Below are 244,009 nucleotides of genomic sequence, written 5' to 3'. Positions count from 1 at the left end.
CCAGCGCTGAACTTGTCGGGCGATTAAAAAAAAAAATACACAGAACGGCCATCAGAACGATTCTTCTGCAAAAGCTTGCACTCCAACAAAATATAATCCAGGACAAGGTAGGAAAAAAACATGTTTTAACCCCCCCCACCTCAAAGGCGCCAAAATCGCACACATGGCCAGTGGCAGAATTGTAGCGCCGCTGAAGGTAAGTATTGTAACATACCAACATATCAGGGACTATAAATGCCCATTCAAAAACTAATATCAATGAATCAAAACGTTTTTTTAAAACTAAAATGTTTAAACTCAGTTATTTTCAAATCTGCTAATACCTATGTCTGTCACAGCAACTTATCTGCATTAAAATGAACCAACTTGCTATTTTGAACAAAATGAGCAAGACTCAAGTGTAAATGTGCGGGTACGGTTGCAAGTTTGTGCTCTGCCACTGAATTTCAATTTAACTAACAGCAATATCGTTAGCAAAGTTCCGTGAAAAGTGACCAGCAACCCTGGGACTTAGAAATTTGCTTGTGTTTTCCAAATATGGTGTTATAACGAGACACGTGTAGTCAACCAAAGTGATCTTTATTAAGTTAACACATCACAGCTCTCAGAACCACAATAAGGGGCAAGGGTGTTACCAGCAATATATATACCCCGGGGGGGGACACATACATGACCTGTGACCCACTCTTCCTGCCATACCAAGTCACATGACCCAACCCCAAGAGCCGAGGGTTCGCACCACGAGTGGCTAACCACCAGGACCCCCTCCCCCCTCCCCAGAGACACTGAACCGAAAGGGATGACAAACGAGGCGGCCAGACCTTGTGCACACATCCCCACACACAGGGCACCCGCCCGGTACAGACGAACCTGGGAGCACCCGGGATGGTGGCGCCCCCGAAGACGAGGCTAGGCTTCAAATAAGCCACAGACACAGGCTCACACCGACCCCCCATGTCCAAAACAAAAGTACTAGGCCCATGCTGCAGCACCCGAAAAGGACCCTCATATGGGCGTCGCTCAGGTGGCAGTGGCGAACGCAGCAGGGCGCAAGGAGATCGATTCAGTTGTAGAAGTATTGCCCTTCACATCGACTAACAGTAATTGAGCCTAGAAAATTGGCGAATTAGAAGATGGAAGGAAAAAAGGGCAGTCTGAGGTGTCAGGCGCATCGACAACCTGGGAACAACCATCGCAAGGAGGAGGAAATTAAGTTTGAAACTTAGAGACTACCTCCTACCAAAGAGTGAATCTGGCCAATTAATTCCTACGGGTGATATCCGAGTCCAATTCATGAGTTTTGTGATTTAGTCTAATAGGTGTTAAGTTGGAATAGTAAAGCAAGTGAGAAGATATTAGAAGTCAATGGTTTGCATGCGTGCTAAAGTAACTTGCGTGTTAATAAAGATTAAGTTGTACAAAAAGTTGGTATGGAGCATTTTGTTGGACATGTCAGTTGATACCATATAGAGAAAATAGGTTCAACAACGAATACTGGGTACTTTGAAAATCTGATAGAACATGGGAGATAGTCAGAACCTTTTTCTCAGGGTGGAAAATGTCCAACACTGGAGGACATAGCTATAAAGTGAGAGGAGGAAAGTTTGATGGAGATGTACGGGACAAATTATTTTACACACGGAGCAGTTGGAACCTATTTTCACGGGTGATTGTGGAGACAGATATGACAGTGGTGCTTTGAAGGCATTTTAGGTACGCACATGGAAGTAAATGGAATAGAGGGATAGGATCATGTACAGGCAAATAACATTAGTTTAACTTGACAGCATGTTCAGCACAAACATGATGGGCCGAACCGCCCATTCCTACACTGTACTGTAGGCAGGTAGTTCGTGAAGTTTTGATTTTGTTTTTAAGACATGAACATTTTGTAGACTTCAGTGGCCCGTTATGCAACATTTCAAATTACCACCTTCGAATCCTTTAGTTATAGTTACCTCAATCCTAAACTTGTACTCCACTCCAACATTAAAATCTTACAACACATCTGAATCCAGACCTGTCCACTTAAATAGCTTTTAAAAAGTTCATGGTTAGAATTCCCATTCTTTCAGAACATCCTTTTCCCTAAGGATTTGATCAAGATTTTTTGTCATTACCCTCAACATCTCTTTATTTGACTTAGTGACAAAGTTTGCAAATAATGATTTTGTGTAGCCTTTTGTGTAGTATTAAAGGTATTCCATGCAAATAAAGACACTATTGTTTGCCTGAACATTTCTTCCACCCCCTTTCATTGATGCATTCCAGTTGCATTGTACTGAAGTTGAGATCAGAGATTGAGCAACCTCAGTCCAATTCTGTACAAATTCAAGTGTTGAAGCGGACCAAAACTTATTTGTTTAGTCTGAAGAAGGGTCTCCACCCAAAACATCACCTATTCCTTCCCTCCAGCATTTTGTGTTGATCTTTGATTTAAATAAGCATTTCCTTCCAACACCAGAACTTATTCTTTGTCTTTGGTAGACAAAAGTGCTGGAGAAACTCAGCGGGTGAGGCAGCATTTATGGAGCGAAGGAAATAGGCAACATTTCGGGTCGACCCGACTCCCATGGCTATCTGGACTACACTTCTTCCCACCCTGCTTTCGGTAAGGACTCCATCCCCATCTCCCAATTCCTCCGTCTACGCCGCATCTGCACCCTGGATGAGGTGTTCCACACCAGGGCATCAGAGATGTCCTCATTCTTCACGGAATGGGGGTTCCCCATTTCTACTATAGATGAGGCTCTCACCAGGGTCTCTTCTATACCCTGTAACTCTGCTTTCACTCCCCATCCCTCACTCGTAACAAGGGCAGAGTCCCCCTTGTCCTCACCTTCCACCCTACCAGCCGTCACATACAACAAATGGGACATTGTCGCCACCTCCAACAGGATCCCACCACAGCCACATTTTCCCATCTCCTCCCTTGTCTGCTTTCCGCAGCGACCGTTCCCTCCGTAACTCCCTGGTCAATTCATCCTGTCCCACCCCCTCTCTTTCCCTTGAAACCGCAGTAAATGCTACACTTGTCGCTTTACCTCCCCCCTTGACTCCATTCAAGGACCCTAGCAGTCTTTCCAGGTGCGGCAGAGGTTCACCTGCAGCTCCTCCAACCTTATCTATTGCAACTACTACTCTAGGTGTCAACTGCTCTACATCGGTGAGACCAAGCGTAGGCTTGGTGATCGCTTCGCCCAACCTGATCTCCCGGTGGCTCAGCACTTCAACTCCCCCTCCCATTCCGAATCCGACCTTTCTGTCCTGGGCCTCCTCCATGGCCAGAGTGAGGACCACCATAAATTGGAGGAGCAGCATCTCATATTTTGCTTGGGCTGTTTACACACCAGCGGTATGAACATTGACCTCTAATTTCAGGTAGTCCCTGCTTTCTCCTTCCCTTCTCAGCTCTCCCTCAGCCCACTGTCTCCGCTTCTTCCTTTCGCCCCCCCACCATCGCATCATTCTGAAGGGTCTCAACCCGAAACGTTGCCTATTTCCTTTGCTCCATAGATGCTGCCTCACCCGCTGAGTTCCTCCAGCATTTTTGTCTACCTTTGATTTTCCAGCATCTGCAGTTCCTTCTTAAGAATTATTTTGTCTTTGTGTTAGTTACAATAAAGCACTTTAATAATTGCCCCCTTTTCACAAATATTTAAGTTTTTAAAAGTCTCAGGCTTCACATTAAAATTACTGCCAGCAGACCCAAAATCGTCAAAGCACTGTTAGGATCTCTTGTTTATTTTTCAAAATTAACAAAATTATTTCAAAACATAAGCAACGTTTTATATGTATTTACACAAAAGACAATTTGTAAGTGATAATTTCAATATCATGAACAGAGTGGTTTGATATCAGACTAAATTACAAATGAACGGTCCGTGCCTCAGCTGCAACATTGGATCATGATTTAAAACTAAAAATGATTCTAGTAAAGAATCAAATGTGATTATTTAAAGCATTTGAAAATGTTGAGTTTAATAGTTCTTCATGTTAGTTACTGTGCCAATGGAGGCTATGGAGTTTCTAATTTAGATTTTCAATAATCTCATCAAAACGCAGAGATGGTGCTTGAATACATTGTGCACAATAGCACAAAGAGAGTTACACTGAGAGGCTACTACAAATAGGATATTTTAGAAGTATAACCAGCAGATCATATAAAATGCAAGAGTAACGACGATCGAAGTGGGACTGGCCCCGTGAGGCCGTACGCCTCAAGTGACCACGTTTGGTCGCGCTAGACGCATGCTATCGCATGCTGGTGGGACAGGCCCTTAAGGGATGGTCCTCAATAGGTGTCTGTACAGCAGGAAAAAAAAGGACAAAGCATGATTACAAGCATTAAATTGGTACTAAATAATTAGCTGGCCATTATACTCTCTCTTCCTAGTATTCAACTGGTTCAACTGCAGCTGCTGAATAACAGAACATCGATTTTAGAGAAAATATCAGAATGCAATGAATTCAGTACAAACAAAACTACAATCAATGTAAAAGGAAGGTGATACTGGAAAATTCCAAACTAAATTAACAAATTGTGTGGGATATTTTTAGACCATTTCTTCAAATGAATTGTGCAGTGAAATGATTCTATCACTACAAGGCGATTAAATATAGTTTAGTTTTTTAGTTTAGAGATACAGCGCGGAAACAGGCCCTTCAGCCCACCGAGACCGCACCGACCAGCGATCCCCCCACATTAATATGATCCTACACGCACTTGGGACAATTTTACATTTATACCAAGCCAATTAACTTACAAACCTGTACATCTTTGGAGTGTGTGAGGAAACCGAAGATCTCGGAGAAAACCCACAGACAACACCCATAATCAGTATTGAACCTGGATCTCGGACGCCACAGTGCCGTGGTACATTGCCCTTCACCAGTCAGGGTACTGAGTATATGTGTTGAGATGTTATGTTATGGTACTGCTACACACGGCGTCGGTGTGCTTGCATTCCGAGTATTACGTTCAGATTTGGTTACCCTGTTTTATGAGAGATGCCTTTAAGCTGGAAGTGCAGAGAATATTTACAAGTGCATTGTCGAGTCTTCAGGGAAATGTCAAAGAGATATTACCTTAGTCATTTTGATGTGGCAATAATGGACCAAGCCTAAGGCACAAATAGTGTGAGAATAAAGATCCAATGTTTTCCAAGTCCACAAATTGTATGTACATATCTATCGACATCAACATGAGAAATATCTATTCACATCAACATGAGAAATAAAAATAAAATCTCGTACCATATTAAATTGCTCAATATACAGAATTTATACATTTAATGCATACATGTTTGTGCTCTCCACTTTCCAGATCTTGTGCCCATTGTCTAGTTTTATTTCTATTGAACATCCACTTCCAACACAAGTAGTTCTGCTGAAAGGCCTGTTAAAACATTTTAGCGTTGCTAATACATTTGAACTCAACAAGTATTCACATGTTCTCTTACAATTACTTTTCAATTACTTAGTTGCAGGTTTTTTTTCCAATGCCAAGTTTCAACGAATGTTCAGTCCCAGTTTTATTACTTCCTAGTCAGAATAACTACCTATTCTCCATTGTCCTACTTTACTGACATATATAAACATTTGAATCAATCCTGGTAACATTGTTAAAACAAGAAAAGGCATCAGACCAATCTGTTCACACATTGTTTAAATACTGGCCCAATAAATCATGGTTACCTTGTTTATTTTTGCACATATTCATATTCTTCACAATATTAGTACTTGCAATGTATTGGATAATCATCAGCCCTTTGCTATAAAGTCTAACATTCTGTTTAAAAATATTTGCAGACATAAGAACACTTCAAATTTTTAGTTGGTTTATAGAAATATTTTCATCTGTAAAAAAACAAGTCAAAACCGAATTCTAGAAATAGGAAGGAACAACAGAAGATGCTGGAGTAGACATTCGGTCAGCTGGCAACTGAGGGTAATGACATTTTATGATGTTTTGGATAGATGCTCTTGATTGGAATTTCACTCTACATCCATAATCAATTATCATTATTTTTTTTTAAAAACATAAGTCTGAAAACATCATCCACACAAACTGTTTGGCAAATAGCTTCTTCAGTCTCAGGAAAAAATATCTGTGACATAAGCCATTTTAACACAATGAAAAACATTGCTATTTATAAAAAGAACAAAGCTAAACCATTTGTGTTACTAAGTGTATTATTCGGGACATAATAAAATAGTTCTGACTTACAAAACATTTTTGTAAACAAATTAACAATATATTTTCTGAGGATGTGTTTTGTTTCATTTTTGTAATAAAGCTTCTGTTAAAAAGATCAGAGGCTTATGATCATAAACTCAGTAGAATACTGTTGAGAAAGGCATCACTGGTTGCACTTCCTGAGAAAGGTACAGTCACAAAGTTTTTGTGCAAATCCATTACACAGTTGTTGGCCCCTTAATAATATTTTTTGCATACACTTGTGAAACACATTTAAACAAAAAACAGGAAAAAGTACAAAAATTGCATCAGATAATTAATATTTTTGTTAGTGTGCTTATAGTGTTGATAAGTTGTACATCTCATAGTCATCTTCATCAACTGGATCTTATCTAATGAAATGCTGACTCCAACCTTCCCATGACAAAGCAAATCACATATCATCAAAGTGAGAAACAGAGGCATTCTATCCAAATTGAAACATTGCACTAAGGAACTGAAAAGACAGAAACTAGAGAACAGTCAAGAACACCAAGTTAATGTGGCATTAGCCATTACCAGCTGCACAATGTCCCTTTTTTGGAGTTCCGAACTACATCTGAGAATTTAAATAAGCAATCAGTGATGGCAACAATCAACAATGAACTCAAATACGTTTCATCCCAGCTCCTTAACATCCTGTCCATCATGGAACACCAGCCAAATACTCCAGTTTGTCTACCAACACACCTTGTTGTCTAAATGGTTACACTTGAAACAGAAATACAATGGAATTGAAAAAGAAAAGCAGGTGGATGAACAATGCGAGTATCTTTAAGTCCACAATACAAAGAGCAAATTAACAACAAATATTTGTCCTGTGGATTAAAACTAAAATGACTCATTGAAACTTAAGTCCTTTTTAAAATAGAATGTAATTCTGATGATACGCTTCTACATAATACTAACAAAAAAGCCAATAATTTGGCTAAAATAAACATGTTCTAATTCCATGAGTTTTCATTTTCAAGATACCACAAGTGAATTCTAAGAATTCAGAAGTGATTCACTATTCCAAAAATATCTTCGCAATAATTTTTGGAAAAAATATATTCTATAAGAATATGGTGGATAACAGAAATAAACTCATATTGTCCATTGTAAAGGTAAAAGAAAACATTAAATTATGTTTGGAGAAAATGCAATGGTTAACGGAAAACATTTTGAAACATAGATGTGAAACATTTTAGTCATTAGCTTCACATCTCTATCTTGATTGAATCATGGTGTGAGCCAGATTAATCAAAATATGTGTAATGAATTTGAAAGTTCACTTTGTTACAGATGAAACTTTAGGAAACCCAGGAAGAAACAACTTTACACTAACTAATGAACTTACAAACTTTGCCTCGAGAAAAATGTTGTTGCTAACAAACAAAATTAAATTTGCACTGTAAAACCCATGTGAACTAACCAAACTTGTTTGTTCCGAACACACTTTGTACAGATGTGTTCATCAGAAATTTGTTCTTGTTAACTCCTGCTCTATTCAACTGAGTATAATTAGTAGGCACGGTGCAACCAGCTCAACAGCACCAACCAATACTAGTTGGATCGTTTAATTAAAATTTACAATTTGGCTGAATCTTCTTTCTTGATTACTTAGTTAGCACCAACTGTTCTGTACTATATCAACTATTCTATTAGAGTTGAGAAAAAGTTGTTTTTTTCAAGCATCTCCTCACCGAAGAGTCCGAGTGCCCGGATTAGCAAAAATGGTACTCAAAATATGATTCTAGAATCTACATTTTACATGTGTATCAAACATACAAGTGTGACAAGATTTCTGCAACACGGCCCGTGTTTCAACAAAATTCTATCTTGTATGAAGCACTTATGGAATGCTGGCTTAGGCTTCTCCATTCCCTGGAAGAGGTCCTTAAGGTAACCAACATAAATCCTGTGAAGAGGACTGAATTAGAAAGTCACAACTTGGAAACTTTTTCGTCCACCCTTCCTCAAGCAATGACCCGAATATGTAGTCACAGCCATTATACAATAGCATTGGTTGATCAGCTACGCGTAGACATTCACATTCCTGAGTGAGATGGGGGTTGTTGTATCTGATGGTTTATCTTCAAGCAGTGTCATAACAGCAGCAGGGTTCGCACTGTGTGCAAAAATCTGTTGGATTGCTCTCCTCAAGTTCACATGCAGTCTGTTCTGCGTCAGGTAAAATGTCTCCATGGCAATAGCCTTCATTGTTCCGGCACACAGATCCTCATACAAAGGACCCGTGTACATTCGTGAGGTCTAGAAGAGATGCAATGCAGGGAGTTAATGGGCTTCTTGGTTATCAAATTAAATACTAAAAAAAAGACTATAGGTAGGATACAAAGTAAACCAAGCTTTTTGCTTTTAGTACAAATAGTTCATAGAATTAACCTAATGTCTTGAATACATTATTTTGTTGTCTGGAATTTAATATTTGGTTCAGTGCTGTAAAAATGCAAAAAGATTGTTTGCGACCCCTGCAGAATTTAAAGGACGAGAGGTAAGTGAAGGTGCAGTTTATTAGACTAGAGGAAATCTTTCTGAGAAGATTTGGCATGACCGCGACGATTCTCTCATACTTCTACAGTTGGGTTAAGTGTGTTAGATTTTATTCTGACTGGATACATCTCAGCCTAGAATGGCAAGTGTACTGCTCTCATCTGCCTAAACCTGGAGAATGGTGAATACAGACTCACTTCCTTCCATCCGATCCATATCCAGTGTGGTACATCAGGTAGGCTGGAAGTACGATTAAGACTGCCTGCCACCCTGGCCATTCCCTTTACTGTCTTCTACTTTCTTGGAGATGATATAGGAGTTTGAATGTTCAGCTGTCCAGACTTAAGAATTGTTTCTTCCCCACTGCTATCAGATTCTGTACCAATCACCTCTTTCATACCCCATTCCATGAAGTTCTGCCATGTACTCTTAATTCCTCCTCATTGATGAATCCATCAGTTACTTTAATATTCTTTTGCACTCCTTGTTTTTTGCATTATAATTCTGCGCCATTCTGCTGTTTTGTACTCATTGTTGTATTTATTGTTGCATTTATCATTATGTATGTATACTGTTTACTCTATCAGTGTAATGTGAACAAGGATTTTCATTGCACCCTGGAGTTTAATGACATTAAACCAATTTATATACATTATTGTCATTGAGCTGAATGTTTTTCATTAGTATGCAATAGAAAAACGGTCAACAGCATCTCCAGTAATGTTAATAACTGGATATTTATTAAGATCAGGTTAACCTTCACCCAAATCAACCCATAGCTTCAAATGTTAGTATCTTACATGGTTTTCCAGGAATCGTCGTACTTTGTAAAAGTCAGGTAAATAGTTATTTCGGACTACAATCTGTAACCATCTAATTCTTATTTCAGCATTCATTGAGTTGAGCAGCGCAGAGTAGCTCTTCGAGAGCTTCATCATGACTTCTGACGAGACATAAAAGAAGAAATCTAGGCATCAAAAGGCATGATTTCAGGCATTTCAATTGATATAACTAAGCTATATAATAATGGAGCAGGCAGACCTTAGGAAGGGGATCCTCTAAGCTAGGTTTTGTCTCTATCCACAAACAACTTTTAAAGATTGGGCGGAAATACTGCACCAAACAATACCAATTCGAAGCCTGGTGTGTTGATTCATCTTGAATCAAATCTTCTCCCAAGCATCAGCACAATAATGAACCAGGAATGTTTATGTGAATGAAACAAAAACCTATGCTTTTTAGTTTGATTGTAGCTAAAATTCATCTTAATTTTGCTGCTCAATATCCACACATTTATCCGTTTACTTTCCAAGACTAACATACTAATAAAGTGAGTCAGCATGATCCAACCGTCCAAATCCCAGAAGAGCAATGAATAAATATCAAGGTGTTAAAAACTTGCCTATCAAATGATAAGTTTCAGTTTATTATTGACTTTTATTGGAACTAAATCAAACTCAGCAACTATTAGTGAAATAATGAAATGTAGTTAAGCAAGTTTCACTACAAAATATGATCAGCATGTTTAGTTTTAGTTTAGTTTAGAGATACAGCGTGGAAACAGGCCCTTCGGCCCACCGGGTCAGCGCCGACCAGCGATCCACGATATTAACACTATCCTACACACACCAGGGACAATTTACATTTATACCAAGCCAATTTACCAACATACATGTATGTCTTTGGAGTGTGGGGAGGAAACCAAAGATCTCGGAGAAAACCCATGCAGGTCGTGGGGAGAACGTACAAACTCCGTACAGACAGCACCAGTAGTCGGGATCGAACCCGGGTCTCTGGCGCTGCATTCGCTGTATGACTGCAACTCTGCAGCTGCGCCACCGTTAATTTGACAAACTTCTGAGTTTTTCCTGATACATATTAACTGGTGTACGACAATTTGAATACTTCAAAGCTTTAAACAATTATTTTACCATTTCCCTTGAGAATAACTTTAATTTTAACTAACACAGTTTTGTTTGTTTCTCTGTCAATCTAATCATTAAAATGGAGACAATTACAAGAGATTCAATTACAAAAGCCTCCCCCATTCAATATTATGCACTCCCTCACAATATTCAAGCAGACTGTACGTGTGTTTGTCCAGAGTCAAAACCCTAAAATATAATTAGATTGCATTGTAACATTAGGCTTGCAAAATAAATAATAATTTTGGCCTGGATTTATAGTTAGCGGTGAAACAACTTTGTTTGTTGCTGACTCGCCGAAAGTTTGACCACAAAGATCTGTAGATTCCTGTAGTATGAGCTTTCTCATTTTTAGCGAAGATTTTTGTCAAGAGTCAGTTGAAGGAGACCCCTGGCATCTTGTAATTCACGTTACCTTCAGTGCAATGGTGGTAAAAGTTGCCCTTTAGCTATTATTGCAACCACAAAAATCTGTACTATAACTTGACTAATTCATGCTCAAAGTATATCTTTGTTTATTTAGATTTTAGGGATTTATTTACAGTGCCCTCCATAATGTTTGGGACAAAGACCCATCATTTATTTATTTGCCTCTGCACTCCACAATTTGAGATTTATAATAGAAAAAAAATCACATGCGGTTAAAGTGCACATTGTCAGATTTTAATTTTAGGCCATTTTTATACATTTTGGTTTCACCATGTAGACATTACAGCTGTGTTTATACATAGTCCCCCCCATTTCAGGGCACCATAATGTTTGAACTTGAGCAGATAGGATGTGTCCATACACTTCAGAATTCATTATGCTACTACCATCAGCGGTTGTATCATCAATGAAGATGAGTGAGCCAGTACCTGACTCCTGAAGAGTGTTTCTGATCTGTCGGACAGGTGTTTGGGGATTTTTCTGTATTATGGAGAGAATTCTTCTGTCATCAGCTGTGGAGATCTTCCTTGGCCTGCCAGTCCCTTTGCAATTAGTAAGCTCACCATTGCCATTTTTCTTCTTAAAGATGTTCCAAACAGTTGATTTTGGTAAGTCAAAGGTTTGGCTGATGTCTCAGTTTTATTCCTGTTTCTCAGTCTCATTATGGCTTATTTGACTTTCATTGACACAGCTTTGGTCCTCGTGTTGATAAACAGCAATAAAAGTTTCCAAAGGTGATGGAAAGACTGGAGGAAAGACTAGGTGCTGAGAGCTCTCTTATACCTGCATTGAGGAGGCATTTAAACACACCTGAGCAATTACAAACACCTGTGAAGCCACGTGTCCCAAACATTATGATGCCCTGAAATAGGGCCACAATGTATAAACACAGCTGTAATTTCTACATGGCGAAACCAAAATGTATAAAAATACCCTTTAATAAAATCTGACAATGTGCGCTTTAACCACATGTGCTTTTTTCTATTACAAATCTCAAATTGTGGAGTACAGAGGCAAATAAATAAATGATGGGTCTTTGTCCCAAACATTATGGAGGGCACCATAAATGGCACATATTAAATATATATATATATATATATACTTTCTGTTGCTGTTTTGTGAAATCTTGTTATCTACAAGTTAGCATACTTGTTTCATACTTTACAAAATGTCAAAGTTACAAAATAGCTTTCAAAAGTATATCAGGACTCTTTAAGGTTGTGAAAAACACCATGTAATTGCAAATATAGACACAAAAAGCTGGAGTAACTCAGCGGGACAGGCGGCATCACCAGAGAGAAGGAATGGGTGACGTTTCGGGTTGAGGCCCTTCTTCAGACTAAATATTTATTTATTTACATGGTGCTTACATTGTAGAAGATATGTTAATGAAATTATATCTTAGCGATAACAGGAATGTAATACCTTGCCAGGGAGAAAATTTAAAAGGACTACTTAAAGTTTAAACACAATTATGAGTTTTGTGGGAGTATTTAATGTGGGAATATAAAAGTGGTGGATTTACTGAAGGAATTCTAAAAATCATTCACAAGGTAGCTTAAATCAATTATGGGGCAATGAAAATGATTGTAAATGCATCTGCATGCAATGATATGGAAGAATATGAAGATTATACCAAGGATTTTAGACACATAGACATGGTGACTGAGAGGGTAGAGTGCAAAACAGAATAAGGAAAGCTTCATTTTTGTTGGTGGAATTTTTAAGAGCATGGCAGTTCGGAGAGTTTTGGAATAATCAAGGCTGGAGTTTGCAGAAGCATTATCAACACGTTCAGTGTCAGCATAGAGAAGGAAACAACACCTTTTGGTGTTAGGGAGGATCGCCCCATCGGGGTCCAGATTTTAGATGATCAGCCATGATCATATCGACTCGAAGGGCCAAATTGCCTACTCCTGCACCTATTTTCTATATGGACAATGTATTCCACTGATTTCAGAGCTCATGTTAATCAAGGGAAAAATAAATTAGATTAAAAAAAATAAGCTGTTACCCAGTGAAACCTGTTATTCTGGGTGGCCTGGAATAGAATAAGCCTTCCTCTATGGAATATTTTAAATCATTGTAACCTACTAATATGTTTCGGAACCACATGTTTTGCTGTTTCACAACCCATGCAGTGTCAGATTAAGTCAGAGTTGTAACGACATGTTTTGAATTCACTACACAAAGGCCATGTGGTTTTTTCAATACTGTACTGTTCCCGACATTTACAGGGCAAAAAGTTCTACGGCACTAAAATTGTCTCACTTTGAAACAAAGTCACTGTCAGATTTTAACAACAGAGAGATTTATAAAACATTTACACAAGCAATACACTGGTTTTGAATTAAAGTGAAAACTCTTCAAACTCAGATGTACAGCTACTAATGAAATTACTGATATTTAACAGTGAGCTTTAATAAAAAATAGGGTAATGCCAGCATGTCATCATACCAGGGGGCATTGGCGATCTGTCGAGGAGTTTGTCCAACAAATGAACTATTTGGAATGTTTTCCATTTGGATATATCAATGTCTGTGATATGGTTTCCATCGAGTGTTTCCGAACTCCAAAGCTGGTACAGAGTTTCCACCGGTTTGATCAAACTGGATCCCTGAGACAAATCTGGTTCCAACAGCGGGGGCCCAGACGCATTCAGCCAGCGCTCAAACTCTAGACCTAGAAGCAGAGGGCAAAATAATCTGGCTGAAATCAATCTCTGATCATATAAGCTTCTTGAGCTGAATCACGTGTAGTGTTTTCTACCTTGTTAAAGAAAAACAAGGTAATATGTGAGAATGTAATAAGCTATTCAATATGAATAGAAAGATTGAAATGAATAAAAAGAGTTAATGCATAGCTTAAAACTTGCAGCTTTACCTGCTGCCTTTGAACCTCACCAGAGTACAGAAGGACCACAGATTTTCAGTAGCCATACAGGGGAGAGCATAGGGGCTGACCTGATTTATTCAGCAGAGTGTCTTGCCCCACACAAGGGAAGGCAGGTTCAACTGTCTCAGTCAACTTGGGGTGACAAAATGTCTCCAGCATGTACACAAGCATGCTTCTGCCAGGGTTCTCTCACAGGCACAACACTGCTGATAATTTTCAAAGCAATAATCACATTGAATTTCATGCTTTATAATTATGGACTGTACCAAGTCAAATGATTACATAATTATACCCTTTTTGCCCTCTTGCAAAAAACCCCTAAGTAAAGGCAGCATGCATTCGACTTTCGGGTTATGTTGGTGATGGCAATGCGCACTTAGCTCATACATCTATATGGGCAGAGCCCACATTCTGCTTGTTAAGGTACTTTTCTATTCAATAAATTGTACAACTGTTGTTATTTGTCCACATTATAGGAAACTTCTTGCTTCGACAAAAAAAACGCATCAGCAATCTGCCTTACAAAAGACAACTGTTTAACTATTGTTGCTGATGTCCGAAGCAGCATTCTGAAAAGATTGCAAAACTGGAAATTCAATGTGGTTATTGCTTTGTGGACTACTAGCAGTGCAATCATAACGAAAGAGTACTGTTTGATGCACGCAGAGCATTCATTATGTGTCCCCTTCTTCAATCACCATTTTTGGGCATTGTTCTTCCAGTCATGAAGGAATGGATAGCTATTCTGCTTTGGATGTGATAGCAAGTGATACAAGAGAACCTCTGATGCAATTAAACTGCCTTACATCCCTCCATTGGCACAATTGATGTATCAATAGAATTCCTTACAGAGTCTGGCGGGGCACAGGTTATGAAAGTTATGGTCAATGCCTGGGAGAGGTTCATTAGATGTCAATGTGCATCCGTAGAATGTGCATCAAAATGCAACTTTTGTGACTGAATTTTTTTGTATTATGTTCAATGTCAAATGATTCTTGCTGGATGCAAAACTGTTCTAAATTAACAGATGCAATTACATCTAGATAGACCGGCTTGTACTCGCTAGAATTTAGTAGATTGAGGGGGGATCTTATAGAAACTTACACAATTCTTAAGGGGTTGGACAGGCTAGATGCAGGAAGATTGTTCCTGATGTTGGGGAAGTCCAGAACAAGGGGTCACAGTTTAAGGATAAGGGGGAAATCTTTTAGGACCGAGATGAGAAAAACATTTTTCACACAGAGTGGTGAATCTCTGGAATTCTCTGCCACAGAAGGTAGTTGAGGCCAGTTCATTGGCTATATTTAAGAAGGAGTTAAATGTGGCCCTTGTGGCTAAAGGGATCAGGGGGTATGGAGAGAAGGCAGGTGCGGAATACTGAGTTGGATGATCAGCCATGATCATATTGAATGGCGGTGCAGGTTCGAAGGGCCGAATGGCCTACTCCTGCACCTATTTTCGATGTTTCTACACACATAGCTTAGAAGGTCTCTGGAGAATATGGCTGGGTGACCTTTCGGGTCGAGACCCTGGTTCAAACATATATAGCTTGTTTGTTTTTCATTCTAAATATGTAAAAATACTATTTTGTAATGTTAAAATATTACCATTAATATTTAACCCAAGTGTTCTAGATTAATGATAAACCAACACTGTAATTTAATAAGAAGAAATATAGAAAAATGTGTTTTAGAAACCAAGAATAAGACTTGCATTTATGGGTCACTTGCTTGAACCTTTCCTTGAAGAGTAGTTGGAATGCTAAGCCAAGAAATGAAAAACCTAAGGCTAATAGACTAGGAAATGCACCCACCCTAGTAAAACAGCACATTATACCTGTAACAATTGAATATCATATCAGCAAGCAATTCAATGTCAGATCCAATAATAAGTAAATATGGGTTTACATGAGACAACATAAAAGTGTGCTCCACCACCATTTTGTTACATGGTAGTTAGTCTCTGTATGTACTTCAGTCGAATGTTATTCATGGTTAACGAAAGGATACTTAGAAAATGTATTTCAAACATCTCACCAACCTTTCTTGTTGTCCACACATTTCTCCCTCAGCTCAGGAAAAAAGCCCAAGAAGAATTCCAATAAATCGCCTGCAACCACACTTGTAAACTTGAACTTCTCCACATAGGCCTGAGGAGGAAGTTATTAACATTAGCACATTGAGTCTCATGTTATTCATTTGTGCTTCTTAGTAACCAATTAAGTCAGAGAATGCTTTGCATATTTACATTAACGTGATTATGAATAGACACTATGGCCTAAAAAACAAAGGCCGTACACTGCAGGATGAACTTCAGGAATTTGTGCTGAGTTGTGTATAAGGTAGACAAAATTGCTGAAAATATTTGCTTTTATTAATTAATTTACAAAAAAATTAGAAGGCATGTTTACTTTTTTGGATAAAGTGTAGTGTAAAGCTTATACTGCACATTGCACGTATTAAAAAAACAAAAACATTTCAATGATACAGTTGAATCGTGTCAGATGATATTTTATCTTGTCATTATTGCTTATAAATAGAACTCCTGGCTGCACTGCAGTTCACTGCAACAATCTGAGGATGAGTGTTTGTTTCTCAGGCACAGCCGTGGAAACTGAGGAGCCTGGGTGTTGGGAGGGGAGGCACAGGACAAGGCTTGGGCACAGCGAGATGGATGCCACAAACACCGGATATGGGAGTGCGACAGACAGCTGAGGTCAGATACTGCGGATTCCACAATATCACAGTTCAGGTAGAGCCTGATACAAAAGATATGTTGATAGCAACAGAGCTCCATGTGTGGGATTGCCTTCAGCAGCACAATATTCTGAAGTATTCCACTTCTAAATAGAGCCACAGAATAAAGCTGCCCATATGAATCAATCATCTGTGCAACAGAAAATGCATCTCTGAATCAGGGGTTATGGCATTTTATTAGGATACGCAGGTGGCAGTTCACTCTTGATGTTGCAGTGATTCATAAAAATGAGATCAAACTGTTACTAACATGTTTTTGTTTGCTATTCATAAGGTAGACTATAAAAATAAAGTGAAAAATTAAAGATGCTTCTAAACTTACTCTGAGAAAAGAGTCAAAGCACTTTGTATCACCACAGAGCTGTGAAAGGTAGTATACAAAGCAAAATCCTTTTTCATATGTGAAGAGGTTCATCAGACTGCTGGGATTGACGCCTGTATGGGAATGTGGAAGAAATATTACTTATAGCTACACTTCATCACCAAAACATATTACAATCAAACTATTTATATGTTGGCCCAGTGGCTCAATAACGTTTCCTCCACATCAAAGACTAGTTTACAACAGCTGTGTGCTTGGCTGTATTACAAACCCATATACAATTTCACACAGTTTTGACTCAGATTACAAACTTCAGTTTACAGCATCTCTTGAAACCTGTTGTAATGAAAGCAAAAGTAAATACAGGCATCCTAATGAGAAAATCCAATTTGATTAACAATTATATCAACACAACGAGGACTGCAATTCACTGAAGATCCATTCATCAACAATTCAAGACTAAAGAATCTACCAAGCAAGTTTATTAACCATTACCGTCTCTCTGTATTTACAGGAGCTAGACTGAAAGTGCCACACCGTATCACACAGAAACTGCCAAATACCAGTGTTTTTCACATAAATTATCAGTTATTAAAAATCAAAGAGTTGGTTTAGTTTAGTTAGTCAATGGAGCAGCAGATTTTATTTTAATTGCAAACAGAGGTAAAATGGAGACCTGGCTCAAACTTCACTTGTAGTCTGCTGACAGGACTCTCATCTCCGAGCAGTTTCAGCTGACGATGTAGTGCTTCCAGTCGGAAAGTGGTTTCAAGACAAGTAAAAGCAGCCCCTGAAAGAAAAAAGGGAAACCAGTTTTTTTTTCCCCCACCCTGAATAATATTTTCTTTCCTTGTGCTACCCTTTGGATTTTCTGCATCTGGTATCATTCCTTGAATGGGTTGACAGGTCTAGAGCCCATCCTACATCATGGATCTGGCCATTTGGAGACATATAGTGGTTAACCTCTTAACTGTTTACTTTCACTCTGCAACACAGAACCTTCCCTCACTTTGACATGTTTGGTGGCACGGACCAGTGTATAAAATGTGCATGAATGCCGCTTGAATGAAGTGCAATAAGTTGCACCAAAAGCGTCTTTAAACCTGCAAATAAATGGCTTATTCATTAACAATATCCTGCATCAAATAGCATAACATTTCAGATTGTATTTGAAGGCGAGTTACCTATGAAGCAGTAAAATGAAATGAATTATATTTACCTCAGAAACAAAATGTGGTGGAATTTAAACCTCAGTGCAATTGCTGCTGCCGCATAATGCAAGTACTTTCAATAAGAGTTTAACATTTTTTAGTCAGAAACATGCCAGCCTATTACAATGAACAAAACAGTGAACACATACCATAAACCAGAAGCCTTTAGCCCTATTTAAAACAAGTTATATTTTCAACATTATTACCTCCACATAAAGAGCAAAATTAAAGATAAATAAGATTTCTCCTCAGCAGTCATCATTCCCAGCATACCAAGCTCCGTAAATAGTTCTACCATAACAACAATCTGAGACAAACACCAGCGGGTAATCTATCCGCTTGGGATTTGAGATAAAACGAAAGCCTGCAAGTATGCCAGCGTCTGCACATTTTCCACTGACTTCCAGCTGACAGCAAAAAAAATCTCCTGAAATGGGCAGTGACTTTAAACGAAGCATCACATTGAATACTATTCATGCCATGTATTCTTCCCTTCTGCCGATTTGCTAGTGATGCTGGAATAAAATACATCCCCAATGTTGTCAGATGTTTAGGTAAAACGTTAATGTTGATTGAAAAGGGACTTACAACTATTTCAAAAGGATTTATAGTGAGCATGTTTTGCATTTGATTTGGATTTCTTAATTTTTTTTATCACGGACAACAATTGATTTCCTTTTGCCTTCAAAGATATTTCCCAACCACCTTCTGCCTCACATATTTTAAAGTCCATGCCACAAGTTTTCCTTTGGAAATGTCCCCTTTACTGTTTGATAGAAATAAGAGCTATTGGTGGATCAGCCATTATCATGTTGAATGGTGGAGAAGGCCCAAAGGCCTAATATTGTTTCTAGTTTCCATTTTTGTATGGCCCAACACTGCTCCTATTTTCCATGTTTATATGGCCTAATACGGCTCCTATTTCTATGAGGCTAGACCCATTCGGCAACAGATACATTAGTTAGCACACAGCTGCCAATTTCCCTACAACAAGAATAGAAATAATTAAGTATTTTTGCCAGCTTCTGGAAGAATAAGACATTCCTCTGCAGTCATGATTTAGGGCAGTTGGTTAGTTTATTTTAATTTAGAGATACAGTACGGAAACAGACACTTCGGCCCACCGGGTCGGCGCCGACCAGCGATCTCCGCATATTAACACTATCCTACGCACACTCGGGACAATTTACAATTATATCAAGCCAATTAACCTACAAACTTGTACGTCTTTGTAGTGTGGGAGAATACCAGAGATCCCAGAAAAAAATCCACACAGGTCACGAGGAGAAGGTACAAACTCCGTACAGACAGCACCCATAGTCAGGATCAAACCTGGGTCTCTCTCCCTGCAATGCAGCAACTCTACCATTGCGCTGCCCAGTGATGGCAATGTAGGAAGAAAAATAATTTAGGACAGTATAAATGGGTGGTTGATAGTTGGCAATAAACGCAATGGGCCGAACGGTCGGTTTCCTTGTTGTATCTCTCATTCCCCTATATAACTTAATCTTTAAAAGATGGTCACAATACGCTGGGATAACTCAGCGGGCCAAATAGCATCTCTGGTTGAGAAGGAATGGGTGACGTTTCGGGTTGAGACCCTTCTTCAGACTGAGTCAGTGGAGAGGGAGACGAGATATATAATTGGGTAAGGTGTGAAAACGACAGATCAAAGTGGATGGTGATAAGGAAATGTAGAATGGTTCATTGTTAGCTGAAATATGGTTACTCTGTGAAGATGCTGGCGGAGGATGGCAGAATCATCAACCTAAAGGGTAGAAAGATATTCATGCTGTTGAATACTGTATCTTTTGAGCATTGTGTTTACAAACAAGTTGTGCTGCTGCAGGTAAGAAGTTCATTAGTCTGTTTCTGTACATACGACAATAAAACACTCATGACGCTGGCTAATCTGATGTGATAAACCAACGATTTATGGATATATCTGGCCAGTTTATGAACAGTGCAGTTACATCAACCGCCTTTCCACAGCTGTCACAGTTATTATATTTACCAGTCACATTGCTTATAACCTAGTACCTCTGAGTAATGTTTGATCTGAATTTCTTTTTACGTGCGAGGTATATGGCCTCAGAGCATGTATGGCTGCCTGCTTTATCACAAATAAATTTCCTGTGACTTAGCAGGGTGCAGGCATTTGAGAGAGACAATGGGAGCAGATATATGTACCAACATCCTGAGTGACAGCACCATCCTCATTCTGAGCATTCCATTATCTCCATGCTCGGCATGACTATGCCCCAAGGTTAAATAGACAATGATATTTATAACGTCAGTGAAACCCTTAAAGTCACAATATCAAGTGACTGGAGGACAGAGACCAGAAGAGAATGCCCTGTTCATTACAGCAGACAACAGCAATATGAGCATGTGATGTCAAAGGAGAATAAATTCCCATCATCCTCTGGATCAGCTGACCCTGCCATGCAATGGGCCATTAGTAGTTCAGCGAAGCCCAATTTATTGGAAATTTTAAAAATCTGCAGATGCTAGAAATTTAAAACAAAAGCAGAATATGCTGGAATCCTTTGCTTTCTCTCACTTCCCAGATGCAGCCTCTCACCTGCTACGTATGTCAGGCATTTTCTGTTTATGACCCAGTTTGTTAAATAAGGGCCTGTCCTACTATGGCAACCATATTGGCGAGTTTAGGAGACTCTGCGCTCGCCACAAGCTCGCATCATGGCCGACACATGGTCGTAGGTGAGCCTCCTCCATAGTCGAGAGTAGTTCCCACATAGTAGTCACTTCTCGCGTGCTCAGTATGGTCGCGGAAAATGCTGTTGAAAATTTTTCTGCTACCAAAAATTGGTCGGCATGGAGAAAATTTATACATTTGTAGTCGTAGGTTTAGTCAAAGTAGGTCGTAGTAGGTCAGCATGTTATCGTAGGTAATCGAAGGTAGTCGAGATAGTCGTAGATAGTGTTAATATATCGCCTTTGCTCGTTTCAATGGCTCGTTGATAGTCAAAGCTAGTCTTCTACATAGTCGAAGGAGGTCATAGGAGGTCTTCTACATAGTTGTAGGAGGTCTTCTAATAGTCGTAGGAGGTCGTAGAGGTCTTCTACATAGTCGAAGGATGCCAACTTTTCGGCAATTCAACAAGACCATGACAGTCTCCTAAACTCGCCAATAAAGTCGCCATAGTGGGACAGGCCCTTTATGGTAACAGCAGGTTCTTGCATTTAACCAGATGCATGCACATCATTGAAGATGTTGACGTGAAAGGCTTGGATAGAGTGGATGTAGAGAGGATGTTTCCACGAGTAGGAGAGTCTAGGACCGAAGGTCGCCGCTTCAGAATTAATGGATTATTTTCGGAAGGAGATGAGGGGGAAGATGAGAAGGAAGGAGATGAGGATGAAGAGGAGGAGGAAGGAGATGAGGAGGGCTAACCAAATTGGTAACAACACTGAAGAGGAGGATTTCCTGGAGTGTATATGGGATGGTTTTCTAAGCAAATATGTAGAGGAACCAACTGGAGGGCAAGCCATCCTAGACTAGGTATTGTGCAATGTGGAGGGATTAGTTGGCAATCTTGTTGTTAAGATTGAGCAACGGTGACCATAATATGGTAGAATTCTGCATTAAGATGGAAACACAGTTAATTCAGAGACAAGGGTCCTGAAATTAAAGAAAGATAACTTTGGTAGCATGAGATGGGAATTGGCTAAGATAGACTGGCAAATGATACTGAAAAGGTTGACAGTGGATATGCAATGACAAAAATTTAACGATTGTATGGATGAATTACAACAATTGTTCATCCCTGGTACAGACAAAATGCTGGAGTAACGCAGCGGGACAGGCAGCATCTCTGGAGAGAGAATGCGTGATGTTTCGGGTCGAGACCCTTCTTCAGACTTGTTTATCCCTGTCTGACGTAAAAATAAACCAGGGAATGTGACTCAACTGTGGATAGCAAGGGAAATTAGGGATAGTGTTAAATCCAAGGAAGAAGCATATAAATTGGGCAGAGGAAACTGCAAATCAGACGATTAGGAGAAATTTAGAATTCAACAGAGGAGGACAAAGTGGTTAATTAAGAGGAGGAAAATAGAGCATGAAAGAAAGCTTGCAGGGAATATAAAAATTGACTGTAAAAGCTTCAACAGCTATGTGAAGAGGAAGAGATTAGTGAAGCCAAATGTAGGTCCCTTACAGTCAGAAACAAGTGAATTTATAATGGCAAACAAGGAAATGGCAAACAAGTACTTTGGTTCTCTCTTTACTAAGGAGGACACAAACAATCTCCCAGAAATACTAGGGGACCGAGGATCTAGTGGGAAGAAGGAACTGAAGGAAATCTACATTACTCAGGAAATGGTGTTAGGTAAACTATTGGGACTGAAGGCAGATAAATCCCCAGGGCCTAATGGTCTGCATCCCACAGTACTCAAGGAGGTGGCCCTAGAAATAGTGGACGCATTGGAGATCATTTTCCAAAGTTCTATACACTCTAGATCAGTTCCTGTGGACGGATGGGTAGCTAATGTAACCTCATGTTTTAAGAAAGGAGGGAGAGGGAAAACAGGGGATTATAGACCAGTTAGCCTGACATCGGTATTGGGAAGATGCTTGAGTCGATTATTAAAGAAGTAATAACAGCGCATTTGGAAAGCAGTGACAGGATCGGTCAAAATCAGCATGGATTTATGAAGGGGAAATCATGCTTGACTAATCTTCTGCAATTTTCTGAGGATGTAACAAGTAGAATGAATAAGGGAGAGCCAGTGGATGTGGTATATCTGGACTTTCAAAAAGCCTTTGACAAGGTCCAGAGCACATGATTTTGGGGGTAAGGTATTGACATGGATAGGGCACATAGGAAGCAAAGAGAAGGAATTAACGGGTTATTTTCAGAATGGCAGGCAGTGACTAGTGGGGTGCCGCAAGGTTCGGTGCTGGGACCCCAGTTATTTACAATATATATTAAAGATTTAGACAAAGGCCTAATTCTGCTCCTATCGCTTATGACATCTGGAAGAATCCAAAAAGTCCATCTTTTTAAAGCAGGACCCTCAGCATCTGAAGCAAAGGCACTTGTTCTAGAGGAAGTGTATGGTATATAGAGCATACACGCAGTAGGCAATACAGCAGTCTAATTCTATTAGAAACTGTTTTATAGATGCACCTGATAAAATCATTAAACTTGGTACTGCCTGTGTAGAGTTTGCACATTCTCCCTGTGATATGTGGGTTTTCTCCGGGTTTCCTCCCACCTTCCAAAAACGTGCAGGTTTGTAGATTAATTAGTATCTGTTAACTGGCCCATTGTTTGTAGTATGTGAAAATGGGACAGCATAGAACTACATCTAGTGTTCGTCTGATCGATGGTCAGCGTGGACTTGGTGGGCCAAGATTTCAGGACCACATGCTGACACAGCGGTAGAGTTGCTGTCTTACAGCGTCACAGACCCAGGTTCGATCCTGACTATGGGTGCTGTTTGTACGGAGTTTGTATGTTCTCTCCATGACCCTGTGGGTTTTCTCTGGGTGCTCTGGTTTCCTCCCACACTACAAAGATGTACAGGTTTCTAAGTTAATTGGCTTTGTTAAAATTTATAAATTCTCCCTAGTGTGTAGGATAGTGCTAGTGTATATGGATCGCTGGTCGTGTAGACTCGGTGGGCCGAATGGCCCGTTTCCATGCGGTATCTCTAAACTAAACTAAACTTTCACAGTTTCTTGGCTTAGGTGGTGCAGTACCCCTTCCACGATTCCTGGCAACCTTGGATCTTTGTAACCCAAAAGGTTTCCAGTTCAGTGTGCCCCTAAAAGGGTTGAACAATGACTGACTGCAAGACATTCTTCTTTAAATGCTCTTTTCCTGGAAGGTTTCTCCAGAGAATAGAGGGGTACCATGTCTTAATTTACACCTCCTTTCATTAATAGTATGATCCACAATCTCCAGCAAACATTTCCTCCATTTTATACCCTACTGGGAATAAGGTGTATTATTGGGAATTAGATCCAACAATATTAGAAATAGTTGGAGATAATAAAAAATGTGTTCTCACCATAGGTTTCTGTGGTGATACGCCGCTGCGCGTACGTTGCCAGCCCCTCGCTCAGCCACATTTCTTCCCACGTAGCATTGGTAACTGCATTTCCAAACCAGCTATGCGCGATCTCATGGATGACATCAATAATGAGAAACTCATCACTTTCCAATATGCAGGAAATAATGAAGGTCAAACAAGGATTTTCCATGGCAACAATTGGAAAAGAGGGCGGAAGGAACACAACATCATACCTGAAGCAAAAACACACGGTCACGTTCTACAAAATATTATTTGCTGATTTTGAAACAGCCTACAAAAACAAATTAACTCCAAAATTCTGTGGAGTTAATCTAAATATGGTTAGGATATTAGATTGATTAATTCAGCTTAATAATATCTAATCAAACATATGGATACTCCATTACCATACAAGAGAACAAATTGATTGTAATGGACTGTAATCATGTATTGTCTTTCCACTGACTGGTTAGCACACAACAAAAGCTTTTCACTGTACCTCGGTACACGTGACTATAAACTGAAGTAAAAACAAAATTAACCAGGCTTCAACCTCCTCATCAATATCCTGTGATCTTTGCTCGTAATGGATGGATTCTAAGGACAAAAAATAATTCTGCCTTTTGATGCTTCAATTGTGTCAGTCAAACCACACAGTCTGGAGTCCCAAGTGATGGATTATCACATGGATACACAACTGAATGCTTATCAGGCAACCGTTGAATCATACTAAATAACTAAATACTAAATCAGTGATCAGGGGGGGGAAATAAATGGAGGAGATGGCAACAGCATCTTTTGTTCTTCTGCAAATCATTTTGCTTTGCATATCTTGCTGAGTTCTGGCAAAAGGTTGCTTTATTGCATGTATATTTATCCTGTGGTTAGTCAATGGGGAAATGCCCTGTTGCACCTAATCATCCAGCCAAGAATTACATTCAAATGCAGCAAATCTCTTTGGGGCTCAAACCAATGACCATCTGGTCAGGAAACAAACTATTCATTTTGGCCAGAAAAACAAACATTATTCATGGTTTAGGTTTATTTTACTTGCAATGAATTAGTTATCTACAGGAAATATGAGAGGACTTGTTCCCAGGAAGCTCTGGTTCTACATTGTAAGCAACTGTCTGGATTTTGTCGCCATTTCATGCCCTGCTCTGATGCTAGACGTCATGGAGACCTCAAGGTCTCAGTGAGAAACCCTTGTTATTTAATCTGGAAAATCTGCTCTCGGATCATATGCCAGGTCAGACAAGGCATGGGATATTCAAGTACATTAATTTCCATTATTAGTAGTGCTTTCGCAAAGGGAAAAATAAGCTGATACTTTTAAAATTGTTGCGTTTATTACCTATAATTATTTAACTATGTTTCAGAGTACAGTTAATTGTTGAAAATTAGTTTCAAGAAAATGTATATTTTTAAATAGTATTTAATGGTTCTTAAAAGTTAGAAATATTGCCATACTTGAGAGTTTTGATGCTTTCAGAAATGTTTTGAGGGGACGATTGTTCTAGCTCCCTCTCATCTTCTATAGTGATGTTCCAAGCTCTGCAGAAGCATAGGGCCTTGCCACTCATCTCCAAGACCATACAACCAACAAATCAGCCCTTCAGACCTTAGTGTTCTGGTAGAGGAGCGAGGAAGTACACATGGAGAGTGCAGACAATAGGTTGCACTCAGAAACATGAAGGGCATTATATTCTTTGTGAGAAGTGCCCACTATCCACGCCAACATCTTGGGCAGAGGGTACACCTCAAAAGTATTTTTAGATCTTGGAAGTAAGCCCTTATATCTTGGGATTGATGTCTTGGTATACTAATTTCCATCACACAGCTTCTGCCCCACATTCAAACATCTAAAAACATTCAAACTTTAGTTTCCTTTATTACCTTTCCCACATATAAGGTCCAAAGAGGTTCTCTGCAGCACTCAGCCACCGCTCCACTGTGCCATTGAGTTTTGCAGTTGCCATTTTTAATAAACAAGGTTCAGCCCAAACTCTGCTTCTGTAAATGTAAATTGTGTGATTTATAAATGTAAAAGGATGAAAAATCAGAAAACCCTAGGCACTGTTAATTAATTCATAGAAAACTAAGGAAGATAAACCACAATTTAGACATAAAAATAACTTAGTTGGTAGGAAATTCCTAGGACTTCACCTAATTTTTATTACAAAATAATTGTTGCAACTTATCACAGAAGTAATCTCCGCACTACTCAGACCGTTGAGCCATTCATGCAGTATTGGTGGTCTGGCGTAGTTGTCAATGCTCTGGCCGGAGTTGCCGTTCTTTGGGTGAAGACCCAGTCTATACTTGAGATCATAACTGGGCTGAGACTTTACTGCCGTGATCAGGTAGCTTGTCCGTAAACAATATCCATGTTCTATCAAAATTCACAATCTCACAAATGGGGGATTGAACTCAAGGGCCAACCAAAACTAGCAGTAGCACCCTATACACCAATTGCAAGGTTTGAGGAACCTGGCTATTGGGTATTGGAGCTATATGGCAAATGCAGCATTAGGAAGTTGTACTGTGAACTGTTGGAAGTGAGTTACTTGACCACTAACATGCAATTATGGATGAATGTGAAAGAATTAAGACCAATATCTTCATTAAAACCTGTGGAATATTCTGGTTGCAGTTCACAAAGACAGTCAGCACCAAACAGCTGTTGCAGCAGAGGTGCATGTGATAAATCCTAAATCAATACGTCAGGTGGCATACTGTACATCCACATGAAAATGTGTACAAAACATATTTAAAATATGCAGTATACCATAATGAACAATGCAGAATGATTCAATACATCCAGCTTCCTCAGGATTGTAAATTTCAATCAGAGTAGATATGGGTTTAGGGATTAGATTTAAATCTATAGTTAATTAATTGCAAATATACGCTACTAAAATTAATCCTGAGTCCTAGAATGACAAAACACTTACCGTGGACCGATATCTGCAGAAATGAGATCTCCAGCTACCAGGGCCAGCAAGTAAGCAGGAACTGGATATTCCATTTGGAATCGGTAAATGTTCTCCTGTTCATCAAATGTACTCTGCGTTGCACTCATTAGTACTTTGATACCAGGTGGAACCTAAAAAACAAAAGAGAATAAATAGGGCTACTTATTCACCTCTGGCACTATGTTACATATAATCTGGGGATGAGAAGGATGATAACATGGAGGGCCAGCATAAACTACAGAACAGTTTAATAACATGGAGGGCCAGCATAAACTACAGAAACAAACAATGCAGCAAAATAAACCACTTCACTTTCATCAACATTCCACACGAGAAAACATGCCAAGAACTATGCCAGCACCAGAACATGCAGAATAGGCAAATTTGTTTGTATATTCAGCAAAAAACATTTAGCATGGCAGTTTAAGTAAGATACTTGGGGAAAGGCTCAATCACCAAGAGTCATCAAGATTGAGACAAGAATGTAAGGCCAAACTTGCTTTATTTTTCTTTATGGTTTGACAGTCATGTTGTCCTCAGTACTGCTGCTCTGTTAATATTGTATAAATTCATTACAAAATCCGCATTCCCAATTGGAGAAAGCAGGTACCAGCAGATTCAATTACAGCTCTTTCTCTGCTATTATCAAACTTGTGGAGGATGAATTCCCGATGTCCCAATCTACCTCTTTGCGGGCTTTGTACTTTTATTATCTGAACTTTCTCTGTAGCTTTAACATTATATTATGCATTCTGTTTCTTTTTCCCTCTTGCAGGACCTTGATATACTTATGCATGGTATGATTTGCCTGGATAACACGCAAACTACATTTTTCACTGCATTCACAGAAAGTTAGATATACTGTAGTCCTTAGGGCGAACAGAATCAAGGGGTATGGGGAGAAAGCAGGAACGGGGCACTGATTTTGGATGATCAGCCATGATCATATTGAATTGTGGTGCTGGTTCGAAGGGCCAAATGGCCTATTCCCACACCTATTTTCTATGTTTCTATTTCAGTACACATGACAATATTAAACCATGACCTATTCTTCACTTTCAACGCCCATTAAATTGGGCTCTTGTAGGTTCGAAATGGGCTTCTTTTAAGCTTTGTGGCAACTTATTTCAGACATGAATATTGTGCTTTGCATGGCTTTGCATTTGGCTTTGTCACCGCTGCTGATTTTTCTAATATCTATATTGGCTTTGATCCTCCTTGTCGCACCCGACATGGCAAGCTGTTGATAAAATGTGCCAGAGTTCTGCTTGTACAAGGAAACAAAGACACCAAGTTACAGATGCAGTTTCCAAGACTTTGAATTTCCCTCCTGTGTACCACCAGAGAAATTTAACCAACTGCACTATCATGGGGTGCCGACATTATTCGAGATGGTAGGTGATGAGATGTGAACCAAGTATTTTACAGTCTGAAATGCTCCAATATCAACTACAGCTGCTGAATTCTTGTTGCATACTTTGCAGGAATACCCCAGAAATTCTTTGACCCCTGACCCAAGAATAAACAAGTTTTTGGAGTTTTGTGTATGTAAATATGGAAGTCATCAACTTTCCTCTCATATGAAGGACTTTCGAACACTGCCCAAAGCAACATCTCACCATTGAGTCGCAGGGCTGCCAACTCTCACGCTTTGAGCGTGAGAATCACGCCCTCAGGCAAACTCTCACGCCCTCACGCTGATCAGAAATTGCTCACGCTCTGCGGTGAGAAATTCTGTGATCAACAAAAATTTCAAAACTCGGATAAACTGCATGGTCCGCGGGTGTTGGAGACCCGGGGCTGAGGGAGGGATGGAAGCAGCGGGCGGATACAGATGCGGGGAGCCGGGGCTGGTGAGTTTGCGGGGCTGATGAGTATTTGCGCGGCTAGCGAGTCGCTCGCTGCAGCTTCGGCCATGGAGCACTCCGGACAGTGCGAGTGTCTCGGGCCGTCGGAGGCGTGGAAGCGCCGCTGCCGCGAGAGTCTCTGTGCCGATGGGACAGACTTTCAAAGGGAGGTGGAGAGAGAGGGGGGAAGGAGACAGGGAGGACAGGGGGGAGAGGGGAGGGGGAGAGACAGAGGGGGAGGGGGGAGAGAGAGAATGGAGAGAGAGAAGAGGGAGAGGAGGAAAACAGGTAGGGGAGAGAGAGGGGGGGGACAGTGAGGTGGGAGAGGGGGGGAGAGAGGGAGAGGGGGGGAGGGGAGAGGAGGGAGAAAGAAAAAGAGGGAGGGAGGGGGGGGAAGAGAGAGAGAGAGAGAGAGGAGAAAGAGAGAGAGAGAGAGAAAGAGAGAGAGAGAGAGAGAGAGGGGAGAGGAGAGAGAGAGCAAGGGGGAGTGAGGTGGGGGAGGGAGATATGAGGGTGAGAGAGGGAGAGAGAGGAGGGAGAGGAAAGGGAGATGATAGAGAGAGAGAGAGGGGAGAGGGAGAGGGAGAGTGGAGAGAAAGAGTGGAGAGAGAGAGAGGGGGAGAGAGAGAGAGAGAGGAGAGAGAGATGAAGGGGGAGGAAAGAGTAGAGAAAGGGAGAGGGAGAAAGAGAGAGAGAGGGGGGGAGAGAGGGGGAGAGAGAGAGAGAGAGAGAGAGAGAGAGAGGGGGAGGGGAGAGAAGAAGGGGAGAGAGAGAAGAAAGAGAGGGGGGGAGAGAGGGGAGAGAGAGTTAGGGGAAAGAGAGGGGAGAGAGAGTTAGGGGAAAGAGAGGGGAGAGAGAGGGAGAGAGGAGGGGAGAGAGAGAGAGAGGGGGGAGAGAGAGGGGGGAGGGAATGAGAGAGAGATAGGGGAGGGAGAGAGAGAGAGAGAGAGAGAGAGAGAGAGAGAGAGGGGGAGAGAGGGGGAGAGAGGAGGGAGAGAGAGAGAGAGAGGGGGAGAGAGAAGAGAGAGAGAGGGAGAGAGGGGGAGAGAGAGAGGGAGGGAGAGAGAGAGAGAGAGAGAGGGGAGGGAGAGTTCTGACACTGAGGGGAGAGATAGAGGGAGAGAGATAGAGGGGGAGAGAGAGGTGACCGGGGTTGAGAGGAGAGAGAGTGCATCCTGGAGGACAACCAGTGGCTGCTGGAAGTAAGTACCAAGCACTGGGTAGAAACGGTGGAAGATAGTGGACTTCAAATGGGGGTGGTTGGAGAAAGCATCCTGCTTGCCTGTTAGATTTTCACTTGCTGTAACTGCAGGAAAAAATGTTCCCGATGTTGGGGGCGTTCAGAACCATGGGTCACAGTTTAAGAATAAAGGGGGGCCAGTTAGGACTGAGAGGGGGGACAAACTTTCTTCACGCAGAGAGTTGTGAATCTGTGGAATTCTCTGCCACAGAAGACAGTGCAGGACAATTCACTGGATGTTTTCAAGAGAGAGTTAGATTTAGTTCTTGGGGCTAACAACATCAAGGGATATGGGGAAAAAACAGGAGCGAGGTACTGATTTTAGATGAATAGCCATGATCATATTGCAGGGCAGTGCTGGCTCGAAGGGCCGATGGCCTATTCCTGCACCTATTTTCTATGTTTCTATGCTTGAGTATATGGCAATAAAACTCGATCACTTGATTTTGAAGCATTCATGCATGGTGGAGGTATAATGTAGTCATAGGGTGATACAGTGTGAAAACAGGCCCTTCGGTGCAACTTGCCCACACCCGCCAACATGTCCCAGCTACGCCACCTGCTTTTGGTCCATATCTCCAAACCTGTCCTATCCATGTATCAGTCTAACTTTTTCTTAAATATTGGGATGGTCCCTGCCTCAACTACCTCCTCTGGCAGCTTGTTCCATACATCCATCACTCTTTGTGTGGATAAAGTTAACCCCTTAAAAGGTTACCTCTTAAAAATACTTCATACAAAAAACATTGAAATCATACTTCTACAGTGCACTAAAACATGATTTTAATACATCAAATTTCAAAACGTTCCTACCCTTGTAGGGGGGACCCCCTTCTACCACACCCTCTCCCCACTCGGTTGCTCCACTCCCTCACCGGGTACCCCCAAGGCCAGTGAACAGTGATCGCACAGCCTCCCCCCTTTCAAAAATGGTCCAATCCAATTTAAAGCATATATATTGTATTCAAGTGTAAGTTAAAAGACTGGCTGCAGTATGCACCATATTGCACAATTCCAATGGGAGGGGGACACCCCTCCCACCCACCCCACCCACTCCCACCCACCCCCACCCTCCTCCTCCACCCCCACCTCACCCCCCTCCTCCACCCCCCCTCGTCCCCCCCCCCCCTCCCCCCCCATCCACCCCCCTCTCCTTTAAATCCAACTAAGGGTATAGGTGGCAGGTGGGCAGGTATATCTCTACTTTTTTCTTCTTTTTTTTCCTTTTCCTCTCTTATATCTTTATTCACTCTTGGGCCACACTACTTTGGTAGTCTAGGGGTCCTATCTTTTCACTTTTTCCCTCTCTTGTTCTTTCTCTCTTCTTTTCCCTCATTTTCAGGTTAAAAGGTCAAAATTGAAGCTGTACAATAATTGTATAATTTTACATGCCGAATGTTTTATTCTTGTACAACTGCTATTTAAAAAAAATAAAAAATTAAGCATTGTTGCCTAGTTAAAATGAAAATAGCCTGCACATAGCCTGTTTAAATTGAAGGTGAATTAGGGGACCCAAGGACTATTTGACCTTAAAACGTATACTTTTAATGTTTAATGTTATAATTTTTATTGCAATTTTTTTTATTCAGTGCTTTCGTTTGAAACCTGGTTGGATGCATGGGCTGGGGGTGTGGGGGACAGTGGTGGGCTGTGGTTATATTAAAATATTTTACATTTATCACTGGACAGCTACAGAAAATAAGAACTTGCTGCTTGGTCATTTGTTGTAGTAAACAACCAAGCAGTGATACTGAAGAGAACAGACCAAAGTATTGTCAGAACCTGTACTCTCATTTTATTGGTGCTTTTCCACAACTTAAACCAACTTTCAGTCACCCTGCAAGGTTTCTGTCTAAATGCTAAAAAGGCTGACCTTGATTTGGAACCACTACAGAAGATTATCAATTGCGCTCATTATAATCCTCTTCAGCTAGATGAGGTGGCTAAAATGTCATAAATATTGTGGAAGTATCTAGCTACCTCTTGTGAAGGCTTTAATGAGAACTTTCATTTGACACCTGCTAAAATTCCACCATTTCCTATTTTTTCACCAATTACTTTACTTTATTTATGTCCATTTAATATAACAAATATTTCAGAGATAAAAAAAGGGACAATTTTGACGGCCTACCCAGTGGAACAAATGAGATCAGGTAAAATACTCCACATCAGACCGCACTCTCCAATAAGTTAATACAGATATTTCTTGTGCAGGGAAGAAAACCAACATTTTGCTTGATCCTCTGGTTTCCCAAGATGCAAATTAGGCTGGTAATGATAATAATAAAAGCAGTGAGTTTGAATTAATTTGCAGTTTATTCAAGACCAGACAGCATATGTCACAAAGAACAGAGAAAATGGAGCCGTGAGAAATGGTAGAGAGCAGAACCAATTGCGTGGATATGAAACTTTAATCAAGTACATGATGGCATTAAGGAGCAGTTAGTGTGACTGATTGTGCTCTGTATAAAATTAAGAGGCAATGATGGTGCAGCACATCCTATGAAAACCATTTGTGGAAGAATCTATATCTACACATTAAAAACGTGAACTATTCTCATTTTTATTTTAAAATAGAAAATTACTTTTTTGCTTCTTGCTGCATCAGATCTACGGACTAAAAATCCCCTGCTTTGATCAACTGGGTTTCTTGTTCCAGTTGCCATTGATCTAAATAGGATTCTGTGGGTGTCTAAATTCACTGATGCCTTCTCAAAGGAAGGCAAGGCGAAATGTAATCCTTATTTGAAGCAGGGTTAGAGATCAGAGTGCCAAATAACATGCACTGGCCAAATTCTGTTTAAATCATATATTGTCATTATTATAGATTACTTATATTTAATGGTTAGTCAAAGTTAAATACAAAACATGCAACAGAGCTTGTGATGTTAATATTATCATTCTACTCCAGACTAAAGGGGAGCAAAATGCAGAATTAAGATGAATTTCATGTTTCTTGTACTAAAAACGTACACAAATAATGTTTCAAGTATATGTAGGTGTAAGAGAGCTCTCAGAACCTAGTCTTTCCTCCAGTCTTTCCATCACCTTTGGAAACTTATTGCTGTTTATCAACATGAGGACCAGAGTTGTGCCAATGAAAGTCAAATAAGCCATTATAAGACTGAGATACAAGAATAAAACTGTTAAGAGACATCAGCCAAACCTTAGTTTTACCAAAATCAACTGTTTGGAACATCATTAAGAAGAAAGAGAACACTGGTGAGCTTACTAATCACAAAGGGACTGGCAGGCCAAGGAAGATCTCCACAGCTGATGACAGAAGAATTCTCTCAATAATAAAGAAAAATCCCCAAACACCTGTCTGACAGATCAGAAACACTTCAGCAGCCAGGTGTGGTTTTGTCAATGACTACTGTCCGCAGAATCTATTACTGGGCAACTAATATTAAATTTTTAATCTATTGGATGGATGATACATGTCAACAAGTAAACTGGTTAAAAATGGAGGGTCTTGGTGAGACCACACCTGGAGTATTGCGTACAGTTTTGGTCTCCTAATCTAAGGAAAGACATTCTTGCCATAGAGGGAGGACAGAGAAGGTTCACCAGACTGATTCCTGGGATGGCAGAACTTTCATATGAAGAAAGACTGGATAGACTCGGCTTGTACACGCTAGAATTTAGAAGATTGAGGGGGGATCTTACAAAATTCTTAAGGGGTTGGACAGGCTAGATGCAGGAAGATTATTCCTGATGTTGGGGAAGTCCAGAACTAGGGGGTCACAGTTTAAGGATAAGTGGGAAGTCTTTTAGGACCGAGATAAGAAAATCATTTTTTACACAGAGAGTGGTGAATCTGTGGAATTCTCTGCCACAGTAGGTAGTTGAGGCCAGTTCATTGGCTATATTTAAGAGGGAGTTAGATGGGGCCCTTGTGGCTAAAGGGATCAGGGGGTATGGAGAGAAGGCAGGAATGGGATACTGAGTTGGATGATCAGCCATGATCATATTGAATGGCGGTGCAGGCTTGAAGGGCCAAATGGCCTACTCCTGCACCTATTTTCTATGTTTCTATGTAGGATTGTTCGCCTTTCAATATAGGCGATTCTTCTTTCTCCAATACATCTGAATAAATCAATGTAAGAGAAAAATCTGATAATTCATAGCACCCTACGAATTTGGAAACAGTTATTAAAAATTAACCCTTAAATCGTTTAAACCGTCTACTTTAGATAAGGCATTTGTACAACGGGAAAATCTAGGAATTAAATTGCTGGGAGATCTTTATGAGAAGTCTTCCTCTCGTTTCAAGAATTACGGGTGAAATATCATTTGAAAGTTAGTAATTTTTTTAGATATCTGCAAATCCGAGTATGTGAAAACACACACGCAAGACTGTCACTCTATGAGCCCAGATATATTAGACAAATGCATGAATAGAAAGGCGGAAACAAGTAAGTTAATATCCTATATTTACAATACCCTTTTAACTGCACACATCCCATCTTCTGAAATAATTAGGCGAGCATGGGAAGATGAATTGGGTTTATCAATTTCAAAGGATAGTTGGGAGGAACGCCTTTTATACATACATTACTGTTCTCTTAATGTTAGGCACTCCCTGATACAATTTAAAATACTGCACAGACTTTATTATTCAAAGTCTAAATTGAATAAGACAAAATTACAAAACTTCTTGGAGGGGAATTTTTGATATTTTTTCCAAAATACTTAAAACTAAATTGGACCCCGATATAAAATTGATCACATTAGGTATGTCAGAGGCCTGTTCTAAGTTAACGATATTTCAAAGACGTTTCCTCAACTATGGCCTAATAATGGCGATAAAATTAATACTTACATTTTGGAAACAGACAAATATCTCAATTTTTCCTATTCCTCTATCTTTCTGCTACACTGCTTTGGTAGTTTAGGGGACTTTTTTCTCGTTCTTCTCTACTGTATCCTTTCACTTTTTCCTTTCGTCCATTCTTGCTTTCCCTTTCTTTTCTTTTTTTCATTTTCACAATTTAGGTTATACGGTTAAAAATGAAGCTGTACAATAATTGTATAATTCTAGATGCCAAACATTTTATCTTGGTACAATTGTCCCAATTCGTCCTTGGGACCACTCCTTTTCTCTATTTTCATAAACGACCTCCCTAATATCTGTTCTGACTGTCAAACGCAACTATATGCTGATGATGTGGTGCTATATACATCTAGTACTAACAAGTCTGAAATTGAAAGAACCCTTCAATCAGATCTTACTTCTGTTCAGAAATGGCTATTATTTAACAAATTAATTTTAAATAAAAATAAATCATGCAGTATGTTATTTGGTACCAGACAAGGCCTTGGTAATTCTGTAGATCTGACTATATCATTTAATGAAGGATCATCATTAGAACAAGTATTGAACTTCAAATATCTTGGTGTTTGGCTTGACCCAACGCTTTCATTTACGCAGCATAGTGAGACGATTACTAAAAAACTATGTATGTTATGTCTTGTGCTGTATGTTCTATGTTGGACCCCCTCGAAAACGAGATGACTGTCCATCTCAAGGGGTTATCCATGAATAAACTTGTTTCAATTGCTTCTAAAAAAATAAAAAAATAAATAAAGACTGCTGTCCGCAGAAGACTTCATGAACAGAAATACAGAGGTTACACTGCAGGATGCAAACCACGGGTTAGTCACAAAAATAGGACGGCCAGTTTGCCAAGAAGTACATAAAAGACCAACCACAGTTCTGGAAAAAGGTCTTGTGAATAGATGAGACGAAGATTAACTTATATCAGAGTGATGGCAAGAGCAAAGTATGGAGAAGAGAAGGAACTGCCCAAGATCCAAAGCACCTGAAACACGGTGGTGGGGGTGTTATGACCTGGGCATGTATGGCTGCTGAAGGTACTGGCTCACTTATCATCATTGATCATACAACTGCCGATGGTAGTAGCATAATGAATTCTGAAGCGTATGGCCCAAAGATCATAGAGATACTTCAAGATACTTCACTCAGCGAAAAAGCCGTAGTACGTCATGGATAATTTTTCGTGCGTTCTTGATGTGCTCGCGATTACCGTCATGGTGTCCACATCTACATCTACAGCTCACTGACTGAATGATACAGACGTCTTGACTGAAAATCACACCCTTCCAATCAATTATTTTAGGATAAGCCTTTCGAGAAAACATGCTACTTTTTGCTTCGCCCATTTTCAATATATAGAATTTTGAATTTGGTGTTTGATTGGTACAAGTAGACTACAAAGCTTGTAATATCTATTTTTTTTACACTGTAACTTTCTACATTTCTACTTTTGGGTATGTATGTGGCAATTGTGGCTCATGGAATTTTCTCCCACACTACTAGTTATATTCCTAACAACATATTTAAATACAAGTGAAATTTTCGATCTTTCCGAACCCCTTAAAAAATGTCTGAAGAGGGATCCGACCCTAAACGTCGCCTAGCCATTCCTTCCATAGATAGACACAAACCACTGGAGTAACAGCAGTTCAGGCAGCATCTCTGGAGAGAATGAATCGGTGATATTTTGGGTCGAGACCCTTCTTCATACCCTCCATAGACCCAGCCTGACCTGCTGAGTTCTCCAGCACTTTATGTTTTGCTCTTAAAATAAATTTGTGGTCCGCTGAAGAAACTACACGATAGACCACTCTGGAAGTGCAGGTTTTGCTGTACACTTCATATAGTAGAGCACATTTTATACAGTGAATTAATGAGGTTAAATTATTATTTTAATCTAGAATTTAATCTAGAATTAATCGATACCCACCCTATGTATCTTATATCAGCTTTATTGTATGAAACGTTGATAAATGCGGCGGCGCAGATGTCATTTACAATTATCCATATTGTTTATGGGTGTGTGTTTTCAATAGCTGCTGTTTCCAACTCTGACCAGATGTGACAGCAGTGATTGAAAGCCAGGACTTAAATATGTACATCATAAACAGAGGATAGTTCGGGAAGCGGTAGAGACGAGGGACGTAAAGCGGTGGTCCGACCAGTCAGAGGCCATGCTGCAAGATGCACTGAGTGATGGCGACAGGAATATGTTCGAAGCAAGTTCCAGTGACGTCAGTGAGTTCGTGGAAACAGTCACGGACTTCATCGCAACAGTAACTGACAACATCGTCCCCACGGTAAGGGTAAGCACTTTTCCGAACCAAAAACCCTGGGTAGACAGGTCTGTTCGTGTGGCCCTGAATGCTCGCACCGCTGCCTACAACTCGGGCCTGGCATCAGGAAACATGGACGTCTACAAGGCAGAGTCCTACCGACTGCGAAGGGCGGTGAAGGACGCAAAGAGAAGGTACAGAGATAAGATCGAGTTACAGATGGAGCAGCAGGACACCAGAAGCCTGTGGCAGGGGCTACGGATTGTAACCAACTACCGGAGCACCCCTCCCTCATCCGCATGTGCCGGCACCTCCCTAGCTGACGACCTGAACTCCTTCTACGCTCGTTTCGAGAGGGGCAACACCACTCCAGGTCTGCCGACTATCGACAATACCGCCAGCGGGCTGGCTACCGAAGCTGAAGGGAGGAATGTGCACACATTCTCGCTGTCCGAGCACGACGTGAGGAGGGCTCCGACACGGGTGAACACGAGAAAAGCTGCAGACCCCGATGGCATCTTGGGGCGAGTACTCAAGTCCTGTGCTACACAGCTAGCTCCAGTGCTCACTGCATTATTCAACCTCTCCCTGGACAAGTCCGTGGTCCCTGCCTGCTTCAAAAAATCCATCATTGTACCGGTACCAAAAAATGCCTCCCCAGCTTGTCTGAATGACTACCGTCCGGTGGCCCTTACCTCGGTAGTCATGAAATGCTTTGAGAGGCTGGTGAAGAAACACATCTGCGCCTTCCTCCCTCGGAACATGGACCCGTTGCAGTTTGCATACCGTCCGAACAGATCAACGGACGATGCGGTCTCCCAGGTCTTGCACACCGCTCTCTCCCATCTGGACAGCCAGAAGGGGGGCTACGTGAGGATGCTGTTCATAGACTACAATTCAGCCTTCAACACGATAGTCCCCACCAGACTGGCCGGGAAGCTAATGGAATTGGGGCTCAACACCTCCCTGTGTGCCTGGGTCCTGGACTTTCTCACCGCCAGGCCCCAGGTAGTCAAGATGGGAGGGAATACATCGAAGTCCCTCACCCTGAGCACAGGATCGCCCCAGGGTTGTGTCCTCAGCCCCCTATAGTACTCCCTGTACACACATGACTGTGTGGCTAGGTTCAGCTCCAACTCATTAATTAAGTTTGCTGATGACACTGTGGTGGTGGGCCTGATCTCAGACAACGACGAGAAGGCCTACCGGGAGGAGGTGGCTGATCTAGCACTCTGGTGCCAGGATAACAGCCTCCTCTTGAACATCAAAAAAACGAAGGAGCTGATCATGGACTTTAGGAGGGCACATCATCCGAGGACGTACACTCCATTGAGGATAAATGGGGATCCTGTGGATAGGGTGAACTGTTTTAAATATCTGGGAGTTCACATCTCTGAGGATATGACATGGGCATCACACGCCTCAGCACTCGTGAGTAAGGCAAGGCAGCGCCTTTACCACCTCAGGCAATTGAGGAAATTCAGAGTGTCTCCGAGGATCCTCCAGTGCTTCTATGCAGCGGCGGTGGAAAGCATCTTGTCCGGGAACATTACCATCTGGTTTGGGAATTGCTCTGCCAAGGACAAGACGGCTTTGCAGAGAGTAGTGCGTTAGGCCGAACGCACTATGGGAACTTCACTTGCCCCCCTGCAGGAACTATACATCAGGAGGTGCAACTCCAGAGCCAACAATATCATGAGAGACCCCTTCCACCCCTGCAACGGACTGTTCCAGCTGCTACGGTCAGGCAAACGCCTCCGTTGCCATGCGGTGAGAACGAAGAGGTTGAGAAGGAGTTTCTTCCCAGAGGCCATTTGGACTGTAAACGCCTATCTCACCAGGGACTAACTCTACTGAACGTTTTTCCTTCCATTATTTATTATGTAAAAGAATATGTGTGTTATGATTGTGTTTATAGTTTGTTTGGTTGTTTGGTTGTTTGTCTTTTTGCACAAAAGTCCGCGAGCATTGCCACTTTCATTTCACTGCACATCTCGTATGTGTATGTGACAAATAAACTTGACTTGACTACATATTGTAAAAGAGAAACAATGCTTTGCCAGCTTTGTTCTCAGGAAAGATCATAGAGCGGAGTACTGAGAGTGCAGCGCCACATCAGAGAACAAAATAATTTTGGTCAATGTTGCCATTTGACATCAATTTATGTTCAAACCCGTCCAGAGAAGACTACACGGGTACAATATTTCTTCGTTTTATGGGAAAATATGAGGTAAATGTTCAGTCTACAACAACCTGATTATGTTGTTAATATTAATTAGAAGCTAATGGCAAATGTAAATGGTAATGTATATGTAGCATGTAGGAATCAAAGTAGAATTCATAAACTCTGTTCAGCCCTATTTATTTTTAATCCAACCTAAGAACAAATAAAGGTGGAACTACAACTATCATGTTGTTCTTGTCAGAGATGTCTCAAAATAATCAATAATTATATTTTTATTCACCTAGTCACAATAGGTTATTGGATTTCACAGTTTACAGCTGAATTGGTTTAGGCATTTTTAGCTATTGAATGGATAGGATTATTATTTATGATATGGTAATAAGGGGGAGGGAGACTTTTTACTGTCTCTTAAGATGTTTTTTCTAATCTCCTGGCAACTAATTTCATGCTTCATTGCAAGTTTGCATGACCATTTCCAATTCTACAGGATTATTAAGTTATATATAGTTTTATTTAGAGATATCCACTGACTTGGCCTCCACAGCCTTCGGTGGCAAAGAATTCCACAGATTCACCACTGACAAAATAAATTTATTCTCATCTCCTTCCTATAATAGCGTTCTTTAATTCTGACGCTATGACCTCCAGTCCTAGACTCTCCCAATAGTGGAAACATACTCTCCACATCCACTCTATCCAAGCCTTTCAGTATTCTGTATGTTTCAATTAGGCCTCCACCTCATACTTCTAAACTCCAGCGAGTACAGGCCCAGCGCCAACAAATTCTCATCATAGGTTAACCTACTGATTCCTGGGATCATTCTTGGAAACCTCCTCAGGACCCTTTCCAGAGCCAGCACATCCTTCCTCATATATAGTGCCCAAAATTGCTCACAATATTCCAAATGTGGTCTTTCCAGCACCTTATAGAGCCACAGCATTACATCCCTGTTTTTGTATACAAGCCCTCTTGAAATAAATGCTAGCATTGAGTTTGCTTTCTTTACTACCGATTCAACTTGCAGATTAACTTTTTGGGAATCCTGCACCAGCATTCCCAAGTCCATTTGCACCTCCGATTTCTGGATTCTCTCCCCATTTAGAAAATAGTCTACACCTTTATTCCTACTACCAAAATGCATGACTCCACACTTTGCCACACTATATTCCATTGCCACATCTCTGCCCACTCTCCCAACCTGTCCAAGTTCTGCAGAGTCCCTGCTTTCTCTACACTACCAACCCTTCCACCTATTTTCGTATCATCTGCAAACTTGGCCAGAAAATCTTCAATCCCCCCATCCAATTCATTCTTCTAAACTCCAGCGAGTACAGGCCCAGTGGTGCCAAACGCTCATCTTACATTAACCCACTCATTCCTGAGATCATTCTTGTAAACCTCCTCGGGACCCTCTCCAGAGCCAGCACATCCTTCCTTTCAGTCAATAGACTGAAAATTTATAAATATCTGATACAACAAGCAATTAAAAGGAAATTATGTGAAAAAAAAAACCTGTTATTTACTTCGGCACTCAAATTTCCCACAGATACTGGGAGATCTGTGGAAGTTTGCACACTTCTCATGCAGTCCAGAGTACCATTAGCACAGTTGGCTACAAGTGGGCAAAAATTTGGAACTTCCATCTATAATTGGAACCCAAACCTTCCACAGTTACACGAGTAAACTGAAACTGCCAGCTTTTATTTGGATAGTCAGGATTAAAGTTATGCAGGTAGATGCAAAATGCTGTAGTAACTCAGCGGGTGAGGCAGCATCTCTGGAGAGAAGAAATGGGTGAAATACTTCTTCAGGCTGATGTCAGGGGAGTGGGCGGGACAAATATAGAATGTAGGCGGAGACAGTAAGACGAATGGGAGAACTGGGAAGGGGAAGGGGATGGAGAGAGAAAGCAAGGGCTATCTGAAGTTAGAGGTCAATGTTCATACTGCTGGGGTGTAAACTACCCAATCGAAATATGAGGTGCTGTTCCTCCAATTTGCGCTGGCCCTCACTCTGACAATGGAGGAGGCCCAGAACAGAAAGGTCAGATTGGGAATGGCAGGGGGAATTGAAGTGCTGAGCCACCGGGAGATCAGGTAGGTTAAGACAGACTGAGCGGAGGTGTTCAGCAGTTCAGAAGTTATGCAGAACGACCTATAAAATAATTAAAAGAATAGCAAAGACTAATGTTGTATTTGTCCTATAGTATTAACATTATCTCTGTAAATCTCTACCATTCTCAAAACTTTTATATCGTAACGCTGAGTCAGGACCCAAAACCAACTATCCCTTTATGTGATCGGAGGTCTCATTCTGACTGGAGGTCTATAACCAGTGTTATTCCATGGGGATCAGGGCAGAGCCCTCTATTATCTGAGATATACATTAATGATTTGAACAAAAATGTACATGGGCTGATTAGTAGGTTTGCAGATAACATACACATTGGCAGAATTGCAGGTAGGGAAGAAGATTGTCAAAGAATACAGCAAGCAAGTCTACCTACCTGTGATTTGAGCTTATGTGCCTGTAATGCTGCTGCAAGCAAAATTGTCATTGTGTCTGTTCCTCATTGTACTTTTGCATATGGCAATAAATACTAGATAACAGGATATTGATCAGTTTGGTGTAGAAATGGCAATGTGATGTTTAGTCTAGACAATTGTGAGTGTTTCACAATGGGAGATCAAATGTAAGACATTTAATGCAGGACTCTGAGGAGCAATGATATACAGAGTGATCTTGGGCTTCAAATACATAGCTTCTGAAAATGGGAACACAAGTAAAGAAAATGTATGGCGTACTTGCCTTCATTAGTTGGGACATTGAGTATTAGTGTTCAAAAGTCACGTTGTAGCTGTATTAACGTTTGGTCTGGCCACATTTGGAGTACTGTGTGCAGATCTGGACACCACACAAAAGAAACAACGTGGAGGTTTGGGCGAAGGTGCAGAAGTGATTTACCAGGTTGATGCCTGGATTGTAGTGTATTAACTATCAGGAAACTATCGGGGGGCGGCACGGTGGTGCAGCAGTAGTGTTGCTGCCTTACACGCTTGCAGCGCCAGAGACCCGGGTTCGATCCCAACTACGGGTGCTGTTTGTACAGAGTTTGTATGTTCTCCCCGTGACCGCGTGGGGTTTCTACGAGATCTTCAGTTTCCTCCCACACTCCAAATACGTACAGGTTTGTAGGTTAACTGGCTTGGTATAAGTGTAAATTGTCCCTAGAGTGTGTAGGATAGCGTTAATGTGCGTGGATCGCTAATCGGTGCGGACTCGGTGGGCCAAAGGGCCTGCTTCTGCGCTGTATCTGTAAACTAAAACTAAACTAAATTAAATGAATGTAGAATGTTTTGTCCTGTGCGTCGGAGGCGGTGCGAAGTATACAGTATAAATGTATGAAGAAAGTCAGTCTGTTTCCTTAGGTGGAAGTATCAAAGTCCTGTGGGCATAGAGTCAGAGGGGCCCACAGCATGGAAACCGGCTCTTTGATCAGACCTGTCCATGCTGACCAAGTTGCCTACCTCAGCTAGTCTTATTAGCCGGTGTTCTGTCCAGAGACCTCTAAACTTCTGCACACGTACCTAACTAAATGTCTTTTAAATTCTGTAATTGTACCTCCCTTAACTCCTTCCCCTGGCAGCTCATTCCATCAACCACACTATAAGAAAACATTGCCCTTCAGGCCCTCTAATTCTTTCCCTCCTCTCTACGTCTACTTTTAGACTGCCCTATCCGGGGCAAAAGACTGACCATTCACCTTATCGATGCCCTTCATGATTTTATATACCTCTATTTGGTCACCCCACAGTCTCCTTAGCACCATGGACAAATTTCCAGCCTCTCTTTATAATTCAAGCCCTCCAGCCCTTGCAAATCTTTTCTGTGCCCTTTCTAGCTTAAGATCCATCCGAGAACTTGACACGGTACCCTAAATAATTTATGACACAAGTATTTTTGTTACAGAGTGCCTGAAAAGCAGAGGAGGGAGAAGTGGATACAATAGCAACTTTAAGGGACATTTAGACAGACATGTGAACAGGCAAGGAATAGAGGGAAATGGTGTACGTACAGGCAGATGGGAATAATGTAGATTGTCATCATTTTCGCTGCAGACATGGTGGGCAGTGGGGCCTGTTCCTGTATTATGCTGGATTAACTCAGCAGGACAGGCAGCATCTCTGGGGAGAAGGCATGGGTGATGTTTCGGGTCGAGGTCCTTCTTAAGACTCCTTCCTGTATTCTTTGTTCTATGCTTTCTTCAGGAATGACCCAAAGTACTTTTCTGGCCATTGTTTTTAGTTTAAAATTGTTGGTTCAGCTAAAGTAGGTAAAAATAATTTTTTGTGGCATGATATTACATGGCAGAATTTCAGTGCCTATCCAAATTTAAATTTAATGTTGCTTCTTCAACCGTGAAATCAGACCTGAAACTAATGAAGCTTGTACAAAAATATTTAAATTGCTATAAAATAATAATATCCATGAATAAGATGCACAAGGTTTACTCACTGAACAAATTTAACCATTGTGCTTTTTAGGATTGTTGAAAGGGCAGCAATATTTAAAAAAAAAAAAAGTAGAATCAGAGATCAGGATTCCATTACACAGAGATAATACTTTAATTCATTCATCGTTGAAAACATTAGCGACGCAGTGGTGCTGGTTTCCGATGGAAACGGTGACGGACGCACCACACATCTCTGTCCTCCAGTTCCTGCAGACTTCCGCCGCTGGAAGTATAGGAATTTGGTATGTGTGTGCTTTATCATCATTCCTTGCAATGCTATGTACGACAGTGATCGCAACTGGATGGCCGTTGGTTCGCTAGAAGCTCATCCGCTCTTTGACAGGTCTTGTTTTTGGTCCTGCTGGGGGTCCACAGCCCCCTCCTCACCTGGCAAACATGGTGGGGGAGACGGTTTAGTTGCCGACTATCAGACCATGGAGCAGGTAGCACGGGATTACAGGGTACCCGTGGCGGGGGGAACTCCCCTCGACCTGACACTTTAATGACTACAGCAATGTTCCTGCACTTCTAAACATGACATGCAAGTTGGGATACTGGACTTTCTTCATTAAAAAATGTAGACCAAACACTGGATTCTGCACGAATGTGTTGACAATATTAAAGCTTCCGCACAAATTGGAAGTAAACCTCTTGTTTACAGTTTGGTCAAGGTTACTGCATACTTGGCTTTTTTCAGTACCAGTTCCATCCAATGCCATCCGTTTATGGACTGCATTCTTCTGTACCCAGCGATCATTCTTTTGATCTTTAAAATCACACATTGGGAGAAGGATAATTTTCAATTTGCAGTAACATTAGCTCATCCCGCAATGCCAACTGCCATGTATGACTGCTATTTGAAGTTGTTCCAGCTGCTACATATCAGTCGGGAATTTTTATAAGAACAAAAAATCCTGCTCATTGTAGACAGCAGCTGAGGTGGATTCACCAGGATATCAACTGAGGTGCCAAGTGAGGGAAAACAAGGCCAAGGCAAAACTAGGAAATTAAAGGACAGGTGTGGAGGAAAGCAAATGACAAGGGATGTTTGGAGCAAAGGCAGGAAGGAAAGTGGGAAGTGAATGAGAATAAAGCCTAAAGTGTAGGGAAGAAAAGGCTTGGCCTTGAATAACATTTGTTAATTTATTCATTAGAGATTGCTTCTAACCCACGCTTCTTGCAGCAGCAGTTTCACTATATTCCAAATTGGGATTTCATTTGTGATCTCTCGACACAGCTCACTTTTTTTCTCCTGTTCTAACTTTGCTCAATTTTGATGCTGCTTAATATTTTTAGTCTGCATTTTAGTTCGTACATTTCTCTTGGGACAAAACTGGCTTCCCACTTTGACTACACCTCAGGATTAGACTTCTCCATAACTGCCTGCTTCCTTTTAATTTTTATCCCACTTTCGTTGTTCTCTATCAAATTTGTCTAGCAATCTTTACAGTCACATGCACTGCTTATGAATTTTGAGTGAGGAAGGCTTTGTTTCCACACCAGGTAAAGCAAAGGTATGTCAACAAGAACACAAATTGGAAACGTTTTGGAACATTTCGGAGGATCCACAACATTGTGTAACCTGAAGTATTCTTCCGTACTAGTCAAAATCAACTATTCTGCACCGAAGGCTTCTCCCATTCACTTTTATTTTGGTTGTGTATCTATCTAACTAAGATAGTTCAACTGAAGAAGGGTCTCGACCCGAAATGTCGCCTATTCCTTCGCCCCATAGATGCTGCCTCACCCGCTGAGTTTCTCCAGCATTTTTGTCTACCTAAGATAGTTCATTTGGTGTCTATCTTAGTTCATTTGGTGAGTGGGAAGGTGCCAGTCTAGATTAAACAACCTCTGTAAAAAATCACTGAACTGAAGCCGTAAATGCAATCTGTAATCGTTGTAATAATCAATGAAATGGCCAGGATAAACAACATGAAACATTGCTTACATCAACTAGTGTTGCTAATTAAGTGTATTAAGCTAACATGACATTGTCAAACAACAGATGTATAGTGTTTTACCATTGCCAGCGGGCAGACACACACTGTAAAACTGGAATGTCAATACACAAGGGCACAGACAAACACCACAATGTCCGAATGTCATTACTAGAGGCCACTAAACAGCCAAAGGCACGGACATGTCAATGACATGTGCAATATTAGAAGCAAAACAATGAGAAATCCATGAATTTGATTATTTTTAGTAGATGGTTTGAACAAATGTTATAATTTTGTAATATTTCTCCAGAGAGCAGAAATAAGTAACAGTCAGAATAGAATGATCTGAGGCAAATTTGGTGAATCGCAATTTGATGAGACACAAATCGTTTACTGAGCAACTTTAATACAATAAACCCCTGTTATAACGGGCCAAAGGGTGGGGGGAGGAGGGGGGAATGGTGTCCGTTATTGCCAGTTGTCTGCTATAATTGCGTAAGGGATTACTGAGTATGTGACTATCATTGTACAAGTAGTAGGAACATAGAACTGCAGGTGCTGATTAATACACAAAAGGACAAAGTGTTGGAGTAACAGCAGATCAGGCAGCATCACTGAAGAACATGGCTAGGCGACATTTTGGGTCAAAACCCTTCTTCAGACTCTCAGTCTGAAACTGTGCCTGGAATCGAGGTGAATTGAGGTGAGGATCAGTGGAGTATTTGGTGCAGTAAGGGTCGGTGATGGTGGCGACAGCAGCCGTGGCCTAGGAAGCTGTGAGGGCCGGTAGTGGCGATGGTGGATCTGGTCTGGAAGCAGCCGGGGAGGTGGTGTGGGCTGGTGTCGACAACTCCCGCCTGGTGGTGAAGGTTCGCAGATCCGACCTGGAAGTGACCCGGCTAGCGGTGGGGGCCAGGGGTGGTGTCGGCAGCCCAGCCTGGAAGCGGTCAGGGAGGAGGCGTCAGCTTGGGGTGCCGACAGCCCCCCCCGGCTGGGAAACAACCAGGGGGGAAGTGGGGATCAGGGTAGCTTTGGCAGCCCGGCCAGTGGTGAAAGCCAGTCCGCTATAACCAAATTCCATTTTAAAGAGGACTGTCATAACAAGGGTTTACTGTATATAGCACAAACAAGGTGCAGTACTGGAATGTTTCACTAGATGGCACAGAATGCAATGGAACGGTAGACATTATAAATTAAGCGTTGAGCTTGGGAATCTTCTTTACCCAAAGATAACTAGTATGGACAAGCAGTTCAATCCTAAAATTGTTATGTAGATGGTAGCACCTCTACTTTAAAAAAGATTCAGCATGGAACTGACTCTAACAAACTTCTACAGATGTTCTGTAAAAAGTATCCTGACTGGTTGCATCATGGCCTGATAAAGCATATTCCACAGCACAGGAATTCAAGAGGGAGCAAAGAGTAATGGACTTAGCCTGGTCCACTATCAAAAGCATCCACTAGAGACGCTGCCTGAAGAAGATGGCATCCATCGTCAAAGATAACGACCGTCCGTAATCTGCCATGCCTTCTCCTGCTGCGACCACTGGGCAAGATGTAGAGAGGCCTGACGTCCCACACCACCAGGCTCAGGAACGGATACTTTCCCAAAACTATCAGGCTCTTGAACAACCTGCACAACCCTAATCCTACTTCAACGAAAGAACATTACAGACCACCTCTTGCACTATTATGAACTTGTTTTCTAATTGTTTTGCACTAATGCCTTGTTATTTGCACACTTTATTCTTTTTGTTGTTTATGCGTAATTTCTGTATAATGTGTGTTTTTCTGTGTTGTCTGCATCTGTGCGCCCGTGATACTGCTGCACGCAAGATATCCACTGTATTGCACCTCACCATACTTGCGCATGTGACGCAACATAACGAGCAAAACACCGTACTGGAGGAACTCAGCGGTCCAGGCAGTATCTGTGGAGGGAATGAACAGATGACGTTTCAGATCACGACCCTTCTTCAGACTGATGGAGTAGGGGGCTCAAAACTGGAAAAGAGAGGTGGGGATGGGACAAAGTCTGGTAAGTGATAGGTGGATGCAGGTGAGGTGAGGGTTTGAATTTGTTTGGCATGGACTTGTAGGGCCGAGATGGCCTGTTTCCGTGCTGTAATTGTTATATGGTGTTATATGGTTATATGGTTGAATGGCAGATGGGTGGAATATGTGACAAAGGCTAGAGGAGGGAAAAATGGCAAAAGGTTATCAGATAAGGAGGAGAGAAATGTAAAGCTGGAGTGAGGGGCATGGTGGAAGGGGACAGGGGAAAGGAAAGGGGTGGATAAAAGATGAGACGGGGGCTCGGAGATGGGAGATAAGTGTATAAAGGAAGGGAAAGGGCGACGGTGGGACTGTTGGGAGATGGTGGGAGAAATAGGTGTGCACCTGGGTGTGTGCTGGGGGAGCAGTATTACTTAACATTGGAGAAAGCAATGTTCATACCGTTGGATTGTAAATTACCCAAGTAGAATATGTTTGCGTATGGCCTCACTCTGGCAATGGCGGCAGCCAAGCCAAAACAATCGGTGTGTGAATGAGAAAGTAGGGATAAAATGGTTGGCAAGCAGGAGATCCAGCAGGCCTAGGTGGATAAAGTGCGTGTTCAGCGCAATGGTCGCCTAGCCTATGCTTGGTCTCACTGATATAATGGAACCAATGTCCAAACTGTTGTCTGATAATGACTGATGTCTGAGGAAGGGTCCTGACCTGAAACATCATCTGTCCATCCCCTCCTCAGATGCTGCTTGACCCGCTGAATTCATCCAACACTTTGTGCTTTTGCTCAAGATTTCAGCATCTTGTGTCTCAACGTGACTAATATCATGCTGAACACAGCCCACTACCTTTTTCACTATCTGCCCTTCCCACCACTTGCACTTGCATTCCCCTGCTTTTGAAGCCCAAATAAGCCGATTCCACTCATCTGGCAGATATGTGACGAGGCAGAGAGGGCACTGAACAGCAAGTAGGCCTTGTGTCCAGAGAGGCCCAAGAGCCTCTGACAGTTCATTACCTGGCAATTGTAGCAAAAGGCTTTATTATACTTTTAAATATCTTTGATAGAGACATTTGTTAAAAAATAATGTTAAATTAATTTTTAAGTATGCCAAGAATACGTTGAGAACAGATTAACTCAAATACTAAAATAAAAAACAAAGTAAAGCATTCAGCCACTTCCACCAACTGAATGGCCTCATGTTAAATGAAAGGGATGACCTTTCATGTACCAGATATCTCTGGCATGAAGCTCAGTGTCAAATAGTGCCAGCACACTTCTGGGATTCTCTGTTCCACCAATGGCGAGTTCAGCAACAATGGAAAATCAGTCGAGCAATCGTATCTAATCTTGTTTTTCTAGAACTTCTAGGTTTGGTGGAGAATGCAAACAGCTGAGAGCCGGCACTCGGCAGGATAATTGGGCCTATAATCATTTTTTCCAGAGTCATTCAATTAATATTGCAATAAGACATGTAGATAAAAGCAGAATGTTTTCATGACTGTGGCTTCTTCACACCTATGAACAGGTTGAGTAACTTTTCATGAAGACTATCAATGCACCTCAAGAATTACCAACTCAGCACACAAACTAGACAATGAATTTATTGTCTGCTGTCATTGTCTCACCAGCATTGGGAGCTGTAACTCACTCAAGGATGATGCCAGATGCACCATATATTATGCAGGGAGGACAGATGTATGAATGGTGACCACATTGATATGGGTGATGGGAAAAGGAGAGCTTATTCACATTTAATGATTTTAATTGCACATTGGCTTTTAAATGTGTTTATAATAATTCTTGCAATAAATGGATATTTCTTCTTAAAATTATCGCCCATGCAAAAGTTTAATCTTCTCGCCAGCTGTTCATTCAAGCTGAACATGACTGTATGCAACTATTTGATAAAACCCCAACTCTAATTTCTTAGAAGTTTAAAGAGATTCAGCATGTCATCATAATATTAATTTATTAGCCAAGTGTGTTTTACAACATATGAGGGATTTGATCTGCCATACAGTCATACCAATAAAGAGCAACAAGACAACCAAATACATTTTTAACATGAACATCCACCACAGCGACCCCACCCCCCCCCACCCCCCCCCCCCCCCCCACATTCTTCGCTGGGAGGGACAGCAAAAAATAGTTCAATCTTCTTCCCTTCTTTGTTCTCCCGCACTCGGGGCACTCGAACCTTCGATTGTCAGGGCGATCTTGGCTCCCGCAGCCGGTGGTCGAGACCTCCCGCAGCGAGGGGACTTCCGAGTCGGGGCTGGTCAAACATCCTGCGGCTTGGAGCTTCCCGACATCAGTCTCTATCCGAGACTGTGAGCTCATCGATGTTGGATTCTGCAGGCCACGGTTGGAGCGTCGATCCCAGGCAAGGGATCGCAAGCTCTGATGGTAAGTCCACAGCCCCGCGGTGGGGCTCAAAGTCAGTCTCGAGCAAGGCCGCCAGCTCCATGATGTTAGGCCGCAGAGCGACCGGAGATACGATCCGGAAAAAAAATATCACTTCTCCGGCAAGGTAAAAGATAAAAAAAAGTTTCCCCCCGACCCCACCACCCACATAAAACAAACCAGAGAACATTAACACATACTCTTTAAAACACACTAAAAATAACAAAAAAGACCAAAGACAAACAGACTGTTGACGAGGTTGTGTCGCTGACGGCGCCACCCGGTGTTCCAATTACTCTAACAAACTTGTACAGATACTGGTACAGAAAGTATCCTCAATAGTAGCATCATGGCCTGGTTCAGCAATTCCAACACATAGAAACACAAAAGGCTGCCGAGAGTGCAGGACTTAGCCCAGTCCATTACGGGCACAGCCCCCCACACCATCTAAGAGATCTAATACGAGGTGATCCTCAAGACAACGGCAACTTTCATCAAGGATCCCTACCATCCAGACCATACTCCATTTTCATTGCTAGCATCAGGCAGGAATTACAGAAGTCCCACACCACCATTCAGGATCAGCTAGTTTTCTACAACCATCAGGTTCTTGAACCAATCTGCATTGCCCTAATCCGACCTTGGCAATGGAGTACTATGGACAGTATCATGGACACGCTTTCCTTTGTGCTCTACATGAATGTTTTCTTTTTAGCATAGTCTTTGTCTTTTCAGACGTAGAATTTAAGTGCAATTCAAACGTAATTTATGTTTTGGTGCGTCTAGGTCTATGTTCCTGCGATGCTTTTGCAAGTGAGATTTTCATTGTAATTATACTCAACATTAAATTAAACAAATTTAATTTCTTTCTTTCAACCTGCCGAAATGTTGAACAAAGTATTTCTCGCTTTCAAGCTCGATTACGCCACTCCACTCATTGCCATTAAATGTCCTATTAAACCTATAAAAACTTAAACTCAACCAAATCTTTATCTATCTTGACATGTTTTCATCTGCCAATCAACTGATTTTTGACAAACACACAAAAACTCAATTCCCCAACTTGAATTCAAATCATTGCACTCATGTATAAAACCTCCTGATGACTTTTTGGCTCTCATTCATTTCTCAACTTCAACCTTGCAATGCCATTACTCGCCATCCTATGGCAAAGCCTCGGCCATTTTTGACCCATCCTCACAAAATCTTCCTCCAAATCTTTCCATATGTTCCCCTTTTCCCATCCGAAGCTTTCCTCAAAGCCAATCTTTGTGATCATAATTATTTCAACTTTGTTAACATTTCACCTTTTACCACCACATATTTTCTGCCTTTGCAAAGGCATTCTACTATTTACGGACGGTTCCTTGTCAGGTGATTTTAAATATTGTGCGGATAGGTTGGAGATGAATAGAAGTGCACAAATTGGTAAATTAAAATGCAGCAACATCAATGCAAGTCACTTTGTTCTTTGAAGACTATTTGTAATAAATTGTCTGCACACATTCTAAACTGCTGAAATCAAACTGTCACAAATGCCAAGTAGGACTTCCACAACACACACTGTGAAGCAGAACACAGGAAGTGAAGCGCATCATCACCAGTTCAACAATAATTGAACCAGAAGGATTGCACAAACATTCTGATGAAAATCCCAACTTCAGCAGCTGGACCACACTGCACATTTCTGCTACTGGGGCAGATTACATGGTATTTATGAACAAAGGAGTTGATCAGGTTATAGCTTCTCTCTTTACACAGTCCAGATGCAAACTACCAGACAGAAAATAAACAGATTTGTTGTCTGCAGGAAATCTTGCAGCATCAAGAGTATGATTTTCATACAAAACAGCATGTGGTAGCAATAATCAAAATGAAGTCAACATCAACTTTCCTACCATGACTGTAGCAGAGTAGGTACTCTTGACTGCAGGTGTATCGAAACAGGGGAAGAAAGATCTGTTACACACTGAGTGACCATGAGTGAAGAGGAATGGTTTGGAGTTTCCACTTGTTAATTCTGGATCCAGCCACCAGATCTGTGTGAAAGAAACATAAAATTGTAATCACAGACCACTTTAATGTCTTTTCAGCACATGTCATTTACTAAAACTCAAATTCATGCTTAAAAGAGTCAGAAACACACTAGATATTTGACAGTCGCTCCTCAAACCTGCTGCTGTTATTACGGAGAGTCGGCATGTCAAGGAGGACTCTCTCTAACTTCTACAGGTGCATAGTAGAGAGCATGCTGACCGGTTGCATTGTGGCTTGGTTCGGCAACTTGAGTGCCCAGGAGCGGAAAAGGCTACAAAAAGTTGTAAACACTGCCCAGTCCATCATCAGCTCTGATCTCCCTACCATCGAGGGGATCTATCGCAGTCGCTGCCTCAAAAAGGCTGGCAGCATCATCAAGGACCCACACCATCCTGGCCACACACTCAATTCTCCGCTACCTTCAGGTAGAAGGTACAGGAGCCTGAAGACTGCAACGTCCAGGTTCAGAAATAGCTACTTCCCCACAGCCATCAGGCTATTAACTGAAACAAATCTCTGAACACTAATAGACCATTATCTGTTTATTTGCACCTTATCTGCTTATTTATGGATGTGTGTATATATTTATATAATGGTGTATGGACTCACTGATATGATGTGTTCTGTATTCGTGCCTACTATATTCCGTTGTGCTGATGCAAAGCAAGAATTTCATTGTCCTATCTGGGACATATGACAATAAACTCTCTTGACTTGACTTGGTCTTGACTGTTCAGAGAGTCAGACCTGGAACCCATAATTTTATGTACGCATCAGTAGTATGATGGAGACCAAATGCTCAGCCAGACAGGCAGCATCTCTGGATAGAAGGAATGGGTGACGTTTCGGGTCAAGACCCTTTTTCAGACTGGAAGATTTCAGTTACGCTAGCATTTTGTGTCTATCTTCAATGTAAACCAACATCTGCAGTTCCTTCCTACATACTAATCAGAGTCTTTTTCTGTTTGTGTGCTTTTCATTGTCATTTCTTTGTGCTGTTGCATCATTTTCTTTGCATCAATAATCAGCCAGTGGAAATAAGCTTACATGAAATGATGCTTTGAATGCCAGCAGCAGACACTATTAAGAGAGAACTGGTACTGTAACATATTGTCTGAAGTGAACAGTGATTCACGCACTTTACCTCATCTTTAAACAAAACCAAAAGCATGAATAGCAGATGTCAAAGATTAATATTTTATATGACATTGGGAGATATACTTTAGTTGCAGGCACACAAACATCAGCTTCCACATGCTGGAAAACCTGAGTCAATAAAGAATACACCAAGAGAACTATATTCTGAATTGTATCTTTTCCTTTGCTCTATCCATTATACTCGAGTTTGACGATTGTATCTATGTATGGTATATATGATATATGATCTGTTTTACATGTAAAACAAAGCTTTCCACTGTACATGAGAAATAATAAAGTTAAACCTTTAAGCAATGAACAGGTGTTACCCTAGTAACAAGGTTAAATATTTAATTATTACACAGTCCAAATTAAAAGCTAAATTCATATTTTGAAAAATGGTTTCTAGTTAAATCCGCTACTATTGAATGTTTTCTGCGAAGTTTAGTATCATTAACTAAGGCAGATTTCTTACACCATCAACTTCCAATTATATTTTTGTTTAACATAGCAAATATGCTAAAGGCAATACAGAGAGGAACAATCAAACAAAATATGGTACAGCTATTTGTAAAGAATATCTTAGATTTTCCTGCAAGATACCAAGACATGCAATGGCTACTGCCATTAGTTCTCACTGTACCTGTCAAGAAGGCCAGAATTCACCCTTGAAAATAGAACTCCCATATGTTTTACTGCCTCGCAGCGCTGGAGACCTGGGTCCTGTGTGGAGTTTAGGGCCTGTACCACTTACTCATTTTTTTCGGTGACTTGCCGGCACCCGTCATAGTCGCAACCAGAAAAACGTACGACTACTTTGGGCGACTACTCACGACATAGTCGCGGGGTGATGCCTGTATGGTCGTGAGTAGTCGCCTAAAGAGTCGCCGAAAAAAAATCACGTAAGTGGGACAGGCCCGTTTGTATATTCTCTCTGTGATCTTGTGGGTTTCCTCCCACATCCCAAGGACATGGGGGTTTGTAGGTTAATTGGCCTCTGTAAATTGCCACGGGTGTTTAGGGAGTTGGTGGGATATCATGGAACTAGTGTGAACGAGTGATCGATGGTTGGCGTGGACTCGGTGGGCCGAGTAGTCTGTTTCCATGCTATATCTCTAAACAAAACTAAATGTTTAAATGGTGGCACAATGGTAGAGATGCTGCGGAGACCCAGGTTGAATCTGTTCTCCTGGCACATTGTGCACACTATCTGTACAAAGCTTGGACGTTCTCCCTCGGGACCGCGTGGGTCTTCTCTGGGTTCTCTGGTTTACTGCCACATTATAAAGATTTGCAGGTTTGTAAGTTAATTGGCTTCTATAAAATTGTCTCTAATGTATAGAACTAGTGTACAGGTGATCATTGGTCAGCATGGACTCGGTGGGGCTAAGAGCCTGTTTACACTCTGTATCTCAAACTAAATTTCCCAGTATTTAGTGGGAGATTTGTCCACTGAACCTGCTTCAGGATAGAAACAGGACCCACCTACTTTGGTTTAGCTTTAACATGGTGCAGGTTAAGACTACACTAATTTAAATGGCAAGGACTCTCTGCGAGGCAATTGTTTTACACACTTTTGATACATTGTGTTCATTTAAATTTAATGCAATCTTGTTGAAGTTTTCTATTGTTTTCAAGCATTTTGTTTTTAATTTTAATTGTGAGATTAATTTTTTGTGAGTTTTGAAAGTGTATGAAAGTCAGGTATATTGACAGTTCTGACAGTTGCTAAATGTGTGAGAAAGACTTGGCTCTCAAGGGATTTCTATGGACGTTGTGCCATTTAAAATTGAAAGAACTAATCACTATGGAGGTGTCTTAATTCTGGAATATGCCATCAAAAAATTAATTGCAGGTAAGTGTGGGCCAAATTATAAAATATGGTTTACGTGGTTTAAAAAAATGAGGAGCACTTTTGTTACGTTTAAAACAGAAATGTATCAAAGCAGGTAGGTCCTGTAGAATTGTCTCAGTTCCTCTCAAGAAGTTGTGAATGTGTGCTCCACCCACACCAGACAGCACCAATGTGCACATTGGTGGTTACATTATACATAAAGAACATTGGAGTTTGATAAAAACTAATAGCCCTGTCCCACAGTACGAGCTCATTCCAAGAACTCTCCCGAGTTTAAAAAAAATCAAACTCGGGGTAAGCACGGAGAATGAACGTTGGGGGTACGTCGGAGCTCGGGGACGTCTCTTAGCGGCTAGTAACGCTAACGGCAGGTAGTCAGGAAGACTCGCTAACGGCAGGTAAGCACGGTAAGACTTGTGAAGATTTTTCAACATGTTGAAAAATGTCCACGAGAGCCCAGAGTACTGACAAGTGGCCATTACCATAAATCTCCGAGTTCGAATCAGGGCAAACTCGGGAGAGCTCTTAGAATGAACTCGTACCGTGGGACAGGGGTTTATGGCTGCAATTCAGAAACGTGTATATGCTTGAATGAGTGCGGAGTGTTATAACGTCAACCAAGTGCCTTGCTTAAAAAAGGTGTCATTGGGTGACTGACGTTATTAACTACTCTAATACAAGAAAGTAAAGAATATAACACAAAAATATTTTCAGCACAAGCCTATAATCGTAACAATTACTCAAAAGCAAGGATCGCTTCTGAGTATTTTTATCATTATCAAATTACAAAAAACTGGAATAAATTGAAATTTGAATTACTCCACTTTGTCAAGAAATAGACAATAGACAATAGGTGCAGGAGTAGGCTATTTGGCCCTTCGAGCCAGCACCACAACTCAATGTGATCATGGCTGATCATCCCCAATCAGTACCCCGTTCCTGCCTTCTCCCCCATATCCCCAAACTCCGCTATCTTTAAGAGCCCTATCTAGCTCTCTCTTGAAAGTATCCAGAGAACCGGCCTCCACCACCCACAGATCTCTGAAGCTCTTCTTGTACAAAGGGAAAACAGCGCAAATAAATCAAATGCAACGTTTCTATCAAATAAATCAAATTTACTTTTTTGATGGATAATTATGCCACATTACCAAAGACAATTGTCTGATCTCACAATTTTCATCCTATTTGCCCCAGAAAAGTTACAGAATGTATACATTTGCAATGAATGAGTATAGTAACTACAAGTGCAACTCCAGAAATTCCCAGTGTTAGCGATCATGTCTTGTAAATGCTTACATCAAATCTGAATTTAATAACAAAGTAAAGCCCATTTTCTGTAACCTCTTTAATTATAATTCTACACAAAGTGGATCAATCTGTCACTGGGATCTGTTTCAGCATTGAGTTAGGCCAGGCGAAATGCATCTCTTCTACATTTAGCCAACTGATTATGTATCAGGCAGCATGATTTCTGCTTTCTACCCTTAATTAAAACAGAAGGGTCACAATCTGAACACAGTGTGTAATCAATCAGCAGTTTACAATTATAATGATGATATCATTAGGAAGATTTATGCTATCAGTCCCCATCATAAACGTGTTCAGCGAAATGATCGCCCAATCTATGTTTGGTCTCACTGCTGTATAACAGTCCACGGGAGATTGCCAGGTGGGTCAGATATTAGAGTCCAACGCATACAGTAGGTGAGGTTGGAGGCAAGTGAACCTCTGCCTAACCTGAAAGAACTGTCGGAGGCAAGGTCCCTAGACAGAGTCGATGGAGGAGGTATAGGGACAGGTGTTGCATCTCATGCGGTTTCAGGTGTACCTTCCATTTGCACATCCTCCAACCTCATCTACTGTATGCGTTGGACTCTTATACACCGGCGAGACCAAACGTAAACCGGGTGATTGTTTCGCGAACACCTTCGCTCAGACTGTCTGAACCTACCTAATCTCCCGGTTGCCAAACATTAATTCACCTTCCCATTCCCACAATGACCTTTCTGTACTGGGCCTCCTCCATTTTCAGAGTGAGGCTAAATGCAAATTGGAGGAACAGCATCTCATATTTTGCTTGGGCAGCTTACAACCCAGTGGTATGAATATGGATTTCTCCAACTTCAAGTAACCCCTGCATTCCCTCTCCCTCCATCTCTCCCCCACCTAAGTCAGACTAGCTTCAAAGTCGTCTTGTTGAGTCTCATTGTCTGTACTCATTCTCACCTAGCAAACAGCTAACAATATCCTGTTTCCTTTATCATCATTACTTTTTTCCATATCTTTCATTCATTCGTTCTATATATCTCTACATCACCATCCATATCTCTCCTTTCCTTCCCCCTCCCACCCCCCGAATCTGAAGAAGGGTCTCGACCCAAAACGTCACCCAAAAGTCCTTTTCTCCAGAGATGCTGTGTGAACTGCTGAGTTACTCCAGTTATTTGTGTCTATTTTTGTTAATTGTACACCAGAGGACTCCAATAAATTCCTTAAACAAGGAACTGCAGATGCTGGAATACAAAAAACAGACACAAAGTGTGTCTCAGTGGATCAGGCAGAATCTCTGAAGAACATGGATACGTGATGTTTTAGGTCTGAAGAAGAGTCCCGACCCAAAACATCACCTATCCATGTTCTCCCAAGATGCTGCTTGGCTCTGGCACTTTGTGTCTTCTTTTCCCCCAGTGAATCCCTTATTCTACTTTTAATAAACTTGAGATCACCCAAAACTGTCATGGTCACACCATTCCGTTCATCTATCACCTACATTGGCTCCTAGTTAAGTAACACTCCTTTTTTTCAAATTCTTCCATGCTCTTGGCCATCCTAACTTTGCAAACGCCTTCAAATATAACGCTCCAAAATAATTCTGCTCAGAATTTAATCAGCCCACCATTGGCAGTCTTCCACTCAGTAATTTCCTCTCTGACCTTGTTACCACTTTGTTCCACTTTTTTTTCCCTTTAAGATTGTCATTTTTCCCAAAGCTGCATTTTCTAACTTCCATTTGTATGATAAATGTTATGGCACAGTAGGAGTCTGATTTAGCCCTTGTGTGCCTTCCCCCCATAACCATATAACCATATACTCCTGCTAATTATTTTCCTGGTGCTAATCCAATTTCCTTTCCATAGCTTTAACTGACTGTTTCCATCATCAGCCTGCCAAAGATATCCATAATCAATGATGGCAGGCAATGGATGGTGTCTGCTTGTATTTTAACAAAGTATATGATAAAGTTCCCAAGGTAGGCTGATTGAAAAGAGTAAGATGCACAGGATTTACCGTAACTTGGTCATATGGATTCAGAGATAGACTCAAAATGCTGGAGTAATTCAGCAGCGGGCCAGGCAGCATCTCTGGAGAGAAGGAGTGGGTGACGTTTCGGGTCGAGACCCTTCTTCAGACTCGGTCTCGACCAGAAACATCACCCATTCCTTCTCTCCAGAGATGTTGCCTGGCCCGTTGAATTACTCCAGCTTTTTGTGTCGATCTTTGGTTTAAACCAGCATCTGCAGTTCTTTCTTACACATATGGTTTCAGATGTTGTTTCTAACAGACAACAGAGGGTTTTGATAGAAGAAAGTTATTATCGCTGGGGGTCTGTGACCAGTGGAATTCCGCAAACATCTGTGCTGGGATTTCTGTTGTATGTGATGTATATAAATGACTTGCATGTAAATATAGGTGAGTTAGTTTGTACGTTTGCAGATGACACCAAGGTTGCTGAAGTTGTGGACAACAAGGAAGGCTGTCAAAGTATACAGTGGGATATAGATCAAATGCAAAAATGGACAGACATGGTAGACTTTAATCTGAGCAAGTGTAAGGTATTGCACTTCGAGAGGTTGAATGTTCGGGGAAGGTACAAGTTTGATGGTTAGACCCTTAATAGCACTGATGTGCAGAAAAATCTTGGGTTCCAGGTCCATAACTCCCTGGAAGTAGCCACACGCATAGATAGTGTTAAAGAGCCTTGTGGTATGCTCAAGGCACAAGGAACTGCAGATGCTGGATGAAATCTTGAGTAAAACACAAGTGTTGGAGTAGCTCAGTGGATCAGGCAGCGTCTTACCCAAGAACATGGACAAGCAACATTTCAGATCGGGATTCTTCTTAAACTGATTTTAGCAGGAGGGAGAAAGTTGGAAAAGAGGAGGGGCAGGCAAGTGATACAGTGGTACAGTGGATACAGGCGAGGGGGGCATAATTGGCAGATGGGTGGACAAAGGCGAAGAAGAGAGGAATGTAAAGCTAGAGGAAGGGATATGTGGAAGAGTCAGGCTGGGAGGGTTAAGAGGAGCAGATCGCGGGAAAAATGCGTGCGTGCCTGGGTGGGGTGAGGAGGGGGGGGGGGGGGGAGGAAACAGGAAAGTGAGGGGGAAAAAAAAGGGAGGTGCTATCTAAAATTGGAGAATTCAATGGTCATACTGTTAGGTTATAAGCTACCCAAGCGGAACATGAGGTGCTGTTCTTCCAGCTAGCATGTGGCCTCATTCTGGCAATAGATGAGGTCCAGGACAGAAAGATCAAGATGAGAATTTGAAGGGGGGTTATAATGGTTAGCAGCCAGAAGATCCAGCAAGCCTCCGTGGACCAAACGCAAGTGTTCGACAACACAGTCGCCTAATTTACGCTTCATTTCGACAATGTAAAGGAGGCCACACATGTGAACCTCTGCCTCATCTGGAACGACTGATGGGGTCCCTGGATGGATGCGAGGGAGGAGTGATGTCACATCTCCTGTGGTTGCCGGGGAAGTAACTGGGAACGAGGGGGTTGGATGGAAAAGGATAATGAACCAAGGAGATGCAGAGGGATTGATCTCTGCCGAAAGTGGAAAAGGGTGAGAGTGGGAAGATGTGACTGGTGGTGGGATCACGTTGAAGGTGGTGAAAATGTCGGAGAATGATGTGTCGGATGCAGAGGCTGGGGGAATGTGAGGACCTGGGGAACTCTATCCACGTTCTGTCTAGGGGCAGCAAGGCCAGGAGCTGAAATGTAGTATACAAAGGCGACACGAATGAGAGGTCCAACTACAACGACGGTGGCAAAACCATGTTCACTGATGAAAGAGGACCGGAGACAGAGAAATTGAGAGTGGGATGGTGTCCTTGAAGAGGCAGGTGGGAGGAGATGTAGTTCAGATACCTGTGGGAATCAGTGGTTTATAGTTTAGTCTAGGATGGAGACGAAGAGATCAAGAAAAGCCATTGATCGGGGGATTGAATATAAGAGTTAGGAAGACATGATTCGACTCAAAAATACATTGGTTAGATTGCATTTAGAGTATTGCATCCAGTTTTGGCTGCCCATGAGGAGATGAGGAGAGCGCGCTATAAGAGGTTTGCTAGAAAGCTGTCTGGATTAGGGGATATAAATTAAAAGGAGAGAATGGACACACGGATTGTTTTCTCCAGAATGTCAGAGTTTGAGGGGAGACCTGATAGAAGTAAATACAAGTATGAGTGGCATAGATAGGATAGACAGTCAGAATCTTTTTTCCAGGATGGAATGGTCAAAGACTAGAGGGAAAATGTTTAAGGTAAAAGGGGCAATGTTTAATGTAGATGTGCAGGGCAAGTTTTTTTTCCACAGGTACCTGGAACACACAGCCAGAGATGGTTGTGGTGGTAGATACGATAATGATATTTATAAAGCTTTTAGATTGGCACATGGATATGCAGGGAATGGAGTGATATGGATCATATGCAAGCATTAGGTTATCTTGGCATTGTGTTTATCATACATATTGTGGGCCAAAGAGCCTATTCTTGTGCTGTACTTTTCTATAAGCGCTTCAAATATAAAAGTAATTTTCCTCTCTGACCTTTCACCAAACACCTGGCATTTGTGCCTCTTTGTCCGCGGATAATTTGCTGATGGGAATATGTTCTCTGTACAGTTATCCTATGGTGAACACATGTACTTCCTCTGTAGCGTAAGACTAGATTCGGATGCCTATTTTTGTATTGTGCTGCCGGCACAAAAAAGCTGGGGAAACTCAGGTGAGCAGACTATGGGGGGAAATAGGCCCGTGTTACGAAACCCTTCTTCATGGGGATAGAGGGTGGCGCGGGGTTGAAGGAAGTAAAAGGGGGGGGAGGACCCGAGGGCTGGTGGGAGGAGACCTCTCGAGGGTAAGAGGAGGAGACAACAAGGGCTAACCTGGGAGAATTCAATGTGCAAGCCAGCAGGCCCTGGGAATGGTGCTGTTCCTCCAATTTTCCGGTGTTGCAGCTCTGGCAACGGAGGCCCAGGACAGAGAGGTCGGATTGGGAATGGGAGGGGGAGTTGAAGTGCTGAGCCACCGGGAGTTCAGGTAGGTTATTGCGGACTGAGCGGAGGTGTTTGACGAAACAATCGCCCAACCTCCGCTTGGTCTCACTGATGTAGATCAGCTGACATCTAGAGCAGCGGATGCAGTAGATGAGGTTGGAGGAGATACAGGTGAACCTCTGTCGCACCTGGAACGACTGCTTGGGTCCTTGAATGGAGTCGAGGGGGGAGGTAAAGGGACAGGTGTTGCATTTCTTGCGGTTGCAACGGAAAGTGCCCGGGGGAGGGGAAGTGGACGGGAGTGAAGAGAAGAATTGACAAGGGAGTGGGTGGGGAGCGGTTTTTTTTGCGGAAGGCAGACATGGGGGGTGATGGGAAGATGTGGCGAGTGGTGGGGTCACGTTTGAGGTGGCGAAGATGACGGATGACTATTTGTTGTATTTGCCGGCTGGTGGGGTGAAAGGTGAGGACTAGGGGGACTCTGCCCTTGTTACGAGTGCGGGGATGGGGAGAGAGAGCAGTGTTGTGGGGTATGGGAGAGACCCTGGTGGGAGCCTCATCTATGGTAGAGGAGGGGAACCCCCGTTCCCTGAAGAATGAGGACATTTCAGATGCCCTGGTGTGAAACACCTCATCCTGGAGCAGATGCAACGTAGGCGGAGGAATTGGGAGTAGGGGATGGAGTCCTTACAGGAAGCAGGGTGGAAAGAAGTGTAGTCCAGATAGCCATGGGAGTCAGTGGGTTTATAGTGGATGTCGGTCAGAAGTCTATCACCTGCGATGGAGATTGTGAGGTCAAGGAATGGTAGGGAAGTGTCGGAAATAGTCCAGGTGTATTTGAGTGCCGGATGGAAGTTCGTGGTGAAGTGGATGAAGTGAGTCAGTTGTGTGTGGGTGCAGGAGGTGGCACCAAGGCAGTCGTCGATTTAACGGAGGCAGAGGTCGGGGATGGGGCCCTAGTACGTATTGAACAAGGATTCTCTATTGTGCTTCCTGATGAACTGCATTAAATTATAGTTTACCTCTGTCTCAGCGCAATAAACGAATGAACCACCATGACCCTGTGCACATTATCAGATCGCCTCTCAACTTTCTTTACTCCAACTAGACGATCTCCTGCCTCACCTTCCTAAATTAAATCCGTCATCCCAGCAAACATTTTTATTCATCTTTTCTGAGACTTCCATATCGTGTAGTCACCAGAATTACCTCTGCTGTGATCTAACTAGTGATGTGAAGGTTTGACACGGCCGCTCTGCATTGCTGTTCATCTCGCCTTATGTGGAGCAAAATAAGTTAAGGAAAATGTACAATCAAATCATACGTCAAAAATTAATCTCAGGGCAGCTGGAATATAAAGGGGAGGAAGTTAAATCTGAAGAATGGTCCCAACCCGAAACGCTGCCTATCTATGTTCTCCAGAGAAGCTGCCTGACCCACTGAGTTACTCCAGCACTTTGTGTCCTTTTGTGTAAACCAACATCTGCAGTTTCTTGTTTCTAAGATCTATTTCATTTGGGTTGAGCCTTGTCAGGCCCCACGTGAAATTTCACATTTTCCGTATTAAAACCATGGAGTAAGTGGGTACAATGCAGATTCATCAAAATAATGGATATAATAGAAGAAAGGTATTTACAATGCTATAAGAATTAGGCAGGATGTATATTGAACAAAAATGTCCTCTAGAGCAAATGACAGGGTAATCTTCTATATTACTAAAAGTCTGATCTTGACCACTTCCTGTTGTTCTGTATATTGATTTTAGAAAAATCGCTGCCACTTACGGCTGTGATTTGTGGCCAATCTTACTCAGAGTCCCCCTCCGCTGTGCAGGACAAGAGGATTTTTCCCATCGATGAAAAATAAAAGAGTTATTAGTGTTTAAAAAATATTGAGGTTCTCTCTCCTGAAGGCCATGCCCCTTCCGGAAATAAAACTCGGAAGCGTTGAGTGCCTCAGTCAGTCTCTGCAAGATGGGGAAGTGAGAGGGTCACGTCTCTCAGTCTGAACTGTGAATAACACTGAACACATGCCTACTAAACTGTGAGTGGTTTTACTGAACTGTCAGTGCGCACAATGTGGTTTGAAAATATAGCTTGGAAATGCTAAAACTGTGTTGCCTTTGGTTTGGAAATGCTAAAGCTGTGTTGCCTTTGGTTTTCGAAATGCTAAAAATGCTAAATCTGTGTTGCCTAATTAAAGTTGCCTGGCCTAATTAAAGTTACCTGGCCTAATTAAAGTTGCCTTGCCTAATTAAAGTTGCTTTGCCTTTTATATAATTAAAAGTCTGATCTTGACCACTTCCTGTTTGCGCTTTATATTGATTTTAGAAAAAACGCTACCACGTACGGCTGTGATTTATGGCCATCTTACTCAGAGTCCCCCTCCGCTCATCAGGTGCCGAGGATTTTTCCCATCGAGTTATTAGTGTTTAAAAAATGTTGCGATTCTCTCTCTTGTCAATCACACCATTATAGTCCCTCCCCCATTCTGATGGGAGGGGGGGGGAGGGACTATAAAACCCAGATGTGTGGGCGTGGCTCAGCCTCTGCAAGATGGAGGAGGGGGAGGTCACGACTCGCTGTCTTTAGTGGCCTTGCACCCTGCTTGAAATGGTATGAAACTGCACTTGAATTTGGTGGCCTTGCACCCCGTTTGAAATGGAATTTCAAGGAATAGCCGTGAGTGAGAGAGCTGCCAGCACAACAGGCTTGAGTGACTGAGCCTCCAGCCCAAGAATCCATTTGCCCCACAATGTCCATTCTAGCCCTCTGGAAACCAGTCCCTTCAGCCCACAACACCCATACTAGCGCTCCAGAAAGCCCCCCCACTGGCCACCAATATTGGAATTGGTGGAGAGGTGGAATATTGCGTTGGGGGGGCCAGCCCTCCCGTGTGATGCTGGGACCCAACGGGTCCCACTTAGTCTAGTGTATTTTAAAATTAGAGATAAACCAATGAAGAACAAAATTTGGGACCCCTTACTCACGCAAAGACTAACAAATTGGAATCCTTTCTATAACCCCGAGACAAGACCAGCATATGACGATATTAGAAGCTTTTGTCCAAGATTTGTTGCTAGGTTAGAATTACCAGAAAATTAATCAAAGTTGGGCAAACAGAATTCAAGCAGAAATACACTGATATACTAATAAAGCAGGTTCGAGGGGCAGTCTATTCCCCTACTCTAGTTATTTCAAGAATTTGAATAGAATTGTTTGTCAGTGATGTTGCACGGCAAGACTCACACATGGAGCTCAGTGTATTATAAATTAGCACAATTGAGCCATGAAGGGGAGTTGGATAGTAGGCAGTTTGATTGGTTGCATTTCAATTTTAATATCAAACTAGTTTTCTAGGATGGTTAGTGAAGTAGGGAAGAGATGTCCATAGGATATCCTGATACAGGTGGGAACTTTTTAAGTTATAGTCAATTTTCCCACCGCACTTAGTCAGAGCTTCTGGGTGTCGACTTCATGCTCCCCACAATAGAACACATCAGAATGAGGCTTCTAGTCTGGAAATATTACAATTAAAAGTGTTTTATTTAAGTCAATAGTTCAGATCGATTTCCAGTTTCAACATAATAAAATTCAAAGACAGAATTACTTTAGGATCACAAGAACCAAAGAAATATAATCAATAGACCATTTCCCCCCCTTCCACCTGCTCCACTATTCAATAAGGATTGCTGGTCTATTATCTCAGCCAAACTCCTATATTTCTAACTATATTCTCTCACTATCCAAAAACAGTAGAGCGCTGACACACTCATTGTGGATTTTTTTTAATGCACTTTCTTTGTACTTTAGCATAAAGTGTTAGTTGAATATGCAAATTCATCTTCACCAGGGGAATTTTTTTGTTGTCAAAAGCTTCAGAAGTTACCCATATTTAGATCTTTAAAAGTGTGATGTGAAGACAGCCTAATAAACTGGCCAAAATATTAAAAGGAATGCTAGGTTTTAGACACTGGATACAAAAGACAATTGCAAAAGGCATACACATCACTGATGAAGCAACAGATATAACTGCAAACATTTTGGGCATCGTGTTAGAAAATAAGGCAAGGCCTTACACATAGAACAAAAGGGAATTACTACAATGATACCAAGCCTACAAAACAAAAGAAACTGGGAGTTATTCCACTAGAATAGAGAAAGTTAAAAGGAGATTCAGTACAGATATTCAAAGTTGAGTAAAGAAAGACAATGTTCATCAACCAGGGGATAAAGGAGGGATTATAAATGGTATCATGCATAGGGCATGCAATCCCAGTAGCAGAATTGATAATAGTTGTCAAAGTAGATGTGGGTAAGGGTCTTCCAGGGTAAAAATAAAAAAGGAACTTTTCAAAAAGCTGCCTGCAAGTGCGGCAGGCCCAGGGGTGCATATGGAAGAGTGCCCATTGGTCAGCATTGATGAGGAGGACCAAATGGTTTGTTTGAATGTTCCCAGGCTAAATAATTTTGCTCTTTCGTTGATGTAGCAAATTATGTTACTGAATAGCTGTAAAACTTATGAATTTGTGTTCTGACATTTTAAAAATTACACCCAGCTATAAAATAAAGTGCCATCATTATGAAATATTAATGCTGCTGATAAAATATAATTGTATTCCCTCATGAAGTACTCCATCACGACGCAAATGTGTTTTTTAATTTATATAAAGGTAAATAATGGTTATAACTTGAAGAAAGATTATTTATTCTTTTCTGTTTGTTTTCAAATGCCAGTTGATGTTGCAAGTGCTACTACAGAAATGAATCTTCATAAGACCTATCTGCTTATTTATTGATGTGTATATATATTTATATAATGGTGTATGGACACACTGATATGATATGTTCTGTATTCGTGCCTACTATATTCCGTTGTGCTGATGCAAAGCAAGAATTTCATTGTCCTATCTGGGACATATGACAATACACTCTCTTGACTCTCGACTTGACTGGGTATCGCACACTTGCCAAACTATAGAACTCAATAATGTGATAACATTGTACCGCAAGACATATTTTGGCACCCCGAGTTAATGTAACAAGTCATGCAAAAAGCAAGACAAGTTCCAGGCACAATTACACCTCATAGATAATATCTTAAAAGTTTTGTAAAAAATTGTCTTAGTACTAATTTTCCGTATTTTGGATGGGGTTTGGTGAAATTTGTTGCCACATCTCCAGAGTGTGAACGATAAGCAGTTATTTTTGTCTCTTTGGAGACTGGCTGGTGCTGGCGTATTGTACAACCTGGTGTAAAGTGTAAAGTGTGCGCCTGGGGAAGTTGTGCACTGACTTACCGCCGGCCCGTCCGCCGTCGTGTACTTGATGATGATCTGGAAGTTGGTGTGCGCTTTGATGGCAGCCGGCAGCGTTATGACCAGCGACGAGCCATAGTCGGTGAAGGGGTCGAGCCTGTGGATGAGCGGCCAGCTGTTGTGCGCCGAGTTACACGAGCACTTGGCGCTGACGGAGCGGATGAGCAGCGACTGGTGGGAGTCGAGGACCAGGCTCCGTGTGGCGGGCTCCAGGCTCACCAGGTCCAGCACCTCCACCGCCTCGATCTGCCGCCGCACAAAGTTCACCTCCAGCTCCAGGTGCAAGTGCCGCAGCTCGAAATGCTGGAAGTTGGAGGAGGACGCGATGTCCACGGGGCAGGGGGGTCCACGGGGCCGGCTCCGCTCCTCGCTCTTACTCGAGCCCGTCACAACTTTGCGGCAGCAACAGAAAGTTGGCCGCTCGAAGGCAGCAGCCATGGTCCCTCCCGGAGAGAACAACAAGCAGAGAGAGGAGAGGGAGAGAGAGGGAGGGAGGGAGACACCGGCGGGGGAGAGGAGTGTGTGTGGGGGGGGGGGGGAGAGAGCCGCCCCCGGCGCCGCTAACACACAACTCTGCAAAAATGGCGTCGGCGCCTCCACTACGTGAAATCCATCAGATCACCGAGTCCCGGAGACAAAGAGCGGCGGCGGCGGCAGCGAGAGACGAGGAGAGGAGACGAGGAGATCCAAGGGGCGCTGCACCGAGCCCCGGCCCCACTAAAACAGGAAGTAAAGGGCAAGGCTGCGGCTGGCAGGGCAACCTCTAGAGGGCAGCAGCGGCGGCGGGACCTCACACTCCTCTAGTGGGCAGAGGGGCAATGGGCGGCCAGGGCAGGGAGAGGGCAACTCCTCTAGGGGGTGGAGGGGCACCCGGGCAGGGGGTAATGGGCAAGGGGGCGCAGTTGGCAAGGCCAGGGTGAGCAGGGTGGGGGGGGGGGGATGGGTGAAGGGCAATGGGGGCACCAGTGACAGGAGAGAGTGGAGGAGAGCAATGGGACAGGGAGGAGGTCACCAGTGACCAGGAGCAATGAGAGGAGGAGGGCAACGGGGAAGAGCAGGGAGAAGTGAAGAGGGCAACAGTGAGCGAAGGGAGGCGGGCAATGGGGCAAGACCAGTGACCAGGATCAGAGAATCGCAAGGAGGGCAAGGGAGATAATGTTATCACATTAATGGGTTCTATAGCTTGGCAAGTGTGCGATACCAGAAGCCCAGTGATGGAGGTGGGAGGAGGACAATAGGGAAGACCAGTCGCCATGTCCTGGGAGAGGCGAGGAAGGAAATGGTGCAAAGCCAGTGATCAGAACGAGGCAAGGAGGGAAATAGAACAATGCCAATGAACAGGAGCACAAAGAGGAATGGCAGGCAGCTGGGCGATTGTGTGTGGGTTTGAACCATTCTTTATATACGTTATTTTTCAACGTTCTATAAGTATTCTGTAACATTTTATGAGCCATTAAATGTCCAATGCGCCAATGCTATTGAAATCTGGAAAGAAAAGGGATGTTCAAACAATCAATGGATTACAAAATGTTGTTAACTTTAATTTAAGGACTCATGCTTGGAATGTTTAACGACTGCATGTTCTATTTTGTCTTAATCCAGAGATATACAATACAATACAATACAATACAAATTTATTGTCATTGAGCCCCAGTGAGACTCAAACGAAAATTCGTTTACACAGCCATACAAACAAAGACAATGTCCTACAGACATACTCACAATTAAATTCACACAAACATCCATCACAGTGAACCCACTGTGATGGAAGGCAAAGTCTTTTCTCTCCCCTGCTCTCAATTTCTCTCCCGATGTCCAAGCCCCAGGCGGGTGATGATAAGTCCCACGGCCATTTTAGGCCACGTGGGGCGATTTACGGCCCCGCTCCCGGTCTGAAAGTACAAGGTTGTAACCCCCATGGGCGATGGTGAGTCCCACGGCCATGAAGCCGCGCGGGGCGATGTACGGTCCCGGTCCGGGTCGTTCCAACCCCGCGACACGGGCTGGAGAAGTCGCGTTGTGGGAGCTCCGGGAAGCAGTCTCTCTCCCCCCGGACCCGCGAGCTCCCGATGTCCCAGTCCACCGGACCTGCGGCTGCATTGCTGGAGCCTCCAGGCCCCAGGAGTCGAGTCGCAGCAGCGATTCCCCACCGCTCCCCACGCTCCGAGGCCGGCCAGCCCCACGATGGTGAGTAGTCCGCAGCTCCGCAGTCTCCCGAGCCCCCGGGTCGTTCAGGTTGGAGGCCGCTCCATGGTGCTAGGCCCCAACGACAACGGAAACCCGACAGGGAAAAGGTCGGGTCTCCCAGACAGGGAAGAGATTTTAAATAGTTTCCCTCTGCCCCCCACATATACACATTTAAAAACACTATTAAAAAACACCAAACACTACATTTAACTAGATATCAGGATCAGTAACAACGACTCCTCACTGGAGACACAAGAAACTATTTTTTGCACAAGATTCCAGTATCTGCAAAGTGCTGAAGGAACTCAGCCGATCAGGCAGCATCTGCAAAGGGAATGGACAGACGTTTCGGGTTGGGGCCCTTCTTCAGACTGATGGAGCAGGTGGGGGGTGGGGGGGAGAAGCTGGAGAAGCGAGAGATGGGGGGACGGCAAAACCTGGCAAGTGATTGGCACATCCTGGTGAGGAGGAGATTGGCAGATGGGTGGGTGGAGTAAGTGTCAAAGGCTAAAGATAAAAAGGGGTGTCAGTTAAGGAAAGAAAGGAGGAATGAAATGTAAAGCATGAGGAAAGGATATGATGGAGGCTTTTTCTTTTCAGTCATATAGAATTTATGATTTTGTTTGTAGTCTGAGTCTGCTGCGAGTCGGTGCTGCTGCGAGATTTTCATTGTACCTGTACCTCACTGTACATACTTAAGCATGATAATAAACTCAACAGTAAATAAACATATCAATTTGCATAAAACAAACATAACGTACATGTAGAGCAGAACATAAGAAATATAGCCATAACCATATCTGAAAATTAAAATTGATTTGTTTATCGATGTAATATCTATCAGGTGGGTCTGTCCATCTGAGTTTCCAGACAATGCCAGATCCACATCTGGTGAGGTTGCTAGGCAGATGGTTGGCCAAAGACAAAAGCTAAAATAAGGATAGAAGTGTGAATTGTGAAGCCAGTGGAGGGAACGTAAATGGAGGGAGAAACAGGTGCACGTCCAGGTGGGGCATGGGGAACAGCGGGTGATGGGAGAAGGGGAGGTTTGTAGGCAAGTTAAATAAAATTGGCAAATTCAATGCTCATACCATTAGGTTGTAAGCCACCCAAACGGAACACGAGGTGTTGTTCCTCCAGTTTCCATGTGGGCTTACTCTGACAATAATGGAGGCCTGGGACAGTTTGGGAGGGAGAGTTAAAATGGTTAGCACCCAGTAGATCTCGTAGGCCTTGTCGGAACGAGCGCAAGTGTTCGGCAAAATTGTTGCCTAGTCTACCCTTAGTCTCGTCAATGAACAGGAAGCCGCATCAGGAACATTGGATGCAATTGATAAGGCTAAAAGATGTGTACATGAACCTCTGACTTATTTGGAAAACCTGCTGGGGTTGCTGGATGAGAGTGAGGTGGCTTCAGGGGATTGTTACAGGGGAAGGGGTGGTTTAGGTGAAAAAGGAAAAGTAGACCAAGGTGTTGAGGGACGGCCTTTGCTGAACACGGAAAGGGGTGGGGGGATGGGAAGATGCGACTGTTGATAGGATCACTTTGGAGGTGATGGAAATGTCACATGGCTTGAAGACTGATGGGGTAAAGGCGATCTCTATCCTTGTTGCAACGGGGGTCGGGGGAGCCACAGCAGACTTGTCTTTTCATCTATGACTTTTGCTCAGTCATCTGCCTTTCAATCCCTCCCCCCCCCCCCACCTATTCTGTATCCACCTATGGCTTGCCAGGCATTGTCCTGCCTTGCTTCTCTTCAAGCTTTCTTACCCCCCCCCCCCCCCCCCATCATGAGCCTGCAGAAGGTTAAACAACTCAAAACATAATTTAACCATGTTCTCCAAAGATGCTGCCTAACCCAGAATTTCTTCAGCACTTTGTGTCTATTCTTGTAAATCAGCATCTGCAGTTTCTTGTATTTTCATGAAGTGAAGCCAATCCCATTGGAACAATTAAAATTGTTGCCAGTACCCCAGGAATCCTATGTCTCATCCTGTGCCAATTTGCACGTGACCTTGATGGCAATCTAGGGACAACTATCTTTAGGATTTTGCTCCTTAGCACGATCCTTCTCCCCACCAGTGATGTCCTTCACTCTGCTATTGTGTAGGCAACAAACTTTGGGCTCATACTTGTTGCTGCAAAGAACTCTATCCTCCTGTCTATATTGGCCATCCACACCACCATGTTCTTTTTTATGTGCCTTCTCCTGAATAGCCTGAATCACAGTGCCTTTGATGGCCCATTTGATGAAGAAAGACTGGATTCATATGAAAAAAGACTGGATAGACTTGGCTTGTACTCGTTAGAATTTATAAGATTGAGGGGGGATCTTCTAGAAATTTACAAAATTCTTAAGGGGTTGGACAGGCTAGATGCAGGAAGATTGTTCCCGATGCTGGGGAAGTCCAGAACAAGGGATCACAGTTTAAGGATAAAGGGGAAGTCTTTTAGGACCGAGATGAGAAAAACATTTTTCACACAGAGGAATTCTCTGCCACAGAAGGTAGTTGTGGCCAGTTCATTGGCTATATTTAAGAGGGAGTTAGATGTGGCCCTTGTGGCTAAAGGGATCAGGGGTTATGGAGAGAAGGCAGGTACAGGATACTGAGTTGGATGATCAGCCATGATAATATTGAATGGTGGTGCAGGCTCGAAGGGCCGAATGGCCTACTCCTGCACTTATTTTCTATGTTTCTATTCTTCTTAAAGCCTTTGTTCATGTAATTCAGAAAACAAATGACTTGTACCCATTGGGTTTGCATCACACTATCTTGAGTTCTCACTTGTTTTTGCAGTTTGTTTAAGCAGAAAATAAGGCCATATTTGTGATTCCCCACTGAAACAATCAAAATCTGCAGAGACTTTCTTTTCCCCTCACATTCCCAGCCCTTGCAATGAGAGCCGAAACGCTGGCTTGCTGATTAATTTCACTTTTCTGTAGGCCTGGAGTGGAATGTTTTTGGAGTGTTTTCCTCAGTTATGTGCAATATTAATCATTCCTATCAAGATGAATATTTTGGCAAACATTTTTTCACCAAATTGCACATATCCTGCAAGTATAGAGATGTTGACAGACATATCTAACAGATTCAAATCTTGCATGTTTAATGACAAGGTCTTGCATTAAAGGAATCGCTTTCACAAAGCCAACATTGCTGATCTACCTATTGCACTGGTGTTTGCACAACTATAATAATGAACACTGATTATTTGTGCAAGATTAATAATAACCAAGATGAAAGAAAGACTTCCTTTCAGTTTTATTATCCACTCTTAATACAAGTATTGTAGAAGTCTTATTGGCAATATTTATTGAGGCACAATAAATCTAAAAGGTATTAGGCAGAAAATAGTTTATTTATATTTAAAGATTTGACAAGGCATGTTTGCTTAGTTTGCAAAATCATGCTAAGGCTCTGACAAATACATGCAACAATAGTCTGGACAGGTAAAACAAGCTTCTATGGCATCAGGAATTACCACTTTCATGTGGACTTCAGAAAGTAACTTTTTACTCACTGTACAAATTGACAATAATTGGCAACAGTGCAAACCATACAGTAAAATGCACGTTGAACCTGAGGTATATTTTTACTCAATAACAAAAACTCAAAGAAACTAGTGCCATTCTAAAATCAGAATTCTATTAAATATATCCATTCAATACCATTACCCAAGCAACACTCAATGCTGTATGGATAAACAGTCATGTATTTTAATCTGTTGATTTATGAATAGATGCACTCTTTATTCTATATAAATATAGCTTGACATCGACAACTGTCTCACAGTTAAATAGCAGACTGATACAGTGCAAAACTGTACAGGATAGAATATAAAATAAAGCACAATATTAATAGTGCAAAAATAGAATACAAAGTAAAGTACAGCATGTAGTATGCATTTCAAATATTCTATGTACTGATTTATAGATCTGTAATGTGTAAAGCTTGACTATAGGCATATGGAACAATAGAATATCTAAGGCTCTCTGAACCCTACAAGTGCATTTAAAGTTAAGATAATTAACTCCATATGTTGTGAAAATATGAAAGGTGGTTTGACAGAGCCGCTAGAAGCACTCCGAATGTACATGGATGGCGCAAGGTGCTGTAAAACAACTGAGGTTGCATTGTCCCTGGATAGAGAAATGGAGGCAACTGCCACAGTTATCAAGTACTTGATTCTGGAGAAAGTCCTGTAGATTTTATTAGCCCTTTACAGCAACTTTATTTTCAGCAGCGGCAAATATTGCACAAAATCTTGAGTTCTCATTGGCAAGAAGTACAGACGGCTTATCAAACTCCAGAACCTGAAAGAGAACAAATACCACTTTATTAAATTATGACTTGACACTAAAATATGTTCACAAACTGTATGTATTCCCTTCATAACTCAATTCTCCCTTAAACTTAAACAAAAAGAATACATTTAGCTGTGTAGGAAAGAACTGCAGATGCTGGTTTAAATCAAAAGTCGACACAAAATGCTGGAGTAACTCAGCGGGACAAATAGCATTTTTGGAGAGAAGGAATGGGTGACGTTTCGGGTTGAGACCCTTCTTCAGACTGATGTCGGGAATGGGCGGTACAGAGATAAAATGTAGTCAGAGACAGTAAGACTGGTGGGAGAACTGGGAAGGGGATGGAGAGAGGGAAAGCAAGGGCCACCTGATGCTAGAGAAGTCAATGTTCATACCGCTGGGGTGTAAGCTACCCAAGCAAAATATGAGGTGCTGTTCCTCCAATTTACGCTGGGCTTCACTCTGACAATGGAGGAGGCCCAGGACAGAAAGGTCAGATTGGGAATGGGAGGGGGAAGTTAAAGTGCTGAGCAACCAGGAAATCAGGTAGGTTTAGGCGGACTTAGTGGAGGTGTTCAGAGAAACGATCGCCGAGCCTGCGCTTAGTCTCGCCGATATGCAAGAGTTAACACCTTAAACAGTGGATACAGTAGATGAGGTTGGAGGAGGTGCAAGTGAACCTCTGCCTCACCTGAAGACTGTCGGGATCCTTGGACGAAGTCGAGGAGGGAGGTAAAGGGACAGGTGTTGCATCTCCTGCGGTTGCTGGGGAAAGTACCCGGGGACGGGGTGGTTTGGGTGGGAAGCGATGAGTTGACCAGGGAGTTGCGGAGGGAACGGTCTCTATACAAAGCAGAAAGGGGTGGAGATGGGAAGATATGGCCAGCAGTGGGATCCCGTTCGAGGTGGCAAAAATGTCGGAGGATTATATGCTGTATGCGTCGGTTGATGGGGTGGAAGGCGAGGACACAAATTGTCCAATAATAATCCTTGTAACTATAATCCTTGTTACGAATAGGGGGGAGGGGAAGCTGCGGGATATCGAGGAGACCCGAGTGAGTGCCTCATCTATAATGGAAGAGTGGAACCCCCGTTCCCTAAAGAATAAGGACATCTCCGATGACCTGGTACGAAAAACCTCATCCTGGGCGCAGATGGGCGCAGATGGAGGAATTGGGAGTAGGGAATGGAGTCTTTGCAGGAAGCAGGGTGGTAAGTTGTCTAGATATCTATGGGTGTCAGTGGGTTTGTAATAGATGTCAGTCGATAGTCTGTCTCCTGTGATGGAGACGGTGAGATCTAGAAACGGTCTGGAGATGTCGGAGATGGTCCAAATGATGGAGTGCAGGATGGAAATTAGTCGTGAAGTTGATGACGTCAGTGAGCTCTGCATGGGTGCAGGAGGTAGCACCGATGCAGCTGTCAATGTTGCAGAGGTAGAGTTCAGGGATAGGGCAAGTGTAAATAGATTTAGCTGATTACAAGTATACTGGAAAATATCCAAAGAAAAATATTAAATACGATTACTTTGGCACGTGTTCTGTATTGATCAACTCAGTGGAATTTTAATATTCACTTAAGCACAAGGTCAAAATTACTAACTTTCCCCTGATGAATGCCCCATTTGAATATTAGCTGTGGCTCGTCAATCGTACTTTTGTTCGTCAAAATATGGTGGCTCGTTGTACGACAGAGACTTGTATAAAAAAACACAAGTTGACATGCCACAGACTCAGTGTGCGTTGAAATAGAAACTCATATTGCTCAGACATGTAAACTGTGTCTCATCTACTCTCTTAGATGGATACAGATTATAACAAGATGATTCAAAGAAGGGCATAGAAATTGTCCCTGATCAATACTTAGCATTCTATCAACATCATTAAAACCGATTATCTGGCCATTGTCACACTGCTGTTTGTAGTAGCACACTCTGTGGAAACTGGCTGCTGGATTTCCTGTCACAGTGAATGCATTTCAAAGATCTACATTATTGCCTGTAAAGTGATTTGGCACATCCTGAAGCAGAAAAAGCTCATCATAAATACAAGTATTTTTCATAATTCTCTTGGATGAATTCAAAGGTAGATATTTCTATTACCTGGCCCTGACTTAACACCATAACACGATCACAAGTGAGTACTGCATTCAAACGATGCGCAATGGTTAACATTGTACAGCCAGCAAATGATTCCCGGATTGTCTCTTGCACCAAAGAATCAGTTTCTGTATCCATGGCAGCTGTAGCTTCATCTAATACCAAAATCTGTAACATTGGGAAACAGAATTTTACACACAGACTGAAACACTTCAAGATTATTGTTCACCTTATTGTGGACAAGACCTTCCACAAACAATTGAAGGCAAAGTGTTGATTGGTGGAGCTGTACTTTTTGCATTAATTTGGCCTGCATTTATTGGGACAAGACATATCCCAGCAATTTCCCACATTATTGGGTACTTGGCTTGGTGCATTACTCATTCTGGAATACAAGTTTACAGCAGTTCATCCAATATACTCTTAACTGTTTACGTGTGTTCCCCAACCGGAAACCATGGATGAACCGTGAAGTGCACTCCCACGTTAAGTCCAAGTCTGCAGTGTTCAAGTTTAACCATGCCGAGCGGTATAAGAAACTAGACTAAGTGGGGCCCGTTGGGTCCCAGTCACACGGGGGGCCTGGTCCCCCAACGCAACCCATCCCCCAACGCAATATTCCACCACTCACCCACAGCCCCTAACGGCGCAGGCGCGGCTCATTTCCCCATATCCCCAAGCACTCCCTACCCCACCTCTTCATGCGTGGGAGGGGAGGAGGGTAGGGAAGCGGGGTGTGTGGCGGGGGTAGGGTGTGGGGAGGAGGGGGGGTGTGTGGGACGGGGGGTGTGTGGGGAGGGGATGTGTGTATGTGGGGGAGGGTGTGTGTGTGTGTGTGTGGGGGTGTGTGTGTGTGTGTGTGTGTGGGGGTGTGTGTGTGTGTGTGTGTGTGTGTGTGGAGGGGGTTGTGGTGAGTGCGGGGGGGGGTGGGGGGGGGCGGGGGGGGGGGGGGGGGGGGGGGATGGGGGAGAGGGGGGATTGTGGGGAGAGGGGGGGATTGGAGGAGGAGAGGGGTAGGAGGAGGATGGCGAGGGGTAGGAAGAGGGATGGCGAGGTGATGGAAGAGGGGAGGTGGAAGAGGGGGGAGAAGAGGTAGGGGGTGAGGGGAGGAAGCAGGATTGGTGGAGGGTGGGGAGAGGGAGAATAATGGAGGACAGGAATAGGGGACTGAAGAGGGAGAGTGAGATGCGTTCACATTTATCTTATATTTTACAGGTTATTGCCATTTTGAACTTTAAAAACCTCGCAGTCGCGTTCCCACTTGCCGGCCGCGCCTGCACAGTTGGAGGGTTGCTGCCACTCAAGTCACAACGGGAACCCGTCAGCCACGCCTGCACAGCAGGGGGCTATGGGTGAGTGGTGGAATATTGCCTGGGTCCGCACCTGGTCTAGTAAAAAATAAATCTGTTGATTCCAAATATTCTTGACACAAATCAACATGGCATGTTTGCTCCCATTTGTAGTCATCAAGGGAAGAGGTTAAATATGGTTGAAAATACCATCTGGGACAATTCCAGGAGCAAAATAAAAAAAAATGTCTCCTAACTCCTGAAGACAAAAGAAAGTTTCAGGATCTAAATGACCACGAGGTAAAATTCTAAAACATTTTCTCCTTGTGCAGCTTCACAGTGGGTGGGTAATGACCAGTACATATATCATGGACTGAATATCCCATTTACAGAATAATATGTGTACAGCACAGAAATGGACCCTTTGACCCATCACATCAAATTTGTCATATAAACAAACCCTCTTTTGCCTACATTACATCCGTATCCCTCTCTGCTTTGCCTATTTAAGTGCCAAGATAAATATCTGTTAATGCTGTGATTGTCTCACCACCTCCTCTAGCAACGAATTCCAAATCTCAACCACGCTCAGGGTAAAAAAATAAAAAAAAACCTTCCCCTCAACTCCCTTTTCTCACCTTAAACCTACGCCTGCTTGTTTTTGTGCTCCATCTCTGCATAATTTTGGACCAAATTTTTCAATTCACTTACAATTTCTTTTTAGGAGAAAGGCCTTGCAAAATTACTGTCCTGTAGAATATGGAATGATTAGGATACATATTTGTCCATCTAGATTCTGTCCTGCCCATCAACTTTTACCTTACACCTTCGTAGTAGTGCTCTTGCCACACATATTAGCTGTCTTTCTCCAACTGAAAAATTCTCTCCATTTTCCACCACTTCAGATTCTAGTTTCAAAGGCAGTTGAGAAATCTATATTGTAGGTAAAACAGAAGGTTAGTAAGTTTGAAGCCACCTTACGACCAGGGCAATCTACTTTGAAATGTTTTTTTTCTACTTGCCATTTAAATGTGCAAGTGCTCTTTGCAGCTACAAGCTTCATAAAAGCTAGCTGTATTAAAAACAAAATCTTGAAATTTAGCTGTACTCCCGGCGTGCCGTGGCTGTGGACTGGGTACGCGGCCGGAGGACTTTATCGATGCGCCCAAGTGTCGATGCCTCTGCGTAGAAGCCCAGGTCGGGGCCTCACGGGTAGAAGTCTGGGTCGGGTGAAGTGGCCGATGGAGCACGCGGATGGGGCCCGGGTCGGCACCATGGAGGCATGATGTGGGGCGTCGACGGCGGTGAGATATCGGTGGCGGCAGCGGTGAAGTCTCGCTGCGATGGGGCCTCGGCGGTGGTGAAGCCTAACGGTGGCGGCGATGTCTCACGGGTCGATGAGAGCGTGGAGGACCACCGTGAAGGGGGAGAGGAAGAACAATGGAGGACTTGGGCTTGGGGGGGGGGGGGGGAGGTGTGAGGGAGAACAATGGGCAATGCGGGGGGGGGGGGGGGACCAAAAGGAGGATTTGGCGTACTTTGTAACTTTGTCAGTGCCGTACGTGGCTGCTATTTATATACATTGTGTATGCAAGCAAATAATCTCACTGTGCCTAGTCACATGACAATAAAGTATTCCTATTCCTCCTATATGCACTTATCAAAGCCAGTTAAAAATAGTACTTCATGAACATGTATTAAAAATCCCTGTACTTTGCCTCAAACTGACAGAAAATTAATCTGAAACTTAATTGCTGCAGATCTGTTACCTGTAGGTTAGCTGCATATTTACAGTGCTTCAGATTGTATGCATTTTATTTTATAACCATTGCCAAAACAAAATTCTTAGATGTACTTACACATTCTTTCATGTGTGTTCTCTCCAGTGCATCCCATACCTGCTCCTCAGAGTACTGCTGGAAAGGATCTAGATTATATCTGCCAAAAACAAATTGTATGTGTTTTTTCAAGGCCTGTTCTCAACACGGTTAAATAACAGTGTGACAATATGCTTAACAAGTTATAAAGATTCTCAGTCCAATTCCAATTCATTCTATTATGAATTATCCTTTCTCAGTTGTGAAACTTGTGTGCTAGTCAGTTCAATTAGACTGTCTGTAACTAGAAATAACAGTGCTGTTTTCAGGACAATGAAAATGAAATTGGACAGTTGACATTTTCATGAAGGATCTCAACCTAAAGCGTCCATTGTCCATTACCTTCCCCAGATGCTGTCTGGCCCACTGAGTTCCTGCAGCAGCTTTCTTGTTTTGAAACAAAATGGAACCCATAATAGCCTTGGAGTGCTTGATCAGAATGATTAAGTCAGCATACAGAAGGGTTCCGACTCAAAACATCACCTATCCATTCCCTCCATTCATGCAGCTTGACTCATCACTTGGTGATTTGCTTAAGATTCCAGCATCTGCAGTTCCTTGTATGATCAGAAGGAGTAGCATGTTAATCCTTTCACTATTGTGGCATGCACATTTGTCATCCAATTGTCACTTTATATAGATGTCCTAATTAAATTGATCCTGTGGTGTTTGATTAAGATTTACTTTTGTTCGACCCTGGTTTTTAAAAACATATTAATGTTCCAATGACATTAATGGAATTTAAATTGAATTTTCCAGCATTTTATTTTTTTGTTTTAGATTCAAGCATTTGCAATTTTATTTTGTTTTACGCAAGCCTGTTAAATCCGTTAAAACATTAGTAAACATGTTGTCATATAACAGCTCTGTCATGCAAAGATGCATTAAATTACTGAGTCTCTTAGCAGAAATGAAGATATAATTATGTAAAAAATCTGCAAATCAGGTGGACCTTACCTCACGGTACCTGTGAATAAAACAGGTTCTTGTGGAATAATGGATAGTTTACTGCGAAGATCAGCCAAACCAATTTCAGTAATGTTCACCCCATCAATGACTATTGAGCCACCCGAGAGTTCAACCAATCTAAACAGTGCTATTCCTAGCGATGACTTTCCTGCCACAAATAAAAGAATGCAGATTTATTAGATAGCTGGTTACAAATTTAACCTAAACTCAGAGCGAAAACTCTTGAAGCCAACTTGAAAAAGTTTATTTACTGATCAGCCATGTCAGTCCAACTGAAAACCTCGTTTTATCTTGCTCTCGTTGGTAATACATTTCTTACCTGATCCAGTTCTCCCCACAATACCAATTTTTTCTTGAGGTTTTATAGTGAAGGACACTTTCTTTAGCACCAGAGGTAGATTCTCTCGATATCTCATCTCTACATTTCCAAATGTTATTTGTCCATGCTGAGGCCAGTCAGCAGGTGGAGTTTTATCCTTAACGCGAGCTGAAGCTTCCAATTCTAGAATCTAATTGAAAATCACAACATTGTAAGATTTCTTACATCTTAAATAAGCAAGGATGAGAATAGCTTCTTAGAAGGTCGTCAAAGTAAACTTCATTAGGACAGGAATCTCAAATGCTTTGTTTCTCATTCCAACACCAATATGTAGGTATGTTACAAAACCTACCTGAATCGTCATTGGGAATCTGCCCTCAGCCATGTCGGCGATTTTGGCGCTGTTTGGAGGGGGCGGGTTTAAAACGCGATTTTTACTAGGCTGTACTAATCGCACATGTTCAGCCTAGTAAATCATTAACGAAAAATCGCTGCAAGACCCGGTCGCAAAAGGTATTATTAGTTTTATAGGCCTCGATAATATAGTTATAATAGTTTTAAAATTACTTTCTGATTTCGCAACCTCTCGCAGCCCCAGGGTTTTATAAAGCAAACAATTAAAGGTATGTACCTTATTTTTACATTAAATGGGGCATATATATAACCCTGAATATCAAGTTATCTATAACGAATAGTTCATTTTGGGCTTTTTATATCCCGCAGTATTTTTCTCGGCATTTGAGGGCACTAATCCAGCGCTATGTCAACGTTCTAAACCAGCGCGTTCCACATGAACCCACTAGAAAGCCGATTTAAATGGGCATTTATTTACAGCAATTGAACACTAAATTCCTTCCATTTGGCCTATAAATTAATGTAAATTAGATATAAAAATCATGTTATATTGTGAATTATTTGTGAATAATCTTTGGACACTTAGGCTATTTAAAAATGTTAATCTTTCCTTAAGAAATGGGCGTTTGACTATCCAAGATCACAGCTTTTTTGTAATGTCCATTGAAAATCAATAGGGAACAAGATGCTAATTTCCGAGTATGAAAATGGTCATAACTTTTTTAATACTTGAGATATGAAAGTGAATTTGGTGTCAAATGAAACTTATTGTTATGCTTTATCTGATGGGATAAATTGCAGACTTGATTTTTTAAATCTCAAAATTTTGTAACATTGCTACAATATGGACTGGACAGCGGATACAGTGGACTGCAATATCCGTGCAGTTGTGCCCAAGGAAATCAGAAGCATACTTCTGTTTGTGCTTTCTTTTGTTTGTTAACAAACAGTTAATGAATTTTATTTTTCTGGCAACTTTTTTCTCCTCACTATCGACCGAGCAAACATGGGAGAGGGAAAATACGTCATAGGTTTCATCCACAAGGCTGCCTGGATATTTTTAAACTGTGCTACAACCCACATCTCATCTCTGTTTGCTATGTGGTCCTATCTCTAGAGCATTTTAATTTCATGAATAATTTCACTATTTTGAAAAGCTAATAAGCTAATAGCTAATAAGCATTTAAATATTCTTTCTCCAGCCAGTTCTAACAAGCAAAACTGAGGATAAAACATATATGCTGACATACATAAACATACATAAGCTTACCCCAACATCTTACCCCAACATTGGTACAAATTTGTAAAACATTTTCTAAACACCACTTTAAATAATTAGTAACAAATTTAGACACAAGTTAGATATACATAGTATATACATAGTAGAATTAGGCCATTTGGCACACCAAGTCTACTCCTCCATTAAATCATGGCTGATCTACCTTTCCCTCTCAACCCCATTCTCCTGTCTTCTCCCCATAACTTTTGACGGCCTTACCAATCAAGAATCGTACCTTTACATAATGATGAATTCTTTCAACAGAAGTGAACCTTGCCTCAGTCTCAGATGCAAGTCGGACAGTAAACTGAAATAAACCAGTCAGCTGCAAGAAAAACATCATAATTGTAAACAGGAATAAAAATCTAATTTTCTTAATAAACTATGGTGGATATTGAAAGAATGAACTTTTTGTTACATTGCTGATTACTTTGCAAGCACAACCAACACAATTCAAACCATAATTCAACTTGACATATCAAAGAATGGTGAGACAATTTAATTGACTCTGGTACAAACCTGGACAGCGTACGAAATTGCAAGTCCTGCATAAGCTGGAGGAATATGACCATGCATTAAAACTATTATCACTGCAGTTATCCCAATAAGAACAATACTGACTACGTCCAGTCGCACAGCAAGCCAGCGCATTGCACAGGTAAACAAAAAGAACGGAGCCTGATTAGTATCCAGCAGTTCTTGGTATCTGAAAAGAAACACACTATTTCAGATTAATCATTAATGCACAAGCAATCATTAATACACATATGTTTAAGAAGGAACTGCAGATGCTGGAAAATCGAAGGTAGACAAAAATGCTGGAGAAACTCAGCGGGTGAGGCAGCATCTATGGAGCGAAGGAAATAGGCAACGTTTTAGGTCGAGACCCTTCTTCAGGCTGATGTGGGGGGGGGGAGGGCCCGAAACAAAAAAAGGAAGGGGCCGAGACAGTGGACTGAGGGAGAGCTGAGAAGGGGAGGTAAAGCAAGGACTACCTGAAATTAGAGAAGTCAATGTTCATACGGCTGGGGTGTAAATTGCCCAAGCAAAATATGAGGTGCTGCTCCTCCAATTTACGGTGGTCCTTACTCTGGTCATGGAGGAGGCCCAGGACAGAAAGGTCGGATTTGGAATGGGAGGGGGAGTTGAAGTGCTGAGCCACCGGGAGATCAGGTAGGTTAATGCGAACCGGCCGGAGGTATTGGGCGAAGCGATCGCCAAGCCTACGCTTGTTCTCACTGATGTAGAGCAGCTGACATCTAGAGCAGCGGATGCAATAGATGAGGTTGGAGGAGGTACAGGTGAACCTCTGCCGCACCTGGAAAGACTGCGTGGGGCCTGGAATGGAGTCAAGAGTCAAGGAGAATGGAGTACATATCCATATGTTAATACACACATGGATATATACAATTTTAATTTAAAATTTATTATAATTTAGAATGTTTATAGTTTGCAGCAACAATAAGATTCAACTGATGAGTCATTGTCAAATAAATTAAGTGTTGTGTTGATCATGTTACATAGAAACATAGAAAATAGGTGCAGGAGGAGGCCATTCAGCCCTTCGAGCTAGCACCGCCATTCATTGTGATCATGGCTGATCATCCCCTATCAATAACCCGTGCCTGCCTTCTCCCCAGATCCCTTGGCTCCACTAGCCCCGAGAGCGCTATCTAACTCTCTCTTAAATCCATCCAGTGACTTGGCCTCCACTGCGCTCTGTGGCAGGGAATTCCCATTAGTTTATGTTCAAAATGCAATAAAAAAAATGTAACAACATATAATGTAGAAGTTATTTTCTGCAATGAACAAGGTGACCAATTTTCTTGTCATTGTAATGCTTTAAAACAAAATGTGATCGAGCAATCCATGCGAGAGACATATAATTGAGGTATCTTAAATGATGCTTTATTCCTCCTTTGCCATATAATGTTTTTTGATGTTTATTACATACCTGAGTCGGTATTCTGCTGTCTTGTTGTAGGCATGGATTGTGGTTAACCCCTGGATACTGGATGTGACATGTGACAGGAAAGGAGACTGAGTGATGTTGTCCAAACGCTTCAATTCTCTGATGAAAACCCTGCAGAGATTTTCAACAATGCAAAATATTAAATATGGACTCAAGTTCCTTCCATTTACCCTGTTCAATGTCAAGATTCTTTTTCACTTGTATACTCTGACCTGAGTATGCTCAAAGGTGGCACCGAACAGGTTAAGCTTTACATGGACCAACAAAATTGCATGTTCTTATTAATTATTCCATATCAAGAATGCTCAGCTATGTATAAATTAACTCAGTATTTAATGAGATATCGATCACTATCATAACCAAGTTATGTTCTTTTTTTGACCTCTTTAATTTCAATTTATTTTCATTATCAAAACACTAAGATTTAGTTTCACTCTTCAAAACTCAAAAAGAGGTAAAGGAAACTACTCGCAATGTTTTGTCTTTCAATATCAATCTAATGAATCTGCACTATACTTAATTACCAACATTTCCTCCTTGAGTTATAGAAACATAGAAAATAGGTGCAGGAGTAGGCCATTCGACCCTTCGAGCCTGCACCGCCATTCAATATGATCATGGCCGATCATCCAACTCATTATCCCGTACCTGCCTTCTCTCCATACCCCATGATCCCTCTAGCCACAAGGGTCACATCTAACTCCCTCTTAAATATAGCCAATGAACTGGCCTCAACTACCTTCTGTGGCAGAGAGTTCCAGAGATTCACCACTCTCTGTGTGAAAAATGTTTTTCTCATCTCGGTCCTAAAGGATTTCCCTTCTATCTTTAATCTGTGACCCCTTGTCCTGGACTTCCCCAACAAGTCGGGAACAATCTTCCTTCAGAAGGGTCTGAAGAAGGGTTTCGGCCAGAAACGTTGCCTATTTCCTTCGCTCCATAGATGCTGCTGCACCCGCTGAGTTTCTCCAGCTTTTTTGTGTAACCCACAATCTTCCTGCATCTAGCCTGTCCAATCCCTTAAGAATTTTGTAAGTTTCTATAAGATCCCCCCTCAATCTCCTAAATTCTAGCGAGTACAATCCGAGTCTATCCAGTCTTTCTTCATAAGAAAGTCCTGACATCCCAGGAATCAGTCTGGTGAACCTTCTCTGCACTCCCTCTATGGCAATAATGTCCTTCCTCAGATTTGGAGACTAAAACTGTACGTAATACTCCAGGCGTGGTCTCACCAAGACCCTGTACAACTGCAGTAGAACCTCCCTGCTCCTATGTAGCAGAAAAATGAATGTTTTTTTCTCAATGAGGCCCAAAGAGCACTTCCAACTGAAGGAAAGGTTCCTCATGTTTTTAATCCATACCCGAGGTTATAATTTGTACCCACGCACTCTTTTTAGTGATCCATGCAGTCAGTAAAACTACAACCCTAGTTCTTATTCCCCAATTTCTCAAAGCTGCATAGCTTTCATGATAAGCACATTTGTGTTATGAAACAGATCACACAGGAAAGGTGTTGACCAACCTCCAGATTTTGGTCTGTCATTGGGCTCAAATATTGATGTTATAATAACCAATTGCACGATTCCGGCCTGTATACCATGAACTGACTAACACGATGCACTATGTACAGTCACATACCCAGGTAGATTTTCAGGAACTTGAGTACCCTTTTGATTGCAATAAATAAGGGTCATAAGTGATCGGAGTAGAATTAGGCCATTCGGCCCATCAAGTCTACTATGCCATTCAATCATGGCTGATCTTTCTCTACCTCCGAACCCCGTTCCCATCCCCATAATCTCTGACACCTGTACTAATCAAAAATCTATCTATCTCTACCTTAAAACTATCCACTGACTTTGCCTCCACAGCCTTTTGTGGCAAAGAATTCCAGATTCACCACCCTCTGACGAAATAAATGTATTCTCCTTCCTTTAAAATAACGTCCTATAATTCTGAGGCTACAACTTCTAGTTCTTACTCTCCCACTAGCAGAAACATCCTCTCTACATCGACTCTATCCAAGCTTTTCACTATTCTGTATGTTTCAATTAGGTCTCCCCTCATTCTTCTAAATACAGCGAGTACAGGCCCAGTGCCAACAAACGCTCATCATAAGTTAACCTACTCATTCCTGGGATAATTCTTGTAAACCTCCTCTGGACCCTCTCCAGAGCCAGCACATCCTTCTTCAGATATGGTGCCCAAAATTGCTCACAATATTCCAAATGTGGCCTTTCCAGCACCTCACAGAGTCTCAGCATCACATCTCTGTTTTTGTATACAAGCCCTCTTGAAATAAATAAGTTTGCTTTCTTTACTACCAATTAAACTTGCAGATTAACATTTTGGGAATCCTGCACCAGCACTCCCACGTCCATTCACACCTCCGATTTCTGGATTTACGCCCCATTTAGAAAATAGCCGACGCCTTTATTCCTACTACCAAAATGCATGACTCCACACTTTGCTGCACTATATTCCATCTGCCACTTCTCTGCCCACTCTCCCAACCTGTACAAGCCCTGCAGAATCCCTGCTTTCTCTACACTACCTGCCCTTCCACCAACAGTGCCCTCCATGTTTGGGACAAAGACCCATAATTTATTTATTTGCCTCTGTACTTCACAATTTGAGATTTGTAATAGAAAACAATCACACGTGGTTAAAGTGCACGTTGTCAGATTTTATTAAAGGGTATTTTTATACATTTTGGTTTCACCGTGTAGAAATTACAGCCGTGTTTATACATAGTCCCCCCATTTCAGGGCACCATAATGTTTGGGACACATAGCTTCACAAGTGTTTGTAATTGCTCAGGTGTGTTTAATTGCCTCCTTAAAGCAAGTGTAAGAGAGCTCTCAGCACCGAGTCTTTCCTCCAGTCTTTCCATCACCTTTGGAAACTTATTGCTGTTTATCAACACGAGGACCAAAGTTGTGCCAATGAAAGTCAAAGAACCCATTATGAGACTGAGAAACAAGAATAAAACTGTTAGAGACATCAGCCAAACCTTAGGCTTACCAACATTAACTGTTTGGAACATCATTAAGAAGAAAGAGAGCACTGGTGAGCTTACTAATCGCAAAGGGTCTGGCAGGTCAAGGAAGACCTCCACAGCTGATGACAGAAGAATTCTCACTATAGTGAAGAAAAATCACCAAACACCTGTCTGACAGATCAGAAACACTCTTCATGAGTCAGGTGTGGATTTGTCAATGACCACTGTATGCAGAAGACTTCATGAACAGAAATACATAGGCTACACTGCAAGATGCAAACCATTGGTTAGCCGCAAAAATAGGATGGCCGGGTTAGTTTGCCAAGGGGTGGGAGTTTGCAACCTTCGTGTGATCCGCCCTGTTTCAACTAATGCAATCAACCTGGCGTGCACAATCAAATAAGATCAAATAGAACAAGTTGTCCTCCAACTTTAGGCTGTGCACGCCATACGCAAGAAGAACTTTGCCAAGAAGTACATAAAAGAGCAACCACTGTTCGGGAAAAAGGTCTTGTGGATAGAGGAGACGAAGATTAACTTATATCAGTGATGGCAAGAACAAAGTATGGAGGAGAGAAGGAACTACCCAAGATTCAAAGCATTACCACCTCATCTGTCAAACACGGTGGTGGGGGTGTTATGGCCTGGGCATGTATGGCTGCTGAAGGTACTGGATAACTTATTTTCATTGATGATACAACTGCTGATGGTGGGAGTATAATTAATTCTGAAGTGTATAGACTCATCCTATCCGCTCAAGTTCAAACAAATGCCTCAAAACTCATTGGCCGGCAGTTCATTCTACAGCAAGACAATGATCCCAAACATACTGCAAAAGCAACAAAGGAGTTTTTCAAAGCTAAAAAACGGTCAATCCATGAGTGGCCAAGTCAATCACCTGATGTGAACCCAATTGATCATGCCTTTTATATGCTGAAGAGAAAACTGAAGGGGACTAGTCCCCAAAACAAGCACAAGTTAAAGATGGCTGCAATACAGGCCTGGCAGAGCATCAACAGAGAAGACACCCAGCAACTGGTAATGTCCATGAATCGCAGACTTCAAGCAGTCATTGCATGCAAACGATATGTAACAAAATACTAAACATGACCAATATAATTTACATGACATTGCTGTGTCCCAAACATTATCATGCCCTGAAATGGGGGGAACTATGTATAAACACTGCTGTAATTTCTACATGGTGAAACCAAAATGTATAAAAATGGCCTTTATTAAAATCTGACAACGTGCACTTTAACCACATGTGATTTTTTTCTATTACAAATCTCAAACTGTGGAGTACAGAGGCCAATAAATGATGGGGCTTTGTCCCAAACATTATGGAGGGCACTGTATTTTTGTATCATCCGCTAACTTGGCCACAAAGTCTTCAACCCCTCATCCAAATCATTAATATACAACTTGAAGAATAGCGGCATCAGCACCGACCCCTGCGGAACTCTGTTAGTTACTGGCAGCCAACCAGAAAAAGCCCCCTTTATTGCCACTCTTTGTCTTCTGCCATCCAGCCAACCTGCTATCCATCTCCAAATTGACTTTAATGCCATCTTACAATGCAAGTGGAATCAACACCCAGCAGCTCTGGGAAGCTTGCAGTCTAGGCAAATACATGAGCACACACTACTTGCTGTTCTTCCTTGCAGCGAGGAATGGCCATCAAACAAGCTCTTGTCAACAAACAAAACTGGTAGGGGAGAGATCTTGAGATCATTACAACCCGAACACCAGATACATCATTCACAGTAGATTAGCTGCATTGCAGATGTAAAAATAAATTATGCTGGTGTTACATCACTGTTGCATGCAAACAGACATCATGACATGCCTGTTCTGCACAATTCCAATGGGAAAGAGTACTGCATGGGCCTCTGCCCTTCCTAATATTAGAGTTGATGCAATTAGGCAACAAGTATCCATCTGTGCAACACATGCCTAACTGAAAACATATTGTGCATCTATATAGATTAAATAATTAGTCCTAGGCACTTTGGTCTCCAGCCAATATGTGGTTACAGATAGAGATTAATTTGATTAGAGCACATAGACAGTAAAATCTTCAAAGTATAATTACACCCTACGATTAGACAATGCATGCAGGATCATTAAACAATTAACAGGGGAGGGGATCAGTTAGGAGGAAAATAAATCAATGGTTGGAGGAAGGATGAAATATCATAAAACAATGTGAACACTGCATATATCACAGCATTAATTATTATTTGGTTGAGTCACAGCTGGCAGTGGCTGTAAACCTGAAATCAGAACTAAAATCATTTTTAAAATGATATTATTACAACTCTCATCTTGTTTGTTTGGCGAAATTCCGCCAAAACGGTACACAATAGCGCTACAATTTTAGGCCCACCTTACTCACCATTGTCCTGTAATGTGCATTAGTCAAGTTTTGTTCAGATTGGTGTTATATCTTTCAAGTTATTGACATTTTAAACTTAAATTGCCTGCGCAGTTGGGGCCTTTGATGATTTTCAGTTTGCCTTTTTTTTCTTTTCCCCGTGTACTTGCCTGGCCTCACAACGGCAACACAACGGCTCCACGGGTAAGTTTTGTTCTATTTTACAAACGCCTCCATGGGTCCACTTTAACTTGATTTCTGCCGTCAACGGCACAACTTTGAACACGGCAGTCGGGTCTGCGCAGTGTGGGTCCATCAGCCATGCATGTCCAATTTGCTGGACTATTGCGTTGGGGGAATGGGATCCAACGGGTCCGCACTTGGTGTAGTAAGAGCTAAAAGGCTCACAGAGTGGAGCATTGTAGATGATGATGATGGGCTTGCAATCAGGAAGAGGATTGGCACGAGAGATGCAACTGTAAATCCGCCTTAGATCACATTTTTTTTTAAAATATCAGCAAATTCTTAGCCTGAAATTCTACTCCAGCTATTGCTCGCCAAAGACCAGGATAGATCTCAGACTGCAGCATTTGTGGCACTGCTCTGATTAAAAGTGCAAACAGAAAGCATAGACAAAAATGCTGGCGAAACTCAGCGGGTGAGGCAACATCTATGGAGCGAAGGAATAGGTGACGTCTCGGGACTTTCTTAAACGTGTCTGAACGTGTCCAAGTAATCCTGAAATGGGAGGGAGAGGAGCCTGAGGTTGTGGTACATATAGGTACCAACGACATAGGTAAAAAAAGAGAAGAGGTCCTGAAAGAAGAATTTAGGGAGTTAGGTAGAGAGTTAAGGAGATGGACTGCAAAGGGAACAATCTCAGGATTACTGCCTGTGCCACGCGACAGTGAGAGTAGGAATGGAGCGAGGTGGAGGATAAATGAGTGGATGAGGGACTGGTGCAGTGGGTATGGATTCAAGTTTCTGGATCATTGGGACCTCTTTTGGGGAAGGTGCGACCTGTACAGAAAGGACGGGTTGCACTTGAACTCGAGGGGGACCAATATCCTGGCGGGGAGATTTGCAAAGGCTACTGGGGAGACTTTAAACTAGTATGGTTGGGGGGAGGGACTCAAATTGGGAAAGCTAGCAGTCAGTGTGTGAGGCAGGAGGCAGAGAATGGTAGCACTCTGACCCAAAATGTAGGGGAGAGAGAAGAAAAAGACAATAAACAGAGAATAAGAGAGGGTGGGTTTCTTAAATGTGTATATTTTAATGCTAGGAGCATTGTAAGAAAGGTGGATGAACTTAGAGCCTGGATTGACACCTGGAAGTATGATGTTGTGGCGATCAGTGAAACATGGTTGCAGGAGGGCTGTGACTGGAAACTAAATATTCCAGGATTTCGTTGCTTCAGGTGTGATAGAATTATAGAAACTAGAAAATAGGTGCAGGAGTAGGTCATTCAGCCCTTCGAGCCTGCACCGCCATTCAATATGATCATGGCTGATCATCCAACTCAGTATCCTGTACCTGCCTTCTCTCCATACCCCATGATCCCTCTAGCCACAAGGGCCACATCTAACTCCCTCTTAAATATAGCCAATGAACTGGCCTCAACTACCTTCTGCAGGAGAGAATTCCTGCAGAAGGTAGATTTACCACCCTGTGTGAAAAAAGTTTTCCTCATCTCGGTCCTAAAAGATTTCCCCCTTATCCTTAAACTGTGACCTTTTGTTCTGGACTTCCCCAGCATCGGGAACAATCTTCCTGCATCTAGCCTGTCCAACCCCTTAAGAATTTTGTAAGTTTCTATAAGATCCCCCCCTCAATCTTCTAAATTCTAGCGAGAACAAACCGAGTCTATCCAGTCTTTCTTCATATGAATCCAGTCTTTCTTCATCAAATGGGCCATCAAAGGCACTGTGATTCAGGCTATTCAGGAGAAGGCGCATAAAAAGAACATGGTGGTGTGGATGGCCAATATAGACAGGAGGATAGTTCTTTGCAGCAACAAGTATGAGCCCAAAGTTTGTTGCCTACTCAATAGCAGAGTGAAGGACATCACTGGTGGGGAGAAGGATCGTGCTAAGGAGCAAAATCCTAAAGATAGTTGTCCCTAGATTGCCATCAAGGTCACGTGTAAATTAGCACCTGCATGCCTACTTTTAATGACTGGTGTACTATGACACCGAGGTCTCGTTGCATCTCCCCCTTTCCTAATCGGCCACCATTCAGATAATAATCTACTTTCCTGTTTTTGCCACCAAAGTGGATAACCTCACATTTATCCACATTATACTGCATTTTGCATGCATTTGCCCACTCACCCAGCCTATCCAAGTCACCTTGCAGCCTCCTAGCATCCTCCTCACAGCTAACACTGCTCCCCAGCTTCGTGTCATCCGCATACTTGGAGATGTTGCATTCAATTCCCTCGACCAAATCATTAATATATATCGTAAATAGCTGGGGTCCCAGAACTGAGCCTTGCGGTACCCCACTAGTCACTGCCTGCCATTGTGCAAAGGACCCGTTTACTCCTACTCTTTGCTTCCTGTCTGCCAGCCAGTTCTTTATACACATCAATACTGAACCCCCAATACCGTGTGCTTTAAGTTTGTATACTAATCTCTTATGTGGGACCTTGTCGAAAGCCTTCTGAAAGTCCAGATATAACACATCCACTGGTTCTCCCTTATCCACTCTACTAGTTACATCCTCGAAAAATTCTATAAGATTCGTCAGACATGATTTACCCTTCATAAATCCATGCTAACTTTGTCCAATGATTTCACCACTTTCCAAATGTGCTGCTATCCCATCTTTAATAACTGATTCTAGCAGTTTCCCCACTACCGACGTTAGACTAACTGGTCTGTAATTCCCCATTTTCTCTCTCGCTCCCTTTTTAAAAAGTAGTGTTACATTAGCTACCCGCCAATCCTCAGGAACTACTCCAGAATCTAAAGAGTTTTGAAAAATTATCACTAATGCATCCACTATTTCTGGGGCTACTTCCTCAAGTACTCTGGGATGCAGCCTATCTGGCCCTGGGGATTTATCGGCCTTTAATCCATTCAATTTACCTAACACCACTTCCCGGCTAACCTGGATTTCACTCAGTTCCTCCATCTCATTTGAACCCCGGTCTCCTGCTATTTCCGGCAGATTATTTATGTCTTCCTTAGTGAAGACAGAACCAAAGTAGTTATTCAATTGGTCTGCCATGTCCTTGTTCCCCATGATCAATTCACCCGTTTCTGACTGCAAGGGACCTACATTTGTTTTAACTAATCTTTTCCTCTTCACATATCTATAAAAGCTTTTGAAGTCAATTTTTATGTTCCCTGCCAGTTTTCTTTCATAATCTATTTTCCCTTTCCTAATTAAGCCCTTTGTCCTCCTCTGCTGGTCTCTGAATTTCTCCCAGTCCTCTGGTAGGCTGCTTTTTCTGGCTGATTTGTACGCTTCATCTTTTTTTTTGATATTATCCCTGATTTCCCTTGTTATCCACGGATGCACTACCTTCCCTGATTTATTTTTTTTGCCAAACTGGGATGAACAATTGTTGTAGTTCATCCATGCAGTCTTTAAATCGCCAGTCTATCTTGGCCAATTCACGTCTCATACCCTCAAAGTTATCTTTCTTTAAGTTCAGGACCCTTGTTTCTGAATTAACGATGTCACTCTCCATCCTAATGAAGAACTCAACCATATTATGGTCACTCTTGCCCCAGGGGCCTTGCACAACAAGACTGCTAACTAACCCTCCCTCATTACTCAATATCCAGTCTAGAATAGCCTGCTCTCTCGTTGGTTCCTGTACATGTTGGTTTAGAAAACTATCCCGCATACATTCCAAGAAATCCTCTTCCTCAGCACCCTTGCCAATTTGATTCACCCAATCTAGATGTAGATTGAAGTCACCCATTATAACTGTTTTACCTTTGTTGCACGCATTTCTAATTTCCTGTTTGATGCCATCCCCAACTCCACTACTACTGTTAGGTGGCCTGTACACAACTCCCACTAGCGTTTTCTGCCCCTTAGTGTTTCGCAGCTCTATCCATATCGATTCCACATCCTCAAAGCTAATGTCCTTCCTTTCTATTGCGTTAATCTGCTCTCTAACCAGCAACGCTACCCCACCTGCTTTCTCCTTCTGTCTATCCCTCCTGAATATTGAATATCCCTGGATGTTCAGCTCCCAGCCTTGGTCACCCTGGAGCCATGTCTCCGTGATCCCAACTATATCATAGTAATTAATAGCTATCTGCACATTCAACTCATCCACCTTATTACGAATGCTTCTTGCATTGAGACACAAAGCCTTCAGGCTTGTTTTTACAACACTCTTACCCCTTATACAATTATGTTGAAAAGTGGCCCTTTTTGATTTTTGCCCTGGTTTTGTCTGCCTGCCACTTTTACTTTTCACCTTGCTACCTATTGCTTCTACCTTCATTTTACACCCCTGTCTCTACGCTCACACATTTAAGAAACCCTTTCCCTTTAACTCCATCCTCCACTATCCCATTCGACACCCCACCCCCCTTATTCAGTTTAAAACCACCCGTGTAGCAGTGGCAAACCTGCCTGCCAGAATGCTGGTCCCACACCTGTTAAGATGCAATCCGTCCCTTTTGTACAGTTCCCCCTTACCCCAAAACAGGTCCCAGTGATCTAAGAATCTAAATCCCTGCCCCGTGCACCAGTTCCTCAGCCACACGTTCAGGTCCCGTATCTCCCTGTTCCTGCTCTCGCCAGCACGAGGAACTGGAAGCAAACCGGAGATAACAATCCTGGAGGTCCTGCTTTTCAGCATTTTTCCGAGCTCTCTAATTGGAGGGGCAAGAGGTGGAGGTGTTGCATTGCTTATCAGGGAAGATATTACAGCAGTGCTTTGGCAGGATAGATTAGAGGGCTCGTCTAGGGAGGCTATTTGGGTGGAACTGAGAAATGGGAAAGGGATAGCAACACTTATAGGGGTGTATTATAGACCGCCAAATGGGGAGCGAGAATTGGAAGAGCAAATATGTAAGGAGATTGCAGATATTAGTAGTAAGCACAAGGTAGTGAGTGTGGGAGATTTCAATTTTCCACACATAGACTGTGCAACAATACATAGAAGCACCTACTAGAGAAGGGGCGGTGCTGGACCTCCTGTTAGGAAATGAGACGGGTCAGGTGGCAGAGGTATGCGTTGAGGAACAGTTTCGGACCAGTGATTACAATACCATTAGTTTCAATATAATTATGGAGAGGGTCAGAACTGGTCCTAGGATTGAGATTTTTGATTGGAGAAAGGCTAACTTTGAGGAGATGCAAAAGGATTTAAAATAAGTAAATTGGGACAGTTTGTTTTATGGGAAAGATGTGGAAGACATTTAAAGGTGAAATGTTAAGAGTACAGAATCTTTATGTCCCTGTTCGGTTGAAAAGCAATAGTAAAAATTGGAAAGAGCCATGGTTTTCAAGGGAAATTGGAAACGGTTCGGAAAAAGAGAGAGATCTACAATAATTATAGGCAGCATGGAGTAAATGAGGTGCTTGAGGAGTATAAAGAATGTAAAAAGAATCTTAAGAAAGAAATTAGAAAAGCTAAAAGAAGATATGAGGTTGCTTTGGCAAGTAAGGTGAAAGTAAATCCAAAGGGTTTCAACAGCTATATTAATAGCAAAAGGATAACGAGGGATAAAATTGGTCCATTAGAGAGTCAGAGTGGACAGCTATCTGCAGAGCCAAAAGAGATGGGGGAGATATTGAACAATTTCTATTCTTCGGTATTCACCAAGGAGAAGGATATTGAATTATGTGAGGTAAGGAAAACAAGTAGAGTAGCTATGGAAACTGAGATTCAAAGAAGAGGAAGTACTGACACTTTTGAGAAAAATAAAAGTGGATAAGTCTCCAGGTCCAGACAGGATATTCCCTAGGACATTGAAGGAAGTTAGTGTAGAAATAGCAGGGGCTATGACAGAAATATTTCAAATGTCATTAGAAACGGGAATAGTACCGGAGGATTGGTATACTGCGCATGTTGTTCCATTGTTTAAAAAAGGGTCTAAGAGTAAACCTAGCAATTATAGACCTGTTAGTTTGACGTCAGTGGTGGGCAAATTAATGGAAATAATACTTAGAGATAATATATATATATAAGCATCTGGATAAACAGGGTCTGATTAGGAACAGTCAACATGGATTTGTGCCTGGAAGGTCATGTTTGACTAATCTTCTTGAATTTTTTGAAGAGGTTACTCGGGAAATTGATGAGGGTAAAGCAGTGGATGTTGTATATATGGACTTCAGTAAGGCCTTTGACAAGGTTCCTCACGGAAGGTTGGTTAAGAAGGTTCAATGGTTGGGTATTAATGGTGGAGTAGCAAGATGGATTCAACAGTGGCTGAATGGGAGATGCCAGAGAGTAATGGTGGATGGTTGTTTGTCAGGTTGGAGGCAGTGACTAGTGGGGTGCCACAGGGATCTGGGTCCACTGTTGTTTGTCATGTAAATTAATGATCTGGATGATGGTGTGGTAAATTGGATTAGTAAGTATGCAGATGATACTACGATAGGTGGGGTTGTGGATAATGAAGTAGATTTTCAAAGTCTACAGAGAGATTTATGCCAGTTGGATGAGTGGGCTGAAAGATGGCAGATGGAGTTTAATGCTGATAAGTGTGAGGTGCTACATCTTGGCAAGACAAATCAAAATAGGACGTACATGGTAAATGGTAGGGAATTGAAGAATGCAGATGAACAGAGGGATCTGGGAATAACTGTGCACAGTTCCCTGAAAGTGAAATCTCATGTAGATAGGGTGGTAAAGAAAGCTTTTGGTGTGCTGGCCTTTATAAATCAGAGCATTGAGTATAGAAGTTGGGATGTAATGTTAAAATTGTACAAGGCATTGGTGAGGCCAATTCTGGAGTATGGTGTACAATTTTGGTCGCCTAATTATAGGAAGGATGTCAACAAAATAGAGAGAATACAGAGGAGATTTACTAGAATGTTGCCTGGGTTTCAGCAACTAAGTTACAGAGAAAGGTTGAACAAGTTAGGGCTTTATTCTTTGGAACGCAGAAGGTTAAGGGGGGGCACTTGATAGAGGTCTTTAAAATGATGAGAGGGATAGACAGAGTTGACGTGGATAAGCTTTTCCCACTGAGAGTAGGGAGGATTCAAACAAGGGGACATGACTTGAGAATTAAGGGACAGAAGTTTAAGGGTAACATGAGGGGGAACTTCTTTACTCAGAGAGTGGTGGCTGTGTGGAATGAGCTTCCAGTGAAGGGGGTGGAGGCAGGTTCGTTTTTATCATTTAAAAATAAATTGGATAGTTATATGGACGGGAAAGGAATGAAGGGTTATGGTCTGAGCGCAGGTATATGGGACTAGGGGAGAATACGTGTTTGGCACAGACTAGAAGGGTCGAGATGGCCTGTTTCCGTGCTGTAATTGTTATATGGTTATATGGTTAAACATAAAGCATAATCACTTTTTAATACAATCTGAAGAACACTCTGAACATTCCTGACTATCTTCCACTCGACTGATTTTGCAATTTAAGGCATGAACAAAATATATTGAATTATGAACGCAACATATGTGAACAGTGACCATCAGAATTTCATTTAATTTGGAAAGAGGAATGATTGCACTTTACAGGACATTTTATCGTTAACTAAATCAATCATGGATATCAACATCATAATTCTGACCCTCAAAAATAAAATCTTTACTGTATTGTAAATTTTCAGGAGTAAGGAAGAATAAATAACTTATGTATCTTTCAAATTAATGTTACATTTATTGTCACATGCACCAATTGGTACAGTGAGATTTGAGTTAGCATACAGCCATGTGAATAAAAAGAACATAATACACGATAGAGTTTAACATAGACATCCCCACACGGCGGAATCAATGTTTCCCACTTTGAGGGAAGGCAATAAAGTTCAGTCATCTTTAACGCTGAATGCATATATTATTAATTAATTAAAGACAACATTTATTCTTACCCATACTCAATCTTTAGGCAAAGCTCAAGTAAACTTTTTGGTGTAGTCTAATTGTCATTGGCAGTAATTCCACTTTATGGCAAGTGGATGAGAAATAATCTGAAGATCTGCCCACTGCTTTATTCTGACCATAAGGGATGGTAACAGAAGGAAACAATTATCAAGTGCATTAAAAAAAACCGTTAAAGTTATTATTACCTTGACACCTGGTTTAGAATAATGAAAAGAATGGCAAGAGGACCAAATGCAACCAGAAACCATGGGAAGACCGAACCAATGACGCCAATGCAGCAGAACACCAGGATGATGTTTTGAATAAGCATTTCTGCTTGTAAAGGAAGTCGTGTATCCACTAAAAAAAAATGAGGAAAAAAACATTTCAGATGTGGAGAAACATAATTGAGTTATAACTGGTTTATGCTAGTCTATGTTAGTTTTCATGACAGTATTATAAGACAATGGCTTAGCTACATGAGATTTACAAACAAACTTTTCTAAAATATCAACACATTTTTACCTTCATCCATATCTTTTGAGAATCTATTGAGTATTCGGCCAGCAGGAGTAATGTCAAAGAATTTCATGGGACCCCTGAGGATTTTGCGAAAGAGCTCATCATGAAGACTGGATGAAGCTTTGAGTGTTCCCTTCAACAAAAACATAGAAGCCATGAAGCCGATAATTATCTGTAATTTCACGCACTTCAAATGCAATATATCTTTTTGCGGCATTTTAGGAAAAGATTGTTGTGCCACAGTACACGTTTTCATCACAGACATCAATCAATGCACAAGGTATTTTCTTAAGTTAATGAAAAAAATCTATTTCAAATCAAATTCTGAACAAAAATTTTTTAAGTATTACATCTACTTGCACAGAATTGAATATGCCTCAAAAGTGAGAGACTGTCAAATTCTATTTCCTTCCCACCAATACTATTCTTTAATGGCAAAAATAGAACCAGATTGCAATCTTCCATCTAACCTCACCAAGACACATTTCAGCTGCAGCTGCATGGCTGTATCGTATCCAAAACCACTTGATTCCAGCTCCATAAATTGCCTAACTTTGCTCTGCCTCAGTTCAACTGACAGTGAAACAAACCCTTATCCATCCTCATGAAACTTCTAGATTTGATAATTCCAATGTACTTCATCTGTTCTCTATTCGTCAATTCTACAAACTTTTTATCCAAAGGTTTGGTGCCTAGGTCCCAAATAGCACAATATTTTATTCACTCATCACTCCCGGGCATTAGTTTTCAGTAGGAGAGAGGGGGTGGAAGAAAGATCAAGAACAAAGGCAAAATCACTGATTGGGTGAATGCAGGCAGTTTAGATTAGTTTAGTTTAGAGATACAGCGCAGATACAGGCCCTTCGGCCCACTGCGTCCACACCGACCAGCGATCCTCGCACATTAACACTGCCCAACACACAATAGGGACAATTTTAGATTTACCCCAAGCCAGTTAATTTACAAGGCTGTATGTCTTTGGAGTGTGGGAGGAAACCAAAGAACTTGGAGAAAACCCCCACAAGTCACTGGGAGAACGTACAAAGACCGTACAGACAAGCACCCGTAGTCAGAATCGAACCTCGGCCTCTGGTGCTGTGAGGCAGTAGCTCAATCGCAAAGCCACCGTGCAGCTTAAAGATTTTAAAGATTACCGGCACTTAAAGATTTTATGTCTTTGTAATTGCTGGAAATAGTGAGAATGTGGAAACATGCCCAGCAGGCCACGTTACTTGGTAGAATAAGAACTAGGCCAAAATGACAAAAGGCAATAAAACCCAGTTCTGATATGGACAAAAAGAGAGAGCTACCTTGAGTTGGAGAATTTTGTATCGTGTCTAGAAGGCCACAAAGTCTACACATCATACAGTCGTTTCTCTTGCAAACATAGGAAATGCAACATCTATCTTTCCACATCTTCCCTTTCCACTATCTAGGACCTAACAGTTTTTCTAGAGCAAGCAGGAAATTCACTTGCTCTTCTTCCAATGTGGCACTGTATATTCGATATTCATAGTGCGGTCTCGTTAGTCGAGAAACCAAATGCAGGTTGGGTGAACACTTTGCGGATTAAAGGGGCTGTCCCACTGCGGCGACCTAATCCGCGAGTTCAGAAGAGTTTGCCCTTGACTCATACTCGCAGCATGGTCGACACGAGGTCCTAGGAGGTTTTTGTAACACTCCTTCATGCTCGAGAGTAGCCCCCGCATACTCGAGGCCTCATCTAGGTCGAGGCGTATTTTTCAACATGCTGAAAAATGCCCGCAAGTAAAAAAAGATCGCCATGGAAACAAAATCAATATATTTTTTTACTCGTAGGTTTAGTCGAGGTAGGTCGTAGCAGGTTGGCATGTTATTCGTAGGTAATCGAGGGTAGTCGAAGGTAATCAAAGGTAGTCGTAGATAGTCTTCAACATAGTCGAAGATAGGTCGAAGGAGATCGAAGGAGGTCGCCTTCACTCTCCACTATTTGGTTTCCAATTTCCTGAAGCTAGTCGAAGCTAGTCTTCCACATAGCCGATGGAGGTCTTCAACATGACACTTTTTGAAACTCTCCTAAACTCGCCAATTAGGTCGCCGCAGTGGGACCTGTGTTCGGTCCACAGGAGTGACTCTAATTTTCTGGTTGCCTTCCATCTAATTCACCATTTCACTACGACTCTGACCTTTTTGCCTGTGATCTCCTCCACTGTTACAACGAGGCCCAAGGCAAGCTTGAAGAGCAATATCTCATTTATTGTCTGGGAATACAGCAGTCATGTGTGTCAATAAAAATGAGAGCAGTCTTAATGCAAATTCACTATTTATCACAAAACAAATCTGAGTTATATCTTGAAGAGCTAACTAAGAATTCCTAATGCTAAGATTTCAGAAAAAGTATTAAAGTACTTAATTACACCTTAATATCGTAAAATTACTATCGTACCTTAACAAATACAATGCCACGCACTACCTTGATGATCAGAATTGCTACCATTGAAATTGCATAGATCCCTGCATAGTAATGCATATGTGGATTGTCCTTCATAGTCTGAACCACATAAGTTGTATTCTCTTTAGTCAAAGACATATTCTGCAAAAAAGAGTAAGAGTCAACATTTTTGAAAATATTTCTAATACAAGAAGGGTGCTAGAATAATAATTTCTATAATTTATAGAAAAATAACAACGCTGAATGTGCTATTTAATGAAAAAGCCATCTTGTTTTACTTTGAAGCAATAGGAGACCTCCAGACAAATTAATCATGAATGGATAACAACACATCAAATTTGTAGATTGCACGATCGATCTTTAACTGCCTGTTTGCTACTTGATGACTAGCAAGAGAATTTGTTACTTTAAGAACAGCTATTATTATTATTGTTTCAACGGTGCTGAAATGACTAAAATAATGATTAATGTCATCAATTTAAAGTTTGCTATAAAATGAAGTATATTGGCTTTATGATAATTCCAGTTCTTACCCCACTTCCTGCTTTGATCCAATAGCTAAGCCACCAGTTGTTAAAGGCAACACTTCCTACATTCATTATAAAAAGGATCATTATAAAGAAAAATGCCAGTGGGCCTCCTGCTGCTTGGATGTAGACTCCATATACCGACCATGGTAGAGAACCTTTCCCTTTTTCCTCTGATTGTCCAAGCTGATCTGGAGACAGAATAAAAGAACCAGATTATCCATTGTCACGTATAGTACCAGCATATTCTCAGCTCCAGAGAAAAATAGCTTCACAGAACACAATATTTTTTGTGAGATTGTGTAATTCTGATGAAAGGTCACTGACCTGAAATGTTAACTGTTTCTCCCTCCATAGCTGCTGTCTGACCTGGCCAATACGCCCAGCATTATTTATATTATATTTAACATTTCCCAATCTATAATGCTGTGTGTTTCGTTTCCTTGTGACATTATTGCCCATCAAATATGTTGCATTCCAATGTAACCTTTCAATATTTTATATTCTTACATACAAAATAGCTTTATGTAATACACCCTTATGTAGGACACCAGGTCAATAATGAATGATGAGCCACCAAAGTTTAAAAAATGACAACAGCAACAATATTTTTTATTGGATTCCTAAGATTACAGCTAACAAGTTTTACATTCAAAAATAATGCTGGATCTGACAAGCAGAGAATTGTTGGGGAGAACCCAAGTGTCATATTTTGAGAAAAACACATAATCTGCTTTAAAATTTTACAGAATAATATGATTGAAACGAAGTTAAGAGTGTAGAAATTCATTGGTGTGAGAAGCAATGCCTTAACATAAACACTGGGACAAAGTTGTGGGGAAGAAAATCTTAAACGCTTGTACCAATGGCATTTCCACCAAAAACCTCCACAGCAATGATCAGGGTGTTTAAACAACTTCACCGGCACTGCATTTTACATTCCAGCACAATAAGCAGAAGTAACCGTTAGCATCTAAATATAGGCAGTTACTTAGTTCAATCCTGCATCTTCGGATTTATAAGATTCAGATAATGTAAACCTATTCTCTGACCTACTCTCTTCATTAATCAAAATGTTGAGTTATCAATATCTCACACCATGGGGGGGGGGGGGCGGAGAAGAAGGGTATGAAAGCTTACAATCTTATCAAATCGCACCTCCAGCAGCTAATTCCAATAACAAGCAGGATGGGTGGCTGTTGCATTTGACCATCTAGTTATCTTAATCTCTTGGACCTGTCCTGAACCCAACACAGAGATGTAATTACAAAGAAGGCACAACAACGCTTTCTCAAAAGTTTAAAGTGATTCAGCGTGTCACCAAAGATCTATCTCCTACAGATGTAGAAAGTATCCTGACGACTTGCATCATGGTCTGCTATGGCTATTCCAATGCACAGGAACACAAGAAGGTGCATAGACTGGTACCCTCAGCCCAGTTCATCACAGGCACAGCTCTCCTCATCATCAAAAGCAATTACGTGGCGCTGCCTCAAGACGATGGCATCTATCATCAAGGATTCCCATCGTCTGAGCCATGCCCTCTTCTCACTGCTACTCTTGGCAGGGAGGTACAGAAGCCTGAAATATCACTCTTGCATGTTAAGGAACAGTTACTTTCCTGTAATGTGTAGAAACAAGGATCTACAAATGCTGATTAACAAAAAAGGACAAAGTGTCGGATTAACTCCTTGCTCGCGCCCCCACCCTCTCCACGAAGCAAGGATAGAATTTCCCTGGTCCTCATCTTTCACATCACCAGCTTTTGCATCCGACATATCATCCTCATACATTCCTGCCCCCACCAATGTGGTGATCCCACCAGCAATTACATCTTTCCATTCCCCATCACTTTCTGCCTTCCGCAGAGATCTCTCCCAATACAACTCTTTGGTTCACTCTTCCCTTTCCACCCAAACTACCCCATCCCCAGGTACTTTCCCCTGCAACCGCAGGAGATGTAACACCTGTCCCTATACCTAGTCTCTCACATCCGACAATTAAAATTGAATCTGAATCAATCTGAATCTGATCCATCCAGGGACCCCAGCAGTCCGTTCAGGTGAGGCAGAGGTTCATGTTCACCTCCTCTAACCTCATTTACTGCAACTGGTGTTCCTGGTGCCCTCCTTTACAACGGTGAGACCAAACATAGACTTGGCCACTATTTCGCTGAAAACCTGCACTGTCCACCAAGATCTACTGGATCTTCCCAATGCTAACCATTTTAACTCATCTCATTCCCTTACTGACCTTTCTGTCCTTGGCTTCCTCCATTGATTGGGTGAGGTCACATGCAAATTGGAGGAAAAGCACTTCATATTGCACTTGGGTAGCTTCAAACTCAACGGTATGAACATTGAATTCTCAGATTTTGATTAACATACCAATACCTCCACCCCACCAAATTCTCCCCTCCCTTTCTCCCTACATTCCTTTCTCTGGTTTCACAATTCACAGCTCTTTTATCCTAATTTCAGACCTTCAGTCTTATCATCTCTGGCCTTTGTCCAACCATCTACCTATCCAAACCCGCCTCACTGGAATCCATCTATAACTTGTCAGGCTATGTCCTGCCCCTCCTCTTTTCCAGCTTTCTTTCCCACTCACCCCATCACTATCAATCTGAAGAAGGGTCCTGACCTGAAACGTCACCTATCCACATTCTCCAGAGGTGCTGCCTGACACACTGAGTTACTCCAACCCTTTGTGTCTATTTTTCTGCAATGATCATTTTCTTGAACTGAGCGGCATAACCCTAAACTTCCCTCGGCAACTGAACACTGTGGACCACCACATGCATTACCATGGTCTTTGTTTTCTTTCTCATTTCAACTTCTGTAAGTTGTGTATGATTTATGTTTCTGTGTGTTTTCTATGTACCTGTGATGCTGCTATAATCAAGATTTTCATTGTATCTGTACCTCACTGAACTGTAGAAATGACAGTCAACTCAACTTGATTTATTTTGAAATTCCAAAGCAAGATGGAAATTCATGCCTCGTCTCCAAAGTAATATTAACCTATGATCTGGACTTCACTGTTTCAATGATTTACTGCTGCAACCACTTTTTTCACATAAACCTCCGAAAGAATGTTCAGCAGATCACTTTCCATTTGCTGTAATTAAAATCAGTTTTAAAAATTAGGATAAATCTACTACCTAAAGTGGTTGTTTAATATATTTGAGCAAATGTTTGTTACCGAATATATAATCAACCAATACAATAGTAACTAACCACCAAAGGACTTAACTTTGTGAAACCAGAAATATTTTGACACATTCTCCTAGGGTCTCCACCTTGTCGTGGTGGAGAGACTAGCGGTGCCTATGATCCTCCGAGCTAAACCATCTGCAGCTATGTTCCTAGCAGGGTCACCCATGGCAGGCAGGTCAAGGGGGGGGTGCCTGACATGTGTGGGCCAAGCATCACAACAACTAAGAATGCTGAAGTAGGTGAGACTCCCATCCATTGTGGAGTCTATGCCCTTGGACCTGGGCCTGGCTTTGCCAAGGACTTTGTGCTGGCCATCCATGCATCACTCTCCCCATGTTAAATTGTCATGCACAGTGTCCACCAAGAAGGACATATCATCTCAAGACCCAACAGGAGGACAATCCAACTCCACTTTGATGGATCTCTGATGATAATTCTGACACCTTTTCAAAACAGTAACCGTTCATTCCAAAATCTTCATTCTGCAGCTCCATCTCTGGACAAAACTAATTTCAACTGATATGATTGATTGGCAGGAAACAAAGAGTACGGATTAACGAGTCCCTTTCAGAATAGCAGGCAGTGACGAGTGGGGTACCACAAGGCTCGGTGCTGGGACCGCAGCTATTTACAATATACATCAATGATTTAGATGAAGGGATTAAAAGTAACATTAGAAAAATTGCAGATGACACAAAGCTGGGTGGCAGTGTGAAGTGGATGCTACGAGGATGCAGGGTGACTCGGACAGGTTGGGTGAGTGGGCAGATGCATGGCAGATGCAGTTTAATGTGAATAAATGCGAGGTTATCCACTTTGGTGGCAAAAACAGGAAGGCAGATTATTATCTGGATGGTGTCAGGTTGGGAAAAAGGGATTAGGGGGTCCTTGTTCATCAGTCAATGAAAGTAAGCATGCAGGTACAGCAAGCAATGAAGAAAGCTAATGGCATGTTGGCCTTCATAACAAAAGGCGTCGAAGCAAAGAAGTCCTTCTGCAGTTGTACAGGGCCCTAATGAGACCACACCTGGGGTATTGTGTGCAGCTTTGATCTCCAAATTTGAGGAAAGATATTCTTGCTATTACAATTACAATTACTATTTATTTGTTGTCATTTGAACCTCATTGAGGTTCAAACGAAATTTGGTTTCTGCAGTCATACACACAAGAAAAAGAACCAAGACACAACACAACTTACACAAACATCCATCACAGTGAATCTCCTCCTCACTGTGATGGAAGGCAAAGTCTTATCTCTCCCCTGCACTCCTCATTTTCCTCCCGATGTCAGAGTCAAAGCCCCCGGCGGGCGATGGTATGTGTCCCGCGGCCATTAAAGCCGTGCCGGGTGATGCAAGTCCACGCTCTGGGTCTTGATGTTGGAGCCCCCGGCGGGAGGTAGCAAGTCCCGCGGCCATTTAAAGCTGCGCCGGGTGATGTAAGGCCCCGCTCCCGGTCATTCTCAACCCCGCAACTCGGGCGAGAGAAGTCGCCATTGCGGAAGCCGCGAAAAACGGTCTTCCTGCAGGGACCCGCAGGCTCCCGGTGTTACTGTCCACCAGACCTGCGGTGGAGCCTCCGAATCTCCGGAGTCGGGCCGCAGCAGTTCGCCACCACAGCTCCTCCCGCTCTGAACTCGGCCAGCTCCGCGATGGTGGGTAAGTCCGCAGCTCCGCGACTGGAGCCCCAGGTCGTTCCGGTTGGAGGCCGCTCTACGGTGCTAGGCCCCAACGACAACGGAGACCCGACAGAGAAAAGGTCGGGTTCTCCGTGCAGGGGAAAGATTTTAAAAGTTCCCCACCCCGCCCTCACACACATACCCAGTTAAAAAAAAAAGCACTTTAAACTACATTCAAACGAGACAAAAAATAACAAAACCAAAGACGGACTGCAGAGGCCGTTGCGATTGAGGGGGTGCAGGTAGGTTCACAAGGTTAATTCCCGGGATGGCGGGACTGTCATATGTTGATAGAATGGAGTGGCTGGGCTTGTATACTCTGGAATTTAGAAGGATGACAGGGTATATTATTTAAACATAAAAGATTATTAAGGGATTGGACACACTAGAGGCAGGAGATATGTTCCCGATGTTGAGGAAATCCAGAACCAGGGGCCACAGTTTAAGAATTAGGGGTAGGCCATTTAGAACTGATATGAGGAAAAACGTTTTCACCCAGAGAGTTGTGAATCTGTCGAATTCTCTGCCTCAGAAGGGAGTGGAGGCCAATTCTCTGGATGCTTTCAAGAGAGAGTTAGATGGAGCTCTTAAAGATAGCGGAGTCAGGGGATATGGCGGGAAGGCAGGAACGGGATACTGATTGTGGATGATCAGCCATGATCATATTGAATGGCGGTGCTGGCTTGAAGGGCCGAATGGCCTAGTCCTGCACCTATTGTCTATTGACTGAGATGTACTTCTACATTAATTACATTAAATAGCTGTCATTTCGAAGTACCTGTGGCTTCATTTGTGTTTCTTTCCTTCTTTACTGATCCAGTCTGGCCTTTGTCTTGGGCTTTCTTAAAGGAACTATTGGCGTTTTTTTTGTTGTTTGCCTGAAAAATAACCAAAATTCAGAAGAGAAACAAGTTAAGGCTCTCTTCAGGCACACTGCTATTAAATCCTCCTATTAAATCGGAACAAGTTACCGACAATTTAGTTTCACTATCATTGCAACATGATCAGTGTTCAAAGTCATTAGTTATGAAGATTATAGCATATTCCAGCACGACCCCACATGGAGTTTAATGTGGAAATCTAGTAATTGATGCCCTGTAACTCACATACACACTTGGGGAAATATATGATTTTATTGAAGCCAATTAACTAACAAACCTGTACGTCATTGGAGTGTGGGAGGAAACCTGGAGAAAACCCACCCAGGTCACGGGGAGAACGTACAAACTTTCAACTCTGCACAGACAGCACCCCTAGTCAGGATCAAACCCAGGTCTCTGGCGCTGTAAGGCAGCAACTCTACTGCTGTGCCCCAATGACTGTTGTGCATTTTGTAGATGATACCTAATAAAGTAATGATATGTTAGAGTGGAATTAATGATATGGTAGTGAATGGCTACTAAACAAGTGGACTCAACCAGATCCTGATGTGTCTTATTAATGTCAAAAGGCAAATCATTTGCTCCATAATATCCAGCTTCTGACCCGTTTTTGAAGACACTATATTTATGTGAGCTTCTGGTCATGCTGAGCCACGGGAGATCAGGTTAGTTAATGCGGACCGAGCGGAGGTGTTCGGCGAAACTATCGCCAAGCCTACTCTTGGTCTCACCAATGTATATAAGCTGACATCTAGAGCGGTGGATGCAATAGATGAGGTTGGAGGAGGTGCAGGTGAACCTCTGTCGCACCTGGAACGAGTGCTTGGGTCCTTGAATGGAGTCGAGGGAGGAGGTAAAGCGACAAGTGTACCATTTTTTGCGGCTGCAAGGGAAAGTGCCCGGGGAGGGGGTGGTACGGGTGGGAAGGGAAGAATTGACCAGAGAGTTACGGAGGGAGCGGTCTTTGCAGAAAGCAGACGGGGGGGGAGATGGGAAGATGTGGCGAGTGGTGGGGTCACGTTGGAGGTGGCGAAAATGATGGAGGACTATTTGTTGTATGTGACAGCTAGAAGGGTGGAAGGCGAGGACTAGGTGGACTCTGCCCTTGTTACGAGTGGGGTGATGGGGAGAGAGAGCAGTGTTACGGGGTATTGAAGAGACCCTGGTGCGAGCCTCATCTATAGTGGGGGAGGGGAACCCCTGTTCCCTGAAGAATGAGGACATTTCCGATGCCCTGGTGTGGAACACCTCATCCTGGGAGCAGATGCGGCGTAGACGGAGGAGTTGGGAGTAGGGGATGGAGTCCTTTCAGGAAGCAGGGTGAGAAGAAGTGTAGTCTAGATAGCCATGGGAGTCAGTGGGTTTATAGTGGATGTCGGTCAGAAGTCTATCACCTGAGATGGAGATAGTGAGGTCAAGAAATGGTAAGGAAGTGTCAGAAATGGTCCAGGTGTATTTGAGTGCCGGATGGAAGTTGGTGGTGAAATGGATGAAGTCAGTGAGTTGTGTGTGGGTGCAGGAGGTAGCACCAATGCAGTCGTCGATGTAGCGGAGGTAGAGGTCGGGGATGGGGGCCTGATACGTCTCGAACAAGGATTGTTCGACGTACCCTACAAAGAGGCAGGCATAGCTAGGGCCCATGCGCGTGCCCATAGCTAAGCCTTGTATTTGGAGGAAATGGGAGGAGTCAAACGAAAAGTTATTAAGGGTAAGGACCAGCTCCGCTGGGCGGAGGAGAGTATCTGTCGACGGGGATTGGTTGGTTCTCCAGTCGAGGAAGAAACGGAGGGCTTTGAGACCCTCCTGGTGAGGGATGGAGGTATAGAGTGACTGGACTGAATGGCAGTGCTGGCTCGAAGGGCCAAATGGCCAACTCCTGCAGCTATTGTCTATTGTCCATGGTGAAGATGAGGGGATGGGGGCCTAGAGAACGGAAGTCCCGGAGACGACGGAGAGTGGCTGAGGTGTCTTGAACATAGGTAGGGAGGGATAGGAAGGGAAGCATTTAAAGGTCAGCAAAAAATAACTAAGAGATTAATTAAGACGGGGAAAATAGACTATGAAAGGAATTTAGCGAACAACATAAAAACTAATAGTAAGAGTTTTTATAGCTATATAAAAAGAAAAAGGGTGGCTAAGGTGAACGTTGGTCCATTGGAGGGTGAGACTGGAGAGTTGTTGGTGGGGAACATGGAAATGGCAAAGGCATTAAACGAGTATTTTGTATCAGTCTTCACCATAGAAGACACAAAAAATATTCCAACGCTGGATAAACAGGGGGCAGTAGGAATGGAGGAGCTAAATACTATTAAGATCACCAAGGAGGTGGTATTAGGGAAATTAATGAGACTGATGGACCTGGGTTTTTATCCGGTTTTTTGCCTCCCCCAGGAGATCACGAGGTTCTTGGGGTGGAGAGGGGTGATAGAGGTATAAAGGGGAGGGTAGTGTCTTGTGTTCTGTGTCTTGTGTCTACTGTTTGTGGTAAGTGTGTCTGTTTAGTGTTCAGCCATGAGCGAATGGCGGTGTGGGCTCGACGGACCTGGTGGTCTACTCTCGCACCTACTTTCTATGTTTCTATGTTTCTATGATGGAGTCAAGGTATGTGGAAATAAGTTTGGTAGGGCACGAACAGGCAGAGACACAATGGGTCTACCAGGACAGTCAGGTTTGTGGATTTTGGGGAGAAGGTAAAATCGGGCCATGCGGGGTTGGGGAATGATGAGGTTGGAGGCTTGGAGGGGGGGGCAGGTAGCCGGAGTGGATGAAGTCAGTGATGGTGCTCGAGATAGTGGCCTGGTGCTCATCTGTGGGATCTAGATCCAGGAATAAGTAGGCGGAGGTGTCTGAGAGTTGGCACGGAGCCTCAGCCTCGAGGAGATTAACGCAGATATAGGTAGGTTTTCTTCTATTCTGCTACAGCTTATCTCAAATGTTGAATGCTGGGAATGATTTATCACTGTAGTGGATAGGTTTGTTTGCTTGAAATCTTGTCAAATTTACCGCATGTTATCTTCTTTCAGCCACAGATTTATTTTCAATTTGTCTGGCTTGAGGGATTTATTCTCACATGTAAACACATCGATCTTAATTTATTTCCTAAATATGATGCATTATAACATTATGTACCACATTACCATACTCTCCTCAAATTAGTCAAGTTATGATCACTGTATCTTCCATCAACATTAGAATCTGCAAGATAACTTATTTATGGTACAATAAATAAAGAGATCCTGTACACATATTACGCTCTATTAGGTGATACTATACAATTACCTCAGTATGCGGAGTGTCTCCCAACTGTAGATTATTGAACATTGCTGCATAATCCCCATTCAAGATCATTAACTCTTCATGAGAACCTCTCTCGGTTATACAGCCATCTTTCATTAACACCACTTCATCACAGTTGACCAAATACTGCTCAAAATAGGCAAACAGTCAATCAGTTTATTTTTGCATTTTACATTTCACTTCACATTCTTTGAACAATCTTCTTTGCAACAATGTTTTAGAGTGCAAAAGTATAATACCATATAGGTCTGTCAACACAATGCTATCAGAACTATCAGAAACCATCTTTGCAAAATAAAATAACAGAAATTTACCAGTGTTGGTAAGTTTACCCTTGAAGTGTAAAACAAACATGTTCTGTTTTCTTGCCTTCCACCTCCATTTGGCCCAAGGTACAATTTTCACGTGACAAGCACCATCACTATACTGCAATACATATTCTTGAAAACAAACTTTTCTAATTAACATGCAAACTATATTTTAATGTTAATTTACCATTTTTGAAGACTGATTAATATAGTAGATAACTTTCCACTGTAAATTTTCACCCACTAAACTAATTTTGGCCATGACATAACAGTGGGATTTGATGGGAAAAAAATGGGCTCAACACGCACTTAAAAATAAATGAACAACTGGCAGCCTTATCAGGAAGAAAACGCCTATTTAAAAAAAAAACCCATCAAAGTTAAAGCTAAAAGGGAAAGAAATGTTACAAAAAACAATAATACATTGTCAATTATATCAGAATTAACCAAATAAGGAAGCCGCTTCAGTGAAGGTTTAACTGTTATATTACATTGCTAATCATCAACATTTGTCCAGACTGCTCGCATAAACAAGTACAAAATGGGAATTCAGTTGAAAAGACTTACATTTCAAGTCAGCTTCCAGCCATCAAGTTTCTGTCAGTGTGGGCAATCAAGGAAAAACTGCAATGCTTAACAATAGCAAGCAGTATGTTTTTAAGTCACTACTCTGCAAATTGTATGAAGTTGAACCTGGCATTTAAGAATGTCACTGGTCCAAATATTAGGTGCTACACGAATTAAGTAAGTCTTATTTTACATATTTCTGAAGGAATTAGCTGTAGCAGGAGATAAAGAAAGATGCACTTTATCATTTAACCAAAGGCACAAGTCCAAAGAAGAAATGTATAATAACAAAGGTACTTTTCTAAAAATATAAGCTCATTTTCCAGTTCACGCCAACTAATTGATATTATTTCTTAAATCACTAAGTAACAGAATGCTTCTTGGGTATAATATCCTTCCAAAATTTTACTTTCTTGATGCAGAAGATCCAAATGATTCGAAACAGTGGGTATTTTGGTGTTCAGCAACATTCATTGTGGATATCAGTTACCTGAAGAAAATCTAGCTCCATTACACTACATCTAGGCTTGCAAAGTTTAACCACATATTTGAAAGTACAACAGTCCATGGCCATTTTATATGCTGAAAATAATTATCTAAGGACTTTTTGTCCATTTTCTCCATTCTTTGAAAATATTGAGACAAATTATATAACAATGATCACATTTTAAAAATATCTTTACTGCAACCAATGTTGTTGGGGAAAACAATTCTGCTAATGAAATAACATTTGGTAGTGTCTCCTGGCATTCTTATATGAAAAATCCCATACCAGGCTTTTTGGATTAATTGTTAAGAATAAATGGTTATTCTCATCCCCCAGTAGAGATGGCGAATGTCTAGTTCAAACTTAAATTACTATTGCGTTTCAATTGCCATTCTTTTCATTGTAATGTCCTTCTGTGTCTTCTCTGGTTTCTCTTCAATATCAAACATATGCTTTTCATTCAATGAATGTCCCTAGCATGCTCAACCTCCCAAAATAAAATTATATTCCTGTGTTTTAAGAGTAATTCCCCCTATTGCTTAATTATCAACTAACCGCTAATGCCTAATGAACAACCTACTTGATCTTTGTTTCTATTTTTTTTTGGTAAACATTTGCGAAATAGTAAATAGATAAAAGTAAGCAGCATTGTTGTACTCAGTGAAAATCACACTGTTAAAATATTAATCTTCAATTAATCCAGTAGTAACAATCAGAAAGGGAAATTTTAAGTTCCAAGTGCCGGATTTGAAAATTAAATTTTCAGTAAATATACATACATATCCATAATTCAACGCACCTGAAGTTGGTGGGTGATAAAGAGAACAGTCTTCAAATTCAGTTGCTTTTTAATTACATTATTAAAGATGTGATTTCCAACATGAGCATCTAATGCACTGAGTGGATCATCCAAGATATAGATACTTCTGTCACTGTATAAAGCACGTGCCAAACTTAACCTCTGGCGTTGTCCTCCACTCAAGTTAGCCCCTCGTTCGCCTACCTGTGTATCAGCAAATGGAGGAAAGCTATTAGGATTAGGTTTTTTTACATTATCTTTCAATTCTGAGACAGCTGTTTGGGGTGACGCAAGAGATTGCAGATGCTGGAATCTGGAGCAACAAACTATCTGAGAACTTCAAGTTTGGGATAGGGGTGACGTCCTTAAAAATGAACTTTTCAAGTCAAATACTTCATAAGCTGCCAAACAAAATGTGTTCTGTTTTCAATTTCAGATTACCTGCACCAGCAGATTGTTTGATCTTCAAGTAACTCTGCAGTGAAACACAATACAGTTACAGTAAATTAAAACAGCACTTTTCATACCTGTGTCATATCTCCATTAGGCAATGTTGCAAGATCGGGCCTTAGGCAACACACAGCAAGAACATTATTATATCTGTGTTGAAATAGAGGACAAATTTAACATTGTTAAATAAGTCACAGCTTTAAAAACATTTCAGATCTTCCCAAAAATGGTTGTTCCATATTCACCAATAAATTGGCACAAATATTAACAAATATTACATTTATTAAGAGGGCTAATTGAACAAGCACTTTGTGAATTACTGTATACAAAATTCAGTGGAATTATAGGATAAGTATATATATACTATAGGATAAGTTACAATATTTCATTACTTTCTTGCATCGTTTAAAGGTAACTTTTTCTAGCTCATGACTGGTCATCCAATTATTGATGTTATCTGCAAAGTACATGGAAATCTTAGCTTTATTTTCCTGCTAAGAGAAAATAGAAATCCACCTTCTGAAAAAGCAAAATACTGCAGTTGTTCCAAATCCTAAATGAAACAAAAATTGCTGGTAATACTTAGCAGGCGAGGTGACATTTGTGGAGAGTGCCAATACTTGACAGTTTACTATTCTCTCTCGACAGATGTTGCCTGACCTGCTAAGTGTTTCCAGCATTTTCTGTTTGCTCATTCTGGGCTATCTCCAGGCTGATTTTTGGGGAAACTATTGTCTGCTGGAACTTTGATTTCACTATCTGGTCTGCTGCCTGTCCTTTGCTTTTTAGCCCTGCCGCCAGGAAAATTTCACTGTGCTATCAGACAGATCTTATTTACTTGCTTATTCGCATTCGACTCTGCTTTATGGCCCATTCTACAAAATGCCAGTTGTTCTTCCGAAATGAGCCAACTCTCACCATCTCCATTCATCCCTCTTCCGGTGTGTTTTATCCATTTTTGACACTTACAGTGATGGAACTATTTATCAACCTGCATAGCCTCACAATGACTCACTGTTCTCTGCTCTCCATGTTTTATGGAAAACATCCAGCATCTAAGTAATCATCTCAGTTTGTTCCTGGAGTCACTGAGGCTCAACAATCTCTAAACCTTTACATTGGCTAAATGGTACTCAGAATTAATTCCAACCATGAATTTCATTCCACATGGGGCTTTACTTTCAACTTTGGATTTCCACCCTATGTTCAATTTACAAATTGATCCAATTACCTGGATCACTCATCCATTTTCACTCCAATCTACATGCAAACATTGGACTTCCACCTCCGTTGCTTTTGTTTCATAACATATCACTTCTCTGCTCCTATCTCTTTCACTTGGTCATGGCTTCATTTATTTCTTTCTTGTTGGATGCCTTGCACAATCCACTCATCCTCACCACACAGATCTGTGCTTGAAAGGCAACAGAGTAAACTGCTGTTTTTATTCCTCTTCCTAACCATTCTGACATGCAGATTTAATGGGGAGACAATAGTTTCAACTCACTCCAGTAAGTGCATATTATGGGCTCAACCAGTTGACCATCAAATGCTATCACCCTCTGTCCAGATTGGCTACCAGGAATACATTTGAATATCTCCTTAACATCTGGATCTTGCAGATTCCACGTACTATCAATGCCTTCAAGGTGATGGTGTGCTCATCATTAAATCTCACCTCCATTACATCTAATGCTCCGATGACACCTCAATTTTTCTGTGAAAACCACTGCTTTCCATCAATGCCCAAATCCTCAGCAGCTATTTCCCTGTGTGAAAGCTAGGATCTTTCACATTTAGACACTGGCTGGAGTAGCTCAGCTGGTCAGGCAGTATCTCTGTAGAACATGATAGGTGACACTTTGAGTTGTGACCCATTTTTAGACTGATTATGAGGGGGGGGGGGGGGGGGGGGGGGGGAGCTGGAAGCAATGTCCTTTCATCTCTAGCCGTTGTCCAACCATCTGCTTATCAAACACCCTCTCGCCTGTGTTCACCTGTCAACTTCCATACTTTGTCCTGCGCCTCCTCTCTTTCAGCCTTCCTCCCCTTCTCCAGGGATGAAGGCCTGACCTGCTGAGCTACTCCATCAATTTGTGTCTTTTTGTAAACTGGCATCTGCAGTTCCTCGTTTCAGCTATTTCACATTGTTGGATTCTGCACCAAGTAAGTTGCACATTCTTAGGCTATATTACTACTGACAGAGTGCAATTATGGTGCAGCTTTAAATTTGTAGAGACCTCATTGCACAAGAGCATCATAAGATAAAATATCCAGAGAGGGTGCAGAGCGAGGAACAGGGAAGAAGGTATTGGAGTGAAATTGGAGAGAGAGAAAAAGGATACACAGATATTTTTAAAAAGCATGATGTCTTTCCAGAGTATGCCGACTTGCTGTTCCCACATTGGCCCTCCTTCATCTTGGAGTCTAGTGGTGTGGTCCACTGACTGCAGATGCAGAGGCCCCAACCCCAAGTTACCCTGGCAGCCAATAATACTGGGCAGAATGGCAGGCCTGGTGCTTTTCCACTGTGAAGCCTGTTGGTTTTAATAGCATTTATGTGTCAATGCTAATCAAATATTAGCATTGACTTTTGCACAGTTGCAACCATAACAACTGATTATATATAGCAATTTCTGCATTTAGCCAATTGATACAATACGAAATACTTCAATTTGACTAACAATTTCCTTATTAATTCCAAAATTGTTACCTTTCTTCAATGTATGCGCAGTTAAACAGAATATTCTCTCTAATTGTGGCACTCTGAATCCATGCTTGTTGAGCCACGTAGGCAAAATTTCCATCAACTGCAATACTTCCTTCCATCAGGGTCATCTGGATAATCAATGAAAGAGCATATTTTCAAAGGTGATGTCAAAGTGAAGGAGTAAGTAAAGACACATCTCATTCTTTTCCCCTGGTTTCTTTACCATTCCTGAAGTAGCTATAAAGAACATGAGAAATCCATTTCCAAAATGGTATTGATACTTTTCAAAACCAATCACACCACAATTTTTCATACTTGCTAAAATTTAAAATCGCGGCACTTAGTTTAGGATTATTATTGTCAGATGTACCACGGTCCAGTGAAAAGCTTTGTTTTGCAAGCTGCCCAAACAGTTCAGATATACCATACAATCAGTTCAAACTGGGGTCAAGGAAGGAGCATTCACGTCGCTCTTTCCACCACTACGCACAAGAAGCTCAATAAATGCAAGACGCCATTGTATGCAGATGCCGAGAAGTGTGTTCAGCTCTGGCTGAACAATTTCTAATCTTGTTATGTGGGCTCGATAAGAAGTTCAAACTCGAGTACAATAGATAGTGCAAAGGGTAGATAGAGAATATAGTTCTCAGCATTGTAGCGCATCAGTTCCTTGGACATAGTCCACTGCCTTCAATGGGTGGAGGTGAATCAAATAGTACCCTAGCTTATGCAAGGTTCATTCAGAAGCCTGATAATGGAGGGGGAAAAAGCTGTTCCTGGGACAGTGGTGTGAACTTTCAAGCTGCTGTATCTTCTGCAGAGGGGGGAGCAGGGAAAAGGAGGAATGACCAGGGTGGGACAAGTCTTTGATTACTGTATAGGAAGGAACTGCAGATGCAGGTTTACACCGAAGATAAACATAAAATGATGGATTAACTCAGCGGGACAGGCAGCATCTCTGGATAGAAAGAATGAGTGACGTTTGGGGTCGAGATGTCGTCAGCCTGAAGAAAGGTCTCAACCCGAAATGTCATCCATTCCTTCTATTCAAAGATGATGCCTGTCCCGCTCCAGCATTTTGTGTCTATCTTAAGTCTTTGATTACGTTGGCTGCTTTTCCAAGGCAGCGTGAAGAGTAGATGGAGTCACTGGTGGAGAGTCTGGTTTGTGTAATGCACTGGGTACATCTACAACTCACTGTGCAATTCACCAGCATTAACTAACTCCAATGATTTCTGGAAATGCTAATTGTAGCTCCTAGTTTCTCTGAGCTATTTCTCCGAGATCTATTAACAATTAGACAGGAAATTCAAGCTTTTCTCATCCCACTCCTCCTACTTTCTCCAGCCACACAATTTACAATGTTTCTATCCCCGAGCTTCACTCTTCACACCTGTTGTCACCTCTGGCCTGTGACCTACAATCTGCCTATCAAAGAAAAACCTTTGCCCGTGTTCAAGTATTAAAAGCCATGCTTTGTCCTGCTCCTCCTCTCTTCTAGCTTTATTTATCCAACCCCCCCCCCCCCCACTCAAATCAGTTTGAAGAAGGGTCCTGATCCTTCAATGTCATACATCCATGTTCTCCAGTGAAGCTGGCTGACCCACTGAGTTACTCCAGCACTTTAACATGTATATCAATATCTTTTCTTGAATACAGCTACAAGAACTGCATCATATTTCAGTTTTTGCAGAAATGTTTTGACATGTCAATTCCAGAATTGCCATCTCACACTACCTAGATACTTTCAAAGGGTTAATCTACAATCATATCATCCTTACTCGGTGCCACCACCCAATTTGTCTTGGTCTATATCCATTGATAATACTTTCACATTATGTATGTTTGTATTTATTATCTGATTGATTTTTTTTCTCATTGCCATCTGACTGTCCTGGTCCTCTGCATCATCACTAATTTATTACTCTTGTAACCCCATCACCACCACCCCCCAAGAGAACTAGATACTTTCTAGTTACTCTAACTAGGCCCCTTATAATTTTATACAATAGAAATAAAATTGAACACTCTTTACTCTCCCTACACCAACGACTGCACCACCACCGACTCCTCTGTTAAGCTTCATGTTTGCGGACGACACAACCCTGATTGGACTGATCCAGGATGGGGAGGAATTTGCCTACAGACAGGAAGTGACACAGCTGGCATCCTGGTGCCTTTGCAACAACCTGGAGCTCAATGCTCTTCAGACAGTGGAATTGAAAGTAGACTTTAGGAGAGCTCCCCCTCCTCTCCTCTCACTCACCAGCCACATCTGTGGTGTCTTTTAAGTTCCTTGGAACCATCATCTCCAAGGATCTGGAACATCTGTGGAATCTAAGTTCCTTTACACCCCAGTGTATGAACATTAACTTCTACAATTTCAGGTAGTCCTTGCTTCCTCCATCCTTCCCCTCCCCCCCACAGCCCACTGTCTCCGCCTCTTCCTTTCTTCTTTCGGCCCCCCCACCCCCACATCAGTCTGAAGCAGGGTCTCGACCCGAAACGTCACCTATTCCTTCACTCCATAGATGCTGCCTCACCCGCTGAGTTTCTCAATCATTTTTGTCTATCTCCAAGGACCTTAAATGGGGAGCCACCATCGACCAGTCAAAAAGGCACAATAGAGGATGTACCTCCTGCGGCAGCTGAGGAAACACAATCTGCCACAGGTAATGATGATCCAATTCTATACTGCCATCGTAGAGTCTGTCCTCACCTTCTCCATCATAGTTTGATTTGGCCCAGCCACCAAGCACGATACCAGAGGCTGCAGCGAATCGTTCGATCAGCTGAGCAAGTTGTTGGCTGCAACCTTGACAAACTGTGCACTGCAAGGGCCAGGAAACGAGCGGGTAAGATCATCACTGACCCCTCACTCTGGCCACAAACTCATTGAATCACTTCCCTCTGGAAGGCGACGCCGAATTGTCAAAGCCGCCACAGCCAGACATAAAAAGCTTTTTTTCCACGAGCAGTAGCTGTAATCATCAACCAAACGTCTGTAGCCTCATTTTGCTCTGGTATTTTATTTCATTCACATGTTTAAACTATAATACAATACAATACAATACAATACAATTTATTTGTGTCATTTGAACCTCATTGAGGTTCAAACAAAATTTGGTTTCTGCAGTCATACACACAAGAAAAAGAACCAAGACACAACACAATTTACACAAACATCCATCACAGTGAATCTCCTCCTCACTGTGATGGAAGGCAAAGTCTTATCTCTCCCCTGCACTCCTCATTCTCCTCCCGATGTCAGAGTCAAAGCCCCCGGCGGGCGACGGTAAGTGTCCCGCGGCCATTAAAGCCGCGCTGGGCGATGCAAGGCCGCGCTCCGGGTCTTGATGTTGGAGCCCCCGACGGGCGCTAGCAAGTCCCGTGGCCATTTAAAGCCGCGCTGGGCGATGTAAGGCCCCGCTCTAGGTAATGTTTTATTCTTAATGTTTCATGTTCTATTTTTAATTGTTTACTGTATGTCGTGTTGTTAATAGCGAGTGGAGCACCAAGGCAAATTCCTTGCATGTGTGCATACTTGACCAACTTATTCATTCGTTCATTCAGGTCTTCTCTCACCCTCCTCCATTCATAAAAAACAGCTAAGTACAATTTTAAAGTAATCAACAAACTGATTGTTATCATGTACTTTCTGTGTTCTACCATAGATAAATATGATCTATCCAAAAACAAAAATACCTCAGCTGTATCCACCTATCACTTGCCAGATTTTGTCCTGCCCCTCCTCTCTTCCAGCTTTCTTCCCTCTCTCCCCACCACAATCAGTCTGAAGAAGGATCCCGACCCAAAACGTCACCTATCCATGTTCTCCAGAAATGCTGCCTGACCCACTGAGTTACTCCAGCATGTTGTTTCTAAATATGGTCTGCAATGTTTTTGAAACTCCAGCTCTTCTCAGATTGAATAGTTTAGTTTGGACTCTTATCAAGTATTTGAGCTAACTTTTGAAAGAATTGCCATAAGCTTAAGAATGACTTGGATAACTTCAAAGTCTGCTGAATTTTCCATGTTGCCTTTGTACTTTAGACGTTTAATTAGATCCCTTTAATTGCCCGAACCATGGTGAATGATAGTTCAATAACAGTGCAAATGAAGTGGAGTGGGATCTAAGTGGTGATTAAACACTCCTGTAATATTCAGACACCCTGTGGTCTTAGAGGGAAGGGAGCAAATGGGAGCCGAGAGGGAGAGAAAGCTGAAACTTGATAGAAATCAGAAACCAGCACAGTTGACTGTGGCTGTTCAATTGCTAAACTCACCATTGACCCAGTAGTGGAGCAGCAACATGGAAAAAATGGATTTGGATGCATTTTACACCCAGTCCTCAGAGTACTGAGAACATGTGGATAAACAGCAACTCAATTCATTTGACTCCAAGGGAAAAGGCAAGTGCAAACACTTTCATTTCGATGCTTTTAATTATATACTGGAGTTTCAACATGCTTTTAGTCATTTGATTTTTTATGTTATTATTCAAATCCATTTGACTAGTTTCTAAATTAGTCTGATTTTCAGAGAAATTTAATAATGTATGAAGCCTTTGTCAGCCAGCATATTATCAAAGATTATCACCACTCAAAGCCACCCATGGTACACCAGTCATTGAAAGTAGGCATGCAGGTGCAGCAGGCAGTGAAGAAAGTGAATGGTATGTTAGCATTCATAGCAAAAAGATTTGAGTATAGGAGCAGAGAGGTTCTACTGCAGTTGTACAGGGTCTTGGTGAGACCACACCTGGAGTATTGCGTACAATTTTGGTCTCCTAATCTGAGGAAAGACATTCTTGCCGTAGAGGAAGTACAGAGAAGGTTCACCAGACTGATTCCTGGGATGTCAGGACTTTCATATGAAGAAAGAATGGATAGACTCGGCTTGTACTCGCTAGAATTTAGAACATTGAGGAGGGATCTTATAGAAACTTACAAAATTCTTAAGGGGTTGGACAGGCTAGATGCAGAAAGATTGTTCCCGATGTTGGCGAAGTTCAGAACAAGGGGTCATAGGGGGAAGTCTTTTAGGACCGAGATGAGAAAAATATTTTTCACACAGAGAGTGGTGAATCTGTGGCATTCTCTGCCACAGAAGGTAGTTGAGGCCAATTCATTGGCTATATTTAAGAGGGAGTTAGATGTGGCCCTTGTGGCTAAAGGGATCAGGGGGTATTGAGAGAAGGCAGGTACAGGATACTGAGTTGGATGATCAACCATGATCATATTGAATGGTGGTGCAGGCTCGGAGGGCCGAATGGCCTACTCCTGCACCTATTTTCTATGTTTTTCCACTTCACCAGATGCCTATTGAATGCAGGGAAAGTGGGGATGGGGTGGAGGTCAATTCATCCAGCACCAAGCATCTGCAGAAAATCCACACAAGCAGGTGAGTGACAACCAAGGGCAGCACAGTGGCACAGTGGTAGAGTTGCTGCCTTACAGCGCTTGCAGCACCGGACTCCCGGGTTCAATCCCTACTACTGGTGCTGTCTGTATGGAGTTTGTACATTCACCCCGTGACCACATGGGTTTTCTCCGAGATCTTCGGTTTCCTCCCCACACTCCAAAGACGTACAATTTTGTAGGTAAATTGGCTTGGTATAAGTGTAAATAGTCACTAGTGTGTGTAGGTTAATGTGCAGGGATCGCTGGTCGGTGCGGACTCGGTGGGCTGTAGAACCTGTTTCCGCACTGTATCTCTAAACTAAACTAAAGTCTGGGCAACAGGCTGGGTCCAGAATGATGTGGCTCAATACTTACATATCTATGTTTCTAACGCAACCCACCCAAGTCGCACCAGCTTCTCGCTCACACCTAGCAAACAGCTAACAATGGCCTGTTTCCTTTATCATCGTTACTTTTTGCATATCTTTTATTCATTTCTTCTATAGCTCTCTTCGTCTATATCTCTTGTTTCCCTTTCAACTGATTCTAGTCCAAAGAAGGGTCTCAACCTGAAACGTCACTCATTCCTTCTCTCCAGAGATGCTGCTTGTCCCGCTGAGTTTCTCCAGCATTGTCTATTTCTGATCTGTAATTATCACTCATTTAAATCGACATGAAGCATTAGAAGAGCAATTATGAAAATTAAATTATATATTTCACTTTCAATGATCCAGGATTAAAATGTTTACTCTCATGCTAAAATGTTTATGAAAATTAAATTGTATATTTTGCTTAGTTATTCAGAATTAAAATGATAATGAAAATCAAGTTTTATAAACGTGATTTTGCTTTATAAGACAACGTCAAGGAAATAAATAAAGTGGTTAAATAAATAACCTTTAAGAAAAAAGTGTTATAATTCTACCGATTGCAAACATTTTATTGATTATAAAAACTTGAAAATACACTACCTGGCCTAAAACAGCAGAAATCAGGGACGTTTTGCCAGATCCCACGCTGCCACAGATTCCAACAAGCTTCCCCTGTCAAAAATTGCATTGATCAGTTTGGCATCTACACAATGAAAATTTGTCAAGAGGGTTTGCAAAATCAGTTTAAACAAATTACAAAAAAGCCACATTTATCGTATTGGTTGTTCAAACTATAAGCTTTACAAGTTGGTATATTTGATAAAACTATAACTATTAATAGATCAAGTGGGACCCGTTGGGTCCTGTCCCCCAATGGGGGGGGGGGGGGGGTGCGAGCAGCATCACAGGGGAGGGAGGGGGGGCAGAGAGCGAGGGGGGCAGAGGGGGGGGGGGGGGGGGGGGGGGCAGAGAGGGAGGGGGGGAGAGGGAGGGGGGGGGAGGGGGGGGGGGGCAGAGAGGGGGGGGGCAGAGCGGGGGGGGGCAGAGAGGGAGGGGGCAGAGGGGGGGGGGGCAGAGAGGGAGGAGGCAGAGAGGGGGGGGGCAGAGAGGGAGGAGGGGCAGGCAGAGGGGAGGAGGGGGGCAGAGAGGGAGGGGGGGGCAGAGAGGGAGGGGGGGGGAGAGGGGGGGGGGGCAGGGAGGGGGGGGGGGGGGGGGTAGAGACTCCACCCGATCTCCCTCCTTCTCATTTCCCTCATCCTCCCATTCCCTGCCCCGGCACCTACCCAGGTCGTAGAGCAGCTCCAGGGCACTGGAACTCGGCCTGGTTCTCGTACTCGGGTCGGCCATGGCTGTAGATTGCAGCCGTCAGCTCGGCCGCCACTTAGGCTGCAGTCCAGGCCCCGACTTCATCTCCGGGCTGGTCCCTAACCCAGGCTGGTCCTTGGTTCCACGAGTGTCTTCTTTCTCGGCTCCGATCACGGCACCATCTCGAGCCCCGGGCTCGGCCCTCACTCCAGCACCAGGCCCAGACCCGAGCGAGACCGCAGACCCGGGCGGGAGGGGACTCGAGGACTGCGACTGGGCCACGTCTTGTGGTGGTGGTTTCCAGAACATCCAAGCATGGCGCCCCCCCTCCCTACTGCGAAGAGCCGGAGAGTCGAGTCCTGCCTTGCGAATGCATTGTGACATCATTCAGATTTGTTTTTGGGCTGTTTTTAAAACTTTAAACGATTAAAAACTTCGGAAATATAGGTGGGGATGCGACGAGATTATGTTTATCGTCTCGACGGGAGAAATGTGTGAAAATGGGAAGGCTGTGGCCTAGCTTTTGGAAGAAAATGGGAATTAACCAGATATTGACACACACACACACACACACGCACACACGTGACAAAGAGTTTTAGTACTATATAGATAGTTTAAAACTTTGGCTATTTAACATATGTGGACACCTATCATTTCTTGTGACAATTGTATTTTTCTTACCTTTTCAATGCTAAGATTGATCTTGTGCAGTGCCCTCTGTAGTCTTGGATTGCTCAAAGAAATGTCCTTCTCATCTGGGCTGGGCTGTTCATCATTGTTTGTTAGAAGACATCCATTCTGCTCAGTTAAAGGACCATTTTGTTCATTCTGTTGAATTTTCTTTGTTTCTTTTTTCCCTTTAAATTCACGTTTGTCCTTTTTCAGTTTGGGCGTCATCTTAGGTGAGGACTGAACACTGGAGTTTGGGGAGTCCCAAGCCAGAGTAGCATTCTGCAGTTCTATGGCAATTTGGGAACGTTCTGGCTTTTTTCTTATGATGTGAAATTCTTCCATTAGAAATAAACTCTAAACAGGTTGAGGAGGTGTAAAGTTATGACACCTAGGCAATGCACAATAAGCCAATGGCACAGGCAGCAATACACAGCAGCAGGTTAAAGGAAGTGATGCTGAAAACCAGATGCAGCTCATTAGGAGCAACTAACTCCATTACACCCTAGCAAGATTCAAACAGATGGAACATCATTAAAAAGGTGTGCTTATCTACTTTTTCCATTGTAATAGAACATTTAATACATTTAACTGCACTTAATGTTTTGATGTGTCTATTTAACTGCACTTAATGTGTCTACTTACGATATAGGTAAAATTAGCACATATTAGACGGAGAAAGATGTGTTGGGATCAAATGCAAGAATTATTTATTTCCAAGTTAAAGGTCACTGAATGATTTACATAATTATATGCACTAGTCTGAGCATGTGTGAGAATGAGTACAGCTCATATGCATAGATTACATGGATATTATCACACTTAATAAATTAACCACACTGTCCTAGTGGATACAAATACCTATTTTAGGTCAATCCTCCTTGTGTTGTATTCCACTTACTATATGGGGTATTTTCAAAAAAGATCTGACAACTCAAAACCAGGCATCCACAAAATATTGTTGACTCTCAACAGTAACAGAAATGTACTAGAAGGAACTGCACATGCTGGTTTAAACCAAAGATAAGACACAAAAAGCTGGAGTAACTCAGCAGGACAGGCAGCATCTCTGGAGAGAAGGAATGGGTGATGTTTCGGGTCAAGACTCTTCTTCAGACCATTTACCTCCGTTTACCATTATCGTTAATCTCTTGTATCAACCCTGGTTCAATGGGTAGTGCAGGAGGGCATGATGAGAGTTAAACCGTGCAGACCCAAAAACAATGAGGTTTCAGCCTCATGCACCTGTAATACAGGATTATGTGCATTCTAAACCACAAAATCATCAAGCAGTAGGCAGAGCTAAGGGATCTCACAACCATCAAATCAGATTGACATTTTGCAATCCCACTACACCAAGCCATCAATTGTGGTGGACAATTGAACAGTTAACAAAAAGAGGCAGCTCCAAGAACATCCCCACCCTCGACAATGGCAAATGCCAGCATGCAAGTGTGATAGAAACCACATTCAGCCAGAAGTGCCAAATAAATTATCCATCTTAACCAGTTCCTGGAAAACCATCATGGAGGCCAATCTTTAACCAATTCAATTTACTCTACATCATTTAAAAAAAAAGGCAAAGAACATTAGATACTGAAAGGGGTATGGGTCTAGACAACATCTCAGCCAAAATACTGCAGATACCAGCTCTACAATTAGCTCTCCGTGCTAAACTGCTCGAGTACATTTACAACACTGGCATCTACTGGTCATTATGGAAAATTGCCCTGTTCACAAAAAGTGGACAATTCCAAACCAAGTAATTACTGTCAATCTACTCTTCTCAACAAAAGTGATTTCAACCAGTGAAGAATGTTCTCATTAATTTCAATTATACCTCAACTTCCTGATGTCTCAACATCAAATGTTGTCATGATATAATTTGCAATCACTCATTTACCACCTCTGAAATTCAGCTCTCTCATTATCATTTGGATCAAGACTGTAATTAAGTTTAAAGCATAGTGATCTTGACAGAACTCCAAAGGTATATCAATGAGTATCTTCAAACCACTGTCTGAGGATGTCCTCCATGACACTGTTGATGACGGAGACAGATTGATGAGATGGTAACTGGTGAAATTAAATTCATCCTGCTTTTTGTGGCCAAACTTGAGCAATTTTGCATATGGTCAGGGGGATGCCACTATTTTGGTTGCACCAAGGCTGGTGGTGAGACTAGTTCTGGAACAGCTTGGCTACAGAACCTGGTAATTCCAGACTACAGCCTTTGCTGCATCCACTGTATTTAGTTATTTCTTTATATCATGTGGACTGATGGGCATTAGCCAGTGATGGGGCAGGAAAATCAGGAAACAGAATTGCATTAACCACCTAACACTCTTGATTGCTGGCGGTTGCAAACTGCTCAACCTTTTCTTCGTACTCTAGCATGGCGTTTCCTTCTCATGTTAATGGTTTAGCTGGTCACCAAAACTCACAACCAGATATGACAAGACTGCATGATCATCTGACCCAATGAATTGGGATCGCATAGTTGTCTAGTGTATGCTGCTTTAGGCATACTATTCTGCATTTGTCATTGAACCAAGGTCAATCCCCAGTAATAGTGCAGTATACGATGCCTGATAACACATTGGTCTGAATTTAATTCTGATATATTGTAGTAATTCACCGAAGCCTAGTTTTGAGGAGGTCCAAAAGACTGCAGATGCTGGAATCGTGAGTAAAATATTGAACTGCACGAAGGATTCAGTCGGTCAGACAGCGTCTGTATAGAACTTTGAAAGCACGCACCACCAGACTCAGGAACAACTTCTTCTCCAATGTTATCATTCTTCTGAACCGTCCTTTCATAAACTAGGCTACTGCTGATTCCCCTCTATCCCAATTGTGGACACTGCACTTTGTCTCAAGAACAGGTGCACTGCAATGCTGAGAACTATATTCTGCACTCATTAACTTCCTCTTTGTTCTACCTATTGTGCTGGAATTTGATATGGTTGTATTTATATTTGGGATTATCTATCTGATTGTATAGAATGCAAAACAAACGCTTTTCCCCTTGTGACAGCGGTAAACCTAAATGTGTAGAGGGAAGTGAACAGACATTTCTTGATGAATGTCTTGAAGAAAGGTCATGACCAAACACTTTGTCTCTACATTTCAATCCACAGATGCTGCTGAACCCACTAAAGCCCCCATCAGTTTGTTTTTTGTCCTAGTTTTGAGGAGCTCGATCCATCCTGAATCTGTCCTGTTTAACATAGTGGTGGTAGCACATGGCAAGAGAGCTTTATTAATGTGACGATGGAATATGATCTTCACAAGGACTTCACAAGGTGGTTATTCCCAACACTTAAGATCCTCTTAATTTGCAGCAGAAACATTGATTAAAAGGTCCAGTAGATTTATCTTTCACATTGGTACCCCCATCATCTCTGTCAAATCCTATCAAGCAGCAATGTAATTTAGATTTTTGGTAAGTCTGTCAGTCGGGGTACTAACCAACAACCTTTTATAAGGGACATTTGATTAAGAAGTGTTTAATATTAAATGATTCTCAAAATATTGAACCTTAACAATTTGATTTAAAATAACAAATTGGTTTTCTAATACTGCAGTAATCTTAGACAAATTTAAATATCTATAACCATCATCCTTCAAAATAGTACAAATGATGAGGAAAAACTATTTTAAACATGTTCTGATCCGAAAATGCCAAATGCTACAAATATAACTCTTTTTAACACAATGATTCAAATTTATAGAAACTTTACTTTACTTTGAGACATTAGAGATACAACGCGGAAACAGGCCCTCTGGCCCACCGAGTCCACATTGACCAGCGATCGCCCCCATGCACTAGCACTATCCTACACACTGTGGACAATTTACAATTTTCACCGAAGCCAATCAACCTACAAACCTCTGGAATGTGGAGGAAACTAGGGCACCTGGAGAAAACCCAAGTGGTCACAGAAGGAACATACCACATACAAACTCAAACGTACCACATACAAACTCCGTACATACTGCACCAAATGTCAGGATTGAACACAGGTGTCTGGAGCTGTAAGGCAGCAACTCTACCATTGTGCCACCCAAAAAAAACAAAAACATTCCAATACATATAATCTTCACAAAAATTAGATCATTTGTGATGCACTTAAACCTATTCTTTTTGCTCCAAATGAGAAAAAGTAAAGTATCAAAGATCTGATCAACGGAACTTATTACCATTTTGGTGTCATATTAAAAAAAAAAATTCTAAGAGCTTTAATAAAATTCCACGATGAACGTTAGTTTCACACAAAATAATCAGCAGGAAGTTGCTGTATAAATGCAATCAACTGATCTATCATATTTCCAAATGTTGAAATGTTTATTCCTGGATTAACTGACCTAAATCTGCTTAATCCTTGACTGTGGCTAACAGTTTGACTGACACAGATTCCTCATTACACTTCATTCCTTTGGGGTGGAAGAGTGCATGTGACTGACCTTTATGAACCATAATGACACTTGTTCAAAATAAATATTCTATTGTGTTAATACTGCAATTGCCAGAGCCAGGAATTTGGCTGCAGAATGTATTCCACCCAAATAGAAACTCTTACATGCACCTACACCTCGCAACTAAAACCTGAGTGAGCTCTGCATTTTGTAGAAGTATTTGGCATCATTTGTCTACTTTCAACCTAGTGTGTAGGGATATAAATCGTCTCTGTGACTCTGAATTGAAGTTGAAATGTTATTATCAATATCCTAACACACCATAGATGAAGGAAGCATTCGATCCTTTAAGTTGTCCTTTAATTTGACATTTATTCCAAATTGCAGTTGACAACTAGGATTTGAAATATTCAGGGGTCCAAAAAACATTGATAATATGGTGCATTGAACATTGGGATGTCAATGTTGCATAAAATTTACTATCATTTTAACAATCCTTTCCAAAATTCTCTATGTGGGTTTAGAGCTGGCTGAATACATTATTGTTGGCCTTTGAGGTTAAGTCAAAAATGTAACATTCAACAGGTGGAAACTTGTCACTGTTATTTTGTAGGAAATTGGCTTAGTTATATCGCAATGTAAAAAGACAAAGGTGCAGTTTCAGTACTTGTATTTTTAACTGGCTAAATACAGTCTACTACTTAGAGCATGAATTCTAGTCAAAAGTCCCCAGCTTTACAATGGACAAAATAGTAAATCTTGGAAATAGATGTGTAGCACATTTAACAACTTACTAGAGAGAGTATTTTCTTTAATAATCAATTCAGATTCAGGAATATCTTGACTAGCATATAAAATAATATTTAGAGTCATTAGAGGGAAACAATAGACAATAGACTACATGTGCAGGAGTAAGCCGTTTGAGCCAGCACCGCCATTCACTGTGATCATGGCTGATCATCCACAATCTATGCGCCTTTCCTGTCTTCTCCCCATATCCCTTGACTCCACTATCTTTAAGAGTTCCATTTAAAACCTCCATTCCACCTAGCTGACAATAATCATCAAGCACCCCTTATAGTACTCATTTTTTTTTAAATTCTCTGCACATTGCATCAACTTCTCTCAGTCTATTCACCAACAGTATTTTCTGACAGGATAGTTAGCATGTAAGACAGCACAAACACAAATTATATGCATGCAAAATTCAATTCTAGAAATCTGGTTCGCGCTGATAGTTGTACTCCAAATTGAATCCACATTTAACAAATCATTTCAATCAACCCTTCATTTTTATTGATTTTGTTTTTTAATTTTCAATAGCAAAGTAGATGTTGATATAGTGGAACAGTTATTCCAATTGTCACATTGGGTTTAATCAAAAGCAACTTAATTTTTGTGCAAAATGCCACATATTGATGAAGAACAACTTACTTTGAATCTATCCACCGCCACCGATCCCTCAGAAAGTGATCTCACGGAGAATGGAGTGACTTTAAGGGAAAAAGTCATAGCATTGAAAACAGTCACCACAGTAAAAGCCTGAAATTAAAAAAATTATAGCAAAAAAGCTGAAAATACAAACATCACATTAACAGAGCTTTAAATATCTAAATTAAAAAGACACAAATATTTTGAGCCAGGAAGTCTTGGTTAAAAATTAAAAGCTAACTTCCATCCACCTTTCATAGTATCATGAAGTCAAAAGTTTCAAGCCACTAACCATATTGCTGGCAGATATGTGTCTAGCATTTATTATTCATCTGGAATATTGCTAATGTTATAGAATAATATATAGATTCAGGCATTAACATCTGAATAAACCAACCAGCATCATCGACATACACTGGTAGACAATTTTTCTTAACAATAAGTCATCGGAAACTAATCAAGTCATGGATTGTTTAAAAAAAAATTTGGAAATTTATTTGCTGTGATTTCTGATTTGACTTTCAAGTACAACCATTTCAGAACAGGAAGATGAAAGGAATGCTGATATGAATATTGTGCAAGAAGGAACTGCAGTTGCTGGATTAAACCGAAAGACACAAAATGCAGGAGCAACTCAGCGGGACAGGCAGCATCTCTGGAGAGAAGGAATGGATGACGTTTCAGGTCGAGACCCTTCTTCAAACAAGTCAGGGAAAAGGGAAATGAGATATAGACAGTGATGTAAAGAGATATAAAACAAATGAATGTAAGATATGCAAAAAACAGCAATGATAAAAGAAATAGGCCATTATTAGCTGTTTGCTAGGTGAGAACGGGAACCTGGTGCAACGGGTGGGGAAGGGATGGAGAGAGAGAGAGAGAGAGAATGCAGGGGTCACTTGAAGTTAGAGAAATTAATATCATACCACTGGGTTGTAAGCTGCCCAAGCAAAATATGAGATGCTGTTCCTCCAATTTGCGATTAGCACAGAAAGGTTAGTATGGGAACGGGAATTGAAGTGTTTGGCAACCGGGAGATCAGGCCGGTCTAGGCGGCCTGTCTACCAGGCACGTGCCGTCAGGGTAGGGAAGGTAGGCACTGCCTCCCCTAACTAAAACTATAAAATGGTAATAACTAAATATAAATAGTAAAGGCATGGGAGAATTATGCCTATCCAAGAGATCGATCTCTTAGGTATGTATAATTCTCCGTGCCTTTCAACCGCAGCGCTTGTAACCCTTGAAGCTCTGTGCAGCCCACGTGCCGTCAGCGCTGCCTGAAGCCGTCAATTTCAAGCGGGGCTGAAGGCAGCAGAAATTCTGCCTTTGCAGCACTGTGCAGGCGCAGCAGCCTACTCCGCATGTGCAGCGCTAGTTTCTTGGCGGGGTTTTCAAATATGAATTGGCATTATTTTAAGTGTATCTTAGGAAACAGAGAGAGAAGAATGAGCTTGTGTACCAGTGATGTGGTAAGTACATTTCTTGATGATGTTTTTAAATACCGTATTTCCCGGGGTGTGGGGGTGGGGGGGAGAGCTCCTTTCACAGCGTTTGGGGAGTCTGATCCGGGGGAGGGCACGAATGTTGTGAAGAAGGGGATCTGGATAATGCCACTTGCGACGCTCCTTGCACGGAGCCACCGCATTGAGGGGGGGGGGGGGGGGGGGGGGTGGCTGAGCAGCAGCTCGGGTGGCTTTGAGCATCGGAACCGCTGGCCACCTCAGCGCCTTCGGAACCGTCCGCACACTGGCAGCTCTCCGTCTAAAAAACCTCTCTCCTGCCGCTCGCTGACCTCACTCATGTCCCGCAAATCCTTAAATTCCAACAGCGCGATTGAGGTTACTCGGCTGTGGGAATTTAAGGATTTGCAGGAAGCGACTGACATGAGAGAAGTCGGCGAACGGCAGGTGAGAGGTGTTCAGACGGAGAGCACTGCCTGAGATGAGCGGGCCGGCAGAAGGCGCTGAAGTGGCGGCCAGTTCTGCTGTCGGGTCCCGGCGGCCGCTCCCTGAGCTGCTTCTATCCCCGGCTACAGTGCAGTGGCTTCGCGCCCGGAGAGCTGCAGCAGCGGTGAGTCAGTTACTGGCATTATCCCTGACCCCCTCCTTCTCAACGCTCCTGCCCTCCCCAGCAACTTTACCCCTGGCACAGACTCTCCACACGCTGTGAAAGGAACTCTCCCCCCAATTGGTCCCTTGAACAAGTGTTGTCATTCAATAAGATGACAACTGATTCAACTTTTCCCTGTACTCCCGTTTTTCCCACCATCTCTCCACCTGCCATCACCCCCCCCCCACCCATTCAGTAATTAAGAATAAAGGAGACTAGGAAGCCATGGGCAAATTGAATTGTTACTGTTTTTATTTTTACTTTTTATTTTTATGGAGTGAACAATCTGCGCATGCATGGTTTAATTTTTAATTTTTTGAAAGCCGACTGACTGCCTACCTTGAGTTATTACTCATGGCACGTGCCTGCTGTCTACGTTTGGTCTCGCTGAGTCCACATTTTGAACAACGGATACAGTAGATGAGGTTGGAGGAGGTGCAAGTGAACATCTGCCTAGCTTAAAAGGACTGTCGGGGTCCCTGGACACAGTCGAGGGAGGAGGTATAGGTACAGGTGTTGCATATCCTGCGGTTGCAGAGGAAGGTATCTGGGGAGGGGTGGTTAGGGTGGGAAAGGATGAGTAAATCAAGGAGTTGCCGAAGGAACGGTCTCTGCAGGCGGCAGCAAGGGGTGGAGATGTGACGCGGTGGGATTCCGTTGGAGGTGGCGAAAATGGCAGAGGATTATGTGTTGTATGTGACAGCTGAAGAGGTGAAAGGCAAGGACTAGCGGTCTCTGTCTCTGTTGTGACTAGGGGGAGCGGGAACAAGGGTGGAGTTGCGGGGTACCGAGGAGACATGTGTGAGGGCCTCATCTATGATGGAAGAGGGGAAACAACGTTCCCTAAAGAATGAGTACATCTCGGATGTCCTGGTGTTGAACACCTCATCTTGGGCACAGATGCGGCATAGACGGATAAATTGGGGCTAAGGGATAGAGTCTTTGCAGGGTGGGAAGAAATGTAGATGTGGGAGTCATTGGGTTTGTGATAGGTGTCAGGCAATAGTCTATCTCCGGTGAGATCAAGGGGAGGGAAGTGTGGGAGGGTTCAAGTGAATTTGAGTGCAGGATGAACTCTCTGAGTGCAGGATGGAAATTAGTGGTGAAGTTAATTGGCTGGTTCTTCAGTCAAGGAGGAAACGGAGGGCTTTAGGGCCTTCCTGGTGGGGAATGGAGGCGTAGAGTGACTGAACGTCCATAGTAAAGATGAGGGAGTAGGGGCTCGGAAAGCAGAAGTCATTAAAGAGATGAAGGGCTTGAAAGGTATCTTGTTCAACTGATAGAGGATTGCAAACCTGGAAAATGCTTAAAGCAAAATTTCATACATTGAAAATGTTGGTATCCCCCCTGACAATCATATACAAAGTTCCACCAAAACAGGGGCAGCTTTTTCCACTTCAATGTTAGTAAAAGAGCAAAGCACTGAAGTTTACCCTAAAAAAAATTCACAAATCACCACCCAAACCTATGCTCTCGCAGAATGTGTGAAAAAGTAAGTTAAAAAATTGATTGTTTTTCAGCTAGCATTTCTATTTGCACTTGAGATGACATGGCTTAGCATTACAGAAAATCTTCACAAAACACAACCGTCACCAATACCCGAACATGGAAACCATGAGGCCTTTTCTTTATATTTAAAATATTGTATAAAGACAAGTTTTATTCTTATTCACGTGCATTTCAATCTTTTCATGCTGACCAACACAACCAAGAGCACAAAATACTGTGAACATTTTTGAATAACAAAAACACAAACAGCTCAAGCACTTTCCGTAAAGAGTAGGAGAGTTAATACTTCAGATTGATATGCATCAACTTGAAATATGGGATCTTGCAATAAGCTGCCCCAGATTGCCAGAAGAACGCTATGTGGAGTACACCATTTCTACCAACGGGTACCAAAACATTCTTTCAATCAGAATTTGGCTCCCAGTGGCCTGGTAAGACCCAGAGCAATCTATGGTCTTTTGTGACTGTTTATGGCCAGTTCCGTTTCCAAATTTCACTGTGGTTCTACCAGAGCCAGAGAAGTTGCTAAATATTTAGAGGGCTAGAGAAGTCAGTGGGAAGGCTGGAGAAATACTGAAAATAAAAAGGGCTCAGAAAATTTACTGGACATCTTGGGATCCGCTGAGGATCCAGATATAGGCACATATATATTCTGCATCTGCCCAGAAGTACTGATGTGCACCGATCCAGTTTAGGGCGTGATATAGGGAAAATGGTGGATGTGACAATAAACAATAGGTGCAGGAGTAGGCCATTCAGCCCTTCGAGCCAGCATCGCCATTCAATGTGATCATGTCTGATCATCCCCAATCAGTACCCTGTTCCTGCCTTCTCCCCATATCCCCTGACTCCGCAATCTTTAAAAGCCCTATCTAGCTCTCTCTTGAAAGTATCCAGAGAATCGGCCTCCACCGCCCTTTGAGGAAGAGAATTTCACAGACTCACAACTCTCTGTGTGAAAAAGTGTTTCCTCATCTCCGTTCTAAATGGCTTACCCCTTATTCTTAAACAGTGGCCCCTGGTTCTGGACTCCCCCAACATCAGGAACATGTTTCCTGCCTCTAGCATGTCCAAACCCTATATAATCTTATATGTTTCAATAAGATATCCTCTCATCCTTCTAAACTCCAGAGTATACAAGCCCAGCCGCTCCATTCTCTCAGCATGCGACAGTCCCGCCATCCCGGGAATTAACCTTGTAAACCTACGCTGCACTCTCTCAATAGCAGAAATGTCCTTCCTCAAATTAGGGGTCCAATACTGCACACAATGGTCTGATTATGCCCCTGTACAACTGCAGAAGGACCTCTTTGCTCCTATACTCAACTCCTCTTGTTATGAAGGCCAACATGCCATTCACTTTCTTCACTGCCTGTTGTACCTGTACCATGTGATGGACTCATTACAGACATTTCAGAGAATTGGCCTATCACTAAGGAGCAGAGGATGAATCCTGCTCCTGTAACTATATTAGGGCTGAATCTCCTCTAGCCAGAAGAGCGAGGGCAGTAGTATCAATCTCCAAGCCATTACTGCTGCCCTTCTCAATATCTGATTTTTATTGAACAGTAGCTGAAGGCTGAGTAAGGATAGCAATGACTTTTCCACTGCAGCCATGAGGATTCTTCTGAGAACATTAAATTATACTTACTTTACAAGATAACAGCCCTATATTTTCTCTCATCCATTTACATACAAATATTAAAAAGGACTGAGCCACTTATTCTGCCATACAATTAAATGATGCTTGATCTGATTGCAATCTCAACTGCACATTCCCATTTCCTCTCACTAAACATCCACTCTCTTTGTCTAAATGAAGAGTTTCATAAAGATTCATGAAAAACTAAGGAAAAGTAAGGGGTGCATTTCATTTCATCCTTATTTTTTAATAGCGACCCCTAGTTTTATATTCCATCTCAAGAGGAAACATCCTCTCCACAGTCATGAGACACCTTTTAAATATTCATTCTTTTCAAAACTACAGAAACCACAATATGTTCTTTCTTCAAACGTTAATACATTTCTAGCATGCAGACTAACCTCAGCAGCAGTAAGATCATAGCCCAAGAGCAGGTGGACAGAGAAAGTCATTACACTGGCTATAACCACAACAACTGGAGCAATACCCACGGTGATGCTTTGAAAATATCCAGCATATTCTAAGATTTGCCGTTCTTCCTCTCTGATTTCTAGAAAGGTAAAAAAAACATTGGGAGCAATAACAAATGAATATTTAAGTTCAAAATTGTTGCAATGACATGTAATATTAATACTTAACAATATACATTTTAGTGAAAACATAAAACTTTTGTTAACTTCTAGAAAAATACCTATATCATGATTACCACAATTCAGAAGACAGGAAAAGTAATGCTGCGTAATTTCTGTAAATCATTTTAAATATTACATATTTGTAACACAAGAAACTGCTGATGTTTCTTATGTCCTCATTTTACTGCCACACAGTAAAATCTGCTCAAAGTATGCCAACTGTGAAAAGTTCTCCTCTCGCTGACGCATGTTCTGCAAGACTTTCTCTCACTGCTCCCCCTTTGTAATTCTTGCTGTTGTTCATCCAATTTCAAATAATAGCCCCATACCCTCCCTCGCCTGTGCTCCCTACACCCAGATATGCAGGCATTCCTTCTACAATCCCTCCCCCCCGCCGTATCATCCTACTTCTTTTCTCTCTATCCTACATCTTTTTCCCCTTTCTTTCCCCTCCTTTTATATTATATTTCCATGCTTTTCTCTTTAATACTCCCTTTTCCCCTGCCCCCCCCACCTCCCCCCTTCTTCCCATATCTCTCCCAGCCTTTACATTTCACTCATCCTCTCTTTTGTCTCCTTTTCTCCCCCCTCCAACCCCTCTTCTCTATCCACCTATCACTTGCCAGGCTTTGTCCCCCCCCCCCCCCCCCCCCCCCCCCCCCCCCCCCCCACTCAGTTCCCAAGTCCCAAAAAATGCTATCTGTCCATTCCTTCCACAGATGCTGCCTGATCCACTGAGTTCCTCAAGCACTTTATATGTCACTCATATTTTTAATGACTTTCCAACATAGAATGAGGCCATGTAGCTTATTTGGGTTTTGCTGGCTCTCAGACCATTCTCTTTTATCCCACTGCACCACAATTTTCCTTTAATCTATTTTATCTTACATGCCCATCAATAGCCCTGTTCATCCTGCCATCAGAACTAAATAGCAGTAGCAAATCAACCAAAGATACTTGAGAGAATATACAACCTTCACACACGAGATAAGGGCTGAATTCAGGTTGCTGAGGATGTGAGGCAGCAACACTACTTGGTGTACCATTGTGCCATCCCAAGATTGTTAATACCATGAGAAAAATCAATAACAAAATAAAAATTCAAGTTAATCATTGACGTATCTTGCTAAACTTTAAGGAGCTATGACAAGTAAACCTCCCACAAAGATCTTACAACCTCCATGCTGAGAAATACCACATATCCACTTGCTGTCATTTGCTGTCAAATAGCAGTTAAAAAGTGCTTGGCTTCTAGCAGCTGAGACATCATCAAGTTAGACATCGTTCTCACAAACAGCAAATCAAGAAGGAAAAAATGGAAACTATTTATATTTAACTTTAGAAACAATTTTTAACCACATATAATTTGGGTACAGCTGAAAATAGCACGTTAAAAATGTATTTTCAGATAAGATATAATATTAAGTACACAATTAGATACGTTTAGGGACAAAATGTTTGCTTTGTAGGAATCATGCCTTTAGAATTCACTTGGCCATTAAACAACAAAGATGTTAAGCATACTTTAGTCACAAGTTCACGTTAATTCACAAGTCTCGACTTTTGAAGGAGTGTGTAAAAATTAAGCTTTATAGAATTACTTTCAGCAATGCTTTGGATTTCCACATTAAAACTATGTATTCCAAAGATGCTTACGGAGTAATGAAGACAAATGCTAGTTGCATTGCCATCATTACCACTGCAAAATTCAGAACAATGATTTGCATCCAGTGAAGAATAGTCTATTCATCCATAAGAAGAGGTTGAAAAAACAAAAGGATTAATGGTTAAAAGATTTGAAGATTTAAAGCCAAGATGGAACCTACTACTAGTCTTCAAAACAAATTAAGAATTTGATGAGGTAGACTTAAACAAGATGGGGTTGCCTGAAATTTGGATTGTAGGTTGAAAACAATCGCTGATAGTCAGGAATAAAATTAAATCAGGGCAAGAATATTTGGAATTGAAGAATTTTGAAATTCTGTGAAACGCAATACTCACTGAGAATGCTCTGTGAAAATGCCTTTACCCAGGCATACATTTTAATAAATTTTATGTAAGAGATGACTTCATTCATTCTTTGAATACGTTTGTCAGTCACAGAAATACACTTCCTTCTGAAGTATACGGTCATTCGGGACACGATCATCTTTTACAAAATAAAACAAGGTTCAGTATGAAACGTTATTCGTGATTCACAATTGTTGTAAGTACTCTAACACACAAGAAGCATAGGGAACAAGGATATCCTAAATAGAAAGTCAAAGTGTGAAAATTAGAATACAATTTATTCATAAAAAATGATTGTGAAAAGGAGAGAGGGAGAAAATATGTTGAAGTTTACGAACTAAACAAGAATGAGTGCAATGAGTGAGCAAGAGTGGAAAACAAAGAAACATTTGCCTTCAAAGATGATTCTATTAAGCAAAGGGAGACAATATTTCCCATAGTAATTATTTATTCGTATCATATATTGCAATTACATTTTCTATGATAGACCACAAGAGTAAAAATAATAAAAGTAAAAATGTTTCAACAAAAATGTTGAAGTGGGAGAGACAATATGGATTGCTTACTATAAAGAAACAAACTGAAGTTCCTCCAATACAGAATGGGTAAAATGGGTTTTCATTCAATATGTTTTGAGAACAGCTGACATCAAAATTTAGCATAGAGGTTATTGTCTCTAATGATCTACCCCATAATCATTCTATGCTTACAGGATACGAAGAGTTGAAAAAGTGAACGTCAAATTAAAACCACCAATTTACACAAATTATGCACTTTCAAATGGAAAGAGATGGTACCTAAACTGTAAAAATAAGAACAACATTTAAAATCCTTAAAATACAACATGTAAGTAAACAATACAGGAGAAATTAAAATAATCTATGTTCAAGCTGATACATGCTTAAACCATATTTACACATTCAGAAATTTGACAAATGCCATGACAAGAAGTTTATCAAAGCAATCACAGTCATGCAGTGCCTAACTCAATTCAATGATTGTTTCAAGAATAACATGACCACACAATGAACAGTGTCATGCTCCATCTTCAATAATTAATCATTCATCACGCTAGTTTTATTTTAAGCATTTAAAAGCTGGTAATAACTCACCATAGCTGGATAGAAGAGTATAAAAATCACAGAACCGATGAAAGCAGTGGGACCCAGCAATATGGCATTGTAAATCATTCCCAGAATAGCTACAAGGGGTCCACCTGCCAACAAACTTCCAACTGCAACAGCTTCGAACAGTCGCTGTCCATCACTGGAGCAAATATTGACAAGCTGAGCAGGAACACAATTTATTTTTAAAAGATGGGTTTCAACAGTTCAAGCAAAATAAATAGTATACTTAGCACATCCAATTTTATTTTGCTGCTAATCTTAAAACACACACCCAGTTAACTAATTGCACATTTCTGTTATATTTGTTCATTTGATTCTTGACATAATAGACTAGGTCCTGCTGATAAACACATAGTTCTCAAAGTAAACTCTGACAACAACTTGCTTAGGTGAAAGTAAGTCAGGAACGTCACTGCCAGAATAACTGAGAAACTTAGAACATTGCATGTTAGCTGAATCCGCCACAGCAATGCTCCATCATGTTGACATACCCTAGCATTTATGCTTTTGCATGGAGGGTGATGCCCATTAAAAAAAAACGCCTACGGTAATCTATGTGGGAGACTACTTGATTTTATTGGGAATAATATGACTGACAATATGAAGCCTAGGGCTAGTTATTTTTAGTGCAGGATGGAACTGCAGATACTGGTTTAAACCGAAGATAGACACAAAATGATATTGGCTTGAAACAATCTAACTTTAGGTCACTTTCCAAGTCCACGTATTTTTTTATTTTTTTTTTAATTAGCAGACTACTGCATATTATTGCTTAACAAGACCTGTACTGGGAACATACCTCACCCAGAGATTTCTCCTTTGTGTTCTTAAGTTTCAGAATTTTGTCAAATGCCATGGTAAGAGCAGCTCCTCTCAGCCTGGCAGCAGTGCGGTAGTTCAATGCCCAGGTCATTGCCAACGACCAAGAACGGACCACTTCGGTCAAAAACAGCCCAAGACTCAACAGCAAGCCATACTGCAGATTGGACTCATTCAACGCTGTATAATCCAGCAGACGTTTCACAAGAAAAGCCTAGTAAAGGAAAACACTTGTGTGAAATTGAAAATGTATTCATCATTTGTTCTTCAAAAATTTGTAGAATATACATATTTTGAAATTTGCATTGCTTAATTTACCATATTCCATTGAGTCAATCAGAACAATGTACCTACAATTGACTGAAGAAGGAAGTGGCAGTGTTTGCAAAACACACCTGAAAGTAAACAGTGGGAGTTTAATCACACCAAACCAGGAGAAAAACAGAGAGATGCTCACATTGGAATACTTTGTGGTAATCATTTCATGACATCCAAAATATTTAGCTCCAACACAATCAACATTCATTTTTTATCATATTATGAATTCAACTCATTTTGAGGGGGACACTTTTATTGTATTTTCAAATCATCTCCAAAATATCCAACTACAATAAAGCTCACATTAAAGTACAAAAAAAAATTATGCAAGAATGTAATGGATTTGAACAAATTACTTCATTAATATAAATTAAATTTTATATGCTTTATCTACATCCCTATAACATTACGGCATAAACCTACTAAAAATCCACTGTGATACAATTAATTAAATAAATTACATCACCATGGCAATGAGATTTTACAAAATGTTACGTATTCTGTAGATAATTGGATGCCTCAGAACATCTATAATAATAATAATAATAATACATAATCAACATTGCCATTCCAGTGCATGTAATGTTTTCTTTGGAAAATAATAAATAGATTGTTCACTGCTTGATACAGATTCTCAGAAATCAGAATATAATTCTCAAATGTTACTGTCAGAAGTTAGATGCTGTATGACTTTGGGTCATTTCCAATAAAAAACAAAAACCTTTGAGAATGCAATTCCATCACAAGCAAGAATATAACACATAGCCACAGTAAGATGGTGTACAGAAATTCTGAAACACCATTAACTAGCCAACTTGACTAACTACTACTATTCCATACAATACGTATGCTTCTCCATTTCAAATTCCAAACTTGCTTTAATAACTAATTTGTACAGTCAAAGTAGGCCATCTTCTTCTGATATTTTTATATAGAGGTAAAACACAAGATCAAATTTGCATTTAAAAACCAAATATATATATATATATAAAAATATACACATATTTTATAATATGAGCAGTTCATCAATTAGTTCAATTTTTACCAAAACAGGCCAAAGGGAGCAGTTAAACATTTGTATGTATCACACAAGTGTTCATTTAAAAAATATCCAGTGTACAGAAAGCCAGAAAATAAGCATTCACTTGCACCCAAATATCAAAACTTTAGGCAATGTTGGAGGATAATTTAAGGTCAACTTTTTAGTAAAGATTTAGAAAGACATGAAACAGCTCTGGAGAAATTACAGAAACTGTTTGCGTCCATCAGTTCAATCATAGTCTCATTAATAGTGCCAATTTGCATGTTAAACTTAACTGCAGTCCCATCATTTCTTTTTGATTGATTCACACAGGAGCATTGACCCTAGTTGGAAGCACGCTGTGATGCTGTATCGCTCTTCTCATTTTCACTCTGTGGTGATTCCATCACGTTGCTCTTTTCAGCGTTGATTGACCATATGAAACCAACTGTCCATTTCAAACTCCACTGCACGAGTCACATGTGAAATAGCTGCTCTTGCCAAACCTCCAGTCAATGTTTTAGAGATGATATAAATACTTCTGTACGGATGTAAATTCCAGTGCAAGAATGAATTTGTAAGGTTTCGGACCTTACACGTCGGCAGCTGTAAATAATGAATTAGTGAAGGTACAAGGAAAGAACAATTCTCCTTTCATGAAGACCACAGTGGTGCTCAGACTGCACAAAGCATTCTAAAGGAAGACTGTAATAGAAGTGGCTAATGTTTTGGATCGAATCCCTATGTTCTGAAACAGTGTATCAATCTGAAACCTCAACCATTCCTCTGCCTTCACAGATGCTGCCTGACCCACTAAGTTCGTTCAGAAATTAATTTTTTGCTCCAGTTTACAGCATCTAGTCTCTTGTGCCTCCACTGTAACAGGAATATCTTAGATTATTTATCCTAAATTTCATCTGGAACTATGCTGGCTCAGCATCATCATGCAAGTCCTGTCCTAAATTTAAAATACGACATTTGCCTTCTAAAAAATGTCCACATTTTTCAACAATAAAAAGCAATAAAATTATTTTCCCACATCATGCATTGAATTATTTCCAAATCAAGCTCAGTAAAAACTCAATGGAGGACGTTGCTCTAAAAGTATTTAAGGAATGATGAAACTAAGATTGTCATCAATTAACTTGTAGTGAGAGGTAAGATAAATCCATTGTCTCTCTTCTTCATCAGTATTATTTTGCACAGAAATATTCATTTCTAACCAATATTAAACCTAGGAATAACTGCTGGCTGGTATAATAAAACTAAATGAAAAAGCTTTAAATGGCAATGTTAACATTACTATTTGTAATCGCTACCTTACCTTAAAGCATGATGACCATTTGCGAATGACTTCTTATCTCATTCCAATGCACCTTTACATGGCAATCCTATGAATGCTAAGAATAGCTTATATTGTGCATTTCACGACAGAGAACTTCAGGTTGTAAATAAATGACACTGTTAATGTAGTGGGCATTTCTCCAAAGTAACTGATTGTCTCACCTCTTCCATCTTTTGTCCACCAACAAGAATCATAAAGTATGACAATGAGATTCTTAGAATTGATTTTACTATCAGCAAGCCTCTAGTTCACGATCCTGGTTTTTAAAAACAACAATAATAACACCAAACAACCAAATGTTCAGGTTTTCTTCCTCCACTTCCTAGGCCTAACAAAAAGGTTTCCACGGATGTGGGATTTCAGCATTGTTTAATTGCAGAAACGATGGTTGCTATCTTTGCAGTAAAGATTTAGATTTTATAGATGTGTACAGGATAATGAGTGGTTTAGTTAGAGTAGATAGAGAGAGGCGGTTTCCATTCCTGGACAATTCAAGGACCAAGAGGCAGAAAATTCAAATATTGGCCCATGATCAAGAATTCACTGACAATGGGAGCCATGGAACAGGAAACAATTTGAAAAGCACTTAGAATAATGATTTGTTGGGGAAAGGAATCGGAATGATGTGGTTATTTACAGTGCCCTCCAGTATGCTTGGGACAAAGACCCTTCATTTATTTATTTGCCTCTGTACTCCACAATTTGAGATTTGTCATAAAAATAAAAAATCACATGTGTTTAAAGTGTACATTGTCAGATTTTTAATAAAGGCCATTTTCATACATTTTGGTTTCAAAATTACAACAGTGTTTATACATTGTCTCCCCATTTCAGGGCACCATAATGTTTGGGACACAGCAATGTAATGTAAATGAAAGTAGTTATGTTTAGTATTTTGTTACATTCCTTTGCATGCAATGACTGCATGAAGTCTGCGATTCATGGACATCTCCAGTTGCTGAGTGTCTTCTCTGGTGATGCTATTGCAGCCATCTTTAGTTTATGCTTGTTTTGGGGGCTAGTCCCCTTCAGTTTTCTCTTCAGCATATAAAAGCCGTGCTCAATTGGGTTCAGATCGGGTAATTGACTTGATCACTCAAGAATTTACCATTTTGTAAGCTTTGAAAAACTCCTTTGTTGCTTCAGAAGTATGTTAGGGATCATTGCCTTGCTGTAGAATGAACCACCGGCCAATGAGTTTTGAGGCATTTGTTTGAACTTGAGTAGATAGGATGTGTCTATACACTTCAGAATTAATTATGCTACCACCATCAGCAGTTGTATCATCAATGAAGATAAGTGAGCCAGTACCTTCAGCAGCCATACATGCCCAGGCCATAATACCCCTACCACCGTGTTTCACAGATGAGGTGGTATGCTTTGGATCTTGGGCAGTTTGTTCTCTCCTCCATACTTTGCTCTTGCCATCACTCTGATATAAGTTAATCTTCATCTCACTGGTCCATTAGACCTTTTTCCAGAACTGTGGTTGTTCTTTTAAGTACTTCTTGGCAAACTAACCTGGCAATGCTATTTTTGCGACTAACCAGTGGTTTGCATCTTGCAGGACTTCTTCTGTGGATGATGGTCATTGACAAATCCACACCTGACTCCTTAAGAGTGTTTCTGATCTGTCAGACAGGTGTTTGGAGATTTTTCTTTATTATAGAGAAAATTCTTCTGTCATCAGCTGTGGAGATCTTCCTTGGCCTGCCACCCTTTGGAGCTCACTGGTGCTCTTTCTTCTTAATGATGTTCCGAACAGTTGATTTTGGTAAGCCTATGGTTTGGCTGATGTCTCTAACAGTTTTATTCTTGTTTCTCACCCATAATGGCATATTTGACTTTCATTGGCACAACTTTGGTTCTCATGTTGATAAACAGCAATAAAAGTTTCCAAAGGTAATGGAAAGACTGGAGGAAGACTACATGCTCAGAGCTCACTTATACCTGCATTAAGGGGGCATTTAAACATACCTGAGCAATTACAAACACCTGTGAAGCCATGTGTCCCAAACATTATGGTACCCTGAAATGGGGAGACTATGTATAAACACAGCTGTAATTTCTACATGGTGAAACCAAAACATGTAAAAATACCCTTTAATAAAATCTGACAATGTGCACTTTAACCACATGTGATTGTTTTCTATTACAAATCTCAAATTGTGCAGTACAGAGGCAAATAAATAAATGATGGGTCTTTGTTCCAAACATTATGGAGGACACTAACTGGAGCAGAAGATAGCTAAAACTTGATGGGCCAAGAAGCCTTCTTCTAAACCTCTACAATTTAATCTCTTACTTACATTTATCTGTCATCTGGAAATGTGAAATACTTTTATTTTAATAAATATTTCCAGAATATTTTCACTAGTTGTATTTAATTTTATGCTAAATGAAATTTTATATTCAACAAATCCAAACTACGGAACTTTTTAATATGTTTATTAATTATGTTCAGCTATCATGCTGTTAAAGAGGATATAAATAGAGATCTTAGCATTAGTAGTTTAAAAGTTTACAATATGGTCAGGGTAAAACAATATCGCAATTTAGTTAATTGGATTGGAGGGATAACATATTAAAGTTTTTGTTCTTCAATATCCAATGTTTGGTTTATTTTAATTTTGAACGAAGAAACAAAATCACAAGTATTTATCTCAACCACCGATTGCTCTGTTTTCCGATGCCATTGCAAGTTTAATGGCTTAATGAACTCTGTAGTGAAATGCACAAAATTCTTCTTATATTTAGGAAAGAACTGCACACTTTGTTTCAATTTCAAGAAACGTTAGATAGTTGTTGGAGGAATCAAACTAACCAATATAAAATGACACAATTAATAAGCAGTCATTTTTTCTACATATGAAGATAATTCAAGTAATCTGCTTCTTCCCTATTTTTTCATTTTCAAATGCCAGTTAACAGCAAGCAATTTTCCAGAACCTTGAAACTGCTCCAAGAGAATTCAACACCATTGTAAAAAGAAAGGTCAGAATCACAATTAAATTAGTACTCTTCAGTGAACTGGAATGGATTATGCAGAACTATGCATTACAATAAAAAAACATTTTATAACATAAAATTTCCAAAGCTTGAAACTTAGCTGTACCCTTCATCATATCTTTTTATAAGAATTCAACATGAGCAAACTATTAAGTTAGAATAAAATGCACCCTCCATTTCTACTGATGCCGATTTCCTTCGTCTGTACACCAATATCAAATTGAAAAAGGAGTGGTCTAGAGATTCTTCATATTTGCATCAACCCAGCTAGATCAACCCAAATGCACATGTGTAAACTAATTCACTTTCTTATAATAGAGCACTTTTCTTCAGTCTTAGCATCAAGCTATGATTTAAATACAAGAAAAAGCAAATTCAGTAGAAATAAGTTGTTTTCAGTCTTTAGTCGTGAATAGAACTTATATAGTACAAGAACTATTCTATTCAATGTGCCATTTACAAAGCTCATAAATGTCAGTGAGTAATAGTTCTCTTGAGCCTCACTGGAATTTAGAAATCAAATTTGACTTTCATGTTCTGGTCAAAACAAGTGCTACCTTTACCCATTGCTAATCAAAAAAACTTTTCCTAACCAACAAATGAAAATGTATGCAAAGGGAAGACATTTTGAGGAGACAAGGAAAAAAAGACAGGAGTGTACTGCTTTTGATGTACATAAAAGGCAAAGTCTTGAAATAGATCCAACTGCAAAAATGATGTTCAAATTTTTGACTTACTAAAATAACCCACTGTGGCAGGGACTGGCAGGAGTCCAGCCAAAAACTATTTGGTCACAAGTGTGTGCTCTAGACGTGTTTATTCTTCTGCATACAGCTCCCTACTCCTCACTGACACGGGCGTTGCCCGGCCTTAAATAACAACTCAGATAACGACCCCGTGACTCGTGCCTCCCCCACCAAGTCGCCGCCCTCTAGAGCCGGTGGTTCGTCGTGACCTTGGGTTGCTATCAGGTGCCGCTACACCACTAAAGTTATTTTGTCAAACAAAATCCAGTAAACTAAAATGAAGTAATTTCTTAAAATGGTAATTTCAGTAAGAAATCAGATTCACTTTCATCAAACCACAGAAACACCCATTCCAAATAAGAATATTGCTTAGTGTGCAGGAAATTAGGTTAAATTAAATGTTCAAGATTTTCTTTGTTGCTCCCAACCTCAATTGGTTTTCTAATTTGGTTTGAAAGAAAATATTAAACCATTTCAAAGAAACAACTGAAATCAAAGGTGATAGAATCATAATTGTATCCAAATTTACATTCATATTTATAACAGCTTCATAGAGCAAGTCTTGCCACTTGCGTAAATGAGAATTTCGATTAAGGCCACTCCCAAAAACTAAATAATTTGCTCACTATCTCATGCAACAGCCCCATATTATTTAAATATACACAGGAAATTAGTTAAAACTGGCCTTAAGTTCTTCTCATCACTGACACTTAACTAACATCCCAACACCACCACCACCCCACCATGAAATAAAATTACCTTGAAACCTCGTCATCTTACTGTTCTTTTCCCATAACAAGTAGATATTTAATCCTTCTTCCAATTCTTAACTTTTTATGCAAACCAGATAGATCACCAATTTTAGTTTTTCAAACCCTGAACTTCAGACATTTCCTGCCAAAATACTGCCAGGTCCTTCTTGTTTCATTTCCCAGCTTCCAGCTTCCCCACCCCAGTAAAGTTGATACATACTGGACTACATATTTCTGGAGAGAGCAGCTTTCTGCTGGAGGAGATTCCTTTTCCACAGAACTTTAAAGATGTCCTTCCAGAGCAAAAACAACATGGTTAGAAGATTCAGTTCAAGTGACTACACACATTCGCACACACACACACACACGCAATTAACACAAACATTCACAGTAAGTCAAGGAAAATAAGCATTCTGATGTATACATTATGCCTCTCTTTAAATATTTCCAATCAAAATTCAATCAGACATAGCTCTATTATTTATTTCCTGCAGTAATCATTTATCATGTTCCAAGAAGGTATTCCATATATTGCATCAGAAAACAATCACACCTCAAAACTCAAATGAACCTATACTTAAAAATGATGATTTTGTTTTTTTGTTTACTGGCACATCTGACTGATTCTAGAGAAAAGATTTACTCAGATACTCCAAAAGTAATGTTCCTGGATAGGGAAACAAGAAATGTTACAACTAATGAAAATGGATTAACATCACACTTCTACTAGTTTTACACAATTCAGAAACAGTTACCCGCCATCTTATATTCTGAAGTTGTTTTCGTTTTTTTGTACAAACGTCAAGAAACATCTTTCAAATGATACCTTGTCATTGGTTTTAAAAACAGACACAAATGAAAGCAGTACAACTTAAAAGATTGAATCAATTAGCTAGCTGTTATTTCTCTTCCATGCTTTACCTTCATCCCAACAATTTATTTCTTGGACTCTTACTAATGTGCCATTAATCACTTACTTCAGTGCAGAGACAATTATTCTGAAGCAAGGTCATAAAGAATGAAAGAGGAGAGCTATAATCGTGATGCATACCAGTGTTAGGAAGTTTTTATCCTCTCTTCCCTACCAAAAAAAAGACCATGAAAGTTAATGGAAATTCATAAGTCATAGATAACTTACTGGTCCGCAGAAGCCGGCCACCATTGTAACCATCAAGCAGATCACAGAGATGACCAGCCTTGTCTGGCAAAACCTCCAAATCACTCTGTTTAGTGAGGCATTTTCCTGGCCACATTCTTTCAATTCTGTTTGCCACAGCCGTTCTAATCTGGAGAAAAGCAATAATATATTGAATTTGAAGACACAAGCAAGAGGTCAATGAAAGAAATGTTTCCCAGTCATTCAAATTTCCATTATTAGGACTTTATTATTCCTGGTGCCGCTCTATAGGACTTTGGTTAAGCCGCATTTTGGAGTATTACTTGCAGTTCTGGTCGCACCATTACAGGAAATATGTGAATGGAGGCTTTGGAGAGGGGGTAGAAGAGGTTTACCAGAATGTTGCCTGGTTGGAGGGTTTCAGTTACAGGGGAGAGGTTGGACAGACTTGGATTGTTTTCTCTAGAACATCGGAGCTTGAGGGCAGCAAATAGAAAATAAAATTATGAAAGGCACAGGTAGACAGTATGAACCTTTTATTCTCCAGGGTGGAAATGTCCAAAACTAGAGGGTACAGCTATGATGTTTGAGGCAGAAAGTTTACTGGAGATATGCGGGGCAAGGGCCAGGATCACACTGCCAGGGGTGGTGGCAGAGGCAGACAATAGTGGCGTTTAAGAGGCATTTGGGTTGGTACATGGAAGCGCAGCGGATAAAGGGATATGGATCACGTACAGGCAGATGAGATCAATTTTGAACTTGGCATCATGATCGATGCAAACATTGTGGGCCGAAGGGCCCATTTCTGTGCTGTCCCGTTTGTGTTCTACGACAACAAAGAAATTAATCCAGCCAGCGAGAGGAAAATATTTCAGTTGCACAAAAGCAATAAGCACATTATAACACATGCAAGATTTCAGTTTTTGGTGAAGTTTGAACATTTCTCATAGCTTTTAACAGTGGTTTACCACCATTGAAAATTAGGTTAACAAAAGATTTTTATTATTTATACAAATCAGATGATTGAGATAATTTAGACATCTTTGAGGAATTGGTAGGTAATTTCCTACAAATGCAGTCCAGTAGTCATAATTAATTATTATCAAAATTTAGTTCACTGTAGAAAGAATGTAACAAATTACTTCTTATGCACTGGAGGCCATTCAGCCCATAAAATTTAGAGGTGACACCAAGATTCCTGGCGTCGTGGACTGAGAGGAAGGCTATCAAAGTACACAGCTAGATATATATCGGCTACAGATATCGGAGAAATGGCAAATGGCAGATCCACGCACATGCGAGATGTTGCACTTTGGGAAGTCGTAATGAAGGGGAAAATATACAATAATTGATATAACCTTTAACAGCATTGATTCACGGAGGGATCTTGGGGTCCGAGTCCATAACTTCCTGAAAGTTGCAACTCAAGTAGAGTGTTAAAAAATGCATATGATATGCTTGCTTTCATACGTCAGGCATTCAGTATAAGACTCAGGAAGTCATGATACACCTTTATAGGACTTGAGTTGGGCCCTATTTGCAGCATGGCGTGCAGTCGCCCCATTATAGAAAGGATGTGGAGGCTTTGGCAAAGCTGCAGCGGAGGTTCGCCAGAATTATGCCGGTAGTAGAAATCACCTTCCGTAATCTAAAATCCATTGATCCCCACCATCTCTCTGACCTGCTCTCCACCACACTCCCCCTGGACTCAACCCCCATCTCACAAACCATCTCAACTCCACCTTGTCTACCTCCCTTAACACTATGGCCCCCCTCAAAACAAGAACCGTAACTTTCAACACATCTTCACCCTGGTACACACCTGCACTTCGTAAACTGAAACAGACTGGTCGCCGACTTGAACGACTCACAAAGAAATCATCTCTCACAGTCCACCTTGAAGCTTACAAACTCCACCTCACTGACTACAAAGATGCCCTCGTTGCTGCAAAATCTGCCTACCTCTCCTCCATATTCACCGATCCCTGCCTAAACCACAGAACCCTCTTCTCCACAGTGGGCAACCTCCTCACGCCTCGAGCCAACACTCTCCCTACCTCTACTCCGGATCACTGCAACTCATTCCTCCACTTTTTCGCTGATAAAATCAGCACCATCTATCAATCTTTATCCCCTGTACCCGACTCCCCAGCATCTACTCCACCACCTACCAAGGCCCCTCCTTTCAACATCTCCACTGACCTCCTTACCCCTCCTCCACACTGCTTCCTCTCCCAGTTTGACCTGGTCACCCCTACTGAAATCTCCAAACTCATCAGCTCTTCCAAACCCACTACCTGCTCCCTCGACCCTCTCCCCACTCCCCTGCTGAAGTCCTCCCTCCCCGTTCTCTGCCCCTACCTCACTAATCTCTTCAACTCCTCCTTGTCCCAAGGAATTCTCACCTCCACTTTCAAAACTGCTGCTGTCACACCAATCTTAAAGAAACCTGATCTTGATCCCTCCTCTCTCATTAACTACCGCCCAATCTCAAACCTCCCCTTTCTTTCAAAAACCCTGGAGCGTATCGTTGCGTCACAACTTCATTCCCACCTCCTTGCGTATAACCTACTTGAACCCCTCCAATCTGGCTTTCGCCCCCTCCATAGCACAGAAACTGCTCTCCTCAAAGTCCTCAATGACCTCCTCACCTCTGCTGACACTGGTTCCCTCAACATCCTCATCCTCCTCAACCCGAGTGCAGCCTCGATCCAGTGAACCATAACATCCTACTCACCTGACTCAAAGACCTCGGCATTGAAGGCTCTGCACTCAGCTGGCTCCGTTCCTCACCTTTCCACCTCGGCACTTGATCTCTCTCCACAACCACACCTCTGCTGGCCACAGTTCTCAATCTTTCCCACAGATCCCACGTATTCATCTTCATCCACTAATCCTCCCCCTTGGTCAGATACTCCGCCACTTCAACCTGGACTTCCACTGTTACGCCGATGACACCCAGGTCTACCTCGGCACCAAATGCCCCCCCAACCCCCCCCCCCCTCCCATATCAACTCCTGTTTTTGTCAGCTATAAAAACCTGGATGCAACATAACTTCCTCAAACTCAACAGCGATAAGACAGAACTCCTCCTCATAGGCTCCAAAGCCACACTCAGCAAAATCAATAACCCCACTCTCACCATCGACGGCACCACTGTCTCCCCATCTCCCCAGGCCCGCAACCTTGGCGTGATCTTTGATTCCACCCTCTCCCTTGAGCCTCACATCCGCCATGTCATTAAAACCTCCTTCTTTCATCTCCGCAACATCGCCAAACTCAGACCCTCTCTCACACCTCCCGCTGCTGAAAGACTCATCCATGCCTTCATCTCCTCCCGACTGGACTACTGCAACTCACTTCTCCTTGGCATCAGCTCCACCTACATCAACCGACTCCATCTGGTCCAGAACGCAGCCGCCCAACTCATCACCCACACCAAATCCTGGCATCACATCACTCCAGTCCTCAAACAACTTCACTGGCTTCCCATCTCCCATTGGATCACCTACACAATCCTGATCCTCACCTACAAAGCCCTCCACCATCTGGCCCCCCCCATATCTCACTGACCTCCTCTCCCCTACCAACCCTCACGGTCCCTCAGATCCACATCAGCCGGTCTCCTCTCCATCCACAAGTCCAACCTCCAGAGTTTTGGGGACAGAGCCTTCTCCAGGGCAGCTCCCAGGCTCTGGAACTCCCTCCCCCAACTGATCCGCAATTCCGTGTCCCTCACCATCTTCCAGTCCCTCCTCAAGACCCATCTCTTCACCTCTGCCTATCCTTAGCCCCACGTCCCCCTCCCTTTTCATCTGTGCATTAATTGCCTCAAATTGAGTTTTGAAATGAATTCTGTCTTTACTTTGTGTACTAATCATGTCTCTACTATTTATTTCATTCCCCTTACATGTTTTTCCTCTACCTGCTAAATGTTTGTAAGGTGTCCTTGAGACTCTTGAAAGGCGCCCATAAATAAAATGTATTATTATTTATTATAGTAGCATATAAGGGAGAGATTGGAAAGGTTGCAGGAGGTTGGAATGTTGGACGTTGCAGGGAAACCTTATATAAGTATATGAAAGTATGAGGGGCATAGATTTGGTAGACAGTCAGAACCCTTTTCAAATCGAATACTAGAGGACATAGCTTGAAGGTGAGAGTAGCAAAGTTTAAAGGAGATGCGCGGGGTAAGTTTTCTTTCTCCCCGAGAGCATGGGAAGTGCCTGGTATGTGCTGCCGAAGATGGTTGTTGAGGCAGATACAACAGTGGAATTTAAGAGACTTTTGGATAGGCCGGGAACGGAGGGGGATAATGGATCATGTGCAGGCAGATAAGAGAATGTCTTGGCATAGACATTGTGAGCCAAAGGGCCTGTTCTTGCGCTGTACAATACTACTTTCTGCGAATCCCAATAGAACAATTCTATTCCCCCCATTTTTATTTACCTGTAGCTATCCAATTTATTCCCTTTCATATATCCATCAGCAACCCCAACCCCTTTTGATTGCATAGTTATTATGACAGAGCTCAGCACAGTGCAGAAAAACAGCAGAATGACTAACTGTGTCGGTGTCACTATTTGCTCAACACTAATAAAGGATTAGAGATATTTTGCTCCATTCAGTTATGAATTCATTAAGATTACATAAATGTATGACATTTCCATTTGTTTTTCCATTGATTACAATGAAAATAATAAGGGAGTAATGTACTCTTATCAAATTACTGTTGAGATAACAATGATGAAAATAATCCCTTAAATATGGATCAGTCGTCGTGAAATTTAACTGCTTCTGACTCCTCTAAAGCAGTATGGATATTTATGCTTTTGATCCTCCTTTCCTAACAATTCAAAGGGTGAAACAGTTATGAAATTCCATTACTTCCTTGGTTATATGTCCTTCATTCAATTTACAACACAATATCAGCCTGGTCTTACAGGTGAGGTTGGTGTATGAATTAATAATACACATTTAATTTGCTCAGAAAGCAGTTTATGTACAAAGAAAATTGAGGTACAGTAAGTTATATCTGCAAAAAAAAGGCAATTTCTCCAGAGAGAAAAAAAAACAAAATAGTGAAGCATGATAAAATCCATGAAGTTAATTTCAGTCATTTTGGAGGCACAGTGGCTCAACGGTAGAGTTGCTGCCTTACAGCGCCAGAGACTCAGGGTTCAATCCTGACTATGTTTTGCCGTCTGTACAGAGTTTAAACATTCTCTCTCTAACAGCGGAGGTTTTCGCTGGGTGCTCCAGTTTCCTCGCAAAGACGTGCAGGTTTGTAGGTTAATTGGCTTCTGTAAATTGTCCACAGTGTGTAGGATAGAATTAGTGTACGGGTGAACGCTGCTTGGCGCACTCTCGCTAATTGAATGTGGCGAGGAAAAGCACTTCAAGATTTCTGAAGAAGGGTCTCGACCCGAAACGTCACCCATTCCTTCTCTCCAGAGATGCTGCCTGATCCGCTGGCTTACTCCAGCATTTTGTGTCTACTTTCAAGATTTCATAATGTACTTTTTAAAATAGGTGTGCAATTAGGCCTGACAAATGGCAGAGAGAATACTTGCTGTTTGTTGAGAAAATAAAGCTATTCTGAACAGTGAACTTCAAAAAGGTGTGATATTTAAAAAATAAACATACCATTTGAACAGAGCGATTCAAATTTTCATCTCATCTAAAACTGTGGCACAGCCAGCGGAGTTGATGACTCAAAGGTTCAAAGGTCTTTTATTGACACGTGTACCGATTAGGGTACAGTGATATTCAATAGCTCCAGTAACTCGGGTTCAATCCTAATCTCTAATGGGTCTGTGTAGAGTTTGTATGTTCCCCCATTATTGTGTGGATTGGTATACTCAATGGTAATTGTAAATTGTTCCTAGTTTGTACGCAAAAGAAGAATCTGGGGGAGGGTTGTGGACAGATTAGAGAAAGAGTTTATAGGATTGAGAATACAAATGGGATTAGCATTGCATTAGCGCAAATGAGTAGTTATAGTAGTGTGAACTCGAAGAGCATGTTTCCATGCTGTGTCTCTCTAATGTTGCTGAAAGACAGCACCTTGACATTGCACTGCGTCATTAAGTGCAGGCTAAAATATTTTCATATCCTGTATGATGTAAAATGGAGAATGACAAAGGAAATTATGCATGATGGAACTGTGGTAAATATCCTATTTCAGAGGGAAACTACCCTTCCTACTCAGGAATTTTGTCATATTTTGTTGGCTATATGTTATATGCGCATTATTTCAAGATAAAGCTTCAAGACATTTTGTTAATGGACATTATTAAATGAAGTTTGGAACACAAATGAATACATCCGCACAACCCACTGTACAAGCATAGTGAAATTTCTTCAACTATGAATTCACCAGTTTTATGGAGTAAAAAGGGGAACACAAACTTAAGTTTGCAATAAAAAGACTAAAGGATTGAAGAGTTGTGAATCATGAAGAGGGAAATGTTGGGGAGGGGAAGCGGAGAAATAGGTGTGAGTCCAGAAGTGGGGGGTGAGACAAGGTCGGGAAAGAAGGGGGGGGGGGGGGGGGGGGGGGGGGGGGGGGGGGGGGGTTGGGGGGTTGTAGTTACCTAAATTGGAGAATTCAATGTTCATACCATTGGGTTTAGTTTATTTTAGAGATACAGCATGGAAACATGCCCTTCGGCCCACCGAGTCCATGCCAACCAGCGATCCCTGCACATTAACACAATCCTACACACACTAGGGACAATTTACACATACAGCAAGCCAATTAACCAGCAAGGTCTTTTGAATGTGGGAGGAAACCAAAGTTCCCAGAGAAAACCCATGCGGTCACAAGGAGAATGTACAAACTCCGCACAGACAGCACCCGTAGTCAGGATCGAACCTGGGTCTCCAGCGCTGCAAGGCAGCAACTCTACCATTACACCACCGTGCGTTGTAAATTAAATACGAGGTGCTGTTCCTCCATATGTGTGTAGCCTCACTTTGGCAATGGAGGTGGCCCAGGACAGAAAGCTCAGTATGGGAATGTGAAGAGGAGTTAAAATGGTTAGCAACTGGGAGATCAGGTAGGCCTCAGCAGACAGAGTTCAAGTGTTCAGTGAAACGGTCAGTGAATCTACACTTGGCCATGTTGATTTAGAGAGTCACCATCGTCAACAAGGGATGCAGTAGATGTGGTTAGAGGAGGTGCACGTGAATCTATGTCTCACCTGAGAGGAATGTTGGGATCCCAGGAAGTGAGGGAGGATGTATAGAGACAGATGTTACATCTCCTGCGGTCATGGGGGGTGGGGGAAGTACCTGGGGGATTGGGAAGGGATGGGTGAACCGAGGAGTTACGGAGGGAGTGGTCCCTACGAAAGGCAGAGGGGGGAGTGGATAGGAAAATGTGACTACTGGTGGGATCACGTTCGAGTTGATGGAAATATTGGAGGATGATGGGTTGGATGTGGTGGCTGGTGGAGGCAAAAAACGAGATCCAGTACTGTACTGTACTGGATATCATATATAAAAATCTTATGTGACTGCCTATCTGCAGCTTTATATTAAAAAAAATCACCTGGATATTCAAACTGCATCATAAACATATTCAGACGTCAGCACAGATTTTGATTTTCGACATACCAACATGCCTGGTCACATGACACATCAAGATAGCAATATTTCATATCTACAAAAGCTCTACATGAACATAGGAGAAAATCTATAATGGCACAATAATTGTCTAGGCAATTCCAATACAATTGCTTTGAGATCATACTCATACCTTCTACTATTGAGTTCAGAAGATTCATATTTTGACAAAGGCCAAACATCTTCCAACAGAAGCTGCCCTTTTTTATAAGCCGTAAATGCCAATGTTGTCATCCAACTGAATGTCATGAAGGAAAAGAAGCCCGCATTGTCCACAGGATGCTCTTGTCTACATATATAGGAAAAGACAAATAGTAATTATGGAACTAAACACAAGGATGTAACTATCATATCCAATTCCCCTTTTGAAAATTAATTTCACATGCTCTTCAAGATGAGGTGGCATCTTAATTCTGCCTTCCTCGTTGGTTCATAGGCTTTAACATTTTTACCCTGAACGCTGTGTCACAAGCAGACAGGGTGGCGAAGAATGATTTCCACACACTGGGCTTATCAGTCATCCAGTATTACGTTGTAGTCGTACAAGTTGTTAATGAGACAACACTTGTGGTATTATGATCAGTTTTGGTCACCCTGTTACAGGAAAAACGCCATGAAGGTAGAAGGAGCGCAAGAAAGATTGACTGGGATTTTGCCAGGACTCAAGGTACTGAGTTATAGGTAGAGGTTGGAAATGCTAGGATTTTGTTCCTTGGAGCATCGGAGACTGTGTGAGCTTACAGAAATGCATAAAATCATGAGAGACATAGATAGGGTGAATGCAGAGTCTTTTTCCTCGAGCTGGGGAATGATGAACTTGAGGGCACAGGCTTAAGGAGAGAGGGGAAAGATTTAACAGGAACCTGAGGGGCATTTTCTTTTGTTGCATACGTGTGATGGTAAATATATGGAATGAGCTTCCAGAGGAAGTGAAGGCACAAGGAACTGCAGATGATGGTTTACAAAGTGCTGGAGTAACTCAGGAGGTCAGATAGCATCTTTGGAGAAAGTGGCTAGATGACATTTCGAGTTGGATTCCTTGTGCAGACTAACTGAAGGAGGGGGAGAAAGCTGGATAGAAGAGAATGAGACAAAGTCTGCCAAGTGACAGGTGGATACAAGTGGGGGGGAGGGGTTGATTGGCAGGTGGGTGAAAAGGCCAGAGCTAAAAAGGAGACAAAAGAGCGTAATGGGAGAAGGGTTGGGTAAAGTGAAGTCCGAGGAAGGGATATAGGTGGAGGGGGATGGGAGAGGGTAGGGAAAAGAGGTCTGGATAGTGGGAGTAATTAGTGCGCACTTGGGTGGGGTATGGGAAAGAGAGGGGGAAAACAAAAGGTGGGGGTTGTTACCTAAAGATGGAAAATTCAATGTTCATACAATTGGGTAGTAAGCTACCCGAGCTGAATATGAGGTGCTGTTCCTTCACTTTGTATGTGGTAACATTGTGGAATGAGGGAGACCCAGAACAGAGAAGGTGATATGGGAATGGGAATAGGACGGGACCTAGGCAGATCGAATGCAAGTGATCAGCGAAATGGTCACCTAGTCTACACTCGTTCTCACCAATATAAAGGGGGCCAACTGCAGGAGCACCAAATGAAGAAGATGTGGTTAGCGAAGGTTCCCATGCCCCATTTAAATTTAACCAGAAATTATAATACCCTGTAATATTAATAGAGATAACCAAAATCTGGAATGTATGACAGTTTGATCCTCAGCATGCCGAATTATGTTTTGCATAATTGGTATAAATGGGAAATATTGAAAAAGAACAGAAGACATTCCATCGAACATACTTGCTGAGATTTACTGGAGGGGAAATTACAATTCAACCAATTTTTAAAAATGTGATGTAAAAGCATTGTTATAGATTTCCCCTTGAATTCTAGCTACAGTAAATATCAACTTTCACTCTGCCCAGAAATCTAAGATTTAAAAAGATGGATCAAAAAAGTTAAGAAATGTGGATGTGTTGAGTAAATACCGGGAGGTGCTTTATTCTATTGCAAAATTATTTCTAAACTGGCATTAAATAAACCACTCACTTGGCAGAGGTGCGAATGGGCTTTAACAGGTGTAAACATTGGTGATACTTTCCCTTCTGTTTTTCTTCATCCATGATCTGTACAGAGGTATGGGTTGAAACATCCAATGACAGGCCTTCCACCCGGCCTGCAGCTTCCAAAGCATTTTCACACAACTCTCTCTTCTGTTAAAATGAAATGGGTGGGGGTGGGGAAAAACAAAAGGGATATATATCAACAAAGCAGTTAAATATTTGGAAACCCACAGTTACTATATTTTGCCCTGATCTCAAATCCTGTTCCCGCTCCACAAATTTCTATTCTGTCTCTGGCCACTTTCTCAGACTGCTCAATGTTCCATTTCACTGTGAAATGTGCTTCAGATCATATATTATTTCCATAACCAGATTACTTTGATACATGTGTAGGACCAGCACCTCATATTTCGCTTGGGTAGCTTATACCCCAGCGGTATGAACATTGACTTCTCTGACTTCAAATCGTCCTTGCTTTCCCTCTCTCTCCAGCTCACCACCTTCTCTCACCAGTCTTACTGTCTCCGACTACACTCTATATCTGTCCCGCCTACATGCCTGACATCAGTCTGAATCGTCCCGAAACATCACCCATTCCTTCCCTCCAGAGATGCTGCCTGTCCCACTGAGTTACTCTAGCATTTTGTGTCTACCTTCACTTTTATTGCTTGTCACCAAGAGAGCCTATGCAGCTACAAATGAAAGATTCAGTCGTCTACATTAACTCAAATGATTGCTTGTCATTTTTTTGCTCAGCTTCCCATCTTTGACACTCCCTAAATTTCAGCTCATCTAAAGATCTACTGCTTATAACTTGCACTGTCATTGTTATCTAGCACTTTTAAGCGTGTTGATCAATGTAAGCAAGAGATCAGCAATACATTTTAAAATTCCTCTCCACTGTTCAGATCTATCCATGCCTTCTCTTAAGTTCATAAGTTATACGACCATCAAGTTTACTCCGCCATTCAATCGTGGCAGATCTATCTTTCCCTCTCAACCCCATTCCCCTGCCTTCTCCTCATAATCCCACACCTGTATTAATCAAGATTCTGTCAATCTGCATCTTAAAAATACCCAATGACTTGGTAATTAGTTTCACAGATTCACCACCGTCTGACTCATTTCCTTTCTATAGGTAGGTCCTTATATTCTGAGGCTATGACTCGTGGAAAATCCTCTGCATACCCATTCTATCCAAGCCTTTCACTATTCGGTAAGTTTCAATGAGGTGCCCTCTCATCCTTCTAAACTCCAGCGAGTACAGGCCCAGTGCCATCAAACGCTCATCATATGTTAACCCAATCTTTCTTGGGATCATTTTCTTAAACCTCCTCTGGACCCTCTCCAATCCCAGCACATCCTTCCTCAGATATGGGGTCCAATGCTGCTCGTAACCGCTCGTGGGGTAGCTCGGTTGGTGAGGAACTTCCAAGGCGTGACATTGAAACAGAAGATGTGGTCAATATGGATAGAACTAAGGAATTTTAAGGGTAAAAAGACCCTAATGGGACTAATCTACCGATTCACAAACAGTAGCCTAGACATAGGGTGCAAGTTGAATCAGGAGTTAAAATTGGCATGTTGTAATGCTGTGGTTGTTATGGGAGATTTCAACATGCAGATAGACTGGGAAAATCAGGTTGGTACTGGACCCCAAGAAAGGGACTTTGTAGAGTGCCTTCATGATGGATTCTTAGAACAGCTTGTATTGGAGCCTACCAGGGAGAAGGCAATTCTGGATTTAGTATTATGTAACAAACCGGATTTGATAAAGGACCTCGAGGTTAATGAGACATTAAGAGGTAGTGACCATAACACAGTCAGGTTTAATCTACAATTGGAGAGGGAGAAGGGTAGATCGGAGGTGTCAGTGTTACAGTTGAATAAAAGGGACTATGGAGCCATGAGGGAGGAGCTGGCCAAAGTTGACTGGAAAGATACACTAGCAGGGATGACAGTGGAACAAAAATGGCAGGTATTTCTAGGAATAATACATAAGGTGCAGGATCAGTTCATTCCTAGGAGGAAGGAAGATTCAAAGGGGAGTAAGGGGCGACCATGGCTGACAAGGGACGTCAGAGACAGTATAAAAGTTAAAGCGAAGAAGTACAACGTAGCAAAGATGAGCGGGAAGCAAGAGGATTGAGTAATGTTTAAAGAACAACAGAAGATAACTAAAAAGACAATACGGGGAGAAAAGATGAGGTACGAAGGTAAGCTAGCCAAGAATATAAAGGAGGATAGTAAAAGCTTCTTTAGGTATGTGAAGAGGAAAAAATTAGTTAAGACCAAAGTTGGACCCTTGATGACTGAAAAAGATGAATTTATTATGGGGAACAAGGAAATGGCAGATGAGTTGAACAGATAGTTTGGATCCGTCTTCACTAAGGAGGACACAAACAATCTTCCTGATATTGTAGTGGCCAGAGGATCTGGGGTGATGGAGGAACTGAAGGAAATCCACATTAGGCAGGAAATGGTGTTGGATAGACTGATGGGACTGAAGGCTGATAAATCCCCAGGACGTGATGGTCTGCATCCCAGTGTACTTAAGGAAGTGGCTCTAGAAATCGTGGATGCATTGGTAATAATTTTCCAATGTTCTATAGACTCAGGATCAGTTCCTGTGGATTGGAGGGTAGCTAATGTTATCCCACTTTTTAACAAAGGCGGGAGAGAGAAAACAGGGAATTATAGACCAGTTAGCCTGACATCGGTGGTGGGGAAGATGCTGGAGTCAATTTTAAAAGATGAAATAGCCGTACATTTGGACTGCAGTAACAGGATCGGTCCGAGTCAGCATAGATTTACAAAGGGGAAATCATGCTTGACTAACCCTCTGGAATTTTTTGAAGATGTAACCTAGGAAAATGGACAAGGGAGAGCCAGTGGATGTAGTGTACCTGGACTTTCAGAAAGCATTTGATAAGGTCCCACATAGGAGATTAGTGGGCACAATTAGGGCACATGGTATTGGGGGTAGAGTGGTGACATGGATAGAAAATTTGTTGGCAGACAGGAAACAAAGAGTAAGGATTAACGGGTCCCTTTCAGAATGGTAGGCAGTGACTAGTCGGGTACCGCATAGCTCGGTACTGGGACCGCAGCTATTTACAATATACATCAATGATTTGGATGAAGGGATTCAAGGTAACATTTGCAAATTTGCAGATGACACAAAGCTGGGTGGCAATGTGAACTGTGAGGAGGACGCTATGAGAATGCAGGTCGACTTGAACAGGTTGAGGGAGTGGGCAGATGCATGGCAGAAGAAGTTTAATGCGGATAAATGTAAGGTTTGATCGCAAAAACAGGAAGGCAGATTACTATCTAAATGGTGGAGTCAGAGGATATGGGGAGAAGGCAGGAACGGGGTACTGATTGGGGATGATCAGCCATGATCACATTGAATGGCAGTTCTGGCTCGAAGGGCCGAATTTGACTGGTGCAGCTGTGTGTGCCCTGATAATCTTCCTTGTTTTTATTATATACTGATGTACATGTCTGATATAACCAAATGGCATGCAAGGTTAATTCAGAGGACAGTTAAGAGTTGACCACAATACTAACAGATCAGACCGCATAAGGAAACAGATTTCTTGCCCTTTCGGAAATGAGTGAAAAGAGGTGGAATTAAAATCATGATCTAATAGTTTCATAACAACAATCACTGAGAAACTTTCAAAATTACAGATTCCAAATCAGTATATTGGGATTCAGATGTCCCTCCCAAGTTCTGAGAATATACTTCTTCTGCACTGCAACAGTATGCGGCTGATTATTTGAAACTTCCAATGGTCAAGCAAATGCTTTGATGCTGATGCTGGTTGATGATATTGTAAAAAAAAAAGCCTGGTTCGATAGCACTAACCTTTACCCATTTCAGAAGGGTAAAAGTGTACATATACTGACAACCTTAATCTGGCATACACAATCTCTGCTCATAATTCTGTTACATAGCTGTGTGGTTGGAAGTGCTACCTTTAGAACAAGATGTTAACCCAGGCCTTATCCACTTCTGCTAAAGAGATATATTGAACCCTAAGGCCTTTTCCCCCCAAAGCGCAGGAGGTTTTCATAACACAACCAACACATTCTTCAACAGAGACTTCTAGAAACTTTAATTGCATAGAATTTTGCTGCATTAAGTTCAGCTGTCAAATTATGATATCAGTCCCGACTTAACAACACTCCTACCTCAGAATTTGAATGCATAATCCAAAATGACAATCCAATAAAGGGCTGAGAAGTGCTATATTATAAGGAGAGATATGCCGTCTCTAACCCATTACACAAATAAAATATTGTTCAAGAAGGAACTGCAGATGCTGGAAAATCGAAGGTCTGAAGAAGGGTTTCGGCCCGAAACATTACCTATTTCCTTCGCTCCATAGATGCTGCTGCACCCACTGAGTTTCTCCAGCATTTTTGTGTACACAAATAAAATTGTTGTGTTTAAAAAAAATTGCAGTGATTGCTGCCCTATTAATATGTCATCTGCAAAGTCATTACTTTTTTTACATTCATGCGACTCACTGGAGAACAGTTAAGTAAAGTTTTATGGTATCCCAGTCCACCATAAAACTTTCTCCCCATTTTATGTCACATTATAAACTCATAAGGCTTCTTAAATTAAAACAACCTTTTTGGATACTGCTTTATAATTATAGTTATCCTAAGAGCTGTGATTGAAAAAATAAATTTCCAAAGATATAATTTATTAAATCTAGATACAGTGTTCAAGTACAAATTGAAGAATGACATTTAGCATTGCACATTCGCTACAACCAATGTTTTTCTCAATACATGATACTTTAACTGTTATTGTATTAAACAAAATTGCAGTATGAATAAGAATTTGGCTAAATGATAGAAAACAACAGTATTTTTAGAATGTTGTTTTTCCCCCAGAGATAACTATTATTTCCTCCAGAAAAATAAAATGCATTGTTAAAGGGATAAATGGTCCAAGAGAGAGAATAGCATATGCAGAGTTAATAATTTTGAGGTGCAAATTATTGGAAAGAAAGCAGTCAAAACATATAGGATACTACAATATCCAATGAAGTTGTGATGGGGTTAATGGCTAAAATGTACTGATTCTATAAAATGAACATTAGCCATTACTTTTGCTGGAGAATATAGAGCTTCAATTCTTTTAAACAAACTGGGGAGAATATGGAACTCTCTACCATGGTTAAGATGAATTTAAGAAAGATCAAACAAGCAAAAGAGTGAGAAGAATCCCACTGAAACATGTGATACAGGTAGACAAGGTGGTGAAGAAGGTGCCAGGCATCCTTGCGTTCATTAGTTGTGATAATGAGCACAAGTTGTCATGTTATAGACGTATAATAGGATGGTTGATCTGCAGTTGCCATATTGTGTGCAGTTCTAGTTGCCAGGCTATAGGAAAGATGGGATTAAGGTAGAAAAGGTATAGAAAAGATAAAGGATGTTGCTGGGCTGGAGGGTTTGAGTTATAAGGTGACTAGATAGGCTAGAACATATTCCTGGAGCAAAAAAAAAAAAGTGGAGTGATGACAATGGATCTTCTGGAAGTTTATAAAATCATGAGGGCCAAGGATAAAATGGGCAGTCACAGCCTTCTCCCGAGGGAAGAGTCATCGAAGGTATGAGGAGAAAGATTTCAAATGGATCTAAGGAGTGGGTTTTCCTACATAGATGATTGTGGGTACACTGAATACGCTGTCAGAGGAAGTGGTAAAGGCTGAAACATTAACAACATTTAAAGGACAATTGGTCAGGTGGCTGGATTGGAAATATTTAGAGGGATATGGGCCAAATAGGACCTACTCAGGTAAGCTCCTTGGTTGCCAAGGATGAGGTGAGCCAAAAGGCCTATTGTCTGTACTGTATAACTACATGAAATGTGAGGATTATGTCAATAGGAATTTAAATTAGTTGCACAAACATGTCTGGCCATTTGTGCTATATTTATTATATAACAAATTTCATCCTTAAAAAGCAAACACAAACTATGGTATTAAAACCTTTTCATTAAATTACACATATAAGTCTAACCTGTGTTTCTCCTTGATTTTTGTGCGTTTCCAAACGTGGGGATTTTCTATTCACTGTTTTACATCCAGGCTTGGGAATTACATATTCCATTCTGACATCAATATCCTTCATGTTTGCATCTTTATGAAATCCGGCCAAGGTTTGTTGGTATGTTTTCTGCACTTTCAAAAATGAGAGAAAGACAATTATAGTAAAGATTCTACAGACAGACACTGATCAAAAAAAAATAGATTGCACATACACTTGAAAACAAAAGGTAAAATACTTTCAAGGATACAGCAAGTTGAGCAGCCCATGTTGAAATGTCAATAAACATTTCGGGTATTAAGATTATTCCAGGTATTTCCAAACCCAAACATTTCTTACCTAAACCCTCACAGTGGCGCAGCTGCTAGAGCTGCTGCCTCATATGGCCAAAATCCTGGGTTCAATCATAACCTTGGGCTCTGTCTGTGAGGAGTTTGCACTTTTTCCATGGCCAAAGATGTGTGGTTAATTGGCCTGTGTAAAATTGCCCCTAATTTGTATCGGGTGGATGAGAAAGTGGAATAACGTAGAACGAATGTGAATGGGTGATCAATGTGGGCTTAGGGTCTGTTTCCATGCTGTATCTCTAACTAAACTCGCCCCATCTATCCCTTCTTAGAAAGGAGGATGGCTTTAAAGGAACAATATAATTTCCTTGCTATTATTAGTTCAACAAAATAATAATGACAACAGGATAAAATAAGGGACAAAAAACTCTTCAACGAACTTAACAGCCCAATTTCCAGTACAGTTTTGCTATTCTTTCAATGCAATTTTAAGCATCGTAACCCAATCCATACTTTCAAACCTTCAATCAAATTTTGAAATTTGCATGAATTGCCAAGCTATACTTAAACCATCACCAATTTTTTTCCCCTCTGGTCTGTGCTTATTCAGTCTGCTACTTTTAATTCAAAACTATATTCTAAATACTTCATGCAGCCTTGCACTAAATCAAAGTAAGGGAAGTACACACAATTTAAATACGGACACAATGCTATTTGTGTATGTGATGCCTCCGGGAAGTTAGAGATTATTCCAAAGCACAAAATATTACAAAAGACCATTAACAAACGATGGCGCAGTGGTAGAGCTGCTGCTTTACAGTCCCAGAGCCCCGGGTTTGATCCTGCCTACGGGTGCTGTCTGTACGGAATTTATACGTTCCACTCACGAACACTCACCAAAACTGGTTAAAAGATCAAAATTAAAGGTTTTAATAATAATAATAATAACTTTATTTGCATAGCACTTTTCATACAATTGAATGCGAACCAAAGTGCTTTCCACAAAAACACAGGTCTAAACAAAAATACAATTTAAAACAGTAAGGACATAGGCAGTTAATAGCATAAAAAGCACAGATTTATATTAAAATATAAAATTGAGAGTGTTAAAGAACAAAAAACAAAAACACAGGTCAAATACAGAAGAAATAAAGTCAGTTTAATTGATTGAAAAGATAAGTTTTCAGCTGCCGTTTAAATATGTCAACTGAGTGGGCGTCTCTTATAGCCCTGGGTAGGGTATTCCACAGCTTGGGGGCGTCATTGAAAAAGGCTGCTTCACCAATTTTCTTATAGTTGCGGCATTGGGAGGCTAACAGGAAAAGAGTAACGGACCAAGGGAGCTACCTTGTGCTACACTAAACGGTATATCATGCAGGTATCACACATGGTCCCAAAGGCTAACCAAGTACTTCTTTCTACTAAAATACAGGGCTCTTTTTTTCCCTGTTGCCAGCCTGGCAATATCGGAAACTTTTTAGGTTACCAAATGACAGTTTAGGTGGTCATCTAAGATGGCTTGCATGATGCTTGCGATAATGTGCTTGGACGAAGTGCAGTTACCAGTCGGAATTATACTCAATGAAGCATTCACATATTATTTCTGCTTCAAATAAAGTCACAAACTAAACATATTCAGCAATCAAGACATGATATATACCACAATGACATGCAGCAAAATTGTAATACAGTATCTCAACTCTTTTTACACATTGCAATGAATGCAATTTTTATTATTTCTTTCCACTTCCAAACAAAAATGTGGTTGGATTATTCAGCGTATGATCAACCTCGGTGAGACCAAGTGCAGGCTTGGCGATCACTTCACACAACACCTCCACTCAGTTCGCATTAACCAACCTGATCTCCCGGTGGATCAACACTTCAACTCCCCCTCCCATTACGAATCCGACCTTTCCGTCCCTGGCCTCCTCCATGGCCAGAGTGAGGCCCACCGCAAATTAGAGGAACAGCACCTCATATTTCGCTTGGGTAGTTTACACCCCAGCGGTATGAACATTGACTTCTCCAATTTCAGGTAGTCCTTCCTTTCTCCCTCCTTCCCCTCCCATTCCCAGCTCTCCCACAGCCTACTGTCTCCGCCTCTTTCTTTCTTCCCCCCCCGACATCAGTCTGAAGAAGGGTCTCGACCCGAAATGTCGCCTATTCCTTCGCTCCAGAGAAGCTGCCTCACCCGCTGATTTTCTCCGCCATTTTTGTCTACCAACGGGATCCTACCACTTGCCACATCTTCCCATTTCCTCCCGTCGGCTTTCGGCAGAGACCGCTCCCTCCATAACTCCCTGGTCAATTTGTCCCTTCCCACCCAAACCACCCCCTCTCCTGGCACTTTCCTTTGCAACCACAGGAAATGCTACACTTGTCTCTTTACCTCCCCCCTTGACTCCATTCAAGGATCCAAGCTGTCTTTCCAGGTGCGGCAGAGGTTCACCTGCACCTCCTCCAACCTCATCTATTGCATCCGCTGCTCTTGGTGTCAGCTGCTCTACATCGGTGAGACCAAGCGTAGGCTTGGCGATCGCTTCGCCAACACCTCCGCTCGGTTCGCAATAACCATCCTGATCTCCCAGTGGCTCAGCACTTCAACTCCCCCTCCCATTCCGAATCTGACCTTTCTGTTCTGGGCCTCCTCCATGGCCAGAGTGAGGCCCACCGTAATTTGGAGGAGCAGTACCTCATATTTCGCTTGGGCAGTTTACACCCCAGCGGTATGAACATTGACTTCTCCAATTTCAGGTAGTCCCTGCTTTCTCCTCCCCTTCCCAGCTCTCCCTCAGCCCACTGTCTCCGCCTCTTCCTTTCTTCTTTCCGTCCCCCCCCCCCTCACATCAGTCTGAAGAAGGGTCTCGACCCGAAACGTCGCCTATTTCCCTCACTCCATAGATGCTGCCTCACCCGCTGAGTATCTGCAGCATTTTTGTCTACCCGTTCACACAAGTTCTGTCATCCCACTTTCCTCACCCATTCCCTACACATTAGGGGCAATTTTACAGTTACAAATTAACCTACAAAACCAATGCGTCTTTGGGATGTGGAAGGAAACCCACATGCTTGCAGGGAGAATGCGCAAATTCAACACAGACAGTACCCGAAGACAGGATTGAACACAGATCTCTATTGTGTGAGGCAGAAAGTCTACCAGCTGTGCCACTACATTTTGTTTTCCAACACACAAAAAATTATACGTTGATAAATTTGGTTACTAAAAAAAGGAAACTATCCATTTTCAGTCTTAAATCTCTAAGTGATGCTATGTCCCCCTTTACAGCTACTGTATGTTTTAATTCAGTTCAAGACTATGGGGCAGTACATTGGCCATAAAGTTGCTGCCTAAAAGTGCCAGAGACCCAGAATTGATCCTGAATATGGGTGCTGTCTGTATGGAGTTTGCTCCTTTTCCATTTGATTGCATGGGTTTTCTCTGGGTGCTCTTGTTTCCTTCCACATTCCAAAGGTGTGCAGGAACCTTTTTCAGACCCAACCCAAAACATAATACTTTTGTCCAGAGATTCTGTCTGAATTGTTGAGTTACTCCAGCTTTTTATGTCTATCTTCAATTTAAAACAGCATCTGCTGTTCTGTTGTGCTGCTGCAAGTATGAATTTCATTGTTCTAACCGGCACGTGCGAGAATAAAACACTCTTGACTCACGTCGCTAATGTGTGGGATGGAATTAGTGTATGGGTGATCGGTGGTCGGCGTGGACTCAGTGGGCTAAAGGGCCTGTTTCCACGCTGTATCTTTAAATTAAACTAAAAACACTAAAATCAGAGGGAGTCTAAAGAAGGGTCTCTACCCGAAACGTCACCCAATTTCTTCTATCCAGAGATGCTGGCTGCTCCGTGGAGTTCCCCCGCACAATTAATGCATGGAACAGTCTTCACCCTACCATAGTTACCCAAGCAGACGCAACTAATATTAGATTTTGTCATCTGTCCCAGATAGGACAATGAAATTCTTGCTTGCTGCAGCACAACAGAATATGCAAACATAATACAGAACAGGAGATAAAAGTTCAGTGTGTATATATACCATATATATATATATACACACATTAAATGAACAGATCAAATGCAATAGGCTGTTATTGTTCAGCGTTTGGAGTTTGGTGGTGGACCCTTCACCACTATTTTTGGAGTAACTCTTGCTCCCTGAAGCAAAAGTTACTCCAGGGAGTTACTCCAGCTCCAGGGAGTGATTCTCCATTGGTTTTCAGCGGTCGCAGCGAGGCGGCCAGATCTCCCACAATGCAAAGGGACGGAGAAAGTGCCCGGCGCCGACCAGTTGCCGTGGCAGTGCGCATGTGCAAGGCGGTCGTGGTTGAGCGCATGTGCAGGGGGAGGATGTGCAGGCCGTGGCAGTGCACATGTGCAAGGCGGCTGGCCGTGCCGGCGGATGAGGAGCAGGTGGAGAGCGGAGACCCGGCCAAAGATCATAGAGCGGAGACCGGTGGCCCAGACACGGTTGGCGGGCGAAGATGGAGAGTGACAGAGAGAGAGATGAAGATGGGGGCCCTCTCAGAGTTGAACTGCAGGTATCCCGGGTGCTTGCCAAGCCGGGCAAAATGGCACGGCTTTTAGGTTGCCAGGCGGGACTTTTGGTGGCCATTGGCACCCGTAGAGTGCTGACATGGATAGAAAATTGGTTGGCAGACAGGAAACAAAGAGTAGAGGTCCCTTTCAGAATGGCAGGCAGTGACAAGTGGGGTACCGCAAGGCGCGGTGCTGGGACCGCAGCTATTTACAATATACATCAATGATTTGGATGAATGGATTCAAAGTAACATTAGCAAATTTGCAGATGACACAAAGCTGGGTGGCAGTGTGAACTGTGAGGAGGATGCTATGAGAATGCAGGGTGACTTGGACAGGTTGGGGGAGTGGGCAGATGTATGGCAGATTAAGTCTCATGTGGATAAATGTGAGGTTATCCACTTTGGTATCAATAACAGGAAGGCAGATTATTATCTAAATGGTGTCAAGTTGGGAAAAGGGGAAGTACAATGGGATCTGGGGGTTCTTGTTCATCAGTCTATGAAAGTAAACATGCAGGTAAAGCAGGCAGTGAAGAAAGTGAATGGCATGTTGGCCTTTATAACACGAGGAGTCGAGTATAGGAGCAAAGAGGTCCTTCTGCAGTTGTACAGGGCCCTAGTGAGACCACACCTGGAGTATTGTGTGCAGTTTTGGACCCCTAATTTGAAGGACATTCTTGCTATTGAGGGAGTGCAGCATAGGTTTACAAGTTTAATTCCCGGGATGGCGGGTCTGTCGTATGCTGAGAGAATGGAGTGGCTGGGCTTGTACACTCTGGAGTTTAGAAGGATGAGAGGAGATCTTATTGAAACATATAAGATTGTTAAGGGTTTGGACACGCTAGAGGCAGGAAACATGTTCCCGATGTTGGGGGAGTCTAGAACCAGGGGCCACTGTTTAAGAATAAGAGGTAAGCCATTTAGAACGGAGACGAGGAAACACATTTTCTCACAGAGAGTTGTGAGTCTGTGGAATTCTCTGCCTGAGGGTGGTGGAGGCCAGTTCTCTGGATACTTTCAAGAGAGAGCTAGATAGGCCTTTTAAAAATAGCGGAGTCAGGGGATATGGGGACAAGACAGGAACGGGGTACTGATTGGGGATGATCAGCCATGATCACATTGAATGGCGGTGCTGGCTCCAAGGACCAAATGGCCTATTCCTGCACCTATTGTCTATTGTCACTGACTATTTTTATCAGGGAAGTCTCAGTGCTGTAATTTGCTTTGAAACCAGATTGAAACTTCTCTAAAATGTCATTTTGATTCAGAAAGTCTTGTATTTGGTTGAATACTACTTCCTCCAGTACCTTGCTGATAAAGGGTAGATTTGATATGGGTCTATAATTACTCAGTAGCCCACTGTCTAAATTTGGGTTCTTTAGCAGAGGTTTTACAACAGCGTTTTATAAGAATCTGGGAAAGTTCCAGTCTCAAGGGAGATGTTCATAATTGTAAGCACAAAACTGGATAAACCGTTAAAAACATTATTTAAAAACTTTGCAGGAGCCGCGTCGAAATGACAGGTAGTGGATTCGCTCTCAGCCACAATTTTACAAAGTTCTGAGGTAGAAATACTTATGAATGCTTATTTTTGCCTGCGCCTTACTAGGTCGGCAGCAGAGGATGGTAGAATGTAAAGGGATACCAGCTCTGATAGTCTGAACCTAATCTTTAAAATAATTGGCAAATAGCTCACGTTTTTCAGCAGATGCTTGGCTTTAAAAAAAATCAGGGGTTGAAGCAGAGTTTAGTAATCTGCCAATGTGGAGGAAAAAAAATCTTATTATTTCCACCACTTTGCGATAATTTGAGAAAAACGGGTCCTCCTTGCAGATCTTACAGAATTATTATAAGTAGCAACAGTTTCTTTATAGATGCCAAGATGTACTTCTAGTTCTGTTTTTCTCCACTTTCTTTCTGCTACTCCACATGATTTTCTAAACGTATGGACAGTTATTTAACCATGGAGATGTTTTAACCCTTACTTTCCTTTTAATCTTGAGAGGTGCAACTTTAACAAGTGTCGTAGCTAGGTTACTGTTAAAAGCTTTTATCATTTCGTCAACAGAATCTCCCTGATTGAGAGGAACGGATGTACTTACAAGCTCAGAACAATTAAGTTCTGCTGCTGGATCTAAAAAGTGCCTTATACATGTAGACTCCAAAGGGCGTCCACAGCTTTAAAAACACATCAAAAAACACACAGTAATGGTAAAAAAACAGTAAAATCAGACACCAGGATGTTATCAATTTTTAACCCTCAGGATATCACCAGGTCCAGTGTATTTCCATGTTTGTGGGTGGCCTCATTTACATGTTGAGTAAAGTCGAGCATATCTAGTAAGCTCAGAATCTCTGTCGCCTCGAGGTCTGTGCTGTTATTTACATGAATGTTAAAATTTCCATTTAAAATCAGTCATACCAATTGAGGTCAATTCAGAGAATTCTATATGGAATAAGGATAGCTGTCTAGCTCCTCTGCAAGTTTTAACTTGGATGGGAGCAGAGAGGACAAGTTCAATCTCCAATTTCAAATACTCCTGTACCCCCTCTTTCCTATGTCCCACCTATCCTGGTGCACACCCATTTCTCCCACCATCACCCATTCCTGATCCCACCATCACCCCGATCCTTCTCCCTCCTTTGTATACCCATTGCCCATGCCAGAGTTTCTCATTTCCCCATTATTCCCCCTCTCTACCTATATCCCTCTCTCTGAAGTTACCACTTCATATTGCTTCTCATCTCTTTACCCTTCAGTCTTCTTTTCACATCCTGCCTTCGTTACTTACTCTATCCATTTTTCAATCAAACCCCTTCTCAACTTGTATTCATCAGTCACTGATGCAGTTTTGTCCTGCGCCCACCTTTCTTTTCCAGCTTTCTACCCCCCTTCCCCACACCGAATCAATTAGTCTGAAGAAAGGTCCCAACCTGAAACATCACCTGCCCATTCCCTCCACCGATTCTGCCTGACCCGCTTTATGATTTTCTCAAGAGGAGGAGCGAAATGTAAAACCAGAGGGAAGGATATGGGTGGAATTGGACAAGAGGATGGGGAAATGAGAGTATAAACAGGAAATAGAGGGCTTGGGGGTGGGAGAAATGGAAGAACAGGAAAGTTGGGTTGTAGTCTAGAGAATATCGTCGCGCGCGAGGGTGTGTCTGTCATTTGTCTGACATTTCAACATTTTTTTGTTTTTTTAGTATGTCGAAATGTGTGTGTTAATGTTTCTCGGTATATTTTTATGTGGGGGGTGATGGTGGGGAATAGAGGGAAACCATTTCCAGTCACTTACGTCGGCGAAGATGCGATTTTCTCCTAGTCGCATTTTCGCCTTCCTCGCGGCCTAACAACTTGGATTGGTGCGGCATTTCCCGGAGACGGCCCAGAGCTTCAGTAACAGGCGCGGCGCGTACTTCCATCGCAGAGCCAGAAGAACGGTTCCGACCGCCGGCCTGCTGACTTTAGCATCGTGAAGCCGCGGTCTGCGCCGCTTCTAGCCACGGGTGTGGAGTGGACTTTACCATCCTGGAGCCAGGGATCCCTTGCCGGGGATCGCCAGAGAAGAGCTCTGACTGCTGGCCTGCCTGCCTGCGGCCTATAACATCGAGAAGCCGCGGACTCCGGTAAGAAAGTGGCCGATTCAGGCACCCCAAGCCACGGAGTGTGTTCCATCCGTCCTGACGTCGGAGCTTCGATCATCCCGATGAGAGGGCTTGTACATTGGGCCGTCCGTAGAGGCGACTATGGAGGGTCAAGGCCCCAAACACGGGTGAACAAAAGGAGGAAGACCGACTGAACTTTATAGCCTTCCATCACTGTGATTACAGTGGTGGATGTTTATGTTACGTTCTATCGTTCTTTTAATTGTGTTGTGTTCTTTTAATTATATTGCTGCAAGGCAACTCAAATATCACTGTACCTTGTTTAAGAAGGAACTGCAAATGCTGGAGAATCGAAGGTACACAAAAAAGCTGGAGAAACTCAGCGGGTGCAGCAGCATCTATGGAGTGAAAGAAATAGGCAACGTTTCGGGGTTTCGGCCCGAAACGTTGCCTATTTCCTATCACTGTACCTTAATTGGTGCATGTGATTATAAATGTGAATTTGAATTTGTTGAGGTGCTGTTGTTGCGGTATGGCAGCTGCACCATGGCAGACAGGGAGAGGCTTCAGAGGGTAACTAGGACAGCGCAGAAGATCATTGGTTGCCCTCTCCCCTCCCTGATGGATATCTACACCTCCCGCTGCCTTAGCAGGGCAAAGAATATCATCAAAGACAGCTCCCATCCTGCGTTTGGACTGTTCGACCTGCTGCCCTCTGGAAGGCGCTATAGGTGCATCAAATCCAGGACAAATAGACTCAGGAATAGTTGCTTTCCGAAAATTATAACTACTCTTAATTCAAATTCACACATGCACTGACTTCACAGCCCAACACCCGGACTTCCATCTGTATACATGTATATAGCGCCGCAGAATTGTGCACCTATCCCCCCCCCCCCTTCTCCCTTCTGTTTTTGTTTTTCTGTTTCTTGTTTTTTGTACTAAATTATATGTATGCACTGAGTACGAGCAGCTTTTAATTTCATTGTACATGTATAGTGACAATAAATGGCATATCTATATCTTGTTCCAGTTTTCATGTGGCCTCACTCTGATAATGGAGGAAACCAAGGACAGAATGGTATTTATGCAAATTGGGACGGGAGTTAAAATGGTTTGGCGAAAACGTCGGGTCGTCTTTGCTTGTTCTCTCACCTTTGGAAATAAGCCACTTCAGGAGCAACGAATGCAATAGACGATGTTGGAAGAGGTTCACACAGACCTCTGTGTCACCCGGGAAGGCTGCTGGGGTGGATGAATATGAGGGAGTAGGTGCAGTGACAGGTGTTACATAGCGTGCAGTTGCAGGGGAATATGCCTGGAGAAAGAGAGGGTTGAGTGGGAAGGGATGAGCAAACCAAGGAGTTGTTCAGAGAAATTGTTCGTAACAAGGAGCTCTTGCAGGCCTTGGCAGACCAAGCACAAGTGTTTGATGAAAAGGGAAGCAGAAATAGTTGGGAACGGGCTGTGACTGATGATGGGATCATGTCAATGGCGGCAGAAATGTGGGAGGGTGTTGTGCTGGATGTGGAGGCAGGTGTGGTGAAAAGTCAGATCTAGAGGAAATCTATCCCTGGTCCATTTGGGGGAGGGGTTTGCAGACCTGGTAGAGACAGAGGAGACAACAGGCGAGGGGTCCATCCACAACTGATGAGGGACAAACCGCGTTTACTGAAGAAAGAGTACTTCTTGGATGTCCTTGAGCAGAAAGCTTCATTCCCGGAGCAGATGGAGAGATGGAAAGTGGGGGATGGTGCCCTGCCACCACACCCTCCCTCCCGCCCAACACCACATATCATCCCCACCTGCTCCTTTTCCCTCTTCCGTACACTCATCTCAGTCTCACCCCACCTGAAATCAACAACTTCTCTTTTAATCTTCCACTTCCCCCTTCCATCCCCTTTTAATCTCCGCTTTGAACCACCACCCCCTCCTCCCTCAGTTCGTCAATGCAGTTCCCCCACTTGTGTCACTCAGTTTCCCCGATCTCCGCCTCACCCCAGATATTCCGACTGCGCTCCCCATCCCTCGCAACTTGAGAGATATTTTATTTTCCTGGCTCAGATAAACGACTATGGGGCTGAAACGTCAACTGTGTTTTTCTCTCTCTCCCTGACCCGAGCATTCTCGCTATTTTCTGAGATTATTTCCGATCTCCACGATGTGCAACGTTTCACTTGTTATCAAAGTACCTCTATAATCTTTGATTGTTATTGCTGACAAACAGACGAAGGTCTCATTACCGGCAGCGACTCAATTAGCCCGGTTGCCTTTCGAGGTCAACGCGCCCTTCCGCAGTTTCAGCTCACTCCAAATTCACTCGCCACACAATTCCTTTGCAATTTGACGACTCCTGTTTTCAATTGGGGTTAAGGTCGCGTATTTCCAGCCAGATGTTATTCTTCTCGTGGAATCGTTGCGGGTTTTTTTAACCTGATGTTTAGGCGTTCCTCGCTGAACGACAGGGGGGAGGTTAAATGACTGCCTTTCAATTAAAAAAATAGTGCCATTAATATTTGTGGGAGGGAAATAGACGTTTCATCAAATCTCCTCCCTGTCTTATGCCTCACGATAACGTCCAAAGATCCTACAGCAATAGGATCTTTGATTACGTCTCTCCTTCTGGAAATAAATTCCGCAGCGGGCGGGGGAGGAGTGTGCAAAAAAAATATTGCTCCGCTCCGCCGCTGCGTCAATTCGCCGCTGTGCACGCCGGGGATTGTAGTTCCACTCGGATCACCCCGCAGTGCACGCCGGGGATTGTAGTTCCCTTCATATCACCCCGCAGTGCACGCCGGGGATTGTAGTTCACCCCGCATGCACGCCGGGGATTGTAGTTCCCTTCCACTCGGAACCCCCCCGCAGTGCGGTGCTTCTATTAGACTGCAATCCCCAGCAGACACTGCGCCCGAGAGGTTGCCGACCCAAAACGTCATCCATTCCTTCCATCGAGAGCTGCCCAAAGATACTAGAGGAGCTCTCTAGGATCTTTGATGCTGCCTGTTCCGCTTAGTTACTCCAGCATTTTATATCTATCCATGGTTCATTGTTTGCTATGGGGAAGGTGACAAGAAGGAATACAATCAGCAAAAATAATCAGAAGGGTTTGAAATTAGTTGGAGAACTAGAGTGGGGGAGGGACAGAGTGGAAAGGCAAGAGTTATTTGAAGTTAGAGAAGTCAATATTAATACCGAAGATAGAGACAAAAAGCTGGAGTAACTCAGTAGGACAGGCAGCATCTCTGGAGAGAATGAATGGGTGACGAATACCGCTGGGTTGGAAGCTGCCCAAGTGATATATGAGGTGGTGTTCTTTCAATTTGCGTTAGGCCACACTGTCTTATCTTCAGTGAAATTATCGCAGGAAATAATCAGGCGCCTGAGATATTTCTTTACAAGAAAAATACTGCAGGCGCGAGGAATGTGTGATTAAAAATCACAACATTTTGGAAAGCACTGGGAAGATTATGCACCATCTGTTATTTCACTCTGACCTTGCATCAGAATCTCCTCAGAGCGGAAGGTTGTCACTCACGGGATAAGTTCTGCTTCTCGGGCAGACAGCTGATTAAAGAAAACCACGAATTTCCTCATGAAACCAAGCGGATTCATTCCAAAGATGCTCACGAAAAATCTCAAATTCACTTCAAAATAAGTTCATAATAAATCGAGTTGTGTATCTAAAAATAGATAGGTATAGATGCGCAGTCATCTTCATTAGAATTGAAACGGGAAAAGGACAAGCTAATCAGCCCCTCAAACTGGCTCAATTTTTCAACTAGATCATTGCTGATCTGTACCCAACATAAAAACAAGGTTGAAGAGAATAGGAAAAGATCCCTATCATTGTACCAAAGAGTGAACCTATTCACAGTTCATTAAATACAAAAAAATATTGCTACTCAAACATAGCGCAGCAATAAAAAGCCTTGGGAATATGGACAGCAATAAGTAGAACCAAAGGTCATTAGAAATAGAAGGAAAATCAGACCACATAACCCCATGACAGCTTGGCATTTCATTATGAACACAACTAATTTGACGTTGGACTCAGTTCCACTTTTCTGCCTGTTTCCAGAATCCTTGAGTCTCCCATAATTCACAAAATTGTCTTTCTCAACTTTGAGAAAGCATTCACAGTCCTTGGTGGGACTTAACGCCAAACATTAACCATCATCTAAGAACATAAGTTCCTCCTTATTTTTGTCTAATACGGGACAAGGGCGGTCCCATGTGGGAGAAACCAATTTCGCCCAATATACGGGATGTCCCGACTAATACGGGACAGTTTGCAACCCCAGTGGCGGAGGGACAGACAGCGAGGAAAAGCAAGGGTTACTTGAAGTTAGAGAAATCAATATTATTACCGAAGATAGACACAAAAAGCTGGAGTAACACAGCGGGACAGGCAGCATCTCTGGAGAGAAGGAATGGGTTGGAAGCTGCCCAAGTGAAATATGAGGTGCTGTTCTTCCAATTTGCGTTAGGCCACATTGTCTGTCTTCAGTGAAAATATCGAGTAAATGATCAGGCGCCTGAGTTACATTTCTTTACAAGAAAAATACTGCAGACACGAGAAATGTGTGAATAAAAATTACAACATTTTGGAAAACACTGGGAAGATTATGCACCTACTGTTATTTTACTGTATGACTTTACATCTGAATTCCCTCAGAGCTGAAGGTTGTGACTCAGGGGATAAGTTCTGCTTCTTCGGCTTCCTGCATTCAAGAGTGTTACGACTCCCGAATGCAGGTACTTCAGAGCCGCGTAACATAATTCAAAAACCAGGTTCAAGTTCAAAAATAATTTTAATTATTCAATGGAACACAAAACCCAATCCGGATTCAAATAACCCAGTCAGGGATATGGATGGACTGACAAACAATTTAACAGTGCTCCAGCCAGCCACGTGATGGACCATCAAACCGGAGACTCTAAAACCTGCCTAAAGAGATATAACCCTGAAACAAAATACACAAAAACACTAAGGTCAGCCCTGAGGATGTAACTAGTAGCGTGGATAGGGGAGAACCAGTGGATATGGTGTATCTGGACTTCCAGAAGGCTTTCGACAAGGTCCCACATAAGAGATTAGTATACAAACTTAAAGCACACGGCATTGGGGGTTCAGTATTGATGTGGATAGAGAACTGGCTGGCAAACAGGAAGCAAAGAGTAGGAGTAAACGGGTCCTTTTCACAATGGCAGGCAGTGACTAGTGGGGTACCGCAAGGCTCAGTTCTGGGACCCCAGCTATTTACAATATATATTAATGATCTGGATGAGGGAATTGAAGGCAATATCTCCAAGTTTGCGGATGACACTAAGCTGGGGGGCAGTGTTAGCTGTGAGGAGGATGCTAGGAGACTGCAAGGTGACTTGGATAGGCTGGGTGAGTGGGCAAATGTTTGGCAGATGCAGTATAATGTGGATAAATGTGAGGTTATCCATTTTGGTGGCAAAAACGGGAAAGCAGACTATTATCTAAATGGTGGCCGATTGGGAAAGGGGGAGATGCAGCGAGACCTGGGTGTCATGGTACACCAGTCATTGAAGGTAGGCATGCAGGTGCAGCAGGCTGTAAAGAAAGCGAATGGTATGTTGGCTTTCATAGCAAAAGGATTTGAGTATAGGAGCAGGGAGGTTCTACTGCAGTTGTACAGGGTCTTGGTGAGACCACACCTGGAGTATTGCATACAGTTTTGGTCTCCAAATCTGAGGAAGGACATTATTGCCATAGAGGGAGTGCAGAGAAGGTTTATACTCTCTAGAATTTAGGAGATTGAGAGGGGATCTTATAGAAACTTACAAAATTCTTAAGGGGTTGGACAGGCTAGATGCAGGAAGATTGTTCCCGATGTTGGGGAAGTCCAGGACAAGGGGTCACAGTTAAGGATAAGGGGGAAATCCTTTAAAACCGAGATGAGGAGAACTTTTTTCACACAGAGAGTGGTGAATCTCTGGAACTCTCTGCCACAGAGGGTAGTTGAGGCCAGTTCATTGGCTATATTTTAAGAGGGTGTTAGATGTGGCCCTTGTGGCCAAGGGGATCAGAGGGTATGGAGAGAAGGCAGGTACGGGATACTGAGTTGGATGATCAGCCATGATCATATTGAATGGCGGTGCAGGCTCGAAGGGCCGAATGGCCTACTCCTGCACCTAATTTCTATGTTTTCTATGTTATCCGTCCCAATTCAATATTTGTTAACAAGTAATGGTGAAAGTACACAAAGTTGTATGCCATGTGGCCATGCCTTCCGCAGCTCACACCAGCAGTCTGCTCATTAGTCAGGGTCGACGAAGAAGAGAGAGAATCCTGGGAGACTCTGGTATTTAAGCTTCAGATGAGTCACCCGTCACCTGACGCAGCTTGGCCAATCGGGTACAGGAGCCTTTAGCCCCTTGATTCCAGACTCACAGCCACGAGGCCTGCACTCGGGAGAGAAACAGAGAAAGGTAAGTACATAGCATTCACCGGGGGGGGGGGGGGAGCGCCTAACACCCCCACCCAAAGATACTGAATAAGTTTCGGAAGAAGAGAGAAAAAGCACCACCAAATCCCAGAAACTATTCAGGAGCTAAAACACTACTGGCGCGACAAGGCGTCAGCCAAGACATTATCCTTGCCACGGATATGCCTGACCTCCAGGTTGTAGTCTTGCAGCTGCAAACTCCAGCTCATTAACCGCCGGTTCTTATTCTTCATACTCTGCAAAAATACCAAAGGATTATGATCCGTGAGTACGATGACAGGGACATTCGAGGAGCCAACATAAACCTCGAAATGATTCAGAGACATTAAAATAGCAAGGGCTTCTTTCTCAATGGTGGAGTACCACTTCTGATGACGATTAAACTTCTTAGAGAAGTACGAAACTGGATGCTCCACCCCATCTGAATCATCCTGTAGAAGAACTCCACCAACCCCACGATCACTAGCATCCACTGCCAGCTTAAATGGACGCTTAAAATCAGGTGCCGCAAGCACAGGTGCGCGCACCAGAAGACTTTTAGTATGATCAAAGGCTTGTTGACACTCTGCGGACCACACAACAGCTACCTTCGGACTCAGCAAATCCGTCAAAGGGGCAGCCACCACAGAGAAGTTTGGACAGAATCCTCTATAGTACCCAACCATAGCCAGATACCTACGGAGTTCAGTCCGAGAGGTTGGAGCAGGAAATGCGACAATATGCCCCACCTTTTCCTTGAGAGTGCGAACCTGACCCCGGCCCACCACCTTACCCAGATACGTTACCGTAGCCTGGCCAAACTCACACTTCCCCAGATTGATCATTAGGTTTGCCTCCGCTAGACGATGAAATACCTCCTTCAGGTGACCGATGTGTTCGATCCACGACCTGGAGCACACAACCAAATCATCAAGGTATGCCTCACAGAAGGACAAACCAGACAATACAATGTTCACCAACCGTTGGAAGGTTGCCGGCGCATTGCGCATCCCAAATGCCATTACCGTGTACTGAAGAAAGTCATCAGGCGTAACGAACGCAGAGATCTCCCTCGACCGCCTAGTCAAAGGAACTTGCCAATACCCTTTTAACAAGTCCAACACAAAAGATGCACTTCCTACACGATCTACGCAATCCTCCATCCATGGGAGAGGATAGCAATCCGGCTTAGTTACACCATTCACTTTCCGAAAGTCCGTGCAAAACCTGTCCTCCCCATTAGCCTTCGTAGCCAGTAGACACGGAGAACTCCACGGACTACAACTAGGTTCAGCAATGCCATGCCGCAGCATATAGTCAACCTGACTCCTTAGACGATGACGCTTGTCAGGGTTGACCCGATACGGATGCTGTTTAATTGGCGCAGCACCGGCCACGTCAATGTCATGCTGCAGCACAGACGTCTGAGAAGGCACATCCGAGAACAGTGACCCATTTGACTCTACCAAAGCAAGCAGATCACCCCGCTGACTTTCAGTCAAATGAGACAACCGCAAGGGAAGCGACTCCAAAGCCTCAGAGTTACTCAGCTTTCCCTGTGTCACTGCCACAGACAACCGTGCCTCACCCACATCACCACCCGTGTCAGGGGGCAGCACCACTGCAGCCAAAACAGGCTTAGACGAAACCGAAGGACACAGCTCCTCCCCATCAACCTCCACAGGCTCCTGCTCATGGTACTGCTTCAGCATGTTGACATGACAGAGCTGAGTCTTACGCCTCCGATCAGGGGTACCAATAACGTAATCCCTCTCACCAACCTTCTTAACCACCTGATAGGGACCGCTATACCGAGCCTGCAGACTGGAACCAGGAATAGGCAATAACACCAGGACCTTGTCACCTGGAGAAAAATTCCTACTAGAAGCCTTCCTGTCGAACCAGTCCTTCATCCTAGACTGAGCAGAAGCAAGATTACCCATTGCCAGTTCACATGCCCTCCTCAGTCTAGACCGAAAAGTACAGACGTGGTCTAAAATACTACGTTTTGTATCCTCCTGCAACCATTTCTCCTTCAGGACCCTCAACGGACCACGTACAGAATGCGCGTACACCAGGTCAGCAGGACTGAACCCTAAAGACTCCTGCATGACCTCACGCACCGCAAACATAACTAGATATATAACATATAACATATAACAATTACAGCACGGAAACAGGCCATCTCGACCCTTCTAGTCCGTGCCGAACACGTATTCTCCCCTAGTCCCATATACCTGCGCTCAGAACATAACCCTCCATTCCTTTCCCGTTCATATAACTATCCAATTTATTTTTAAATGATAAAAACGAACCTGCCTCCACCACCTTCACTGGAAGCTCATTCCACACAGCCACCACTCTCTGAGTAAAGAAGTTCCCCCTCATGTTACCCCTAAACTTCTGTCCCTTAATTCTCAAGTCATGTCCCCTTGTTTGAATCTTCCCTACTCTCAGTGGGAAAAGCTTATCCACGTCAACTCTGTCTATCCCTCTCATCATTTTAAAGACCTCTATCAAGTCCCCCCTTAACCTTCTGCGCTCCAAAGAATAAAGCCCTAACTTGTTCAACCTTTCTCTGTAACTTAGTTGCTGAAGCCCAGGCAACATTCTAGTAAATCTCCTCTGTACTCTCTCTATTTTGTTGACGTCCTTCCTATAATTAGGCGACCAAAATTGTACACCATTCTCCAGAATTGGCCTCACCAATGCCTTGTACAATTTTAACATTACATCCCAACTTCTATACTCAATGCTCTGATTTATAAAGGCCAGCACATCAAAAGCTTTCTTTACCACCCTGTCTACATGAGATTCCACTTTCAGGGAACTGTGCACAGTTATTCGCAGATCCCTCTGTTCACCTGCATTCTTCAATTCCCTACCATTTACCATGTACGTCCTATTTTGATTTGTCCTGCCAAGATGTAGCACCTCACACTTATCAGCATTAAACTCCATCTGCCATCTTTCAGCCCACTCTTCCAACTGGCATAAATCTCTCTGTAGACTTTGAAAATCTACTTCATTATCCACAACCCCACCTATCTTAGTATCATCTGCATACTTACTAATCCAATTTACCACACCATCATCCAGATCATTGATGTACATGACAAACAAAGGTGGACCCAACACAGATCCCTGTGGCACCCCACTAGTCACTGGCCTCCAACCTGACAAACAACCACCCACCATTACTCTCTGGCATCTCCCATTCAGCCACTGTTGAATCCATCTTGCTACTCCACCATTAATACCCAACAATTGAACCTTCTTAACCAACCTTCCGTGAGGAACCTTGTCAAAGGCCTTACTAAAGTCCATATATACAACATCCACTGCTTTACCCTCATCAATTTCCCGAGTAACCTCTTCAAAAAATTCAAGAAGATTAGTCAAACACGACCTTCCAGGCACAAATCCATGTTGACTGTTCCTAATCAGACACTGTTTATCCAGATGCTTATATATATTATCTCCAAGTATCCTTTCCATTAATTTGCCCACCACTGACGTCAAACTAACAGGTCTATAATTGCTAGGTTTACTCTTAGACCCCTTTTTAAACAATGGAACAACATGTGCAGTATGCCAATCCTCCAGTACTATTCCCGTTTCTAATGACATTTGAAATATTTCTGTCATAGCCCCTGCTATTTCTACACTAACTTCCTTCAATGTCCTAGGGAATATCCTGTCCGGACCTGGAGACTTATCCACTTTTATATTTCTCAAAAGTATCAGTACTTCCTCTTCTTTGAATCTCATAGTTTCCATAGCTACTCTACTTGTTTCCCTTACCTCACATAATTCAATATCCTTCTCCTTGGTGAATACCGAAGAAAATAAATTGTTCAATATCTCCCCCATCTCTTTTGGCTCTGCAGATAGCTGTCCACTCTGACTCTCTAATGGACCAATTTTATCCGTCGTTATCCTTTTGCTATTAATATAGCTGTAGAAACCCTTTGGATTTACTTTCACCTTACTCGCCAAAGCAACCTCATATCTTCTTTTAGCTTTTCTAATTTCTTTCTTAAGATTCTCTTTACATTCTTTATACTCCTCAAGCACCTTATTTACTCCATGCTGCCTATAATTATTGTAGATCTCTCTCTTTTTCCGAACCGTGTCCAATTTCCCTTGAAAACCAGGGCTCTTTCCAATTTTTACTGTTGCCTTTCAACCGAACAGGGACATAAAGATTCTGTACTCTTAAAATTTCTCCTTTAAATGTCTTCCATTTCTCTTCCACATCTTTCCCATAAAACAAACTGTCCCAATTTACTTATTTTAAATCCTTTAGCATCTCCTCAAAGTTAGCCCTCTCCATAATTATATTGAAACTAATGGTATTGTGATCACTGGACCCGAACTGTTCCCCAATGCATACCTCTGCCACCTGACCCGTCTCATTTCCTAACAGGAGGTCCAGCACCGTCCCTTCTCTACTAGGTACTTCTATGCATTGCTGCAAAAAACTATCCTGCACACATTTTACAAACTCCAACCCATCCAGCCCATTTACAGAATGTGTTTCCCAGTCTATGTGTCGAAAATTGAAATCTCCCACAATCACTACCTTGTGCTTACTACTAATATCTGCAATCTCCTTACATATTTGCTCTTCCAATTCTCGCTCCCCATTTGGCGGTCTATAATACACCCCTATAAGTGTTGCTACCCCTTTCCCATTTCTCAGTTCCACCCAAATAGCCTCCCTAGACGAGCCCTCTAATCTATCCTGCCAAAGCACTGCTGTAATATCTTCCCTGATAAGCAATGCAACACCTCCACCTCTTGCCCCTCCAATTCTATCACACCTGAAGCAACGAAATCCTGGAATATTTAGTTTCCAATCACAGCCCTCCTGCAACCATGTTTCACTGATCGCCACAACATCATACTTCCAGGTGTCAATCCAGGCTCTAAGTTCACCCACCTTTCTTACAATGCTCCTAGCATTAAAATATACACATTTAAGAAACCCACCCTCTCTTATTCTCTGTTTATTGTCTTTTTCTTCTCTCTCCCCTACATTTTGGGTCAGAGTGCTACCATTCTCTGCCTCCTGCCTCACACACTGACTGCTAGCTTTCCCAATTTGAGTCCCTCCCCCCAACCATACTAGTTTAAAGTCTCCCCAGTAGCCTTTGCAAATCTCCCCGCCAGGATATTGGTCCCCCTCGAGTTCAAGTGCAACCCGTCCTTTCTGTACAGGTCGCACCTTCCCCAAAAGAGGTCCCAATAATCCAGAAACTTGAATCCATACCCACTGCACCAGTCCCTCATCCACTCATTTATCCTCCACCTCGCTCCATTCCTACTCTCACTGTCGCGTGGCACAGGCAGTAATCCTCAGATTGTTACCTTTGCAGTCCTTCTCCTTAACTCTCTACCTAACTCCCTAAATTCTTCTTTCAGGACTGCTTCTCTGTTTTTTACCTATGTCATTGGTACCTATATGTGCCACAACCTCAGGCTCCTCTCCCTCCCATTTCAGGATTTCTTGGACACGTTCAGACATATCCCTGACCCTGGCACCAGGGAGGCAAACTACCATCCGGGTCTCCTGTCTCTGTCCACAGAATCGCCTGTCCGAACCCCTGACTATAGTCCCCTATTACAATTGCCCTCCCTGAACCCCCTCATCCCAGTCTTTTTCAAACTCCAGGCAGTAAGTCCTCAACATAGATTTCAAAGTCTGGTGAAACCTCTCAAGAGCTCCCTGGCTCTCAGGATGATACGCACTGGAGTAACAATGCTTAATATCTAACAACTTCATTACCTGACCAAAAACCTTCGACATGAAGTTGGAACCTTGGTCACTCTGCACAACCTTGGGCAAACCGAACAACGAAAAAAACTTAGTGAGAGACTTCACAATGGTAGGGGCAGTAATTCTACGCAAAGGGACCACCTCCGGAAAGCGGGTAGACGCACACATAATTGTCAATAAAAACTTGTTGCCCACCCTTGTCCGAGGTAGAGGACCCACACAATCAACTAGAATCCGCTCAAACGGCTCACCGACCACAGGGATTGGATATAAAGGCACAGGAACAATCGATTGGTTCGGCTTTCCTGCCACCTGGCAAATGTGATAACACCTGCACTGCTGTTTCACGTCCTTTTTCAACCCTGGCCAAAAGAAATTCCGTAAGATACGGTCATACGTCTTATTGACCCCCAAATGTCCACCCAGAGGACCATCATGAGCCAAACAGAGTATCTCGTCCCTATACCGACGAGGTATCACAATCTGATCAACCACGCTCCAATCATCATGCCCAGATATATCCAAGGGAGAACACTTTCGCATCAGTAAGCCCTCCCTTAGAAAATACCCCTTTGCTGTGGAATCCATATCTCCCTCAGGCACCGCGCAGTCGAACAGATCAGATAAACCTGGATCACTCTTTTGCTCCTCAACCAGCCGGTCACGTGACAGCGACACCGGCCCATTTCCAGACACCATCCCATCTTGAGATGTAGAAACACCCTTCACAACACAGGATCCATCATCCTGATCCCCAAAAATGCCCTCACTCAAGTCAACTACATCATCAAAAGTAGCTTGGTTTCTTGCCATAGCTCTAGTGACAGCACATGCTGCAAAAACTTTCGGATGCTGCATAGCAAGTTTATCTGGACACTGCAACATAGGAACAGCCGTCACTTCAGGAGTGACTAAAACTCTACCCCCAGCCAAATCGTTACCCAGAATCAACGACACTACCTCAATGGGAAAACATGGCCGTATCCCTACGGTTACTTGACCTGAAACAAGCTCAGACTCGAGGTTAACAGCATGCAATGGCACTACCATGCCATCCATACCAAATCCTACAACTGGGATACTAGAACCAACAGATGATTTCTCAGAAAACGGTAATACATTATCCAAAATGAAGGACTGAGAAGCACCAGTATCATGCAAGATGGACACCGGAACTTTACTACCCCTATCCTCCAGAGACACAAAACCATTCATGACGAACGCAGAATAATTCCTACAACCATCAGTCTCAGGCACCACAGGAATCGCAAGTGCCTTCTGCGTACTGACCAAAGCCACCGGCTTTGCATTTTTCTTTTTAAGAGCGGGACACGATCTTAAAATATGCACTCTCTCCTTACAATAGAAGCACATTGGACTGTCCTTAGCCCCCAAATCACTGTCAGTTTTATCAGGTTTGACTTCCCACTGCTTTGAAGTGCTGCTATTAACTTACATAGAAAAGGTTTTTATACTGTTACCGGCAACAACACCCTGATCAACTGGTCTCCCACTGAAACCAGAGGATCGCTCCCCAAAAACTGCCTTATGAGTGAGCACATATTCATCTGCCAATACAGCGGCCTTAGACACGTCTGAGACCTTCTGCTCGTTAAGATATGTTGTCACTCTTTCAGGAAGACAGTTTTTAAAATCCTCCATTATCATCAAGGACTGTAACTGGGCAAAATTTTTTACCCTCTGAGAAGCACACCAGCGTTCAAACAGAGCCTCCTTTTCGCGAGCAAATTCAACATATGTTTGGTTATCATATTTTCTGAAACGCCGGAATTTTTGACGGTACGCTTCGGGAACCAACTCATACGCTCTGAGGACTGCAGCTCTTACAAAATCATAGTCAAGGCTATTCTCCACCGACAAAGACTAATATACCTCACGCGCTTTACCAACAAGGACGCATTGCAACAGCAATGTCCACATGCGCTTAGGCCATTTCAGTGATATAGCCACACGCTCAAACACAGTGAAATATTTATCAACATCTTTTTCACTGAACGGTGGAACCAAACGAATATTTCTGCTCACATCAAACTCATGCTCTTTAGAAGAGAACTGGGAAGTATCTAATTCTTTCTCCCGCAGCTGAAATTCAGCCCTTTTGGTTTCCTCCTCAAGCTCAAGCCGTTTCATTTCAAGAACATGCATGAGCTCTTTCTCTTTTAAGGCCATACTCTGCGACTCAAGCTCCATCTCCTTCAGTTTAATGACGACCTCCATGTTCTGAACTGGCTGTCTAGGAGATGTATGACTGTCAGGACTAATAGGCAACACCTCTTTGTCAACCAAAGCAGTCCATAACTCCGTCTTTATAGACTGTTTCTTCGAATGTTTATCAATAGGCACGCCATAGTTATCCGCCAGCACAATCAAATTCTCCTTAGTACACCTATCAAACATGTCCTGACTAGGAGCCTCAACAAACTCTTTCACCTTAACTTCCATCTCTAATGTAGCACCAAATCACAAGCTATTCCACCGCTCACAAATACAACCACAAAGCAGAGAAAAAATTCCCTCACAACACAGACTTCCTCAGTCACCAGAAGCCTACCAAAAAGGGAGCGCCTAACAGGCAGGCAGGCGACTAAAGAAAACCACAATTTTCCTCACAAAACCAGGCAGATTGACCCCAAAAATGCTCACGAAAATCTCAACATCTTCAAAATAAGTTCCTAATAAACCGAGTTATGTATCTAAAAATAGAATAGGTATAGATGCGCAGTCATCTTCATTAGAATTAAAACAGGAAAAGGACAAGCTAATCAGCCCTCAAACTGGCTCAATTTTTCAACTGGATTGTTGCTGATCTGTACCCAACATAAAAACAAGGTTGAGGAAAATAGGGAAAGACTTCTATCATAGTACCAAAGAGTGAACCTAATCAATGTTCATTAAATACAAAAACATATTGCTACTCATAGTGCAGCAATAAAAAGACTTGGGAATATGGACAGCATTAAGTAGAACAAAAGTTCATTCGAAATAGAAGAAACATTAGACCACATAACCCCATGACAGCTTGGCCTTTCATTTTGAACATAACTAATTTGACAATGGACTCAGTTCCACTTTTCTGCCTGTTTCCAGAATCCTTGAGTCTCTCATAATTCACAAACTTGTCTTTCTCAGCCTTGAGAAAACCTTCACAGTCCTCGGTGGGAGTTAATGCCAAACATTAACCATTATCTAATAACATAAGCTCCTCCTTATTTCTGTCTGTAATAAGTGATTTATTATTTTGAAACTAGGCTGCCAGACTTCTAACACTTCTCCCACAAGATGAAACACCCTCTTAACCTACTTTGTCAAGACTCACAATCTTATGTAATAAAATCATTTTTCATTCCAATGAATTTAGTGTAAATCACTTTACGTCTGTGGAATTATCTGCCTCAAGAGGGCGGTGGAGGCCAGTTCTCTGGTTACTTTCAAGAGAGAGCTAGATAGGGCTCTTAAAGATAGTGGAGTCAGGGGATATGGGGAGAAGGCAGGAATGGGGTACTGATTGGGGATGATCAGCCATGATCACATTGATCACGGTGCTGGCTCGAAGGGCCTATTGTCTATTGACCAATCCTTAATCCTGAAAATCAACAAAGTGAATCTTCTCTGAGCTGCTTCCAACGCAAGTATATTCTTCTTTAACTAAAACCAAACTGTACAATTGAACCTCAAATGTATTTTGTCAACGTGTCCAGTTGTAGCAGGATTTTTCTGTTTTTACAAAAAAGGCCAATGTTCCATTTGTCTTCCATTTGTTTACCTTGCACTGTTGCATGTTTTACTGTGCACCTTTAGCTTTTATGTTTAGTTTATTAACCCACTTTCTCATTGCTTACCTGCACACTAGGGGTAATTTTACAGAGGTCAATTAACATATACATGCACATCTTTGGGATGTGGGAGGAAATCGGAGCACCTGGAGGAAACCTACGTGGTCACAGGAAAAATGTACAAACTCAGCATGGACAGCACCCGTCAGAATTCAATCTGAGTCTCGTCTTTGTTCTCATGCCCCATTTCACCTTACCATGATCCAAGTTCTTGTGATCCCTTCCCACTCATCAGGGGCCCCATTCCCATGCTTAGTTTCTGAAACTTTCTGGTGAGTCCCTAGGATTGAAACTATGGACTCACCAGAGTCCCTTCTTATAATGCCATGTAAAATCTAAAAAAGTTAATTAAATGCATGTTGGGTTATCAATAGAAATAACATTCAATTGAACAGAAAATCTGTCAATGCAGTACCACAAATATCCCAGATTAGGGATCAGGTGGCGCAGCGGTAGAGCTACTGCCTTACAGCACCAGAGACCCGAGTTCGATTCTGACTATGGGTGCTTGTCAGTACGGAGTTTGTACATTTTACCCCGTGACCTGTTTGGTTTTTCTCTGATATTTTTGGTTTCCTCCCACACTCCTAAGAAGTACAGGTGTGTAGTTTAATTGGCTTGGTATAAATGTAAATTGTCCCCAGTGTGTGGGTAGGATAGTGAGTGTTAGTGTGCGGGGATCGCTGGTTAGTGAGGACTCGGTGGGCTGAAGGGCCTGTGTCCGCGCTGTATCTCTAAATTAAACTAAACTAACAGAGTTGTAAATAAGCTTGTTATGAAGAGGGAAAAATAAGTTATAACGGCGTGAATAGAAAATACATTGTTTCTAAAAAAGAACAGTTGTGACAAGCTTTTTGGGCTGCAGGAAATGTATAATGCAGTTCCACCCAGGCAGAGGACCATGGCTTTCGTAACATAGATTCATCATTTGAATGCGGGTGTACAGGATATGATTTCCAAATCTGCAAAAGGAGGATATTACTTAAGGGAAATATAGGCAAATTGGTAGAATAGCTGACAGAGGAATCATGAAATTTAACGCTGAGAAATATGATGAGTATGTTTTAGTCAGAAATATGAGAAGGGGAAATTGATGGCACAAATGGAAAGCACGGTGAAATTTGAGTTGGATATGTTTATAGCTTGTTTAAAGTGGCAGGACAGGTTTTCATCTCCTATCTTTTCCAGTTCCACCTCCTTTTCTTTTGGCATTGATTTGTTAGACATTTCTTTTCCTTAGTATCATTTTCTTTCTCACTGTCATCCCCAACTTCCCTCACAATTTTCTCATGACTTTCTTAAATGTTAATTTACCATCTTCCCTCCCTTTCCATCATCACTGTCCATCCATCTTGCTGCCTTCCGCCTCTTTCCTCTCTTTACTTGTTTCTTTCCCACTTTCAGACACGCAGAACATACATAAAATATAGAACTGCACAGCACAGGAACAAGCCCTTTGACCCAAAATGTCCGTGCTGAACATGATGCCGTTAAACTAATCGCCTCTGCCAGTATCTCTCAATTCCCTGCAGGCCCCATAGCAGAAGCGTCCATGTGGTGGGCTGGAAACTGGAAGTATCGTGAGCTAATTCTGCTATCACCATCATCTATTGCAACAAGCGATGGCTCCCACTGATTGTCGCCGGAAGCTCGTGTCCTTTTCAGGACGGACCATGACAGCGATGTCAACATTTGAAACATGGATGATGGACACGATAGAAGAAGAATTCCCTTCATATCCATTCCCTGCCTCTCTAAAAGCCTAGTAAATGCAACTGGCTTCACCAGTGGTACTGAAAGAGGTGGCTTTAGAGATTGTGGAGGCATAAGTAATGATCTTTCAAGAGTCACTAAAGTCTGGAGTGGTTCCAGATGATTGGAAAATAACAAATATTACTACACTGTTCGAGAAGGGAGTGAAGTAGAAGAGAGGAAACTCTAGACTGATTACCCTAACTTTTCTGATTGGGAAGATTTTGGAGTCCATTAGAAAGGATGAGGTTTCTGAGTACTTAGAAACACATGACAAAACAGGCTGAATGCAGCATGTTTTGTGAAAGGGAAATCTTGCCTGACGAACCTATGCTTTGAGGATGTAAATAGCAAAATAGACAAAGGTGAGTCAGTGGAAGGAAGACACAAAATGCTGGAGTAACTCAGTGGGACAGACAGCATCTCTGGAGAGATGGAATGGGTGAAGTTTTGGGTCGAGACCTTTCTTCAGAGTTACTCCAGCATTTTGTGTCTACCTTCGATGTAAACTAGCATCTGCAGTTCTTTCTTACACGGCGAGTCAGTGGATGTTGTTTAACTGGATTTTCAGAAGCCCTTTGATAAGTTACCGCACGGGAGGCTGCCAAAGAAGATGAGAGAGCATGGAAGATACTAGCATGGATAGCAGGTTGGGTGGATGGCAGAAGGCAAAGAGTGGCAATAATGGAGGCTGTTTCTGGTTGGTTGCTAGCGACTTGTGGTGTTCCGCAGAGGTCGGTGCTGGGGCTGCTAGTCTTCACCTTGTATATCATTCATTTGAATGAGGTAATTGAAGGTTTTGTGGACAAGTTTGCAAATTATATGGTGGAGGGGCAGGTGGTGAAGAGAAAGCTGGGACTCTGCAGGATAATTTGGACAGATTGGGAAGGTGGGCAAAGAAGTGGCAGATGGAATATAGCATAGCAACATGTGGAGTTATGCATTTTGATAGTTGGAATAAAGGCGTAGACTATTTTCCAAATGGGGAGAGGTCGGAAATCGGAGGTGCAAAGGGACTTGGGTGTGCTGGTAAAGGATTCCTAAAAAATTAATTTGCAAGTCAAATCGGTAGCCAGAAAGGTGAATGCAGTGCTAGCATTTATTTCAAGAAGACTAGAATATAAAAACAGGGATGTAATGTTGAGGCTTTAAGGCACTGGTCAGACGGTATTTGGAGTATTACAATAGACAATAGATAATAGGCGCAGGAGTAGGCCATTCGGCCCTTCGAGCCAACACCGCCATTCAATGTGATCATGGCTGATCATCCCCAATCAGTACCCCGTTCCTGCCTTCTCCCCATATCCCCTGACTCCGCTATATTTAAGAGTCCTATCTAGCTCTCTCTTGAAAGCATCCAGAGAACCTGCCTCCACCGCCCTCTGAGGCAGAGAATTCCACAGACTCACAACTCTCTGTGAGAACAAGTGTTTCATCGTCTCCATTCTAAATGGCTTACTCTTTATTCTTAAACTGTGGCGCCTGGTTCTGGACTCCCCCAACATCGGGAACATGTTTAAGAGGGAACTGCAGATGCTGGAGAATCGAAGGTTACACAAAAAAGCTGGAGAAACTCAGCGGGTGCAGCAGCATCTATGGAGCGAAGGAAATAGGCAACGTTTCGGGCCGAAACCCTTCTTCAGACTGATCGGGGGTGGGTGGGGACAAGAAAGGGAAAAGGAGGAGTAGCCAGAAGGCTGGGGGTTGGGAGGAGACAGCAGGGGGGCTGAGGAAGGGGAGGAGACAGCAAGGACTAACAAAATTGGGAGAATTCGATGTTCATGCCCCCGGGGTGCAGACTCCCCAAACGGAATATGAGGTGCTGTTCCTCCAATTTCCGGTGCTGCTCGCTGTGGCCATGGAGGAGACCCAGGACAGAGAGGTCGGAGGCGGAGTGGGAGGGGGAGTTGAAGTGCTGAGCCACCGGGAGGTCAGCTTGGTTATTGCGGACCGAGCGGAGGTGTTCGGCGAAACGATCGCCCAACCTCCGCTTGGTCTCACCGATATAGATCTGCTGACATCTAGAGCAGCGGACGCAATAGATGAGGTTGGAAGAGATGCAGGTAAACCTCTGTCGCACCTGGAACGATTGCTTGGGTCCTTGAACGGACTCGAGGGGGGAGGTAAAGGGACAAGTGTTGCATCTCTTGCGGTTGCAAGGGAAAGTGCCCGGGGAGGGGGTGGACGGAGAGGGAAGGGAAGAATTGACAAGGGAGTTATGGAGGGAGCGGTCTTTGCGGAAGGCAGATATGGGGGGAGATGGGGAGATGAAGATGTGGCGAGTAGTGGGGTCACGTTGGAGGTGGCGAAACTGACGGAGGATTACTTTTTGTATGTGACGGCTGGTGGGGTGAAAGGTGAGGACTAGGGGGAACATGTTTCCTGCCTCTAGCGTGTGTCCAAACCCTTAACAATCTTATATGTTTCAATGAGATTCCATCTCATCCTTCTAAACTCCAGAGTGTACAAGCCCAGCCACTCCATTCTCTCAGCATATGACAGTCCCACCATCCCGGGAATTAACCTTGTAAACCTACGCTGCACTCCCTCAATAGCAAGAATGTCCTTCCTCAAATTAGGGGACCAAAACTGCACACAATACTCCAGGTGTGGTCTCACTAGGGCTCTGTACAACTGCAGGACCTCTTTGCTCCTATATTTGACTCCTCTTGTTATAAAGGCCAACATGCCATTCACTTTCTTCACTGCCTGCTGTACCTGCATGCTTACTTTCATAGACTGATGAACAAGGACCCCCAGATCCCGTTGTACTTCCCCTTTTCCCACCTTGACGCCATTTAGATAGTAATCTGCCTTCCCGTTTTTGCTACCAAAGTGGATAACCTCACATTTATCGGCATTAAACTTCATCTGCCATCTCCCCCTCACTCAACCTGTCCAATTCACCCTGCATTCTCATAGCATTGCGGTACCCCACTGGTCGCCGCCTGCCATTCTGAAAGGGACACGTTAATCCCTACTCTTTGTTTCCTGTCTTTTCTATCCATGTCAGCACTCTACCCCCAATACCATGTGCCCTAATTTTGCCCACTAATCTCCTATGTGGGACCTTATCAAATGCTTTCTGAAAGTCCAGGTACACTACATCCACTGGCTCTCCCTTGTCCATTTTCCTAGTTACATCTTCAAAAAATTCCAGAGGATTAGTCAAGCATGATTTCCCCTTCGAAAATCCATGCTGACTCGGACCGATCCTGTTACTGCTGTCCAAATGTGCGGCTATTTCATCTTTTAGAATTGACTCCAGCATCTTCCCCACCACCACATCGGCTAACTGGTCTATAATTCCCTGTTTTCTCTCTCCCGCCTTTCTTAAAAAGTGGGATAACATTAGCTACCCTCCAATCCACAGGAACTGATCCTGAGTCTACAGAACATTGGAAAATTATTACCAATGCATCCACGATTTCTACAGCCAATTCCTTAAGTACCCTGGGATGCAGACCATAAGGCCCTGGGGATTTATCAGCCTTCAGTCTATCCAACACCATTTCCTGCCTAATGTGGATTTCCTTCAGTTCCTCCGTCACCCCAGATCCTCTGGCCACTACTATATCAGGAAGATTGTTTGTGTCCTCCTTAGTGAAGACGGATCCAAAGTACCCGTTCAACTCATCTGCCATTTCCTTGTTCCCCATAATAAACTCAATTTTTCGCTCTTCAAGGGTCAAACTTTGGTCTTAACTAACTTTTCCTCTTCACATACCTAAAGAAGCTTTTACTATCCTGCTTTATATTCTTGGCTAGCTTACCTTCGTACCTCATCTTTTCTCCCCGTATTGTCTTTTTAGTTATCTTCTGTTGTTCTTTAAACATTACCCAATCCTCTTGCTTCCCGCTCGTCTTTGCTACGTTGTACATCTTCGCTTTAATTTTTACCCTGTCCCTGAAGTCCCTGTCAGTCATGATCGCCCCTTACTCCCCTTGGAATCTTTTTTCCTCCTAGGAATGAACTTACCCTGCACCTTCTGTATTATTCCTAGAAATACCTGCCATTTTTGTTCCACTGTCATCCCTGCTAGTGTACTTTTCCAGTCAACTTTGGCCAGCTCCTTCCTCGTGTCCCCATAGTCCCCTTTATTCAACTGTAACACTGACACCTCCGATCTTCCCTTCTCCCTCTCCAATTGTAGATTAAACCTAATCATGTTATGGTCACTACCTCTGAATGGCTCATTAGCCTCGAGGTCCTTTATCAAATCTGGTTCATTACATAACACTAAATCCAGAGTTGCATTCTCCCTGGTAGGCTCCAATACAAGCTGTTCTAAGCATCCATCATGAAGGCACTCTACAAAGTCCCATTCTTGGGATCCAGTACCAACCTGATTTTCCCAGTCTACCTGCATGTTGTAATCAACCATAACAACCACAGCTTTTGCTACATGTCAATTTTAACTCCTGATTCAACTTGCACCCTATGTCCAGGCTACTGTTTGGGGGCCTGTAGATTAGTCCCATTAGGGTCTTTTTACCCTTAACATTCCTTAGTTCTAGCCATACTGACTCCACATCTCCTGTTTCAATGTCACCCCTTGCAAGTGACTGAATTTTATTCCTCACCAACAGAGCAACCCCACCCCCTCTGCCCACCTGTCTGTCTTTTCGATGGGTGCTATACCCTTGAATATTCAGTCCTGGCCCTCTTGCAGCCATGTCTCTGTGATTCCCACAACATCATTTACTTTCCCTCTCTCCATCCTTCCCAGTTCTCCAACCAGTCTGACTGTCTCCCTGATTAAATTCTATCTCAGTTGTCACCTCCTCCTGGCAAACAATTAACTATTCTAATTTTCCTTTATCTCCATCCCTTTTGATGTCTAGTTCTCACACCTTACGCTTCCTCATCTCTGTGTCTCCCTCTCCCCTGACTCTCAGTTTGAAGAAAGGTCTCGACCCGAAACGTCACCCATTCCTTCTCTCTAGAGATGCCTTACTACAATATTGTGTCTTACTCCAACATGTTGTGTCTGTCTCCAGAGATGCTGCCTGGCCCGCTGAGTCACTACAGCATTTTGTGTCTATCTCCAGAGATGTTGCCTGACCTGTTGAGTGACTCCAACATTTTGTGTCCGTCTCCAGAGATGTTGCTTGACCTGTTGAGTGACTCCAACATTTTGTGTCTAACTCCAGAGATGTTGCCTGACCTACTGAGTTACTCCAACATTTTGTGTCTAACTCCAGAGATGTTGCCTGACCCGCTGAGTTACTCCAGCATTTTGTGTCTAACTCCAGAGATGTTGCCTGACCCGCTGAGTTACTCCAGCATTTTGTGTCTAACTCCAGAAATGTTGCCTGACCCGCTGAGTTACTCCAGCATTTTGTGTCTAACTCCAGAAATGTTGCCTGACCCGCTGAGTTACTCCAGCATTTTGTGTCTAACTCCAGAGATGTTGCCTGACCCGCTGAGTGACTCCAGACATTTTGTGTGTCTAACTCCAGAAATGTTGCCTGACCCGCTGAGTGACTCCAGCATTTTGTGTCTAACTCCAGAAATGTTGCCTGACCCGCTGAGTTACTCCAACATTTTGTGTCCAGACTCCAGAGATGTTGCCTGACCCGCTGAGTGACTCCAACATTTTGTGTCTAACTCCAGAGATGTTGCCTGACCCGCTGAGTTACTCCAACATTTTGTGTCTAACTCCAGAGATGTTGCCTGACCCTTTGGTCACTCCAGCAGCTTGAAGGTTGCCGTGCGTGTGCGCATGCACAGTGGGCGCCGAGCGGCGGCGGTTGCGCAGGCGCAGTGGGCGCCGAGCGGCGGTTGCGCAGGCGCAGTGGGCGTTGCGAGCCGCTGGGCCTTGGCCGTCGAGTGGTGTCCGCAGCGTGGCAGCGCAGGGCAGCATGAGGCGCCCGCTGCTCAGTGCCAGTTAGATTGATATTGAATATGAACAAGGATCTCATGCACCAGGCGGTGGGTTATCACGGGCCCACCTTGTTATCCCTTTTGAAAAGTGAGCAATATGAGAACCCAGACATTCAAAGCGTTTCGGCCGAGTTCTTGAAAACAGCGCTGCATCACAGGTAAACGGTATCCGTTTAGCTGGGCTTCAGCATCAACACGGCTTCTTTAACCAGCACCACCACAGCTCCGCGTCGTGAATCATTCAGTCGTAAAAAAAATGCCACCTATTAAATTATCGAACCCAAAGATTCCGGATAGGCCTATTGCTTGTTTGCGTGCGTGTTTATTTCCTGTGAATTTAAATTGATGAAATCACGGACACGTAGCTTTTCGGACAGTTTTCGGATTTGTTTTGCGCGTCAACATGTTGCTGTAAAATTAACGAGTCACTCGGAAGAACTTTATTTATTTTTTTAACTACAGAATATATTATCGACAAGTAAGTCGCTTCACTAGTTTTGCTGGTGTAGGCCAGAATGTATATACTGATGAATTGTATTCAATTCCTCAATGTTTAGCAGTCATATTATAGTGGTTTGTATCTGGAGATACAGTTCCAGAAAAGATGTAATGTCAAGGCATCACAGGTTAGAGGATGGTGAGCCAGCAAGCTTGATGGGTGACTGAATCCAAGTTAAATTGGTATTCACCATTAGGATTTACAGTAAGTGTTGTAATTTTGTTTTAGGATCCATTAGAGTAACCATCATCCTCCATCTACTAAAAGAGTTATGTGACTAAAAAATCTTTTAAGAAATCTCTCTCTGTGCAGTCCCACTTGCTTTTCCTCATAAAAGTTCTTGTATAGACATATCTTACTGTAAGAAAGAACTGCGGATGCTGGTTTAAATCAAAGGTAGACACAAAATGCTGGAGTAAATGGTCGAGAAGGGTCTCGACCCGAAATGTTGCCCATTCCTTCTCTCCTTAGATACTGCCTCACCCGCTGAGTTCCTCCAGCATTTTGTGCATATCTTACTGTAATTGTGATGCATTATTACTTGTCATCCTTCTCAATATGTCTACAGTTCTTGACACTTACATGATGTCTAATGTTGTGTCAACCTGCTTCCACTTCTAACTGTCCAGTTGTAGCCAGATAATTTTCTGCAGTATTTTCTCTTTCATTTCTGGAGACTGCCAAACATGTATCCAAGGCCTCCTTTTATTTCACATATTTGCAACCTTGGCGTTCACTTCCTACACTTGTCTCTGAATCATAAATAATTTATATGCCTGGGTTAACCCATCAGCATTTGGAATCCTGTTTCATATCCTTTGCACCTTGATAATCTCAATGATATTGCAGCTGTCTACCAATTACCATAGACTCAAACTGATCTAAAACTCTGCTGTTAGCTTAATTGTCTTTTTCTGGTTTTTATCTTCTCAGATTTGTTTTCTTTGTCCCTTTTATTATTAGGTGTAGAAGTTGATTCCTGCCAGCAGAAGCTAGTTTTCATACATTTGACCTGGTTTAAATTGACAAATGCGGTCGACTTTAATTACGGATTGATACATATTGAAATGTGATAAATATCTCAAACCATCAAAGAGGTGTAATGAAAACATGAATGCAGAGACAAAAATAGAGTGGCTGGGAATGATGAATGGAATCATGATGTTTGAAGTTGGATCTTAAAAGTGGAGAAGTTAAAGAAAAAACAAATTGTGAGGTTAAGGCAAGTTTGGACCACGACCAGAGTTGGATTAATCCAGAAGGAATTTGGTTGATCAGAGGTCTAGAGTTTGGTCCCTTTTCCAGGGATTAAGATGTTACAGTAGAGTGGAGGTGAAACCATAAAGAGCTTAAAATTTAAATGTAGCACTTTAACGTAGTTTTCAAGCACAGCTCATGCAATTTGTAAGAAAACTCAGGTAGCTGTACTTTTTGGTGAATACATTTGTGAAAGATGTGGACAAATGGAAGAGTTTTTAATCAGTCATATCTGGAGTTAATGGATGCGAAGGTGACGTTTGAGCAGGAGTTGAACCGAGATATGTGTAGTATCTTGTGTGCGAAGGGGAAAACACAGATACAAAGCTTGATTGAATTGGACTCGAGTTATTAATGATTTTGCTAAAGCTGCATTTGAAACTAGGGAGGATAATGGTTTGGATTTTGTCAGTTGATCACAGCTTGATAGCTTGAAAGCACAGCACCACAGTCATAGAGAATAATAGGGGGTGTGCACGTAAGGTCACTGGATCATAGGGCTTGACGCACGGAGCCGCTCAATCCATCTGGAGGACATCCGTAACTTCCGGTATATGTTATTAATGCAAGAAACACGTACTTTCCAACCTGTTAAAAAACGCCAAAATGTTGAATTTTTGCGCTGTGGAATTGTGGAAGTTAGGGTAAGTGTGAGAGACATGTACCCAACGTTAGAATTCCAAAAGTGAAGCGAAATGAAGGTAAAGAGAAGCAAAAGCTGAAGGGACAACAGCAGCTAAAGTGCTTGGCGAACACTGGCCGTGCAGATATCGGAATTGAAAATAATGGGAATTATCGCGTTTGCTAACTGCATTTCATCAACAGTAAGGCATTATTTGTGGTTTTTCTTGATTTCTTTGGTAATTGGCCAGATTTATCACTTCTGAAACTTTTTAGATGCCAAAGGAATCAAGAAAAAACACAAATAATGCCAGTTGATGAAATGCAGTGAGCAAACGGCCAATGTTCGCCAAGCACTCTGGCTGTTGTTGTTGTCCCTTCAGCTCTCGCTTCTATCTACCGTCATTTCTCCTCGCGTTTGGAATTCTGAAGTAGGCTAAATGTCTCTCACGCTTATCCCGATTTCCATAATTATTTACAGCGCAAACATTGACAATTTTGGCGGGTTTTAACGGTCTCGCTACGCTGGAAACAATGGTGAGTGCTTACCTGCAGTTCATCGCGTGTACTCCACTTGGCGTAGCATAGCAACAGTACGGGTCATGGGTCGTGACCCGACTGCTGTGAAACCTCCCTATACAAGGTGTGCTTTCTGTTTTGCCGGAAGCAGATAAGCAATTTGATAGCTGCAGGTGAAGTGATGCAAAAATAGAGAGTGTTTGGTAAAGAAGTGAAGAGATTCTCTTAATGAAAACAGAAAATGCTGACATACTCAGCACATATGGCAACATCCGTGGAGACCGAAACAGAGTTTCAGGTTCATGTTTAGAAGAAAGATCATGACCTGAAACATTAACTGTTCTCTTTTCACAGATGCTGTTTGAACTAAGTATTTCAGTATTTTCCCCTCTCTCTTTCAGAGTTCCAGCTCCTGTGTTTTTAATTTGCTTTTCAAGTTGACTTAAGGAGTTGTTTTGAAAGTCATGAGGAACCTGGATAAGTGGTAGCAACAGTTTGGAATGGCAATTTCTGATGTGAGGTTAGCATGTACTGTGTCATTCAGTTGAGAGTTAAACAGTTTCTTGATTAACAGTTAAATAAGAATAATCTTAATGGACCAGAACCAAGTCAGTCTGCCAAGAGCTTAATTTTTCAAATACTTCACTACTATTTTTAAGTGCACAAGGTTGTTAAAGACCTTATGACTTTACCAATGATACATGTCCGGAATCTACTGGCATAGTGTACATTTCTTCATCCTAACAGCCTATTAAAACTCCTTTCTGGCAATTATTCTTTGGTTGCACATTAAACTCAGTTGTTCCCTGTAGCTGGTGATACAGTTTTATTGTGAAGCAGAGCAGTTTGAATTTAAGCAAGCGCAGAAAGAAGAAATTTGATGAGGTTAATTAAAAACTTACAACAGTCCGAGAGAAAAATGAAATCAATGGTAAATCTGTTTGCTACATTTTCTTGAATGATTTCGGTGCTATATTGACACAACTAGTGGAGCTGTTGTGTAGGAAGGAATTGCAGATGCTGGTTTACATCAAAGATAGACACAAAATGCTGGAGTAACTCAGCAGGACAGGCAGCATCTCTGGAGAGAGAGAATGGGTGACATTTCATGCCGAGGCTCTTCTTCAGACTGAGAATCAGGGGAGAGGGAGACATAGAGATATGGAAGGGTAAGGTGTGTAAACGACCGATCAAAGGGGACGATGATAAAGGAAAATGTAAAATGGTTTATTGTTAGCTATGGGGAAGATGAAAACGAGGCATACAATCAGTAAAATTTAATCTGGATAACAATGAAACTAGTTGGAGAACTAGGATGGGGCGAGGGGTGGAGAGAGAGGGAAAGCTAGAGTTACTTGAAGTTAGTGAAATCAATATTCATGGGTTATAAGCTGTCCAAGCCAAATATGAGGTGCTGTTCTGCCAATTTGCATTGGGCCTCACTCTGAAATGGAGGAGGCCCAGGACAGAAAGGTCAGTGTGGGAATGGAAGGGGGAGTTTGGCAACCGGGAGATCACGTAGGACTAGGCAGACGGAGCAGAGGTGTTCAGTGAAACGATTGCCGAGCTTGCACTTGGCCTTGCCGATATATAGGAGTCCGCACCTGGAACAGTGGATACAGTCAATGTGGTTGGAGGAGGTGCAAGTGCACCTGCTGTTTCACAGCTCTAGTTACCTGGATTCAATTCTGACCTCAGATCCTCAGGGATAGTTCATGGGAATGAGGAGAGAATAGATTACAGGGACAACTATTCGTTTATTATGTCACAGATGCTGCTGTCCAGGCAAACATGAGTACATGATGAACTGCAAATGAGAAAAATAATCAGAATGCAGAAAAGAGTGTTACAGCTGCAGAGAAAGTACAGAGTTAAAGAAAAGAGCAGGAGCTGCCACAAAGTCGAACAGAAGATCAGGAATTCACCACTGCCATATGAGCAGCAGGAAAGCAGCAGTTCTTGAAACTTAGGACGTGCTTTCAAGCTTTTGTATCTTCTGACAGGCAGGGCACTGGAGAAGGGAGAATGACTGGGGTGTCGGTGCTCCTATATTATGTTGGCTGCTTTCCTGAAGCAGTGTGAAGTATAGATGGAGTTGATTGGGGGGGGGGGAGGGACGGTGGAGTGTGGGGAGGAGGCTGTTTTATGTGATAGACAGGACTGCATAAACAACTCTCAAAGTCAGTAAGACAAAGGAACTGATTGTGGACTATGGAAGAGGAACAACGAGGATCCACAAACCTGTCTTCATCGACGAGACGGTGGTGGAGAGAGTCAAAAGCTTAAAATTGCTGGGTGTGCATCTCTGAAGATGTGTCCTGGACTTAGCACATTGATCCAATCATAAAGAAAGCCTGTCAATGCCTCTACTTCCTTAGAAGATTGAGGAGATTCGGTATGTCAGCGAATATTCTCTTCAACTTTTACAGGTGGATGGTAGAGAGCATATTGCACTGGTTACATCACGGCCTGATTTGGCAACTCGAACGCCCAGGAACGAAGAAGATTGCAAAAAGTAATGAACACAGCTCAGTCCATCACGGTTATAGACCTCCCCACCATCTAAGGGATCTACAAGATTCACTGCCTTCATTGGGCAGCTAGCATCATCAGAGACCCACACTATCTTAACCATGCTTTCACTTCACTCCTGACATCAGGAAGAAGGTATAGGAGCCTGATACTGTAACATCTAGGTCATGGGGCAGCTTGTTTTTGTTATGGGATTTACAGAGTAATATGCTTGCTTATCTGTGGTGCTATCTCCTTCCTGTATTTCATCTCTACATTGAGAACCTGGTCACTATAGTGGTGTCATCTGTAAATGGAGTTAGAGCAGAATTTATCTGCACAGGAAGTAGCTGATAACTCGGCCTTGCTGGGCATCGACTTTGAGAATTATTGTGGGGAATATTGTGTTGTCCTTGCTGATTAAAGTCTATAGGTCAAGAAGTCAAGGATCCAGTTGCAGTGTGGTGTGTTCAGGAGATTGATTGGAATTATGGTATTGAAGGCAGAGTTATAGTAAATAGTCTGACAGAGGTGTCATTATCATTCTGCTGTTCCAGGGATAATTGTTTTGTGAGCTAACGTGAACTCAATGGGCCATCACGGCCTCCTATATTGTCAGGAAATACAGAAAATATGATGTCATACCAAAACTGACAATCTCTTGACCGTATTTAATTTTCACAAGCGGCTGGGGTTTTTTTTTATCTTTTGATGATTTATGAAAAGGAATCTGGCCTTGAGATATATTTGAAATATTTTGGATTATACATCACTTTATTTGTGATGTATGCAAATAGAAATAGACGAAATGCATTGAATGACCTTTGGGACAGTTGACATTGTGCTTCTGCAGTTAGAACAGGATGTCTTTGGGAAATTGTTAATATTTAAAAAAAGATATATAATGAAAATGAATCTTGATCCAATTTATATTCTTGTGAAAAATACTGCTTTCATCCTCATTTGAATACTTGAAGGAAATGGTGAATTTTTGCAATATCTTTAACATGATCAAAATCCGAGTGAATTTGAGTAAAAGTATTGTGCATTCCATTTTGCCTAAAACTATTTTATAGCCTGAAAAAACAAAATACTCCACATGTTAAGTGATCACTATTTCATCAATGTAGGGCAGCATATTTAATGCCTTTTAATGCTTTTATTTTTTCCATGTACACATTCATAAACTTTGGGATGAAACAAGTTAATCTGCTCAATGTCATGGTGTGCAAATTTTTAATTATGCTTGTATGGGTAGCATCAAACTACACATAATTAATCGTGATATAAAACACTCTTGTTTTGCAGAAAGGATAGAAGAATTGATAATACTGGTATACAGCAACTCATCGCGAGAAAAGCAGACCTTCTGTTTGCTCCATCGTGGAAATCAACTCCCAGCACTGAACTGAATGACGAAGAGACAGAAGGTGATTTGTATACAAGAGTTGTCTGAGCTTTGTTTCTTTTTGGTATTTCCACACATTAGGAAAAAGGGGAAAACAAATAAATATAATATTATTTAAATAAACACTAAATATTTTTCTCCTCAACCCTATTTTGACAAATTAATGCTTCTTTCCTCCTCATAGACCCTGCAAAATTTCCTGATAAAACTGTTTGAATAAGAGCTAGTCCTCTACCTCTGCCTTAAATATCTTGAAGTAAATGAGTGACTGTCTAAGAGCATTCTGAAATCATTTTGGTGTCGGGTGATTCTAGTGGGTCCAGATACTGTTTTGGAGGTATGAATACATAAACAGGATGTGTATTTGTTTGGTGTGTCCATTTTCAGACAAACCCACTGCTACTTAGTTCAATGCAAATTACATATTTGCAGAATGTATTCAATTTTTATTCCTGAGCCAGCAACAAAGGCAGATCATCTGTCCGTTTATTGTTGCGGAAAATTAATGAATGCATTTATTGCATGGACAATGCTGCCAACACTTCCAAAATTACTTTATTTGATGTTAAGTATGTACAGAAAGGCAAGTTATTTGTTCATTGAATTTCTCCAGAACTACAAAAATTCAAATGCTTTAGTAATTAGTTTTTTATTAATTCTGCTTTGTCAGATTGAAAATCAGTAATAATTCAGAAAATAATTTAGCTAACTCATTAGAAGTTTTATTCAAATTAAGTGACTTTTTAGAATAAATATTATGCTCCTTATTTCACTTGAAATTTGCTTTGGGATAAAAGTATAATTAATTGGTTTGTGATATAGAAATAAATATTCCTAAATATCTCAATTTGTTTTCCTTTTTTTCCAGATTATTATGCAATTATGCCTCCTTTGGAACAGTTAATGGAGGTTCCAAATGAGGACAAAAGACAGTACTTCTTCCGTGATATTGAGCGTGGGGATATTGTGATTGGACGAGTTGCATCTATTCGTGAATTTGGGTTCTTTGTAACATTAATTTGTCTTGGAGGGGACCTTGTGCGGGACATTGAATCCTTGGAAATAACTGTAAGGTTATGATTCATATACCTTGTATTATCAAACATAATATTGCAATAACGATGTATTGAAGAATAAATGAAGAAGAAATAATACTTACCAATATACCCACATATAGGATCCATTTACTCTTTTTTTTAAATCTTATACATAGCTTGGGATATAAAGGAATCTATCGCTTTGTGATAATATTAGTGTACTTTACATTTATTTCATTTGATGAGTTGAACATTAAGGTATAATACCCACACGGATGACTTCAGTCATCCTAAGGCTTCTAATTGCATGGACACCACTTAATGATTTTTTATTAAATTACGTTTTATCTGGCTTGTAATCATTTAAGAAAAATGGCAATTGTCTGATTTTTCTTCAGATAGATGTAAAAATTTGAAGACTCAGCCCAGATATTTAAGTACACAGTTATTTTAATCAAACTGTCCTAACTTGCCCAGCTTTTACTTTAGAAGTCTGCCTTTACACAAAAAGAAATTGAACAACGTATTGATTAAGTGCTTTAAATGTTGTTACAGGCACTTTGTCCTGTGAGAGATGTACCATCACTTGGAAAACACGAAGACCCTTTGTCTTACTTTCAAGTAGGAGATCTTGTAAGAGGTATCGACAATTGATATGAATACTTATTGAAAAATTATTGTTGCTGAAATGTTGATCTCAACTTTCACCTGTGTATTTGTTGTAAAATAATTTGTTTTACAGTTGTTGTAAAAGATGTTGATCGATACCATGAAAGACTTGCAGTAACTTTGCGCCCTTCAGTTCTTCCGTCTCGCCTTACTCATTGGAAATTGGGTGTTATTAGTAATGAAGATCTTCCTACATACTACAGGTACTAAAAAAATCCTACAGTGAGAATCTTTATTTAATCTTCCCCTCTGTCAAACTGAATAATAGAAAATTTATATTGTTGGCTTCTCCATACGGTTCTATGTGTTTAAACTGTTTCTATGTGTTTCAAACTGTCATCTGAGACCTGCACCCTTGTGATTACAATCTGTAGACGAGATGCTGGTCTAAAATAGAAACCAGTTAATAATCCATGGTAACTTCAATGTCAGACTTAGAACTGACACAATCTTCAGGAATGCCGATTTGCAATGAAGGATTAGAAAAACCTAACTCCATTTGCATGCTCTTCCCAGTGAAATGTTTGGAGTAGGGCCTTGTATCAACACCTTGTTTCATCAGAGAAGATGGTAAGATATCTGCAAACTGGATATTGCAACCTGTTAGATTTAAGGGCCTGTCCCACTGTACGAGGTAATTCAAGAATTCTCCCGCGTTTTCCCGATTTGAACTCGGAGAATGTCCGTAGCGGAGTTTGTGGATGTCCCGTAGCAACTCGTAATGCTAACGGTAGGTACTCGGGAAATCCTGTAAACCCGTGACGTTTTATCAACACTGTAAAATGTCCACGAGTAAAAAAATACTTGTGATGAAAAAAATTGTTACTATTTACTCGTACGAGCCGCTACAAGACATCCACAAACTCATACGGACCCGCTACGGACATTCTCCGAGTTCGAATTGGGAAAACTCGGGAGAACTCTTGAATTACCTCGTACAGTGGGACAGGCCCTTAAGTCATTGAGCAAGGACCATAAGGACATCCAATCACTTGCCTGGTGACATGTACAGGCGACCTTCGCGTTGGGGCCATTTGGGCTTTGGAATTTAGTTCTTGCAGAATTCGTAAATCACTACCCCAAAATTTAAGATATTTCTGTATGTGGGGAAAAAAAGTAAATAATTCAATGCAAAATGTCTCTTTTTCTAATTCCTGACTCGTGCAATGATGGCACGGCTTTACTTTCTGATAAATTGCAATTATGGGCCACTAGTTTGGAATGTAACTCCACCCATCCTGTGAAACGGGTTGCCTCAATCAAGACACCTGTCTTTGATTCCTCCGAGAGTGAAATGTCTGTGACGGTCAGCACTTCCCCAGTTGAGCAACGGGATGAAAAGGCAGTTGAAATACAAGGCGATATCTGGAGCAGGCAAAATTTCTGCCAAACACTTTAACATGGTAAAGGAAATGTTGTGGTGTGAACTGCGGAGATATCACCCTGTTGTCTGCAACAGTGAAGATAGTTGGAAAGATCTTCCTCCGCTCCCACTTCTCAGATTCAATGCAAATTCCAACAAGCAAGACCAAAAATGGAAATTGTTTTCGTTCTGTGATAAGTGCACGAAGAGCATAGGGAGCATCACCAATATGTGGACATTTTTTGGCCTAAAAAATGTATGACTATCAATCGAGGGATTCTGTAGTATCTTTTTCAAATTTGGCAATGCCTACAAATGTATTGCTATGCTTTGGATACCACCTGGTGTTATGTAGATTGTGATCCTGCCCATCAAAAAACAATCCCAGTGGAGGCTGGGGCCAATCAAAGCTGTGTCGTAGCACCAAACTTCTCACCCTGCCGATCTGCAGTACAACATCGTACCTCTAATTTCCCTGTTGGAATGGAGCTAACTTGCAGAACAAATGGAAAACTATTCACTTTACCTCATCCCCTCTCCATAACCAAGATTGCTGTAACCACTGACATTGAATTACAATACTCAGACAATGCTTGAAAAAGTTTAATGTTCAGACACTAAGCTCCAAGTCATTGTTGAAGTTTGAAGCTAAGAAATTGAAGCAGGAGAAGGCTATTTGACCTCTCATGTCTGCATTGTCATTTACCTCTCACTTTCCTGCCGGGGAACCCTCCACCATCCTCGACTCCAATGAACTGGCGAAGATGAAAACAGTTTAGTTTAGAGATACAGCGCGGAAACAGTCCCTATAGCCCACCGAGTCCGCACCGACCAGCGATCCCCACACACTAACACTATCCTACACGTACTAGGGACAATTTAAATTTATACCAAGCCAATTAACCTATGAACCTGTACGTCTTTGGAGTGTGGGAGGAAACCAAAGTTCTCTGAGAAAACCCACGCAGGTCGTGGGGAGAACCTACAAACGCCGTACAGACAAGCACCCGTAGTCAGGATCGAACCCGGGTCTCTGGCGCTGTAATGCAGTAGCTCTACCGCAACACCAATGTGCCACCTGTTAAGCTGCTTCAAAAATTTGATACAAGATGCAGGTTGGTCAAGGTTGTCCTGAAATAGTTAACAATATTTTTAAATGTTCATTTAACTTTCAGAGGTTGACTTTATGAAATATTAACTCCTATTTTTATTTTGCCAGAAAATAAATACCTTTCCTTCTGTTGTGGCTTTGCTTTCACATTCCTTTACTGCAGATTGTATACGATTTACTGCTATCAGATTATGTAGCATATTGCTACTTTGCTCCTTTCACTGTCTCGATAATAATAGCCCAATGTGATCCATCCTGGCTGACAAACTATTCTGCCGTGTGTTATGTGGATGGTTTTATCTTTATTTAAGAATATGTTTCACGTAGTACCTTTAACCCAAAGCACTTCAAAAAATATGAAATAGTTCTGAAACATAGGTACTTTCACGCGGTTCAATAAAGTTAAGTTTAAATCCACCCACCCATGAGGATATTTATGATTGAAACATCTCTTCAAAAAGACAACATCTCTCACAGAGAGACAATCCTTTATCTATGTTCAATATGTGTCATTTACGTCTCATTTCATCAAATAGATGATGACATTGAGATTCTTTCTGGTCTGGTATCATGTTCCTGGCCTAATGAATACAATGGAATGGAATACTTTATTGTCACATGTGACAAGGCACAGTGAAATTCTTTGCTTGTCCACCCAATGTATACAAATAGCAGCCACCTTACGGCTCTGACCAAAGTTACAAAGCACGCCGGCTCCTCCTTTTGTTCAGTGGCACAGTCAGGCAACATTTGTAATGATTCCTGCTCTGACATTTAACATTTTATAATAACTTGTTTTCTTGACTACAGGCAGAATTCAACGCTGGATAGTCATGTTATGGAAACATATGACAACGTTTTGCACCAAACGCTTGGATTTGCTAATCCATCAACAGTTGAATATTTATTGGGCAAACTTGGAATTAGTGAAATTGAATCATCGTCTCTGATGAGAGGATTACAGAGGTGATATGTTCAGAATTAATATTTAGAGGCTGAGTTTCAGAAGATTAATTGTCTGAAGTAACAATCAATTCAGATCGCAAAAAAAACAAAACATTTTCAATTAATTGACAACATTTTTGTCTTTGTCTCCAGCATCACCAAATATTTAGTTTTTCTCCTTCACAAACTGGTCAAATTTGCCTATATAATCCCTTTAAAGATGGGTATAGAGGAGGGATATATTAGGATGCATTGCCAGATTGATGGAAGAGAGGGTTTAGGGAAGTGCTTGATTTAGCAACAATCATGCTGCTCTTGTCATTGGTCCAGCGGAAACCATGCAAATAGAAAACAAAATTTGCAATTGAAAGGATTGTCAAGATTGTTCAACCAGAATTGAGGAAGGATGCGGAGAGATTACGAGCAAAAATGTAAAATATGTAGTTTGTGAAGATCAGGCAATGTGGCAGAATGCTGGTGATATACTTCAAATTTCGAGGATGAAATGAGGCCATGTTAGAGGTAGGTTGACACAAAATGCTGGAGTAACTCAGCGGGTCAGGCAGCATCTCTGGAGAGAAGGACTGGGTGACGTTTCTGGTAGAGACCCTTCTTCAGACTTCTCTCCAGAGATGCCTGACCTGCTGAGTTACTCCAGCATTTTGTGTCTACGTTCGATTTAAACCAGCATCTGCTGTTCTTTCCTACCCATGTTAGAGGCATGCAGAGTTGAAAATGGCCGAGGCGTGTGATGGAATATGAACAGCTGAAGAATTGAAGTAGAAAAATAAAGAATATTTTTAGACATGTTTGTATTTATTGTTTAAAAACATGAAATTTCTGGATTAATTAAGAATTCAAATCTGGACTCTTATTTTTCGCCAGTATCTGGGAAAAAGAACACGTGCCCTATTTCTAATCTTTTTCCAGCTGTCATAATATTCCTGCTTGATTTGCTCCTCTCCACCTTCAATGTCTGTTTTCCCTCTGAAGGCCATTACTATTGTCCATTATGCTACTATGGTTCTACCCTTATCTCCACCAAAACAACACAGGAACACAAGAAAATAGAGGCAGGATGAATTCAATGATCGTGGGCCAGAATAGATCAAGCCATTCACCAACTGGTCTGGTGGATAACTTTATTAATTTTAGGTTGTCTGATGAAAGTTTCATTTTTCCAAGTTCAACTTGACTGGGTGAAATCTGCATCAACATACCAACAATGACCAGCCAAGCATATACTGTTGGAAAAAAAATGGAACTTTTAAAAAAACGCGAGTTATTCAATATTGCTGATATGAAAGTGCTTTAGATCGGTGGCACAAAGTTATAGTATCAGCATCACATAACACTCAAGCCAAATGAAAGTAGAACAGATACCATTTAAATAATGTGTTGTTGATGGGTTTAATTTTGGAAAAAAGCCAACTTGTGACAAGAATGACCCAGTGGGTTGTTAGAGGCTTTTTGAACTTGACATTTATAACATTTTGCTTTTCATTGAAATAACTGCAACTTGTTTGTTGCTTTCGGTCATTAATGACTTCATTTGTGTTGTGGCCTTGGATGCAAAAGTGAAATCATACATCATTGTCGCGTATCCATGATACTATTCCTGCAACAAAATATAAATGCTAGAAATCTGAAATTATAAAAAAAATGCAGGAAATATTTGTTAGATCATGGAGTTTCTAATGCTAAATGATAGTTGATAAATTTGTGACTGATCATAAATTTTCACTGTTGAATGACTACTTACTGATGACAAGTAAATATTAATCTTCTTGATTTATGCTTCAGTTATTTAAAGTTTACTCAAACTGGTGAACAAGTCTTACAAATGCTGCTGGAATTCCAAAATGGTATAACGATAACTTTATGAAATTTGATGAATCTTTTCTTCCTTCAACAGCAAAAATTTTAACAGAGATGATTATGCTCCAGCCTTAAGGAAGAAACAATCGGCATCTTGGGCATTCAAGTGGTACGTGACAACAATTTGGTTAACTATTAGGCCAGAAAATGAATTGTAGTAATTTAACCAAATTTCTCTAAAATATGTATAACTGTTCTGTGGACAAACCAAGGGACCAAGTGCTGGAGTGACTCAGCAGGTCAAGCAGCATCTCTGGAGAACATGGATAAGTGATGTTTCAGCTCGGCACCCTTCTTCAGGCTGATTGTGGTGGGGAGGGCGTGGAAGAAAGCTCGAAGAGACAAGGACAAAGCCTGGCAATAAATGAGTATGGGGGGATGAGGGGGGGGGGGGGGGCGTCATGTAGATGCCATGAATGAGCACAACAAAGCTCTGGAATAGACAGCAATAATGTTGAAGCACATGTGGCTCGTGGTGCCCTGTCCACAACACAAAGGAAGTCATTAACCCTATTGTGTAGCAGTGATAATGTGTACGGATGATCGATGGTCGGCATGGACTCCATGAACAGAAGGGCCGGAATTTGTGTGCCCCCCATGTTATAAAAGCGATTTACTATGGCTGCCAGTGTCCCCGCGGCCGGGGAGGGGGAGTGTGTGTTTGTGTGTGTGAATCACCCGGTGTGGGTGTCGGGAGGGTGAATCACCCCATGTGCGAGTCGGGGTCTCAGGGGGTGAATCAACCTGGTGTGGGGGTCGGGTACTGGTGGCGGTGTCCCGGTCAGTAACTCTGGGTAGGCGGAGGGACCAGACTGTCCCCAATTCTGCTACAGCTGATGGAGCATTGCTCTAAGAATCCATCACGGAGGCACTTCACAAACTCCCTTTCTTGGTGTCCAGCACTACGTGCATGTTGAAATCTCCCATAACAACCGTAGCAATACCTTTACGACATGCCAATTTTAACTCTTGATTCAACGTACCCTATATCCAGGCTACTGTTTGGGGGCCTGTAGATTACTCCCATTAGGATCTTTTTACCCTTACAGGCTGCAATACAGGCCTGGCAGAGCATCAACAAAATACTAAACATTACTACTTTCATCACATGACATTGCTGTGTCCCAAACATTATGGTGCCCTGAAATGGGGGGGGGGGGGGGGGGGCTATGTATAAACACAGCTGTAATTTCTACATGGTGAAACCAAAATGTATAAAAATGGCCTTTATTAAAATCTGACAATGTGCACTTTAACCACATGTGATTTTTTTTTTTTCTGTTTTAAATTTCAAATTGTACAGAGCCAAATAAATAAATGACGGGTCTTTGTCCCAAACATTATGGCACTGTATTAAACAAAATGCTGTTGATTAAATATATCTGCATACATTTATGCATGGGAAGAAATATGTTCACAAATATCTGATCCCGCATTGAATTGAATTTCTGCTTATTTCCCACAGTGTCAAAGCTGGGGTGGACCATTTTAAAGCAGGACGTCATGTAGATGCCATGAATGAGTACAACAAAGCTCTGGAAATAGACAGCAATAATGTTGAAGCACTTGTGGCTCGTGGTGCCCTGTAAGTATCTGCAAGATTGCAGATTATTTTAGAAGTATTTTAATGGACATTTAGAAAGAAACATAGAAAATAGGTGCGGGAGTAAGCCATTCGGCCCTTCGATCCAGCACCACCATTCAATCTGATCATGGCGGATTATGCAAATTCAGTACACCGTTCCTGCTTTTTCCCTATCCCTTGATTCCCTTAGCCCTAAGAGCTAAATCTAACTCTCATGAAAACATCCAGTGAATTGGCCTCCACTGCCTTCTGTGGCAGAGAATTCCACTGATTCACAACTGGGTGAAAAAGTTTATCCTCATCTCAGTCCAAAATAGGCTACCCGTTATTAAACTGCGAGCCCTGGTTCTGGACGTGTGCGGACGTGGCTTCGAAGGACGAGATGCCGAAGAGAAGAAATGGAAGCCAAATAACATGAACAGAAATAACGCCGAAAAGCCAATTAACCAAACTGACGCACCGCAGAAAAGCCAAATAACGGACATGATGTCGCCGTGGGGCAGGACCTGTCAGCGATTTGTCCAGATCCTCTCGTCTCTGGCCGGGGGAGATGGGAGGGTGGGGGTCATTTTCCCACACAAGACCGCCCGGGGCTGGAGGGTGACTGGGCACTCTTATCCTGAGCACCAAGGTGTAAGCGGTCGAAGGAGCGCATCCCTCGGGACAGCCGCCACTCTCCGCCAGTCAGTCAGCTCTGTCTGGCCATGGCTGCCCACCGCTTCGTCTCCCCCGTTTGGCCGCACTGTGACGGGCTGTGGGTCGGCAGCGCACACAAACACGGGGCCGCGGCTCTGGGCAGCGGACACACGGACGAAAATCTGGCAACGCCCCGTCAGCTGCAGCAGAGTTTGTGACAGTCTGATCACTCCGCCTACCCAGAGTCACTAACCGGGACACAGCCACCGGCACCTGACCCCCACACCAGGTTGATTCACCCCCTGAGACCCCGACTCACACATGGGGTGATTCACCCCCACCACCCTGACCCCACCCAGGGAGATTCACCCTCCTGACACCCACACCGGGTGATTCACACACACTCCCCCTCCCCGGTCGTGGGGACAGATGGCCTGGGGCACATGCAGCCGTAGTAAATCACTTTTAAAACATGGGGGGCACACAAATTTGTGTGTCCCCCCCCTCCCCCCATGTTTTCAAGTGATTTACTATGGCCGCCAGTGCCCGGTGTGGTTGTCGGGGGGTGAATCTCCCTGTGTGGAGGTCGGGGTGGTGGGTGAATCGCCCCGTGAGGGGGGCGGGTGGGTGAATCACCCTGGTGTGGGGGTCGGGTGCCGGTGCATTGCGGTCAGAGACTGAGTGGGCGGAGGGACCACACTGTCACCAACTCTGCTGCAGCTGATGGGGATATTGCTGAGTTTTCATCCCCGTGTGTACGGTACCCGGAGCCGAGGCCCCGCTCCACCCGGCCCCGTGTGTGTGTGTGTGTATGCTGCCGACTCACAGCCCGTCACAGTGCAGCCGCATGTGGGAGACGAGGCGGAGGGCGGCTATGGCCTGACGGGGCTGTCCCGAGGGATGCGTTCCTTCGGCCGCTTACACCTTGGTGCTCGGGTTCAGAGCGCCCAGTCACCCTCTAGCCCCGGGCGGTCTTGTGTGGGAAAATGACCCCCACCCTCCCGTCTCCCCCGGCCAGTGATGTGATGGACGCGGGGGGTCTGGACCAATCGCTGACAAGTCCCACCCCCCGGCGACAACATGTCCGTTATTTGGCTTTACAGCATTGCGCCCTTTCCGTTATTTTGCTTTTCGGCGTCGCGCCCGTTCGGTTAGTTGGCTTTTCGTCGTTACACCCTTTTCGGTTATTTGGCTTTTCGGCGTCATTTCCGTTCGGTTATTTAGCTTCAACTTCTCGTCCTTCGACGCCACCTCCTGGTACCGGTTCAACATGGAGAACATACCCCAACATGGAGAACATTTTTCCCTGCATCTAGCCTGTCCAATCCTTTAAGAATTTTATGTTTCTTTCAGATCACTTCTCATCCTTCTAAATTTTAGTGAATATAAGCCTAGGCGACCCACTCTTTCATCATATGTCAGTCCCGCCATCCCGGGAATCAACCTGATGAACCTACGCCGCACTCCCTCAATAGTAGGAATGTCCGTCCTCAAATTAGGAGACCAAAACTGCACACAATACTCCAGGCGTGGTCTCACCAGGGCCCTGCACAACAGCAGTAGTTATTTTGCTTCAAACCTGCTCGCTCTTATCCCTGAAATCCTCTCACTATGAAGGCCAACATGCCATTAGCTTTCCTCACTGCATGCTTACTTTCAGTGACAGATGTTCAAGGGCACCCAGGTCTCGTTGCACCTCCCTTTTTCCTAATCTGAACCATTCAGATAATAATCTGCCTCCTTGTTCTTGCCACCAAAGGGGATAACCTCACATTTATCCACATTATACTGCATCTGCCATGCATCTGCCCACTCACCCAACCTATCCAAGTCACCCTGCAGCCTCAGCATCCTCCTCACAGCTGACACTGCCTCCCAGCTTTGTGTCATCCGCAAACTTGGAGTCTGAACACACTTAAATATTTTTAAGTTACGGCATTGGTCTCTTCAGGATCTATAGGATAAACATATTACATGATATTGCGTGAGTCCTGAATGTAAATGACACGGCAAGTTTAATATTTGGCTTTAGTGTTCCTCTGTTAGAAAGACTAACATTTTAATTGTCCCTTTATTACTTCTGTTTACCCATGTACATGGGTGGTATGTGATATTGGATTCTGCTGTAGCGATCGTACGGTTCAGAAGTCCATGTTCTAGCTTTGACTTGAATGACTGACTTGTGGAGCATGGAAAATGAGGATCATCTTTCTGCTGAGGACGGGTAATGGTGAAAAGCAGGAAAGAAAATGAAATCACTTTAGCTGCATTGCTGAGGATCCACAATAAAAACCAAAAATACTTCAAACAGTAGGTCAAGCATTATCTGTGGCCCTTCATCAGAACAGGAAAAGAGAGAAAACATGATGGTTTTAATGCAGAAAGCGTAGAGGGGGAATGGTTAGGACATGGGGAATATCCAGTAGATCGACACAAAGTGCTGAAGTTACTCAGCAGGCCAGGCAGTATCTCTGGAGAAAATGGATGGCTGACGTATTGGGTCAGAACCCTTCTTCAGACTGAAAGGGTGGAGAGGGGGAGGGGGGATACTGGAAGTGGAATAGGCCAGACCCAATGATCAAGGATGGGTGGAGCCCATAATGGACCATTGTTGGCTGGGGAAAGGGTGATAACGAAGGGATACAGGGTTGCGATCAGTGGAACTAATACAGGCGTTACTTGCAATTAGAGAAATCAATATTCATACCACTGGGTGTAAGCTGCCCAAGTAAAATGTGAGGTGCTGTTCATCTAAATTTGCGTGTGACTTCACTCTGACAATGGAGGAGGCCCAGGACAGAAAGATCAGAATGGGGAAGGTTGGCAAGTGAGAGATCGTGTAGGCCAAGGTGTACTGAGCGGATTACCTCGGAGAGCTTTGGGTGCTCGATCACTGAGTTTATTCAATGCGAGAGAATTTTAGACTAAGAGAATGCAGGAATCTGGAGATCAGGCCACGGAGAGTACCTATAGTTGGAGTGGATTAGAGTGGATTTCATTAATATTTGTTTTTTACTTCAGCTATGCAACAAGAGGTAGTCTAAGCAAAGCTATTTCTGACTTTGATTCCAGAAACCTGTCCAACACAGAGGAATATCTCTCCTCTGTTTCAGTCTGAAGAAGTCTATTCAGTGGGGGGGGAATTTTGGAATAAGAATGGAAGAATCTGGATATCAGGCCACAGAGTAGCTGTACTTAGAGTGGATCTCATTTATATTTGTTTTCCTTTTTATTTCAGTTATGCAACAAAAGGAAGTCTAACCAAAGCAATTTCTGACTTTGACTTGGCTCTGGAAACTTGTCCAACGCATAGGAATGCAAAGAAATATTTCTGTCAAACTTTAGTGGAAAGAGGAGGCCAGTGAGTGTGAAATTATTGTATTTGATTTTGAATGTTATAGATAATGGCGTCATACAGCCCAAAAACAGGCCCATTGACTCAACTTGTCCATACTGACCAAAATGGCCCATCCACGCTTGCCTCACCTGCCCATATTTGGCCCATAAACCTTTCCTATCTATGTCCCTGTCCAAATGTCTTTTAAATGTTATAGTACCTGCCGCCACTACCTTCTCTGGCAAATTATTGTTGATAAGTTACATGTGCCATGGAGTACTGTTTTATTACATTCAATAAAAGTTAAAACCATGCATACCTTTCAGGTGAGAAATGGGTTTGAGGACAGAATCATTTCACTGCAACACAGGCATCTAGTTAATCTCCATTTTTAAGCACGTCCTGCCGGTGGTAGCAGTCTAATGCAAGGAGTGTCCCCAGGGGCTACAACGTGAGCCACAATAACAGCCGCGCTAACAGGATCATACAATGAGTGAAGAAGGGCTCGCTGGTGTACCTTGCGAGTCGGGGGTGGTGTGGGAAGCCGGGGCTGGGGAGGCCATGTAAGCCAGGATGGTGTCTGGCAAGTCAGTGCGTTAAAACAAGGGTTTACTGTAAAGTGAGCAGGATTTCCAGTAATTGGCAGAGATGGGCAATAAATGTTCGTTCATCTTGTGATTGAATACAAGAAAACTTCATCTTTGGATTATCTCAGTGTATTGATATTGGGACATTTAGTTTGCTATGGTGCCTTTGATGCTGAATTTAAAGGATAAAATGTCACTCTTAAATCAGTTGATATTTCGTGACATTCGGTGTTCAGGAAAGAAATGTGATTGTTTAAACTATTTTAACAGGTTAGAAGAAGAAGAAAAGTTGGTGAATGCTGAGAACTGCTATAAAAAAGCCCTGAATCTAGATGAAACCTTCAGTGAGGCTGAGGAAGCTTTACAGAAGTTAAGAAAACACATGCAGGTGATTTACTTAGTTCAGTACAACACTTATCGCAAACTGTTACCATTGTTCTTTTGTCAGATTGACTCAGAACTACGATTAGCTACATTACTTTATCAAATAAAGCAAATGGCATGTTCGTGTAAGATGTATGTTGTTACTTTTCAACATGGAATGGTAAGATATTGTCCTTCAATTACTACATGAGCTGCCAACCTGTTGGCCATTCATTGGGAAGAGTTTACCAGACAGGAGGGAACATAATTGCCACATTGATCAGATTTACTTTTGATCAAGGCTGGAGGGTGGATGATGCATAATTTATTCTGTGTGGTATTATTTTTGTCACATGTTAAAATGTGCATTTAACGTTTTTCCACTGAGATTACAAATGAAAATAGCTCTTGGAAAAGGGTGATTTTTCTTATTGATGTTGGAGATTAATCTTATGTTTTTGCTAAGTTTATATTGAGAAAACTAACAACATTGTTTGCCTTTATAACATGCAGTTACACTAAGGACATACTTTCCCCATTAAATATCCTCTGTACAATTAAACTAAGGGATTGTTGCTCAGAACATGCAGGATTAAGTTTTAGGACATTTTTGAAAATGTATTCAACTTAATATTAGAGGAATTAAAATGTTGAAGGACCAGAGGTACTCTCCAGCTTTGAATTTTTGTCGTGCTCCCAAATTAAAATGTTCCTGGCAGATCCATTGTTTCTCCCTGCACCAACCCCACAGAACACGTATCCATGTACCTCGATTCCATCTTGTCCCCTCCTTTGTCCAGTCCCTTCTGACCTACATCTGAGACACCACATACATTTTTCAACACTGCAATAATTTCAATTCCTAGGCATATATTTCCTCATGTTTAGCATGGACATCCAATTCCTTTATATCTCTATTCCTAGCTGGAAGGTCTGAGGGCCCTCCAGTTATTCCTTGAACAGTGATCCAATCAGTTCCCCTCTACTAACTGTCCTACACCTGGTGGAACCTGTCCTCGCCCTCAACATCTTTTGACTCCTTTCAATTTCTAGTGTCTTGTCAGCAGAGGAAATATAATCAAACATAATCAATATTACCATTACATCAGTGTTTCGCAAGGCAAGGAATCGATGATTTGCTTGAATTTTACTGCTTGTACTATTGTATGTTTTGTGATTTTTACCAGGTTTTACATTGATTTTCATCCAATGTATATCCATAGATCTGTTAAAACTATTCGTAATATAATTGATTAAAAGCAACATCGTGCTTCTGGTCACATATACATATTAAATACCTATAGTGCTGTTGCAGATAGATTCTCTCAAACCAATATTACATATGTATGATTGCACATTTGCTTTAGTCAAGAATACTCGGTTTCCAATAGGTTCACAGATATGAAAATAAAAGTGCTCACTCTTGCATTAAATTCAAGACGTTTGTAATTTAATCACCAGGAAATTCTGAAGATCTTTTGAAGAGTAATGTCTACTGTAATATAAGAAAGGCAGCACGGCCAACGTCTGATGAAGCAAAGTGTTGAGAACAAACTAGTTTTATGTAATGATGATGTTTGAGGGATAAGTGGGCAAGGATCACGTGCACCTTTCTAGTTTGTTCAGAATTTAATTCTGAGACTAATGTTCCCCCACTCCCCATGTGCTGCAAAGCTCCTCCATTGCATTTCTCTTTCCCATTCCTTCCCAGACAATATGATCATCTTAAATTTGATGATTCCATTTTTTCAGTCATTGATAAGACATAAAAGGTCCACATTCTGTACTTTTGCTAAAGTTATTAATGGGAGAACTTCCTTTGTGCATTAGCAAAGTTTTTAATATTTTATACTTTGTTTTTAGTTTGACAGTTGATGTACAATTTTCTTGCATTACTGATTTTTTTTTCCTTGTTCTGTTTCCTTGTGTGCATTTCCTGCCCGGGGCAACGGCTGCTGAAATTTGTTACACACCTGATTTGAACTGGATTCTGCTGCACAAATTTGGTTTGTACTTTGGTCATTGGGGAACAACTGGTAATATACGGTGATTTTGGTTTGCTTTCTGAAACGCATTTGATAAATTCTACAAATACTTTGCTTGCAATGATCACAATTAAATTTGTGATGTTCTGTGACACCCTTTGCTTTGTTGATTGCGTGGTTTACTTTTCTGTTATTTGAACCTTGTGCTTTCGTTTTCCATGGGTGTCACAAACTGATCATCCTTTTATTTAAAAAAAAACTCAATACAAAATGTTTAAACTTGTTTCATATACCTTTTACATATTCTTTCTTCCCTTTTTTGTTGCTCATCTGTTATTTAAATTCATTTTTAAATGTGTATCGATGCTTTCATTGAACATAATGTGTTATCTCTTGTGCTCTCTTGATTATATACAATTATACAATTCGTACCATTTTTATTACAATTTATATTTGGTTATTATTGTGAATATGGTTTTCTGAACGCAATTGTTACCAATGGTGTTGCCGACTGAAAACTGAATGCAATTTTGCCGCAATTTCATGATGACTGGGTATAAAAGAAATCACTTGAAAAAAAAATCTAAAGAAAGTAGAGAAGAGGAGAAAAGAATCGAGGTGTCAAGTGCAGAGAAATTGCGTAAGCTGTTAAAAGAAGAAAAAAGGTAACTTTCTCAATGGAGTATAGGTGTTTTGCAGGTGTTTGACATCCATTGCGAAGCTGACGTGAAAGGTAGGATATCAAATCAGTGAAAATTTTACATTTTACTGGCATGCACTTGATCACTGGTCACAAAGTTAAGCTGTCTTTTATGGATTTAATTATTAAAAAATAGCAGATACAATATTGTTTAATACAAATTGGTATCATCCCTTTACCCCTTAGAAGCGTTTGAAGTTAAAATACATGATTTGTTTCATAATCGGATGAATCCAGAAAGATTACATTTGCTGCTTGGTTACTTAGTATTAAAAAGTGTTCTCACAATAAACTAATTAGATGCCAACTGCAAAGGCTTGGATATATAGTTTTTCTTTGATGGAGAGCAACTACACATCATCTGTCTTAGTGTGTGTCTTTGATCTTATATTAAACCTAATAGCACAGGAAATACTTTACCTACCAACAGCTTTGTATGTAATTCATTTTATTTAGTTTTTCTGCAAAATTGAGGTTTAGATACTTACATGTTATTAAGATCAATTAATTGAAGTGATTATATGATTGAAAGCTTGATAACCATGGAGATAACATTTAACACTTCAAACCTTATTATCGAATAATATTTAATTATGGCATGGTTTGTCATTGACATATTGTACATTTAACCAAAAGTACAGAAAGTTGAGAAAGTCTTATTCTTTAAGTAGCAGCTTTTCTCTATGACTCAAAAATGAATAGCTTGGATTCTGAGTTAGCAAATTTGAGCTTTCAAAATAACATGTTCATTCGGAAAAAAAAATTCTGGCACTAGATTCTGTATCGTAGCAATTTTATGATCTGTACCTTTCCATTTAGAATGAAGAGAAAGAGAAAAAGGTCAACATCATCATCTTCGTCTGATTCGCCTGGATCGTCAATGTCTAGTTCTTCATCCTCATCTGAATCTTCCAGGAAACACAAATCAACTAAGAAGCGACAGAGAAAACGTTCAGGTTCCTCACGTAGTCAGAAGAGGCGTTTAAGTAAAGGTTCATGTGATGAGAAGATTGATCATATGCATTCTGATGAAAAGGAATGGTACACTCCTCCAGCTGATACTTCGGCTTCCTTTCTGAATCAGAAACAGGAAGTAGCAAAGTTGCTGGAGAAAAATGAAAGTTTAGTGGACCAATGGTCAGAGATCATGGAGAAAAGAAGGTACCGTTCAATTTCTTCGTCATCAGTTGAAATCATAGATCCTCTTGAAGGTAGGTCTGAAGATAACAGAAGCTCTTTGTATAGTTCAAGAACACTTGATAGTTATCGTCAGCATGACAAAAAGCACAAAGCAGATAAAGACAAAAAATCAAATGATGAAGGCAAGGTTTGGAAATGGCATCAAGATTGTGAATTCGGTCATGAAAACAATCAGTAAAACATGTGAAAAAAGTAATAGGAGCTACTCCGAGTCTTCATGGTCAGAATATTCACATTTGTCAGATGACAAATACCAACGTGAGAAGAAAGTTTCTGGGTTAATTAATTCTAACAGCAAAGATGACAGGTGTGATTTTGGAAAGACTGGAGATGATAGAGAGGAGCATGTACATGAAAGGAGATCCAAGGATTGGAAAGAAGAAAATGTACGTAGACATTGCAGGGATGGTAAAAGGGAGAATTCTAATGAAAACCCTCAAAATCATAACTCTGTAGCAGGAAAGGCTGTGAAAGGTGTGCCCCAAAACCTGCTGCAAATATTCAGTCAGATTGCAGAGTTTGAGAAAGGGAAAGAATCTGGAGCGGAATGCAAGCAGAAAAATAAATAGGTGGGCACTGTGACATTTCCAATTTCCAAAAATGCATATCCTTGTGAAAAGAGATTGAACACGTTAATGATAAAAACGCCAAGTTGGAATGGTGAATTCATTTTGTTATTATGCTCTTACATTAAATATGCATTACCCGATTTATTTGGATTACATAGGTGAGTTAACTTATTTACTGAAAGTTTGCTTAGGCCGTTGTTTCCATAGTTGTTTAATTATTTCTTTGTTTACTTTGACAACCAATGCCGTGATCACTAAGAAGAGGTTAGTATTTGTCCACATATTTTCCTTTAAATTGGTTTCAAATATGCATTGTTAGTGTTGGATTGAATGTTAGGGTATTATGTAGAACAGGAACTGAGAATGTGGAAGCACTGAGAGGATCAAACTGTTTTTGTGGGGAGACAAGGGCAGAAGAAATGTTAGGTCAGTGGTCCTTCTTCATAACTGAACAAATGGTAAACAAGCATGTTAAATTACAAAGAGGAGGAGGGCAATGTGCATCTCTGTGATAGACCAAATTTGTCAGGGTTACAATGACTAAAATGTTGGAGATAGAAGAGAAAAAGGAAAGAAGCAAATTAAAAAAAAAAGATAAAAAATGGTGGCTTTTTGAAATTGTTATGTTGTGTCTGATAGTGACAGATTTCAGTTTTACAAAGGGTAAGATGAAGGCAGGCATACTTTTAGGCGTCACCACCTTCAACCTCAGTAAAGTGTGCTTCTCCCCCCCACCCACTTTGGATACTTTGTTATTATTATCGCATTGGGGAGGAAGATAGGTAGCACATTAGGGAAGTACATTTGTCAGTTATAAGGTGCATTAGGTGGTACATTTATCAGCGGTATAGTAAATCGGCAAATTTTGTGGTGGGGGTTTTGTTCAGGGACATATGACTTAACCCCAATGCAAAAAAAACTATTACCATTAAGAAAAATAATTACCATTAAGAAATTTGATTTACTGCAATCAGCCACAATGGATTTTAGTGACATAAGTCCACTATATAAAGCACAAGAAAGATTTACTTAAGCCCTTGCTGAGTGAAATGGGAGGAATGAAGAGGGAAAGGGAAAAGAGTTAAATGGAAATTTTCTTTCTACGCAGGTCAGTGTCTTAAAAACATTTATATTCGATTAATGTGCCTCTAATTTTGGTTCTTATATTACACCTGTAACAGGCCCTGCATACTGTACTGCTGCATTCAGTTAAGCAAGTAATTTGAAATTGTCCTTTTCTCGGAGCATGCGTATTTCAAAATTGATCCTTAATTAATAACAAGTGCATTATCATTAATTAATAGTGTCACACTTGGCTAAGGATGGATGAACATTGTATTAAAATATTCCTGCATAATGCAGACTATATTGTGCCATGCTAAAAGTTTACTTTCATACATGGACTGTTAAATAAAATATGCACTGTGTGCTAATGATGACGGTCATATAAAAGAGATTGTGTTTTTGTTTTACATTTTGTGAGAGTTAATACGATTTCCTGTTTTAAGTCATAACATAATCATTTTAGTGTCATGGAATTTCTATATGCCACGAAGACTCCACATTGCAATGAATGTAATTATTCCATAGAATATTGTCCTTTCTGAATATATCTCTCAAGTAGAAAGTAATTCTAAAAGTAATTACCTTTTATTTTTTCAGTTTTAATGTTGATAATAATATTGATAGGTCTGCTAATATTTTATGATAACCATATAAGCCAAAAGAAAAATGGTGTATACAATATCACAGATAATTTAAGATCAAGATTGTTCTAAGTGAACTAAGTGAACTAGGTCCTACTCTTCACCTAAACCCATTGATGTGTCCTTTTCTTTCTTCATTATTTGCTTACCCAAGACTAATGAAAAACTTTGGTTTCTGTCAAAGGTGTGTGTCCTTTAAACTATTCATTTTTAATGTAAGATATTAGAAAACTACAAAATATAAAATTCATTAAAAAAAACCTCAAAACATTATTAAACCAAATAATCAAGAGAAGATGTGCTATCGCCATTCTCCAGGCCCATAAATCCTTTTGAAATTAATGGTGACTCCAATTCCATGTCAAGTTTGACTTGACAAGCGATTGGAGAGGTAATCCCCTTGTGGAGGCCAGTGACCAGGCATCCATAGTCCCCTCCACAATGTTTGGGACAAAGAACCATCATTTATTTATTTGCCTCTGTACTCCACAATTTACGATTTGAAATAGAAAAAATCACATGTGGTTAAAGTGCACATTGTCAGATTTTAATAAAGGCCGTTTTTATACATTTTGGTGTCACCATGTAGAAATTACAGCTGTGTTTATGCATACCCCCCCCCCCCCCCCCCCCCCCCCATTTCAGGACACCATAATGTTTGGGACACATGGCTTCACAAGCATTTCTAATTGTTCAGGTATGTTTAATTGCCTCCTTAATCTAGGTACAAGAGAGCTCTCAGCGCCTCGTCTTTCCCCCTGTCTTTCCATCACCTTTGGAAACTTGTATTGCTGTTTATCAACATGAAGACCAAAATTGTGCCACTGAAAGTCAAGGAAGCCATTATGAGACTGAGAACCAAGAATAAAACTTAAAGACATCAGCCAAACCATAGGCTTACCAAAATCAACTGTTTGGAACATCATTACGAAGAAAGAGAGCACTGGTGAGCTTACTAATCACAAAGGGACTGGCAGGCCAACTGATGGCTGAAGAATTCTCGCTATAATAAAGAATATTCTCCAAACACCTGTCTGCCAGATCAGAAACACTGGGAGTCGGGTGTGGATTTGTCAATGACCACCATCCATAGAAGACTTCACGAACAGAAATACAGAGGCTACACTGCAAGATGCAAACCACTGATTATCTGCAAATGTAGGATGGCCTGGTTACAGTTTACCATGAAGTACTTAAAAGCGCAACGGCAGTTTTGGAAAAAAGGTCTTGTGGACAGATGAGATGAAGATTAACTTATATCAGAATGATGGCAAGAGCAGAGCATGGAGGAGAGAAGGTACTGTCCAAGATCGAAACATGGTGGTGGGGGGTGTTATGGCTTGGGCATGTATGGCTGCTGAAGGTACTGGCTCACTTATCTTAATTGATGATACAACTGCTGATAGTAGTAGCATAATGAATTCTGAAATGTATAGACACATCCTATCTGCTCAAGTTCAAACAAATACCTCAAAACTCATTGGCCGGCGGTTCATTCTACTACAAGACAATGATCCCAACCATACGGCTAAAGGAACAATGGAGTTTTTCAACGCTAAAAAATTGTAAATTTTTGAGTGGCCAAGTCAATCACCTGATCTGAACCCAATTGAGCATGCCTTTTATATGGTGAATAGAAAACTGAAGGGGACTAGCCCCCAAAACAAGCATAAGTTAAAGATAGCTGTAATACAGGCCTGGCAGAGCATCACCAGAGAAGACACCCAGCAACTGTTGATGTTCATGAATCGCAGACTTCAAGCAGTCATTGCATGCAAAGGATATGCAACAAAAAGACTTAACATTACTACTTTAATTTACATGACATTGCTGTGTCCCAAACATTATGGTGCCCTGAAATGGAGGTACTATGTATAAACACTGCTGAAATTATTACTTGGTGAAACAAAAACGTATTAAAATCTGACAATGTGCACCACATGTGATTTTTTTCTATTACAAATCTCAATATACAGAGGCAAATAAATAAATGATGGTACGTTGCCCCAAACATTGGTGTTACCAATGTGCCCTGTACCTGTAGCAGCTCTGCGCAAGTGGGCGTATTGGGTGCACAACAGCTAACACAGCTCTTGGATCTCAGATTCAAGAATGTTGATGCTGAATTTGTATTCTGTCTCCGTAGAATCGATACATTCCCCTTTTAACCAAGCATTTCTTTTTGATGCTGTAGTTTTCTCGTGTCTTAGATGCAGTGTTAGATTAATTGGAGACTAAATTACTTAAAATCAAGATTTTTTCTGCTTTTCAATTCTTTTCTTTTATAAATGATGCTTGGTTCTTTTACATAGTCTATTTCAGATTCTTTGATTTCCACTATTTAGGTATGTGATTTTAAGCATACCTTTCTATTCCCACCAGTATAAATTATTTTAAACAACTATATTGAAATCTGTTTGTAAAGTGCACATTGCAATTTACTTTCGGGGTTTCTGTTATCTCGTTATATGGTTATAGTGAACCATGTGAACAATTTAGCATTTGAGAGATCCATGCAGGTGTGGGTTTGTAGTGCAGAGACTAATGTTAAATGCTTTGGTTTAGCAGTCCTGCTAAGTGATGTTTATATAGCTAATCCCACAGAGATAATCTAACATATATAATTTTCTGACTTTCAGTAACTATATAAATCCGTGGAATCTACAATAGAATGTTCGGCCCAACTCGACAATGCTGACCTAGATCCCATCGAAACTAGTCCTATTTTCCCACATTTTGTCCCTGGTAACTTTCCTATACACGCACCTATCCAAATGTCTTTTAAATATTATTGAACCTGCCTCAACCACTTCCTCTGGTTGCTCGCTCCATTGATGTACCACACACTGTGACAAATTTGCCCTTCAGGTTCCTATTAAATCTTTTCTCTCTCATCTTAAGGCCCTCTAGTTATTGATTCCCCAACCATGGAAAAAAAAGACTGCATTCTGCATCTTTGCCCCTCTTGATTTGTACTTGAAGTCTCTGTACTTGAGCCTAGAACCGTTTAACCTGGAAGTGATGTGCTACCACTGATAAACAGCTAAAACATTACTTACGTGATATCAAGCCTTCCCATATGTACACTTGTGCTTTATGCAATGCACAACTGATAAAAATCAACATTTTTCTCATCATACTTTCAATTTCATTGCAATAGCAATCTAAACTAGTTACTGTCATTTACTTGTCTCCTTAACCATACAGTCAAGTTCTCCATGGTAATACATGAAAACAAACTACATTCATAACTTCTTCTCATTGTTCAATTATTCAAATAGCATTTTTTATTTTGATCATACATATTAGATCTTATATTAAAAAAGCAGCATTGATTTGATTTGGGCCCCCTCGATGGAATTTACGATATAATGTGGTTATTTTCATGGTGGTGGTATGAAGCACAGAACTCTTTCTTTTTCAAACTCTAAGTTTTAAATTAAGCGAGTATCTTTCTGATCTTTACAAATGTATTCTCTTCATGTTAGTAAAGATGAAATACTTTTCCCAGAACCTTTTGCTACTTTGTTCCAGAGGACAGGTGTAGCAATGTTACAAAATTTTGAGATTTAAAAAATCAAGTCTGCAATTTATCCCATCAGATAAAGCATAACAATAAGTTTAATTTGACACCTAATTCACTTTCATATCTCAAGTAATAAAAAAGTTATGGCCATTTTCATACTCGGAAATTAGCATCTTGTTCCCTATTGATTTTCTATGGACATAACAAAAAAGCTGTGATCGAGGACAGTCAAAAGCCCATAACCTTCTTAAAAATTAAGAGAACTGAATGAAATTTTCAGTTATCATAGATTGAACCATTCTGAAACAAATATAAAATAATCTTACTTGGAGGACCTGAAATTAAAGCATATAATTAGTTAGTTACCCAATTGTAGCTAATTTCAAACTTCAATTACTAGATCTAAACATCTATCCATTTCTTAATAAATGATTAACATTTTTAAATAGCCTAAGTGTCCAAATAATATTCACAAATAATTCACAATAAAACATGATTTTTAAATCTCATTTACATCAATTTATAGGCCAAATGGAAGGAATTTAGTGTTCAATTGCTGTAAATTAAAGTCAATTAAAATCGGCTTTCTAGTGGGTTACTGTGGAACGCGCTGGTTTAGAACGTTCACATTGCGCTGGATTTGTGCCCTCTCAAATGCCCAGAAAAATACTGCGGGATATAAAGAGCCCAAAATGAACTATTCGCTATAGAAAACTTTATATACAGGGTTCTTAAGAAGCCCCTTTTAATGTAAAAATAAGGTACATACCTTTAATTGTTTGCTTTATAAAACCCTGGGGCTGCGAGAGGTTGCGGGTTGAGAGAGTGATTTTTAAACTACTATAACTATTATACAAGGCCATAAAAACTAATAATACCTTTTGCGATGGGGATCTTTCAGCGATTTTCCGTTAATGATTTACTAGGCTGAACATTTTCGATTGCAACAGCCTAGTAAAAATCGCATTTTAAACCCGCCCCCTCTAAACAGCGCCAAAATCGCGCACATGGGGCTGGGACAGATTCTCAATGACGATTCAGGTAGGTTTTGTAACATACCTAACAGGTGTGAGCCAATGTTGTAAATCAAGAAATATTATTCCACCACCAGCTATATCACAGTTGGCCATTTCCATCCTAACCTGATGTCCACACAAAAGGGTAGTTGTTCAGGAAAGGAAACGTGTCATTTTATACCTACCCTCCTTAAATGCCATCGAGCATACGTTGAGTAGCCATGACAGTACACTGGCCCTTGCAATGGTGTACTTAGGAAAAGATCTGTCATTCGTTTTCAGGTGCCTGGCATTTAATAAATATTCCTTTATTTGGAAAAGCATTTATGATTTTAAACAAATACCCCAAATTTGATAACTTTGTATTATGGTGTATCTCTACTTTTCTTCAATTTAGTCCAGCACGTAAAACAACAGAGAGGCACAGTTATATTTAAAAACAATCCTAAATAAGCTGGTTGTACTATTCATTTGTGGCTTCCAATATTCAGGAACTTCAGAACAATATAATTGGTCCCTTGACATAAAAACTGTACAAGTTTGAGTAATCACAAATAGAAATGAAATTCAGCTTGAAGTTGCATGAATTTATTTTCAATTTCATGAAAATAACAACATACATTGTTGCTTACCACAAATCTCTACAATGTAAAAGCTTGTAGTGGAATACTGAAATGTACTTTAACAATTATTGATCTATTCTTTAAAAAAATTTAAAGTATCAATTTCTTGGTATTCCACAACTTCTTGCTTTGAGAATATTACAGGCTTTGCTGGCTTCCCCGTGATGAAGCTTGTGGTGATGCTGCTGTTAGATCCAGAGCTAGATTCATGGGAGTCACAGCAGACGGTCCACTCCTGCTGCTGCTGCTTCGAGTTGAGCCAAAAGTTCTGCAAAAGGTAAAAATGCAATTGGCCACTGGTTACTTATGTGTTCTTATTAATTTTGTGCCCAGGTTTTTCAAAATCACTCTAAAAGTCGAAATACCTCAAAAGCTTTTTCATGTTCGAATCAGTTAATGATTGAAATTGATTTTTTAATATGAAAACTTTACAACATATTCACCAATCTAATCTGATTGGTTTATAATTATAATATTGTGCAACGAGTCAATAAAAAAATTTAGTCATATGAGACGGCAGTAATTTCCTGCTTCATGTTCCTGGCTGTGCATATCTCTAAAAATCGCCCAGAAACCTTTAAGGGTCTCAACCCGAAACATCACCCATTCCTTTTCTCCAGAGGTGCTGCCTGACCCGCTAAGTTGCTCCAGAATTTTGCGTCTACCTTTGGTTTGGGAACAGTTCTGCCCAAGACTGCAAGAAATTGCAGCGAGTAGTAGATATGGTTGAGTCCATCACACCAACCAGACATCCCACTGTTGACTCAATCTATAGTTCACACTACCTTGGAAAAGCAGCCAACATAATCAAAGACTTGTTCCAACCCAGGCATTCATTTTTCTCCCTGCACCTGTTCGGCAGAAGCTCCAGACTCAGGCAGGCAGAGTTTCTACCCCTCTGTTATCAGGCATCTGAATGGTCCTTCCAAAAGCTGGGGAACTGTCCGATTCACATCCACCCCATTGTGGACATCAATCAATCAATCAGTTTTATTCGTCTTGCACATAAAGTGCAAGTGAAATGAATTTGCCAGCGGCGGTACAATAAAAAAAGAACCCATAAAAACACAATAAAAATTTAACATAAACAGCATTCATCACTGTAGTAGAAGGCACAAAATTTGTCCGTCCTCCAATTCCCCGGCGGTTGGGACCTCAACCCTCCGCAGCCGCCGCTGTGGGCGTCCAGATGTGTAGACAAGGTAAAGTTCAGGTAAGTCTGAATTGGTGCCTCCCCACCAGAGACCGCAGCTTCATGTTGGTGTAGGCCGCAGGCCGGAGGTCAAAGATCTAAAGTCCCCGCCGCTCTGCAGCCGGAAGCACCGCAGACCAGGGCGGCGGTCGAAGCTCATCTCCAGGGGTCCCCGGCGAGCGACCCCACTCCTGATGGTAAGTCCACGCCACGCCTGCGGCGGTCAGAGCTCTTCTCCTCCTGGGTCCCCAACGAGGGACCCCAGACTGCGGACGCTGCGCTAGCTGGAGCTCCGCAGATCACGGCTTCAGACTGCCGTGGGCCAGCGAACGGAGCGCTCCTCCCCGGCGAGGGCTCGCCCGCTCTGCGACGCGAGCCCACGCTGCACCCACAGCTGAAGCCTTGGGCGCGTCTCCGGGAAAGGCCGCACCGATGCTCGATTTTAGGCCACGGGGGGAGGCGAAATGGAAAAAGTCATTGGACTTTGGTTTGGAACTGATGTGCTACAATGCTGAAAATTATATTCTGCACTCTATACCTTCCTCTTTGCTCGATCTTTTGTACTTGAGTTTGATTGATTATATTGATGCATAGTATCTGATCTGATTGGATATCATGCAAAGCAAACCTTTTCACTGTACCTTGGTACATGTGACAATAATAAACCTAAATGAAATCATTTTTAGCCACAGGTGAGTAACTAGAGGACTGAAGGGTGGCTAATGTTTTCGTTTTTTTAAGAAAGGTTGCAAGGATAAGCCAGGAAACTACATCAATGTGGTGAATTTACTGGAGGGAACTCTGAGAAACAAGATTTACCAGCAATGGGAAAGGCAAGGAGTGATAAGAGATAGTCAGCATAGCTTTGTGCGTAGAAAATAGTGTATTAGTGACATAGAGGAATAGCAAGAGCAGGGTGGTAGACTTTGACCACATGAACATTAGCAAGGCATTTAAGGTCTTGCATGTTTGGCTAGTCAGAAGTAGCAGGAATCTGAAGATGGTGCAAACACAAAACGTGGTCTGTTCATTTCACTCCACAGATTCTGTTTGAACTACTGTTCCTCCAGCAGTTTGTTTTTACTAAATATTTCAGCAGCCACTGTCTCTTGCTTCACTGTGCCTGCATGGTAGGCTAATCTAGAAGGTTAAATCACATGCAATCCAGGGTGAGGTGGCATGAAAGGATTCAGAAAGTGGCAATGGAACAAAGCTGTTCAGACTGCATGCCCCGAGACCAGTGGGGCAGCACAGGGAATAGTGCTGGATCACTGTTGTTTGTCATCTATGTTATCAATTAGGATGGCAGTGCTGTTGGCATAGTTAGTAACTTGATGATACAGGTAACATGAAATTTGTTTTCCGAACAAAACTTGGTGTTGTAGAAAATCGTGTTGTAAAAACAATCGTCTCTATGGGAAAAGGTGGTTAAGGGCTAGAGAGTTTCAGATTTGTAATAAAAGTTATTTTTCCCAGAGTGTTTAGAAAAAAATAAAAGTCCTATCCACCGTAGTAAGTTTATTATTACTGTAAGCTAAAAATGCGAAAGGCTCCGTTACAATGTTTAACAGCGGATGCTTGTACAAGTTGTAATATAAGTGATTGTTCAGCAATTTCAATGGCTATCTGGTTAATGTAGTAGCAGTGTTTTTACAGGACAGTGGTGTCTGATGGTGAGGTTTTACATGGAAGCATTTTTTTTCACCCCAAGACCTTTTCGCCCGAAGACAGCTCTTTTTCCTGTTTGTCAATTTCCAAAGTTACTATTAAGTGTTCCTCTGGCTCCCGATCGGAATTGCATAATAACCAATTGGACCCGCATAATACAGTGTTTTCCTCAACTCATCACTCGCATTACATCCATTTCATGTTATGGAAACATAAAATGAAAAAGTGTACTGTGAGGAAAAGACTAAAGACTATTATTTAAGTATTTAAGACTAGATGAACTGAACTGGAGGTGGGCCAAGGAATTGCAAATGGAATTCTAACTTGGATGCATCAACCCTGCTTGCCCATGCCAACCAAGGTGCCCCATCTACACCAGTCCCACATGCCTACATTTAGCCCATCTATCTATCTTCTGTATATCTATACTTATAAAACTCTCATCTTGTATGTGGATTTGTGCGTGTATAATCACACCTTCTAGGTAACAACGCGGTAACGGTAACATTTTTACATATTCCAGTAGACATTTTTCCAGTGTAGTCCAAAATCACCTTATCTGAAAATGTCGTGCTTTATTTCTCACGTTATTAATGAAAATGTTCAAAAATCTGATAAAACTGAATTGGAAAACGACTATCTTTCGCTGATGATGTCACAATGGGTCTGCGTTCCTTCTTCCTCTGTGAGTGATGTCACTCCCCACTCCTCCCTCCTCCGCCCGTTATTTAACAGACGCAGCCGGAGATGAAGACCGGCGGCGATTGAAGACCAAAGATCACAGTTGAAAACTGGCGGCCCAACTTGCAATCCTTTGGTTGACGCTCGCAACCTCGCTCGGGGACCTCGGTTCAGCGCATGGTGGGGAGGTTGCTGCCGCTCTCTGCCCTCTACCCACCGTCTTCTGTCCCCCGTCTTCTGCCCCCTGTCTCTGCCCGCTACCCGCTGCCTGTCCTCTGCCCCTGCCCTCTTGAGGGCTATGCGTGAGTGGATAGGGTGGGGGATGGGGTAAAAGGAGCAAATTAATAATTATATAAATATCGGGATGTGTTTGTGTGAGTGAGACGTCGCAGGCAGGCTCCCCCCCCCCCCCCCCCCCCCCCGCAAACATTTTTTGCAGAATCTTATTCAGCTTTTTCCCGTGGTCATTCGTATCAAGTTTCTTCACATTTGATTTCACAAGTTATTGAAATTTAAAGTTTAAAAAAAAAGCCAACTTTGAAAATAATAACTGAGAGTGAGACTTTCCTAGCAGCTTCCAGTGATGATGTCACAACGCATCTCACACTCCTCCAATTATAATGGGATATCATTTACACAAGCTGCAGTGAACATTCCGACAACCAAAATTGACATCACAATGGGATCTCTGCTGCCAATACACAAGCTATGAGAGTTGGCGGAGTGGGGAATGGGAGGAGAAGAAATGTTATTTAAACATTGTCTTTATTGGGGAATGTGAAAGGGGAGAGGTGAGGGAGGTAGTGACTGAGGGTAGGGAAAACGAGGGGGAGGGAGGTGACAGAGAGACAATGGGATCAGCAGTTTCAGGGGAGTAGGGGGAGAGAATTCCCCCCCCCCACCAATTAGGCAGTTATGATCATGATGTCCTACCGGCTACAATGTTCTATCCCAGAACACTGAATCCTTCACAGGAAATGTCCTTCAGGGAAATAATCTGCCAGTCTAACCCAGCACAGCAAAGTTTAATGATTAGATTTGGATAACAAAAGATGGCTTTGTCGGTGGCACCTACATCACATTAAATCTTAGTGCAATTTTATTTTCTTTAAGTTTAAAATGCGGGAGGGTGAAAAAATGAGCCGACCTGCACAGTCGGGGGCTATGGGTGAGTGGAGGAATATTGCTTTGGGGAAACGGGTTACATTGGGGGAACGGGTGAGTGGTGGATTATTGCGTTGGGTGACGGAGCCCAATGGGCCCCATTTTGTCTAGTATCTCTATTACTAAAACTCTTCTCTTTGTATTGTATTGTTCGGACATATTCGAACACCAGGATCTGGAAACTCTCACAGAATCGGTGCTGGACTATATCAAGTTCTGCATCAGAAATGTGACTGTAGACAAAAACATACGGGTTTTCCCAAACCAGAAACCCTGGATGTCCAGCCAGGTCCGCACACTCCTCAGAGCCCGCGATGCTGCCTTCAGGTCAGGTGACAGAGCTCTGTACAGGGCTGCTCGAGCCGATCTGAAAAGTGGTATTAAAAAAGCCAAGGCGGACCATAAGAGGAGCATAGAGTCCCACTTGTCCAGCAATAATACACGGGAGGTATGGCGGGGCATACAAGACATTACCAACTACAGAGGCTGTGCCACAATGTCAGAAGACCTGAGTGCGCCGCTGGCAGAAAAGCTAAATTGCTTCTTCTCCCGCTTTGAAACATCACAACTGCAGCACTCACCTGCTACAGCCCTGTTTCCACCCTCACCTAGCTCCTGTACTACTCCACTCACTGCCAGGGAACACGATGTCAGACGGGTGCTCCTGGCAGTGAACCCCAAGAAGGCTACCGGCCCAGATGGAGTCCCTGGTAAGGTGCTCAAAGCGTGCGCCCACCAGCTCACTGCCATCTTCACCAGAATTTTCAATCTCTCCCTGGCCCAGGCAGTTATTCCGTCCTGCCTAAAATCAGCCACAATCGTCCCTGTGCCGAAGAAGTCTACCATCACCAGCCTTAATGACTACCGTCCTGTGGCCCTCACTCCGGTAATCACGAAGTGCTTCGAGAGGTTGGTCCTACAGCACATCAAGGACTATCTACCACCAGACCTCGACCCCCACCAATTCGCCTATCGCCAAAACAGATCCACAGAAGACGCCATCGCCGTAGCTCTCCACTCTGTGCTGAGCCATCTGGAGCAGGGGCAGAGCTACGTCCGGATGCTCTTTGTGGATTTTAGTTCAGCCTTTAATACAATCATTCCGGACATTCTCATTGGTAAACTGGTCACTCTCGGCCTCCCCACTGTCACATGTGCCTGGATAAAGGATTTCCTTACCAACCGGCCCCAGACTGTGAGACTCGGCCCCCACCTCTCCTCCACTCGCAGGTTGAGTACCGGTTCCCCACAGGGCTGTGTGCTAAGCCCCCTCTTATACTGTCTCTACACCTACGACTGTAGTCCGGCCCACAACAACAACCGCATCGTCAAATTTGCTGACGACACTACTGTGGTCGGACTTATTTCGAAGGGAGACGAGGCAGCCTACAGAGAGGAAGTCCTGAAGTTGACAACCTGGTGCTCAGAAAACAATCTGGCTCTGAACACCAGGAAAACAAAAGAGCTCATTGTCGACTTCAGGAGGCACAGCACCGACTTAGCCCCCCTACACATCAACGGCGAGTGTGTGGAGAGGGTCAACACCTTCCGGTTTCTCGGCGTCCATATCGCTGCTGACATCTCCTGGACGGACAACACGACAGCGGTCATCAAGAAGGCTCAGCAGCGGCTGCACTTCCTGAGGGTCCTCAGGAAGCACAACCTGGACTCTAACCTGCTGCTGACCTTCTACCGCTCGTCCATCGAGAGCCTGCTGACATACTGCATTACAGCATAGTATGGCAGCTGCACCATGGAAGACAGGGAGAGGCTTCAGAGGGTAACCAGGACAGCGCAGAGGATCATTGGCTGCCCTCTCCCCTCCCTGATGGACATCTACACCTCCCGCTGCCTTAGCAGGGCAAAGAAGATCACCAAAGACAGCTCCCATCCTGCGTTTGGACTGTTCGACCTGCTGCCCTCTGGAAGGCGCTATAGGTGCATCAAATCCAGGACAAACAGACTCAGGAATAGTTGCTTTCCGAGAATTATATCTACTATAAATTCAAATTCACACATGCACTGACTACACTGCCCAACACGGACTTCCATCTGTATATATGTATATATGTATGTAGCGCCGCAGAATTTGTGCACCTATTCCCCCCCCCCCCATCTCCCTTCTGTTTTTTGTTTTTTCTGTTTCTTGTTTTTTGTGCTAAATTGTATGTATGCACTGAGTACGAGCAGCTTTCAGTTTCACTGTACATGTATAGTGACAATAAATGGCATATCTATATCTATCTATTGTGTGTCATCTGGGCACAATCTGGTTTCTGGGAGGGAGGGGCACTCCAGCACTTGTGGTCCGGCGCCCGACGCCCTAGTTATGTCACAATGCACTCGCAAGGCAGGACGGGACACTCCGGGAGGTAGGGGCACTCCTGCACTCGCGGTGAACGAGGAGTGGCGGCGGCCACCCGGTCTCTGGTGGGGAGGCTGCTGCCGTGGGCACAATCTGAAGAAGGGTTTTGGCCTGAAACGTTGCCTATTTCCTTCGCTCCATAGATGTAGCCGCACCCTCTGAGTTTCTCCAGCACTTTTGTATACCTTCGAATTTCCAGTATCTGCAGTTCCCTCTTAAACAATCTGGTTAATTCCTATTTTCTTCCAAACATGAGATAACAGCCTTCCCATTTTCACACATATGACACATTTTTTCCCTGGAGGCGATAAACATCCTTCCGTCGCATTTCCACCTATATTTCTGAACTTTTTGATCATTAATTTTAAAAACAGCACAAACTCACTAATTTTTTTGCAGAACATTACTCAGCTTTGTCGTCGCCCTTGTCAAGTTTCCTTCAGGTCTGATGTTATATTTCACAAGTTATTGATATTTAAAGGTTTAAAAAAGCCAACTTTAAAAATATTGTTTCTGATAATTGCAGCCTTGCAGCCCCAGCTTAATAAACTTCCATACAAAGTTGCAATCCAGGAACACTCTGCTTCCATGTTTTCATCTGAATGGAATCTCACAGTCCCCTGACATTTGCAACAACGTTGCCATCATAGAACTCTTACTGCTGCTCCTGCCAGCATAGGAGGGGGAGGGGCCAGGGAAATTGGAATAGGAAGTGCTGTGGAGGCAGGGGATGTGCAATTGGATTTTTTTTTGAAGTCCAGTGCTGGGTGAGGCAGGGGAGTGGTGGAATCTTATGTTGGGGAACAGGTTGCGTGGGGGACCAGGACTCCTGTGGTGTCTATGGGTAAGTGGTGGAGTATTGCGTTGGGGAACGGGTTGCGTTGGGGTGACCAGGCCTCCCGTCTGACAGGGACTAAACGGGTCCCACTTGGTCTAGTATCCCTCTAAACCTTTCAATTTTCATGTATTTAAGGTGAGAGTGGAAAGATTTAAATGGGACCCGAATGGTAATTTTTTTCCCACGTAAGCACACAGATATGGAATGAGCTGCCAGAGGAAGAGATGTGTACAATTATATAATTTAAAAGACAGTTGGGCAGGTACGTTGACAGGGAAGGTATAGGGACATGGGCTAAACTCAGATAAATAGGCATCTTGGTCAGCATGAATCAGTTGGGCCAAAGGGCCTGTCTCTGCCATACAACCATGTCTTTATTAAGGTAATGCATATTGATAGATGAGTTGTGACACATTATTTCAAAATAAAACACTGATTCATTATTTGAATGGATAGAAATAAACATAGCATTTCAAATATTATGAACAGTGTATAAGAAGATTCCCAAGTCGTCCATAAAACACAAAAAAAGATCTGCTAAGATTCAGATAAGACTGAGCAGACTGGGTCCCCTTTCTCTGGGAAAGGAGAAAGCTGAGGTGACCTGATGAAGGAACTGCAATATTTACATAGTAATGTGAAGGAAGGAACTGCAGCTGCTGGTTTACACTGATGGCATAAAATGGCTGGTTTACAAGATGGCGGCGCTGCCATAGCAGCTGCGGCTCGCATGCAGTCCGTTTATTTTTCTTTTTTTGTTTGTTCTTTTGTCCTGTTTTAGTTAATTTTTGGTTTTATTATGTTGTGTGTGTGGGGTGGAGCTGGCGGCCTTGGAGCTGGGGCAGCGTTCCAGCGGCGACGACCCGGCCTCGGAGCTGTGGCATTCTGGCAGCAGCGGCGACCCGGCCTTGGAGGTGTGGCGTTCCGGCAGCGACAGCGGCGGTCCGATCTCGGAGGATCGGCCACGGGCCCGGTTGATGACCTGTTTTCAGGAGCTCCCACAGTAACAGCTTCTTCCGTTGGACTGGAGGGCGGCAGCTTCGACCACCCCGGGCCGCGGAGTTTGAACTGGCCCGTTCCCGGCGCTTGGATTCAGCCACCGGACTGACTTACTTACCATCACCCGGTGGGTCACAACATCCGAAGCCTGGATCGCCTCAGCGCAGAGGAAGAACAAGGAGGGAAGAGCCAAGGACTTTAAGATTTTTGCCTTCCATCACAGTGAGGAGGTGCCTGGTGAACTCACTGTGGTGGATGTTAAATTTGTGTTTATTGTGTGTTTTTGTCTTTTTTATTATATATAAAAAAGCAAGGCAACAAAATTTCGTTCGGACCGAAAGGTCTGAATGACAATAAAGGCTACTTTGACTTTGAGATGGACACAAAATGCTGGAGTAACTCAGCAGGACAGATATCAGATGTCCTGGTATCTGAGATCTCCTTATTCTTGAGGGAATGGGGGTTCCTCTCTTGCATTATATATGAGGCCCTCAAAAGGGTCTCCTTGATATCCTGCAGCTCTGCTCCAGCTCCCCCTATCCCCAGTCGCAACAGGGACAATCCTTAGTCTCACCCCATCAGCTGTCGCATACAGCACATAATCCTCCAACCTATTCGCCACCTCAAACATGATCCCAGCACTAGCCACGCCTTCCTATCTCCATCCCTTTCCACCAAGATCGTTCCCTTCCTAACTCCTTGATTAACTCGTCCTTTCCCACCCAAACCACCCCCTCCCCAGGTACTTTTCTGTGCAACCGCAGGAGATGCAACACCTGTACCTAAACCTCCCCCCTCGACTCCATCCAAGGACCCCAACAGTCTTTTCAAGTGAGGCAGAAGTTCACTTGCATCTCCTCCCTTATCTACTGTATCCGTTCTAGGTGTGGACCGTTCTAGGTGTGGACCTAGGTGTATATCAGCGAGACAAAGTGCAGGCTCGGTGATCATTTTGCTGAACACCTCTGCTCAGTCGCTTAAATCTATCCGATCACCCGTTTGCTAAACATTTTAACTCCCCCTCCCATACTGACCTTTCTGTCCTGAGCCTACTCCACTGTCAGTGTGAGGCCCAGTGCAAATTGGAGGAACAGCACCTCATATTTTGCTTGGGCAGCTTACACCCCAGTGGTATGAATTTTGACTTTTCTAACTTCAAATAATCCTTGCATTGCCTCTCTCTTTCCATCCCTCCCCCTTCCTAATTCTCCGGCCAGTCTGACTGTCCCCCTGATTAAGGGGGGGGGGGGGGGGGAGAGAGAGAGAGAGAGGAGGGGAGAGAGAGTAGAGGGGAGAGCAGGAGGAGGGGAGCCGGGTGAGCGGGCGGGCGGGCGACATCACTCACAGCGCGTGAACACAATGTGCAGCCATTGTGACGTCATCAGCCAAAGCCAGCCGAATTTCTAAGTTATTTGAGTTTTTTGAACATTTTCATTAATAACGAGAAATAATGCATGAATTTTTCAGATAAGGCGACTTTTGACTTCACGGGATAAAACTCTACAGGAATATGTAAAAAATGTTACCGTCAGAGCGTTGTTTTTTCGAGCAGTATGAACACACACACACGCACACGCGATCAGAGCTTTAATAGTTACTAGACTAAGTGGGACCTGTTGGGTCTCAGTCACCCAGGAGGCTTGGTCCCCGCAATGCAACCCATTCCCCAACGCAATATTCCACCACTCACTGCGGGTGAAGGGGGTTGTGGGGAAGGGGAGGGAGGGGCAGTAGGAAAGTGGGGGGGGGGGGGCAGTAGGAAAGGGGGGTGCAGTAGGAAAGGGGGGATGTGGGGAGAGGGGGGGTAGGGGGAAGGGGGCGGCATGCACTCTGCTCACCCCGCACCTTCAGCTTTCGGCCTCAAGCAGCAGATCCCAGTCCGGCTTCATTCAGAGGCTTCCGGTTAAACTCAGCAGCTTCCGGCTGGTCATGCCGGTTGCCGCAGAAGCACTGCTCACTCCCCACAGACTGCTCACTCCCTGCAGGCTGCTCAACACACTTCGCCCCTTCAGCTTTAACAGCGGGTTCCAGAAGGGGCGGATTTCACCGATCGGAATAAAACTTATTTGACTTGCAGCAGAGGAGAATGATAAGGTGGTGAAAAATCGTAGCGCTCTGGGGGAGTTTTTGCGCAAATTTAATTACAATGCAGACAAGTGGTCAAGATGAGAGTTTTAGTAACAGTACTAGACCAAGTGGGACTCGTTGGGTCCCGTCCCCTCAACGCATGGTTGCGGGGGGTGGGCGGCCTGCGGCGTCGCAAACACACTAACCACCACCCCCCACACACGCACACACACTAACCACCCCCCCCACACACACACTAATCACCCCCCTTGATATTATATTATTATTATTCATTAGCTCCTTTTACCCCATCCCCGCCTTATCCACTCATGCATAGCCCCCAACTCGCAGGCGGTCTAGAGAGGGAGATTAGCGAGAGAGGGGGGTAGAGAGAGAGGCAGAGAGAGAGGAGGTAGAGACAGAGAGAGAGGGGCAGAGACACAGAGAAGGGCAGAGTGGGGTGAGAGTGGAGAGAGACCATGGTTGCTTGGGGGGTTTGGGTTGAAGTGAAAAGGCACTATTTGCAGGCAGTGCCTTTTGCACTTCAACCCAAACCCTCCAAGCAACCATTTGCAGGCAGTGCCTTTTCACTTCAACCCAAACCCCCCAAGCAACCATTTGCAGGCAGTGCCTTCTTACTTCAACCCAAACCCCCTAAGCAACCATTTGCAGGCAGTGCCTTTTTACTTCAACCCAAACTTCCCAAACAACCATTTGCAGGCAATGCCTTTTTACTTCAAACCAACCATATTTTCATTTTCACATTAAAGGCACTCACAGTTGAGTAGACATGTGTTCAGTATTATTCAGAGCTCAGGGAGACGTGACCCTCTGGCTTCCTCCATTTTGCAGAGACTGAGTGAGGCACACCACTTCCTGGTTTTCTAGTCCCTCCCCCTCCCTCCAGCAGGGGCAGCAGAGAGAATGGCAAATTATTTAAAAACATTAATATCTCTATGATTCTTCATCGATGGGAAAAATACTCTGGTCCAGGAACGCGGAAGGGGGCTCTGAGCGAGGTGGCCAAAAATGACGGCCGTAGGTGGCGGCGCCCTCTCGGAAATCACACCACAGCGAGCCAAAAGCAGTCAAGATCAGACTTTTAGTAATATATAAATAGACAGATAAGAAAGATATGCAATTTATATGTAATTTGTTTTTGTCTGAGTCTGTGTTTGTGATGATGCTGCAAGCAAGATTTATCGTCTGTACCTGTACTTCACCATACTTGTGTGTATGACAATAAACTCAACCTGATCAGGGAGGTAGTTAATGCACATCATATAAAAAGGTTGTGCTATGGATCCAACGTAACAAAACAAAAAGACAACCCCTTCCAATTGCTCAATGTATCCTGTTGGTAATAAAAGGATTGTGTACGTAAGCAATTATGACATTAGTTAAGATATGTACCATATATTTTGTCAAGATATGTACCATAGATGATTCATACAAGGTTATTTGTGAGATACTCACCTCTGAGATGAAACAGAGCTGTGAACTGATGATGATCGAGAACTACGATGACTATGTGGTGGTGTTGGGGCAGTTGGTAATGGCAAGCCAGCCTAAATCAAAATATCTGCAGTTAGGTTTATCCAACTATGAAGCATCTTGATATTAAATCGATATTTTCTTTAACAGATTTTCCATTGCATTCTATGGTTCATAATTTTTTCATTAATATAAATAGAATTATTTAGTAACTAATACCAAACCCATTTATCTGTTTGGTTATCTTAACTCATGCACTACATTTAAATTTATATTTACCAACTGGAAATGAGCAAAAAAAAAGATTTAATTATGGGATTATATTTGTTAGTTTAACAACTAACTGCATTTCTGATGATAACTCATTTCATCAATTCCATTTTTTACCCACTTAATAGTAAATTTTGGCTCAATCTGTAAACAAAGATTTTAACCACTTCCTCTAAAAAACAAAATCAACATTTAAAGTAGTTTCTCCCCCATAAATTTGTTTTACCTGGTCAAAGTAAAGTTGAAGATCTGAAGCCAAACTTGGACAATCACTCATCGCTTCTGCTAATAACCTGTTTAATGACCTGTTAAAGTCTCGTAGTTCGCGAAGATCAATGTCTTGCTCCTCCAGGGTTTCTCCAGAACTTTGCTCTTTGGAACGTACATCTTTAACCACTCTGGAGCACTGTTTATTTTGAAAGTTGATACAAGTATCAGAATTTTTTGAAGGTACAATTATCAGAGATGATAATTTGGGCAAATAGAAAGAAAGCATGGAAATCTCAGTAATAGAAAATATTTGTGAAATCACTTCCCCAGTGTAATTTTTTTTATTTTTTTATTCAGATAAAAATTATTGGAACATAATTACTAGAGCCAGGATTTTGCCATGAATGCCATGTGCCTTTTCATGCCTTTTTTGATGATTTCAGAAAGATAATGCCCTTTTCACGATTGAGTGCCTAAATCAGGCCTTTTTTGCCATTTTAACGTAACTTAACAAGAAAATTTACACTACCGGGGCGAAACCCGGCTGTAAGTGGGTGTTAAGAGGTGTGTGGGAAAGGGTCCAGTCTGTGCAGACTAGAGTCATGCTTTAAGTAGGTGTGAAGTGGTGATTGGGTAGGTGTGAGTGGGGAATGATCTAGTCTTTTCAAACTAGAGTCAGGCTGTGAGTAGGTGTGAAGTGTTGGCTGGGGATGGGGTGTGGGGGTACCAGGGTTAAGTTTCTGTTTATCGAAACTGCAGTAGAACTCAAAGATCCTATAGCAGAGCAAGATGGGTTACTCTCACGCAAAAGTGAAGTACGTTCATGGGCGGATTCATGGACGATTTTATAGCTCATTTTAGCAACCAGCCCCCGCCATTTTGTTCCGCCATCTTGCTCCGCTTTCTTGTTCCCGCCTTCTTGCTTCCGGCCAAAGATTGGATCCGCAGCAAGGAGAAGGAGTGCGCGGCCCGGGGCAGCGAGGAGAGAGAGTGTGGGGTTCGGGGCAGCGAGGAGAAGGAGTGCGGGGCTCGGGGCAGCGAGGAGAAGGAGTGTGGGGGCCGTGGCAGCGAGGAGAAGGAGTGCGGGGCCCGGGGCAGCGAGGAGAGATAGTGCGCGACCCGGGGCAGCGAGGAGAGCGGGTGTGGGGTCCGGGGCAGCGAGGAGAGGGGCATAGGAGGGGGGGAGAGGGGCGTGGGACATTGTAGTAAGGGGGCAGGCGAGAGAGTGCCGGGGGGGATAAGGCCTAGTGTGTGTGAAGTTGCAGGGAGGTTTACAATGTTTCTTATTTACAATGTTTCTTATTTAATGTCCCTTGTCTAGTCTGAAATAAAGTTCATTATTGGATTAGAAGAAATATAATTGTGTGTGTTATATACATTTATATAATTTTCATGTATGTGTGTTTATAAACATTTTATTCTTTAACAAGAATCAACAGAATTATGTACTAACAGAATTATGAATCTAACCCTATAATCACGCACAAAAAGTCCCCCCCTGTCAATCACCCTGCGAGTCGGGTCGGTTCCGGTTACTACAAAATCAACTCAAACACTGCTTGTGAGCTATTTAAAAAGAAATGATTTAAAAAACATTAAAAAAGACAATTACCAGAATCAAATTTTATTCTTGACAAGAAGTTTGAACTGACAGATTTATGATTCTAACCCACACAAACTGTTGCCCCGCAACATTGATTACAGTGCGAGTCGCGTCGGGTTAGGTAGGCTCAGGTTGCTAAAATCGGCGTGGAAAAATGCCCATGATCCCCTCCATAGCGTACTACACGTCAGTCCATTGCATTTAGCAGGAGTAGCCTATCTTGCTCTGCTATAGGACCTTTGGTAGAACTTGTTCAGGTCGTTGGTCAGCTGACGATTGTCCAAGGAGTGGGGGTTTTCTCTTGTAGCTTGTGATTACTTGCAAACCATTCCACACTGAAGAAGAGTAATTTGCTAAGAACTTACTCCTCAACTTCTCAGAGTACCTTTCCTTAGCAGCTCTGATTCCTCTTCTCAGATTATACTTGACCTGCCTGTAGAGATCTGCGTCCCCACTCCTGTGGGATCTACCCCTGCAAACGTCAAAATGCCTAAAGTCAAGTCAACGTCTTGTAAAAAAACGAATGATTTGGCCAGAGCGTAAGGGAGTGATATATTCTCTCCAGACAACTGTGTGCTGATTTGCAAAGCATGTGAGAAAGCAGTGAATCATAAGAAGAAATATTTTGTCTCCCAGCATGTACAGACAGCTAAACATGTCGGAGGCAGAGAAACTGAAGGTAGGAAATACGCAAGCTTGTATTCACAACATTTACTGCTGGCTCCAGTCACAAATTTGAGTTTTCGAGTGATCTGTGCAAAGCATTCATTGATGCTGGAATTCCACTGTGGAAATTGGAAAACAAATCTCTGAGGTTTTTTAGTGAAATACACCGAGGAACATATACCGAGCGAGTCATCATTACAGAAAAATTATGTTGACAGCAACTTCAACATTGTTGTGCAGAAAATTAGAGATGAAGTTGCACGCAATAAAATATGGATCTCAATAGACGAGACAACCGATGCTGTGGGGAGATATGTTGCCAATGTGGTCATCGGTACACTGGAGGCAGGTCAACCATCAAAGAACTATTTGTTGACATCGGAAGTATTGCAGAAGTCAAACTGCTCAACTATTGCTCAGTTGTTTACATCTTCACTTGCTGTACTTTGGCCAGAAGGTATAAAACACAAGAATGTTCGTGCTCTTGTGCTACTTAAAGTTTTAATCCTCAAAATGTCGCATTTGGCATGCTTAGCTCATGGACTCCATAGAATTGCCAAGCACATATGTAGCTTGTTTCCAAATGTCGATCGCGTGGTTTCCAATGTCAAGAAAATCTTCCTCAAAGCACCGTCACGTGTGCAGTTGTTCAAGGAAATTGGATCTGAGATTCCGCTACATCCTCAGCCCGTTTTGACTAGGTGGGGTATATGGCTCTCTGCTGTACTCTACTATGCTGCAAATTTTGAAAAGATAACATAAATCGTCAACTGTTTTGAAGAAGAAGAATCTGCTGAAGTCAGTGAAATCATGTAGAAAAAGTCCCCCCAACGCAATCTTGTGTTTATTGCTTCCAATTTTACAAACTTCCCACAAGCTATTACTTCCCTTGAGAAATGCGGCGAAACATTAGTGAATAACTTGCAGGTTTCCAACAAAGTAACTATGATATTCGTAAAGTTCTTGGCGATGCAGGTAAAGACATACAAGACAAATGTGAGAGAGTGATTTTAGCTAGCAAAGATCATGAAGAAATACAAAACATAGCTAAAGTTCTCAAAGGTGAGAGTTAATGCAGCCATTGACTCGCAATACAAGAAAGTACTTAATGAAGTGAATATGGACAATTGCAGGTCGGACACATCTTGGATGATATCAACTCAAAACCAGTTTTTTTTCTTTACAGATGTTGTTTGATCTGCTATGTAATTTACAGCATATGTCAAATGTCAGGACTGACAGTTTTTTTTTGCATTTCGAGTTTAATAATGCTATTTGGGCTCTGCTTGTTCTTTAATTTGGTAACCAACATTTTCTACCATTGTCCGAGTAGTCACAGCCTCTCTTTATTCTGTGGAGCTACAATCTTAACAGATTGTAAATATTACAAAGTTTGGGTCAGAACCTTCTGCTAATCTTGTTCCACGCTTGCTTGCCATTTAACAACGAGGCAATTATAAACTTTTGGGAATCTGCCATTGTCAATTTGTAAGACCAAGCTATCCCAGTCTTCAAACTTGAAAGACTGCATGGCAACATCACCTATTTTGCAATTTGGGCAGTAGGACTAAAACAAAATTTGCCTGTAAAACTTGTCAAAAATTCAAAATATCACCGACTGGATATCATGGATTAAAAAAATATTTGTAATTGAGGAAAATAGAAGCTTGAACATTGATTAAAATGTTAACTAAAAATGTGAAAAAAATGTAAATCATTTAAAAGAGCTGTTTACATTCAGTCACCACTCATTCATCAGTAATTCCAAATAGAACATCTGGTAGACAGGTCTGTTCATGTGGCCCTGAATGCTCGCACCGCTGCCATTGACTCGCAATACAAGAAAGTACTGAATGAAGTGAATATGGACAATTGCAGGTCGGACACATCTTGGATGATATCAACTCAAAACCAGTTTTTTTTCTTTACAGATGTTGTTTGATCTGCTATGTAATTTACAGCATATGTCAAATGTCAGGACTGCCTACAACTCAGGCCTGGCATCAGGAAACATGGACGTCTACAAGGCAGAGTCCTACCGACTGCGAAGGGCGGTGAAGGACGCAAAAAGAAGGTACAGAGACAAGATGGAGTTACAGATGGAGCAGCAGGACACCAGAAGCCTGTGGCAGGGGCTACGGATTGTAACCAACTACTGGAGCACCCCTCCCTCATCCGCAAGTGCCGGCACCTCCCTAGCTGATGACCTGAACTCCTTTTTCGCTTGTTTCGAGAGGGGCAACACCACTCCAGGTCTGCCGACTATCGACAATACCTCAAGCGGGCTGGCTACCGAAGCTGAAAGGAGGAATGTGCACACATTCTTGCTGTCCGAACACGACGTGAGG

At 42.1% G+C, this 244,009-nt stretch overlaps 4 protein-coding genes across 13 annotated transcripts in view; 1 reads left to right on the top strand and 3 right to left on the bottom strand.

The window, feature by feature from the left end:
* Positions 1-5,661: 5,661 nt before the first annotated feature.
* Positions 5,662-67,667, bottom strand: rnpepl1 (arginyl aminopeptidase like 1). 2 transcript variants are annotated; one of them, XM_055645413.1, is made up of 11 exons: positions 67,159-67,667; positions 52,447-52,587; positions 27,269-27,420; positions 26,211-26,327; positions 24,312-24,547; positions 17,735-17,848; positions 17,059-17,171; positions 16,021-16,129; positions 13,543-13,767; positions 9,532-9,674; positions 5,662-8,491 (listed from the first exon to the last, which is right to left on the bottom strand). In XM_055645413.1, exons 1-11 carry the CDS (start codon positions 67,612-67,614, stop codon positions 8,255-8,257), a joined length of 2,043 nt encoding a protein of 680 aa, XP_055501388.1. In that variant the 5' UTR covers positions 67,615-67,667; the 3' UTR covers positions 5,662-8,254. The 2 variants fall into 2 exon arrangements, with proteins under 2 accessions (XP_055501388.1, XP_055501389.1); XM_055645414.1 differs by lacking the exon at positions 17,735-17,848.
* A 5,036-nt stretch (positions 67,668-72,703) lies between these two features.
* On the bottom strand, positions 72,704-173,718 carry abcc5 (ATP-binding cassette, sub-family C (CFTR/MRP), member 5). Of its 9 annotated transcripts, none has more exons than XM_055645405.1 (30): positions 173,256-173,718; positions 162,586-162,746; positions 156,524-156,687; positions 154,612-154,767; positions 146,871-147,018; positions 138,522-138,755; positions 137,708-137,881; positions 136,587-136,734; positions 134,355-134,503; positions 128,697-128,804; positions 122,856-123,200; positions 121,470-121,541; positions 115,100-115,224; positions 112,464-112,536; positions 111,937-112,140; positions 109,758-109,901; positions 106,376-106,475; positions 100,708-100,892; positions 100,169-100,315; positions 97,747-97,876; positions 97,428-97,581; positions 83,810-83,938; positions 82,375-82,561; positions 82,091-82,180; positions 80,223-80,412; positions 79,892-80,051; positions 78,917-78,995; positions 77,877-77,990; positions 75,772-75,936; positions 72,704-73,679 (listed from the first exon to the last, which is right to left on the bottom strand). In XM_055645405.1, the coding sequence occupies exons 2-30, from the start codon at positions 162,694-162,696 to the stop codon at positions 73,578-73,580; spliced, it is 4,287 nt and encodes a 1,428-aa protein (XP_055501380.1). In that variant the 5' UTR covers positions 162,697-162,746; positions 173,256-173,718; the 3' UTR covers positions 72,704-73,577. The 9 variants fall into 9 exon arrangements, with proteins under 9 accessions (XP_055501380.1, XP_055501382.1, XP_055501381.1 ...); XM_055645407.1 differs by having other exon boundaries at positions 162,586-162,741; XM_055645406.1 differs by having other exon boundaries at positions 173,307-173,718.
* Positions 173,719-194,778: 21,060 nt separating this feature from the next.
* Positions 194,779-221,025, top strand: ttc14 (tetratricopeptide repeat domain 14). The gene is given in 14 exon segments (XM_055645402.1): positions 194,779-194,951; positions 201,509-201,630; positions 202,477-202,676; positions 203,201-203,285; positions 203,388-203,517; positions 206,599-206,754; positions 208,649-208,720; positions 210,077-210,196; positions 214,071-214,193; positions 215,027-215,144; positions 217,668-217,678; positions 217,680-217,769; positions 218,624-219,173; positions 219,175-221,025. Coding segments are annotated over 14 exon segments (2,313 nt in total). The 5' UTR covers positions 194,779-194,814; the 3' UTR covers positions 219,574-221,025.
* A 5,366-nt stretch (positions 221,026-226,391) lies between these two features.
* Positions 226,392-244,009, bottom strand: part of ccdc39 (coiled-coil domain containing 39) — a 194,718-nt gene continuing 177,100 nt past the window's right edge. Inside the window, exons 18-20 of the mRNA XM_055645401.1 lie at positions 239,409-239,588; positions 238,895-238,986; positions 226,392-226,712 (exon numbers count right to left, since the gene is read on the bottom strand). Of these exons, the coding sequence (XP_055501376.1) occupies positions 226,583-226,712; positions 238,895-238,986; positions 239,409-239,588 (402 nt within the window). The 3' untranslated portion in view covers positions 226,392-226,582. The remainder of the gene's footprint in view (positions 226,713-238,894; positions 238,987-239,408; positions 239,589-244,009) is intronic.

This window comes from Leucoraja erinacea, chromosome 14, assembly GCF_028641065.1.
Source record: "Leucoraja erinacea ecotype New England chromosome 14, Leri_hhj_1, whole genome shotgun sequence".
Classification (NCBI taxonomy): Eukaryota; Metazoa; Chordata; class Chondrichthyes; order Rajiformes; family Rajidae; genus Leucoraja; species Leucoraja erinaceus.
Note: the sequence above shows the minus strand (reverse complement) of the source record. Positions and strands in the feature narration are given on the sequence as shown.

Excerpts from the sequence above, each read along its gene's own strand:
- abcc5 (XM_055645403.1), bottom strand. Across the intron at positions 154,768-156,523 it reads CCCATTCGCACCTCTGCCAA|ACAAGAGCATCCTGTGGACA; the intron begins GTGAGTGGTTTA and ends CTATATATGTAG. Across the intron at positions 106,476-109,757 it reads GAGACACTCCGCATACTGAG|GCAAACAACAAAAAAAACGC; the intron begins GTAATTGTATAG and ends GTTATTTTTCAG.
- rnpepl1 (XM_055645413.1), bottom strand. The coding sequence starts at position 67,614 with ATGGCTGCTGCCTTCGAGCGGCCAACTTTCTGTTGCTGCCGCAAAGTT. Across the intron at positions 27,421-52,446 it reads CCTACTCTGCTACAGTCATG|GTTCCACCTGGTATCAAAGT; the intron begins GTAGGAAAGTTG and ends TTTGTTTTTTAG. Across the intron at positions 8,492-9,531 it reads GACGATTCCTGGAAAACCAT|ACCTCACGAATGTACACGGG; the intron begins GTAAGATACTAA and ends CATCTCTTCTAG.